This window comes from Amblyraja radiata, chromosome 9, assembly GCF_010909765.2.
Source record: "Amblyraja radiata isolate CabotCenter1 chromosome 9, sAmbRad1.1.pri, whole genome shotgun sequence".
NCBI classification, from domain to species: Eukaryota; Metazoa; Chordata; class Chondrichthyes; order Rajiformes; family Rajidae; genus Amblyraja; species Amblyraja radiata.
Window position 1 is genome coordinate 33,675,261 of NC_045964.1, and position 208,915 is coordinate 33,884,175.

The following is a 208,915-nucleotide window of genomic DNA, read 5'->3' on the forward strand; positions in this document are numbered from 1 at the left end:
TAGAGTCAGCCTCGGAAGTTCTAAAGGAACAAATCTGCCGGTTCCGGCCAAGCTGGAGCTCCAGGGCCACTACCACAGGAGGTAAATTTGACCTACCGATCAGTCACAAAAGTCCGATGAGGTCTAGATCGGCCATCTCACCCGGCCCAGGTGCCACATTTTCGGGAGCACTTCTGGGTTGGGGGGGGAGATTTCAAGTGCACTCTTATAATTTTATCCAGATTAAAGGAGGTGATGGAATATCAGTTGCTGGAAAATTGGCGGTGGGCCTGTATAACCTTGTACCATATTCATTCTAAACATTGATCACATGTAATTTACAGTATTATTCAATGGATAAGTTAACAAATCCTGAAGGAAATCTATGCTCTTAACATTGACATGCAATAATATGGATCAAGAAGTCAAGTTAAGTGTTTTATTATATGTCCCAAATGGAACAATTAAATTCTCACTAGCAGCAAATGCAGAGACATAAAAAGTGTTGCTTTAAAAAGCATTTTATTTAACATTTTGTCAAGCAAACAATAAAAATCAAATGAGCAAAATAAGATACAAATAGAAGAATAATGTTCAACCTTGTAGATAAACATTAGAATGGCTCAGTGTAATTTCAAGACAAAAAGCACATTTATACCCTTAGCCAAGGGACATTTCAAACCTTTAACATAATAATAAATGCCAAGCACAAGTGTAAACCAATAACAGAGAATAGCAAGCTGAATGAAGAGCTAGATAAACTATCAATTCTTGACATCCCAGGGCAATAATGTGGTAATTAGTTATCAAATAAAATTCGTTCAACAGGAGAATCCATTACAGAGTGGTAAACTAGTAAAGAGTAGCCTGATAAATCTCATAGGATTATCCAAAATGAAGTAATAACATTAGAAATCCAAGCTCGACGCCGGTAAATTAATTGAAACGATCAAGGGAAAAGGGGTTCACTTATTCACGGAATTTTGAAAAGTAAATTACGTGGAGTAATAACTTCTAATGGAGTAAATAAAATTGAAACAGTGCACATGATGGAAACTTCAGCTGAAAGACTGGTGGAGGAACTCAGTAGGTCACGCAACATCTGTGGAGGGAAATGGTCAGACCACTTTTTGGGCCAGTTCTCTTCTTCAGACTGGAGTAGAGAGGAGATAATTGAGCGGCGATGAGGTCCATTATCCCCACAGATGCTGCCTGACCCACTGAGTTTCTCCAGCAATTTGTGGTTTTTTTTGTTTAAGGAAAGAAAGATGTCACACATGGTCCAAACAGGGGCAGGGTGGTGAAGATGATGAAATTGAGGAGTTTGCATGGGAACCCTAATTGGTGATGTAGTGGAGGACAGAATTGAGGGTTTGTTTTGAAAGATGTGTCCAACACAGCCAGTAAAAAGACAGGCATAGCTAGGGCCCATTTAATGCCCCTGTCCCACTTAGGAAACCTGAACGGAAACCTCTGGAGACTTTGCGCCCCACCCAAGGTTTCCGTGCGGTTGACGGAGGTTTTTTCAGTCTCCCTAATGATCGAAAGTGGTTTCCGCTTCTTCTATGTTCCGGCGATTATTTCAAAACATTCAAAACCGGCCGCAACTAAAAATAGGTTGCCGTTTTAAAAATAGGTAATTTTAGTCAAAGCCGGTTGCGATGCTAGTTGAAGGTGGTTGCAGGTAGTGGAAGGTCTTAGTGGAAGGGGCGCAAAGTCTACAGAGGTTTCCGTTCAAGTTTCCTAAGTGGGACAGGGGCATAAGTGACCATGGCTACCCCTTTGATTAGAAGTGAAAGGAATAAAAATAAAAGTAAGAGTGGAAGGACAAGTTCTGCTAGAAGAACAATGTTAGTTGGGGGGAATGTTTGTCAAACTAGCAATAATCCTACAATATAAATATTGAAATGTAATGACATCTGATAGAATTCTACCATGCAATAATTCTACACCATTTGTAATAATTTTCAGACCAATATTATTGAGAACAAATACGAAACAATAGATTAGGTAAACTGCATTGGTAATGTGAAGCTGCATTCCTCGACACTCTTGGTTAGACTTTAGGTTTCAATTATGCTTTTATTGTCACCTGTACAAAGTGCAAACACACAGTGAAACTCTTTTCCTACAATGTCCAGTCGAGTATTGCCACACCCAATGTGCCCCAACTATTTTTTTAATATCCACTGCCAAGGATAACTTGGAAGGGGAAAAGTTTAATGGAGATGTGCAAAGCATGTTCCCCTCCCCCACCACACCCAACTTGAAACGTCACTTATCCATGTTCTCCAGAGACGCTTCCGGACCCGCTGACTTGCTCCAGCATCTCGTGTCCTATTTTACTTTCGGAAATGGTCTTCATTATGCACAAATGAATGAAATTTGGACGTACAAACGTAGATTAGGTGGACGGAATAGATTGCGAAAGTGCATTCCTCAGTGGCATCAAGTGATGAGTAATGAAAGTGGGAGCAAGGCAGCATTCTCAGGTGAGCTAACCGACATAATTGGCATGGACGAAATCAATTTTAGCCCACCATGAGATTGCCATTTCTATTGCATCAACAGTCAGCTAAACACAAATCTAGTAAAATATCCGAGTGACGCAACATGTTCAACGAGTGTAGATCAATTCTCCAAGCACATAGTTTAAGCAATGGCAAAGAAAATGTCCATAATCCCCCCCCCTCCCCCACTGTTCCATGGGTGAATGATACATGAAAATAAATACTTCCATCAATGGATCTTACAATGCCACAATACCTCTGCCACAGAAGGTAGTTGAGGCCAGTCTCTGCCACAGAAGGTAGTTGACGCCAGTTCATTGGCTATAATTAAGAGGGAGTTAGATGTGGCCCTTGTGGCTAAGGGGATCAGGGGGTATGGAGAGAAGGCAGGTACAGGATACCGAGTTGGATGATCAGCCATGATCATATTGAATGGCGGTGCAGGCTTGAAGGGCCGAATGGCCTACTCTTGCACCTATTTTCTATGTTTCTATGTCTAATGTTCACAAGAGTGGCAGAGACCAGGCCCTACAAACTCCAGTGGTGCAGAAACAAGGTGCTGATGGTGGTTTATACCAAAGATAGACAAAAAGTGGGTTAGTTAGCATCTTTGGAGAAAAAGGATGGGTGACGTGTGGGGTCGGGATCCTTCCTCAGACTGAAGGGTCCCGATCCAAAATGTCACCATGCCCTTTTCTCCAGAGATGCTGCCTGAGCCGCTGAGTTACTCCAGCACTGTTTGTCTATCTTTGATGTAAACTCCAGTGTTGCCCTGTCCGCCCACTGGTTCAAATTACTTGCTTTTTTAATACTTGAAATATGATCTATGTTGCATTAAAAGTTTTCCGCGACATCCATTTTATATAAAAGGAGCTTTAGCAATCTAAAAGCCACTAAACATTTTCAATCGCATCGTACAGGTTCACGTTTACTTCTGTTACACGCCAGAGCACACATCCATCTCATCATCAGACGACGGCAGACTCTACTGAAGTCATTCCCTCAGCTGGAAAAAGAAAACAAAATTCGGCAAATTGTCACCTTGAGATTATAAAAGTGCAATAAAACTAATGCAAAATGATAAGCATCTGTGAATCCTCAGTTACAATGATGAATGTATAAATTCTGCTTCTAACAAACTAAAATTAGTTGGGTAAAGGGGATTTATGCGTCAAAATCACACCAGGATGTACATCATCCTCCTCTTCTTGTGGAAAGATAAAGTGTAACTGGACAGTAATATAGAATCATTAAGCTAGTAACTGTAGTTGTTTGGCATGAATGGCTATATGATATTTGCAGGCATGCCCAATGATCATTTTGGTCAAGGGGTCATTGCTGCAGACTTCAACACCTCTTGAATGGTGGCTGCACTTTTTCCTTCTCATTCCCCAGAAGTCTAGAAGGAAATTGGACCACCTGGGGCAAAGACATATTTATTTTCTTTGGGTAAAGACAAGGGAGAAGGGAGGGGAAGAGAGTCATCAGGCTAAGCCACTAATCCAGAATGAGCCCAAGGGGTGGTTGTTGAATAGGATCAGCCACAGTGGGCTTGGAAAGTGTAGGGTGCACATTGGGCACTGGGGGGAAAATCAGGGAATCACGGTGACCAAATGTAGAAACAAAGAACTGCTGATGTAAATGTATGGACAATTACTTCCATAAAGTTTATTCAAAACATGAGAAAGAAATTACAAAAAAAGAAATACTGGAAGAAACAGGAGCTACTTTCATTTTGGTGTCCACCCAAGGACACAGTGTAACGCGCGTAACGCACGTTTCAGTAGATAACAGGAATATTGCTTGTTTGCTCATATTAAATCTGTGCTATCTACTTAGAGCGGCAGAGTGGCGCAGCGCTAGAGTTGTTGTCTTACAGCGCCAGAGACCCGGGTTCGATCCTGACTACGGGTGCTGTCTGTAAGGAATTTCTACTTTTTCCCTGTGACCTGCGTGGGTTTTCTCTGGGTGCTCCAGTTTCCTCCCACACTCCAAAGACGCAAATTTTTGCAGGTTAATTGGCTTCTGTAAATTGTCCATAGTGTGTGGGATAGTGCTAGTGTATGGGGATTGCAGGTTGGCACTGACTTGTTGGGCCGAAGGACCCGTTTCTGTGCCGTATCTCTAAGCTATCTCCTTTCCACTTTAATATTTGAAGTGATGATAGTTGTGTACAAATACGTTCAACATTTATTCATTGCTTTTCTTTTAAACTTCTAAACACAAACCCATTTGCTTCAATATGACTCCTTAATAACCCAATTTACATGCATTACAACCTTGAATGCCTTAAGTATTGTGGGCTCCAGGAGCAGTAGGCAGATAAAGCTACAAAATGATACAGACAAATATTCAAACCAGCTGCCAGAGTCCGTTATTGCTTTCCTCATTTGTTTCAAGAGTTTTCCTCTCGTTTCAACGTAAGTGTTTAAATAATTCCTAACTAGATAATGATTTCATTAAACAATTACTTTACTGCTTTCAATAGAAACAGGATGTTTGCAAAAACATTAAGACAACTTCAGAGTTCTTTGAAGCTTTCGAATACAAAAAACAAGTTATTTATCTAAAATAAGGAACGTTTCTGACTAACAGTGTGGCTGTTTACATGTCGAGATATTAAATGCTAATATGGTCTTTTGTAAACATTGTGGTTACTGAGGAAGAATTTAATTTTCCCCAAGTACCATTTGCAAAGTTATTCAACAGGATCATGACCAATGAACAAAGTTTGTGTTCCGACCTAAAAATAGTTTTGAAGTCTCCCTCAACTCCTTATATTTGCATCTGATATAAATGTATCATATGTGGCGCAACAGTACTCGGGTTCGATCCTAAGGGTGCACTCTGTACGGAGTTTGTGCGTTCTCCCATGACGGCGTGGGTTTTCTCCGGGTGCTCCAGTTTTCTCCCACACTCCAAAGATGTGCAGGGGATTTGTAGGTAGCGAGACAGCATCTCACTCAGGCAGCATCTCTGGAAAAAAGGATGGGTGACGTTTCGGGTCGGGTCCATTCTTCAGACTGTTATTTGGCTTCTGTAAATAGCTCCTAGTGTGTAGGGTATGCGGCGATGTATGGTCGGCGTGGACTCAGTGGATTGAAGGGCCTGCTTCAAGGCTGTATCTCTACGACACTAAACTAATTACATATGGCTCTTTTACCGCTAATTCTTTCAAGCATTTTCTCCCCAAAAGTAAAGGACATTTCAAGAGAAAAATTATGATCATTGCAGTCTGGCAAGTCCCTGATTTGCAAAGCAAGACTTCACCACCAACCTCCAAATCGCACATCATCCACCCTAGATTCAGGAAGAATGCAGTAGGTTATTAAGAATCTCTCAGCAATTCTACAATTGGGTTGGGCCATGATTAGATTTTGAAAGCATCATGCTGATCAGGTTTGTCCTGACTTGCTGCTCAAACCACAGATCCTGTAATCACATCAACACGGAAAAACATGCTCTTCTTGTCTTTGGATTGTCTTGTTTTTAGAAGCTGGTCTCTCCTAGCTTTATTTCTTCCTCCTACAATCAGTTTGAAGAAGGGCCCCGACCCTAAACATCACCTATCTATGCTCTCCAGACATGCTGCCTGACCCGCTGAGTTACTCCAGCATGTTGTGTCCTTTTAGAAACATAGAAACATAGAAATTAGGTGCAGGAGTAGGCCATTCGGCCCTTCGAGCCTGCACCGCCATTCAATATGATCATGGCTGATCATCCAACTCAGTATCCCGTACCTGCCTTCTCTCCATACCCTCTGATCCCCTTAGCCACAAGGGCCACATCTAACTCCCTCTTAAATATAGCCAATGAACTGGCCTCGACTACCCTCTGTGGCAGGGAGTTCCAGAGATTCACCACTCTCTGTGTGAAAAAAGTTCTTCTCATCTCGGTTTTAAAGGATTTCCCCCTTATCCTTAAGCTGTGACCCCTTGTCCTGGACTTCCCCAACATCGGGAGCAATCTTCCTGCATCTAGCCTGTCCAACCCCTTAAGAATTTTGTAAGTTTCTATAAGATCCCCTCTCAATCTCCTAAATTCTAGAGAGTATAAACCAAGTCTATCCAGTCTTTCTTCATAAGACAGTCCTGACATCCCAGGAATCAGTCTGGTGAACCTTCTCTGCACTCCCTCTATGGCAATAATGTCCTTCCTCAGATTTGGAGACCAAAACTGTACGCAATACTCCAGGTGTGGTCTCACCAAGACCCTGTACAACTGCAGTAGAACCTCCCTGCTCCTATATTCAAATCCTTTTGCTATGAAAGCTAACATACCATTCGCTTTCTTCACTGCCTGCTGCACCTGCATGCCCACTTTCAATGACTGGTGTACCATGACACCCAGGTCTCGCTGCATCTCCCCTTTTCCTAGTCGGCCACCATTTAGATAATAGTATCTTAGTAACAAATTGTTAGAAGCTGAAAGTAGACACAAAGTGATGGAATAACTCAGCGGGTCAGGCAGCATCTCTAAAGAAAAAGGATAGGTGATATTCCGGGTCGGGGCCCTTCTTCAGAAGTCAAAATCAGTTGCCCTACCATGGCTTGGAATTGATCCAGCTGCGTTCCCTAACGATCTGCTTTCCTAAAGATCTCCAAGGGGAGCAATATACTGTACACGGAGCTATAACTTGCAGGCACTTATTGTGCATTGCTCTCGTTTAGTGCACTTGTCTACAACAGTTATGGAGACACGTCACATAGCATTTTCCCCATATACAAGAAAGTCGATACCTTTATTAATTTGAAAGAATGAATTAAGATGAGAGATATGATTTGGAATTTCATTATAATTTGGCACAGTTTTGATTACGGCTGAGAAATTGCCGGCTTCATGAAACTCTTACCAGGTTGTTTGGCTCCAGTCTAACTTGAAGGAATGCAGCCACCTCTTCATTACCAGTAGTTAAAGCCTGGAGGCAAAGGCAGAAATGTTCATGCACCCAACTGAAAAATGTGATTGATATCAAAGTGCCAATGGCTGTTTTTGAGCGGCAGCTAATGAGCAACCTAGCTAAGAATGTGTAAGCACCATGTGCGTCTCATTTGGTTCGTCTCATTTGTCAGCTCCAAGAATATTTTATGTGGCTCTTCCCTAGTCCCTGTCAAAATACAGTTCAACATATTTGCTTACAACTTGCAGAGGATTTTGTCCATCGTAGCTGCATTGATCCAAGTCCACTCCAGCGATCTGCCAAGTCTCCAATCCTTCCACATCACCGAATGCTGCCAGGCTGTTTACAATAAACAACATTTTACATTTTGTCTTGCATAGGCAAAGAAACAGAAGCAATATATCTCTTACTGTGAGTGGTTGGATTAATTTTGTTCTTGTTTGAATATGAAAAAGATACAACTCCTTTGGAAAGATACTGTAAATGTTCAACCTGTGTCATTGGCAGTTATGGGGAAACCAGGCCACTTGTAGAAGCAAGGTTTAGTTTAGTTTAGAGATACAGCATGGAAAGGCCTTTCGGCCCACCAAGTCCATGCCAGCCATCAACCTCCTAGTTCTATGTTATCTCAGTTTCTCATCCACTTCCCACACACTAGGGGCAACTTACAGAGCACCAATGCACCTACAAAGGTGAAGATAATTGATAAAGGGAATAAACCAATAAAGAAATTGATTTGAAATGACGGGGAGAGGATTAAAGAATACTGGGTGCCACAGTGACAGTAGTAGAGCTGTTGCCTCAGCGCCAGAGCCCTGGGTTCGATCCTGACTACATGTGCAGTCTGTACGGAGTTTGTATGTTCTCCCTGTGGGTTCCCTCTGGGTGCTCTGGGTTCCTCCTACACTCAAGACGTACAGGTTTGAGGGTTAATTGGCTTCTGTAAATTGTAAATGGTCCCTAGCATGCAGGTTAGTGCTTGTGCACAGGTTGACCACTGGTGCAATGATCGGTGCGGACTCGGTGGGCCGAATAGCCTGTTTCTGCACTGTATCTCTAGACTGAAAGGTAAATTGTAAACTGTTTCTGGCGTCTTAAAAAAAGGTCAGGATCACCTATCACCAATTAAATTTCACAGCTCTGTCCCTTGTGAAAGCTATATGATTAAATAATTAAAAAGATAAAACTTTCCAATTGAGATGTGTTTTTTTTTAAAAGAAAAGATCCTGACTGAGATACTGAAATCTGATGCACAAATAGTGCCACATAGTGTTAGGAGATCAGTAAAATCCCACTGGGACAATGCCAAATTCTAAGAAGTGTTTTCTACAAAGGCAGCAGGCAAATTGAAAATGTCAAAACAGGCTCTTCCCTATATCATAGTGACTCGTGCTGTTAGGAGAAACCTGTGAAGAGGATTTGCCTCAGCATATACCTCCTTTCACAAGATGTGCTACTATCTTTTCACATACATAAAGGGTCAACTATTTCCCACCCAGGACATCATTATAAACAGTCATTTTCTGAGTCCTATTTACAATGTCAAGAAAATACACATACTATAACAGACCGATGCAGGAATTAAAATATCATACAAAATATAAGTACAACTCAAAATAATTTCTTAGCAGGCATGAGTAGAACTGCAAGTGGAGGTTAAACCAGTAAAAGTACTTACAAAAATGGCGGATGTGCAGGAGTGGGGCGCCATTGTGTATGGCTGCTCTGCCTGCAGTCCGTCTTTTCACCCTTTTTAGTGTCTAAAAACTTTTTATTTTGGAGGTCTAATCTTTTTATGTGGGGGGTGGGGGAATCTGTATTTTCTCAGTCCTACCTGGTCGGAGATGCGGTTTTCCTCCAACTCGCATCTTCGCCCTCTCCGTGCGGGCTACCATCAAGACTGGAGCGGCGTTTACTGCCGGGATCGGCCGGGACTACAGCTTCGGCGGCGGCACAGCGCTGAGACACCATCACGGAGTCGCCGTGCAATAAACTCCGGAGTGCTGTGACCGCCGACTCCAACATCCGAGGAGCTGGGGCTGCGGGCGTCCAGCCGCGGGAGTTGCTGGATTTAAAACACCGCGGAGCCTGGGATCCGAGATCGCCAGAGTCGGAGCTCCGACCAGCGTGGCCTGAGGACTACGGGTGCCGCGGTCTCCGGGGAGGAAGAGGCCGCTCCAGACATTCCAAGCCGCTGAGGAGTGTTCACCCGACGCCGGAGTTCCATCTTCCCAGCAAGAGGGCCTATAACATCAGGCCGCCATTGTGGCGACTGGCCGCGGAGGCCTCAAATAGGCCCCGACCTCGGGTGGACTAGGAGGAGGAGGAGGACTGGACTTTTTGGTGCCTTCCCTCACATGGAAAGTGTTGATTCTGCTATGGGTGGGGACGTTCATGTAGAATTCTACAGTGTATTGTGTCTTTTTTTTCTTTTTATATGGATGTATGGTAATCTAATTTATTTTCTGTCAAGCACCTTGGCTTCAACATGATGTGATTTAAAAGTGTTACATAAATAAATTACTTACAATATTGCAGATTCAAATGTAAATGTCAATAAACACAATCATAATGCTTTGTTTTGAATTAATGTTAAGCAGTAATGGCATAAATCATATAAAGTTAATTTTTTAAAAAATCTTTGAAGTTAATAAAAAAGCCACAGATGTATCTGATATAAATGACCCGAACTAGCCACCCTTAAATGTTGCATATTTAGTTTCTCTGTACAGTCCCAGACAACTGACTGTTAGCAAATCCACTGACTTCAAAACTAATCTAATTATCTTTTTTACTGAACGTTCACTTTATTTGAGGGCCACTGGAAAACAATCAGAAGTAGAGAGACAATATGCTGGAGTAATTTAGCAGGTCAGCTAGCTTTCTTTCCCCCATCTCTGCAACCAGTCTGTAGATGGGACTCAACCCATTATGTCACCCACACATGTTCAACAGGGATGATGCCTGACTTGCTGAGTCACTCCAGCACTGTTTTTTTTTTGTTGTAAACCAGCATTTGCAGTTCCTGGTTTCTATAATTGGAATTATACATGATCTTTCTACATGATCTTTCTCTCTCAAAGACCAACTCAGTCAAAACAGGTGAGGAGTCTACCATGAAACTTTTTTAGCAACAACCACAGTGGTTCATTTACCCCAAAAGCTACTGGGCGAGTTTAAAAAACGAATACTCAAAAGTAAGTAAGCAGAAAAAATAATCTGAATGAGATAAATGTACTTTCAAACACTACTAGTTTGTATAAAATAAGCTGTTATAAATAGGCACCTTATCCTTAAGTTAACTAAATAAATAAAAAGATACAAATGTAGGAAAACATAAAATGCATATTTGAGTTTTGAAAACCCAAATCGCACCAGTTGTACAGTTGAGAGTTATTGCATCTCCTTTTCCTGTGATTGTAATGTACTGAGATACATCAGAAATGAGTTGCAAAATTACAGCAGGTCCAGTTGTCGACATCTAACAAGCCGGAGGCATAGGACAAGAATGAACCCATTAATGCACAAGGCAGATTCTGACAAAGCCACAGATGATAAAACATCACAATAATTGACTTTGTTTGCTGTAAAGAACCAGCAACTTCATGTAAGACAGCAAACAAGGGGCAGGCAGCACGGAGGTGCAGTGGTAGATTTGCTGCCTTACAACACCATTGACCTGGGTCAATCCTGACGTTGGGTGATAGTACCGTTTGTACATTCGCCTTGTGACTGTGTGGGTTTTATACGGACAGAAAGAAAGGAATAGATACAAGAACATTGTAGGAAAGGTTGTGTTTGCTTTACATTATGGGTTTGCAATGAATAGCACTATGACACAATGAGCGGGGTCTCGAATTGGAACTTTTCTCTTCCTGAATTACAACCCTGATTCCGACGGTATGGGAATGGGGCAGGAGGGAGCATCTGATAATCCACTCAATACAAACATTGTATGAAATAGCTTTAAAATTCACAATTAAGAAGATTGAGGGTCCAGAAGAGGTTTACAATTGATTGGATTAACATATCATGAGTGTTTGATGACACTCGCTGTACTTGCTGGAGTTTAGAAGGATAAGGGAGAGGGGGGACGGACGACCGCATTCAATCTTACTAAATGACCTAGATAGAGTAGAAGTGGAGAGGATGTTTCCACTAGTGGGAGAGTCTAGAACCAGAGGCCATAGCCTCAGAATAAAAGGACGTCCCTTTAGAAAGGAGATGAGGAGGAATTTCATTAGTCAAAGGGTGGTGAGTCTGTGGAATCAATTGCCACAGACAGCTGTGGAGGCCGTCATATTTAAGGCGGAGATTGACAGATACTTGATTGGTAACGGTGTCAAAGGTTACGGGGAGAACGCAGGAGAATGGGGCTGATAGGGATCGATAGATCAGCCACGATTCACTGGCGGAGTAGAATCGATGGGCCGAATGGCCTATTTGTGCTCCTATGACTTATGAACCTCTTAACAGTATGTGACTCCACCAGATAGTTTTGGAAATAGGTATAACCCCTTTTAATCCAGAAACAAAAACAAATAGCAGGTCTAACAAGATATGGAAGAAATCTATAAAAGAATACCATTTCACAATGAATGATAGCGTGCAAAAAGGCTGGCACATAATAAAGACGTGGCATCGTATAGCACAGCTCGCATGTCCTTCAGGACATTGTGAAGTGCTTTACAGCAAATAAAGCAGATTTCTCCCCTTTCCTCCCCTCCCCAAAAAGTGGTTACTATAAGCGAGTTTGGTATTCTGAAAAACGCAAGGAATCATGGGATTTGTCAAAGGTCATTCGTGATAAAGAAAAAACGAACAAAGCGTTGGCTGTATAAACTGTGCATAAATTCTTATCTTTATTCAAAATTTATGTGTAAAAATATATTTAATCTGAAAAACGGGGATGCCAGGTAGCGGGAGAGTGGGGGGGTAACAGCGAAAGAAAGAGGGGGGGCAGATGCGAGTGGGAGATGGGGAGAGACTGGACTGGCCGAGAGACATTCTCGGCAGCTGAACTGCTGCGTGTGAACCTGCGTTTCATCCGTAGTCAGGATTGAACCTGTGTCTCCAACGCTGCAAGCGTTGTTGGATTGCTACTGGACCATCCCCGTCCCCTCCCGAGTGTCCCATCCCTCTCTGGGGGCGGCTGGAGATGTCCGGGGTAACTCTGGACTGACGGGACACCAGCGCGGAGCAGTGGCAGCCCCAGGCTTACAGTCAATGCGAAGAAGCGCAAACTCCAGCTCAACTCTGCTCTAACTCACGAGGAACCGGTTCCCCGACGGACCGGGGACTGTCGATTGGGACACCCGGGAGGGGAAGTGTGCAGCACCAAATCAGCACCGTCTGCAAAGTAAAGCGTTTTTACCGTACAATCAGCCCCAAACACGCTACTTGTGCATTTAAATTTGCAGATGACACTCTAGTGGGTGGTATTGTAGAGAACAAAGATGGTCATCTAAAATTACAGCAGGATCTCGATTAGTTGGACAAATGGATTGAGGAATGGTTGTTGGAGCTTAATGCAGGTAAGTGCGAGATATTGCATTTTGGGAAGGCAAACCAGGGAAGGAACTTGACAGTGAATGGTTGGGTTCTGGGGTGAATTGTAGAGCAGAAGGATCTAGGAATGCAGGTACATAGTTACCTGAAAGTGGCGTCACAGGTAAATAGGGTGGTCAAGCCAGCTTTTGGTACCTACGTTCATAGGTCATAGGAGTAGAATTAGTCCATTTGGCCCATTGAGTCTACTCTGCCATTCAATCATGGCTGGTCTATCTGTCCCTCTCAACCCCATTCTCCTACCTTCTCGCCGTAACCTTTGACACCCTTACTAATCAAGAACCTGTCAATCTCTGCTTTAAAAATACCCAATGGCTTGGCTTCCGCAGCTGGCAATGGATTCCAGATTCATCGGTCAGAAGATTGAGTATAAACATTGGGATGTTATGTTACAATTGTACAAGAAGTTGGTGAACCCACATTTGGAGAATTGTGTGCAGTTGTGGTCATCCTGCGAATGTGGTGAGTATTGGGACCTAGGAGTGAGTGGTGGAATATTGCGTTTGGGGACCAGCCCTCCCCGTGACGCTGCGCATGGCCCCCCCCCCCCCCGTTGTGGGACAGGACCCAACGGGTCCCACTTGGTGCAGTACTCTTTAAAAGTTTCTGTAATGAACAGACAAATGCAAATGAATCAGTACACCTGCAGCCACATTCTAGTTTGCTACACAATAGCGCCAGCCAGTACTAATATAGCACAAAAGCCGGTTCAACAAGATTTACAGAAGATTATGATCTTTAGGAGGGGTTCTACTGCAGTACACGCAACATATCAAGTCAATGAGACACTGCTTTGAGACTTGGAACAGGGAGGGACTGAAACATTCTAAAGGGTAAAAGTTAAGATGACAAAATCATAGATTTCATGAACATCCCCTTCCATGTGGTCATTATTCAAATGGCACCGTGGCGCAGCAGTAGAGTTGATGTCTGACAGCACCAAACCTGTGTTCGATCCTAACTATGGGTGCTATCTGTGAGGAGTTTGTACGTTCTCCCTGTGACGTGTGGGTGTCCTCCAGGTGTTCCGGTTTCCTCCAACATCCCAAAGGTGTAGATTAATTAGCTTCTGTCAATTGCCCGCAGCGTGTAGGACATAGAACTAGTGTGAACGGGTGATCAATGGTCAGCAAGGAATCAGTGGGCCAAAGGGCCCATTTCCATACTATTTCTCTGAACTAGATTAGAATACACGAGGCTCCACACGCCTCCACGCCCTTCAATGGCAAAGCTCAGTAGAAAAATGAACAGGCCTATTTTGCACATATGCAAACCAGGTAAACAAATATTTTCCCGATGCTGCCATGGCAACTCTAACATCATTTCTGCTCAGCATTGCAACACCACCCAATTTTGAAATAAAAATACCTGCGCAGTTAATTATAGACCAATTCATTGCAAAGTATGTAAAGAAAATAATCTCAGAGTTTAGAGGTGGACCAAGGGCGCCACGGTGGCGCAGAGGTAGAGCTTGTATGTTTTCCCCGTGACTGCGTGGGTTTTCCCTGGGTGCTCCGGTTTCCTCCCACACTCCAAAACGGTACACATTTGTAGGTTAATTGGCTTCAGTAAAATTGTAAATTGTTCCTAGGGTGCAGGATAGTGTAGTATACGGGTATTGCTTGTTGACACAGACTTGGTGTTTCCGTGTTGTATCTCTAAACTAAACTTTAAGATCAACAGATCTTGGGGATCAGTTGCAGCAACACTCTTGCAAGAATATTTCTGGATATGCCACTAAAATGACGTATACGATATAGAAAATGGAAAAATTGAGTCATGTATATAGAGTAGAGCAGGGGACTGAGCCCGGTGCTATGGTCAGCCAGGAGGAAGTGTTGCCAGTCCATACTGATTTGAGATCTACCAATGAAGTAGTCAAGGATCCAGTTACATAGGGAGGAGCAGAGACACACAGTTCCCCTTTGGCAACAAGTTTCAAGGGGACATTGGCACTGAACATTGGCTGTAGTCAATGAACAATTGCCCGACGTATGTGTTTCTGCTGTCCGAATTGTTTTCCACAACATGGTGAGGCAGTGAGACCGCTTCTGCCGTTGATTTTCTTTTAGTTTAGTCGGCGTGGATTTGGTGGACCAAATGTCTTGTTTCCATGCTGTGCCTCTAAACTAAACGAACTGATGCAAAGAAGTGCCATTCACCCACTACCCACATGCAACTATCAGATCCCTTCCTACATCTGGTTCTGTCTGCCCTCCTGTATCCTTTATAAGGTTCCCATTATCACTTTCCTTTTTAGTTTAGTTTAGAGATACAGCATGAAAACAGGCCTTCCGGCCCACGCCGTCCAACGATCCCCATACACAAGCACTATCCTACACACCAGGGACAATTTACACTCTTTACAGAAGCCAACAAACTTGTACGTCTTTGGAGTGTGGGATGAAACCAGAGCACCCAAAGAAAACCAACACGCACAGGGAGAACATACAGATTCCGTATAGACAGCACCCACAGTCAGGATCGAACCCGGGTCTCTGGCACTGTACGGCAGCAACTCTACATCTGCGCTGCCCTGAATCATTGAGCGCACCTGACTTTGCTCTTCTTGAGCAGTGTTATAATGGCTTTTAAAACAGGCAGGGGTGGTTGGAGTCCTTGGACTGCAGGGGTGCATTTGAGGAATTCTGCAAGATATTTTGAGCCATCAACATTGATTTCAAAAGCAGGAAACAAGCGCTCATAGCACCTGCCACAAATTGGTAACTTTCTCTATTCGCCTTCCATTTGCACTTAAAATTACCAAGCTTGGATTTATACATTAAGATAGACACAAAGAGCTGGAGAATCTCAACGTCTGTCTGAAGAAGGGTCCTGACCCGAAATGTCACATCCATTTTCTCCAGAGATGTTCTCCACACCTGCTGAATTACTCCAGCACTTTGCATCTGTCTTTGGCATAGACCAGCATCTGCAGTTCTTTGTTTCTGCATTTGGATTTGCACATTTCAGATTGCATATATCTTTGCTGTTTCCCTTTCACAGACCCTCCAAGTTGCATCTTGCAGAGTCTGGACAGCTACTCGCTGGTTAAGATGTCGCTTCCTCCGCCTCAATCTGAACAGAAAATGCTGGAAACACTCAGCAAGTCGGGCAACATTGCATATCACAAGCTTACCTGCACAACTTTGTTCCCACGTCTACAATCTCATCATTCGAGAAATGGGCTCCGGTCTGCCGCAGTAACTTGATGGTCTCATGGTGCCTGCAGAAGACAGAGAAACAAAATGTTTAACAAAGAAGCTGGCCAGCTCACCACAAGTCAGCAAGGTCACCAGCACAATCAAAGGCCAGTCTCACCCCAGTCACTCCCTCTTCACCCCTCTCCCATCAGCCAAGAGGTATAGAAGTGTGTAAACGTATACCTCCATATTCAGGGACACTTTCATCCCAGCTGTTATCGGGCAACAGAACCATCCTCTCAACAGCTAAAGAGTGGCCCTGACCTACCATCGACCTCATTGAAGACCCTTGGACTAGTTTAATTGGACTTTCTGGTCTTTATCTTGCACAAAACGTTATCCCCTTTATTCTGTATCTGTACAGGATACCCTTACCAGGTCTCATATCATCAAACCATAAAATGGATACATCAGTTAAATTATAAGGAATTCTCTAGCTGAGGTTCTCTTATAGAAAGGAAGTTATGAACTTGATGGATTTAAGCTTGATTGTAATCGTGTATGGTCTTTCCACTGAACTGGATGGCACAGAATAAAAAAGCTTTTCACTGAACACGTAATAAATAAGCCCAATCTTCTTTTAGTTTAGAGATAGTGTGGAAACAGGTCCTTCGGCCCAATGAGTCCATGCCAACCAGCGATCCCCACATACTAACACTATCCTACACAGACTAGAGATAACTTACAATATTACCAAGCCAATTAACCTACAAACCGGTAAATCTTTGGAGTGCGAGAGGAAACCGGAACACCTGGAGAAAACCCACACGGTCACAGGGAGAACATACAAACTCCATAGAGACAGCACCCATAGTCAGGGTCGAACCTGGGTCTCTGCCACTGTAAGGCAACAACTCTACTGCGGTGCCACCGTGCCTAAACTAAACTGCAGAACCAATTCTCCACAGGATCATTCTCATTCGGGGAGATCTACTGTCGTATGCAAATCCATCGAGTTCATACCTTTCTTTCTATGAGCATTTCAGCTAGAGAATCCCATATAGTTTGATTGTTGCTTCCATTTCATGGGCTGAAGATACGAGGATCGGTAATGTTAGCAACTGAGAGGACTTGGCCCAATCTGCATATGAGCTTGGACCGTGACCAAATTAGTCATGGCCTTTATGCGTTTTGGCCCATTTGAGTTGTGCTGAAATTAAACCAAAGCTTTTTTTTTTTTTTAATATTGGAGTCATACAGTACGGAAATAGGCCCTTCAGCCTATCTGGGCCAAGATACCCCCCCATCAACGCTAATCCCAAATGCCCAAGTTTGGCCCATGTCCTTATAACCTTTCCTATCCATATACCTTTTAATTGTTGTGATAGTGCCCACCTCAACAACCTCCTCTGGCAGCTCTTTCCATATACCCACCTACTGTGTGAAAAAATTGTCCATCAGGTTCCTATTAAATCTTTCCCCTCTCACCTTAAACCCATGACCTCCGGTTCTTGATTCCCCTACTCTGTGTAAAAGCATCTGCATTTAACCTATCCATTGCCCTTTTGATGTTATACACCTCTCTACAAGATCACCCCTCATCCTTCTACACTCCAAAGGAATTAAGTCCGAGCTTGCCCAAGCTCAGGCCCCCAAATCCTGACAACATCCTTAAATAGTTGTTTTTTTAAAATCAATTCCAAACTCCAATATTTGTTCGTGCTCATTTGTGCCTGTGATTTGCTGGCTCTGACTGCAGCATGAGCTCCGTAACTAGCAGTCCCCAAGGACACCACTAGTGGGTGCTAAAAAGCTAAAATCTCGTGATGTTGTGGTTGTGATGTAGCTTTGACAGTTTAGCTTCTTCGAACACCCTGTGTACCTGAATTTCACTGCGTTCTTTAACGGAGTATTGCCAAAGCGATCCTTGGCATAAACAGTGGCCCCGTGTTTGAGCAGGTACTGCACAACCTGGAGATGACCCTCACATGCTGCCACATGCAGTGGAGTGCGCCCATCATAGTCTTCACGGCACAGGTTCCCACCCTGTAAAGCATCAAAAATATATAAATGTTGCAGATTGCCCAGCTTGGCTCAACTTTGGCTCAAGAGGCTTCGGCGAGGAGATTGAGCAGAGGGGACAGGAGATAAAGATAAATTCTTGTGTGTTTTGGCTAGGAGTGAAGCCACACACAAATTGGAGGAACAGCACCTCATATTTTGCTTGGGTATCTTCCAACCCAGTGGTATGTACACTGATTTGTCCTGGTCTTTTCTTGCTTCCAGTGCCCCTCCCCGCCCCCCCCTCCCCCCCAAATCGATCTGAAGAAGGGTTCCTGACCCTACCCATGTTTTCCAGAGATGCTGCCCGTTCAGTTGCACCAGCATTTTGTATCTCTCTTTGTATAAACCAGCATCTGCAGTTCTTTCTTATTACATGTAGTTAATCTAGATGTAAATTGTGTTTGGAAAAGGTTGACTTCTTCGACCGGTTTCCTCAACTTTTGGTTCAGTCACCATTGATTGAAAACCAACACGATCACCTTTGGCCTCAAACACAGTCACTGTAAATTATCTGCCATTTCTATTATCCTCCCCACCCAGTGTGCAACATCAGACCATTTTCACTCTCCGAGGTAGATTACACCCTTGTGCACGCCCATTGCAAAACCCGATATTTCCTTTAACGTGGCAACGTATTAGAATACAGTTCTAGCAATGTTCACTCATACCACCAGGGTGGAACAGTGACACAGCAGTATAGTTGCAGCCATACAGCGCCAGAGACCAGTGTTCGATCCTGGCCATGGGTGCTGTCTCTACGGAGTTTGCACCGTCTCCCTGTGACCACATGGGTTTTGTCTGGGTGTTCCGGTTTCCTCTCAAATAAACTAAACTAAACATTGCAAAGATGTGCAAGTTTGTAGGTGAATTGGCTTCTGTAAATTGTCCCTAGTTTCTAGGATGGAACTAGTGCACAGGTTATCATGGTGGGTGCAGTTTCAATGGGCCGAAGAGCCTGAATTTATAAGTGAAAATAGGATGTTCATGTAAAAGTGAGGATGAAAAATTAGTTAATACACATTTAAGTTTATTTATAAATTGCCAGTTTTAACTTACAACTGCCAATATTTGGTTTGAAGTATATTTGTTTACTACCCAAATTATTCCTAAATACATAGTTCTCCAAAATCAGATTTGAATTTTAATCACGATGAGCAATTTAAAAAATAATGTACATAGCATACATTTTCTCAACATATCTTTCAGCTGATCCTATTAGTTAAGAACCTGAATATCAACATACCATCACAAAACAACATTTGAAAAAATGTGGCTGTCTTGGGAAGCTGTGGTGCACCAGTTTAAACCGGTTGAGCTGTGCTACTGGTACGATTTATTTTTCATGTTAGATAAAATGTTGATATTTTAGTACCTTTGATTCCAAAAGGAGTAATAGGCAAATCTCGCTGTGATAACAATGTTCTTTAGTTTAGTTTAAAGATACAGCATGAAAACAGGCCCTTGGGCCCACCAATCCCATGCTGACCATCGATCACCTGTTCACACTAGTTCCATATTATCCCACTCCTTACACACTAGGGGCAATTAACCGACAAGCCCGCACGTATTTGGGATGTGGGAGGAAACGGGAGCATGCGGAGGAAACCCAGACGGTCAAAGGGGGAAGAAGGTGCAATCTCCACACATACAGCAGAGGTCAGAATTGAACCCGGGTCTCTGGCGTGGTGAGGCAGCAACTCTGTTCCATTATATTTTTCCACATAAAATAAATCTGTGCCCGACAATTATTCAGTGTGCTAACATTTATGAAACCCAGCACACACAATGAGGTTGGTAATCGGATAAAACTGGCCTTTAAAATTACTTGCCCAATCATAAAAAATATGATAAATGGTATTTGCCCATGAAAAACAGGTACTTCATGAATGAATTCAGGAACATCCTTGAGCAAATTAATTGAATCACAGGTTGCTATTGCTATTTTTCATATGACGAGCTTCAGTGTCAGCCATTTGTTCCTATATTTTTATGAAACCTTATAAATCTCTCCAAAAAGTTCCTAGTCATACAGCATGAAAACAGGCTCTTAGCCCCAACTTGCCCATGTCAACCAAGATGCCCCACGTATACCAGTCCCACCTGCCCGCATTTGGCCCATGCCCCTCTAAACCTAACTAAACTAAACTAAACTTACAGCATTTATGTTTTGCTTTCAATTCTTAGCAAGTGTACGTTTTGTCGTTTCCTAATCTTACCATATTAGTTATTGCTTCCAATGCATTTATGTCACCAGTCTTGGCAGCTGCACAAGCTAAGGAGGGGGTTAGCGCATCTCGGATAGCCTCCAATTCCTATGGTTAAAAAATAAAACAAAAGCCTTTATTAGATACAATTATTCAATTTTCCCTCATTAGCATTAAGCACTAAATAATCTTTCAGTATCGGTTCTCAAATGCTCTCTCCCTAGTTCTTACACATCTGCACTTAGTAAAGCATGGTATCGTCCTTGTGAACATCATGCCCATTTCAACCAAGCAGCCCTATCTACACTAGTCCCACCTGCCCATGCTTGGCACATATCCCTGTAAACCTTTCCTAAACCAGTCTAAATGTCTTTCAAATATTGTTCCGATCATCTCAATTTTGTAGAATTAAATAAACAATGTGCGCCTTTAAAGAGGTTGAAAATCATTTAAAATAATGCAAAATGGTTAGTTTTATATTATGGGCACATAACAGCACCTAAACCTAGACAATGGAGCAGTCTTTCTTCAAACCACAAAACCTAAAATTCAATTTAACCTCGAATTCAGCGTAGGAGATAATTTACTGGGGTAATCATGCTAATCGTTAAATGCATAATGGCTCATGCCTAACAACATCATTATTCTTGTAACGCCTGCTTCCACTTCCGATGATGTAAATCGCAGGCTAAAGTGCAACCCTAATCACTGGAGAGCACTCAGTACAAACATGAGCACATTGCATTAGTGTGCTGCTTTGATCATTGTTTATGGTGATATTCTCCTGACATTGGCTATTCCCCAGGCAGTGACTAGGCAACTCACAGCAGGCTGCTCAGAAACCTTCCAAGATTCTCACAGTCTGCAACAACCAACAGGAAATGCTTTCGCTAGCATGTAAACCTGTTGAATACTCAAAGGGGTGATGATGCCATTGGCATTAACTCCATTGGCAACTTCTCTAGCAGCGGTGTAGTGGTGCATGGTAGAGCTGCTGCCTCACACCCTGACTATCCCTAATCAGCGACTGCCTATTCAAACACGTATATACCTTACCCATCAGAATCTTGCCGACCACCTTCTTACAATCTACACAATCTTCTGCCAATCATTTACTGCAACATGGCAGCGGATGTGCTAATTTGATCATGGTCTTGTATGGAAACATTTAGATCTGTTTTAACAAATTTCCATAGAAACATTTTATCGGGATATATCATAGCTTGATTTTGGAACAGGTCCATCCAAAACTACAAGAACTTCCAGAGAATCGTGGACGCAGCCCAGACCATCATTCAAACCAACCTCCCTCCCATTGACGCCATTTAAACTTCACGCTGCCTTGGCAAGACCACCAGCATAATCAAGGATGAGTCTCATCCCAGATACTCCCTCTTCTCCCCTCTCCCATCAGCCAAGGGGTACAGAAGTGCGAAAACACATAGCTCCAGATTCAGGAAGTTTCTTCCCAGCTGTTATCAGGCAACTGAATGGTCATCTCACCAACTAAAGAGAGGTCCTGAGCTGCCATCTACATCATTGGAGATCATTGAACTAATCAGAATTTACTGGACTTTATTTTGCACTAAATGTTATTCCCATTATCCTTTATCCGTTCACTGTGGACGGCTTGATTGTAATCATGTATAGTCTTTCTGCTGACTAGATATCATGCAACAAAAAAACGTTTCACTGGACCTTGATACACCCGACAATAAATTAAACTTAGTTTTAAATGCATTTTTGACCAATTTCACATTTTTTGTTGGAAAACAGCTTTACCGTTAAAAGAAAATCCAACAATAGTTTAGCGTTCAAAATACAAATGGAGAAAACTAATGGTTAGGGCTATTCTCTTCGAAACTCACCTCTTTGCAGCTTATACTGAGTGCCCTAGCCAGGGCTCGAATAAATTCGTTGTCACAGAGAGAGATCTTTGACTCCCCAAACTTTGTATTCATTTCCCCTCTGAGGTTTTCAGACAGCATCTGGGTTAAAGCAAAGCAAACTCCATTATTTCAGATGGGAAATTCAGGAATAAATATGAGAGTCATTTTAAGAGCAATCAAATATCTGCATAACTAATACAATTGAGATCAACCACAAGTAAAAATGTACCCTTCACAACAAAATATGAATAAATAGATTTCCAGCTGGTAATATTTGAAACTAAACAAAAATACCAGACAGAATATGCTGAATAAAATATAGAGCCATACAACACAGGAACGGGCCCTTCGGCACATAATGTTTGTGTCGGACATAATGCACAGTGGCACAGCGGCAGAGTTGTTGCCTCACAGCACCAGAGATCTGGGTTTGATTCTGACTACGGCTGTTGTTTGTACGTTCGCCCTGTGACTGTGTGGGTTTTCTCCGGGTGCTCCGGTTTCCACCCACACTCCAAAGATGCGCAAGTGTGTAGGTTAATCGGCATCTTTAATTCGTCCCGAATGTGTAGGATGAAACTCGTGTATGGGGATCGGCAGTCGGAGCAGACTCAGTGGGCTGAGGAGTCTGTTTCCGTGCCATATCTCTATTATGGTATATGGACACACTTATCTGTTTTGTAGTAAATGTCTACTATGTTCTGTGTACTGAAGCAAAGCAAGAATTTCATTGTCCTATACAGGGACACATGACAATAAACTCACTTGAACTAAGCTAAACTAAAGGTTCAATTGATCTCATCTGCCTATACATGATTCATATCCCTCTATTCCCTGCATTTCCATGTGCCTATCTAAAAGCCTCTTAAATGCCACCATCATATCTGCCTCCACCACCACCCCTGGCAGTGCATTCCAGGCCTCCACCATCCTCTGCGTAAATAACTTGCCCCGCATATCTCCATTATACTTTCCGCCTCTTAGTGTTGAGGTCACCTCCCTCTGGTGCTGTTCATTTCCACCAGGGGAAAAAGCTTCTGACCGTCCACCCCATCTATGCCACTCATACTTTTATACACTTCTATCAAGTCTTCCAGCAACCTTTGATGATCCAAACAATCCATATTCTTTTCCCATAACTTCTGTGGGCAATTTTCCAACCCCACCAAAACCCATTCACTGATCAAACTTTGGACTTTAAACTTAGAGGTACAGCGTGGAAACAGGTCCTTCGGCCCACCTAGTCTGCACCGAAGTGGCGTTTAAGAGGCTTTTAGATAGGCACATGGAATAGAGGGATATGGATCATGTACATGCAGATGAAATCAGTTTGACAGCATCATGTTCGACACAAATAATGTGGGCCAAAGGGCCCATTCCTGTGCTGTACTGGTCTAGGAAATAACTCTTGGCCAATGAGACCAATCTTTCAGTGAAAAGCTCAGGAATGTTGTGCCAATTCGTCAATGAAGATGCAATCATTGAGCAGGTTGAGAAGGCTCAACTTTATTCCTTGCTCCACAGGAGGATGAGGGGTGATCTTATAGAGGTGTACAAAATCATGAGAGGAATAGATCGGGTAAATTCACAGTCTTTTTGCCCAGAGTAAAGGAACCGAGAACCAGATGACATAGGTTTAAGGTGAGGGGGGAAAAGATTTAATAGGAACCTAAAGGGTAATTTTGTATTTTACAGAGGGCTAGATGGAATGAGCTGCTGGAAGAGGTAGTTGAGGCAGGTTCTATCATAACATATAAGAGATATTTGGACAGGTACATGGATAGGATAGGTTTAGAGGATAATGGGCCTAGTGCGGGCAGGTGGGACTAGTGCAGATGGGGCATGTTGGTCGACATGGGCAAGTTGGGCTGAAAGGCTTGTTTCAACACTGTGACTCCATCTTTTTCATTGCTCAATGAAGCTTCAAATGGGGAATTGTGCACCATAACATTATTCAGCAACTATGTAAGGTGTAAATCCTATGTAACTCCATGTAGTACGTTACCTTGCTCTTCTCTTTAATACCCAGATCTGTCTTGCCCAGTACATACGACAACTTTGCCAAACCAGCCTCAGGAGTCATATCACACCCAGCAATAAGTCCAATATCAGAAAGTGCCTGGAAACAAAAGGTGACAGGATTAGACATGAGAAAAGTATTTAATTACAATAGAAATTTATAATACATGATTGAATTAACCATCGAGTGGTTAATTTGTTTGGAATTACTGCTGAATTTAATGGTCAATGTTTTTGCTTCAAATGTACAAGAGTACACCTCAAAGGCTGCCTACTTCCCACACTGGATCCCTATCAGTTCGCCTACCGCAAGAACAGGAGTACGGAGGATGCCATCTCAACGCCACTTCACTCCGCTCTCTCCCACCTCGACAACAGAGACACCTACGTGAGAATGCTGTTCATCGATTACAGCTCAGCATTTAACCCCATTATACTCTCTAAACTGATCACCAAACTCGGCGACCCTCTGCAACTGGATATTGGACTTTCTAACCAACAGACCCCAGTCTGTTAGGTCAGACAACCACACCTCTTCAACCCTCACCCTGAACACGGGCGTACCACAGGGCTGTGTGCTGAGCCCCCTCCACTACTCCCTCTTCACCTACGACTGCATACCTGTATATGGTACTAACACCATCATCAAGTATGCAGATGATACTACGGTGATTGGCCTCATCAGCGACAACGATGAGTCGGCCTATAGGGAGGAGGTCCAGCTCCTAGCAGCATGGTGCGCTGACAACAACCTGGCCCTTAACTCCAAGAAGACCAAGGAGCTCATTGTGGACTTCAGAAGGTCTAGGGGCGGCACGCACACCCCCATCTACATCAACGGGACGGAGGTGGAACGTGTTTCCAGCTTCAGGTTCCTGGGGGTCAACATCCCTGATGACCTCTCTTGGACCCACAATACCTCAACACTGGTCAAGAAGGCTCATCAGCGTCTCTTCTTCCTGAGGAGACTAAAGAAGGTCCATCTGTCTCCTCAGATTCTGGTGAACTTCTACCGCTGCACCATCGAGAGCATCCTTACCAACTGTATCACAGTATGGTATGGCAACTGCTCTGTCTCCGACCGGAAAGCACTGCAGAGGGTGGTGAAAATTTCCCAACGCATCTGCGGTTCCTCGCTCCCCTCCATTGAGTCTGTTCAAAGCAAGCGTTGTCTGCGAAGGGCACGCAGCATCGTCAAGGACTGCTCTCACCCCAGCCACAGACTGTTTACCCTCCTCCCATCCGGGAGGCGCTACAGGTCTCTCCGTTGCCGGACCAGCAGGTTCAGGAACAGCTTCTTCCCTGCGGCTGTTACACTACTTAACTCTGCACCTTGGTGATGCCAGTCACCCACCCTCCTTCCCCCAGAAAAATTGCACTACTACTACTACTACTGTATGTACATATATATATATATATTTTACTGCTCATTATTCTATGTTCGCTCTTCTGGGTGAGATGCTAACTGCATTTCGTTGTCTCTGTACTGTACACTGCACAATTACAATAAAGATTGAATCTGAATCTGAATCTGAAATACCACACAGGTTCCACAGAGCAACTAATTTGGGGATAATATTTAAACTAGTGGTCAATTACATACCATTTTCAAATCAGCTGGAATGATTAATTCAATGATATGTTATGAAACCAATAGTAAAGCAGATCCAAGAAGCACAAGCTATTCACCAAAGTCATTTACAAATGACCATGGTGATATATTGTAACTTTACTTGTTCACCTGATTGGCAGTTTGCTGAATGCACCAATCATTGTATTGACAATTTGATGATTAGCAACTTTTGATCAAAAGACACGGGGACTAATTTGTACATCCCATTAAGCATACCCCTTGCAAAAAAATATAGCTAATCACTTGTAAAATGCAAAAAGGGAATGTGGACTGCACTTGCACAAGTGAAGCATATTGTGAATATGAAATGCTGCTGTCTGTCACCAGCACCCGCCTGCCTCTGCCGGCGCGGCCATAGCTGCTGGTGCTCCGGGGCCGCGCCAAGGATCCGAGGCCTGGGCGCTGAGCCTGGCTCCGAGGGTGCCGATGGCTGATGCTCCTCCGGGGCACGCAAGAAGGGAGAAGAGCGGCAACCTCAAGATCCTGGGGAGATGAGGAGGGAGAGTGGGGGGATTGAGGGAGGGAGACTATGGGGATTGAGGGAGAAGGTAGGGAGTGAGAGGGAGGGGAACGTGGGGGTGAGGATGGAAAGTGGAGGAGGAGGGGATAGAGGGAGAGGAGGGGGGAGGAAAGGAGTTATGGAGGGAGGGATTGGGGGAGGGTAGGAAGAAAGGGGAAAGAAGAGGGTGTGGAGGGAGAGTGGAGGAGGAGGGGGGAAAGAGGGAAAGAGGGAGAGAAGGAGAGGAGGAGAGGAGTGGGGGAGGTGAGGAGTAGAGGGGCTAGGGAGCAGAGAAGAGTGAGGGAGGGAGGGAGTGAGGGAGTGAGGGAGTGAGTGAGTGAGTGAGTGAGTGAGTGAGTGAGTGAGTGAGTGAGTGAGGGAGTGAGGGAGGGAGGGAGGGAGGGAGAAGAGTTATGGAGGGAGGGTGTGACTGAGAGTAGGAGAAAGGAGAGGGACAGGTGAGGGAGGGATTGGGGAGGAGAGGAGAGGGCAAAGAGGAAGGGGAGAGAGTGCTGGGGATGAGGGGAAATGAGTCGCACCTACTCAGTGGGGGCTATGGGCGAGTGGTGAAATATTGCGTTGGGGGAACGGGTTGCGTTGGGGACCAGGCCTCCCGTGTGACAGGGGTCTAGTCTTGTACTAAACTTTATTAGCTTTAGCCTGTATTTGTACACTGTGAACGGGTCGATTGTAATGACACATAGCGTTTTTGCTGACTGGAAGAGAACAAGTTCTTGTTATTTACTATTAAATTTACTGGCTAGCCTGTATTTACCACAGTTACCGGCTGCCACCCAAATCTACCACTTGCTGGAGGATCTGCAGCTTCCTATTCTTATGCAGGAGTGACACCTTGAAGTAGTAAGGGAGAGAGAATGCAGATAGATACAAAATGCTGGAGTAACTCAGCGGGACAGGCAGCATCTCTAGAGAAAAGGAATAGGTGACTTTTCGGGCAGAGACTCTTCTTCAGACTGAGAGTCAGGGGAGAGGGGAAACTAGAGGTATGAAAAAGCACAGAACAAATCAGAGATGACACCATAGAACAAGGAAAGCTGGAGCCCACAATGGTCCAATGCAGTGTAGGAAAACTAGCAGTCAGAGAGATCTCCCCAGAAGGTTAAATCAAGGGCGGCACAGTGGTAGAGCTATTGCCTCATAGCGCCAGAGTCTCGGTTTCAATCCCAACTACGGGTGTTGTTTGTATGGAATTTGTACATTCTCTCTGCAACCACGTGGGTTTTCTCCGGGTATTCCTGTTTTCCCCCCACATCCCAAACACATGCATTTGTAGGTTAATTGGCATCTGTAAATTGTCCCTAGTGTGTAGAATACAACTAGTGTACGGGGATCGCTAGTCTGGGCGCACTCGATGGCAGGAGGGCCTGCTTTCACACTATCTCTAAACAAAACTAAACCATCTATTCATTTCACTCCTCTTGACACCTTAGTAAACCAAGAAAAAAACAAGTTACATAATTATCCATCCTTTATCTTAAACTGAAAAGTATTGTCGAATTAGAATCATTAACCGGAAGTAATAATGCTTGTTTATCAATGGGGAAGAGTATTCACACCAATGTTTCTCAGACAACCCATTAAACAAACAAACAAAATAATCCTGAGCTAAAGAATGTCGTAATGGTAAATTCCAGCATAAATCTTGAGGTAGGCAACCAACCTTTCCCGTGGCATATGACTCGGTAACAGAGCCTCGCAAACACTGGGTGCAGTTTATTATCAACACGCCACGATCTATAGCGTTCTTGAACTCCTCCAGTAGATCGGCCCGATTATCTGGAGCATTGCCTGTTCCATAAGTCTCCAGCACAATGCCTTCCATTGGTGGTTGCAGAAAGGATTTTACCTGTTAAAAAATGCAGCAAAGTTCTCACTAACTCAGTACAATAACAGCCTTTATTATTTCATTTAAAAAGTATTAACTTGGAATGATTATAATATGCTTGAATAGAATGTCTACTTTTACACACTCATTGCAATCCACATTAAACGTTTTTAAATTGATGCAATTGAGTGGATTCCACAGTTAATCCTATATTTATATGAACTATGAAGTACCCCAGAAAATATGGTATAATTTGGAGAAAATATAATCATCGCACTATCTCCAAATTGGTGTAAATGAAAATTGGATGACAGTCAATAGTCTAGAAACTGCTTCCAAGAAGATATCCACACGGTCACGCTCAATGTAATCCTTAATCATGATGAGTAGGATTGGAAAGAATACTTTCAAGCAGCACTGACCAGACACTAGATGAATGGAAAGCTGGCTGACCTGGATGGATCCATTGCTCAACACAACACAGTGCCCAACCCAAGATAGGGCAAAACCTGACAAGAGCAGAGTTTTTAAGGCATCAAATGTTACGGGGAGAAGGCAGGAGAATGGGGTTGAGAGGGGAAAATAGACCAGTCATGAACAAATGGCGGAGTAGACTCAATGGATTGAATGGCCTAATTCTGCTCCTATGGCTTAACTTACACATGCAAGGTAACATTGAGGAAAATTCATAATCTGCATAACAATCATTCAAATGTTCTTTCCTATAACCAGGGTATAATTTGGAGAAAATATATCTCCAAATTGGTGTAAATGAAAATTGGATGACAAACTAATACTTGGAGAAGCCCATATTTTTTAATATAAAGAGTCCCTGCTTTACTATCTGACACATAGTGGATTGGGACCCACGCCTCTCATTGGAAGGTGCTCCAGGCAACCTGCTCTGACCTCAATTGAGCTCCCTATTATGGGATCATTTAAATGATTGGAAAACCAGCTATAGAGCGGCACAGTGGCGGAGACGTAGAATTGCGGCCTTACAGTGCCAGAGACCCGAATGTAATCTTATTGCGGGTGCTGTCTGTGCGGAGTTTTCACGTTCTCCCTGTGGGTTTTCTCCGGGTGCTCTAGTTTCCTCCCAAGAAGATGTGCTGGTTAGTATGTTAATTGGCTTCTGTAAATTGTCTCTACTGTGTAGGATAGTGCTAGTGTATGGGGTGATAGCGAGCTGGCATGGACGGTGGGCTGAAGAGCCTGTTTTTGCGCTGTATCTCTAAAGTGTAAAGACCTTGCTGCTAATGAGGAACAACCAAACCAATCACATTTGCCCATTAGGGAGTTGAAAACTTTAAGATTAAACTATAAACAAATAATTTTTCCAGGAAGTTGGACTGGGGCAGGAGAGAAATAACATTGACTGCTATTAAGTAGCTGGTATTTCTCACTTCTTGTTATGTTTTCTCCAAGCAATATTTAACATTTCCTAGAACTCCATCATCACCCCTTTGACCATCAGGAAATCTTTAACAACATTAATCCAGAAAATGACTGTTACCGTGGCAGCAGTGATTCCTGGAAACAGTCTTAACAATCCTACATTTCGATTCATATTGGTGTGTACTCTAAACTTCTCCATTGATGTTGGTCTCCAGACAGCATCCCAATTGACTATGGAAAAAATAAATGCAACTTCATTGCAGTTTAACAAAACGGAATCAAGTCTATTTGGCAAACAGAGCATAGCAAGTAAAACATTTTAGGCAGCACGGTTGTGCAGCGGTAGAGTTGCTGCCTTACAGCGCCAGAGACCCCAGTTCAATCGTGACTATGGGAGCTGTCAATAAAGAGTTTGTACATTCTCCCTGTGACTGTCGGCTTTGCCCCCTGTTTCCTCCCACATCCCAAAGACGTACAGGTTTGTAGGTTAATTGGCCTCTGTAAATTGTCTCTAGTGTGTAGGATAGAACTAGTGTACGGGGTGAAGGCTGGTGGTTATGGACTTACTGGGCCAAAGGGCATGTTGCCATGCTGTATCTCTAAACTAAATGAAAAAAGAAAACTTGAAAATATCAAAATGGAATAGTTCAATAGGTCGATCTTTCCTTCTTTGGCTCTTCACTTTCACATCAGCCCAAACCAAAGGGATTAAAGTTGGCTGAAAATGTCAAAAATATCTTGTGTTTGAGTAGTTAAAATCAAATTCCTAGTGAATGGAAACCATGACAAATATTTCAAAAAGGAAATTGATGGCGCTCAAAATGAATAACACAAATCCTGAGAGTTCTTCTGAGCTTGAGGTAAAGGAACGTCATTACTGAACAACAGAGAAAGGGCTTTTCCACACAGCCAAGAAATACTTGGCAGAGAAACAAATGCAATAGAAGGATGTTACACATTGCATTAATAACTGCCCCCCAAGTATGATGTTCCATTGTCAAGATGGATATAGGATTGATCAAGTTGAATTGTGAGGGTCAGTTCAAGAACCTGAGGTTGTAGGAAAGTAGCTGTTACTGAACCTGGTAGTGTGGGACATCAGACTTCTGTACCCCTGTCCAATAGCAGATTGGAAAAGAGGGTATAACCTGGATGTTGGGGACCCTTGTTGATGTAGGCCCCCTTCTTGAGGCCGTGCTTCATGTAGATGTTTTCAATGGTGGAGATGGTTATGGCCATGATGGACTGGGCAGTGCCCACCACTCTCTATTATTTTGTGTTCCAGTGCATTGGAATTGTTTAGCCACAAATGAATGGTTCAAAGCATTGATCACACACCGATTTGCCCATAGACTTTGTGTTGGCTTTTGCAATGAAACTTACTGAAGCTGGTAATCAGCTTTGGCGCAGCACCTTATACCCAAGATGAGAAGTGAATATGGCACATTAAGCTGTCGTGTTTGTTTGCTGAATCATTTCAGAAATCCTTATAAGACATCAGAGACTCAAATAGAAAGTGGAACTGAAAATAGCTAACCCAATACTGAATCATTTGCCGAAAGTGAAACGAGAGAGAAGAGAGACAGAAAGTAAGATTAAGTGTTTCATTTTCCCCAAAGTTGACAATAATAATTAAAATGTGAAGGAGTAATACTTTACTTTAAGGTTAATTTTCATGACCAGGAATAATATTTGACAGTAAGTATATACCTAGTCATTGATAAGTTATGTCCAAACTTTTCATTTGACACAATTAATAGGTTTCAATCCAATACGTGCCACAGCATCACACTCTTCCATGTATTTCAATGTCAAGGCTTTTGCTAAATCTAACCAGACTACAATTTTGTGGAATGGACAACTTGGATTGCAACTTACCAATTTCTGAATTTTTTATTTTATTTTTATTTGTATTTTTATTAGAAGCAATGTACAGTAGTATAAACCGTGGCATAAGACATAATACATTTTGTGTACAACTACTTGTTTTAAATTTAACAATAGAAAAGTCACAAAAGAAATAAAAAGAGAGTAAAGAAAAGAGTAAGGGAAATAGTGATGTGTAGTTTGTAGAAGAATAGAGACAAGAAACCCCATAGAGTTGTAAAGGAAAAAAAAAGGAAAAAAGAAAGAACGGAAAAACAGAAAAGGGATATATGGATGAAAGGAGACCATATCTTTAAGAATTGCTCTGATTTTCCTGCTAGGACGAATCTCATATCTTCAAGATGTAGCGTCTCAGACATGCTTGTGATCCACATTTTTAGCGTTGGGGTGGATGCATTTTTCCAAAATTTGAGTTTACGTGTTTTTGCCATTATCAAGTCGTAGTTAAGGAAACGTCTTTGAAATGAAGTTAGTTCGGAGCAGGCTTCCGTTGTTCTGAAAATAATCAATTCTATGTTGGGGTCCAATTTTATTTTAAATGATTTTGTGAAGATTTCAAAGATTTCTTTCCAAAATTTATGGAGTTTTATGCAGGAGACAAAGGAGTGTGCTATAGTTGGTTCTTGAGATAAACATTTATCACAGATGAGGGAAACATTTGGAAATTTTTTATTTAGTTTGGTTTTCGAGTAATATAGTCCAGGTAATATTTTAAATCGGATTAGGATATGTCTTACATGAATCGAGCAGTTATGTACATATAGAAGATATTTATCCCATCTGTCTTTAGGGATTTTTATAGTTAGTTCCTGGTCCCACTCTCTTCTAATTGCATCTGACGATGGTATCTCTATATTTAGAATGATATTATACGTATGATATTATTTGATTCAGCCTTTCTGTTCATGCCTTCATCTAATATATCTGACGTCAGAGTTTGGTATTCTTGTGTGTTTTTTCAAATAATCTCGAATTTGAAGGTATCTAAAATATTGATTACCTTTCAAATTGTATTTGAGTTGTAATTTTTGAAATGATAAAAGGTTTCCCATTTCATACATATCTCCAAACGTTTTAATTCCTAGTCTTTCCCAGTGAGTAAACATTTTATCGATAATAGATGGTTTAAACGACGGATTATTAGGAGAGAGAAGAGATAGGTTTCTTAATTTAAGAGTAAATTTTACATGTCTCCAAATTCGTAATGTACTATGGATAATTGGATTTTTCTTGTATATTGTATTCTTCAATTTTATTGGGGAGAGAAGGATCGCTCCTATGTTAAAAGGCAAACAATCCTCTCTCTCCATTACTATCCAGTCTACCTGTTGGGCTGAGTTGTCCAACCAGTAAATTACATTTTTAATATTTACTGCCCAGTAATAATACAAGAAATTGGGGAGTGTCAGTCCACCAAATTCTTTGGGTTTACATAAGTGTCGTCTGTGGATTCTATGGGATTTATAGTCCCAAATAAAATTTGTGATGTGCGAGTCAAGTTTTTTGAAAAAGTTTTTAGGTAGGTATATTGGTATTGATTGAAATAAGTAAAGAATTTGTAGGAGAGAAATCATTTTTATGGCATTTATTCTGCCTATTAAAGACATTGGAAGTGTTTTCCAAAATTGAGTCAAGGCATGTAGTTTAGTAAGTAGAGGCATGTAGTTTGCATTAAATAAAGAGTTGTATTTTCTGGTAATTTGGATACCCAGATATTTAAATTTTTCTGTAGCAATTCTAAAGGGGAATTTTAAAAGATGTGTCAGCTCTTGAGGTTTTATCGCCATGATTTCACTTTTGTTTCAGTTTATTCTATATCCTGAGAAGGAATCGAATTCCTCTATTAAATTTAATATGTTTGGTATGCTAACTTGCGATTTCGTAATGTATAATTGTCATCTGCATATAGTGATATTTTATTTTTAGAGTGTTTAGTGTTATAACCATGAATATTCAGATGTATTCTTATACTTCTGCTAAGGGCTCTATCGCAAGAGTAAATAGCAGGGGTGATAATGCACAACCCTGTCTATTGCCCCTGGATAGTTGAAATTTCGGAGATAATACGTTATTGGTTAATATTCTAGCAGTCAGCTTGTCATATATTAATTTTACCCATGAAATAAAATTCTCTCCTATTTGAATTTTTTGCAATACTTTGAAGAGGTATTCCCATTCTACTTGGTCGAATGCTTTTTCTGCATCCAATGAAATAATTGATAAATCTTCTTCAATTTTATGTGAATGCATTATGTTGAAAAGACGTCTCAGATTATTGAATGAGTGTCTCTTGGGTATAAACCTAGTTTGATCCGCATTTATTAATTTACTAACGTATTTGCTTAATCTTCTTGCTAGAGTTTTCGCTAGCATTTTCTGATCTGTATTTAACAATGCGATAGCTCTGTATGAACCAGGGTCTTCTAGGTCTTTATCTTTTTTAAGTATAAGTGTGATAGTTGATTCCGCTAATGTTTCTGGTAGTGTCTGTTCTTTAAAAGCATATGTATAAAGCTTTCAGAAATCCTTACGAGACATCAGAGACTCAAATAGAAAGTGGAACTGAAAATAGCTAACCCAATACGGAATCATTTGCCGAAAGTGAAACGAGAGAGAAGAGAAACAGAAAGTAAGATTAAGTTTCATTTTCCCCCAAAGTTGCCAATAATAATTAAAATGTGAAGGAGTAATACTTTACGGTTAATTTTCATGGCCAGGAATAATATTTGACAGTAAGTATATACCTAGTCATTGATAATTTATGTCCAAACTTTTCATTTGACACAATTAATAGGTTTCAATCCAATACATGCCACAGCATCACACTCTTGCATGTATTTCAATGTCAAGGCTTTTGCTAAATCTAGCCAGACTACAAGTTTGAGGAATGGACAACTTGGATTGCAACTTACCAATTTCTGAATTTAACAGTGCATGCTACCACTAGCAATTAGTGTCCAGTTTTTGTTTTTACTGCCAAGGGTAGTGGTGGCGGAGGCAGATACGATAGTGGAATTTAAGAGGTGTTTGGATAGGGACGTGGATATGCAGGGAATGGATGGGCATGGATCATGTGCAAGCAGATAAGTGTTGGTCTTGGCATCATGTTTGGTTCAGACATTATGGGCCAATGGGCCAGATATTTAAATTTTTCTGTAGCAATTCTAAAGGGGAATTTTAAAAGATGTGTCAGCTCTTGAGGTTTTATCGCCATGATTTCACTTTTGTTTCAGTTTATTCTATATCCTGAGAAGGAATCGAATTCCTCTATTAAATTTAATATGTTTGGTATGCTAATTGTTGTGTTCTATGTGCAGCACAAACATTATGGACCGAAGGGCCCGTTTTGTGCAATACTGCTGTGAATGCTAATTAACTGCTGCATGATAATTATCTCCAATAGCAAAAAACTGCAAACTCCAGGCAAACCCAATGCAGAGCATACTCACAATTACAATGCAAAATGCTGAAGTGACTCAGCAGGGCAGGCAGCATCTCTGGAGAAAAGAAAGGGGTAATGTTTCGGGTAGAGACCCTCTTCAGACTGATCAGACGTGTGTGTGCTATCTAAGTCATGTTTTGGGAAATCAATTGAACAGCTGAAATTCTGTTTCACTAACCACTTCAGGATATCAGTTTAAGATCTCTGTGCCATAAATGGTTTCTTTTTGTTTAGTTTGTGAACTTTTGCAGATCTTTAAAGACTCCAAACCACTAAAAGGCAAAGTGTTTAAGAAGGAACTGCAGATGCTGGAAAATCGAAGGTACACAAAAATGCTGGAGAAACTCAGCGGGTGCAGCAGCATCAATGGAGCGAAGGAAATAGGCTACGTTTCGGGCCGAAAATAGCAAAGCCAGTTTAGCAGCAAGGGCATGACAGAATGCATCGCAGCCTAGTTCGGCAACTCACATGCCCAGTTAAGGAGGAGACTACTGAGAGTAGTGGACACTGCCCGGTCCATCACAGGTACTGACCTCCCCACCACTGAAGGGATCTATCCACAGGTGAACCTGCCTCCAATAGGCAGCCAATTTCAAAGTACCATACTGCCCTGTCCATGCTCTCATTTCGCTCCTACCATCAGGACGGTGGTATGGGAGCCTGAAAACTGTGACCATTAAGTTCAAGAACATCCTCTGCCCAAAAACCATCAGGTTCTTGAATACTATGCACAAATCCTCAGCAACTAAAATCTTCTACAGATTGTATGTTTGGACTACAGACTTTCTTTTTTGTACTATTATAGTTACCTTAATATCAATTTATTGCATTGTTGATTATTATATTATCTGTGTATTATTGTGTTTATGGGCCCTTTAAGCTGCAGCAAGTTAGAATTTCATTGACTCGATGGGCTGAATGGCCCAATTCTGTTGTTAGCTATATCTAACTCTCTCTAATTACATCCAGTGAATTGGCCTCCACTGCCTTCTGTGGCAGAGAACTCCACAGATTCACAACTCTCTGGGTGAAAAAGTTCTCCCTCATCTCAGTCCTAAATGGCCTACCCCATATTCTTAAACTGTGACTCCTGGTTCTGGACTCCCCAACATCGGGAACATCTTTCCTGCATCTTGCCTGTCCAATCCCTTTTGAATTTTATATGTTTCTATAGATAACCTCTCATCCTTCTAAAATGTTGCCTGTCCCACTGAGTTACCTCAGCATTTTGTCTCTATCCTTTAAACCAGCATCTGTAGTTCCTTCCTACACTCTTTATATTTAATTTTGTTTTGAGATGCAGCATGGAAACATACCCATACCCAAGTTACCACAAACCATCTAGAAACCTTCCCATTAGTTCTATGTTATCACTTTCACATCCACTCCCAACACACATGGGGCAATTTACAGATATCAATTTACCTACAAACCTTGTTTAAGAAGGAACTGCAGATGCTGGAAAATCGAATGTACACAAAAATGCTGGAGAAACTCAGCGGGTGCAGCAGCATCTATGGAGCGAAGGAAATAGGCAACGTTTCGGGCCGAAACCCTTCTTCAGACCTACAAACCTGCACCTCTTTGTAGTGTAGGAGGAACCAGAGCATCCCGGAGGAAACCCGCGCGGTCACTGGGAAAATGTGCAAACTCAGCACAGACATCACCCGAGGTCGGGATTAACCTGGGTCCATGGTGCCGTGAGACAACGGCTCTACCAGCTATGCTGCCATAAGTTAAATTCAAAGAACACTTTATATCTTACCAATAAATCAGCTTTTATACTCCAAACCATACAGAAAACGAAATCCTACAATATGTACATGATTTACCTCTAGCTGACTGCCAGGTGCATTCCACAGCTAAATAACTTCTCCCAAATGTCGTTGTGTAAAAAAAAAAGCAAATATAAACAGCACAAAACTCCAGATGAGTAATGAAAGAGATCAGGAGAAATCTGATCGGGAAGAGAGGTTTGGCCCTGAAGAGGGAAAATGGATGGCGGAAATTTTGAACAAAACTCTTAAATTAACATCATCAGCTTTGTATCATGTAATCACTTTACGATATAACCTAAATGGCTCAATGCATTAATTACTCGTCATGCAAGTCCAATTGGTGATTTTTTAAATTTTCAAATTAAAAAGTAATATCATTACTGAGCACTTCAATTAAAATAAATGTATCTGTACAATGAATGCATGTGTCATTTGGCTCCTCTATCAATGCAGGATTATTTCTGAGAGTTGCTGAATTATGGCAGATGTTTAAGTTAATTTACTCCAGCATATTATGTTTATCTGCATCAGCTAGTCTATAAAATAGAAGGGATTCTATTCAAAAATACGCACAAAGATTTGCTATTTTTATTCCAGATTTTAAAGAAAATTCTGACGAGATCATGTCCAAGATATGTGAATTAACCTTTATAAGATAATTGTATGGAAAATACTCAAATATGTAAGATAATCAAGCTATATAATCATGCTTACCTTTAATTTCCACTTCTGCATTGACAAGTGGCAGCAGGTTTGGTGAAGAGAACGCAATAAAGCTTGCGGCATCTATTTTGGTTGATCGATTTCCTCTGTATAACTTGTGTTGAAAATAGAGACAAACCTAAATAATTTGATACAAAATAATATCAGTAAAGGAACTGAAGGGTAACATACTGGAATCCAAGTTATTAAATTGATCAGACTGCTGGGTGTTTACCTCTGGGATTACAAAATGACCAGCAATCAGCAATGCCCCAAGTAAGTTATCATGGCCATCATTTCTCATCTGATAGATCGGCACCTAAGAAGAGGTAATGGCAAAGAGAAATTTGAAAAGCAGAAACCACATAAAAAAAAAAAAAAAGTAACAAGTTTTCAATTAGAATTTAGTTTAGTTTATTGTCACGTGTGCTGAGGTGCAGAGAAAAGCTTTTGTTCCGTATTAACCAGTCAGCAGAAAGACTATGCATGATTACAATCGAGCCATCCAGTGTACAGGTTGCTGTTGGAGCAGATATTTAAGAGTGGAGCGATTGTAATGCGAGATTGCAGAACCACTTCTGTGACGAGCATACAAAGAATCAACTGGGTTGGGTGCCATATTGGATACATATTTTCCATTAGAGTTTAGAGATACAGCATGGATACAGACCTTTCGGCCAACCGAGTCCACGCCTACCGTCGATCACCTGTTCACACTAGTTATATGTTGTTCCACTTTCTCACTCTCAAAACATTAGGGAGGATTTATAGAGGCCAATTAATCAACAAACCCAGATGTCTTTGGGAGGCAGGAGGACCTGGAGGAAACCCACACTGCAAAGGGAGAACATACAAACTCCACACAGACAGCGCCTGCAGTGAGGATCGAACCAGTGTCTCTGTGCTGGGCAACAGTTCCAACAGCTGCGTCTTGGTGCTGCCCCCAAGATTAAGAAAATATCAGATTTAATGGTGTGAAATTATTGGAAATTATTATTAATTTTTTTTTTTAAACAAATCTTGTAAACTTCCATTTCCTCCTGTAACAAAGTAAGTTATTTTCTCCTCTTTTCTAGTTGCACCAGACCTACCGATCGATACCGTTTGAGTATCTAGTGGCTAGAGTTTTGTTTCATCTATTAACTAAAATATTGGACATCCACAAGGCAATTGATAAAATCCTTCTCAGTGACTAATGTCTCGTGTTTGACAAGCCATGAAATCCAAATCTATAAATATTGCAGACAAGCTGACAGGAATAGTTGGCCAAAACAGGCACTTCACAAGGCAAGGAAGAAGGCAGCCATTAGATGTGGTCATTCAGCCAAATCACACAACCCATGCACATTTCCCATGAACAACGGGCTCAATTGCTAACTGCTTTGCTACCTCGAGAATTGGGAAAAGCAGGACGCCATAATTTATACAGGTCTGGTGATGTGACGGGAAAGAACTGAGACCTCCTTTCCTGGACCACAGGCAGGGTGCTGTGACCAAGATAGAGGGCTACTGGAGTGGATTAAAGTGGTCACCTTTCAGCTTAGCTTATGATCGCCGTGTACTGAGGTACAGTGAAAAGCTTTTATTGTATGCAATTCAGTCAGCGGAAAGGTTATACATGATTACAATCGAGCCGTCCACAGTGTAAAGATACAGGATAAAGGGAAAAACGTTTAGTGCAAGATAAGTTCAGTAAAGTCCGATTTAAGATAATCCAAGCTTCTCCAATGAGGTAGATGGATCAGGACCCCTCTCCCAGGAATGCAGTCCTAGCAACACTAACGTATGATTACATCATTATATTGTAATATTATATTGTACATTTTTATCTCAAACATTTATCATATTTTATTAAATTTTATGAATATTGATTTCTCTAATTTCAAATAACCCTTGCATTCCTTCTCTTCCTGTTCCTCCCCCACCCTTGCTGGCCTGCTAGTTTCACTGTTCTTATCCCTTCGTTATCACCTCTTCCACAGCCAACAATGAACCATTGTGGGCTCCACCTTTCAATAGACAATAGACGCAGGAGTAGGCCATTCGGCCCTTCGAGCCAGCACCGCCATTCAATGTGATCATGGCTGATCATCCCCAACCAGTACCCCGCTCCTGCCTTCTCCCCATATCCCCTGACTCCGCTATTTTTAAGAGCCCTATCTAGCTCTCTCTTGAAAGCATCCAGAGAACCTGCCTCCACCGCCCTCTGAGGCAGAGAATTCCACAGACTCACCACTCTCTGTGAGGAAAAAGTGTTTCCTCGTCTCCGTTCTAAAAGGCTTACTCCTTATTCTTAAACTGTGGCCCCTGGTTCTGGACTCCAACATCGGGAACATGTTTCCTGCCTCTAGCGTGTCCAAACCCTTAACAATCTTGTGTTTCAATGAGATCCCCTCTCATCCTTCTAAACTCCAGAGTGTACAAGCCCAGCTGCTCCATTCTCTCAGCATTTGACAGTCCCGCCATCCCGGGAATTAACCTTGTAAACCTACGCTGCACTCCCTCAATAGCAAGAATGTCCTTCCTCAAATTAGGGGACCAAAACTGCACACAATACTCCAGGTGTGGTCTCACTCGGGCTCTGTACAACTGCAGAAGGACCTCTTTGCTCCTATATTCGATTCCTCGTGTTATAAAGGCCAACATGCCATTCACTTTCTTAACTGCCTGCTGTACCTGCATGCTTACTTTCATAGACTGATGTACAAGGACCCCCAGATCCCGTTGTACTTCCCCATTTCCCAACTTGACGCCATTTAGATAGTAATCTGGGTCACAGTGCCGGCTCGACTTTGTTTGGTACCGTTTCATACTTCAAGTTTCCCTCTCCCCTGACTCAGTCTGAAGAAGGGTCTAGATTTGAAACGTCACCCATTCATTTTCTCCAAACATGCTGCCTGAGAGTTACTCCAGCATTTTGTAATTATCTTCATTAACCACGTGGTTTTCTGTGATTTCAGAGACTGAGATACTCGTTTGCACGCTTGTATCGATCAACCAAAAACTTTATACATTTGCAACTCTCGTGTCTGATAATTAATACTTCACAACAGTTATAACACAATGGTTAAACCAATAGGCTACACCAGATCCATGGAAATATCTAGGAAAATCCTACGCTCTCTCGTCAGTAGATTTAGACAAATATCTGGATAGGAAGGGTTTTGGAGGATATGGACGTCAAGTGGATAAATGGGACTGGTCTAGAATGCCAACTTGGTCTGCTTAGGTAAGTTGGGCCCGAGGGCCTACTTCCGTGCTGTTTAGCTTTATGACTCTTGACAATGTGCTGACTAAAGCAGGGTAGTAGTAACAGTTTAACAAATGGCTTACAAATCACCTTGATGAAGAAAATAAAATTGCTGGCTGTTAATCATTAAGAGCTATCGCTGTTGGTTAGTGACAGCAAAGGAAAGAAAAAGTGAAGGCAACACGACTCGGGTCATTGACACGATGCATCTTTCTTTCCACTCCCCTGCCCCCGGTACACATCCTGTTGGACTTCCCCTTTTCCCAACTTGATACCATTTAGATAATAATCTGCCTTTCTGTTTTTGCTACCAAAGTGGATAACTTCACATTTATCCACATTAAACTGCATCTGCCATGCATCTGCCCGCTCACCCAACCTGTCCAAGTCACCCTGCATTCTCATAGCATCCTCTTCACAGTTCACACTGCCACCCACATTTGTGTAATCTGCAAATTTGCTAATATTACTTTGAATCCCTTCATCTAAATCATTAATATATATTTAAATAGCTGTGGTCCCAGCACCGAGCCTTGCGGTACCCCACTAGTCACTGCCTGCCATTCTGAAAGGGACCCGTTGATCCCTACTCTTAGTTTCCTGTCTACCAACCAAGTTTATATCCATGTCAGCACTCTACCCCCAATACCATGTGCCCTAATTTTGCCCACTAATCTCCTATGTGGGACCTTATCAAATGCTTTCTGAAAGTCCAGGTACACTACATCCACTGGCTCTCCCTTGTCCATTTTCCTAGTTACCTCCTCAAAAAATTACAGAAGGTTAGTCAAGCATGATTTCCCCTTCGTTAATCCATGCTGACTCAGACCGATCCTGTTACTGCTATCCAAAGTGCTGCTATTTCATCTTTTATGATTGACTCCAGCATCTTCCCCACCACCAATGTCAGGCTAACTGGTCTATAATTCCCTGTTTTCTCTCACCCGCCTTTCTTAAAAAGTGGGATAACATTAGCTGCCCTCCAATCCACAGGAACTAATCTTGAATCTATAGAACACTGGAAAATGATCACCAATGCGTCCACGATTTCTAGAGCCACTTCCTTAAGTACCCTGGGATGCAGACCATCAGGCCCTGGGGATTTATCAACCTTCAGTCTCATCAGTCTACCCAACACCATTTCCTGCCTAATGTGGATTTCTTTCAGTTCCTCCATCACCCCAGATCCTCTGGCCACTAGTACATCAGGAAGATTGTTTGTGTCCTCCTTAGTGAAGACGGATCCAAAGTACCTGTTCAATTCATCTGCCATTTCCTTGTTCCCCATAATAAATTCACCTTTTTCAGTCTTCAAGGGTCCAATTTTGGTCTTAACTAATATTTTCCTCTTCACATACCTAAAGAAGCTTTTACTATCCTCCTTTATATTCTTGGCTAGCTTACCTTCATACCTCATCTTTTCTCCACGTATTGCCTTTTTAGTTATCTTCTGTTGCTCTTTAAACATTACCCAATCCTCTTGCTTCCCGCTCATCTTTGCTATGTTGTACTACTTCTCTTTTATTTTTATACTGTCCCTGACTTCCCTTGTCAGCCACAGTTGTCCCTTATTCCCCTTGGAATCTTTATTCCTCTTTGGAATGAACAAATCCTGCACCTTCTGTATTATTACCAGAAATACCTGCCATTGTTGTTCCACTGTCATCCCTGCTAGGGTATCTTTCCTGTCAACTTTGGCCAGCTCCTCCCACATGGCTCCATAATCCCCTTTGTTCAACTGTACACTGACACCTCTGATTTACCCTTCTCCCTCTCAAATTGTAGTTTAAAACGTCCCATATTATGGTCACTACCTCCTAATGGCTCCTTAACCTCACGTTCCCTTAACAAATCCGGTTCAATACACACCACTAAATCCAGAATTGCCTTCTCCCTGGTAGGCTCCAGTACAAGCTACTCTAAGAATCCATCACGGAGGCACTCCACAAACTCCCTTTCTTGGGGTCCAGTGCCAACCTGTTTTTCCCAGTCTACCTGCATGTTGAAATCTCCCATAACAACTGTAGCATTACCTTTACGACATGCCAATTTTAACTCTTGATTCAACTTGCACCCTACATCCAGGCTACTGTTAGGGGGTCCATCCATTAGGGACTTGGACATGCGCATGTGCTGCTGAATGTGGAAGAATGACAAATGGCACTGCACAGGAGTCCAGGCGTGGGCCAGACTGCTGTGATTCACCAGGTTTAATCTGAACCCGAGGGGTAATTTTTCTTTTTTCTTTTTACACATAGGGCGGTTGGTATATTTAATGAGCTGCCAGAGGAGATAGTTGAAGCAGGTACAATCAGAACATTAAAAAAAAACATTTGGACAGGTACACATTGGGTTAGGTTTAGAGGGATAAGGGCCAAATGCAAACATGTGGGAAGATGAAGCATGTTGCTTGATGTGGCTTGGGCAAGTTGGGCCAAAGGGCCCGTTTCTACGCTGCATAACACTGTGACTCCGAGTCACTATAAGATGTACTGTAGAGACAGCTGGACCACTGAGTCCCATGGTGCAGGGTGCAGAACTGCAACACCTTTGGCCCTGGCAATCCAATCCAGGAAAGCAAGCTCTCCACACTGAAGTACATACTGAAGGTATAAGGATCAGTATTACTGGGGAAGGTGCAGATTTCTGGCACAACAAAGGAGGGGCAGGAATTTGCATTACATCTCCAGCAAAGCAGTCCCATCCATAAACCCATCTTTGTGGTCAACTTACAACCCAGTAGTATAAATATTGATTTCTCGAACTTCAAGTAACCCTTGCAGCCCCTCCTTCTCCGACCATCCTCCATCCTAGTCATCGTACTAGTGTCACTGTCGTCCTGCTTAGTTCCACTTTTTGTTACGATACAATAGAACTTATTTATCCAAGGAGGGAAATTGGTCTGCCAACAGTCATAACACACAAGATGCTTCAAACAAAATTAAAGTGAAGAGAGGAAAGTCCAGGATTTGGGATGTGCAAAGATTGGGGCGGGAGGTGGGGAGCGGAGTCAGTCTACCCCACGACAGAAGGGGGAGGAGTTGTACAGTTTGATAGCCACATGGAAAAAGGATCTCCTGTGGCGTTCTGTGCTGCACTCGTTATCATCTTCTCCACAGCCAACATTGGACCATTGGCTTTCCTTGATCATCATTGCTGGCTTTGATTTATCCTTTTGCATACCTTTCATTTATTTGTTCTTTGTCCCTTCTCATATATCTAGTTTCCCTCTCCCCTGACTCTCAGTCTGAAGAAGGGTCCCGACCCGAAACATCATCCATTCCTTTTCCCCAGAGACGCTGCCTGACCTGCTGAATTCATCCAATTTTGTCTGTTTTCTAGAAAATACCCCTCATTATAATGGACCATTGGGGGGGAATGGTGTCCGTTATTGCCGATTGTCCACTATAACAGAGAAAGGGATTTGCTCCGACCACTAGATGTTTTCAAATACAAGGTTCTTTTTAACAGCTAAAAATGGATTTTTGGTTCTGCAAGTTAAAAATATTAAAGGCTGCTTATTACTGTTTAATAATCATTGCACGTGTCGACCAAAGCAACTGCTTGTCAATGTTTGTGACCTCCTGCAGGTTGACGAGCAGCCTGTGTTCTTAAAGAGACCATGGTGTCTGATTAATCCACAGTAACAATTGCTTTTTAAAATACAAGTTGATTGTTTTCAGAAATGTTGATATAATATCCTTAATGTTGAACTGTCAACTGTTGAAAATATCAACTTTAACTGCTGAAACACAGATCTTATGGCACATGGTTTTCATTCCAAAAGTTTGCTATTAGAATTTAAACCCAGATTGGTCACTGGAAAATAAACTGAGAAAACTTGTGTATTCATTTGGAATTTATGCAAACATAAGGAAGCTTGGCTGACGAGGGAAATTGAGACGTTAGTCAAACACAAGAAGGATACATGGGACAGGAATAGGCAGCTGGGATCATGTGCATCCCTGGTGGAGTTTCGGGAGCTAACGAGTAAACTAAAAAAGGAAATCAGAAGGGCAAAAAGGGGCCAGCTCTGGTGATTAGCATTAAGGATAATTCCAAAAGATTTTATGAATACATAAGGGAGAAAAGGGTAACTAGAGAGAGAGTGGGACCTCTCAGGAATCAAAGCAGTCACCTCTGTGTGGAGCCTCAGGAGATGGGCAAGGTCTTAAATGAGTATTTCTCTGTATTTACCGAGGAGAAAGACTGTAGGACGGAGGAAATTGGAGCAGTCACTGGAAGTGTCAATGAGAGCAGTCAGGAAGTACTGAAGGTACTGTCGTGTTTGAAGGTAGACAAATCTCCAGGACCTGATCTGGTATATCCGAGGACATTGTGGGAAACTAGAGAGGAAATTGCAGGAGCCCTGGTTAAAATTTACGAGTTGTCCTTAAATACAGGAGAGGTGCCGGAAGACTCAAGGGTGGCAAATGTTGTGCCTCTTTTCAAGAAGGGCTGCAGGGAAAATGTTGGGAACTATAGGCCGGTGAGCTTAACATCTGTAGTTGGTAAGTTACTGGAGAGTATTCGGATAAGATATGTAGGCATTTGGATGGGCAAGGGCTGATTAGGGATAGTCAGCATGGTTTTGTACGTGGTGTTATGTTTCACAAATCTGATAGGTTTTTTTGAAGACGTGACCAAAAAGATTGATGAGGGCAGAACTGTAGATGTTGTGTACATGGACTTCAGAAAGGCATTCGACAAGGTTCCGCATGGTAGGTTGCTCTGGAAGGTTAGATCGCATGGGATCCAAGGAGAGAAAGCTGAATGGATAGCAAATTGGCTCCATGGAAGGAAGCCGAGGGTGATGGTGGAAGGTTGCTTCTCAGACTGGATGTCTGTGACAAGTGGTGTGCCTCAGGGTTCGGTGCTGGGCCCGTTGCTGTTTGTCATCTACATTAATGATTTAGATGAGAACATACAGGGTTTGCTGATGATAGAAAAGTTAATGGGTTTGCAGATAGTGAAGATGGTTATGAACGATTGCAGCAGGATCTGGATCGATTGGCCAGGTGGCGGAGGAATGGTCGATGGAATTTAATACAGAGAAGTGTGAGGTGTTTCATTTTGGGATGTCGAACAAGGGCAGGGCCTACACAGTGAATGGTAGGCCTCTGGGTAGTGTTGTAGAGCAGAGGGATCTAGGAGTACAGGTGCCTGGTTCCTTGTAGGTCGAGTCGCAGGTAGATAAGGTGATCAAAAAGGTTTTTGGCACTTTGGCCTTCATCAGAGTATTGAGTATGGAAGTTGGGAGGTAATGTTGCAGTTATATAAGACGTTGGTGAGACCGCATTTATAATATTGTGTTCAGTTCTGGGCATCATGTTATAGGAAAGATATTGTCAAGCTAGAAAGGGTTCAGAAAAGATTTACGAGGATGTTGCCAGGACTAGAGGGTGTGAGCTATAATGAGAGGTCGAGTAGGCTGGATCTCTATTCCATGGAGCGCAGGAGGATAAGGGGTGATCTGATAGAGGTGTATAAGATTATGAGAGGAATAGATTGGTTAGATCCACAGAGTCTTTTGCCCAGAGTTGGTGAATCAAGGACCAGAGGCCATAGGTTCAAGGTAAAATATTTAATAGGAATCCGAGGGGTAACTTTTTCTACACAAAGGGTGGTGGGTGTATGGAACAAGCTGCCAGGAGAGGTAGTTGAGGCTGGGATTATCTCATTGTTTAAGAAACAGTTAGACAGGTACATGGATAGAACAAGTTTGGAGGGATATGGACCAAACGCAAGCAAGTGAGACTAGTGTAGCTGGGACATTGTTGGCCGGTGGGGGCGACTTGGACCGAAGGGCCCGTTTCCACACTGTATCACTCTAAATCTTTTTTTTTTTAAATTCACAAAATTCAATGCATTTTCACATATCAACGTCAGACTTCATAATTTTTCTCAGGCTAAAATTGTAACCTCAGTTAAAAGAGGTGCCAACTTCTGATACAGTTGCCCTCCCACACCTTACAGTGCACTCAATACACATTAACTGGAATTTCTGCTCAGCTGATAACCTATTGTAATTTCAATCAGTCATGGGGAAATGTTTATTCACTATCAGTTTTTGTTTCCAATGTTTCATAGATTTAATCAAATTATCTACCTGCACGTTAGATTTGAACTCGCAACAATAGATGTTGATGACCAATTCAGTAAATTAAACAATATGTTGCCATGTTATATTCCATACTAATAGCATTTACTTATTTGTGCCTCAGAGTTTTCTTGAGCTGAAGAGCTACCTATTTCTTTCCTCCACTTTTGATTAAAGATGCTAATTAAATAGTTGCAAATTATTGTGTGAGACCACACTTAAGGTGTGCTGTATTTGTGCTGCTCAGGTTGCCCAGCTCCAGGATGTCAACAAGTTGGAAATGATGCAGTGGAGACTCACCAGGATGTTGCCGTGAGTTCTGGGGTTGAGTCATAGGGAAAGGCTTGATAGGCTGGGACTTTCGCTTTTGGAGCATTGGAAGCAAAGGGATGACATAGAGATATACAAATGTATCAAGTGCAAGGATTAAGGGAACACTCAGTCTTTTTACCAAGGTAGCGGATTCTAAAATTAGAGGGCATTGGGATAATGTGCGAGGGAAGAAATTTAAGAGGGAGCTCTGGCAATTTTAGGCCAGTCTGTATCTGGAACAAGCTTCAGAGGAAGTTACAGAAACGGATTCAATTAGGACTTTCAAGAGGCTTTTGGTCAGATATATATGATTAGGCAAATGGGCCAAATGCAGATAACTAGCAGAGAATGTCAACTTGGACAAGTTGGGCTGCAGGGTATATGTTGCTCTAAGTTAACAATAAATCTTGGAGGTGTGCCATTTTAATGACCATGAAATGATTTATCAGTCTTCCAAGTTCTATCACCTTCTGGCAGGTGGGAGATTCTGCATTAGTGTTAAAGTTAATTATTAAATAATTAAGTAACACCCACTGCCCCATAATGAATTGGTGGCAGCAAGATGTGTATTTCTACGTCTCCAGTCACATGTTAGAATTGTTTTCAGTCATAAGAGATAATGATCTCGAGCATAAAGTTTTGCTACTTGCACTTGCAAAATCAAGTCAATACAAAGTACTTCATGCATTATATTGCTTCCAAATATAACACCATTGAACCCTTGTTACAAGCAATAGAGATATTATTTTTAAATTAGGCCTTGAGTCAGAAGCCCCAAGGAAACAAACAAGCAACTATCTTAATGATTATCTAAATGGCTTACAAACCTGCACAAATTCTAGAGTTTGTGTAATGTTACTCATGTACTATGAGAAATCCAAGTCGTCTTTTTTTTCTTTGTAAATATTGTGCAGCAAATAAAACCTGAATGAAACATTACAACTTACTTGAGAGCCAGTCAGGATGATGGGTTTTCCTTGATTCTCACACATGAATGAGAGGGCAGAAGCAGTGTAAGCCATTGTGTCGGTACCATGAAGGATCACAAAGCCACTGTAATTTTGATAGTGAATCTGGGGAGAAGTACAACAAATTTTAGAAAACTGGAGAGTGGTATCCAATCTTTGTTTTGTATGTTAGTTGGAAAGGAATAAAGATGTCACATTTCACTTCAACTGGGGGGTGGCACTGCAGTAGAGCTGCTGCCTCACAGCTTCAGAGACTCGGTTTCGATACTGACTAAGGGTGTATTCTGTACGGTGTTTGTACGTTCTCCCTGTGATCGTGTGGGTTTTCTCCGGGTGCTCCGGTTTCCTCCCACATTCCAAAGACGTAGGGGTTTCCGTTTAATTGGCTTCTATAAATTGTCTCTAGTGTCTAGGATAGTGCAAGTGTACCAGTGATTGTTGGTTGGTGTGGAAGGACCCGTTTCCCTGCAATACTGTCTCTCAACTAAACCATCCTCTGATTGATCAGATCCCGCCAGAATAAAGGGGCTGCAACCAAGCAGATAAAGCCAAATTCCTATCAGACAGCAGACATCTACCACAGAACTATCATTCCCTCAATGTAGAAATTTCAGGTTTTTAGTATTTAATGTCAATCTATTTAGCTCCCGTACAAGAGTATCTGCTTATGTCTGATTCAGGTCTCAACTTACCTGTATATCAACAGCAATTTGAGCCCAGTTATCTGTGGTCATGTTACTGGAGTCCAGCAGAGGTGAATATTCAATGACTGAATATACGATCCTTTTGTTTGACTTTGAACAACTACAATGCAGAATAAAGAGAATGCCATTTTTATTTATGATGTGAGTTTTTGCACCTTATAAAATGCAAATAAATAGATCAGTGCAAATAAATAGACCTGACCTACATCCTGCATATGCAAAATATCCTATCTGTAAAATGTACTTCAGGTACATTGACCGAGTACACCGAGTATAGAAGTTGGGATGTACACAAAATTGCTGGGGAAACTCAGCGGGTGCAGCAGCATTTATGGAGCGAAGGAAATAGGCGACGTTTCGGGCCGAAACCCTTCTTCAGACTGGGTTTCTACCCCACATAGAAGTTGGGATGTTGTATTACAGTTGTAGCAAACATTCGTGAGGCCACACAATGTTACACAATGTGTACTATGTTCAGTTTTCATCACCCTGCTACAGGAAGCATTTGTTGGGCTGGAAAGAATGCAGAGAAGGTTTGCAAGGATGTTGCCAGGACTTGAGCGTCTGAGCTATAGTGAGACATTTGGGCAAACTAGGACTTTATTCCTTGGATGAAGAGTGATCTTATAAAGGTGTATTAGATTATGAGGGGTAGAAATAGGGTAGATGCACTTTTAGACAAGTCTTTTATTTGGAGTAGGGGAATCAAGAGGACATAGATTTAAAATGAGTGGGGAAGATTTAATAGGAACTCGAGGGATAATTTTTAGGGTGGTAGGTGTATGGAATGAGAATGGAAAGTATATCTCTGAAGAAGGGTGGCGACCCGAAACGTCACTCATTCCTTCTATCCAAAGTTGCTGCCTGTCCCGCTGAGTTACTCCAGCATTTTGTGCCTATATTTCAAATGAGTTGCCAGAGGGGGTTGTTCGGGCAGGTACTATAACAACATTAAAAATACATTTGGACAAGTACATGGATTAGACATGTTTAGAGGAATATGGCCAAATGCAGGCAGGTGGGGCATGTTGGTCGGCATAAGCGAGTTAAGCTGAAGGGCCTGTTTCCACACTGTATAATTCTATGTTAAATTGATGATGCCTCTGTCAGCCTGGGGCTCCCTGAGGAGCACTCTTGACTCCAAGTCAGCAAGTATGGGGTTATGACCCCTTTAAGAAGACTTCAGCTCATATTTTTGGTCCACTCTGAGGCATTACCGAGCAGATGCTTTGTGAACAAATATTTGCTTTGTGGCTTACATCAGCAAGGTGAGAAGTGATTACATTGCAGAACAAATAACATGCTTGAATTTTGCAGATGTTAGCTGAACAAAAAACAACAAAAAGCAGTACGAAAAAACTTCAGTGCAAATCTTTAAGTGACCCAAAAACCCACACACAGTACTGAAGTATGTCAGCGGGTTAGGCTGCATCTCTGGAGAACATGGATAGGTGACGTTTTGGACCGGGACCCTTCTTCAGACTGACACTCTGGCATAGTACTGAACTCATGCTGCACTATAGACTATAGAGGTCCAACAGTCCAACAGCATGGAAACAGGCCATTTGGCCCACCGAGTCCGTGCCGACTAACACCTGTACATGAGCACTATCCTATGCACTAGGGACAATTTACAAAAGCTACTTAATCCAAAAAAACCCTCATGTCTTTGGAGTGTGGGAGGAAACCACAGCACCTGGAGAAAACCCATGCGGACAAAGGGAGAATGTGCAAACTACGTACAGGCAGTGCCCTTAGTCAGGATCAAACCTGGGTCTCTGGCACTGTAAGGCAGCAACTCTACCGCTGTGCAACCCTACCCACTGCTGGAGATAAGATACAAACCAATGCTCCATTTGGCCTCTCTTGGAATACATGTGCCTCACAAAATCCTAAAAAATGATTGAACATTGTCACTTTGCTATTTACAAGAACTGGCTTCAACATTTCCTACTTTGCATCAGTAATGATATTTTACAAATACTTCAGCAGGGTCCGGAGATTTCTGTTTCTTGAAGGATGTCAACTTCAACAATAGTCCTCTCTTGATGTTACATAATAGTATCAGCCTCTATTACACATTAAACTCATGGAAAGAGATTTGAATGAACTAGTGTTTAGGACCAGAGACCATAGCCTCAGTATAAAAGGACGTACCTTTGGAAAGGAGATGAGAAAGAATTTTAGTCAGATGATGGTGAATCTTATGAATTCATTGTCACAGAATGTGGAGGCCAAGTCAATGGATACTTTTAAGATTGACAGATTCTTGATTAGTACAGTTGTCAGGGGTTATGGGGTGAAGGTAGGAGAATGGGGTTGAGAGGGAAAGATAGATCAGCCGTGATTGAATGGCGGAGGAGACCTGATGGTCTGAAATGCCTAACTCTGCTCCTAGAAATTATTAATTAAATTACTTTGAAGTAAGCCATAATCAAATAGGTTATTTGCATACAGTGACCCAAGGTCATAGAGTCATATAGCGCAGAAACAGGCCCTTCAACTCAACTTGCTCATGCCAACCAACATGCCTCATCTGCATTAGTCCCAGTGGCATCCATTTGGCCCAAATCCTTCTAAACCTGTCCTACCCCATGTACCTGACCAAATGTTATTGAGCATTACCAGTTATTAATAGAGAGCGGTCCAACAATGCCTTGCCTGGTGTTTGAAGATTCATTATCCACGTTTGTAACAATCAATTTTTCCCTTGCTTTAAAGAAGAAATAATTACTTACGGAAGCACCAGAGTGTTCTTTGATGAATCACAACAATCATAAAGCCTGGTTCGTTGAGCATAATCTTCATCGTGCAAACCCGGATGCTTCCGAAGGGCATCGACGAAAGCATTCGCCTTTGGTGCTAGTACTGCAGATAAATTAAACAAAAGTAAGTAAAGGAAGGCAGACACAAAAGGCTGGAGTAACTCAGTGGGTCAGGCAGCATCTCTGGAGAAAAGGAATAGGCAGCATTTCGAGTAGAGTCTGAAGAGAGGGCTAGGAGGCTAGGTGGGGTGGTAGGAGGGGGGATCAGGAGGGGGGCGGTCAGGGGGGGGGGGGGGGGGGGGGGGGGGGGGGGGTGAGGAGGGGAGCGCTTAGGAGGAGGACAGGAAGCTGGAAGAGGCCAGCGATGAAAAGCAGCATGTGTGCGAAAAAAGTATTGAAGAGTTGCACGTTGTGCTGCTGGAGGGAGGAATGTCGGTGGAAAAGGAGGAGAAATACAGGTGAGAGTCCAGGTTGGGCACAGAGGAAAGGGGCCGCTGGGATACTCCAGCACTGTCTATTTTTGCTTAGATTGTTTACAAGAACTGTCCACAATCCAATTTTTCTGTAAATCAGAAACAATTACCCTTTAGTTTAGCTATACAGCGTAAAAACAGGCCCTTCGGCCCAACGAGTCCACGTCGAACAGCAATCACTCAGAGGTGTGTGTGTGTGTGTGTGTGTGTGTGTGTGTGTGTGTGTGTTTTTTGACGGTCGATCGAGCTTGAAGGTCGAAGACAGTCACTGAAAAGTCGCGTTAGTGGGACGGGCCCTTTAGAGTCCTGTGCTCTACAACACTCTCCAGCACCCTACCAATCACTGTGGTACGAATACATTTGGAGTACTGCATGCAGTTCTGGTCGTTCCAATAGAAGAAAGATATGGAGGTTTTGGAGAGGGTGCAGGGGAGGTACACCAAAATGTTGCCTGGATTAGATGGTTTCAGCTACAGGGAGAGGTTGGATAGTATTGGATTGTTTTCTTTGGAATGAACGTTGTGGGGAGACTTGATAGAAGTATATAAAATTATGAGGCATCGATAGGGTCAACAGTCAGAACCTCTTTCCCAGTGTGGATATGTCTGGGAAGAGGGCATGGCTATAAGGTGAGATGAGGAAAGTTTAATGGAGACTGCAGTACTAGCACCAACGGGAAAGTTTTTTTTTTTTTTTAAACACAGAGTGTGGTGGGAATCCGGAACACATTGTCAGGGGTGGTGATGGAGACAGATACTATAGAGGCATTAAAGAGGCTTTTAGATTGGCTCATGGACATGCAGGGAATAATGCATCATATACAGGCAGATATCAGTAGTTCATGTTCAACATGGATATTGTGAGCAGAAGGGCCTGTTCCCACTCCAAGTCTGAAAGGGTCTCGACCCAAAACGTCACCCATTCCTTTTCTCCAGAGATGCTGCCTGTCTCACTGAGTTACTCCAGCATTTTGTGTCTAACTTTGGTGTAAGCCAGCATCTGCAGTTCCTTCAGACACATTTAATCTAATTTAGTTTAGTTTAGAGATACAGCGAGGAAACAAGCCCTTCACACCATCGAGTCTGCGCCGACCAACAATCACCCATACTCTAGTTCTCTCCCACACCCTAGGGACAATTTAAAGAAGCCAATTAACCTACAAGTCTTTGGGATGTGGGAGGAAACCAGAGCACCCGAGAGACCCCACGCGGTCACAGGGAGAACGTACAAACTTCGGACAGACAGCACCCGTAGTCAGGATCGAACCCAGGTCTCTGCTGCTGTGAGGCAGTACTCCACTGCTGCGTCACCATGCAACTCATTTTTCTTGACTTTACCTTGTACTAAAAGTTATTCCTTTTATACGGTGTCTCTACACTGTGGATATGATTGTCATCATGTATGCTCTTTCGGCTGACTGGATAACACAAAAACAAAAGTACCTCAGTACGTGACAATAATAAACTAAACTAAATGAGGAGGAAACAAAGGATGCGATGCACTGAATTCTCAGCAGGCTTTCGATAAGGTCCCACATACGACACTGGTGAGCAAGGTTAGAGCAAATGAAATGGGGGCAGGAAGGTGTTATTACACCCAGTGGCGTAGGGTGGGTTTTGAGCGCCCAGTGCAGTTTAAAATATTGCACCTCCTCATTAGCGGCTAGCCATGGCCCATGAGCTGTTATAAATCCAAGTTTTGTATTTATTTTCTCAACCTAACAAAAAGATGGCGGCGCTGCCTTAGCAGCTGCGGCTCGCCTGCAGTCTGTCTGTTTTTGTTCTCTTTTTTTGTGTTGTTCTTTTGTCCAGTTTAGTTGATTTTTGGTTTATTATGTTGTGTATGTGGGGAAGGGGGGGGGGGGGGGGGGGGGGGGAAACACGTTTTTGGTATCTTCCTTCGGGGGATGCAACTTCTTTTGTCATATACCCCGTATCCGTCTGCGCCGAGGCCTAATGGCGGAGCTGGCGGCCTCGGAGCTGGGGTAGCTGCGGCTGGGACAGGGGCAGCGGCGACCAGAACTCGGAGCTGGGCAGCGGCAGCGGCGGCTTTGACAGCGGCGGCCTGGCCTCGGAGCTGGGACAGCGGCAGCGGCCGCCCGGCATCGGAGCTGGGACGGGCGGCAGCGGCTGGGACGGCGGCAGCGACAGCGGCAGCCTGGCCTCGGAGCGGGGACAGCGACAGCGGCGGCCTGGCCTCGGAGCGGGGACAGCGGCAGCGGCCACACGGCATTGGAGCTGGAGCAGCGGCAGCGGCGACCTGGCCTCGGAGGTGGGACAGCGGCGACCAGAACTCGGAGCTGGGGCACGTTCCGGCGGCAACGGCCACTCGACCCGACCGCGGGCCCAGTGGACGACAGCGGCAGCGGCCTCGGCGCAGAGGGAGAATAAAAAGGGATGAGACAAAGACTTAAGACTTTTGCCTTCCACCACAGTGAGGAGGTGCCTGGTGAACTCACTGTGGTGGATGTTAATTTGTGTTTATTGTGTGTTTTGTCATTTTTACTATATGTAGGACTGCAAGGCAACAAAATTTCGTTCAGACCGCAAGGTCTGAATGACAATAAAGGCTACTTGTTACTATAATTACACTTGCATAAAATTCATTTATTTATAAAATAAAATTACTTCTTTGCAGCCATTAATATTTATTTCAAAATTGTAACAACGTCAGTATATTGTATTTATTTAAAATCTTCTGGATTTTATTCTTGCAAATTTTTCAATTACACTATCAAAATTTACATGAAAATTTCTCTCTAGACAAAATTGCAAGGTTACTTAATCTTTCCTGGCTCATTGTTGATCGCTGATATGTCTTTATTAACTATAATTTGGAGAAACCCCTATCACAACTAGCATTGGACACAGTAATTGTTAAAAAAATTCTCAGTGCCACAACAATGTTAGTTAAACTTTCTTGCAGCTTCCACTTAATTATCCAGCAAAGCAAATCTAAAGCTGTCCATGTAGAAATGCTCTCTTCTGGATGAACTTCTTTAAATAAAGCAATATGGTGTCTAATACGATGTACTTCAGCAGTCATAGCTGTAGCATTCAAGTCAGAATATTTCACACATAAATGCTGAATGTGTCGAACAATTAAGTCATCTTTTTCTGCATCTAACAATGTTTGAATTTGCAGAAAAGCAAATAGCTCATGAAGTGTATTCATCTGTACTGTACGTTTTGTAATTTCAGCTGTTAGCTTATCTACTGCCTCAAGTTGTTCCCGACGTGTTTCCTGAATTAAACTTAAGCCAGAATCACTACTTTTTTCACCTGATATCTTCTTTCGTCTTCCAATTCTTCTTTCTTTAGAAATATCATATGTATTGCATATCTGCATAGCTCCCTCAGCTGCCTCTGTGACTAGAGAATCACGCTTTTCCTCACAAAATAGAGTCAATGTTTTTAGCTTTTGAACACATTGATCAAGTCCAAGTCCTCTTTGTTGTAGGTATATCTGAGCGTCATTCACTTCAGTAAGCACTGGGCTCCAAAAATAAAGGAATGCAAAGAAAGGATAGGTCACAATGCAAACTAACAAACTGCCTGCATCTCCTTTGGTTTCTGAGGTTTCTTCTAATCCATCCCTCAAGACTTCCAAAGCTTCTATTATTTTTTCAGTGTACTCAGCAAGAACGTGTACAGCTTCATGCTTTGAACTCCATCTTGTGTCACAGGATCGCTTCACATTAACTGGCACATGTTCTTTAAGAACATCCCACCTGTGTGTAGAGCTTGAGAAAAATGTGTACACTTTTTGCACAGTGCCAAAAAAAGTCACAGATTCTGTTCCAACACTAGCTGCATGTACACCAGTAAGATTAAGTGAGTGATTGTTACTTGGCACAAACACTGCTTTGGGGTTTACATCTAGAATACGTTTCTGAACACCACGTATGTGGCCAGCCATAGTTGCAGCATTATCATATCCTTGTCCATAGCAGTACTCAAGTTTTAGACCACCTGCTTGCAACTTGTCACAAATTTGTTCTGTAATTTCATTAGCTGATTTCCCATGTAACTGAATGAAGTCGATAAAGGACTCCTCAACTGTGACTTCTGTATCTTCAATATGCACATACCGAATTACTTGGGGCATTTGGTCGGTATGCGAAATATCTGGTGTACTATCAAACATGATCGAGTAATACTTGGCTTTAAAATTCTTTGAAAGATATCTGTTCGGATGTGATCACCAAGTAGTTGGTGAACTCATTTTGGCTCTGTGGAGAAAGATAAGACACGACATAGCCATCTGCTTGTTGAACTTTGTGAAGATGTTGATTAGCAACTGGGTCATATTTGGCAAGTAACTTGAAAACTTCAAGGAAATTTCCACAGTTATCACTTGCACTTAGATCTTCTGAATGACCACGCAAGGGTAAGGATTGTCTGGCTAAATACAGCACACAATCAAGAATTCTTGATAATACAGCTTTCCATTTCTCAAATGACTTCTGTTGTTCTATCTGAACAGCAGCATCGATTGTTTCACATTTCTGTAGTCGCATTTCAAGTTCTTTCCACTTTTCAAATGCTTCGACATGATGGCAACTTTTTTCATGATCTAATACTCTGGGGTTTAGCTTTTTCCATGTATTAAATCCATCTAACTGTGCAAAAGAACTTCTTCCTTTATTTTTTTGAAAAAGCATGCAAGGAAAGCAAAATACAGCACATTTCACCGGAGAATACAGCAACCATGTCCTTAAAACTGTCTCACCATTATCTAAATTCATATAAAACCAATCCTTAGAGAATGATCTGCCATTATTATCTCTTGGAAAAAATGCATCTTCATTCTGTAGTTCAGACGTCCCTCTCTTAACAAGTTCATTTTTCAAAGCTTTATCTACATTTTCTGGCCAATGACCAATATAAGTGAAAACGTTCATATCAATATGCTCTGAAAGAGCACTTGACTGCCCAGATGTTGAAGCATGTTCAGGCAAAGCTGTCTCCGCTTCTAAAGCAGAAAGTGAACAGTTTACGGGAGGGGATTATCTGGACATACAGATTCTGGTGTACTTTCATCACTGGTGCTATCAGCAGTGTGCATAATAAATCTGTCAAGACTTCCAGTTAGTTTAGCAAGCTGTTCTTGTTTTGTTTTTAGTCTTTTCCTGCCCTGGGCACCAGATTCCTTTATTTTAGACATTATGGCTGAGATATATTCTGACTACGGGTGTTGTCTGTATGGAGTTTGTACGATCTCCCCCTGACCACGTGGGTTTTCTCCGAGATCTTCGGTTGCCTGCCACACTCCAAAGATGTACTGGTTTGTAGGCAGTAGGCTAATTGGCTTGGTATAAGTGTAATTTGTCCCAAGTTTGTGTGCGGAGATCGCTGGTTAGTTAAAATTGTTGGATTTTAAAAAATTTATAAAATGGCAAAAAAAATTACATTTTATTACAATAATTCAGGGGAAGGCTGCCAAAGATGTGCAGCGTGCCTTTAGAACAATTTTTTTTGCCATTTTATAAAAAAAAATGTATCCAACAATTTTTTTGCGCCCCTAAAAATTTAGCGCCCGGGGCAACCGCCCCTCTGGTCCCCCCCACGCTACGCCACTGACTGCACCAGCATGGTTTGGGGGGAAAAAAAGTGCTGGAGTAACTCAGGGAGTCAGGCAGCACATCTGGAGAATCCCTACCGGACTCTGATAATGACTCCAGCACTTGGTGTCTTTTTTTGTTGTAAATGGCAACTGCAGGTCCTTCTTTCAGCATGGACTGAAAGCTGCCTTTATATTGGCAGAGTATAACTAATGCAATGCAGCAGGCATTGGTGCTTGGACTGATCAATAATAGCCAGGGCGACCAAACACAATCTATCTGTTTGCTAATGCAATGAAACCAAGAGCAATGCAAGTGAGGATGAGGATCCAAAGAGGCTTGAAGGGAAGGCAGACAAAGCTAAATGAAGGGGCACCAACATGGAAAGTGTTCAAAGTGGGAATTTGTAATCTACTTTGACAGAATAAAACAAGTGCAAGAGTTAATAGGTTTAACTATAGATAAGGGGCTTGAGAAGAGCACACCTGCTCAATGGCTCTTTATTATCACATGTACAGACGTGCAGAGAAAGCACAAGCACATACCCAAGCACAATCCATAATTAGTACAAAGTGTATAGAAATAGTCCACTGAGACCGCATGCAAGGCGGCACAGTGGTAGAGTTGCTGCCTCACAGTGCCAGAGATCGACCCTGACTACGGGTGCTGTCTGTACAGAGTTTGTACGTTCTCCCTGTGATTCCAAAGACAGACAAAAGTGCTGGAGAAACTCAGCGGGTGTGGCAGCATCTATGGAGCGAAGGAAATAGGCAATGTTTTGGGACAAAACCCTTCTTCAGACTGAAGAGGCCCAGGACAGAAAGGTCAGATTTGGAATGGGAGGGGGAGTTGAAGTGCTGAGCCACAGGGAGATCAGGTTGGTTAATGCGGACCGAGCGGAGGTGTTCGGTGAAACGATCGCCAAGCCTACGCTTGGTCTCACCGATGTAGATCAGCTGACATCTTGAGCAGCGGATACAATAGATGAAGTTGGAGGTGATGCAGGTGAACCTCTGTAGCACCTGGAATGACTGCTTGGGTCGAATGGAGTCGAGGGGGGAGGTAAAGTGACAAGTGTAGCATCTCTTGCGGTTGCAAGGGAAAGTGCCCGGGGAGGGGGTGGTGCGGGAAGAATTGACAAGGGAGTTACAGAGGGTGCGGTCTTTGCGGAAAGGGGGGGGGGGGGGGGGGGGGGGGGGGGGATGGGAAGATGTGGCGAGTGGTGGGGTCACGTTGGAGGTGGCGAAAATGACGGAGGAATATTTGTTGCATGTGACAGCTAGTGGGCTGAAAGGTGAGGACTAGGGGAACTCTGCCCTTGTTACGAGTGGGGGGGGGGGGGGGGGGGGGGGGGGTGGGGAGAGAGAGCAGTGTTACAGGGTATTGAAGAGACCCTGGTGAAGAGCCTCATCTATGGTAGGGGAGGAAAACCCCTGTTCCCTGAAGAATAGATGCTGCCGCACCCGCCGAGTTCCTCCAGCACTTTTGTCTACCTTCGATCTTCAAGCATCTGCAGTTCCTTCGTAAACACATTCCAAAGACATACAGGTTTGTAGGTTAATTGGCTTGGTAAAATTGTCCATAGTGTGTAGGACAGTGCTAGTGTACGGGATGATCGCTGGCTGGCACGGACTTGGTGGGCCGAAGGGCCTGTTTCGGCGCAGTATCTACAAAGTCTAAAGCAAGAGTTGCCAGTTTCGCCGCCATTTCCAAAGTCCAGACCATGCGCTCGGTCTTTTGGAGAATTGTGCACAATTTTGTAGGCGATCTCACTCGCTAGAGAGGTTGTGCAAAGGACATTCACCAAAGTGGTTCCTGGGATAGCAAGACTCTCATATGAGGAGAGGTTAGGTCCCCTATTTTTTTTAATTCCATTTATGAGAATGAGAGGTGACCTCATTAAACGCACAAAATTTTTGAAGGACCAGATACAACAGGTTTAGTTTAGAAACACAGCTAGGATACAGGTCCTTCGGCCCTCTGAGTCCACACTGACAAACGATCACATACACTAGCACTATCCTAGACACTAGGGACAACTTATAAAAAGTCAATTAACTGACAAACCTGCATGTTTAGGCTTAGTTTGTTTATTGACACGTGCACCAAGGTATAGTGAAAAGCTTTCGTTGCATGCTAACCAGTCAGCGGAAAGACAATACGTGATTATAATCGAGCTATCCACCCGATACAGATACATCACAAAGGGAATCTTGTTTAATGCAAGAACTCGCTCTTTGGAGTGTGGGAGGAAACTGGAGCACCCGGAGAAATCCCACGCGGGCACAGGGCGAACATGTAAACTCTGTACAGGCAGGCAGCACCCGTAGTCAAGATTGCACCAGGGTGTCTGACGCTGCGCCATCGTGTCTGACTGAGAAGTCTGAAACTGAAATGACAATAATCTCAAAACATATGGGAGGCATTTGGGATTGAAATGTGGAAAAAGACGGAACTGCAGATGCTGGTTTAAACCGAAAATAGACACAAAAAGCTGGAGTAATTCAGCGGGACAGGCAGCATCCCTGGAGAGAAGGAATGGGTGACGTTTCAGGACGAGACCCTTCCATTGAAATGTGTTCACTCTGAGTGAAGGTGGTGAACTTGAAATTCTCGGTCCTAGATTGCTTTGGCAAGTTACGCCTTCATTTCATTCAGAACAAAGATAATTGGATTTTTGGATATTAGAGGAAACGACGGATATGTGAATAAGGTAGTAAAATTGTGCTCAGGGACAAGGTCAGTCGTCATGTGTAGGAAGGAAGGCACTGCGGATGCTGGTTTATACCGAAGATAGACACAAAGTGCTGGAGTAACTCAGCGAGTCAGGCAGCATCTCTGGAGAAAAGGAATGTGGACGTTTCGTTTGGGAACCTTCTTCAGTCAGTTATGATCTTGCTGCCCAGGCTTAAGGGGCTGAATGGCCTACTGTTTGTAATACTGCGCCCAGTTATAACAGTAATGTATTATGGAAGGTTTCTGTAGCGATCTGTAGTCAGTTACAGTGTGCAGAGACGCGCGCGCGCGCGCGTGTGTGTGTGTGTGTCTGTGTGTGTCTGTGTGTGTCTGTGTGTGTGTGTGTGCATTGGTTTGCTACTCACCGTTGTCTCTATAGGCCATGCCAATAGTGCCGCCAGTATTTATCACCAGCACTCGGACCTCGGTCGGACTGTCCACCTCGTTGTAGCTGCTGGACCGGCGCTGGCGACTCGGTGCCTGGGTGCTGGCAGCTGCTTTGGCCGCTCGCGTCCCATTGCGGTTGATCGCGGCGGACTCCGACTCGAGGAGGTCGAGGCGGGTGTTGGACAGCGCGCTGGAGAGCGACGAGACGCTGGACGAGGAACTCTGCACGCTACTATTCTCCGCCATCACTGCAATAGCAATGGCAGGAACCGGGAGGATATATAGGAGGTGTCGTGGGCAGAAGCCAACCAGAGCTCGGCAACTCGGTCAGCCCAAACACACCCCCTGCCTATTCATACGCGCAGGCGTACACGTATCCTCAAGCGCAAACAACCTTTTTTTTAAAACCAAAACTTGTTTCTTACCATCCAATTATCGTCAGGCAGAATAATACTACCTTCCCATCTAACATTCGTCTCGCTTTCAAATAATACATTACCAGTCATTTCCCTTTCATTAAATCCACCTCTGATCAGCATCGATGGAGAAGCTGGAAAGGTCTGAAGAAAGACACAAAGTGCCGGAGTAACTCAGCGGGACAGACAAACAGAATCCCTGGAGAACACGGGCCTGAAGAATGAACGACACAAAGTGCTGGTGGAACTCAGCATTTCTGGAGAACATGGATAGTGACGTTTCGGCCCGAAACGTTACCTATTTCCTTCGCTCCATAGATGATGCAACCGCTGAGTTTCTCCAGCATTTTTGTGTACCTTCGATTTTCCAGCATCTGCAGTTCCTTCTTAAAAACATGGATAGTGACGTTTCGGGACGAGACCTTTCTTCAGACTGATAGATAGGTCTGAGTCTGAAAAAGGATCCCGACTCGCGCGTCCTCTATCCGTGTTCTCCAGAGATACTGCCTGACCTGCTGACTACCACCAGTAATGTTCTTCACGGAGCATTCAATTACAAATTGCATTCACTGTCCATTATAGATAAACTTGCTAAAATAAACTTTACATTCAATTCTACAGTTAACCAGTCCATCGCGTCGACCAGACTCTACACCATTGCGTTCATCACCAGACAGGGCTCCCGCCACCTTTGACTTCATCTGCATTTCACGCTGACTCGGAAACGCAATCAACATAATTAAAGACTTCTCCCACCTCGGTTATCCCTTCTCCTTGCTCCCGTTGGGCAGAAGTTACCGAAGCTTGAAAGTGCACATCACCAGACTCGGGGACAGTTTCTGACCCTCTATTATCAGGATTATGGACAGTCCTTCCATAATTAGGGTACTTTCCGAGTTACCTCTACCCCACTACAGACATTAGACTATCTATTGAGCCGGTGCGCTACGATACTGAGAACTATATTCTGCACGTTGTTTTTCCCTTTTCTCCACCTGTTGTCCTCGAGTTTGACTTGGACGTTTTTTATGTAGTCGTTTCTGATCTGAATGAATAAAAGCATGCAAATCAAAACTTCCCACTGTACCTTGGTACATGGGACAATAATAGTCCTAAACCTAAAGCCTTATAAACCCTGTTTTCAATTCTCCACTATACACAGTATACCCACTATACACACACTTCGATTTACAGCTCATATTTTGGTCTTCATTATGTAGACATGATCACATTGAATGACGGTGCTGGCTCGAATGGCCGAATGGCCTACTCCTGCACCTATTGTCTGTTGTATATTGTCAGACCCATTGCGGGTTTCCACAACACGGCAAAGCAAAGCTCGGCTGTTTAGTCTTAAATCTGTTTGGCATTTGCTTGAATTTTAAAGCTGCTCCACTCTCTGCCCCTCTCTTCTCTCCCCCTCCCCTCCACCCCTCCTCACTACCTACCTCCCCATCCTCTCTCCCCTTCACACCCTCCCCGTCCTCTCTCCCCGTCCTCTCTCCCCCTCCTCCCCCCCCTCCTCTCTCCCCCTCCTTCTCTCCCCTCCACGCCCCTCTTTCCACCTCCCGTCCTCTCTCACCCCTCCTCTCTCCCACCTGCTCGCTCCCCACCCCTTCCCCACTCCTCTCCCCTCTCCCTCCCCCTCTACCCTCACTCTCCCCCCTCCTCTCTCCCCCTCCAATCTCTCTCCACCTCCAATCACTCTCCACCTTCCACCTCCCCTCCTCCTCCACCCCCCCTCCTCCTCTTCCCCCCCTGCTCATCTCCCCCCATCTGTTCTTCCCCCCCTCCTCTTTCCCCCCTCCTCCTCCCTCCCTCCCCCCCTCCCCCCTCCTCTTCCCTCCTCCTCCTCTCCCCCCCGTCCTCCTCCTCTTCTCCCCTCCTCTCCCCCCTCCTCCTCTCCCCCCTCCTCCTCTTCCCCCTCCCCCTCCTCCTCTTCCCCCCTCCCTCCTCTTCCTCTCCCCCCTCCTCCTCTCCCCCCCTCCTCCTCTCCCCCCCTCCTTCTCTCCCCCCTTCCCCCCTCCTCCTCTCCCCCCTTCCCCCTCCTCCTCTCCCCTCTCCCCCTCCTCCTCTTCCCCAATCCTCTCCCCCCCCCTCTACTCCCCCTCCTCCCCCCACCTCCACTTCCCCCTCTCCCCACAATATCCCCCCTCCTCTTCCTCCCCCCCTCTCCCTCTCCCCCTCTCCCCTCCCTCCCTCCTCTCCCCCCCCCCCCCCCGTGTGTGTGGAAAGGTGTGTGACACCGCAGCACCCCCCACCCCCCTCCCCGCAACTGTGCGCTGAGGGGACAGGACCCAACGGGTCCCTCTTGGTCCAGTATTGCAAATTAATATAAACATGCAAATATTTTGAACTAAATACAGATACAAAAGGCTGGAGTAACTCAGCGGGTCAGGGTGATTTACTCCAGCCTTTTCTGTCTGCCTTCCGTTTAAACCAGCATCTGCGGTTCCTCCCTAAACATTTTGTCCTATATCTACAAATATAGCCATTTAATATTCGCGAAAGCAATAGTGGAAATTTTAAAAAAAACCTTCATTTTAAATTACAACTTCATTTTGTACATCACTTGTCTAGTATCTATCTGTCACATTTAATGCCCCATGCACTATGCCTTGAAAGATGGGTCTTGTTAGTGTAGACCATGCTGGATCTGCACAAGTTTTTGCTGATAGAGACGATGCTGGATGCTCAAAATAGAATACTGAAGGATATGCTCCTTGACTAATTTAATTAGTTATAGCACAAACGAAGGCCAGAACTCTAACAAAGCAAAGAAAGGTCATGTGAGGTCTCAAGAAATTGCTTATTCCCAATGAACAACCAGTAAAACATTGCTCAACGACACAGTCCCTGGAAGCAGACCATGCCTATTGCCAGCTGCTCTGTGGACATGTAACCCAGAGGACAGTTTTGTTGCACAAACAGTATTTCCCAGCAAAAATATCTCAGCTAAGGCAAAGCTATGCAAATTTAATCAAAAGGGAAATTTAAGTGAGTGTTTCTCTCCATACAATGATGGATATACAAAATGTCAGTCACAACCTGACATTGGTTATTCCCAATGAAGAACTAGTAAAACATTGCTCAACCACCAGCATACAGGACGCAGTCAATGCTCAACGCCATCTGCTCTGTGGTTTTAGAATTTACAGAGAAAAATGTGTAATTTAAGGCATTGGCATATATTTAGTCATACAGTTGTACGTTGCTCAATAACATTTTTATTAGGAAAAAGTGTCATGACCTGTCTCTCCAACAATGAAGGTCTTGACCCAAATGGTCACCTATTCCCTTTCTCCAGAGATGCTGCCTGACCTGCTGAGTTACTCTAGCATTTTGTGAGTGTGTCTCTCAAACAATGATGGATATACAAAAGGACACAAATGCTGGAGTAACTCAGCAGGCCACGCAGTCACTCTAGAGAACATGGATATGTGACGTTTAAAGTCGGGACCCTTCTTCAGACTGAAGATAAGTCTCAACCCAAAACGTCACCTATCCATGAGCGATCGGAACTGTAGGATAAGAGGGGACACTGGTGAGGTGGGTGGTGGGTATCCATATTTACTGATGAAAGACAGCGAGGAAGTCCTAGAGCGGAGAGTGTAGGCAGCTGCAGCAAAGTTAAAGAAATTGAGTGTGAGGAAGAGAGTCCTTGCAAGAGGCAGGGTAGGAAGAGGTCTTTGGGGTCAGTAGGTTTGTAGTAGATATCAGTTCATAATCTGTCCCCCATGATGGAGACAGAGTGATCGATAAAGGGGTGAGGGGTGTCAGAGATAGTACGTGAATTTGAGGACAGGGTGGATGTTAGTGGTAAAGTTGATTAAATCACAAGAAGGCGGCTTTTTTATATGAAGGACAATCATTTTCCACATGACTATCAGATTACCCTCTCGTTTCTCCTTTCATTAATAATGGGGTTACATCGTTGCAGATTTACATGGAAATATTGCCAGTATTGTCAATAGAAGGGAGGGATGGGCAGTTTAAAAGACAGTAAATTCTACAATTTTCCTTATATTTCCACCAGGGTCTGTGCCAATACTACCAGCCTCCCCACCACGCTCCATCTGGCTATCATCCCCAACTTGACATAGTTCTACCCATCACCTACCAACCATTTCTCAGCCCTCCCTCTCACCTTTTTGTACTGGCTATTTTCCCTCTACACAGTCGGTCTCGTGCAGAGGTTCACAAGCCATAAGAGCAAAATTAGGTTATTCAGCCCATCAAATCTACTCCACCATTCAATCATGGCTAATCTATTTTTCCCTCACCCCCATTCTCCTGCCTTCTTCCCATAATCTTTGCCCCCTTACTAATCAAGTTTCCACCCACATTGGCCATCACCCCTTTGCCTCCGCAGATGCTGCACTTAGATCCTCCAGTTTGTTTTTGCTCCAAATTCCAGCAGTTGCAGTTCCCTGCATCAACAACAAAAAAGGTTATTTTTGCTGAAAAGATGATAATCTGATGGTGAAAAGCAAGTGAGGAAGATTGCCAAAACACCCAAATACTCAAACTGAACTGGTAATTGATCCGCTGGCATTAAGAATATAATAATGTATATTGTAACATATGTATTGTGTAAGGTATTGTATTATGCAATGTATTTTGTGTAGAGTGGTACAGTGGTAGAATTGTTGCCTCACGGTGCCAGAGTTCCAGGTTCAATCCTGACCTCGGGTGCTGTCTGTGCGCAGCTTGTACGTTCTCCCTGTGTTCGCGTGGGTTTCCTCCCACATACAAAAGAGTTGCAGGTTTGCACGATAATTGGCTTCAGTAAATTTCCCTGCGTAGGATGTGAAAATGGGATAACATAGAACTACAGACAGTAGGTGCAGGAGTGGGCCATTCAGCCCTTCGAGCCAGCACCGCCATTCAATATGATCATGGCCGATCCAAAATCAGTATCCAAAATCAGTACCTCGTTCCTGCTATCTCCCCATATCCCTCGATTCCGTTTGCCCAAAGAGATAACTCTCTTGAAAGCATCTAGTGATTTGGCCTCCACTGCCTTCAGTGGCAGAGAATTCCACAGATTCATAACTCTCTGGTTGAAAAAGTTTTTCCTCATCTCAGTCCTGAATGGCCTTCCCCTTATTCTTAAATTGTGACCCCTGGTTCTGGACTCCCCCAACACCGTGAAAATGTTTTCCTGCATATAACACATTTTAAATTTCTTTCAGATCCCCTCTCATCCTAAATTCCAGTTAATATAAGCCTAGTCGATCCATTCTTTCATCATATCAGATGATGAACGGTAGCAGTGGATTGTTTCCATGCTGTATCTTTTAACTATTTTGTTGGATTTACCAATGGCTCATGTGCCTGTAGTTCTGTGAAGGGACACCTATTATCCGATTTGAACCCAAATGTTTGGAGAAAGATCACCAAGTGATAGAGTGGAGAATGGGTCAGATGTGTTGAGAAAGGGATTCACTTAAGGTTTGAACAACACACCCTGTTAATACGGAGGCTTTTGTCACTGAAACAAGAGACTCCAATTGTTAGAAACCCAACATGGTGTTTACGGAGTTGCTTTTTCAGAAGACACAGATTGAGCGTGCAGCTCCGCAGAGAAATGCTCTGGGAGAAGAGGCAGGCAATCCTGGTCACCTGTTCCACAAAAGGACAGTCACAACCTGACATTGGTTGTTCCCAATGAAGAACTAGTAAAACATTGCTCAACCACCAGCATACAGGACGCAGTCAATGCTCAACGCCATCTGCTCTGTGGTTTTAGAATTTACAGAGAAAAATGTGTCATTTAAGGCATTGGCATATATTTAATCGTACATTGCTCAATAACATTTTTATTAGGAAAAAATGTCATGACCTGTCTCACCAACAATGAAGGTCTTGACCCAAATGGTCACCTATTCCCTTTCTCCAGAGATGCTGCCTGACCTGCTGAGTTACTCTAGCATTTTGTGAGTGTCTCTCTCAAACAATGATGGATATACAAAAGGACACAAATGCTGGAGTAACTCAGCAGGACACGCAGTCACTCTAGAGAACATGGATATGTGACGTTCAAAGTCGGGACCCTTCTTCAGACTGAAGAAAAGTCTCAACCCAAAACGTCACCTATCCATGAGCGAGCGGAACTGTAGGATAAGAGGGGACACTGGTGAAGTGGGTGGTGGGTATCCATATTTACTGATGAAAGACAGCGTGGATGTCCTAGAGCGGAGAGTGTAGGCAGCTGCAGCAAAGTTAAAGAAATTGAGTGTGAGGAATAGAGTCCTTGCAAGAGGTAGGAAGGGGTAGGAAGAGGTCTTCGTGGTCAGTAGGTTTGTAGTAGATATCAGTTCATAATCTGTCCCCCATGATGGAGACAGAGTGATCGATAAAGGGGTGAGGGGTGTCAGAGATAGTACGTGAATTTGAGGACAGGGTGGATGTTAGTGGTAAAGTTGATTAAATCACAAGAAGGCGGCTTTTTTATATGAAGGACAATCATTTTCCACATGACTAATATCAGATTACCCTCTCGTTTCTCCTTTCATTAATAATGGGGTTACCACATCGTTGCAGATTTACATGGAAATATTGCCAGTATTGTCAATAGAAGGGAGGGATGGGCAGTTTAAAAGACAGTAAATTCTACAATTTTCCTTATATTTCCACCAGGGTCTGTGCCAATACTACTAGCCTCCCCACCACGCTCCATCTGGCTATCATCCCCAACTTGACATAGTTCTACCCATCACCTACCAACCATTTCTCAGCCCTCCCTCTCACCTTTTTGTACTGGCTATTTTCCCTCTACACAGTCGGTCTTGTGCAGGGGTTCACAAGCCATAAGAGCAAAATTAGGTTATTCAGCCCATCAAAACGACTCCACCATTCAATCATGGCTAATCTATTTTTCCCTCACCCCATTCTCCTGCCTTCTTCCCATAATCTTTGCCCCCTTACTAATCAAGTTTCCACCCACATTGGCCATCACCCCTTTGCCTCCGCAGATGCTGCACTTAGATCCTCCAGTTTGTTTTTTGCTCCAAATTCCAGCAGTTGCAGTTCCCTGCATCAACAACAAAAAAGGTTACTTTTGCTGAAAAGATGATAATCTGATGGTGAAAAGCAAGTGAGGAAGATTGCCAAAACACCCAAATACTCACACTGAACTGGTAATTGATCCGCTGGCATTAAGAATATAATAATGTATATTGTAACATATGTATTGTGTAAGGTATTGTATTATGCAATGTATTTTGTGTAGAGTGGTACAGTGGTAGAATTGTTGCCTCACGGTGCCAGAGTTCCAGGTTCAATCCTGACCTCGGGTGCTGTCTGTGCGCAGCTTGTACGTTCTCCCTGTGTTCGCGTGGGTTTCCTCCCACATACAAAAGAGTTGCAGGTTTGCACGATAATTGGCTTCAGTAAATTTCCCTGCGTAGGATGTGAAAATGGGATAACATAGAACTACAGACAGTAGGTGCAGGAGTGGGCCATTCAGCCCTTCGAGCCAGCACCGCCATTCAATATGATCATGGCCGATCCAAAATCAGTATCCAAAATCAGTACCTCGTTCCTGCTATCTCCCCATATCCCTCGATTCCGTTTGCCCAAAGAGATAACTCTCTTGAAAGCATCTAGTGATTTGGCCTCCACTGCCTTCAGTGGCAGAGAATTCCACAGATTCATAACTCTCTGGGTGAAAAAGTTTTTCCTCATCTCAGTCCTGAATGGCCTTCCCCTTATTCTTAAATTGTGACCCCTGGTTCTGGACTCCCCCAACACCGTGAAAATGTTTTCCTGCATATAACAAATTTTAAATTTCTTTCAGATCCCCTCTCATCCTAAATTCCAGTTAATATAAGCCTAGTCGATCCATTCTTTCATCATATCAGATGATGAACGGTAGCAGTGGATTGTTTCCATGCTGTATCTTTTAACTATTTTGTTGGATTTACCAATGGCTCATGTGCCTGTAGTTCTGTGAAGGGACACCTATTATCCGATTTGAACCCAAATGTTTGGAGAAAGATCACCAAGTGATAGAGTGGAGAATGGGTCAGATGTGTTGAGAAAGGGATTCACTTAAGGTTTGAACAACACACCCTGTTAATACGGAGGCTTTTGTCACTGAAACAAGAGACTCCAATTGTTAGAAACCCAACATGGTGTTAACGGAGTTGCTTTTTGAGAAGATACAGATTGAGCGTGCAGCTCCGCAGAGAAATGCTCTGGGAGAAGAGGCAGGCAATCCTGGTCACCTGTTCCACAAAAGGACAGTCACAACCTGACATTGGTTGTTCCCAATGAAGAACTAGTAAAACATTGCTCAACCACCAGCATACAGGACGCAGTCAATGCTCAACGCCATCTGCTCTGTGGTTTTAGAATTTACAGAGAAAAATGTGTCATTTAAGGCATTGGCATATATTTAGTCGTACATTGCTCAATAACATTTTTATTCGGAAAAAATGTCATGACCTGTCTCACCAACAATGAAGGTCTTGACCCAAATGGTCACCTATTCCCTTTCTCCAGAGATGCTGCCTGACCTGCTGAGTTACTCTAGCATTTTGTGAGTGTCTCTCTCAAACAATGATGGATATACAAAAGGACACAAATGCTGGAGTAACTCAGCAGGACACGCAGTCACTCTAGAGAACATGGATATGTGACGTTCAAAGTCGGGACCCTTCTTCAGACTGAAGAAAAGTCTCAACCCAAAACGTCACCTATCCATGAGCGAGCGGAACTGTAGGATAAGAGGGGACACTGGTGAAGTGGGTGGTGGGTATCCATATTTACTGATGAAAGACAGCGTGGATGTCCTAGAGCGGAGAGTGTAGGCAGCTGCAGCAAAGTTAAAGAAATTGAGTGTGAGGAATAGAGTCCTTGCAAGAGGTAGGAAGGGGTAGGAAGAGGTCTTCGTGGTCAGTAGGTTTGTAGTAGATATCAGTTCATAATCTGTCCCCCATGATGGAGACAGAGTGATCGATAAAGGGGTGAGGGGTGTCAGAGATAGTACGTGAATTTGAGGACAGGGTGGATGTTAGTGGTAAAGTTGATTAAATCACAAGAAGGCGGCTTTTTTATATGAAGGACAATCATTTTCCACATGACTAATATCAGATTACCCTCTCATTTTTCCTTTCATTAATAATGGGGTTACCACATCGTTGCAGATTTACATGGAAATATTGCCAGTATTGTCAATAGAAGGGAGGGATGGGCAGTTTAAAAGACAGTAAATTCTACAATTTTCCTTATATTTCCACCAGGGTCTGTGCCAATACTACCAGCCTCCCCACCACGCTCCATCTGGCTATCATCCCCAACTTGACATAGTTCTACCCATCACCTACCAACCATTTCTCAGCCCTCCCTCTCACCTTTTTGTACTGGCTATTTTCCCTCTACACAGTCGGTCTTGTGCAGGGGTTCACAAGCCATAAGAGCAAAATTAGGTTATTCAGCCCATCAAATCTACTCCACCATTCAATCATGGCTAATCTATTTTTCCCTCACCCCATTCTCCTGCCTTCTTCCCATAATCTTTGCCCCCTTACTAATCAAGTTTCCACCTACATTGGCCATCACCCCTTTGCCTCCGCTGATGCTGCACTTAGATCCTCCAGTTTGTTTTTTGCTCCAAATTCCAGCAGTTGCAGTTCCCTGCATCAACAACAAAAAAGGTTACTTTTGCTGAAAAGATGATAATCTGATGGTGAAAAGCAAGTGAGGAAGATTGCCAAAACACCCAAATACTCACACTGAACTGGTAATTGATCCGCTGGCATTAAGAATATAATAATGTATATTGTAACATATGTATTGTGTAAGGTATTGTATTATGCAATGTATTTTGTGTAGAGTGGTACAGTGGTAGAATTGTTGCCTCACGGTGCCAGAGTTCCAGGTTCAATCCTGACCTCGGGTGCTGTCTGTGCGCAGCTTGTACGTTCTCCCTGTGTTTGCGTGGGTTTCCTCCCACATACAAAAGAGTTGCAGGTTTGCACGATAATTGGCCAGTAAATTTCCCTGCGTAGGATGTGAAAATGGGATAACACAGAACTACAGACAGTAGGTGCAGGAGTGGGCCATTCAGCCCTTCGAGCCAGCACCACCATTCAATATGATCATGGCCGATCCAAAATCAGTATCTAAAATCAGTACCTCGTTCCTGCTATCTCCCCATATCCCTCGATTCCGTTTGCCCAAAGAGATAACTCTCTTGAAAGCATCTAGTGATTTGGCCTCCACTGCCTTCAGTGGCAGAGAATTCCACAGATTCATAACTCTCTGGGTGAAAAAGTTTTTCCTCATCTCAGTCCTGAATGGCCTTCCCCTTATTCTTAAATTGTGACCCCTGGTTCTGGACTCCCCCAACACCGTGAAAATGTTTTCCTGCATATAACAAATTTTAAATTTCTTTCAGATCCCCTCTCATCCTAAATTCCAGTTAATATAAGCCTAGTCGATCCATTCTTTCATCATATCAGATGATGAACAGTAGCAGTGGATTGTTTCCATGCTGTATCTTTTAACTATTTTGTTGGATTTACCAATGGCTCATGTGCCTGTAGTTCTGTGAAGGGACACCTATTATCCGATTTAACCATATAACAATTACAGCACGGAAACAGGCCATCTCGGCCCTACAAGTCCGTGCCGAACAACTTTTTTCCCTTAGTCCCACCTGCCTGCACTCATACCATAACCCTCCATTCCCTTCTCATCCATATGCCTATCCAATTTATTTTTAAATGATACCAACGAACCTGCCGCCACCACTTCCACTGGAAGCTCATTCCACACCGCTACCACTCTCTGAGTAAAGAAGTTCCCCCTCATGTTACCCCTAAACTTCTGTCCCTTAATTCTGAAGTCATGTCCTCTTGTTTGAATCTTCCCTATTCTCAAAGGGAAAAGCTTGATCACGTCAACTCTGTCTATCCCTCTCATCATTTTAAAGACCTCTATCAAGCCCCCTTAACCTTCTGCGCTCCAGAGAATAAAGACCTAACTTATTCAACCTATCTCTGTAACTTAGTTGTTGAAACCCAGGCAACATTCTAGTAAATCTCCTCTGTACTCTCTCTATTTTGTTGACATCCTTCCTATAATTGGGCGACCAAAATTGTACACCATACTCCAGATTTGGTCTCACCAATGCCTTGTACAATTTTAACATTACATCCCAGCTTCTATACTCAATGCTCTGATTTATAAAGGCTAGCATACCAAAAGCTTTCTTTACCACCCTATCTATATGAGATTCCACCTTCAAGGAACTATGCACGGTTATTCCCAGATCCCTCTGTTCAACTGTATTCTTCAATTCCCTACCATTTATCATGTACGTCCTATTTTGATTTGTCCTGCCAAGGTGTAACACCTCACATTTATCAGCATTAAACTCCATCTGCCATCTTTCAGCCCATTTTTCCAAATGGCCTAAATCACTCTGTAGACTTTGGAAATCCTCTTCATTATCCACAACACCCCCTATCTTGGTATCATCTGCATACTTACTAATCCAATTTACCACCCCTTCATCCAGATCATTGATGTACATGACAAACAACAAAGGACCCAACACAGATCCCTGAGGCACCCCACTAGTCACCTGCCTCCAACCCGACAAACAGCCATCCACCATTACCCTCTGGCGTCTCCCATTCAACCACTGTTGAATCCATCTTGCTACTCCTGCATTTATACCCAACAGTTGAACCTTCTTAACCAACCTTCCATGAGGAACCTTGTCAAAGGCCTTAGTAAAGTCCATATAGACAACATCCACTGCTTTACCCTCGTCAATTTCCCTAGTAACCTCTTCAAAAAATTCAAGAAGATTAATCAAACATGACCTTCCAGGCACAAATCCATGTTGACTGTTCCTAATCAGACCCTGTTTATCCAGATGCTTATATATATTATGTCTAAGTATCTTTTCCATTAATTTGCCCACCACTGGTCAAACTAACAGGTCTATAATTGCTAGGTTTACTCTTAGAACCCTTTTTAAACAATGGAACAACATGCGCAGTACGCCAATCCTCGGGGATTATTCCCATTTCTAATGACATTTGAAATATTTCTGTCATAGCCCCGGCTATTTCTACACTAACTTCCCTCAATGTCCTAGGGAATATCCTGTCAGGACCTGGAGACTTATCCACTTTTATATTTTTCAAAAGTGTCAGTACTTCTTTTACTTTGAAACTCATAGTATCCATAACTACTCTACTCGTTTCCCTTACCTCACATAATTCAATATCCTTCTCCTTGGTGAATACCGAAGAAAAGAAATTGTTCAATATCTCCCCCATCTCTTTTGGCTCTGCAGATAGCTGCCCACTCTGTTTCTCCAATGGACCAATTTTATCCCTCGTTATCCTTTTGCTATTAATATAGCTGTAGAAACCCTTTGGATTTACTTTCACCTTACTTGCCAAAGCAACCTCATATCTTCTTTTAGCTTTTCTAATTTCTTTCTTAAGATTCTTTTTACATTCCTTATACTCCACAAGCACCTCATTTACTTCATGCTGCCTATAATTATTGTAGATCTCCCTCTTTTTCCGAACAAGATGTCCAATTTCCCTTGAAAACCAGGGCTCTTTCCAATTTTTACTGTTTCCTTTCAACCGAACAGGAACATAAAGATTCTGTACTCTTAAAATTTCCCCTTTAAATCTTCTACATCTTTCCCATAAAACAAAATGTCCCAAATCACTCCTTTTAAATCATCTCGCATCTCATCAAAGTTAGCCTTTCTCCAATCAAAAATCTCAACCCTAGGTCCAGTTCTGACCTTCTCCATAATTATATTGAAACTAATGGTATTGTGATCACTGGACCCGAAGTGCTCCCCAACGCATACCTCCGCCACCTGTCCCGTCTCATTTCCTAACAGGAGGTCCAGCACTGCCCCTCCTCTAGTAGGTACCTCTATGTATTGCTGCAAAAAACTATCCTGCACACATTTTACAAACTCCAAACCATCCAGCTCATTTACAGAATGTGTTTCCCAGTCTATGTGTGGAAAGTTGAAATCTCCCACAATCACTACCTTGTGCTTACTACTAATATCTGCTATCTCCTTACATATTTGCTCTTCCAATTCTCGTTCCCCATTTGGCGGTCTATAATACACCCCTATAAGTGTTGCTACACCTTTCCCACTTCTCAGTTCCACCCAAATAGCCTCCCTAGTTGAGCCCTCCAATCTATCCTGCCAAAGCACTGCTGTAATATCTTCCCTGACTAGCAATGCAACACCTCCACCTCTTGCCCCTCCAATTCTATCACACCTGAAGCAACGAAATCCTGGAATATTTAGTTTCCAATCAAAGCCCTCCTGCAACCATGTTTCACTGATCGCCACAACATCATACTTCCAGGTGTCTATCCAGACTCTAAGCTCATCCACCTTTCTTACAATGCTCCTAGCATTAAAATGTGCACATTTAAGAAACCCCCCGTCTCTTCTTCTCTGTTTATTTCCTTTTTTTTCTTTCTCCTCTTGTGTCCGAGTGCTTCCCTTTTCTGCTTCCTGCATCCCATTCTGTCTACTAGCTTTCTCTATTTGAGTCCCTCGCCCCAACCATTCTAGTTTAAAGTCTCCCCAGTGACCTTTGCAAATTTCCCCGCCAGGATATTGGTCTCCCTCGGGTTCAAGTGCAACCCATCCTTTCTGTACAGGTCCCACCTTCCCCAAAAGAAGTCCCAATGATCTAGAAACTTGAATCCCTGCCCTCTGCACCAGTCTTTCAGCCACGCATTTATCCTCCACCTCGCTCCATTCCTACTCTCACTGTCGCGTGGTACAGGCAGTAATCCTGAGATTGTTACCTTTTTGGTCCTTTTCCTTAACTCTCCTCCCAACTCCCTAAATCCTCCCTTCAGGACCTCTTCACTTTTTTTACCTATGTCATTTGTACCAATATGTACCACGACCTGAGGCTCCTCTCCCTCTGATTTCAGGATATCTTGGATGCGTTGAGACACGTCCGAGACCTTGGCACCAGGGAGGCAGACCACCATCCTGGTCTCCCGACTGCGTCCACAGAAACGCCTATCCAACCGCCTAACAATAGAGTCCCCAATTACTATTGCCCTCTTCTTTTTTTCCCTACCTTTCGGAGCAACAGGGCCGGTCTCTGTGCTGGAGGCCCGTCCGCTGTTGCTACCCCCGGGTAGGCTGTCATCCTCATCCGTACTCAAACAGGAGTACTTATTTGCAAGGTGTACCGACATTGGAGTACTCCCTCGTTCCTGCCTCTGCCCCTTGCCCTTCCTTAGCGTGACCCACATGTCTCTCTCCCGTGGTTTTGGAGTGACCACCTCCCTATAACTCCCCTCTATGACCTCGTCACTCTCCCTGACCAGACAGAGGTCATCGAGCTGCTGCTCCAGGAACCTAATACGGTCCCTTAGGAGCCCCATCTCTCTGCACCTGTTGCAGATGTGGACGTCTGGAGGGCCATCCGACACCATGACCTCCCACATCTGACATCCAGAACAGTACACTGCTCTGACTGTCATTCTCTCGCCTTACCCTGGATCCGATACCAGTATAATACAATAGAAACATTTGAACCCAAATGTTTGGAGAAAGATCACCAAGTGATAGAGTGGAGAATGGGTCAGATGTGTTGAGAAAGGGATTCACTTAAGGTTTGAACAACACACCCTGTTAATACGGAGGCTTTTGTCACTGAAACAAGAGACTCCAATTGTTAGAAACCCAACATGGTGTTAACGGAGTTGCTTTTTGAGAAGACACAGATTGAGCGTGCAGCTCCGCAGAGAAATGCTCTGGGAGAAGAGGCAGGCAATCCTGGTCACCTGTTCCACAAAAGGACAGTCACAACCTGACATTGGTTATTCCCAATGAAGAACTAGTAAAACATTGCTCAACCACCAGCATACCGCAATGACATCTGCTCTGTGGTTTTATAATTTACAGAGAAAAATGTGTAATTTAAGGCATTGGCATATATTTAGTCATACAGTTGTACATTGCTCAATAACATTTTTATTAGGAAAAAGTGTCATGACCTGTCTCTCCAACAATGAAGGTCTTGACGCAAATGGTCACCTATTCCCTTTCTCCAGAGATGCTGCCTTACCCGCTGAGTTACTCTAGCATTTTGTGAGTGTCTCTCTCAAACAATGATGGATAGTCTCTTCCTCAACTTAAACATTTATTGTTGAGGGGAAAATGAATTAGATATTTATGCCAATGTCATGGACTCAACCAATATGAGCTCCATTGTATTTTGCATTATGAGGAGAAACATGACCTCAGTTCACCAACTTAGGAGGATACAGGAAGAAAGGTTCTGCAGGCCCATGTGCAGCATAACTATATCTTTCAGTACTTGGGACAAGCTGCAGACAGAAAATAAAAATCAAACACTTATGCCGAGAGAAGTGAAGGAATTGACATATGCAGGCTTACATAGTTATACTACATTACTGTAATAGTTCCTCGATGCACAATAATATCACTTACCATATTGCTAAATGCAAGGAGGCACGCTGTCAACTACAATTTACAGTTAAAATACTTGGAGCAAAGTACTTTAAAAAAACAAAACAAATTCAGCACAAATTTGTTATCACAAAGGCACTTTTATTAACCACTGAACAAAATAATAAGTTGCAAGCTAATTGCATCTACTTATTGCAGCAACACCATAGCTGCAGGAATACAGCCCATTCTTGCACACATCAACAGAAGTGAAATTAAATTTACAAGTGCTTACTAATAAACACAAATTGTCTGTGCTATTATGCTTAAATAGCATGCAGTTATTTTCAGTACTTGTCATGCTATCAATCCTTCATACAGTGGTTAAATAAATGAAGTAGCTACAACATGAAAAAATACCTGCAAATTTTGAAGATATAATTTGTTCTTTTAAGTATCTTACCTAACAGAATTTACCTAGTTGCTTTATCATTTATTTTGTTCCAAGTCTCGCAAAACAGTTACTCAAATTGCAGTCGACAACATTATTCCTTTTTCCATATTTATCCAGCATTCATTCTTAAGTCAGAATTGCTGTGCATTACCACATCTTCAGAATTATGGTCTAAGGATTCAAGAGTACCAATGAATGCAAGCGATACAGAACATTCTTACTTTCTACTCTGGAATGGCTCAAAAGTGTGGGATCCACCTAAAGAAAGAAAAATAGTTTAGCGACCATAAAACAGAAAATGTCAAATATAATCAATAAATCAGAAAACATCTATGGAGCGAGAGTGGATTAATATTTTAGGTCAATGAACTTTCATCAGTACTTCAATTCGATTATTTAAACTTTATGTTTATTAAGATTTCATTTTTACTAAATTTGAGCCAGTGATGATTGAAGATTTACTATGATTAAATGATTGGAACCATTTTGTCTCATATTCTGGCACTACTTTTACTCTTTCAATTCCAAATAGTACAATCTTACTTTACTTCACATGACTGATAGAAAGATCAAAGAATGTTTTCGCTGCCTTGAAGAAAATTTGGAAAGTGAGAATACCAATGATTCCAAACATCTTGTGGCTTCAATGATATCTCTTCCTCACACCCTTCAGAGCAAATTAAATAATGTTTAAACACAATCTGACACACCTGCCCATCTCTTTAATTTCCTAGTCCATTATCTGGATGAAAAGATAGACCTTCCAAACAGACACATTCTAGCAAGTTGCTGGTGGCCCTTTCAGATATTCACTAACCTACAAAGGCAACGCTAACATGGCAACACCCGTTAAAATTGTTATGTAACACTGAGGCTTTATTTGCATTCTTATTATTTCAATGAATAAATCCATTGCAGTAAAAAATAACTAAAACTACAAGAACAGCAAAATTGAAATGAAACCCTCTCCATAGTTCAACGTCTTGTCCAAATATGGATCTACTCCATTCTGACAAGGAGACCCGAGATATCTTAAAGCAGTGGCTGTAAATTTAGCGATGTGGACTGGCTAGTTTCCCCCCTTTATTTTTGATAGAGTAATCGTGTTATTCACATTTTCTCTATGTTTTTCTCTCTCATTCTATCCCCTGAGGTAAAACTAAAGGATCTGTCATGACTTCAGCTGACAATACAACTGGAGTTCTCCATGAACAGCAGATACAACATACAGTTGTGCAAACAAAGGAAAACACTAATTTGAAGAGGATCTTGTATTTATTTAGCAAAGTGTTGACATGTTCGAGCCTGTATGAGAACTATAAGAAAATAAAATGACTTCCAAGTATTCTTTAAAATTAAAATTTGAAAAGATTCACCAGCATTATGATGTATTTACCTCTTACAGTACTGGACGAGTACTGCAAAACCTGGCGCCTAAAACCAAGCCCAGCAAAAACAGTCTCCAGTGTGTTTCTCCTCCATAATGCAGAAGCCACAAGAGAACCAAACATCTATCTGAGCAGGACCAAACTGAAGTATGCCCCCACTCCAACCTACCTCGGAGTGACCCTTGACAGGACCCTATCCTTCAAGGAACATCTCAAAAGAACAGCAGCTAAGGTGAAGTCCAGAAACAATCTCCTCAGTAAGCTTGCTGGCTCAAAGTGGGGGGCAGCAGCCCCCACACTGCGCATTTTAGCACTAGCCCTTACATTTTCTTCAGCCGAATATTGTGCCCCTGTTTGGTCCAGGTCATCCCACACACACCATGTGGACACCCAATTGAACTCAACAATGAGGATCATCACAGGAACAATCCGCTCAACACCACTCCCCTGGCTCCCTGTCCTATCCAATATAGCCCCTCCACACATCCGGCGAGTAGTCCTCACTCAAAGGATGCTCCAAAAGACCAAAAACTCCCCTCACCTGCAAATTCACATGGACATCTTCAACCCACCCACTGCTCGACTTCCATCTAGACGACCAATTTGGAAGAACCCACCATCAGCTGATTTCACCATCCAATCAGCTTGGAAAAAGGAATGGGAGTCCAAGGACGTCCCAAATAAACATCTGGTGTCAGACCCCACCCTTCCGGTCCCCGGCACCAATCTCCCAAGGAAGCAGTGGACGACGCTGAATAGATTCAGGACTGGACATGGCCCCTGCTTGGCCAGCCTTCACAAATGGGGCAGCAGCCCAACCCCACTTAGGTGTGCTTGTGGAGAGCAGCAAACAATGCAACACATCATTGAAGCATGCCCTCAACAAAGACTCAAAGGAGGACTTGTCACCCTTCATACAGCAGATCAAGAGGCAACTGCTTGGCTAAAGGACTTTGCATTCGCTAAATAAATAAATAAACCTCATACAGTTAAATTACAAGAATAAAAACATAACTACCTGATTCCACTGGTATGGTCTTTCAAAGTACTGAGAAGTAATCGTTTCTCTTGGTTTCTTTCTAATAAATATGCTGCAAATAAATTAAGAATTCATCAGAATTTTTTTCTGCACCTAAAGATGATAGCACAAATATAATCAGCAGTGAGATGGCATCTGTATTACAAGACAATTCTACACCAAGTCCCCAGGAGTACACAACTATTCACTAAAACGTTTGTGGTACAGAGTCCATGAGACAAGCCCTCATTAAGAATGTAATGTTTCTCTCGTATATTAGCACCTTAACCTAACTACCAGGAATAAATTTCAGCAGTGGCACAGCTGCTGCATTAAGCTCCAGAGACCCGGATACGATCCTGGCCTAGGGTGCTGTTTGTGTGGAGTTTGCATGTTGTCCCTGTGGTTGCATGGGTTTCGTCCTACATCCCAAAGACATACAGGTTTGTCGGTTAATTGGCCACTGTAAAAAAAATACCCCTAATGTGTCTAGGTAATGGATGAGAAAACATATAACTAGTGTGAACAAGTGATGGTGCGATTGATGAACTGGCAAACACCATTATATAGGTATGTTGCAAAGCGTACCTGAAGCGTCGTGGAAAATCTGTCGCTGCGGGTGTGCGCGATTTTGGCGCCGTTTAGAGGGGGGCGGGTTTAAAACGCGATTTTCTCTAGGCTGTTCAAATCGAAGATGTTCAGCCTAGTTAATTATTAACGAAAAATCGCTGGAAGACCCCGTCGCAAAAGCTATTATTAGTTTTAAAGGCCTCGTAAAATAGTTATAGTAGTTTAAAAATCAATCTCTAAACCCGCGACCGCCAGCAACCGCAGGGTCTCATAGAGCAAACCACAGAAGGTATGCTGTATATTTTTACATTAAAAAGGGCTTCTAAAGATCCCTTTATACAAAGTTTAATATTGCGAGGAGCTCATTTTGGGCCCATTATATCCCGCAGTATTTTTCTGGGCATTTGGGGGCACAAATCTACCGCAATGTGAACGTTCTAAACCAGCGCGTTCACAGGATCTCACTAGAAAGCTGATTTAAATGGGCATTTATTTACAGCAATTGAACACTAAATTCCTTCCATTTGGTCTATAAATTAATGTAAATGAGATTTAAAAATCATGTTTTATTGTGAATTATTTGTGAATATTATTTGGACATTTAGGCTATTTAAAAATGTTAATCATTTATTAAGAAATGGATAGATGTTTAGATCTAGTAATTGAAGTCTGAAATTAGCTACAATTAGGTAACTAACTAATTATATGCTTTAATTTCAGGTCATCCAAGTAAGATTATTTTATATTTGTTTCAGAATGCTTCAATCTATGATAACTGAAAATTTCATTCAGTTCTCTTAATTTTTAAGAAAGTTATGGGCTTTTGACTGTTCACGATCACAGCTTTTTTGTTATGTCCATAGAAAATCAATAGGGAACAAGATGCTCATTTCCCAGTATGAAAATGGCCATAACTTTTTAAATACTTGAGATATGAAAGTGAATTAGGTGTCAAATTAAACTTATTTTTATGCTTTATCTGATGGGTTAAATTGCAGACTTGATTTTTAAAATCTCAAAATTTTGTAACATTGCTACATTATAGGCTCTCCATCCGCTCTGGACCACTTGGACAACAAAAACTCATATGTCAGACTGTTATTCATTGACTACAGCTCAGCATTTAATACCATCATCCCCTCCAAGCTGGTTACCAAGCTCTCAGATCTGGGTCTGCGCATCCCTCTGCAATTGGATCGTCGACTTCCTTATTCAGACCACAGTCTGTCCGTATTGGTGGAAATGTGTCATCCTCGATAACAATCAGCACGGGAGCACCTCAAGGCTGCGTGCTCAGCCCCCTGCCGTACTCACTCTATACTCATGACTGTGTAGCTGGACATAGTGCGAACTCCATCATCATGTTCGCCGACTACACCACTGGGACATGTCACTGATGGGGACGAGTCAAGAGTATAGAAGTGAGATCGACCGATTGACCAAATGATGCCAGCACAATAACCTGGCTCTCAACACCAGCAAAACCAAGGAACTGATTGTGGACTTTGGAAGGGGTAAGATGGGGAGCCACAGACCCGTTTATATCAACAGGTCGATGGTGGAAAGGGTCAAGAACTTAAAATTCCTGGGCGTGCATATTTCCGAAGATCTCTCCTGGTATCACAACACTGATGCAATTATAAAGAAAACAAATTAGCGCCTCTACTTCCTGAGAAGATTACGGAGAGTCAGTATGTCAAGGAGGACTCTCTTGAACTGCTACAGGTGCACAGTAGAGAGCATGCTGACCGCTTGCATCGTGGCTTGGTTCGGCAACTTGAGCGTCCAGCAGAAAAGGCTGCAAAAAGTTGTAAACACTGCCCAGTCCATCATCGGCTCTCCGGAAGTGGCGGCGCTGCCTGGCAGCTGCAGCTCGCCTGTAGTCCGTCTGTTTTTTTGTTGTTGTTGTTGTTGTTTTCTTTTGTCTGTTTTAGTTAAAGTTAGTTAAATTTAGTTTATTAAGTTGTGTATGTGTGGGGGGTGGGAGAAACATAGTTTTAGTCTCTTCCTTCGGGGGAGATGCGACTTTTTCTTGTCGTGTCCCCCGTCTCCGTCTGCGCTGAGGCCTAATGGCGGAGCTGGCGGCCTCGGGGCTGTGGCGGCGGCCCGAAAATCGAAGGTACACAAAAATGCTGGAGAAACTCAGCGGGTGCAGCAGCATCTATGGAGCGAAGGAAATAGGCAACGTTTTGGGCCGAAACCCTTCTTCAGACTGATAGGGGGAGGCGGGGAGAAAGAAGGAAAAAGGAGGAGGAGGAGCCCGAGGGTTGAGGGATGGGAGGAGACAGCCCGAGGGCTGAGGAAGGGGAGGAGACAGCAAGGGCTAACAAAATTGGGAGAATTCAATGTTCATGCCCGCAGGACGCAGACTCCCCAAGCGGAATATAAGGTGCTGTTCCTCCAATTTCCGGTGTTGCTCACTCTGGCCATGGAGGAGACCCAGGACAGAGAGGTCGGATTCGGAGTGGGAGGGGGAGTTGAATTGCTGAGCCACCGGGAGGTCAGGTAGGTTCTTGCGGACCGAGCGGAGGTGTTCGGCGAAACGATCGCCCAACCTACGCTTGGTCTCACCGATATGGAGGTCGGTGAAGGCGGCGTCCTGGTGAGTAATGGAGGCGCTCCTTGTGGCCAAGATGGCGTCGCGGGACTCGGGCAGGCGATGCAGGCCAGAGTTGGGGCCCGGAGGCTGCGGGCGGTCGAGTCGCGGGGTGTCGGTAGCGGCCTGGACGCGGGATAATTTATGGTCCTTGGTGGAGTTAAGGTGGGCCAGGAATTTTTGAAAACTAGATGTGAAGTGTTGGTTGGGGAGGGGGTACCAGGGTTATGTTTCTGTTTATCGCACCTGCAGTAGAACTCATTCAGGTCGTTGGTCAGCTGACAATTGTCCAAGGAGCAGAGGGTTTTCCTCTTGTAGCTTGTGATTTCTTGTAAGTCCTTCCATACCGAAGAAGAGTCATTTCCTGAGAACTTGCTCCTCAACTTCTCAGAGTACCTTTCCTTGGCAGCTCTGATTCCTCTTCTTAGCTTGTGCTTGGCCTGCCTGTAGTGGTGTGCATCCCCGCTCCTGTAGGATCTACCCCCGCAAGCGTCAAAATGCCTAAAGTCAAGTCAACATAGAAAATAGGTGCAGGAGATGGCCATTCGGCCCTTCGAGCCAGCACCGCCATTCATTGCGATCATGGCTGATCGTCCCCAATCAATAACCCGTGCCTGCCTTTTCCCCATATCCCTTGATTCCACTAGCCCCTAGAGCTCTATCTAACTCTCTCTTAAATCCATCCATTTGGCCTCCACTGCCCTCTGTGGCAGGGAATTCCATAAATTCACAACTCTCTGGGTGAAACGTTTTTTCTCACCTCAGTCTTAAATGGCCTCCCCTTTGTTCTGAAACTGTGGCCCCTGGTTCTGGACTCGCCCAACATTGGGAACATTTTTCCTGCATCTAGCTTGTCCAGTCCTTTTATAATTTTATGATTCTCTAAGATGCCCCCTCATCCTTCTAAACTCCAGTGAATACAAGCCTAGTCTAGTCTTTTCAATCTTTCCTCATATGACAGTCCCGCCATCCCAGGGATCAATCTCGTGAACCTACACAGCACTGCCTCAATCACAAGGATGTCCTTCCTCAAATTAGGATACCACAACTGTACGCAATACTCCAGATGTTGTCTTACCAGAGCCGTATACAACTGCAGAAGAACCTCTCTACTCCTATACTGAAATCCTCTTGTTATGAAGGCCAACATTCCATTAGCTTTCTTCACTGCCTGCTGTACCTGCATGCCAACTTTCAGTGACCGGTGTACAAGAACGCCCAGGTCTCACTGTACCTCCCCCTTACCTAACCCCATTGAGATAATAATCTGCCCCCTTGTTTTTGCCACCAAAGTGGATAATCTCACATGTATCTATATTATACTGCATCTGCCCACTCACTCAACCTGTCCAGGTCACCCTGCAACCTCCTAACATCCTCTTCACAGTTCACACTGCCACACAGCTTTGTGTCATCCGCAAACTTGCTAGTGTTGCAACTAATTCCCTCTTCCAAATCATTAATATATATGGTAAACAGTTGCGGCCCCAACACAGAGCCTTGCGGCACTCCACTCGCCACTGCCTGCCATTCTGAAAAGGACCCGTTCACTCCTACTCTTTGCTTCCTGTCTGCCAACCAATTTTCTATCCACGTCAACACCCTACCCCAATACCATGTGCTCTAAATTTAGTCACCAGTCCTCCGTGCGGGACCTTATCAAAGGCTTTCTGAAAGTCTAGATACACTACATCCACTGCAGGCACGTGCCGTGAGTAATTAGCCAGGGTAGGCATTGGCTTTTAAAAATCTTGAAAACCACGCATGCGCAGATTATTATCTCCCCGGTGAGCTGCCAGATGTCTTTTTTTTTTAAATCGTGGAAACCGCGCATGCGCAGATTGTTATCTGGGTGAAGGGACAGGTGTTGCCTTTTTACTTCAACCCAAACCCAAACAACCATTTGCAGGCAGTGCTTTTTTACCTCTAACCATATTTTCATTTTCAAACCAAATTAAGAGTACTCACAGTGCTGTAGACATTTGTCAGTGTCATTCAGAGCTCTGATTGAGGCACGCCACTTGCAGAGATTGATTAAGGCACACCACTTGCAGAGACTGATTGCGGCACACCACTTCCTGGTTTTATAATCCCTCCCCCTCCCTCCAGCTGGGACAGCAGAGAAAATGGGGAATTTTGTAAAAACATTAATATCTCTGTCAATTTTCATGGACGGGAAAAATCCTCGGCACACATGCGGCAGAGGGGGGCTCTGAGCGAGGTGGCCAAAAATGACGGCCGTAGATGGTGGCGTACTCTCGAAAATCGCAGCACAGAAAGCCAAAACCGGTCAAGAACAGACTTTTAGTAATATAGATTACAATTTTATAATTTTAGTCACTGCCTACCTTGCCTACCCTGACGGCACGTGCCTGATCCACTGGCTCCCCTTCATTCATTTTACTTGTCACATCCTCAAAAAATTACAGAAGATCAGTCAAGCATGATTTTCCTTTCGTAAATCCATGCTGACTGGACTAATCCTTTTACTGCTATCCAAATGCCCCATTATTACCTCTTTAATAATTGACTCCAGCATCTTTCCCACCACTGACGTCAGGCTAACTGGATAGTAATTCCCCGTTTTCTCTCTCGCTCCTTTCTTGAAAAGTGGGATAACATTAACTATCCTCCAATCTACAGGAACTGATCCTGAATCTATTGAACATTGAACAAAAAAAAGTTTTTCAAAAAATTGGACTCAGACATTACAAATTTCATATGGGATTATAAATCCCATAGAATACAAAGAACACACCTTAATAAACGATAAGAGTGAGGGGGTCTAGCACTCCCTAACTTTATGTATTATAATTGGGCAGTAAATATTAAAAATATGATTCACCTGCTGGACAATTCTGCCCAGCAGGCGGACTGGATTGTAATGGAAAAAGGGGACTGCTCCCCGAGTAATATAGGAGCGATCCTCTCACCAATAAATTTGAATAATAAAAATTATAATAAAAACCCAATTATACATAGCACAATTAGAACATGGAAACAAATAACACAGAATCTAAAATTAAGAAACCTATCTCTCTCAATACCAATAGTCAATAACCCATCGTTTAAACCATCAATCATAGACAAATCATTTATACAATGGGAAAGAATGGGAATCAAAACGCTCGAAGATCTGTATGAAGTGGGAAAATTATTATCATTTCAACAACTACAACTGAAATATAATTTGAAAAATAACCAATATTTTAAATATCTTCAAATTCGTGATTATTTGAAAAAATACACAAAAGACTATCATAATATGCCTTCCGACTTACTGGATGAAGCAATGAAGACAAAGGCGGAATCAGCTAATCTAATATCGTACTTATATAATATCATTTTAAACATAGAAATACCCACAACAGATGGAATTAGAAGAGACTGGGAACAAGAATTAGCTATAAAAATTTCAGAAGAGAGCTGGGATAATCATTGGTACACAAAATTGCTGGGGAAACTCAGCGGGTGCAGCAGCATCTATGGAGCGAAGGAAATAGGCGACGTTTCGGGCCGAAACCCTTCTTCAGACTGATGGGGGGTGGGGGGGGGGGAAAGAAAGAAGGAAAAGGGGAGGAGGAGGAGGAGCCCGAGGGCGGGCGGATGGGAGGGTGGGAGGAGACAGCTAGAGGGTTAAGGAAGGGGAGGAGACAGCAAGGGCTAGCCAAATTGGGAGAATTCAATGTTATTGCCATAAGGACGCAAGGTCCCCAGACGGAATACGAGGTGCTGTTCCTCCAATTTCCGCTGTTGCTCACTCTGGCAATGGAGGAGACCCAGGACATAGAGGTCGGATTGGGAATGGGAGGGGGAGTTGAAGTGCTGAGCCACCGGGAGGTCAGGTAGGTTATTGCGGACTGAGCGGAGGTGTTCGGCGAAACGATCGCCCAACCTACGCTTGGTCTCACCGATGTAAATCAGCTGACATCTAGAGCAGCGGATGCAGTAGATGAGGTTGGAGGAGATACAGGTGAACCTTTGTCGCACCTGGAACGACTGCTTGGGACCTTGAATGGAGTCGAGGGGGGAGGTGAAGGGACAGGTGTTGCATTTCTTGCGGTTGCAACGGAAAGTGCCCGGGGAGGGGGTGGTGCGGGAGGGAAGGGAAGAATTGACAAGGGAGTTGCGGAGGGAGCGGTCTTTGCGGAAGGCAGACATGGGGGGAGATGGGAAGATGTGGCGAGTGGTGGGGTCACGTTGGAGGTGGCGGAAATGGCGGAGGATTATGTGTTGTATTTGCCGGCTGGGTGGGGGGTGGGGGGGGGGGGGGAAAGAAACATAGAAATACCATCATTTACTACAGGTGCATAAATGCTCGATCAATGTACGACATACGCTTATCCAATTCAAAACATTACATAGACTATATTATTCAAAAACTAAATTAAATAAAATCTTTCCTAATGTTTCACCAATCTGTGATAAATGTCTGTGTCAATAGCGCATTCTTTTGTTTTTTGTACAAAAATCCAAAAATTCTGGCATGGAATATTTGATATTTTTTCAAAATTAATTAAAATAAAACTGGTACCAAAACCAGAATGGATCATTTTTGGGATATCGGAAGGTATCCCTGAATTAAACGTGTATCAGAAGAATTTACTCAATTACGGGCTAATAATGGGAAAAAAGCTCATACTTAAATTCTGGAAAAATGCGCCCACACCAACAATAAAAATGTGGACATCAAATATGTTTGAAACATTACATCTGGAAGAGATGAGATTCCTCTTAGCAGGTAAAGCAAACCAATTCCAAAAGACGTGGTCTACGTTTATGGACCTATTACAAGCATGAGGTGCAACAGTAATTTTTTTAAATAAATAAATGGTATCAGGACCTGGCAATGGGAGATAAAACAACAAAAACACTTGGTTGGTAGTCTTTCTGCGGAGTTCAATGTTATAATAGAGCGATTGTCCTTACTTTCTTTTTCTTTCTTTTCTAGGGTCTACTTTCTTACTTCACTTCTTTCTCTAACTTCTTTTCTAAGGGGCTTTCTTTTCCCAACACTCTCTTGCACTTCACGACTCTTGCGCACTTTCTTTACTTTCCTTACTTCTATCTTTTTCTTAAAGCTCAAAAAAAAATGAAGCGGTACAAAAAATGTATTAAGATATATGTGTTGTGTATTATTGTAATTTACCGTACTTCTAATAAAAATAATAAAAAAATAAATAAATAAAAAGAACATTGGAAAATGATCACCAGTGCATCCACTATTTCTAGAGCCACCTCCCAGAGGACCTTGGGATGCAGTCCATCAGGCCCCGGGGATTTATCATCCTTCAGTACATTAGCCTACCCAATACTATTTCTCGCCTAATGAAAATTTATTTCAGTTCCTCGACCCCCTTAGATCCTCTGTCCTCCAGTACTTCTGGGAGATTGTTTGTGTCTTCCTTAGTGAAGACAGATCCGAAGCACTCTTCTGCCATTTCCTTGTTCCCCAAAATAATTTCACCCGTGTCTGCCTTCAAGGGACCCACATTTGACATTGCTACTCTTTTTCCCTTAACATATTTAAAGAAGCTTTTACTGTCCTTCTTTAATATTCCTGGCCAGCTTCCCTTCGTACTTCATCTTTTCAGCCCGCAATACCCGTTGTTTCCTTCTGTGGTCCTATGAAAGTTTCCCAATCCTCTGGCTTCCGGCTACTCTTTGCTGTGTTATACATCTTTTCTTTTAGTTTTATTCTATCCCTAACTTCTCTTTCAGCCATGGTTGCCTCCTACTCCCCTTAGAATCTTTCTTCCTTTTTGGAATGAAATGATCCGGTGTCTTCGGATTATGCCCAGAAATTCCTGCCATTGCTGTTCCACCGTCATTCCTGCTAGGATCCCTTTCCAGTCTACATTGGCCAGATCCTCTCTCATGCCTTCATAATCCCCTTTGTTCAGCTGCATCACAGCCACTTCCGATTTAACCTTCTCCTTCTCAAATTGCAGATTAAAAAGAATCATATTATGATCACTACCTCCAAGCGGCTCCTTTATCTCGAGTTCTCTTTCAAATTTGGTTCATTGGACAACACTAAATCCAGAATTTCCTTTTCTCTGGTCGGCTCCATTACAAGCTGCTCTAAGAATCCATCTTGGACGCACTCTATAAAACTCTCTTTCTTGGGGTCCTGAACCAACCTGATTTTTCCAGTTTACCTGCATATTGAAATCCCCCATCACCACAGTGGCATTACCTTTGTTACATGCCAGTTTTAACTCCTGCTGCAACTTACACCCTACATCCGGGCTACTATTTGGGGGTCTGTAGATAACACCAATTAGTGTCTTCTTGCCTTTACTATTCCTCAACTCAATCCACAGTGACTCTACCTCATCAGTCCCTATGTCTTCCCTCCAAGGGACTGAATTCCATTCCTCACCAGAAGAGCTACCGCCCCTCCTCTGCCCACCTACCTATCCTTTCTATAGGATGTATAACCCTGAATATTAAGTTTGCAGACCCGATCCTCCTGCAGCCACGTCTCGGTAATCCCCACAACGTCATATCTCCGTCATGTCATGTAACGCCTTGTAAAAAACTGAACGATTTGGTGAGAGTGTACAGAAGGGATATATTCTCTACAGCCAACTGTGTGCTGCTTTGCAAAGCATGTGAGAAAGCAGTGAATCATGAGAAGAAATATTTCGTCTCCCAGCAAGTACAGACAGCTAAACACAAGTCGGCGGCAGAGAAACTGAAGGTAGAAAATATGCAAGCTTGTCTCCCCAAAACATTTACTGCTGGCTGTAGTTGCAAATCTGAGTTTTCGAGTGATCTGTGCAACGCATTCATTGATGCTGGAATTCCACTAAAAATTGGAAAACAAATCTCTGAGGTTTTTTAGGGAAATACACAGAGGAACATATACCGAGCGAGTCATCATTACGGAAAAATTATGTTGACAGCAACTTCAACATTGTTGTGCAGAAAATTAGAGATGAAGTTGCATGCAACAAAATATGGATTTAAATAGACGAGACAACCGATGCTGTGGGGAGATATGTTGCCAATGTGGTCATCGGTACACTGGAGGCAGGTCAACCATCAAAGGAGTATTTCTTGACATCGGAAGTATTGGAGAAGTCAAAGTGCTCAACTATTGCTCAGTTGTTTACATCTTCACTTGCTGTACTTTGTACTGAAAGTTCCTGGCTATGTAGGTAGACATACAAGGAAAATGTGAGAGAGTGATTTTAGCTAACAAAGATCTTGAAGAAATACAAAACATAGCTAAAGTTCTCAAAGGTAGTTGTAATGCACAAGATATCAACATGACTATAGAGTCTGTAGCTTGTTTCAGGTATGCACCAGTGACCTTAGCTGGGGTAGAAAGACGTTTTTCACAACTGAAGCATATTCTGTCTGACAGACGGCATAGTTTAACACCAGATAATTAAAAAAAAAATGCTAGTAGTTATGTGCAACCTGGCAATAATGTAGTACACCTTTATAATTATCAGTTTTAAACATATCTTGGTTGTGGAAATACATGCCTTTTTTGTCAATAAATGCTTTTCATGCCTTTTTTGTAATTTTAATTTGCCTTTTTGGAAAGTTTGGAAATTAGCAAGCAAGTTTCCATGCAATTTCCCCACAGTAATCAGATTAGTGTACTAGTTTTGATTGTGAAATTATGTCTGTTAAACAATGTAACATACAGCATTTAGTATTTAACTAGACTAAGTGGGACCCGTTGGGTCCCAGTCACACGAGAGGCCTGTGGGGGAGATGGGGGGGGGGGGGGTTGTGGGGGGATTGTAGGGGAGGGGGAGGTTATGTGGGAGGAGGGTGTTGTGGGGGAAGGGGGTTGAGGGTGGGTGGGAATGTGTGTGGGCGGGGGGGGGGGTGTGCGGGCGTGTGGGGTGTGGACAGCGTGGTGTGTGGGCGGGGTGTGTAGGTGTGTGGTGGAAGGAGGGGTTTGTGGGGGCAAGGGTATGTGGGCGGCAGAATGTGTGGGAGGGGTGTGTGGGGGGGGGGGGGGTTTGTGTGGTGGGGGGGTGGATGTGTGTGGTCAGGGGGGTGTGGGTATGGGGGTGTGTGCAGGGGGGGGTGTGTGGGTGGGGGGAGAGGGGTGTGTGGGCGGGGGGGAAGTGAGCTCTGAGGAAAGAGGGGGGAAGAGCCATGGGGGAGCATCACGGGGGAGGGGAGGAGCCAGCGAGGGGGACCAGAGGGGTAGTGGCTGGAATTGACGGTGCGATGGGGACTCACAGCGGGCGCTGGCCGTTCTACTCCGCCGGGATCAGTCTCCGCTTTCCGTTTGACGACATCTCCGAATCTGGGCTGGGCTGGGTCTCCGACTCTGGACTGGGCTGTGTCTCCCACGCTGGGCTGGGTTGGGTCTCCGACGCTGGGCTGCTGCTTGGGGCAGGGTGGTGCTGGGCTACTTGGGGCAGGGCGGCGCTGGGCTGCTTGGGGCTGGGCTGGGCTGCTTCGGGTCCCTCCGAAAGTCCGGTTGGAAATCTCCGCCGGCCACCCTCAGCTCCAGTAAAGACGCGATGATGCAGGAAGGGGCGGACCGTCCCGGGGAGGGACAGGGGATGAAACTAATCCGCGCGGTGCCGACTGGCAGAAGAGATCGATCTGCGCACACGCGGTTTTTAAGATATTTAAACCTCGATGTTTTACGACATTCAACTGATCGGTACGAACCTTGGCGCACTCGCAGTACAGGAGAACGGTGAGTGAACTGGCGAAAAATCGTAGCGCTATCGCAAACCGTTTTTGCGCAAAATGAAAGACCGCCAAGATCAGAGTTTTAGTTACGTATAGATAGATATTTCAAGCTTGTAGCAAAGGTGGCATCACAGTAAAGTTGGTGCTTTACAGCTCCAGAGACCGGGTTCGATCCTGACCTCAGGTAGTGTCTGTTACGGAATTTGTACCTTCTCCCCCTGACCTGCGTGGGTTTTCTCCGGGTGCTCTGGTTTCCTCCCACACTCCAAAGATGTATAAGTTTGTACGTTAATTGGCTTTGGTAAAATTGTACCTACTGTGTGTGTAGGATAGTGTTAGGGGATTGCTGGTCAGCGTGGACTCAGTGTGCCAAATGGCCTGTTTCCTCGCTGTATCTCTAAACTAAACAAACTTATAATTATTTTTAAAAAACATCAATTTTGAAAATGTTACGAGAAAAATAAACTTGTTATGGTGAGCCTGAAATTCTCTGGGCCCTAATCCCCCTTTTTCCATTAAAACAATGATTTTCATAGAGCAAGTTTATTGGGAACTTAACTGCCGTTTAACTAATTTTAACTACTCAAATTTAGTCACTTTTGCCTTTGCATTGTACAAGCAACAGGTCATTCCGAGTATTAGCAGCACATTAAATAATATAAATTCCATAAGTCTTACTCTAACAGTCTGAGGCGGGCTTCATACTGCAATTTACGTATATTTTCTTGGTTCCTTGAACGCAGTAGTTGTTCACAAATTAATTTGTTGATGGTGCTCCGTAACAGATTGATCTAAAAACAAAATACACAAGAACAATGGCGGAATCTTTCTGTATTTTCATAATGATTTTAATCAACTTCAACAAAAGCACAGTTAAATTGATCAGAATGTTAATCAACTCTTACAGTTCATTTACTTAAAATAAATGGAATGTCTACCTTTCTTCTACTTGATATTCAAAGGGACTTGGGTGTTCATAAACATAAATCACTTTAAAGTTAACATGTAGGTAAACAAATCAAACAGAATGTTTAAGGTACACAAAAATGCTGGAGAAACTCAGCGGGTGCAGCAGCATCTATGGAGCGAAGGAAATAGGTAACATTTCGGGCCGAAACCCTTCTTCAGAATGTTTAACTTTTTTGCAAGTTAATGTGACAATGAAAGCAGAAATCTCTTGCTCCAATTATATCAGAGAGGGTGCATGCCATCCGGACGCAAGCAACCCAGTGCATGCCATCCGGACGCAACCAACCTCATATTCCGCCTGGGTTGCTTGCGTCCGGATGGCATGAACGTTGAATTCTCCCAGTTTTGCTAGCCCTTGCTGCCTCCTCCCCTTCCTTAACCCTCGAGCTGTCTCCTCCCATCCCTCCGCCCTCGGGCTCCTCCTCCTCCCTTTTTCCTTCCTGCTCCCCCCCACCCCCCATCAGTCTGAAGAAGGGTTTCGGCCCGAAACGTCGCCTATTTTCTTCGCTCCATAGATGCTGCTGCACCCGCTGAGTTTCTCCAGCATTTTTGTGTACCTCCAATTATATCAGATACTGGTGAAACTGTGTTTGGAATATTGTATACAAGTTCAGTCTTCTAAATTATGGAAGGATATACTTACAACAAGAGAATAGAAAAGGTTCACAGGTTCACTAAGAATTAAGAAGAATGACGGGTGAAAAACAAGAAAAATAAAAACTAGAAAAACAATCCACAAGCTTTTACCCACTGCAGAGCTACATCTTTTTCGTACGAGTCTGGAACCAAGAGTTGGAAAACAAATGAATTTACTTTCTTTTAAAACACAAATTTTGCAAGAAAATTTGGTACCTCAAAAACGAGGGTGATTTTTAAGGGTGATTTGTTTTAACAGAGCGATTGTAAGGTGTGGGTGACTTGTACTCTCCAAAACTTCAAAACAAATGTAAACTTCAAATCATTAGTTTGTGTACGTTTATATTCAAATAGAAGTTATCCACAGTTTAATTACTTCATGGCAATGAAGTAGTTAGTTTTGCACAGTCAATAGACAATAGACAATAGGTGCAGGAGTAGGCCATTTGGCCCTTCGAGCCAGCACCGCCATTGAATGTGATCATGGCCGATCATCCACATTCAGTACCCCGTTCCTGCCTTCTCCCCATATCCCCTGACTCTACTATCTTTAAGAGCTCTTTCTAGCTCTCTCTTGAAAATATCCAGAGAACCGGCCTCTACCGCCTTCTGAGACAGAGAATTCCACACTCACAACTCTCTGTGAGAAAAAGTGTTTCCTCGTCTCCATTCTAAATGTCTTACCCCTTATTCTTAAACTGTGGCCCCTCGTTCTGGACTCCCCCAACATCGGGAACATGTTTCCTGCCTCTAGCGTGTCCAAGCCCTTAACAATCTTATATGTTTCAATAAGAATCCCTCTCATCCTTCTAAACTGCAGAGTGTACAAGCCCAGCCACTCCATTCTCTCATATGACAGTCCCGCCATCCCGGGAATTAATCTTGTAAACCTACGCTGCACTCCCTCAATAGCAAGAATGTCCTTCCTCAAATTAGGGGACCAAAACTGCACACAATACTCCAGGTGTGGTCTCACTAGGGCCCTGAACAACTGCAGAAGGACCTCTTTGATCCTATACTCGACTCCTCTTGTTATAAAGGCCAACATGCCATTCGCTTTCTTCACTGCCTGCTGTACCTGCATGCTTACTTTCATAGACTGATGAACAAGGACCCCCAGATCCCGTTGTACTTCCCCTTTTCCCAACTTGACGCCATTTAGATAATAATCTGCCTTCCTGGTTTTTATACCCCCAAAGTGGATAACCTCACATTTATCCACATTAAACTTCATCTGCAATGCATCTGCCCATTCCCCCAACCTGTCCAAGTCACCCTGCATTCTCATAGCATCCTCCTCACAGTTCACACTGCCACCCAGCTTTGTGTCCTCTGCAAATTTGCTAATGTTACCTTGAATCCCTTCATCCAAATCATTGATGTATATTGTAAATAGCTGTGGTCCCAGCACCGAGCCTTGCGGTACCCCACTAGTCACTGCCTGCTATTCTGAAAGGGACTCGTTAATCCTTACTCTTTGTTTCCTGTCTGCCAACCAATTTTCTATCCATGTCAACACTCTACCCCCAATACCATGTGCCCTAATTTTGCCCAGTAATCTCCTATGTAGAACCTTATCAAATGCTTTCTGAAAGTCCAGGTACACTACATCCACTGGCTCTCCCGTGTCCATTTTCCTAGTTACATCCTCAAAAAATTCAGGAAGATTAGTCAAGCATGATTTCTCCTTCGTAAATCCATGCAGACACGGACCAATCCTGTTACTGCTATCCAAATGTGCGGCTATTTCATCTTTTATAATTGACTCCAGCATCTTCACCACCACCGATGTCAGGTTAACTGGTCTATAATTCCCTGTTTTCTCTCTCCAGCCTTTCTTAAAAAGTGGGATAACATTAGCTACCCTCCAATCCACAGGAACTGATCCTGAGTCTATAGAACATTGGAAAATTATCACCAATGCACCCACGATTTCTAGAGCCACTTCCTTAAGTACCCTGGGATGCAGACCATTAGGCCCTGGGGATTTATCAGCCTTCAGTCCCATCAGTCTACCCAACACCATTTCCAGCCTAATGTGGATTTCCTTCAGTTCCTCCGTCACCCCTGAGTCTGTCATTAGCTTTCTCATTTTAGCAACAGGATGTCAGTTAGTGATGAAGACAAAGATCTAAGTTCTATTTCAAACATTTTATCACAATTTAGCTGCGGATTAAATCTATACATTTCTTACAGATAAAGTAATGTAACACTACCTCTATAATGTCATTAACATCAAAGTGCACATCAAACACAACTTCCAGATCATGTCCTTCCAATGAGGGGGCACTACTGATTGGATTCCAACCTAAACCACACAAAGCACCGGTGTAAATGTTTCTCAACCTGTTAGTTCTGAAGAGAGGACACAGAATGGGGAAATGTTAATGCATGGTAAAATTTCCAAAACTTGACAGCAATATTACCACCATCTCAAATATACATTCAATACGGTGCAATCACCTACTTAAGCATAGCTAGTGAAATATCTGTTCTTACCCAACGTGTTCAAATGAAATAAGCAACTTAGATCCTTGAATTCCTGGCCCATAGATAGCAATCAGCAAGGATGGGCAACAAAACATCTTCCACGATAATTCTCAACACCAGTGCCCCGCAAAGCTCTGTTGTCAGCCCCCCACTATTCTCCCTAAGCACTCACAACTGTGGGGATAATGCTACTCTAACTTCACTGTAGTGGGCCTGTTGCATATGCTACATATTCATTGTAGCAGTCCCAACCTCCTGCACTACTTTGTATCAGGCACACTCACCACACACACACACACACTGTGATTAGGTATGTAAGCACTTTCAGTATTACTACGCCACACAGACAAAGGAGCTGAATAAAGGAGTACAATAAGGCAACTGAAACAACCTGAATTGTGTCGTTTATTATCAGGATATCAAACGCGAAGACACAACATGGTGGCAGCGGTGACTTTCGAGTAAAAAAAAAACCGCGCTATTGTGAATCGCTATTGGGAATTAGGAACAGCGGCTGCAGAGAAATTGATTTTTTTTTGTGCACCCGCCTAACAACACAAGATGGCGGCCTCCACAGCAGCAATGAGCCTCCACCCTACGATGAACTGGGACGCCGATGATGTGGTGGAGGCGTTCAAGAAATTCAAACAAAAGAGCCAGCTGGCATTCAAAAGCTTCCTGAAAGGAACTGCAGATGAAGAGAAGGTCAGTTATATTTTACTATGGCTCGGGGAGAAGGGTCTAGACATTTTTAACAGTTGGAGCTTAACAGAGCCCGACTGCAATAATCCGGGAATAGTCCTTGAAAGGTTTGCGAACCATATGGAGCCCAAATCAAACCACAGAATCCATCGGTATGAGTTCCAAGGGCTAAGACAAGACCCACAAGAAACAACCGACACTTTCCTGTCGAGACTAAGGAACGTGGCCAAGAAATGCAGATTTGGTGATGAAGATGACAGAATTGTCGACCAGCTAATATGGGGGTGCGCCCACCAAGAGGTCCAAAAGTCCCTAATAGGGAAAGACACCCTCAACCTAAAAGACGCCGTAGATGCTGCCAGAGCTTTCGAAGCCACAAGGAAACAAATGTCCTCCCTCTGCCTTCAAGTTGGCTCATCTCAGAGCAGCACCAGAGTGAATATAGACGCTCTCTCAAAACGTGACCCTGGCTCCACCTTAAAGGCTCCAAAGCAGACATTTTCTAGGCATGCAAACAAACAAGCAAGCCAAAGAAGCTGCTGGAACTGCGGTACAGAGCATGCATTTGATGATCGCAGGGAGTGCCCAGCATACGGGACTACCTGCAACTCCTGTGGGAGGCCTAACCACTGGAAGAAAATGTGTAGGTCAACAAAATCATACAGCACCAAGCCAAAGCAGCAATGGTCAAAGAACGATAGAAATACGAGAAGGAAACAAATACACGCACACGTCCAACAGGAAGAGGAGATAACCTCAGATACCTCTGAGGAAGAATTCCTTTCCGTTGGGACCATTGACGTCCACGAAATGGGAAACAACAAACCACATAGCAACAGAGATGAAGCATATACTATAATACAACTACAGAAAAAAGTGGGAAAGAAAAGAACAACGATTAATCTAAGGCTCAAAATTGATACTGGAGCCCAGAGCAATATCTTACCAGTCAATCTTTACGGAAAGATATTCCCTGAACACATGACAAAAGATGGCAGCGTCAGGAAAGGAATCCTTGGAAGTAGCGATGTAGTCCTAGCTGCATACGGAGGTTCCATAATCCCACAGCTAGGCAAAACAATCATAGCAGGAACATACAAAGGGAAAGAAGTGAAATGCCCCTTCTACATCACTAAATCGAAAGGACCTGCTATTCTCGGCCTGAACACGTGCCAAAGACTGAAGATTGTGTCAATCAACCATGAAATCAAGACAAACTCCTGCAGAATTGACAGAAACATACCCATCAAAAACCGGCCGCCCATCAGGAACAAAGAAGAATTGATGGACATGTACCCAGAGTGTTTTGACGATACCGTTGGTTGTTTTGAGGAATACGAATACCATATCACAGTAGACCCCAGTGTGAAACCAGTGATCCACCCACCCCGCCGTGTTCCCCTTGAACTGAAAGAGAGGCTAAGGGAACAACTAAACGAAATGGAAAAAAAGGGCATCATCACAGCAATAACTAAACCAACTGATTGGGTAAATTCAATTGTTATCAAAGAAAAGCCAAACGGAAAACTAAGGATATGCCTTGATCCCAGGGATCTGAACAATGCATTGAAGCGCGACCATTATCCAACTCCAACCCTTGAAGAGATCACACCAGCACTGGCCGGTTCCAAGGTGTTCAGCAAGCTGGATGCTAGCAATGGATATTGGAACATCAAAATAGACCGAAAGTCATCAATGCTCACCACTTTCAACACGCCATTTGGCAGATTCAGATTCAACAGGCTCCCATTCGGGCTGAAGGTGAGTCAAGATGTCTTCCAGCGGAAAATAGATGAAACATACAAAGGCTGTAAAGGGGCAATCGGGATAGCAGATGATATCCAAGTATACGGCAGAGATGAAGAACTCCAGCTCCTCACCCAAATGGTAATACAGGGGTGGCCAGAAAAGAGACAACAAGTTCAGCCTCTCCTCCGCGAATACTGGACCATCCGTGATGATATTTCGGTAGAGAATGGAGTCCTGATGGCCGGATCACGAATCATCATACCCAAGTCCATGAAAAAAGAAATCCTCGAAAAGATCCACCAGGGACACTTAGGAATGGAAAAGTGCAGACTCCGTGCTAAATCCGCTGTGTACTGGATAGGCATGTACAAGGACATAGAAAAGCTGGTATCTACATGCCACATATGCCAAAAATACAGGAATTCACAACAGAAGGAGGAAATGACACCCAGTGATATCCCAAGCCGGCCATGGCAAACCATCGGAGCAGACCTGTTCACAGAGAACCAGCAATGGTATTTGATTATGGCCTGCTACTACTCCAAATTCCCATTTGTGAGAAACGTAAAGGACTTGAAAGCTAAAACAATTGTGTCAATTGTTAGAGGGTTGTTTGCAGAGCAAGGAATACCTGAGCAGATCGTATGTGACAATGGAACCCAATTCACATCTCGGGAATTCAGAGAGCTAGCCACCGAATACGGGTTCAAAATCACAACATCTTCACCACATTACCCAAAGGGCCATGGGTTTATTGAAAGGCAAGTACAGACAGCCAAGAAAACACTAATAAAATGCCGAGAGGCAAAGGAGGATCCAAACCTGGCACTTTTATCCTTACGGGCAACTCCACTAAAGGCTGACATGAAGTCTCCTGCAGAAATGCTAAATGGCAGGAAATACAAAACCACCCTGCCAAGCAAAATCCAACCCCCTATCGACCAAGAAGAAACAAGGGCAAAATTGGCAGCTGCCCAGGAGGAGGGGCTGAAACAATACAACAAAAATGCACAGTATTTACCTGAACTATTTCAAGGCCAAAACGTACATGCTCAGGATCCAACAACAAAGAAATGGACCCCAGCACAAATCACCAGCAGGGCTGGAACCCCAAAATCATATATCATAGAGACAGAACCGGGCAGGCAGTTGAGACGAAACAGAATTCACATCCGCCCGACACCTGAAATGTCAACACCTGCAACTTCAAAGACAACACCAGCAACTCCTAGGACACCACCCACAGCAGCAGCAACACCTGCCATTGATGACAACACATTCTCACAAACTGCTACCAGTGAGTCATATAGTCAACCAGCACCAACCAATGGCCAGGAAACAACTCAACAAGTTACCAATACATCGAGTGCAACACTGCAGGCAACAACCAGATCTACTAGATCCAGGAGCAACATCTTACCCCCAGCGCGTTATCGCTAGCACTGGAAGGGACAAGTCACGCCAAGACATGACTCTTGACTGGCTACGCACTACCTGAAAGAAAACAAGCTGCCATTATATATTTTGTTGTGTAGTATAGTAGCAAGCAGAATGCCATGAATGTGGGCAGAATAATCCCACGGTATCTGCTACAGGATTGCCACCCTCGCTCTGGCAATCCTCTAGTGTCACTAATTTTTGTTCCTTTCTTTTGAGAAGGGGGGATGTTGCATATGCTACATATTCATTGTAGCAGTCCCAACCTCCTGCACTACTTTGTATCAGGCACACTCACCACACACACACACACTGTGATTAGGTATGTAAGCACTTTCAGTATTACTACGCCACACAGACAAAGGAGCTGAATAAAGGAGTACAATAAGGCAACTGAAACAACCTGAATTGTGTCGTTTATTATCAGGATATCAAACGCGAAGACACAACAGGGCCATACAGCGAACAATGGCAAGACGCTGCGAGGGAAGGAGACATAAACCCAAGTAGCATAGTGTCAAGACTACAACCTGTAGTCTTCAGCAAAATAAAGGAGCTGTTCACTAACTTTGTTGCAAAAAGTACCATTGAAGCGGCCTGTATCAATGGTGCTGAAATAGAAATGGTCAACAGCTTTAAGTTCCTCAGTGTAAATAGCAGTAAAGATTTGCCCTGGTCCATCCGTATTGAAGCCACAGCCAAGAAATCACACCAACGCCTCTACTTTCTCAGGAGGAGGAATTTGGCCTGGCTCCAATGTCTTTTAAGGATTTTTTCAAATGCACCCCAGAAAGCTTTCTATCTGGATGCATCAGACCATGGAATGGCAACTGCCCTGCCCAAGACTGCAAGAAAGTGCAGAGTTGTGAACAAAGCCCAGTATTCTAAACTATTTGACTCATCTATACTTCACACTACCTAACAACATCAAAGACCCGCTGAGTTATTCGAGCATTTTGTGTCTACCTACACTATATTCTACACTTTTTCCTTTCCTTTAGCCAAGGTTTGATTATAATCATACGTATATATATTTTTTATCTGGATAGAATGTAAAAACAAAATGTTTCCACTGTATCTTAGTACACGTGACAATAATAAATCCACTACAGGTTATGTATGTATCTGTAGTTAAAATTCCTTATTTATCATTTTATGAAGTCAAATGGCACTACCAGTGACATGCATGTGCCTTATTTAATCAGAAATAGACTAATCAAGCAACAAAGAAGAACTCAAAGAAGAAAAATAATGACATTTAATATAATCCTCTTGCAGATTTTCATATGTACCTCAGTTCTATGACTGGAGCAAATATCATACATATTAGAGCTGGTAACCCATGGATATCTGGCATCAATGTTGTTTCTCTCACAATGATAGTTGAGCCTGCAAGATCAGAAATAGAAAATAAAATTGTTTAAAGCCTGGCTGCTAAATAAATGGACTCAATTCATATTTAATTGCCATTACAATGCATATACAGATTATGATTTTCTTCAAAATATTGCATAAAGAAAATTACATTTGTAAATAACAAACACAATGGCTGCTCATGAAGGCGTTTGATGGTGCAATTTACTATTCTTTAAAGCACTGGGATTCTACTTCCAATCTAGTAGGACAGAACCAGTCCATGCATTAGGATGATTTTGGAAGTGAATGTATTACTTTTGTATGATTTTAAAGTGGGTACATCTGCACACGAACAATGCAATGACCAGGATAAAAATGGAACTAATAATTGCACAACATAAAGCGATTTATACAGAAATACTAGACTAAGTGGGACCCGTTGGGTCCCAGCATCACACGGGAGGGCTAGTCCCCCAACGCAATATTCCACCTCTCCACCAATTCCAATATTGGTGGCCGGTAGGGGGGGGGGGCTTTCTGGAATGCTAGTATGGGTGTTGTGGGCTGAAGGGACTGGTTTCCAGAGGGCTAGTATGGATATTGTGGGCCAAATGGATTCTTGAACTGGCGGCTCAGTCACTCAAGCCTGTTGTGCTGGCAGCTCACTCACTCACGGCTGGTGGGTTGGCAGTTGACTCACGGCTATTCCTTGAAATTCCATTTCAAGCAGGGTGCAAGGCCACCAAATTCAAGTGCAGTTTCATACTACTTCAAGCAGGGTGCAAGGCCACCAAATTCAAGTGCAGTTTCATACCATTTCAAGCAGGGTGCAAGGCCACTAAAGACAGCGAGTCGTGACCTCTCCCTCCTCCATCTTGCAGACTGAGCCACGCCCACTTCTGGGTTTTGTAGTCCTTCCCCTCCCACCAGAAGGGGCGTGGCCTTCATGGTGTGATTGACAGGAGAGAGAATCTCAACATTTTTTAAACACTAATAACTCTTTTATTTTTCATCGATGGGAAAAATCATCGGCACCTGATGAGCGGAGGAGGACTGAGCAAGATGGCCAAAAATCATAGCCGTACGTAGCAGCGTTTTTTCTAAAATCAATATAAAGCGCAAACAGGAAGTGGTCAAGATTAAACTTTTAATTATATAGAAGGCAAGGCAACTTTAGTTGGGCAAGGCAACTTTAATTAGGCAAGGCAACTTTAATTTGGTAAGGCAACTTTAGTTAGGCAAGGCAACTTTAATTAGGCAACACAGCTTTAGCATTTCCAAACCAAAGGCAACATAGCTTTAGCATTTCCAAACCAAAGGCAACACAGCTTTAGCATTTCCAAACCAAAGGCAACACAGCTTTAGCATTTCCAAACTATATTTTCAAACCACATTAAGGGCAGACAGGTCAGTAAAACCACTCACAGTTTAGTAGACATGTGTTCAGTGTTATTCACAGCTCAGACTGAGAGACGTGACCCTCTCGCTCCCCCATCTTGCACAGACTGAGGCACTCAACACTTCCGGGTTTTATAGTCCCTCCGGAAGGGGCGTGGCCTTCAGGAGAGAATCTCAACATTTTTTAAACACTAATAACTCTTTTATTTTTAATCGATGGGAAAAATCCTCTTGTCCTGCGTAGCGGAGGGGAACTGCGTAAGATGGCCAAAAATCACAGCCGTAAGTGGCAGCGTTTTTTCTAAAATCAATATACAGAACAGGAAGTGGTCAGGATCACTTTTAGTAATATAGATAGATGTTTAAGAAGGAAATGCAGATGCTGGAAAATCGAAGGTAGACAAAAATGCTGGAGAAACTCAGCGGGTGAGGCAGCATTTATGGAGCGAAGGAATTAGGCAACGTTTCGGATCAAAACCCTTCTTCAGACTGATGTGAGGCTGGGGGCGGGAAGAAGAAAGGAAGAGGTGCAGCCAGAGGGCTGAGGGAGAGCTGAGAAGGGGAGGAGAAAGTAGGGACTACCTGAAATTAGAGAAGTCAATGTTCATACCGCTGCGGTGCAAACTGCCCAAACGAAATATGAGGTGCTGCTCCTCCAATTTACGGAGGTCCTCACTCTGGCCATGGAGGAGGCCCAGGACAGAAAGGTCGGATTCGGAACGGGAGGGGGGGTTGAGCCAATGGGACATCAGGTTGGTTATTGCGAACCAAGCGGAGGTGTTCGGCGAAGTGATCGCCAAGGCTACACTTGGTCTCATCGATGTAGAGCAACTGACATCTAGATCAGCGGAAGCAATAGATGAGGTTGGAGGAGGTGCAGGTGAACCTCTGCCGCACCTGAAAAGACTGCTTGGGTCCTTAAATGGAGTCAAGGGGGGAGGTAAAGCGACAAGTGTTGCATTTCCTGCGGTTGTAAGGGAAGTTGCCCGGAGAGGGGGTGGTTCGGTGGGAAGGGGTGAATTGACCAGGGAGTTACGGAGGGAGCGGTCTCTGCGGAAAGCAGTCAGGTTAGGAGATGGGAAGATGTGGCAAGCGGTGGGATCTCGTTGGAGGTGGCGAAAATGTCGGAGGATTATTCGTTGTATGTGATGGCTGATAGGGTGGAAGGTGAGGACAAGGGGGACTCTGCCCTTGTTACGAGTGGGGGGACGGGGAGTGAGAGCAGTCACGGGGTATAGAAGAGACCCTGGTGAGAGCCTCATGTATAGTAGAAGAGGGGAACCCTCGTTCCCTGAAGAATGAGGACATCTCCGATGCCCTGGTGTGGAACACCTCATCCTGGGTGCAGATGTGGCGTAGACGGAGGAATTGGGAGTAGGGGATGGAGTCCTTACAGGAAGCAGGGTGGGAAGAAGTGTAGTCCAGAAATATCATTAGTTTGGTGTTAATGATATGGGAATAAGCTCTGCGTTAGTAATCATGTGTGTTTGTCTCTAAGCCATGCCTTTTTTTAGATAGGAATGCATTACGGCAAGAGTGTATGGGAGACTTCCAAGATCAGTCCATTTTTCCACTGGTAAGCGCACATTTGGATGGAAAAGAGCTATGGATAGCAACTGGTGGTATTTTTACTTGGCCTCGGAAGAATTCCGGCTGATATTGCAGACTAGCAGACAGTAAGCAAATTCAGGATTCCTGGGTTTAATCAGGGAGCCAGCCAAGAATGCAGACTCCGTAACTCCCTGGTCAATTCATCCCTTCCCACCGAACCACCCCCTCTCTGGGCACCTTCCCTTGCAACCGCAGGAAATGCAACACTTGTCGCTTTACCTCCCCCCTTGACTCCATTTAAGGACCCAAGCAGTCTTTTCAGGTGCGGCAGAGGTTCACCTGCACCTCCTCCAACCTCATCTATTGCTTCCGCTGATCTAGATGTAACTCCAAAATACATCAGAAGAATGAAGATTATAAGTACAGTCGGGAGTCTACGTGGCAACATTCAGTATTTAGGCAAGAATTTAGGTCAAGCGATATCATTAAAATCTCAGCTAGTAAAATGAACAATCCTACATCCAATTAATTATTTCTAATGAAGAAATAATGCTGCCCTTCTTACTTAGCTTTCATTTATAGTGCACTTTTTAATCTTTAAAATGCCTGTGGAGTAGTCTTGGGTACTAATTAGCAGAGATGAAATCATAAATTGTTTCTGTGATGCTAACAATAGTGCAGCTGATAGAGCTGCTGCCCCCCTGCACCAGGTTCAACCCTGACCTCGGGTGCCACCGGCGTGGATTTCCTTCGGGTGCTCTGATTTACTCCCGCGTCCCAAGGACATGCGGGTTTGTCAGTTAATTGACCTCTACATTGCCCCTAGCGTGTAAGAAGTGGAAAATGAAAGTGGCATAACAGAACTAGTGTGAACAGATGATCGATGGTCTGTGTGGGCCAAAGGTCCTGTTTACATGCTGTATCTTTCAACTTAAATTAAAGTTCATAAAACAAGGAATACTTGAAATATGATATTTGAGATAAAGCTCTCAATAAAAATATTTTGCTTGGTCTCTTGACCGTGTCTGGATATTGAAAACAAAATTTTAGGATCATTTTTGCTCGGCTGTTGTACAAGAATTAGTTACTGATGAATTTTCCAATTTACTGAAGTGATTTCAAGAGTAGGGCAGATACAATGAAAATTGCACCCAACCTGAACTTTAAATCTTTAACAACTTTTCTCGAGAAATATTTATAGTTCAAATAGATATATTACATCTTGTGCCTTGTCTGAAGTAATCTTTCGTACCTGAGGTATTTACCGACACTGATGCACCAATCAATATCCTCTGTTGACTATCTTCTGGGGCATTATTCAGAGCTACTGAATTTATACTCTCTCTCTCAATCCACACGTTCCTATGCAAATTAAAAAAATAAACAGTTTAAAAGAATTAAAATCAACTGCAGATAAACAAAAATCTCCCTCTAAACTGCATTCAGATTTTTAATCAGCCAAACTACAGGTTATGCAGGAATGCACAAATGTCAGTTCGCTTTCAACAGTCTCGACCCGAAACGTTACCTATTCCTTTTCTCCAGAGATGCTGCCTGACCTACTGAGTTACTCCAGCACTGTCCATCTTCGCTTTCATTTAAAGCAGGTGTTGCACTAAGCCTATCAACTATTTGTGGCCATATTATCTATCACATGAATTTGTTAGAAACGAAATAATTTTTTGGCAACTGAAACACCTACTGTTGCCAAAAGTTGTTTTTTATCTGTTCTACATAGGAACTTTAGACCACTACTAAAGTAAGATTGCCTACTTTAATTTCCAATTCATCACCCAACTCCATCCTTGCCTCTGCTCATGTTGCTAAAATTGTTAGTCAGACATCTGTAACCTCAAGATGTCTCTATTTAATTCACTCCTTGCCAATCTCCATCATTCTCTCCATTAATCACTGAGAGCTGTATTGTTTCAGCATAATAAGTTAACAAGCACTGGATAATCAGACTGTCATATAATAACCCTGTATTCAAATTTTCATCCAGTTTCCTAATCGCATATTTAGGTTTATATGAATTTGGATAGGCGGCATTTAGAGTATTGTGCGGAGTTCTGGTCATGCTGTTAAAGGAAAGATGTGAAGGCTTTGTAAAGGGTACAGATAAAGTTTACCAGAATTATGTGTGGATTATAGGGCATTAGCTACAGGGAGAGGTTGGACAGACTTGGATTGTTTTCTCTGCAATGCCAGAGCTTGTGGGAAGACCTGACAGTACAGGTGCACAACCTTTTATCCGGAGTTCCGGAAACCGAAAAGCTCCGAAAACCGGACATTTTTCCCAGGATGTCGTCTGCACACCAAAGCTCGCATTGGCGTCCAACTTGACCCGAAACGACCCACGGTCAACCCAGGTCTGTACTACTGTAGCGGCTGCCTCCTCCCCGGAGACCGGGGAGACACTTAAACATCTGTAAATCATTGCTTAAATGTTAGTCAGTTAGTTTGGAGGGCTTTTATGTGAAGGGGGGGGGTGAAGGGGGAAACTTTAATTCTTAGTCCCCTACCTGGTCGGAGAGGCGGGGAGCGGGCAATGCCTTACCGGGTCGCCGTGCAGTAAGCTCTGGAGCGCTGTGGCCGCCGACTCCCAACACCGCGGAGCTGGGGCTGCGGGCGTCCGGCCGCGGGCGGCGCCTGTTGTAGCTCCGACCCCGGCAACTCTACCCCTGGCTGCGTGGCGCTCCAAATCCAGCACCGCCCGCGGCCCGCGACCGGACGCCCGCAGCCCCAGCTCCGCGATGTTGTGTGTCGGCGGCCACAGCGCAACGGAGCTTACCGCATGGCGACCCGATAAGGCATTGCCCGCTCCCCGCTGGTATCCCAGCGCTGCGACGCCGCCGACTCCCAACATCGCGGAGCTGGGGCTGCGGGCGTCCGGCCGCGGGCGGCGCTGGATTTGGAGCAACCGGCGCCGCCCGCAGCCCCCAGCTCCGCGATGTTGGGAGTCAGCGGCCACAGCACTCCGGAGCTTACTGCACGGCGACCCGTAAGGCATTGCCCGCTCCCCGCCTCTCCGACCAGGTAGGGGACTAAGAATTAAAGTTTCCCCCTTCACCCCCCCCACCACATAAAATCCCTCCAAACTAACTGACTAACATTTAAGCAATGATTTACAATGATTCCCCGGTCTCCGGGGAGGAGGCAGCCGCTCCAGACTTTTCAAGCCGCCCGCGCTACCCACCTAATCTACGCTAAAAATCTTCCATTCGGAAATCCGAAAAATTCCGAAATCCGAGCAGTGTCTGGTCCCAAGGCTTTCGGATAAAAGGTTGTGCACCTGTAGTATATAAAATTATGAGATAATCACTCAGAACCTTTTTTTCCAGCATGGGGAAAAAAAATCAAAGACCAGAGGGCATAGATTTAATGTATGATGCACAAAGTTTAGAGGAGATGTGCAGGACAGATTTTCTTTAGACAGAGGGTGGTGAGTGCAAGGAACACATTTCCAGGGGTGATGGTTGAGGCATAGGATAGTGGCATTTAAGAGACTTTTGGATAGACATATGGATATGCAAGGAATTGAGGGATATGGATTATGTGCAGGTAGATAAGAGTTGGACCTGGTATCACGATAGGCAGAAATTGTGGCCCATTGGGCCTGTTCTTGCAATGTCTTCTGAAAAATCTATCCTACTGTGGCGGCTCCTAAGGGTCGTGCCATCATACTGCCGAACCCCTCGGCACAGGAGTGGTGCAGTCCGGAGGCGGCCCTTAGCCGGAGGGTTTAAAAGGCAGGGGTTTGGGTGCCATCTTCCTCTAGTTTCGTCCTCCCTACAACTGGGAGGAATATAATAAAGGTGCTTCTCGAAACTCTGGACTTCGTGCCTCCTTTCGAGACCCACGCACCACATTGGTGACCCCGACGCTCCATTAGCGTCATGATGGAGGGACAAGAAAGCCCTGCCCCCTCACGCCAGCCCGGCCCGGGCTCTAGACGCAGTCGCCGTTAAGCTGCCCAACTTCTGGACCACCCGGCCGCTCATCTGGTTCCAGCAGGCGGAGGCCCAGTTCAACCTGCGGGGCATCACGGTCGATGCCACCCGTTTCTATTACCTGGTGGGAGCCCAGGATGCGGTTGAAGAGGTCATGGACTTCCTCGCAGACCCCCCGAACAGTAATAAATACCTCGGCCTGAAAGAGCTCCTGCTCCAGATTTACGGACTGAGTAGGATGGAGCGGGCAGGTAGGATCCTGCAAATGGGGGGGCCTGGGCGACCGGCGGCCATCTACCCTCCTAAAGGAGATGGTGGCGCTACTAGACGGGCACACGCCGTGCCTGTTGTTTGAATACGCCTACCTGCATCTGCTGCCGGCCTACATTCGGTTGCAGCTCACCGACGTCTCGTTTGCCGACCTTCGGGCCTTCGGGAGGCGCGCCGACGCCCTGTGGATGGCGTGCCCTGATGACGTCAGCGCGCTGGGCGTCAGCAGAGACGGGGTCGCGCTGAGGTCGACGCGCCCTGATGACGTCAACGCGCTGGCCGTCAGCAGGCACGCCGATGACGTCACCCCAGCAGCTCCCGATTTCCTCCGGTGGGGCGGGGGAGCTGTGGAAGGAGTGACAGCTCCAGCCCGACGGCCCGCACGATCACCCCCAGCGGCAGTGAGGGGTACTGCACCTGCAGTCCAGCGCCAGCAAGCTTCAGACACCACCAGCAGGAGCAGGCAAGCTCCAAGTGACTCCAACAAGAGACGCTGGTGCTACTACCATCAACGCTGGGGTGCTGCAGCACGACAATGCCGCCAGCCATGCACATTCCCGGGAAACGCCTGGGCCGGCTGCCAATAGTCCCCGCGGCGGCCGGCCAAATTCACCGCCTTTTCGCCTGGGATCGGCGCTCCGGGACCCGCTTCCTCGTGGATACAGGAGCGGAGCTCAGCGTCCTGCCCCCTTCGCTGGCCGACTTTCGTTCCGGTAAGCGGGGGCCCGTCCTCACCGCAGCGAACGGCAGCCCCATCCGCACATATGGACTGCGCATGGTTCCCATCGTGCTCGGCTCCTGCCATTTCTCATGGAACTTCACCATTGCCGACGTCTCCCAACCATTGCTCGGGGCCGATTTCCTCCGGGCGCATTCCCTCATGGTGGACGTCGGGCGTCAGCGTTTGGTCAACGCCACTACGATGGAGCCGATCACGTTGCGTTTGGATCAACCGGTGGGACGGCCACTGGCGTCCGTGGACTCCCGATTCGCACGGTTCTCGGCTGCGTTCCCGGACATTCTCACTCCGCAGTTTCAATCATCAACCCCCAGCCACGGGGTGGTGCATTATATCCCGACTACCGGCCCACCACTCCATGCACGAGCACGGCGACTGCCACCAGATAAACTGCGTCTGGCACGGGGGGAATTCCGCTCGATGGAGGCCCTGGGGATCGTCCGCCCTTCGAGCAGCCCTTGGGCGTCTTCACTCCACATGGTCCCCAAGTCAAGCGGGGGCTGGCGACCTTGTGGGGATTACCGACGGCTGAACGCTGCAACAACATCGGATCGATACCCCGTACCCCACATCCAGGACTTCACGGCCCATTTGGCTGGGGCCACAATTTTTTCAAAAGTGGATCTGGTACGGGGTTATAATCAGATCCCGGTTCACCCGGATGACGTGCCCAAGACGGCGATCATCACGCCATTCGGGCTTTATGAGTTTACTCGGATGCCGTTCGGCCTCAAAAACGCTGCACAGGCCTTTCAGCGCCTCATGGACGGGGTTTGTCGCGGCCTCGATTTCGTGTTCGTGTACCTGGACGACATCCTGGTGGCCAGCCGCTCGCAACAGGAACACTGCGCTCACCTTCGGCAGCTCTGTCAGCGAGCATGGTTTGGCCATCAACCTGGACAAGTGCCGTTTTGGGATAAACGAAATTGACTTCCTCGGCCACCGCGTGACTGCGCAAGGCGCGGTTCCCCTGCCTGACAGGGTCGACGCCATCCGTCGGTTTCCCCGCCCACGCACGGTGCGTGACCTGCAGGAAGTTGTCGGCATGGTGGCATTCTACCATCGTTTCGTGCCATCCGCGGCCCACATCATGCGGCCCCTGTATCAACTTCTGGCGGGTGGGCAGCACAAGAGCGTTGAGTGGACCCACGAGGCGGAGGCAGCTTTTGACGGCGCGAAGGAGACCCTTGCTCGGGCCGTACTGCTGGTACACCCGCAGGGAGGTGCCCCGACTGCTCTCACGGTGGACGCCTCGGAGTCGGCGGTTGGTGCTGTGCTGGAGCAGCTGACGGGCGGAGGTTGGCGGCCCCTGGCCTTCTTCAGTCAGCACCTCAACCGTGCGCAGACCAAATACAGCGCGTTCGATCGTGAGCTCCTGGCTCTGTACCTGGCTGTGCGCCATTTTCGCTACTTCCTGGAGGGCCGCCCGTTCACCGCCTACACCGATCATAAGCCGCTCACTTTCGCCCTGCAGAAGGTTTCCGATCCCTGGTCCGCACGTCAGCAGCGGCAATGGGCTTACATCTCGGAATACACCACATCTATCCGCTATGTCGAGGGGAAAGCGAACCGGGTGGCCGATGCATTGTCCCGCCCCGCTATAAACGCCGTGTTCGAGGTGGCGCCCGGAATGGACTATTCTGCTCTGGCAGAGGCACAGCTCACGGACGATGAGGTGCCCGCCTACCGGACTGCCATCTCCGGCCTCCGCCTTGAGGATGTCCCTCTCGGTCCTGGGGGAGTGACAATCCTGTGCGATGTGCCGTCCCTGCCATCTGGCGCCGGAGGGTGTTCGAGGTGATCCACGGACTGGCTCACCCATCAATCCGGGCGACAACGGCACTGGTGGCAGCTCGTTTCATGTGGCACGGTCTGCGCAAGCAGGTTGGCCATTGGGCTCGCACCTGCATTCCGTGCCAGACGGCAAAAATCCAGCGCCATGTCCGTGCGCCTCTCCAGGAGTTTGGTCTACCTCACCGGCGGTTCGACCATCTCCACATAGACATTGTAGGGCCTCTCCCGCCGTCCCGGGGCATCACCCACCTTCTGACAATGGTGGACCGCTTCACGCGGTGGCCGGAGGCCATTCCGTTGGCTGACACTTCAACGGCTACGTGTGCTCGTGCGTTGTCCGCGCACTGGATTGCTCGCTTCGGGGTGCCGGCGCACATCTCCTCAGACCGGGGGCCACAGTTCACCTCCGAGCTGTGGTCAGCCATGGCTCGCTTGCTGGGTGTGCGGCTGCACCACACCACGGCTTACCACCCGCAAGCTAATGGTCTGGTGGAGAGGTTCCACCGGCAGCTAAAGGCGGCATTGAAGGCACGACTCTCCGGCCCGGACTGGATGGACGAGTTGCCGTGGGTCATGCTGGGCATCCGGACCGCTCCCAAAGAGGACTTGGCCTCATCATCGGCGGAGCTCGTGTACGGGTCGCCACTCACAGTGCCCGGGGAGTTCGTGCCGTTGGCGCCGGAGCAGCAGGGAACGCCCTCCTCCACCCTTCAACGCCTTCGCGAGCGAGTTGGCAAGCTCGCACCCGTCCCGACGTCCCGCCATGGGACATTTCGCCCACACGTGCCATTGGCCCTCACGGACTGCCCGTATGTTTTCCTGCGCCGTGATGCCCACCGGACGCCACTCCAGAGGCCATACGAGGGCCCGTTCCGGGTGCTGGAACACGGGCAGTCGACTTTTGTCCTGGACATGGGGGGCCGGCCGGAGGCCGTGTCGATTGACCATTTGAAGCCGGCGCACCTGGATATTGACCAGCTGGTTGCCCAACCTCGGCCCCGAGGGCGCCCCCCCTCACGACTCCCTCCACCTGTCACTCCATCTGTCATTCCGCCGGTCCCTCGACCTGTCCCTCCACCTACGCCCCCGCAAGCCCCGGGATCTGCTGACTTCCGCACGCGGGCCGGCCGGGTCGTGCGCCCGCCGGTGCGTTTCGTGCCTCTGGTTCTGGGGGGGGGGGGGTCCTGTGGCGGCTCCTAAGGGTCGTGCCATCATACTGCCGAACCCCTCGGCACAGGAGTGGTGCAGTCCGGAGGCGGCCCTTAGCCGGAGGGTTTAAAAGGCAGGGGTTTGGGTGCCATCTTCCTCTAGTTTCGTCCTCTCTACAACCGGGAGGAATATAATAAAGGTGCTTCTCGAAACTCTGGACTTCGTGCCTCCTTTCGAGACCCACGCACCACCCTACGTTTATTCTAACTTTTTGATTATCCTCATACACAATAACTGGTGGCTTTAATTCCAGCTTCAAACTTTGGAAATACTTCCTTAAATAACTCCATTCTTACTTTCGTTTATTCTCTTCTAATATGTTGCTTGTCATTGGATAACACTTCTATGATGTACCTTGGAATCTTTTACGTCATAGAACTATGTTAATAAGGAGGTTATTTTCAAGTATTCAAGGAGCAATACCTGTCAAGTCAATTCCAATTTCTCATGAATTGCAATAAGACAACAAAATACAATTCTTCACTATGCTAATAGGTATTCACAATGTTCTATTCTCTAAATGCAAAATATAATACTGAAGTTCTATGGCAAAGGATTTTCATATAGAATTATTTAATTTTCCTTACCGGAACCTGGACATTGTAGTCATACTATAAAATTTGGTCTCATATGGATTAAAGGGACCATGTAAATAGACCTGAATATATTAAAAGACAATCAAATCAGTAAACAAAATGTTGGATGAATACATTAATATTGAAAAGTAATTTATTCCTAAAATTACTTGATTAACATTTTTATTGGAAATAATTACTAACCTTAGTACTAGGAAAACCGAGTTTAGCAGATGAGAATGCTTTAACTAATGTTTGAATCAGCTTCCAGTTTTCCTCTTTCTGAGTCCACGTAGTCGGTTGATTTAAACCTATCCTTTTATGGATAGGAGACTGTAATATGGTTTTCAGTTGCTCGTGACTTAACTAGGCATAAAAAGGCATGGATGTTAAAACAGATGTAGACAAAAACAAAATGTTGTGCAATAAGAGTCAGCCATCCTAACACAGTAAGCAAAATATAAAAGGTAGACACAAAATGCTTGAGTAACTCAGCGGGACAGGCAGCATCTTTGGAGAGAAGGAATGGGTGACATTTCGGGTCGAGACCCTTCTTCAGACCTAAGCAAAATATGAAGACAGGTTTTAATTTATAAGATTTAATAATACATGTGGTGATCCACACAAACCAGGAATATGCCATACTTGATTTAGTGCTGAATTAGCTCTGAGCCAAAGATATGGCCTTCTGGTAAGCAGGAAGAAGTGTCTCCCGGCTGCTATTCAAGCACAATATCTAGATGAGCCATGGCAGATTGGATGGTGCCCTATGTGTTTGTTTCTCAGACCCTTCTCCATTGCACACCAATATGAGAGGATTGAAAGGATATTAGTTACATGCAGGCAGGGGAGAATTGTTTAATTTGGCATCATGTTTGATGCAGACATCTTGAGCCTTAGACCTGTTCCTGAACTGTACTGTTCAATGTATCACTCAAACATGTTCTTGGCAAGATAGAAGGGGATGTAAACAATTTAATGAATCAGAGATCACCAAGTAAACCGTACCTGCACATAACAAAGGCAAAACTAATCAGATGATTATTGCTAAACGTGATGAAAATTATTGCAGTTTTGAGATTTCAAAGATATACATAGAAATTATAAAACAGCACATCATGTTATTTACAGGGCTGTGTACTCAGTCCCCTGCTCTATTCTCCCAACACCTCTTTAAATTTGTCAACAAAATTACCATCATTGGACAAATAATTGGTAATGACAAGTCAAGAGGATTGAGTTGAGGAATTGCAAAGGCAAGACACTAATTGGTGTTATCTACAGACCCCCAAATAGTAGCCTGGATGTAGGGTGTAAACTGCAGCAGAAGTTAAAACTGGCATGTAACAAAGGTAATGCCATTGTGGTGATGGGCGATTTCAATATGCAGGTAGACTGAGAAAATTGCCTCTACCACCACAATCCCCAGCAATGCAATTAAAACAAAAACTTGCCCTACACTTCTACTTTAAACATTGCCACTCTCACCTTAAAGCTGTCTCCTTTAGTCTTTGTCATAAGGATAGTTAAGGTGGTGGCACCTGCCGGCAGCGGCCACTGCAGTCCGTCTGTTAGTTTTTTTTGTCCTATTGAGTGTATGTTTTGGTTGTGGTTTGTATGTTGTTTTTGGCTGTGTGCGTGTGTGGGGGGGGCGGGTGGGGGAAACTTTTAAATCTCTTCCCTGTACTGGGACACGACCTTTTCCCATTGTCGTTGGGGCCTAGCACCGTGGAGCGGCCTCCAACCGGAATCGACCTGGGGCTCCAGTCGCAGAGCCTGCGGACAACATCGCGGAGTTAGCCGGCTTCGGAGCGTGGAGAGCTGTGGTGGCGGGCGGCTGCGACCCGGCTTCGGAGCTTCGGAGGCTCCGGCCGCAGGCCCGGTGGATGGTAACATCGGGAGCTCGCGCGTCCCTGGGTGGGAGACCGCTTTTCGGAGCTCCCGCAACGGCAACTTCTCCCGCCCGAATCGCAGGGTTAAAAACGACCCGGAGCGGGGCCTTACATTGCCCGGCGCGGCTTTAACGGCAGCGGGACTTACCATCGCCACCGGGGGCTCCAAGATCCAGAGCAGGGCCTTACATCGCCCCGCACAGCCTTAACTACCGCGGGACTTACCATCGCCCTCCGGGGGCTTTAACATCGGGAGAAGAATAAAGAACAGGGGAGAGACAAGACTTTGCCTTCCATCATAGTGGGGAGGTGTTTGGAGATTTGCTGTGATGGATGTTTGTGTAGATTGTGTTGATTGTGTCTTGTTTTTTTTCCTTGTTCGTATAACTGTGGAAATGGAATTTTGTTTGAACCTGGGTTCGAACGACAATAAACGGTATCTTATCTTATCTTATCTAATTTGTGCTCGAGTCAAGTTTGAGTTGCGATGATTTAGTATGATTTAGGTCAGATTTAAATCTATGTTCCGGTGAACCCCATGTTAACCAAATGCATTAGGTTAGTTGTTGAAATGAAAGGGGACTGAAATGCACAAGTAAAAGTTCACAATTTCAAAGCCTTTTAGAATCAAAAGAATGGAAAGTTCTGTTCGAGTTTGTTGGATGTAAAATCAAATCCAGTTGTTAAATCAAACATTCAGTTTATACTCTGCAAGGAAATATCATTTCAAGGCAATCACCAAACCTTAGATTCGTAGTTCTCCTCAGCTAGTTCAGCAAAGCCTTCACTAATGAGGATCTCTCGCACATTACAGCCAGGGTTGGAAGTCTGCAAGCTTAGGTCCACCCGTAACACATTGTGCACAATGGAGTAAACCTTCACAAGCAGCACACAGTTTTTCACCAAGGTGCAGAATCTTCTCTTGGCCTTGGCGCTCCACCGATCTCCAGATATCATGGAATACGCAGATGGCCGCATGTTGCAGATTTGACATTGAAGAGCCTGAATGGAAAATCTGTTTAATATTATTGAAATACAAAGCCTCCACTAACATAATTTTTTACAAAATAAGCTATCATTTTACAGGCAAGATCACAGGTCAAATGAATGACTTCATTAGTCACTATAAATGAAATAGATGTGTGTAGGAAGGAACTGCAGATACTGGTTTACACTGAAAATAGACACAAAGTGCGAGAGTAACTCAGCGGGTTAGGCAGCATCTCTGGAGAAAAGGAATGGGTGACACTTCGGGTCGACACCCTTCTGCAGACTGAAAGGCAGTCTATCTCTCAGTCTGAAGGGTCTCGACCCAAAACATCACCTATTCCTTTTTTCCAGAGATACTGCCTGACCTACTGAGTGACTCCCGCATTTTGTTGTGTATCTTTAATGAAATACATGACTGGTTTCTAGTTTCTTTTGAAAATGTGTTGGGCTGTAAACATAATATTGTCACGAAATTACCCTTTAAAAAGTTGTGAAAACAGCAAGCAGCAAACATTTTGGAGAGACATGAAACTTGAGGAAGCTACTCTGATCTGAGGCCAGTCGAGGGAAATTTAACTAAGGGTTTTGATTTATTTTTTTTAAGTCTACCGTAGGGACTTAAACTGAATCTTGTAGTGGCTCTGTTGATATTTTAAATGGCATTTTGTCTCCATCTAATTTAGTATTAAGTTTCCTTAACCAAATATGTACAGAAGAAAACAAAGCAGAAAACCTGATATCAAAATCGCTAAGCACTCCACAATTCACTTCAAAATATTCAAGTTCAATCTTTGCTAGAAATTAAAGAATCTTCACTTACTCTCCAAACCCAGGAATGCTGATGCCAACTTTAATACCCTTTACACCGAACAAATGGCAACAATATAGCAGACTATGGACTGAATTTGGTTGGCATTGATCAGCAACTCTCTGATAAATAGAAAGAGCCACAGGAGATCGTTTATCCTAAAACATCACAATGTATTCTTTTTGCAGATGTGTGTTCACTGCACTGGCCCCACATATTTGCTTTGGATATATCATAATGCCAGATCTATAATCTCTTAAATCTATAGTACGCTGTTCTGTATTTTGAACTTAAAAATCTTGTTTGAAATTACAGTACAATCTCAATTAAATAAACTCACTTAAAGTGAAATATGAATTACTATTAAAAGAATAGCCTATATCTCAGGTGTAATTCTCATTTTCAATAATGTGCAAAATAATGAGTTGAATATACCTGAAAAGGCAACTCCAAAAGGTTATGTGGAATATTCCGCAATAGATTTGTTGCAACTCTCGCTGTATTTCCATAATCCACAAAGAAAAGCTGCAAGATATTTTAATAAGTAAATCATGCCGAATTTAGAAAGTAATATAAATGATTAAAACAAAGACAACAGTGCTGGAGTAACTCAAACGGGTCAGGAAGCATCCCTGGACAACATGGATAGGTGGCGTTTTGGGTTAGGACATTACTTCAGAAGAATGGTCCCGATAAGAAACGTCATCTATCCCATTCTCCAGACATGGTGTCTGATCTGCTGAATTACTCCAGCATTTAGTGTTTTATTTTTAATAAAACAGTATCAGCAGTTCCTTGTTTCTCTAATATAAATAATAACTCTCAGCACAGTGGTGGAGCTGGTAGACATGCTGCCTTAGTGCACAACCTGGGTTCAATCGTGACGCTGGTGGTCTGGTTTCCCTCCACATCTAAAAGATGTGTAGGTTGGCAAGTTAATTGACCACTGTAAATTGTCCCTGTGCAAAAGTTTCTTGAAGGCCACTATCGAATCCGCCTCAACCACCATCCTCAGCAGCACGTTCCAGGCACTTACTGGCCTCTATACAAAAAACGCCTTACACATCTTCTTTAACATCTGCCCCTCTCACCTTAAAGCTAAACCCTCTCATATTTCGTGTTCATAAGTGAAAGGAGCAGAATTAGGCCTATCGTCTCCTCTGCCATTCAATTATGGCTGATATATCTCTCCCTCCTAACCCCATTCTCTTGCCTTCACCCCATAATCTCTGACATCTGTACTAATCAAGAACCTATCTATATCTGCCGTAAATATACCACTGACGGCCTTCACAGTCTTCTGTGGCAAAGAATTCAACAGATCCACCACCCTCTGACTAAAGAATTGCCTCCTCATCTCCTACCTAAAAGAATGTCCTTTAATTGAGAGGCCATGACCTCTAGACCTAGACTCTCCCACTAATGGAAACATCCTCTCCACATCCACTCTATCCAAGTCTTTCACTATTCTATACATTTCAATGATGTCCCCCCGTCATTCTTTTAAACTGCAGTGAGTACAGGCCCAGTGCCGTCAAATGTTCATCATATGTTATCCTACTCATTCCTGGGAACATTCTTTAAACCTCCTCTGGTCCCACTCCAGAGCCAGCATATCCTTCCTCAGATATGGTGCCCAAAATTGCTCACAATATTCCAAATGCGACCTGACCAGCACCTTATAGAGCCTCAGTATTTGATTTTTCCATCCTGACAAAAAGGTTCCGACTGTCTACATATTCAGGTCTTCCCGCAATTTCCAGCATTCCAGAGAAAACTTGTAAAATTATTGTAATACTTATAACTATTAAAGTGTGCGTGTGTGTCTGTGTGTTTATTTGTGTTTGTGTGCGATCACATCTACTTGAAGAAACTACGTGCTAACGGTAACATTTTTACATATTCCGGTAGAGATTTATCCCGTGAAATCAAAATTCGCCTTATCTGTAAAATTCATGCATTATTTCTCGAGTTATTTATGAAAATGTTCACAAATCTCAAATAGCTTAGAAAATAAACGAGATGGTCTCGCTGATGACACAATGGATCTGACTGCCTGCCTCTGCTTGTGCTGCAAGTGACGTCACCCGTTATGTCTTCTGTACTTCTTGGCTTCTTAACTTTTACTTCTTTAAATTTGTCACTTAGCGTTATTAAACTGCTGCTTAGGTCGTGCTGCACGCTCCTTGAAGTTCTAGAACATGACGGCGGAGTGCTGCCTCTACCCCCTCCCCCTCCCTCTCCGCACCCTCCCCCACCCTCTCTGCACCCTCCCCCTCCCTCTCTGCACCGTCCCCCTCCCTCTCTACCCCCGCCCCCTCCCTCTCTACTTGCTCCCTCGCTATCCCCCTTTCTCTCTGCCCTCCTTCTCTCTCTCTGGCCCCCTCACCCTCTCTCCCCCCCCCCCTTTCTCTCTGCCCCCCCTCCCACTCTAGGGAGTGGTGAATATTGGGACCTATGGGTGAGTGGTGGAGTATTGCGTTCGTGAACCAGCCCTCCCCGTGACGCTCTCCCCCAACCTTCAATCCCCACCCCCCTCCCTCTCCCTCTCTACACCCTCCCCCTCCCTCTCTACCCCCTCACCCTCTCTACCCCCCTGCGTGAGTGGATAAGGCGGGGGATGGGGTAAAAGGAGCGAATTAATATTTCTTTATATATCGGGGGGGGGGGGGGGTTAGTGTGTGTGTGTGTGTGTGTGTGTGGGGGGGGTGATTAGTGTGTGTGTGTGTGTGAAGCCAAAGGCCCCCCCCCCCTCCCGCAAACGCGCGTTGAGGGGACGGGACCCAACGGGTCCCACTTGGTCTAGTTGTCTTTAACTTGAGACATGGAACTTTATTTTACTTGGAAACAGGCCCTTCGGCCTACCGAGTCCTTGCTAACCAGCGATCACCCTGTACACTAGCACAATCCTACACACCAAGGAAAAATTTACAGCTATGTACATTGGACAGCATTGTTAGTTAAGCATTATGACATATCTTCCACCACATCAAGCTGGAATGTGTTATCCACAAATTTTCAAGAAAGAACAGGTGTGCATTCATGTACCATCTTTTGCAGCCCAAAATAAATGCCAGAAAAATTTCTATCTGGTTCTTTAATTAAAAATAGTATGGCAAATCTTTGAATTAGAAAATATTCATGTGTTGTTATTACTCAATGCTAGTGTTCGACAAACACTGAATTGGCCTTTGCATGGTGCTTGTTTAGCCAGTTTTCTAGACTGACGTAGTTAGGTTTAACGTATTTTGCTGTGCAACTAGTAGCGTGTCATGATTTTGACTCGGTAATAATAACAAAATATACTTCTGTGACAGAAATGTATGTCCTAATTCAACAGCTCCCAACCACCACAATCATCTTCCTTTGCATTTGGTAATGACACCAAATATTATAGTGTCATGAAGGAGCATTGATTTATTAGCCAAAGGGAGATGGTTAACAGTAATGAACAGATTTACTTGGTGGGACATAATATAACCAAGGTATATACATAGGAGATTCTGAATGTTCGAACTTGGTGCATCAAAATCAGAAATATTTCTGTTGATGTTGGTCAAGATAATAATGTTGGGAGAGATATCTGGTTTTTGTATCGGTTCTTGGGTTACAGTTACAGTTAATAGACAATTGGTGCAGGAGTAGGCCATTCGAGCCAGCACTGCCATTCACTGTGATCATGGCTGATCATCCACATTCAGTACCCTATCCCTGCCTTCTCACCATATCCCCTGACTCTTTAAGAGCTCTATCTGACTCTCTCTTGAAAGCATCCAGAGAATTGGCCTCCACTGCCTTCTGAGGCAGCAAATTTCACAGATTCACAGATTCCTCATCTCTGTTCTAAATGGCCTACCCCTTATTCTTAAACTGTGGCCCCTGGTTCTGGACTCCCCCAACATCAGGAACATCTCGCGTGTCCAATCCCTTAATAATCTTATTTCAATAAGATCCCTTCTCATCCTTCTAAATTCCAGAGTATTCAAGCCCAGCCACTCCATTCTATATACATACGACAGTCCCGCCATCCTGGGAATTATCCTCGTGAACCTACGCTGCACTCCCTCAATAGCAAGAATGTCCTTCCTCAAATTTGTAGACCAAAACTGCACACAATACTCCAGGTGTGGTCTCACTAGGACCCTGTACAACTGCAGAAGGACCGCTTTGCTCCAAGTAAGTAAGAAGTCTGAAGAAGGGTCCTGACCCAAAACGTCACCCATCCTCTTTCTCCAGAGATGTTGCCTGACCCGCTGAGTTACTCCAGCACTATGTGTCTATCTTCAGTATAAATCTTCATCTGCTGTTCTTTTCTGCACGTGACGAGCAGTTACAGTTCAGTGTTTTGGTATGTGGAAAGGATGTTTCCAGTAGTGGGGAGTCTAGGACAATAGGGCACGGCCTCAGAATAAAAGGACAAACGTTTAGGATGCAGATGAGGAATTTCTTTAGTCAGAGAGCAGCGAATCTGTAGAATTTGTTGCTACAGGCTGCTGTGGAGACAAATTCAATGGGTATTTTTAAAGCAAAGACTGATTGGTTCTTGATAAGTAAAGGTGTCAAAGACAATGCTGAATAGGCAGGAGAATGAGATTGTGCGGGAAAAATAGATCAGCCATGATTGACAGGTTGAGTAGACCCAATTGTTAATCCTTAAATTGGAGCAGCTAGGACTTCAAAATCGGGTTAAGTTTCAGAGTTGCTGGGAGATTTGGTCAAATTGGAATTGCTCTCTGCAGAGCTGGTACAAGCTGCGGAGAGGTGCCAGAGTGTCTGGAGCTTAATATAATTTAACAAACAATGGGAAGATCTGCAAACCCTGTCAATTTGGTGCAAAATGCAAAGAATGGATTGGATGGCTGCAAACCAGACATACAACTTGTAAATAGTTGTAAATAAAGTTGCAGAGTTTGACTTTGTCAAGTGTTGATTGAATGAGGTGTTGAGCCTTGTCTGAATTTTCTGTAAATCAGGGTAAATGTTTCTAAGTTGGCTTCCTCTCGAAGTCTGTTTTGAATACAATGTATTGAACTGTTGTATCATTGGGTCAGTGGAAAGCCTGTTATGTATGGGGGTTAATCGATATCTGAGAGACCACCACCATGTGGTTTGGCCCCTCGAGGTCCCCGGGACATATAAAAGTCCGCGATCACGAGGCTCAGTGTTGATCTTCTGGAAGAAGGCTTGGGACTGTGTGAACTTCTGGAGTGTCTCTGTCTGAGCAAGGCCCAGAAGGCATGAACAGGCAGACACGAGGATCGAACCCGCGATGGGATAGTAATTGATCTGTAACGCGCTTTCGGTAAAATAAAATTTAGTTGTTTCAAGTGCTTGATTCAGTGTTTTTTACTGAAACTACACTGGGGGGACGCTTAGAAACAAGCAATTATCATTGAGGGCTCGTCCGGGATATCAAAAGACCCCCAAACACAAGTTTGCGATCAAGGGTGTTGAGCTGTTTCGATCGCGAGTGCAGAAATCGGGCCCACTAAGCTGTGGGCCGAGGAGCTTTATTCCAGTGTTTCGTGACCCTAGTCACAGAACTACATTAAATTTTCACATATTGTGTAAAAATATTATATAAATCACCCCTGAAACTCGTCATGAACAAGACTTGCACATTTTTATTAAATTAGAGAAAAAACGGAAAAATTTCGGGTATTTTTAGTCCAATCAAAGCAAGTTTAACATTGAGTTGTATGCCAGTTGGCCAACCACGCGCTTTGCTTCAGGCTAGCACACAACATGGCTGAGAGGACTTCACTGATGCCTGTTTTACTGGCGATTCCGATGAAGGTTCTTTCTAGTCATTTCTAGTTCTGTGGAATGCATGTTGTGGAAACTTGCAGCAGGGTAATTGAATTTAGTGAGAAAAGCATTAAGAAGGCTGAAGAATGTGCTGCTAATAGGATAGAAGAGGAACTGGGGCAGCGGAAGCGGCCACCCGGCCTCGGAGCTGGGGCAGCGGAAGCAGCCACCCGGCCTCAGAGCTGGGGCAGCGGCGACCCGGCCTCGGAGATGGGGCAGTGTTCCGGCGGCAGCGGCCACCCGACTCAACCGCGAGCTCAGTGGACGACATCGTCGGGAGCTCAGTCACAGGTTGGTGACCTGTTCTCCGGAGCTCCCTCAACAACAGCTGCGCGTGCTGGACTGGAGGGCCGCAGCTTCGACCACCCCGGGCCGCAGCTTCGGCAGCTTCGACCACCCCGGGCCGCAGCTTCGGCAGCTTCGACCACCCCGGGCCGCAGCTTCGGCAGCTTCGACCACCCCGGTCCGCGGGACTGACATTACTTACAATCGCCCGGCGGGGTCACAACATCTGAAGCCTGGATCGCCTCGGCGCAGAGGAATAATAAGAAGGGATGAGACAAAGACTTAAGACTTTTGCCTTCCATCACAGTGAGGAGGTGCCTGGTGAACTCACTGTGGTGGATGTTAATTTTGTATAATAATACAGTTTAAATGGACTGCAACACGGAAATAGGCTGCCCATGGTGTAATATGGGCATTGGCCACTAGATGGCGCTTACTTTCCCGATTTCATTTTCTAATTAGTTTAATTAATTAATGTGCAACTTTTGGCAATGACGAGTTATGACATCCTTCTCAATTATATTTCATCTAAATCTGTGGAAAATTTAATGTAGTTTGGTGACTTGGGTCACGTAAACCGATTTCTGGACACATTTTTGATGCTCGGCCCACAGCCTACACGGTGCGGTTTTCACATTGATTTTCGGCACTTTGTGAGTCGGAGCGGATCGATCATTTGCGGGCTTGGGAAAGGGTCTAATCGAGATCATTAGAACAGAGTCTAGCAAGAATGGGGGTGGTTAGCACGCCATTGGGTTGGAGGCCCATAAAACCAGGCTGGGGTTAGAGGCCCTGGTGGGGTTAGAGGCCCAAAACTGGTCATAGTTGGTCAGACTGCAGCTGCCTTTAACGAGAGCCAAACATGCTTCATCGGGCGAGGAGTGGCCCAGGGTTAGACTTGGTATCCTAATTGGTGGGGTATTAAAAGACAGGTCTCGCCTTTGATCGGATCGTTGCCGGGAGCGTGAATTGAAAAGGTGCGCTTCGAAAAACGGCATCGATAATTCACAGCGTGAAGCAGCTGGGTGCTGGATCCTCAGTACTTAGCAGAAGGGTGTATCTGTGTGTAGGTATCTCCCTGAAGTGACAGACGAAGAGCCTCGAGAAGGTACCGGGCTTGGATGAACAGAGTATAGATTGGCCGAAATACTCCAGTTCGTTCAAGAATTTAACTTAGCAATTTTAGCTGACTCAAGAGCCCGCGTAGTTAGAGAGATACGCCCTGAAAATTAGGAGATCCAGTTCGAGTCTGAGTCTATATTTGCAGCCAAATTTTCAAATACTGGATTTCATATTGAAGTTCTGCTAGTAAGGTGGGATTCGAATTCCTGTATATAGAACATCGAAGTTGGTGCATGTCTGTGATCGATTCCGAATAGCGGCTGATCAACAGTGAATAGTAACCCTCTGGTCGATTGTTGACTAGTACCTGATAGCAAAGAGTACCTGAGAGACGGGATCCTCCTTACTTGACGAAAAGTAATCAGAATAGCGAAGGGTACCCCTATTTCTGTCGAACTTAGAGAGGAGGGATAGAGGTCCCCCTATAGAAGTCCAGTCTTAGCAGAGGGACAGTAACATTCGGGAGGAAAAGTAATCATTTAAGGAATAGTACCCCTCAGCAAAGTAAACTAGAAAAGGGAAAATCTTCGGTATCAGAGGGAGAGGTTCACTGCGTGATAACAGCAGGACGCGGCATCGAGATCGAGTGGTTGTGAATTGTGTGCTAGTGCTTTAAATCATTTTATAAATTGTAAAAATCTAGCTTTCAGTGTTGTCATAGGATCCAGATTTTGTAAATATTCTCTGTATGTAAATAAACAGAGTAATTAAAAGTTAAGATCTAGATTGTGTTAAGTCCGCGGACCGTCATTTATGTTGTTGCTTGTGCGAGTGTTTACAGATTTAAAACTTGAAGAGAGAGTGTGTTTAAGTTATATATTCGTAGTGTTTAAGTGAGATATTCGTATTTGTTCAATATCGTTTTGTAAGAATCTGAATCGGGGTGATTCGATATGGGTTGTACTCCTTCAATCGCTGCGTCGGGGGAGGATCATCCCACTGATTGATTGCGCCACGAGGAAGATTAATTAGAGTGGGGTTTACTGGATGCTTATAGTTTATATTGGGGTGTGTTTTAGGTTATTGATAATCGGGGTAATATTTTCATTCTTAATTATAGTTTTGTTAGCGTGGTCTGGGTTTGTCTGTTTGTGTAAACTTAAAGTTAATTAAGCGAGAGACTGCTGCTTGAGAGACTGTGAGTGGGAGTTAGACCCTTTGTTTGAAAGTTGGAATTTAATGCAGTGATTGTGATTTAACTGATAAGAGAGTTGGGAGAGACTGAATAGGGGCGAGTGGTTTGAATAATTAAACAGGAGTGATTCAATAGGAGTTAAGTCTTAGGAGTGATTGGGAGATAGTTGAAAGGAAGCGATTGCTAGAGTAAGTGTGAATCGGAAAGATCGGTGACCGTTGTGTGGGAGAGATTCCATTGACCCTGGAGTCTAAGAGTAGTGAGAGAAAATTTGTGTTTTGTCAATTGTTCCGAGAATGGGGAATGTCTCTGAGAAGGATTGATCAAACAGATTTGAAAGCCCGATAAGGATAATTTGCGGGGATTTCCAAATCAAGCGGATAGACTGAGAGGATTATCGGGGAAATTAAATGCAATATTGAAAGACCGACTTTGGCCGTTGGGGGGAATAAAGTATTTAATCGGGATAAACTATATAGAGATGATCATTAAAAAATATGGGAATAGTGAAGAAGCAATCAAGTTAATTGAGATGTGGAAGATATTCTTCACTAAAAGAAAAATAAAGAAAGAAATTGTTTTACTGTTCACCCTAAGAATGGCGCTTGTAAATTGGGAATAGGAGAAAACGATAGAACTGATCCTTCTCAGGACATTTCAAAGCAGGGACAGGGAGAATTAGTAAGTCAACAGCAGGAGCAGGAGCATGAGCAGGAGAGTATCATCTTTAAGAAGAGAGACTGCTGAAACGGCTCTTAAAGGGAAGGTGTCGACGGAAATTAAATCGGGTAATTGGGTAAGAATGAGAAAGGGTCTGTACACCTTGAAAGGAGAGATATTTATTATATGCCAGGTTGGGCAGAAATCTTCGGAGTAGAGATAGAGCCACAGTATTCCTCACAGAACTCTCATGTTCCCAATTCGGAGAAACCGTGCGCAGCCTGCTAGCGGAGCACACGGGAGGAGTCAGCGTTATCTTCGGCTCCTCACCCTAAATTTAAATCTGACATAGAGACATCGGGGAGAGATCTTCTATCTTCCAGTAGCGAAAGAATAAAATAATCCTTTTTGAAGTGGACAGGTTGAGTGAGTGGGCAGTTGCGTGGCAGATGCAGTATAATATAGATAAATGTGAGGTTATCCACTTTGGTGGCAAAAAACAAGGGGGAAGATTATTATCTCAATGGGGTTAGGTTAGGTAAGGGGGAGGTACAGTGAGACCTGGGTGTCCTTGTACACCGGTCACTGAAAGTTGGCATGCAGGTACAGCAGGCAGTGAAGAAAGCTAATGGGATGTTGGCCTTCATAACAAGAGGATTCAGTATAGGAGTAAAGAGGTTCTTCTGCAGTTGAATGGGGCTCTGGTAAAACCACATCTGGAGTATTGCGTACAGTTTTGGTCTCTTAATTTGAGGAAGGACATCCTTGTGTTTGAGGCAGTGCAGCGTAGGTTCACGAGATTGATCCCTGGGATGGCGGGACTGTCTTATGAGGAAAGATTGAAAAGACTAGGCTTGTATTCACTGGATAAGGGGGGATCTTATAGAAACATATAAAATTATAAAAGGACTGGACAAGCTAGATTCAGGAAATATGTTTGCAATATTGGGCGAGTTCAGAGCCAGGGGCCACAGTCTTAGAATAAAGGGGGAGGCCATTTAAGACTGAGGTGAGAAAAAACTTTTTCTCCCAGAGAGTTGTGAATTTGTGGAATTCCCTGCCACAGAGGGCAGTGGGGGCCAAATCACTGGATGGATTTAAGTGAGAGTTAGATAGAGCTCTAGAGGCTAGTGGAATCAAGGGATATAGGGAGAAGGCAGGCACGGGGTTATTGATTGGGGACGATCAGCCATGATCGCATTGAAAGGCGGTGCTGGCTCGAAGGGCTGAATGGCCTCCTCCTGCACCTATTTTCTATGTCTATGTCTGTGCCTACCGGGATAAAACAAATAGCCTTTCAGGGGGTGAGATAAGGGGAGAATATGGATGGATTGGCCTGGACATAAATAATATCATGGTGGCAGAAAAATTCGGAAGAGGATCTAGTAAGAACTCCCTGTAGAATGTGTGTTTGTAGGGAGATGCCTGTTAGTTTGACGTCAGTGGTGGGCAAATTAATGGAAAGGATACTTAGAGATAATATATTTAAGCATCTGGATAAACAGGGTCTGATTAGGAACAGTGAACATGGATTTGTGCCTGTAAGATCATGTTTGACTAATCTTCTTGAATTTTTTGAAGAGGTTACTAGGGAAATTGATGAGGGTAAAGCGGTGGATGTTGTCTATATGGACTTCAGTAAAGGGCCTGTCCCACGGGCATGCGACTCCATGCGGCAAGCGCGACCTAAATGGCCGGTCCCACCAGCATGCGCCTGCATGCGGCAAGCGCTACCTAACGTGGTTGCTTGAGCCTTGGGGCCTCGCGGGGCCGGTCCCACTTCGATCACCGTAGCCGTATGGAGTTGTGCGGAGCTGGTCCCGACATCGCGCGGTGCTCCGAAAAACTGACCGTGTTCAAAATTTCTGCGCGGCAACGGCCCGCCGGCCCGCAGCCGCCTCGAAGCCGTACGTCATGCGCGAACTTCCCGCGGACTTCGCTCAAACTTCATGTCACTCACTCGACCTCCGCGCGGCCCCCGCTTCTGGTTATGTCGCGCTTGCCGCATGCAGGCGCATGCTGTTGGGACCGGCCCTTTAGGTCGCGCTTGCCGCATGGAGTCGCATGCCCCTGGGACAGGCCCTTAAGGCCTTTGACAAGGTTCCACATGGAAGGTTGGTTAAGAAGGTTCAATTGTTGGGTATTAATGGTGGAGGAGCAAGATGGATTCAACAGTGGCTGAATGGGAGATGCCAGAGAGTAATGGTGGATGGCTGTTTGTCAGGTTAGAGGCCGGTGACTAGTGGGATGCCTCAGGGATCTGTGTTGGGTCCACTGTTGTTTGTCATATACATCAATGATGTGGATGATGGTGTGGTAAATTGGATTAGTAAGTATGCAGATGATACTAAGATAAGTGGTGTTGTGGATAATGAAGTAGATTTTCAAAGTCTACAGAGAGATTTAGGCCATTTGGAAGAGTGGGCTGAGATGGCAGATGGAGTTTAATGCTGATAAGTGTGAGGTGCTACATCTTGGCAGGACAATCAAAAATAGTAACATGGTAAATGGTAGCGAATTGAGGAATGCAGTTGAACAGAGGGATCTAGGAATAACTGTGCATAGTTCCCTGAAGGTGGAATCTCATGTAGATAGAGTGGTAAATAAAGCTTTTGGTGTGCTGGCCTTTATAAATCAGAGCATTGAGTATAGAAGTTAGGATGTAATGTTAAAATTGTACAAGGCATTGGTGAGGCCAATTCTGGAGTAGGGTGTACAATATTGGTCGCCAAATTATAGGAAAGATGTCAACAAAATAGAGAGAGTACAGAGGAGATTTACTAGAATGTTGCCTGGGTTTCAGCAACTAAGTTACAGAGAAAGGTTGAACAAGTTAGGTCTTTATTCTTTGGAGCACAGAAGGTTAAGGGGGGGACTTGATAGAGGTCTTTAAAATGATGAGAGGGATAGACAGAGTTGATGTGGATAAGCTTTTTCCATTGAGAGTTGGGAAGATTCAAACAAGAGGACGTGATTTGAGAATTAAGGGACAGAAGTTTAGGGGTAACATGAGGGGGAACTTCTTTACTCAGAGAGTGGTAGCTGTGTGGAATGAGCTTCCAGTGGAAGTGGTGGAGGCAGGTTCGATTTAATAATTTCAAAATAAATTGGATAGGTATATGGACGGGAAAGGAATGGAGGGTTATGGTCTGAGTGCAGGTAGATGGGACTAGGGGAGAATAAGTGCTTGGCATGGACTAGAAGGGCCGAGATGGCCTGTTTCCATGCTGTAATTGTTATATGGTTATTATATGGTTATACTTGGAAATGGTCAAAAGAGGAACTGTGAGCAGCAGGACTTCCCTTTGAGAGACCGGATTAGGACATTATTCAGTAGTTGAGAACTGTAAAAGCGTAGTGGAGATACATGTAAAAACATAGTGGAGAGTCAGCATAGTAACGAGTTACCATAGTGAGGAGTGCATACATAAATAAGAGGAGATACTGGAGGAAAGACTTGGTTAACTGTAGGAGGAAACTTGAATTGTATTGGGAAAAGCAGAGCCGATGTATATTCGCCTGATGGATTTGAATTGTTTAGCCCTGATGGTAAAGCAGCTTATATTATCAAGGTGGAAAGAAATTGTCCCTGGTTTTGGCATTTCAATAGTCAGATTTATTCGTCACATACACTATGAAGTGCAGTGAAATTAACTTGCCAGCAGCGGTACAATAAAAAAAGAACACACAATGCATAATAAAAAAATTTAGCACAAATCATCCACCACAGCATTATTCACTGTGGTGGAAGGCACGGGACCAGAAACCTCCACAGTCGTCGCTGCGGGCGGCCAGATGTACAGGCAAGGTAAGTCCTGAATCGGTGCTTCCCTACCGGAGACCGCGGTTTGAAGATGACGTAGGCCGCAGGCCGGCGGTCGAAGCTGTTCTCCAGGGATTCCCGGCGAGGGATCCCGCTCTGGATGGTACGTCCCCGCCGCTCCCAAAAGCACCGCAGACTGCGGCTTCAAGCTGTTGTAGGCCGCAGGCCGTAGCTCTTCTCCAGGGATCCCTGGCGAGGGATCCCACTCTGGATGGTAAGTCCCTTCCGCACCCGTGGTTAGACGCATCGCAGACCGCGGCTTCTAGCTGATGTAGGCTGTGGGCAAGCTGTCAGAGCTCTTTTCCTCCAGGGATCCCCAACGAGGGATCACAGGCTCCGGACACCGTGCCCGCTGCTGAAACTCTGGGCCCGTTTCCGTGAAAGGCCGCACCGATCCTTGGTGTTAGGCCGCGAGGGAAGCGACGTGGAAAAAGTTGCCTCTCCGTGGAGGAGGCAACCGAAAGCGGTTTACCCCTTACCCCCCCTCACCACCCCCCACACAAGACACACCAAGGAACGTTAAAAACACACATTGGACATACTAAAAAAACAAATAAATTAAAAAATGGCTAACACGCTGCTGGCAGGGTAGCCGTCTGTCAGCGCCCCCACTGACTTTTTGATTGGACTTAGGATAAAATTAATAGCAAAGGAAATTGATTGTTTAAATTTGAACAGCTAGGAATTCCGCAGGAATTGTATTATTGGCTACAATGCTGTGGAATGAGAAAGAGGAAATGCGCATTGAAATTTGAAATAGTAAATTGAAGGCTGAGACTGAATTTGGTTAAATTAGAACATTTATCATGGTTTGTTTTAAATTAAATTCACGCCTGCAGGGGAATCTGGACTGAACCCAGCTGAAAATTATATGATTACCTGTCATCAGATATACATATTATAACTTTGTGTGGGTATGGGAAGGCTAATTAGTGTAGATCCTAGAATAATAAAGAATATATTAGGGAACAGAATAGGAATAGGGAACGGTAATAGAGCACAATATAATAGGTTCAATAGATAAAAGGATAGGAATAGATTCGAGTGAAATGGAATTATAGCAAATGTGTGGGAAAGCATGAGTGCATGATGGTAACTTGCTTTGTCCCAAGCTTCTTAGGGTTTTCTAGGGTTTAGGTTTGACTGTGGAAGGTGATGGAAGACTGGGCAGGAACACAGATGGAAGGAATTCACGCCCACAAAAACCTGGGAGGTGAAGACTCCTCAGACAGAAATTGTGAAGTTATGCCCATGAAAACTCAGGACGCTTGACAAGATTCTGAGAAGAAATATCATCTTGTGTTATTGATAGATGGGAAATGTAAAGCACACTTATGTATATCTGGTTAGCTGATTATTGAGCCACTTTGGTTATCATTAATGATGGGTTATCATTATGATAAAAGGAAGGCTCAATTGGAGCAGCTAGGACTTCAAAATGGGGTTAAGTTTCAGGGTTGCTGGGAGATTTGGTCAAATTAGAATTGCTCTCTGCAGAGCTGGGACAAGCTGCGGAGAGGTGCCAGAGTGTCTGGAGCTTAGATACAATTTGCAAGCAAAGAATGGGAAGATCTGCAAACCCTGTCAATTTGGTGCAAAATGCATAGAATGGATTGGATGGCTGAAAACCAGACATACACCTTGTAAATAGTTTGCCAAGTGTTAATTGGATGAGGTGTTGAGCCTTGTCTGGGTTTTCTGTAAAACAGAGTAAATGTTTCTAAGTTGGCTTCCTCTCGAAGTCCGTTTGGAATACAATGTATTGAGCTGTTGTATCATTGGGTTAGGAGAATGCCTGTTATGTATGGGGTTAATCGATATCTGTAATTAGGTTATTGAGAGACCACCACCATGTGGTTCGGACCCTCAAGGTCCCGGGACATATAAAAGTCCGCGATCACGAGGCTCAGTGTCAATCTTCTGGAAGAGTGCTTGGGACTGCGTGAACTTGTGGAGTGTCTCTGTCTGAGCGAGGCCTAGAGGGCTTGAATAGGCAGACACAAGGATCGAACCTGCGGTGGGATAGGTACAGTAGTTGATCTGTAATGCGCTTTTGGTAAAATAAAATTTAGTTGTTTCAAGTGCTTCACTGAAACTAGACTGGGGGAAAGCTTAGAAACGAACAATTATCATAGGGCACGGCCTCAGAATAAAAGAACAAACGTTTAGGATGGAGATGAGGAATTTATTTAGTCAGAGGGCAGCAAATCTGTAGAATTCATTGCCAGAGACTGCTGTGGAGACAAACTCATTGGGTATTTTTAAAGCAAAGATTGATTGGTTCTTGATTAGTAAAGGCGTCAAAGACTATGCTGATAGGCAGGAGAATGAGATTGAGAGGGAAAAATAGATCAGCCATGATTGAAAGGTTGAGTAGACCCAATGGGCTGAACGGCTTAATTCTACTCCTGTGTCCTATGGTCCTATTTCCACCAAAAGATAGCCCTAGCTGTGTGATGCTAAGTTGGTTAAGTAAGGCTGAAACCAAAGATGTCTCAACTGCAAGTGAAATTTCTACAAAGCAAACCAATATCTAAAAAATCCACTGATGTTAATATTTCACAATTTGCCATTGGGAAGAAGGTACAGGAGCCTGAAATCTGTAATATCCAGGTTCAGGAACAGCTTCTTCCCCACAGCCATCAGGCTATTAAACACAACATCAAATAAGCTCTGAACAATAACAGTCTATTATTATTGCACTATATCTATTTATTTATTGTGTATATATGGTCTATGATCTATACACTCTGAACCGTTATCTTCCCTTTTGTATTATGTTTACATATTCTGTCGTGCTGCTGCAAGTAAGAATTTAATTGTCCTATCTGGCGCACATAACAATAAAACACTCTTGACTCTTGTTGAGAAAACACCTCTTCCCAAATTAAACTCTTACCTCAGCTGAATCACCCGAGACTTGCAAGACTTTAGCTCTATAATAATGGATTTCACCATAGTCTGTGAATGGTGCAAGACAAAAATCAGGGCATGGTTCCACAATCAGTGATGTTAAGGTCAGCTGCTTAATTTCAGCCATCAGTTTGCTCAGTGTAAGCAAGCTCTCGCCATCTGTTCTGTAACCCCAGAAATGTCCAACTTCGACAACCTGAAAATAGTAAAAAATAATTTATTTTTGTTTACTCTTGTCATGTGTATCAAGGTACAGTGAAAAGCCTTTATTTTGTACTATCCAAATAAAAGACTATACATCATTAAACCAAGCAGGTGTAGTGTATTAGGAATTCCAAACGGCACTGAATGGGTGTCACATTCGGGACAAGCTGGGAGCATATGACATTGGGGTGAACATATCAGCATGGAATGTAACAGGCTGACTCGCATAAAAGTTGAGATAAATGGCCATTTTCGGTTAGGAAAGCTGTGATGAGTGTGTGTCGCAAGGCCTCAGCTGTTCCAAATCTATATTAGTCATAGATGAAGGAACCAAGTGCAGCCAAATTTACTGATGATGCAAAGACAGGGGGGAAAGGAAGTTGTGAGGAAGACACAGAGAGACGGAAAAAGGTTATCAATAGGTGGACAAAATTGGCAGAGTGGCACTGTGGGGAAATGGGGGGTGTGGTCCTTTTCAGTAGGAAGTGTTTGAAACCAGGATATTGTTCAATGGAGGGAGATTGCAGAACACGTAGGAACAGTATGATCTGGCTCAAATATAAGACCCTGAACCTTACGTAGCTTGTTTGTATAGCAAGTAATCAGGAAGGCAAATGAGATGTCGGTCTCAACATCAAAGGATAATTTTTCATCAACAACTTCTAAATATCTGAGCTTTTGTAAATGCAAAATAAATATACATCAACCTATTCTAATAATGTCATGCGACTACAAGCTGGAACCATGAATGTTGACAAAAGGACCAGGAAATGCTGGTTTATCAGAAAATTCAGCGGGTCAGGCAGCATCTCGGGAGATCATGGATAGGTGACGTTTCAGGTCTGAAAGAAGGGTCCTGATACTAAATGTTGTCTATCTATGTCCTCCAGAGATGTTGCCTATCCCGCTGAATTACTCCAGCACTTGTATCTTTAACCATACATATTTACAGCATAGTCAAGAGTTTTGTGCTAACACTTTGGCAGTCCAAAACGGATCTTTATGCCTCTCCCACTACTCTTATAACTTTGCATCTTTATCTGCTTCAATTATTTATCCTTCAGTTTTCCCTTACAGTAACCAATTGTCAACAATTCCTTTCATGTCCAAATGTTTCCATTACCTCAGTGATATTCATGGTGAAAAATTGTGGAACAGGATCACATGACAATTCCAAAGAACTTCTTGACTTCTCCTCAGGCATTAGTTGAACTCTCCAATTTTGATAGTCTGCACACAATCTGCATTAGAGAGATAATCAGCTGCATTGTGACCGACTCAATGTCTTAATAATAACTCAGATGGACAATACTCAGATACTAATGCTGCTCACATTTTTAAGTCCAAAGCGTAAGAGTTAAGTCAAAATGGTCCATTACCTTAAGAGTTAAGATAGTTGCCTAGAACTTGCTTTACTCTGGAATTGTACCAATAACCTAGCACTGTGTGGTTTACCTACAATCTATATTACTAAAAGTCTGATCTTGACCGCTTTTGGCTTGCTGTGCTGCGATTTCCGAGAGAACGCCGCAAGCTACGGCCGTCATTTTTGGCCACCTCGCTCAGTCCCCCTCCTCCTTCCGGGACCGGAGGATTTTTCCCATCGATGACAAATCAGAGATATTAATGTTTAAAAAAAATTCACCTTTCTCTCTGCTGCCCCTGCTGGAGGGAGGGGGAGGGACTATAAAACCAGGAAGTAGTGTGCCTCACTCAGTCTCTGCAAGATGGATGAAGCCAAAGGGTCACGTCTCTATGAGCTCTGAATAACACTGAACAAATGTCTACTCAACTGTGAGTCCCCTTAATGTGGTTTGAAAATGAAAATATGGTTTGTTTGAAGTAAAAAGGCACTGTCTGCAAATGGTTGTTTGGGTGCTTTGGCTTGAAGTTAAAAGGCACTACTTACTGCAAATGGCGGCTTGGGTGCTTTGGCTTGAAGTTGAAAGGCACTACTTACTGCAAATGGCTGCTTGGGTGCTTTGGCTTGAAGTTGAAAGGCACTACTTACTGCAAATGGCGGCTTGGGTGCTTTGGCTTGAGGTTGAAAGGCACTACTTACTGCAAGTGGCGGCTTGGGTGCTTTGGCTTGAAGTTGAAAGGCACTACTTACTGCAAATTGCGGCTTGGGTGCTTTGGCTTGAAGTTGAAAGGCACTACTTACTGCAAATGGCGGCTTGGGTGCTTTGGCTTGAAGTTGAAAGGCACTACTTACTGCAAATGGTGGCTTGGGTGCTTTGGCTTGAAGTTGAAAGGCACTACTTACTGCAAATAGCGGCTTGGGTGCTTTGGCTTGAAGTTGAAAGGCACTACTTACTGCAAATGGCGGCTTGGGTGCTTTGGCTTGAAGTTGAAAGGCACTACTTACTGCAAATGGCTGCTTGGGTGCTTTGGCTTGAAGTTGAAAGGCACTACTTACTGCAAATGGTGGCTTGGGTGCTTTGGCTTGAAGTTAAAAGGCACTACTGCAAATGCACTTACTTCCTGTTTGCACTGTATATTGATTTTAGATAAAACGCTGCCACTTGCGGCTGTGATTTTTGGCCATCTTACTCAGCCCCCCTCCGCTGAGCAGGTGCAGAGAATTCTTCCCATCAATGAAAAATAAAAGTGTTATTAGTGTTTAAAAAATGTTGAGAATCTCTCTCCTGTCAATCACGCCATGAAGGCCACACCTTTTCTGGTGGGAGGGGGTGGGGTTATAAAACACGGAAGTGTGGGTGTGGCTCAGTCTCTGCATGATGGGGGAGGGAGAGGTCACGACTATCTGAGCTATGAATCAACTGAACACACTGAATGTCTACTGAACTGTGAGTTTGCTGTTTTGTGTGGTTTTATGGTGGTTTCACCCTGCATGAAATGGTATGAAGCTGCATTTGAATTTGGTGGCCTTGCACCCTGCTTGAAATGGAATGAAACTGCACTTGAATTTGGTGGCCTTGCACCCTGCTTGAAGTGGAATGAAACTGCACTTGAATTTGGCAGTCTTGCATCCTGCTTGAAGTGGTATGAAACTGCACTGAATTTGGTGGCCTTGCACCCTGCTGAAAGTGGTATGAAACTGCACTTGAATTTGGTGGCCTTGGATCCAGCTTGAAGTGGTATGAAACTACACTTGAATTCGGTGGCCTTGCACCCTGCTTGAAGTGGTTGGAAACTGCACTTGAATTCGGTGGCCTTGCACCCTGCTTGAAGTGGTAGGAAACTGCACTTGTCTTCGGTGGCCTTGCACCCTGCTTGAAATGGCCGTGAGTGAGCTGCCAGCAGATCAGGCTTGAGGGATGAGCTGCCACCCCAACCTATACCAGCGCTCCAGAAAGCCCCCCCACTGGCCACCAATATTGGAATTGGTGGAGAGGTGGGATATGGCGTCGGGGGGCCAGCCCTCCCGTGTGAACATGGGACCCAACGGGTCCCACTTATAGTAAACTTCTATTGACGAACCTGACATGTGGTATTCATGAGGTATTGGTTGATGTGCTTTCTCACCCACTTCTACATCCTGTACCTCCCGACTCGAAGCTTCCCTGCTTCCACCAAATTAAATTCCATTCATCCTATGTCCGCACTCCACTGAAATCCCTTCATTTCAGTTTCCCCCTCGCTTTAATCCTTCTTCTACAACCTCCCAACTGCCCAACCTTGTTCTCATTGTTAAATATCTTAAAGACATTTCTGCTAAGAGTGAAATTTAGTTAAAAGCATCATACAAAAAAAAACATTACCTTGGATTGCGTAAGTTTGTACTATGTTGTCCTTGAGTCAATTGTTCAATTTCTTCCACAGGATGAATATTTAACTGTAGGGGAATACGGTGCTGGGCCATCTTTAATGCCATATATACTGCAGGATGAATCTCAGTTCTCTTTATTGGATTTTGCACAAATTCAACAAAGCCCCTATTTTTGATGACAAGTATTTTGTTAAACACCAAGATTTTAGGCAACAAAACATTCAGTGTATTGGGATAATTGAAATGAAACTTCAAAATTATTGAGGGAAAGTTTGTATGGATGTGTTGATGATTCAGCAGATCAAAAACAACTTACTTCAATCCATCAAATGAAATAGATTTGACTTGTCCACACTGCCTGAACAGAGACTGTATCTGTTTATAGTACAGGAATCCATAAGGTGGCACATTCCTCACCTGTAACAAATGGAAATTAAAACTCAGTTCCACAAGCATGGTAGCTCAGGTACACAATTCAGAACGTATTTCAGTTAATTATGAAAAACAGACTTGGAATGCTTTAGTACACGTTACTTATTTGTAACAGTTTGTAAGATAAGGAATGGAAAATCCAGGCAGCTAACATTTCCCTAACTCTGGAAGAGCGAGATAAAATACAACTCATCACAGCCTTCGTTAAAAGTCAAACCAGGGTTAGCAAAGTGCAACTTATAAGCAAGGAATGTTCTATCTGCAGAAAGACAACATTAGTCAAATAGTTTAGGTCAGGGGTGGGGAACCTGTGGCCTTCAAGGCCATTAAGTGCGGCCTTTTGAATGAATCCAAATTTTGTAGAACAAATCTTTTGATTATTATTAATATGTTTTTGTTCTTCATTTATTATTTTTATTTTAATCTTAAAATGAACGTATTGAAAATAACAAAGAGTAAAAGAAGATTCAACGAAATAATCCTCCCCGACAGACGGCCACAATTAAAACATTAGTAAGTCATGAGGTCTATTTTAACAAAATAATGTACATTTTGAAGTATATCTAATTTAAGTTTTTTGGATGCGGCCTTATTAGATTACAGCTAACTTAATGCGGCCTTCCACCATGAAAAGGTTCCTCACCCCTGGTTTAGGTGCTGTCGAACATCCAAGATAACCAGAATGAGGTCAAACTACATTTTCTGAGTCAAGTTTGCTGGAGAGGTTGTTGCTTGAAGAATTCTTTAAGAATAATAAGAGTAATTACTATTTGAATTGCCAGTAAGCTTCCATTAAAGATCCTGCATCGCATTTTAACAAAAAAGGTAACTACAATGGCAATACGGGGAAAAAAGATGAAATATGAAGGTAAGCTGGCCAAGTTTGCTGATGATACGAAAATAGGTGGAAGGGCAGGTAGTGTAGAGAACGCAGGGACTCTGCAGAAGGACCTGGGACAGGTTGGGAGAGTGGGCAGAGATGTGGCAGATGGAATATAGATTAGCAAAGAATGGAGTCATGCATTTCGGTAGTAGGAATAAAGGCGTAGACTGTTTATAAAATGGGGAGAGAATCCAGAAATTGTAGGTGCAAAAGGACTTGGGAGTGCTGGTATAGGATTACCAAATAGCTGCAAGTCGAATCGGTAGTAAAGAAAGCAAAGTCAATGCTCGCATTTATTTCAAGAGGGCTTGTATACAAAAACAGGGATGTAATGCTGAGGCTCTAAAAGGCGCTGGTAAGGCCGCATTTGGAATATTGTGAGCAATTGTGGGCAACATATCTGAGAAAGGATGTGCTGGCTCTGGAGAGGGTCCAGAGGAGGTTTACAATAATGATCCCAGGAATGACTAGGTTAACCTATGATGAGCATTTGGCTGCAATGGGCCTGTACTCATGGAGTTTAGAAGAATGAGGGGGGGACGATGAAACATGCAAAATAGTGAAAGGCTTGGATAGAGTAGGTGGAGAGGATGTTTCCACTAGTGAGAGAGTCCAGGACTAGAGATTATAGCCTCAGAATTAAAATACATTCTTTTAGAATGGAGATGAGGAGAAATTTATTTAGTCAGAGGGTGGTGAATCTGTGGAATTCTTTGCCACAGAAGGCTGTGGAGGCCAAGTCAGTGGATATTTTTAAGGCAGAGATAGATAGATTCTTGATTAGACATAGACATAGAAAATAGGTGCAGGGGTAGGCATTCGGCCCTTCGAGCCTGCACCGCCATTCAATATGACCATGGCTGATTGTCTAACTCAGTATCCTGTACCTGCCTTCTCTCCATACCCCCTGATACCTTTAGCCACAAGGGCCACATTTAACTCCCTCTTAAATATAGCCAATGAACTGGCCTCAACTACCTTCTGTGGCAGAGAATTCCACAGATTCACCGCTCTCTGTGTGAAGGTGTAGTGCAGGTGTCAGAGGTTATGGGCCGAAAGCAGGAGAATTGGGTTAGGAAGGAGAGAGATTAGCCATGATTGAATGTCGTAGACTTGATGGGCCAAATGGCCAAATTCTACTACTATCACTTATGACCTTATGAATATTGCTCAATACAATGCTCTCTAACATTTACCAGGCAATAGGAAATAAGCACTTCATTGCAGAGAGCAACAGGATTATGAGATGGACTCCTTCCTCTAGTGCAGATTCATGATATCATGCTATTCTGGACCCCCAAAAGACCTCCCACTCATGCCTCTAATCCAATGTGCTTCTACAGATCAGTCCTCAAAATTAATTCCTGATGGAGCAGATGAACGTAGTACAGAACACGAACAGGCCCTTCGGCCCACAATGTCCATGCGGAACACAATGCTAATTCCAGCTCTTATCTGCCTGCACAGAATTCACAACCCTCCATTCCCTGCATATCCATATGCCTATCTAAGAGTCTCTTAAATGCCTCCGCCACCACCTCTGGCAGTTCGCTCAATGCACTTACCACCCTATGTTTAAAAATTTGTCCCACACATCTCCTTTAAACTTTGCCCCCCCTCCCACTTAAAAGATATGCCTTCCAGTATTTGATGTTTCCATCCTGGGACAAGGGGTCTGATTGTCTACCCTATTTTTAGGTCATAATTTCAACCTTTCACCAAAATAATTGTTTAACTCGTTAACAATACATTAAATGTCAATTACTGTAACAGGTGTGTGTATAATACTGGATGTGGTTATGTCCAAAATAAAAACTGAAAATGCTATAAATACTCAGGTCAGTCAGCATTTGTAGGAGAAAAAGAGTAACATTTCAAGTCAATATCGCTACAGGTGCACAACCTTTTATCCGAAGATCCAAATAACGAAAACCTCCGAATAGCGGCCATTTTTTCGGTCCTTGAAGAAAGGTCCTTGAAAACGTTCACCAAGGGCGGCCCGCAGAGGTGACAGCGGAACCTCCGGTCGGTCCTCGAAGAAAGGGGAACTAAATCCCCATTCATAAAAGAGAAGGTGAGGCTATATTGCGCGGGAGGGTTAATAATTGACAATATGCTGCTGCCTGCCCGCTGAGTTAAAAAGTTCCCACGGTAGACTCACGATACACAGTGTATCGTGAGTCTTGCGTGGGAACTTTTTAACTCAGCGGGGCAGGCAGCAGCAGATTTCCGCTCCCTTCAGTTTCACCCCACCTACACCCCTCTGCTTCCCGGCCATGTGTGTGACCCCTTCCCTCCCCTCTCCAGCTCCCCGCCCATTGCACCGGCGTGGGGGCTTTGCACTGTCTTCACGTCGGCGATTGCAGCAGGACCAACGGGACACCGACCCCCAGGCCCACCGCAAGCACGGAGATCCCAGAGACCCACAGCCAGCAGCAGCCCAGACCCGTTCCAACTCCAGAGGAAAACTGCAAACTGGCCGGAGACTTCAGGACCACCAGAAGCCGTTCCCCGAGCTGCGCCCCCTCATCGGGACACCGACCCCCAGGCCCACTGCAAGCACGGAGATCCCAGAGACCCACAGCCAACAGCAGCCCAGCCCAGCCCCGCTCCAACTACAGAGGAACCTGGGTTGCGGATGACGGGGCGCAGCTCGGGGCGTCGTAGAGGCCCATCGGGGAGCGGGTTCCTGTTGGTCCTGACGTCTCCGGCCACCTGCCATTCTCCGGGAACTGTACCGCCCGCCCTTGCAGGAGAGTGGGGTTGTTTGCAGTTGCAGAGGGAGGGGGCAAGGGCAGTACAGTTCCCAGTCTCAGCTCCTGTCCATGGGGGTGGCCGGAGACGTCAGGACCAACGGGACACCGACCCCCAGGCCCACTGCAAGCACGGAGATCCCAGAGACCCACAGCCAGCAGCAACTCCAGCCCAGCCCCGCTCCAACTCCAGAGGAACACGTAGGGGCAGAAGCTGATGGTGTGCAAGGTACGTCTTGTTCTTGGGGTGGCGGATGAGGGGGCGCAGCTCGGGTTGTGGGCAAACTGCCACTTGTCGCCGTAGCGGCCCATCGGGGAGCGGATTCCTCTGGAGTTGGAGGGGGAGAGGGGTATTGTGCTATTTGATCGCCCCCTGCTACCCCAGGGACAGGGAGACACAGCGGCTTTTTAGACTGGTGGGCAATCACTTCCAAAGTTCTGCCCACACAGTCAGTACACCTCTCCTACACTGCATTTCATACAAACATTTATTCTGCAAGAAAAAACTACATTGAAGACTCAAACTCGCGACCGAGTTTACTGCCGGGATCAAGGCACAAACTCGCGACCTTGCGGATATGAGCCGAGCACTCTACCACTGAGCCAGCCTTTAAAATCTACGCTAAAAAATTTCCATTCCGAAGACCGACAAATTCTGAATTACGACTGGTCCCAAGGCTTTCGGATAAAAGGTTGTGCACCTGTATTGGTTTTGATGAATGCTCATCAAATTGTTAACTCAGTTTTCCTCTCCCCTGATGATTATTTCCAGCAATTTGTGTTTCTTTTTCAGATTTTTAGCATGTAGTTTTTGCTTTTCCTTTAATGGTTTTTACTATAATAAAAGGGACTGCAGATACTTGTTTATACCAAAGGTAGACATAAAATTCTGGAGTAACTCAGCGGGTCACGTAACATATCTGTAGAAAATGGATAGGTGACGTTTCGGGTCAGGACCCTCCTTCAGACTGATTGTGTGGAAGGAGAGCGGGGGAGACCTGGAAGAAAGATAAGACTCAGACAAATCAGGACCCACAACAGATGAGCTCATGCAGCGAGACTCATTGGCCATTTATGGTTATTACTGCCCCTTTATCCCAGTTTTATGCTCTCCATTCTGTGCAGTTGCCAAAAATAGCAATTCTAATATCCTGATCTAGGTCATCTTTGTACTGAAGGGTCTCGACCCGAAACATCACCTATTCCTGTTTTATCATTAATGTTTATTATTATTATTAATGTTTAGTGTTTTCTGAGTCATTCGTAACTGTCACTGTATGTCATGTTGTTACTTGTGGGCAGAGCACCAAGGCAAATTCCTTGTATGTGAAAACTTGGCCAATAAACTTTTTCTCCAGAGATGCTGCCTGACCCACTGAGTTACTCCAGCTTTTTGTGTACAAAATCTGTTTGTGTTAGAATACAGGGACATTCTTCTAAATTAATGACTGCATACCACTACTGTAGATTTTGAATCTTTTCCAGCTAAGTCTTTCACTGCAACTTCTTCAGTGATTGGACCAAATGTGAAATAATTGGGGTAAAAAGCACCAGCCAGCACCATCTGCAAAGAGAATAACATTGCCAAAATAAATACAGCTCGCGGTTGATTTCATGAAAGATGATCAGCATTGTTGTACAGACAGAAATAAAAATGTGAAGCGCGTAAAAAGAGTTGCATAAAACTCTGTATAATGATGTATGAAATAGAGGACTGAGGTTAAAAGTTCCTTCACTACTTGCATTGTGCCAGGTCTTGGAGAGCACCAAAACATCTGCAATACCTTGAAGAAACAGAATGTATCATGTTCTCATGCCCAATAATGCAAACACACATATTAGTGATATAAACTGTGATCTAGATTTACTTATTTGCTAAACTGAAAAATATTTTATTCATAGGCACATTCTCAGCATAAATCATACCTGCAAAATAAACCTCTGCTTGTGTACATCCTCTTCATTAGTACACAAATGGGTTTGATCAACATACATATTAAAACGTTGCACCCGTTCTTTCAACTCCTCATACAACTGCGCCACCTAAAATGCATGAACAATTTAAGAGAAAACAGTTACAAGAATCCATGCTATAGAACAAAGTTGATTGGAGTTGCCCCAAAACATTGGGAGATACTCTACTCTGGTCATAAGCACTAAACCCCCAAGAGTTTCAAGAACGGGTTAAGGCACTTTTACATATTTGTTTCCAAAACAGATGAAGAGAGGGTGGTCCACCTGTCAGGCAATATTTTCATATTTAGTGTTAGCTAAAATGTAAAATGTCTACCCTATCAATATTGGATTATGTATTCTGAATATCAAGGGAAATGGTAATCACATAGATTTGGACTGAGCATGTGATTCACCTTGGTTGTTATTCCATCCCACAATGTTTGAAGGTGAACTACTTGGCAAAACAATGGAGAAATGTGCATCAACATGTACTTGAACACAGCAAGTCACTCCTTTCAATATTTTTTACAATTGCATTTCTTAACTCCGTTACCTTTTACTCCAGATAATTTAAAATTAATGGCAAAGTACATATTTTCCTGACGCTAAAAACTTTTTACAAATAATTTGTGAATAGATAAGAAGGGTGGAATAGAAGCTAGTTATCCATTGAACTATTTTACCCCTAGGGATATAAATGCCTGAAAGACCTTCGGAAGATCAGAAGTATTCTACCACCTTGACATTTCATCTTGGACAAATATATGGTTCACCACAATGGAACCGACCACTTGCATAATCAAGTTGGAAGATTAGAAAAGATTTCCTATAGACTTGAGACACAGCACGGAAAGAGGCCCTTCAGCCCACCGAGTCCATGCCGACCAGCGATCACCCCGTACACTAATATTATCCTACATACTAGGGACAATTTACAATTTCACTAAAGCCAATTAACCTACAAACCTATATGGCTTTGAAATGTGGGAGGAACCAAGAGCACCCGGAGAAAACCCATGCAGTCACAGGGAGCACGTACCAACTCCGTAAAGACAGCACCCGTAGTCAGGATCAAACCTGGGACTCTGGCACTGTAAAGCTACAGCTCTACCACTATGCCACTGGGTATTGGTGACGAACCTGAGTATTTATAGCATTGTGTTTTTATTTTGGACATAATCACATACAGTATAATACACATGGTTCCTGTTGGATTCCATCTTAATATCAGAAGTGCATAATATTGTCACACAGAAGTAGAAAACAATATTCAAGTGTTCATTCTGCTACTTCTTCCCCAAAAGGAATATGTTGTTACTGAGAAATCCTATAAAACATTTTGCTAAGTTAAGGAAACTTACAATAGATGACAGGGAGTATGAATGAGAATGCAGCCATGTTTCTTAGTGGAAGAACAGAGCTATATGATAAACTATTTCACATTAAACAACATGTTATACAATTTGTGTAGGAAAAAACTGCTGATGCTGGTTTAAACAAAAGATATACACAAAAAGATGGAATCTAATGGTACATAATAATCTCACCTCTTTTATTCTTTTTATTTGGATGTAATTGGATTTTCCCCACTCCAACTCAGCCTGTGTTACATTAAGATAAAATATGCTGGCATGATACACAAGTTTATAAAGATTTCATATGTGATATCAGATATTGAATTATGGATAAGAATTAAAATTGCAAAGCTGAAATGAAACTAATAGGGCAAAAAAAATTATGAACTATAGATATCACCCACAAAATAATATCTTAATAGTTAACTGTACAGAATTTTTTTAACAAGCTCTGTCAAGATTAATGAAGTAAGAATTCAAAAATTAGACTGTTAAGATTTTTGAAACAAAAATATCAGAAAGGTACATTACAATGGAACAAAAAATCTGTGTAAATCAAAGTTGTTTTTGCATTTAGTGTGTTTTCAACTACATGTTTTAAAAATTCTATTTCTATCTTCTTCAGTCTGAATTGATGACAAAGACTGCAAATAGATCACCTCCATTTTGGGATGCATTTTTAAGTTTTGCAGAAATGGAAATGCTGCAGGTGGGCTTTATCCTTCAAATGCAGGAGGTCATGCTGGAGTGCAAATCCTAGCATTTTAGTTGACTAGCAATTAAAGAAACCCAATGGCTTAACTCAAAGAAATGTGGATTTGTGTGCAGTCCAACGATTGCACAGCTCATCAGCTCCAATGGCAGAGACTATGGTACTCTTGATACATGATATTATGCAGAGGCACATCTTGTATATAGTATGCACTATATACAGAGTATATTTTGGCATCACAGGTAGATAGGGCGGTAAAGAGTGTTTTAGTACACTGGCCTTCATCAGTCAGCGTCATGAATATGGAAGTTGGGACTCTGCATTACAGTTGTACAACACATTGGTTGGACCGCATTTGGAGTACTGTAGGAAAGAACTGCAGATGCTGGTTTAAACCGAAGATAGACACAAAATGCTCGAAACTCAGCGGGACAGGCAGCATCACTGGAGAGAAGGAATGGGTGTCTGAAGAAAGGTCTCGACCCAATACGTCACCCTTTCCTTTGGAGTACAGTTTTGGTCACCCTGCTCTAGGAAGGATGTCATTAAACTGGAAAGAGTGCATAGAATATTTACGAGGATGTTCCCTGTAACTCGAGACCCTGAGCTATTGGGAGTAAATTGGAGGCTAGAACATTATGTCTGGGAGCTGAGGAGGATGAGGGTTATCTTATAGAACTGCATAAAATCATGAGGGGATATACAGGGTAAATGCAGTCTTTTACTCAGGGTAGGGGAAATCAATAACCAGAGGACACAGGTTTAAGGTCAGAGGGAAAAGATTTAATAGGAACCTAAGGGGGTAATATTCAATATTCAAGTATATTGAATATTCAAGTATTCAATATTCAGGAGGGATAGACAGAAAAGAAAAGGTGGGGTAGCGTTGCTGGTTAGAGAGGAGATTAACGCAATATAAAGGAAGGACATTAGCTTGGAGGATGTGGAATTAATATGGGTAGAGCTGCGAAACACTAAGGGGCAGAAAACGCAAGTGGGAGTTGTGTATAGGCCACCCAACAGTAGTAGTGGAGTTGGGGATGGCATCAAACAGGAAATTAGAAATGCGTGCAACAAAGGTAAAACAGATATAATGGGTGACTTCAATCTACATATAGATTGGGTGAATCAAATTGGCAAGGGTGCTGAGCAAGAGGATTTCTTGGAATGTATGCGGGATAGTTTTCTAAACCAACATGTAGAGGAACCAACGAGAGAGCAGGCTATTCTAGACTGGGTATTGAGTAATGGGGGAGGGTTAGTTAGCAGTCTTGTTGTGCGTGGCCCCTTGGGCAAGAGTGACCATAATATGGTTGAGTTCATTAGGATGGAGAGTGACATTGTTAATTCAGAAACAAGGGTCCTGAACTTAAAGAAAGGTGACTTTGAGGGTATGAGGCGTGAATTGGCCAAGGTAGACTGGCAATTGATTCTTAAAGGGTTGACGGTGCATATGCAATGGAAGGCATTTAAAGACTGCATGGATGAACTACAACAATTGTTCATCCCAGTTTGGCAAAAGAATAAATCAGGGAAGGTAGTGCATCCGTTGATAACAAGGGAAATCAGGGATAGTATCAAAACAAAAGATGAAGCATACAAATTAGCCAGAAAAAGCAGCCTACCAGAGGACTGGGAGAAATTCAGAGCCCAGCAGAGGAGGACAAAGGGCTTAATTAGGAAAGGGAAAAGAGATTATGAACGAAAACTGGCAGGGAACATAAAAACTGACTGCATAAGTTTTTATAGATATGTGAAGCGAAAAAGATCAGTTAAAACAAATGTAGGCCCCTTGCAGTCAGAAACAGGTGAATTGATCATGGGGAACAAGGACAGGGCAGACCAATTGAATAACTACTTTGGTTCCGTCTTCACTAAGGAAGACATAAAGAATCTGCTGGAAATAGCAGGGGGCCGGGGGTCAAATGAGATGGAGGAACTGAGTGAAATCCAGGTTAGCCGGGAAGTGGTGTTAGGTAAATTGAATGGATTAAAGGCCGATAAATCCCCAGGGCCAGATAGGCTGCATCCCAGAGTACTTAAGGAAGTAGCCCCAGAAATAGTGGATGCATTAGTGATAATTTTTCAAAACTCTTTAGATTCTGGAGTAGTTCCTGAGGATTGGAGGGTAGCTAATGTAACCCCACTTTTTAAAAAGGGAGGGAGAGAGAAAACGGGGAATTACAGACCAGTTAGTCTAACATCGGTAGTGGGGAAACTGCTAGAATCAGTTATTAAAGATGGGATAGCAGCACATTTGGAAAGTGGTGAAATCATTGGATAAAGTCAGCTTGGATTTAGGAAAGGTAAATCATGTCTGACAAATCTTATAGAATTTTTCGAGGATGTAACTAGTAGAGTGGATAACCAGTGGATGTGTTATATCTGGACTTTCAGAAGGCTTTCGACAAGGTCCACATAAGAGATTAGTATACAAACTTAAAGCACACGGTATTGGGGGTTCAGTATTGATGTGGATAGAGAACTGGCTGGCAGACAGGAAGCAAAGAGTAGGAGTAAACGGGTCCTTTTCACAATGGCAGGCAGTGACTAGTGGGGTACCGCAAGGCTCAGTGCTGGGACCCCAGCTATTTACAATATATATTAATGATTTGGACGAGGGAATTGAATGCAACATCTCCAAGTTTGCGGATGACACGAAGCTGGGGGGGCAGTGTTAGCTGTGAGGAGGATGCTAGGAGGCTGCAAGGTGACTTGGATAGGCTGGGTGCATGGCAGATGCAGTATAATGTGGATAAATGTGAGGTTATCCACTTTGGTGCCAAAAACAGGAAAGTAGACTATTATCTGAATAGTGGCCGATTAGGAAAAGGGGAGATGCAACGAGACCTGGGTGTCATGGTACACCAGTCATTAAAAGTAGGCATGCAGGTGCAGCAGGCAGTGAAGAAAGCGAATGGTATGTTAGCATTCATAACAAAAGGATTTGAGTACAGGAGCAGGGAGGTTCTACTGCAGTTGTACAGGGTCTTGGTGAGACCACACCTGGAGTATTGCGTACAGTTTTGGTCTCCTAATCTGAGGAAAGACATTCTTGCCATAGAGGGAGTACAGAGAAGGTTCACCAGACTGATTCCTGGGATGTCAGGACGTTCATATGAAGAAAGACTGGATAGACTCGACTTGTACTCGCTAGAATTTAGAAGATTGAGGGGGGATCTTATAGAAACTTACAAAATTCTTAAGGGGTTGGACAGGCTAGATTGTTCCCGATGTTGGGGAAGTCCAGAACAAGGGGTCACAGTTTAAGGATAAGGGGAAAATCTTTTAGGACCGAGATGAGGAAAACATTTTTCACACAGAGAGTGGTGAATCTCTGGAATTCTCTGCCACAGAAGGTAGTTGCGGCCAGTTCATTAGCTATATTTAAGAGGGAGTTAGATGTGGCCCTTGTGGCTAAAGGGATCAGTGGGTATGGAGAGAAGGCAGGTACAGGATACTGAGTTGGATGATCAGCCATGATCATATTGAATGGCGGTGCAGGCTCGAAGGGCCGAATGGCCTACTCCTGCACCTATTTTCTATGTTTCTATGTAACCTTTTCACTCGGAGGAAGGTGGAACAAACTGCCAGAGGTGGGAGTTGAGGCAGGTACTATAGCAACATTCAAAAGACGTTTGGACAGGTACATGGTTAGGAAAGGTTTAGAAGGATATTGGTTAAACACTGGCAGGTAGGACAAGCATAAATGGGACTTCACCTTTAATATCAGGAGAATGATTTTGTGGGATATTTGTGACAAATCCTTAGCTCATTGTCTGAAAAAAGGTCCTGACATAAAACGTCGCTTATCCATTCCCTCCACGGATGTTGCTTGACCTGTTGAAAGTCACAGCTCCAGCGCTTTATGCTTCGATCAAGATTCTAGCATCTGTTGTTGCTTGTGTCACCTTTGCTGAGAGTCCCTGGTACTTATATTCTTAATTTAATTCTATTGAAAGGGAGCTGTGGAAGGTGAAGAGCAAGTTACCCTAATTATTGGACACAGTCCTGCTTGCATTTCTGGGAATTGAATGTCACATTGTTACATCCGTTCGTGCTCAATTAGATAACACGAATGAAGATAGTGGAAGAAACTAGTTCCAACTTAGTTCTAACTTATTTTGTCATCTTGATTAAATATAATTTGGGGTTTTAAATACTCTAATTATTGGTAAGTAAATGCTTTGAAGCATCAATGTAGTCAGTTTTATAATTCATGCGAGATTGAATGTAATCTATTAATATAGCTTGGTTTGAAAAGAAACACCAATTGAAGAAAAATAATTACACAAACCCTAGGGAATCTCAGCTGCCCTTGTTCTCTGCAAGTACGCCATGCCTATGACAAAAATGTATGATAAAGGTTAACAAATTATTTACTAATCCTAATATGGATACATTCAGAAATAATGATTGAAGTTGACCTCTCACTGACCAAGACAGTGGAAATAAATACACCATGGGGAAAAATGGATAAGTGACTGCTTCATAGAAGTAGCAATGATGAGTAAGCTTGACACCAAGTCTAAAGTAAATTACTATTTGCATCCCCAGACTCAGCGGTCCAGCCTGAAGGTTTCTCCATCCACCGTTCGGACCGTACGCAGGCATCTGGGAAAGGGAGAGGAGGGGGGCGTCTGCCTCATGGTCAACTCTTCGTGGTGATCAGACGTGGCAGTCCTATCAAACTCCTGCTCTCCACACCTGGAACACCCGGGCGAAGTGCCGCCCTTACAAATTACCGAGGGAATACACCTCCATCATCCTGACCGCGGTCTACATCCCACCCCAGGCAGACGTCCATCTGGCACTGGAAGAGCTGCACGCCGTGGTCAACAAGCACCAGACAGCTTACCCCGGGGCATTTACCACCATAGCCGGGGACTTCAACAAAGCTAACCTGAAGAAATAGCTCCCTAACTTCCACCGTGTCTCCTGCAGCACCAGAGGATCAAACATCCTTGACCACTGATACACGACCATCAAAGATGCCTATCGCTCTATCCCTCGCCCTCACTTCGGAAAATCCGACCATTCAACGGTGCTGCTTCTTACTGCCTACAGGCAGCAACTGAAGAATGCACCCCCAGAGGACTGTACAGAGCTGGTCGGAGGAGGCAGAGGAACAACTCCAGGATTGCTTGGAGTCTGTAGACTTGGCAATGGACCTGAATGAATACGCCACAGTAGTCACAGACTTCATAAGAAAATGTGTGGAGGACCAACAAAACCCTGGAGCGTATCGTTGCGTCACAACTTCATTCCCACCTCCTTGCGTTCCACAAGGCTCCGTACTCCGTACTCGGCCCCCTCCTCTTCATCATCTACATCCTCCCCCTTGGTCAGATACTCCGCCACTTCAACTTGGACTTCCACTGTTACGCCGATGACACCCAGACCTACCTCGGCACCAAATCCCCCCACAACCCCCCCCCCCCTCTCCCATATCAACTCCTGTTTGTCAGCTATAAAAACCTGGATGCAGCATAACTTCCTCAAACTCAACAGCGATAAAACAGAATTCCTCCTCATAGGCTCCAAATCCACACTCAGCAAAATCAATAACCCCACTCTCACCATCGACGGCACTATGTCTCCCCATCTCCCCAGGCCCGCAACCTTGGCGTGATCTTTGATTCCACCCTCTCCCTTGAGCCTCACATCCGCCATGTCATTAAAACCTCCTTCTTTCACCTCCGCAACATCGCCAAAATCAGACCCTCTCTCACACCTCCCGCTGCTGACTCATCCATGCCTTCATCTCCTCCCGACTGGACTACTGCAACTCACTTCTCCTTGGCATCAGCTCCACCTACATCAACCGACTCCAACTGGTCCAGAACGCAGCCGCCCGACTCATCACCCACACCAAATCCTGGCATCACATCACACCAGTCCTCAAACAACTTCACTGGCTTCCCATCTCCCACCGGATCACCTACAAAATCCTGGTCCTCACCTACAAAGCCCTCCACCATCTGGCCCCCCCATATCTCACTGACCTCCTCTCCCCCTACCAACCCTCACGGTCCCTCAGATCCACATCAGCCGGTCTCCTCTCCATCCACAAGTCCAACCTCCGCAGTTTTGGGGACAGAGCCTTCTCCAGGGTAGCTCCCAGGCTCTGGAACTCCCTCCCCCAACTGATCCGCAATTCCGTGTCCCTCACCATCTTCCAGTCCCGCCTCAAGACCCATCTCTTCACCTCTGCCTATCCTTAGCCCCACGTCCCCCTCCCTTTTCATCTGTGCTTGAATTGCCTCATATTGTGTTTTGAATTGAATTCTGTCTTTAATTTGTGTACTAGTCATGTCTCTACTATTTATTTCATTCCGCTTACATGTTTTTCCTCTACTTGCTAAATTTTTGTAAGGTGTCCTTGAGACTCTTGAAAGGCGCCCATAAATAAAATTTATTATTATTATTATTCCGAGTGTTTCCTAACCAGGAGCCTTGGATGAACCATGAGATCCACATTCTTCTGAAGACCAGATCCCGGGCGATGCAGAGGACTATAAGAAGTTCAGATACGACTTTGGTAAGGCCATCAAAAAGGCCAAAAGGGACATCTGCTCCAAGCTGGAAGATGAGACGGATGTTCGGCAACTGTGGCAGGGCTTGAATGCCATCACCTCCCACAAGGGGAAATCAGGAGGCGGCTCAAACGACAGCGAAGCCTCACTCCCTGACAAGCCTATTGCGTTCTACGCATGGTTTGATAGGGAGAACACTGATGTGTCTTCCCGAGCCCCTATTCGCCCTGACGGTGTTGCAATCACAGTCACAGAGGCCGACGTCAGAAGATCCTTCAGGGGGGTTAACCTTCGGAAAGCGCCTTGACCTGATGGTATACCCGGTCGAGTTCTCAAGACCTGTGCAGTCCAACTGGCGGGAGTTTTTGCAGACATTTTCAACCTCTCACTTCTGAGGTCTGAGGTTCCCACCTGCTTCAATAAATACCGGTGCCCAAGAAGGCATCGATAAATACCGGTGCCCAAGAAGAGTAAGGTGACGTGCCTCAATGACTATCGCCCAGTGGCACTAACGTCTGTGGTGATGAAGTGCTTTGAGAGGTTGGTTATGGTGCACATCAACTCCTACCTCGACAAGAACCTCGACCAACTATAGTTTGTATACCGCCACAACAGGTCAACGGAGGATGTAATTTCACTGGCTCTCCACTCCGCATTGGACCACTTGGACAACAAAAACACCTACGTCAGGCTGTTGTTTATAGTCTACAGCTCGGCGTTTAATACCATCATCCCTTCCAAGCTGGTTACCAAGCTCACAGAACTGGGCCTCTGCGCATCCCTCTGCAATTGGATCCTCGACTTCCTCATCCACAGACCAGTCTGTTCGAATTGGAGGAACCATTTCATCCTCAGTAACAATTAGTACAGGAACACCTCAAGGCTGCGTGCTCAGCCCCCTGCTTTACTCACTCTATACCCATGATGCGAACTCCATCATCATGTTCGCCGACACCACTGTGCTTGGATGAGGGACGAGTCAGAGTATAGGGGGACGAGTCAGAGTATAGAAGTCAGATGAGGACAAGTCAGAGTATAGAAGTGAGATCGACTGACTGACCAAATGGTGCCAGCACAACAACCTGGCTCTCAACGTCAGTAAGACCAAGGAACTGATTGTGGACTTTGACATTGGATGATGGTAGAAAGGGTCAATAACTTCAAATTCTTAGGCGTGCATATATCAGAAGATCTTTCCTGGACCCAGCACACCGATGCAACTGTAAAGAAGGCACATCAGTGACTCTACTTCCTGAGAAGATTACGGAGATTCGGCATGTCGAAGAGGATTCTCCTAAACTTCTACAGGTGCACGGTAGAGAGCATTCTGACTGGTTGCATCGTGACCTGGTTTGGCAACTTGAACGTCCAGGAGCGAAAAAGTTGTGACCACTGCCCAGTCCATCACCGGCTTTGACCTCCCCACCATCGAAGGATTCTATCGTAGTCGCTGCCTCAAAAAGGCAGCCAAAATCATCAAGGACCCACACCATCCTGGCCACACACTTATCTCACCATTGCCATCAGGAAGAAGGTACAGGAGCCTGAAAACGGTAACATCCAGGTTCAGGAAGAGCTCCTTCCCCACAGCCATCAGGCTATTAAACACAACATCGAATAAGCTCTGAGCTGCAAAAGACTATTATTATTTGTTATTTGCACTATATTTGTTATTTATTGAACTTTTTATTTGTTTCCCCGTTATGTACAAGGTTTACATATTCACATATTCTGTTGTGCTGCAGCAAGTCAGAATTTCATTGTCCCGTCCAGGACATATGACAATAAAACACTCTTGACAATGAGATGTATAGTAGAGATTGAGATAAATTGACGCACTGAGAAAAAATTCTAGTTTGTTCCATATCCTCTTTGCTGTTCACTTCACCTCAAATTTTGCATTATCCCACAAAATATTTTAAATTTCCAGTATGCGTAAATCCAGGAGCCACTAAGGCAACAGGCCTTTAAGACCCAGATAAGACTGCACTAATAAGAACGTCAAAATTTGAAGGGCACTAGTTGGTCCCAGAAAGGTGGTGACACTTTGTGTACTGCCTCAGTGAAGTCTACTCTTCTCCCGCTCCAATCATTGCACTTTCGTGCTTATCTATGATTGTGCTTATCTATAATATGATTTTGCTTATCTATAATAGGATTGTATGCAAAACAAAGATTTTCATTGCACCGAGGTAAATGTGACAATAAAGTATCATTGAATCAAAGTATCATTTAATCATTTTTCTTTGTCCTATTTATACCACTCCCAGACATTTTGTACCCGATACCATCCTTTCCCTCAGCACAACCATCCCTTCTTCATTCACCACCTCCTGATATTCAGACAATCATAAACATTACCCTTTTGTTCTCTCACCATCATCTCTCCCTCAACCTACATGCTCAACGTTGTTTCTCTGCAAATTGAAAACTCTCTCTTTCCACCAATTACTGCTTGACCTACTGTGTAATTCTTGTTTTTATTTCACATATCCTCCATCTACAGTATTTCACTTTTGGATTGGCTGATCTCCTAATGAAACTATATTGTAGAAAATAATATTGATTTATGCACATCGTTTATAAAGAACTATCCTCCATCTACTGCACTTTAAGAAAAATTACTCTGGTGTTTTCGTGGAGATTTGTGGGAAGATTCTATCATTTTAATTTCCTCTGCTCTTTAAAAAAAGTTCACCAGCTTCTTTTGTTAATCTGTAGAAGTTTGATGCAAGTCAATTCATTGCCTGATGCCATATTAGCAATAAACCCTCTATTAATTATTACATGATTTAATGTAATGTAGAGCAACATTTGAGTGGTTACTTTATTACCTTGAATGCATTCACAAGTGCAATGGAATCACTTAATGTTCCATCTGAATATTCCATTTTATTCCTACAGAAACACAAATTATAATTTAGTTTAGTTGAGAGATACAGAATGTAAACAGGCCCTTTGGCCCATCGAGTCTGCGCCGACCAGCGATCATCCCGTACATTAACACTATCCCACACACAAGGAACAATTTATAATCCTTATCAATGCCAATTAACCTACAAATCTGTACGTCTTAAGAGTGTGGAAGGAAACCGAAGCACCCGGAGAAAACCCATAGTAACAGGGAGAACGTACAAAATCTAAATAGACTGCACTCAGAGTCAGGATCAAACCGGGGACTCTGTTGCTATAAGGTAGCAACTCTATCGCTGCGCCACCGTGCTGCCCCTAAATTAAACCACTAAAATTCATGAGTGGATGGCATTTATAATTCATACTTAAGCACATTAAAAACCTTGCATCTTAGAACAATCAGTGGACAATGCTGTTATTTTTTGTACTTTTTGTCATGTTTAGTTTAGTTTTAGTATAGATACAGCGCAGAATCAGGCCCTTTGGCCCACCATGTCTGCACCGACCAGTGATCGCCACACATTAACACTACCCTACACATACTATGGACAATTTTACATTTACACCAAGCCAATTAACCTATAAACCTGTACATCTTTATAGTGTGGGAGGTAACCGAAGATCTCGGAGAAAACCCACGCATGTCATGGGGAGAACAAGCAACCAAGCATTCGTAGTCAGGATTGAACCCGGGTCTCTAGCACTGTAAGGCAGTCGCTCTACAGCGATGCCACCGTGCCGCCCCGAAATTAAACCACTATGTACTGAATTCACTTTATTTACTGATGCAAATTTCCTAGTTGTACATCTATAAATTTCTCTGGAATGTCAGAGACGATAGAATTATATAAAACTAGATCAAAGGGGACCCGTTGGGTCCCGTCCCCTCAACGCGCAGTTGCGGCGTCACTCACATTAACCATCCCCCAACACACACACTAACCACCCCCCTTGATGTTATATTAATATTATTCATTGGCTCCTTTTACCCCATCCCTGCCCTATCTCGAGGGGCAGAGAGAGTGGGGAAGAGAGAGAGGGAGGGGTGGGGGGAGGGTGGATGGAGAGGGGGGGGGGAGAGATAGGGAGGAGCTGGAGGGGGGTGGAGAGGGGGAGGGGGAGGGGGAGGGGGAGAGGGAGAGGGGGGAGGAGGGGGAGAGGGGGGAGGAGGGGGAGAGGGGGGGGGAGGGGGAGAGGGGGGAGGAGGGGGGGGGGGGGGGATGAGGGGGGAGGCGGGGGGGGGGAAGGAGAAAGGGGAGGCAGGTGGAGAGGGGGGATAGGGGAGAGGGTGGAGGGAGGAGGGAGAGAGCGGATGGGGGGAGAAAGGGGGCGAGAGGGAGAGTGAGGGGGGAAGGGGGGGAGTGGGGGAGAGAGGAGGAAGGAGGGGAGAGAGAAGGAGAGGGCGGACTTGAACTCGGCAAGCGGGCGGCGCGGACGGGGAGACTGCGAGCGGGCGGCGGGCCTCGGCATCTCTCGGGACCTCGTGGGACTTCTGAAGCCCAACCAAATTACTGCGTGTTTAGCGGCTTCAATCTTGAGCCCTGGGGGGAGGAGGTGAGCAGCTGGGCTGCGGGCGGGGCGGGGTGCGAGTCGACAGCGAACGGGAGGCGACAAAATGATTGCGAGTGTGGTGGGGGGGGGGGTTAACGTAACTTGTATCTCGTGCAAAAACAGTGCCCAGCAGGGTGCGCATTGAAAACTCTGCACAGCTGGTCGCGAGGAGCAGAGCCATTGTGACGTCATCAGCTTCAAAAAAGATCTCAGATTTGTGAACAATTTTAATTAAAAAAACTCAAGAAATAATTAATCAAATTTTATGTTGCGCTTTTCGAGATCATGAGGTAAATCTGTAAGAATATGTAAAAATGTCACCGTTAGCGCGTCGTGTTTTCGAGATGTGAATCACAGAAAAATACGCAAAGACACACACACACAAATACATCCAAATCCAAGATCAGAGTTTTATAAGTATATTGATTATGAGAGGCATAGATAGGTTAGACAGTCAGAACCTTTCTCCCCAGGGTGTAAATGTCAAAGATTGGAGGGCATAGCGGACAGGGGATAGGGCAAAGTTTAAAGATGAGTGGGACCTCCCCAAACTCAGCATCTTCCATACTCTTATACTTGGTGAAGATGACGTGAATTGGCCAAGATTGACTGGCAATGAATTCTAAAAGGGTTGACGGTGGATATGCAATGGAAGACATTTAAAGACTGCATGGATGAACTACAAAAATTGTTCATCCCAGTTTGGCAAAAGAATAAATCAGGGAAGGTAGTGCATCCGTGGATAACAAGGGAAATCAAAGCGAAGGATGATGCGTACAAATTAGCCAGAAAAAGCAGCATACCAGAGGACTGGGAGAAATTCAGAGACCAGCAGAGGAGGACAAAGGGCTTAATTAGGAAAGGAAAAATAGATTATGAAAGAAAACTGGCAGGGAACATAAAAACTGACTGCAAAAGTTTTTATAGATATGTGAAAAGAAAGAGATTAGTTAAAACAAATGTAGGTCCCTTGCAGTCAGAAACAGGTGAGTTGATCATGGGGAACAAGGATATGGCGGACCAATTGAATAACTACTTTGGTTCCGTCTTCACTAAGGAAGACATAAATAATCTGCCGGAAATAGCAGGGGACCGCGGGTCAAAGGAGTTGGAGGAATTAAGTGAAATCCAGGTTAGCCGGGAAGTGGTGTTGGGTAAATTAAATGGATTAAAGGCCGATAAATCCCCAGGGCCAGATAGGCTGCATCCCAGAGTACTTAAGGAAGTAGCTCCAGAAATAGTGGATGCATTAGTAATAATCTTTCAAAACTCTTTAGATTCTGGAGTAGTTCCTGAGGATTGGCGGGCAGCAAACGTAACCCCACTTTTTAAGAAGGGAGGGAGAGAGAAAACGGGGAATTACAGACCAGTTAGTCTAACATCGGTAGTGGGGAAACTGCTAGAGTCAGTTATTAAAGATGGGATAGCAGCACATTTGGAAAGTGGTGAAATCATTGGACAAAGTCAGCATGGATTTACAAAAGGTAAATCATGTCTGACGAATCTTATAGAATTTTTCGAGGATGTAACTAGTAGCGTGGATAGGGGAGAACCAGTGGATGTGGTGTATCTGGACTTCCAGAAGGCTTTCGACAAGGTCCCACATAAGAGATTAGTTTACAAACTTAAAGCACACGGCATTGGGGGTTCAGTATTGATGTGGATAGAGAACTGGCTGGCAAACAGGAAGCAAAGAGTAGGAGTAAACGGGTCCTTTTCACAATGGCAGGCAGTGACTAGTGGGGTACCGCAAGGCTCAGTGCTGGGACCCCAGCTATTTACAATATATATTAATGATCTGGATGAGGGAATTGAAGGCAATATCTCCAAGTTTGCGGATGACACTAAGCTGGGGGGCAGTGTTAGCTGTGAGGAGAATGCTAGGAGACTGCAAGGTGACTTGGATAGGCTGGGTGAGTGGGCAAATGTTTGGCAGATGCAGTATAATGTGGATAAATGTGAGGTTCTCCATTTTGGTGGCAAAAACAGGAAAGCAGACTATTATCTAAATGGTGGCCGACTAGGAAAAGGGGAGATGCAGCGAGACCTGGGTGTCATGGTACACCAGTCATTGAAAGTGGGCATGCAGGTGCAGCAGGCAGTGAAGAAAGCGAATGGTATGTTAGCTTTCATAGCAAAAGGATTTGAGTACAGGAGCAGGGAGGTTCTACTGCAGTTGTACAGGGTCTTGGTGAGACCACACCTGGAGTATTGCGTACAGTTTTGGTCTCCAAATCTGAGGAAGGACATTATTGCCATAGAGGGAGTGCAGAGAAGGTTCACCAGACTGATTCCTGGGATGTCAGGACTGTCTTATGAAGAAAGACTGGATAGACTTGGTTTATACTCTCTAGAATTTAGGAGATTGAGAGGGGATCTTATAGAAACTTACAAAATTCTTAAGGGGTTGGACAGGCTAGATGCAGGAAGATTGCTCCCGATGTTGGGGAAGTCCAGGACAAGGGGTCACAGCTTAAGGATAAGGGGGAAATCCTTTAAAACCGAGATGAGAAGAACTTTTTTCACACAGAGAGTGGTGAATCTCTGGATCTCCCTGCCACAGAGGGTAGTCGAGGCCAGTTCATTGGCTATATTTAAGAGGGAGTTAGATGTGGCCCTTGTGGCTAAGGGGATCAGAGGGTATGAAGAGAAGGCAGGTACGGGATACTGAGTTGGATGATCAGCCATGATCATATTGAATGGCGGTGCAGGCTCGAAGGGCCGAATGGCCTACTCCTGCACCTAATTTCTATGTTTCTATGAGAAGTATTCGGAGAGGTACTTACGCACATCCCCAGACTCCACACATGGATTCCAGAGGGGATCGATTCTTTCCATTGTAACTCTTACTCCTGATATACTTGTAAAATGTCTCAATCTTACCTTCAATGGACATTTCATGGCCCCTTTATGCCCTCCTAATTTATTTCTTAAGTTTACCTTTGTCAGAACATGCTGGACCTGAACTGTTACTAACTCCGTTTAAAAGACTCTCATTTGTCAGCGGTCGTTTTACTTGCAAGAATCTATTCTCGATCTACTTGCGTCAGGTTCGCTCTTGTGCTATTGAAATCAGCCTTTCCCAAATTCAAAATCACATCCCTTTCTATAACTACCTTGAAACTTATAAATTTATGGTCACGGAGTGACCCCCATTGATACTTCCACCACTTGACAACTTTAATTTCCTAAGGAAAAGCACCGCCTTACCTCAAGTACAAATAGTTAGTCACAAAAAAACTCACATTGGACACACTTTGGACTCCATCCCATTTCCTCTCCTGTTGTAAGCCAAACATAACCCCAGTGAACTGACCGCCCTTCTCATGCCCAAATTCTACTTGTATGCCTCAAATTATTCTTCCACTAGGATATCGGCAACACTGACATTAGTGAAGTATGAAGGATGCTAGACTGATGATAGACGACACATAAAAGAAAATGATCAGTGTCTGTCTATCTGTCAACTGTTCGCAGTCAACGCTCGCCCGTGGCCTCGCTCGGGTCCTGCGCCTGGTGGGGAGGCTGCTGCTCTACAACCTGGTACGTGCTGCCTTTACCCCCTCCCCCTCCCTCTCTACCTCATCCCACTCCCTCTCTACCCATCCCCGTCCCTCTACCCATCCCCATCCCTCTCCACCACATCCCCCTCCCTCTCTACCCCCTCCCCTACCTCTCTACCCCACCCCCTCCCTTTCTACCCCATCACCCTCCCTCTCTACCCCCTCCCCCTCCACCCCATCCCCCTCCCTCGCTACCTCCTGCTCCCTCTCTACCCCCTCCCTCTGTCCTTCTCTCCCCACTACCCTCCTCCGCACCTCCTCTCTCCCCTCTACTCTATCTCCTCCCCTACCCCCCTCTCCTCTCTCCCCCTCTCTACCCCCTCCCTCTCTCTCCCCCTTCCCCTCCTCTCCCCCTCCACTCTCTTCTCCTCTCCCACCTGCTTTTTTTTAAAGCCCACTGCTGTGGGAGGCCGGGGAGTGTTGGAATCTTACGTTCAGGAATGGCATGAGTTGGTGGACCACGCCTCCCGTGGGGGCTACGGGTAGGGAACGGGTGCGTTGGGGGAGCGTTGGAGTCTGCACTTGGTCTAATCTATCTATCTATTATTATATAAAACTCTCGCCCCAGATTCCGAAACGGAACTCCGTCCGGCTGCCTGCCTGCCTTTCGATTCGTTCCCGCCGTGCGATGTCACAATGCCCGATGCTCGCAGACGTCCAATCGCGATGCCCGAGGCTCGCAGACGTCCAATCGGAACGGATCCATTTACATGCCGGCTTCCGGCCACATTTCTTCCATTGATTCCTTGCAACTCCGAAACCAGACGCAGAATCGCCGACGTCTTTTCCATTTTGGTAGAGATTTCACTTTTCTTTCTAAGTATCCGTTCCTCATTACATTTCGACGTGTTTAATTGTACGTTTTTAATCAAATCCTTCCCCCCCCCCCCCAAATATTTCAAAACTAAACTGGCTTCTCACTCATAGATTCAGCTTCAGCACCAGCCCCTGCTGAACGTTCCATCGTGTGATGTCACAATGCCCAATGCTCACAGATGTCCAATCGGAATGGACTCATTTACATATGCCTATGCAGGAGCCCCAGCCCATGGTGAACGTTCCATCGTGTGATGTCACAATGCCCAATGCTCAAAGACATTGTTGCCATAGAGAGGGAGTACAGAGAAGGTTCACCAGACTGATTCCTGGAATGTCAGAACTTTCATATGAAGAAAGACTGGATAGACTCGCCTTGTACTCACTAGATTTTAGAAGATTGAGGGGGTATCTTATAGAAACGTTTAAAATTCTTAAGGGGTTGGACAGGCTAGATGCAGGAAGATTGTTCCGGATGTTGGGGAAGACCAGAACAAGGGGTCAAAGTTTAAGGATAAGGGGGAACGCTGAATCGCCGACATCTTTTCCATTTTGGTAGAGATTTCACTTTTCTTTCTAAGTATCCGTTCCTCATTACATTTCGACGTGTTTAAGTGTACGTTTTTAATCAAATCCTAACCCCCCCCCCCCCCAATATTTCAAACCTAAACTGGCTTCACACCCACAGAACCTTCACCAGCCCCAGCCCCTGCTGAACGTTCCATCGTGTGATGTCACAATGCCCAATCTTCACATATGTCCAATCGGAATGGAACCATTTACATATGCCTATGCAGGAGCCCCAGCCAATGGTGAAGGTTCCATCGTGTGATGTCACAATGCCCAATGCTCAAAGACATCGTTGCCATAGAGAGGGATTACAGAGAAGGTTCACCAGGCTGAGTCCTGTTATGTCAGAACTTTCACCACTTAAAAGTGTAATGCCCCAACGCAAAAGTGTAATGCCTCCCCCCCCCCCCCCAGTTTTTCAAATAAAAACTGGCTACTCACCCATACAAGCAGCCATTTCGGTAGACATTTCACTTTCCCTTCCAGCTATCCACTCCTCATTACATTTCGTTATGTTTATGTCCATTTTTTTCTTTAAAACATTCTCCTCCCCCCCCCCCCCTCACTCATTTTGTCGCCTCCTGCTGGCCTGCGACCATAACGGCTGCTGGTGCCCGCAGCACAACCTCACGCGACGCCATTTAAAAACGGCCTTTCGGGAACGGCTCTACTTCGAGGACCACGTCTCCCGTGGGGGCTACGGGTAGGCAACGGCTGCGTTGGGGCATTACACTTTTAAGACTCTGTGTGTGGGGATGCTTCGTGTGTGTGATGCCGCCCCGCCACCCCCTCCCCCCCCCCGTTGCCGAGACGGACCCGACTTCAACGACTTCAATATACGCTATTTTAAGACGGCCAGAACCCGACTTCGACGACCACGTCTCCGCTGGGGGCTACAGGTAGGGGACGGTCTTTATACACTTTTCCAACTCTGTGTGTGGGGGTGGTTAGTGGGGGTGATGCCGCCCCCCCCCCCCAGTGGGGGCTACGGGTAGGGTACGGCTGCGTTGGGGGATCAGACCCAACGGGTTTGCCATTGGTCGTCGTGTTTAAGTGCACGTTTTTAATCAAATCCTTCACCCCCCCCCCCAATATTTCAAAAATAAACTGGCTTCTCACCCATAGAAGCATCACCAGCCCCAGCCCCTGGTGAACGTTCCATCGTGTGATGTCACAATGCCCTATGCTCACAGATGTCCAATCGGAATGGATTCCATTTACATATGCCTTTGCAGGAGCACAAGCACTTGGTGAACGTTCCATTGTGTGATGTCACAATGCCCAATGTTCAAATACATTGTTGCCATAGAGGGAGTACAGAGAAGGTTCACCAGACTAATTCCTGGGTTGTCAGGACTTTCATATGACGAAAGACTGGATAGACTCGGCTTGTACATGCTAGAATTTAGAAGATTGAGGGGGTATCTTATAGAAACTTACAAAATTCTTAAGGGGTTGGACAGGCTTGATGCAGGAAGATTGTTCCAGATGTTGGGGAAGTCCAGAACAAGGGGTCACAGTTTAAGGATAAGAGGTAAATCTTTTAGGACCTGAGATGAGAAAAACATTTTTCACACAGAGAGTGGTGAATCTCTGGAATTCACTGGCACAGAAGGTAGTTGAGGCCTGTTCATTGGCTGTATTTAAGAGGGAGTTAGATGTGGTCCTTGTGGCTAAAGGGATCAGGGGGTATGGAGAGAAGGCAGGTACAGGATACTGAGTTGGATGATCAGCCACGATCATATTGAATGGTGGTGCAGGCTCGAAGGGCCGAATGGCCTACTCCTGCACTTAATTTCAATGGTTCTATGTTTCCCTCTCCGCACCCCCTCCCACCCATCCCTCTATCCCCTTCCCTCTCTACGCCACCCCCTTCCTCCTACCCCTCTGTCCCTCTTCCATCACTCCCCCTACCCCACTCCCCCTCCCTCCCCACTCTTCCACCTCTCCCCCTTCCCCCTCCACTCTCCCTCCCCACTCTTTCCCCTCTCTCCCCCACCCCTCTCCCCCTCCCTCCCTCCTCCCCTACCTCCCCATCCTCCCCCTCCCCCACATCTCTCTCCCCATCCCCCTCTCTCACCCCCTACCCCGCTCTCCTTTCCCTCCCAAATCTGTCCCATTTCCTCCACCTCCTCTCCCCTCCCTCCCCTCTTCACATCCCCCCCCCCCTCCCCCCACCTGTGTGTTTGGGGGTTGGTTAATATGAGTTTGATGCCGCAGCCCCCCCTCCCCCCCCCCCTGCAAAACGCCGTTGGGGAAACAGACCCAACGGGTCTGCACTTGGTCTAGTTATTATATAAAACTCTCGCCCCAGATTCCGAAACGGAACTCTGTCCGGCTGCCTGCCTGCCTTTCGATTCGTTCCCGCCGTGCGATGTCACAATGCCCGATGCTCGCAGACGTCCAATCGCGATGCCCGAGGCTCGCAGACGTCCAATCGGAACGGATCCATTTACATGTACGGCTTCCGGCCTGGCTTCCAGCCACATTTCTTCCATTGATTCCCTGCAACTCCGAAACCGGACGCAGAATCGCCGACATCTTTTCCATTTCGGTAGAGATTTCACTTTTCTTTCTAAGTATCCGCTCCTCATTACATTCCGTCGTGTTTAAGTACACGTTTTTAATCAAATCCTTCCCCCCCCCCCAAATATTTCAAAACTAAACTGGCTTCTCACTCATAGATTCAGCTTCAGCACCAGCCCCTGCTGAACGTTCCATCGTGTGATGTCACAATGCCCAATGCTCACAGATGTCCAATCGGAATGGATTCATTTACATATGCCTATGCAGGAGCCCAAGCCCATGGTGAACGTTCCATCGTGTGATGTCACAATGCCCAATGCTCAAATACATTATTGCCATAGAGAGGGAGTACAGAGAAGGTTCACCAGACTGATTCCTGGGATGTCAGAACTTTCATATGAAGAAAGACTGGATAGACTCGCCTTGTACTCACTAGATTTTAGAAGATTGAGGGGGTATCTTATAGAAACGTTTAAAATTCTTAAGGGGTTGGACAGGCTAGATGCAGGAAGATTGTTCCGGATGTTGGGGAAGACCAGAACAAGGGGTCAAAGTTTAAGGATAAGGGGGAACGCTGAATCGCCGACATCTTTTCCATTTTGGTAGAGATTTCACTTTTCTTTCTAAGTATCCGTTCCTCATTACATTTCGACGTGTTTAAGTGTACGTTTTAAATCAAATCCTAACCCCCCCCCCCCTCCCCCAATATTTCAAAACTAAACTGGCTTCACACCCACAGAAGCTTCACCAGCCCCAGCCCCTGCTGAACGTTCCATCGTGTGATGTCACAATGCCCAATCTTCACATACGTCCAATCGGAATGGATCCATTTACATATGCCTATGCAGGAGCCCCAGCCAATGGTGAACGTTCCATCGTGTGATGTCACAATGCCCGAAGCTCAAAGACATCGTTGCCATAGAGAGGGATTACAGAGAAGGTTCACCAGACTGATTCCTGTTATGTCAGAACTTTCACCACTTAAAAGTGTAATGCCCCAACGCAAAAGTGTAATGCCTCCTCCCCCCCCCCCCCCCCCCCCCCCCAGTTTTTCAAATAAAAACTGGCTTCTCACCCATACAAGCAGCCATTTCGGTAGACATTTCACTTTCCCTTCCAGCTATCCACTCCTCATTACATTTCGTTATGTTTATGTACCTTCTCCTCCCCCCCCCCCCCTCCCCCCACTCATTTTGTCGCCTCCTGCTGGCCAGCGACCATAACGGTTGCTGGCGCCCACAGCACAACCACACGCAACGCTATTTAAAAACGGCCTTTCGGGAACTGCTCTACTTCGAGGACCACGTCTCCCGTGGGGGCTGCGGGTAGGCAACGGCTGCGTTGGGGCATTACACTTTTAAGGCTCTGTGTGTGGGGATGCTTCGTGTGTGTGATGCCGCCCCGCCACCCCCCCCCCCCCCCCCCCCCGAGTTGCCGAGACGGACCCGACTTCGACGACTTCAAGATACGCTATTTTAAGACGGCCGGGACCCGACTTCGACGACCACGTCTCCCCTGAGGGCTACAGGTTGGGAACGGTGTTTATACACTTTTCCAACTCTGTGTGTGGGGGTGGTTAGTGTGTGTGATGCCGCCCCCCCACAGTGGGGGCTACGGGTAGGGAACGGCTGCGTTGGGGGATCAGACCCAACGGGTTTGCCATTGGTCGTCGTGTTTAAGTGCACGTTTTTAATCAAATCCTTCACCCCCCCCCCAATATTTCAAAAATAAACTGGCTTCTCACCCATAGAATCAGCACCAGCCCCAGCCCCTGGTGAACGTTCCATCGTGTGATGTCACAATGCCCTATGCTCACAGATGTCCAATCGGAATGGATTCATTTACATATGCCTTTGCAGGAGCACAAGCACTTGGTGAACGTTCCATTGTGTGATGTCACAATGCCCAATGTTCAAATACATCGTTGCCATAGAGGGAGTACAGAGAAGGTTCACCAGACTGATTCCTGGATGTCAGGACTTTCATATGAAGAAAGACTGGATAGACTCGGCTTGTACTCGCTAGATTTTAGAAGATTGAGGGGGTATCTTATAGAAACTTACAAAATTCTTAACGGGTTGGACAGGCTAGATGCAGGAAGATTGTTCCAGATGTTGGGGAAGTCCAGAACAAGGGGTCACAGTTTAAGGATAAGGGGTAAATCTTTTAGGACCGAGATGAGAAATACATTTTTCACACAGAGAGTGGTGAATCTCTGGAATTCACTGGCACAGAAGGTAGTTGAGGCCTGTTCATTGGCTGTATTTAAGAGGGAGTTAGATGTGGTCTTTGTGGCTAAAGGGATCAGGGGGTATGGAGAGAAGGCAGGTACAGGATACTGAGTTGGATGATCAGCCACGATCATATTGAATGGTGGTGCAGGCTCGAAGGTCCGAATGGCCTACTCCAGCACTTAATTTCAATGGTTCTATGTTTCCCTCTCCGCACCCCTCTCCCACCCATCCCTCTCTTCCCCACCCCCCTTCCCTCTCTACGCCACCCCCTTCCTCCTACCCCTCTGTCCCTCTTCCATCACTCCCCCTACCCCTCTCCACCTCCCTCCCCACTCTTCCACCTCTCCCCCTTCCCCCTCCACTCTCCCTCCCCACTCTTTCCCCTCTCTCCCCCACCCCTCTCCCCCTCCCTCCCTCCTCCCCTACCTCCCCATCCTCCCCCTCCCCCACATCTCTCTCCCCAATCCCCCTCTCTCACCCCCTACCCCGCTCTCCTTTCCCACCCAAATCTGTCCCATTTCCTCCACCTCCTCTCCCCTCCCTCCCCTCATCCCATCCCCCCACCTGTGTGTTTGGGGGTTGGTTAATATGAGTTTAATGCCGCAGCCCCCCCTCCCCCCTGCAAAACGCCGTTGGGGAAACAGACCCAACGGGTCTGCACTTGGTCTAGTATAACTTTAAAACTCTCGTCTTGTATGTGTTTATGTGTGTGTCTTTATATTTTCGCAAAACCACTTCGCGGTAACAATGAGATTTTTACATATTCTGACTCACATTTTCCCCCTCTAAGCAGTGATAAGTTTCGCTTAAGATTTTATGCTTTATTTCACAACTTATTGTTGATTAAAGTTTAAAATAATAAAAAAACTCAATTTTAAAACGACCAGCTTCCTTTGATGATGTCACAATGAGGTGGGCGGGCACGATAGGTCAACTCGGAGCCCGTTTCACACACAGAATATTCTACGAGCTTCGGGTGACGTTAGGGGGAGGGCCGCATTTCCAGAACATTCCTCAAATGCTTCACCACCTACCGAACGGTCGACCTGCTTCATTCTCACTGCTTGATGCACTCCTTCATGCTTCATTCTAATGTCACGAGTTGGGCGGGCACCATGGCTCAGGTGGGCGCCCGTTTCACACACGCCCGCTCGTGGCCTTGCTCGGGTCCACGAGTCAACACCTGCCCGCAGTCTCGCTTGGGGTCCTCGGGTCGATGCCCGCCCACGGCCTCGCTCGGGTCCTCGGCTCGACGCTCACCCGCCACCTCGCTCGGGGTTCTCGGGTCCACGTCCGCCCGCGGCATCGCTCGGATCCTTGGGTCGATGCTCGCTTGGGGTCCTTGGGTCCACGTCCGCCCGCAGCCTCACTCGGGGTCCTCGGTTCAACGCCGGCCTGGTGCCTGGAGGGAAGGCTGCGGCCGCAGGCCAAGCCCAGTGACTGGGCCTGGAGCTGGAGAGGCCGAGCCTGGGACTTGGGATGGGGCCGTGACCGGCGCCGAAAAAGAAGCCGCCGGTAGAACATAGGACAAACCGGTTTCAGGAATGAACCTGTAGATGAAGTCGGGGACTGGACTGGAGACTGCGGCGGCCGAGCTGACGGCAGTCTACAGCCAGGGCCGGGCTGAGTATGAGAACCAGGCCGGGTTCCTGGCGCTGCTCTACGACCAGGGTAGGTGCTGTGGCAGGGAATGGGAGTGAGGGGAGGAGTATGAGGGAGATGGGGTGGGGTCTCTACCTCCCTCCCTCTCTGCTCCTCTCCCTTCCCTCCCCCTCCCTCTCTACCCCTACCCCCTCTTTACCCCCTCCCCCTCTACTCTCTCTATCCCCATTCCCCCCTCCCTCTCTGCCCCCCTCCCTCTGTACCCTCCCTCCCCCCCCCCTCTCTACCCCATCTCTCTCTCTAGGGAGTGGTGAGTATTGGGACCTATGGGTGAGTGGTGGAGTATTGCTTTCGGGAACCAGCCCTCCCCTGTGACGCCGCGTCCCCCCCCACCCCACTCTCTACCCCCTCCCTTTCCCTCTCTACCCCCTCCCCCACTACCCGCCTCCCTCTCTCGCCGCGCCTGCGCAGTTGGGGGCTATGCGTGAGTGGATAGGACGGGGGATGGGGAAAAGAAGCGGATTAATAATATTAATATAATATCGAGGGAGGGGGATTAGTGTGTGTGTGTGTGTGTGTGTGTGTGTGTGTGTGACACCGCAGGCCGCCCCCGCAACCGTGTGTTGAGCGAACGGGGGTCCCACTTGGTCTAGTACATAACTAAAACTCAGATCTTGTTATCCTCCGGTTTGGCGGTCTTTCTATTTGCGCAAAAACGGTCCGGGATAGCGCAGTTTACTTACTGTTCTCCTGTGCTGCGAGTGCGCCAAGTTTCGTTCCAATTTCATAAAAGTTAGCGAGGTTTAAAAATCTTAAAAAACGCGCGTGCCCGCAGATTGATTTCTTCTCCTGCCCGTCGGCACCGCTTGGATTAGTCTCTTCCCCTGTCACTCCCCGGGACGGTCCGCCCTTCCTGCGCCATCGAGTCTTTACTGGAGATGAGGGTGGCCGGCAGAGGTTTCCAACCGGACTTTCGGAGGGACCTGAAGCAGCCCAGCCCCAAGCAGCAGCCCAGCGTTGGAGACCCAGCCCAGCCCAGCTCGGAGTCGGAGATGTCGCCAAACGAAAAGCGGAGACTCTGATCCCAGCGGAGAACGACAAGCGACCATTGTGAGTCCCCATCACACCGCCAATTCCAGCCACTACCACTCTGGTCCCCCTCGCTCCCCCATGATGTTCCCCTTCTTCCCCATGGCTCTTCCCCCGTCTTTTCTTTGAGCTCACTCTACCCCCGCCCACACCTCTCCCCCCAAAACTCCCCCCCACCCCTCCCCACACAACTCCCCCCCCCCCGCACACACACCTCCCGCCCCCACATCCCACCGTCCCCAACACCCCCCCGCCCCCACAACACCCCCCCGCCTGCACACCCCCCCCTCCGCCCACACACCCCCCCCTCCCCGCCCACATACCCCTCGCCCACACACCCTCCTCGCCCACACACCCTCCTCACCCACACACACCTCCCCCCGCCACACACACCCCTCCCCCATACCATCCTCTCCCCCCTCCTACACCTTTCCGTCCACACACACCCCTCCTCCCCTCCCATCCCACACCCCCCCTGCCAGACACCCCACTTCCTTCCCACGACTCCCCCACATGAAGAGGAGGGGGAGGGAGTGCTCGGGGATGAGGGGAAATGAGCCGCGCCTGCGCAGTTAGGGGCTATGGGTGAGTGGTGGAATATTGCGTTGGGGGAACGGGTTGCATTGGAGGAACTGGTTGCTTTGGGGGATCGGGTTGCTTTGGGGGATCGGGTTGCTTTGGGGGAACGGATGAGTGGTGGAATATTGCGTTGGGGAATGGGTTGCGTTGGGCGACCAGGCCTTCCGTGTGACTGGGACCCAACGGTTCCCACTTAGTCTAGTTGGAATATTAAAATTGTTGAAGGTTGCATAGGCAGCTGAATAAATATTCTCAGTTGAAAAACATTCAGTTTCTTGTACTGAAAATGTAGCAAATATTTAGTTTTTATAATGAAAATGGAGGATGAGCATTATAGTAGCTTGGCATTTTTTCTATCACTCATTTCGCTTCTCATTAGAGCATCTGGAAAAAAAATCAACTGTACCTGTATCCTTCAAGATGCTGCTTATAAGGAATTGCAAAGAAGTTTTTTAACGAAAGGGCAGCAGCTGAAAAGGAAATTTTTTTTTTTTTGAATGAGTTCCTGTAAAAGGATTTGCAATTTGTTTTTAATTTCTTCAGCATCTGCACTCCATCTAGGTTTCTGTATACTTACCAATAATAAGGCATTCTTCCAAACAACCAAAAACATGTCCTAAAACTACAAGTTTTCCTAATAGGAGATCCACAGGCAAATATGCCAACACTCTTCCTAAGAAAGTTAGATCTCCATCGTAGGGGTTTTCTATTCCTTTTATTTCAACAGTGAGTGCTCCCACCTTGGTGAAGAAAAAGTTAAAACATGTCAATTAATTTTTTGCCATTTGAAGAAACATCACAAGCAAATGGCAATTATTTTCTATATTGGATGATCGCACGTTATTAAAGTTAATCCTTCACATTTCATTTAAATGAAGCACTGACATTTAGTGAAGAGAACAATTGTTCTGATCAACTACTTACCTCTTTTAGTAGCAGGATAGTGCGTTCAATATCCTTCAGATTAGGTGGAGATAGAGCAGAAGCCAACAATGCTCTTGGTTCCCCCATATCCAGTAATTTTACTTTCAGTACAGTACTGCCTAATGGGCAACGCTGTGAAATTTATATAGAAACACAAACATTTATAGTTTTGTATTTATCAATATCAGCAGCATCAATAAATTTCTTTATATTTAGAAATAAATGTGTAATGGAAACATACATAAATAAACCTGAGAGCCATGAAATGTCTTTCACACAACAATATTACCAATCTAAAATTTTAATTTACAATTATAACAAGAGAGTGTGCTTGATCTGTCAACATAATCCAGTATTCAATTAGATAATAAAGCAAAAAATAGTCTTATTTCTAAGCGAGAGCAGATTACTTAGTATCCATGTTTTCCAGGGATGCTGCCTGACTCGCTGTGTCATTTTTATAAACTAGCATTTGCAGTTCCTTGTTTCTACTTATTTAGTACTAATTTTTTCCTCCCCTTGGTAAAAGGGATTTGTACCTGCATCTCTGGTATTGCATGATCAGGAATACAGTCTGTCCAGAAATCGCTTGTCACTAACCGATAGCAGTACCCTTTTGAAACACGTCCGGCGCGGCCTATTTGATGTATAAATAAAATTGGCTGAGAAAGTAAAAGGATTATGCAGCAAATTCAACAGCTTGTTCGTTGAAAAAATATGACAAATATGATTGGAAATATTTGAAAAGTCTAAACCCACCCAACCATGTATGCCTTTTACATTTGTGTATAATATGAGGATATCATTGAAGCTTGCATTTAATGCACATGATTAGTTGCCATTTATTTGATGTCTTTTGAACAGTTCATTTGGTACTAGTACTGCCACAGTGTTGCTGTAAAAGGAATTCTGACACAACAATAAAAATATATTTCCAAGTGAAGATGTGAAATTTCAAGAATTTGCAGATGGCACTGTTTCATGGACACTGCCATTGCATGTCTCGGTGGAGGATTTGGGAAGGTGCTGTTTAAAGAGCCTCAGACATACCGCAATACATTTTAGTAGAGGGTATACAGTGCATTCAGAAAGTATTCAGACCCTTTCACTTTTTCCACATTTTGTTACGTTACAGCCTTATTCTAAAATGGATTATATAATTTTTTAATATCATCAATCTACACACAATACCCCATAATAAAAAAGTAAAAACAGGCATTTAGAAATTTTTGCAAAGTAATTAAAAATAAATAACTGAAATATCACATTTACATAAGGATTCAGGCCCTTTAGACAGTACTTTGTTGAGGCACCTTTGACAGCAATTACAACCTCAAGTCTTCTTGGATATGACGCTACAAGCTTGGCACACCTGTATTTGGGTAATTTCTCCCATTCTTCTCTGCAGATCCTCTCAAGCTCTGTCAGGTTGGATGGGGAGCGTCGATGCAGAGCTATTTTCAGGTCCCTCCAGAGATGTTCGATCGGGTTCAAGTCCGGGCTATGGCTGGGTCACTCTAGGACATTCACAGACTTGTCACGAAGCCATTCCTGCATTGTCTTGGCTGTCTGCTTAGGGTCATTGTCCTGTTGAAAGGTGAACCTCCACCCCAGTCTGAGATCCAAAACGCTCTGGAGCAGGTTTTCATCAAGGATCCCTCTCTGTACATTGCGTTGTTCATCTTTCCCTCGATCCCGACTAGTCTCCCAGTTCCTGCCGCTGAAAAACATCCCCACAGCACGATGCTGCCTCCACCATGCTTCACCGTAGGTATGGTATCGGCCAGGTGATGAGCGGTGCCTGGTTTCCTCCAGACGTGGCGCTTGGCATTCAGGCCAGAGTTTAATTTTAGTTTCATCAGACCAGAGAATCTTGTTTCTCATGCCTTTTGGCATACTCCAAGCGGGCTGTCATGTGCCTTTTACTGAGGAGTGGCTTCCGTCTGGCCACTCTACCATAAAGGCCTGATTAGTGGAGTGCTACAGATATAATTGTCCTTCTGGAAGGTTCTCCCATCTACTCAGAGGAATTCTGGAGCCCAGTCAGAGTGACCTCCCTGACCAAGGCCCTTCAGTTTGGCTGGGCAGCCAGCTCTATGAAGAGTCCAGGTGGTTGCAAAGTTCTTCCATTTAAGAATGACCGCAGACTCTGTGCTTTTCGGGACCTGCAATGCTGCAGAAATTGTTTTATACCCTTTCCCAGATCTGTGTCTCGACACAATCCTGACTCGAAGGTCTACGGACCATTACTTCGTCTTCATGGCTTGGTGTTTGCTCTGACATGCGCTGTCAACTGTAGGACCTTATATGTAGGACTGTGTGCCTTTCCAAATCATATCCAATCAATTTAATTTACCACTAGTGGACTCCAATCAAGTTGTAGAAACATCTCAAGGATAATCAATGAAAACAGGATGAACCCAAGCTCAATTTTGAGTGTCAAAGCAAAGGGTCTGAATACTTATGTAAATGTGATATTTCAGTTATTTATTTTTAATTACTTTGCAACCATTTCGAAACACCTGTTTTCGCTTCTTCATTCTGGGGCAGTGTGTAGATTGATGATAAAAAAAAGAATTTAATCCATTTTAAAATAAGGCTGTAACGTAACAAAATGTCGAAAAAGCGAAGGGGTCTGAATACTTTCTGAATGCACTGTATATAGCACTACTGGCTTGTCGGTGAAAGGTGACATTTAGAGATGTGGATTTGGTATCAATCAAGTGGACTGCTTTGTATTGAATAGTATCACTTTCCAGTTTTGGTGGTTCTGCACTCATGCAACCTAAGAGACTATTTCTAAATAAGCCCTGCAGATGGCACAAAGGTTTTAAGAGTCAAGATGCAAATAATTTCCTGCAAGAAACTAGCCTCTGACTTGCACAAGCTACGGCAGTTTTTGTCAACATTCAAAATGTGCATAACTGCATTGCATTATTTCTTACCTTTCCTCTGATTACAACTCATCTTTGAGGCCCAGCTCAAACAAAGGCTCTGGTAGTTTGTGTCTTCATCACAAATCAGAATGCGGGTTAAACAGAAGTCTATCACTAGTAATGTTAGAACAAGAAAAATATGAATCACTTTTATCAAACTGATTGCTAGATAGAAGAAATGCAGGATTAATGCAAAATGCAAAAATAATACAAATATTTTAATAAAATCCTATTCAAAACTGTCCCAACGGACATATTGTAATGGTTTGTTTTCACTATAGGTATCTTGTTTTCCGGTGGCGGCGCCTTGTGGCTGTGGTTCGCCTGCAGTCCGTCTGTCTTTTTTCTTTTTTTTGTTGTCTTGTTAAGAGTATGTTTTTGGTTTATTTTTAGTTGTGTATATGTGGGGGGGGGGGGTTGTGGGGGAAACTTTTAAATTTCTTCCTTGAACGGGGACGCGACCTTTTCCTTGTCGTGTCTCCATTCCGCTGGGGCCTAACATCGTGGAGCTGGCGGCCTCCTAGTCTATTTCTGGCTAGCATGGGCACAATTGGTTTAATGCAGTCATTCAGCCTACAAAGACTAATCTAAGTACATGTCCCTCCCAAATTTTGAAAGTCATGCTTGCACAATTAGGAGTAGGAATAAACCATTCAGCCCCAGACTGCTCTGCCAGTTAATGAGATCTCTGCTGATCCCTTTCAAAAATCAACTCTGCATTCTTTTTTATTCATAGTAATCTTTCATTCCCTTGCCTATCAAGAATTTATCAACTTCTACCGTAATAAAAATTTGAAGAATTGCTTCCATCACTCTGAGAAGTTCCAATGACTCAAGGTGCTAAGATGCTAAAAATGTTGCCTTACCTTTAGCAATGTTACAAAATTTTGAGATTTTAAAAATCAAGTCTGCAATTTATCCCATCAGATAAAGCATAAAAAGAAGTTTAATTTGACACCTAATTCACTTTCATATCTCAAGTATTAAAAAGGTTATGGCAGTTTTCATACTCGGAAATTAGCATCTTGTTCCCTATTGATTTTCTATGGACATAACACAAAAGCTGTGATCGTGGACAGTCAAAAGCCCATAACTTTCTTAAAAATTAAGAGAACTGAATGAAATTTTCAGTTATCATAGATTGAAGCATTCTGAAACAAATATAAAATAAGCTCAAGCGACGGAATCTTCCAGCGATTTTTCGTTAATAATTAACTAGGCTGAACATCCTCGATTTGAACAGCCTAGGGAAAATCGCGTTTTAAATCCGCCCCCCTCTAAACGGCGCCAAAATCGCGCACAGTCTAGGACAGATTTTCAGTGACGCTTCAGGTACGTTTTACAACATACCTATTACCTTCATCTTAAATAGGCATCCCCTCATTTACAAATAATTCAAAATTTAGTCATAACTAACAACATTTCTCAAAAAGACATACTGATGAGGCCTTACCATATTTAACATCGGCAACTGTGACCGAGCTTTCAGCAATACTTGTTGACAAAATAATCTATTTTGCAAATGAAAAATAGAACAATGGTCCAGTGTGAAAAATATGCACTTTAAAATTTCATATCTACAACAAGCTTATAGCATAATAAATCTAAATAGTGATAGGGCACAAGATCTAATCTAAAATGGTGCAAAAGCCAGGCGACTCTCTGCATGCTGGTCCCAGAAATGGATCTGCAATAACGCATTAGAATCGCTCTAATCTTTTAAACCACTACTCCAACAGCAGGTCTGCACACTGTGGATGGCTTGATTGTAATCATGTATAGTCTTTCCACTGACTGGTTAGTATGCGACAAAAGCTTTTCACTGTACCTCTGTACACATGACAATATATTAAACTAAATTAAACAAAGGCACTACTTCAAAAGGCAAGTGACAGCTATAGAAGCCTTAAAGCCTACTGTGCCATTCTCCTGCCCAATCCCCTCAATATTTAAACATCCATCAATAATACCCTAGAATAAAATCAATGACCGAGCAACTGCAACTAGCAAGGAAATTCCAGGAAATTCCAATGCTTTCCAAACCCAAAACGCCAACCATTCTTTTGCACCAATAGCTTTTACTCTCACCTTTCTATAGCCTGGTACAGGGGCTAGGAATACATGACTTTGTTCTTCCAAGGTCACACTTGAGTGCAGTGGATATATATGCAGCCTATAATCAGAAGAATGAACTTTGAGTTGTATAGTAAGAATGCACCTTAAGAAAATTGTACAGCCTTTATTGTTTCAATGACACGACTAATTTGAAGGAAAAGTAGTATTCTTACAAGCATATAGAAACAAGGAATTGCAGATGCTAGTTTACATTTTTTTTAAAGACAGTGCTGGAGTAACTCAGTAAGTGAGGCAGTATCCCAGTAGGACACGGATAGGTGACGTTTTGGGTCCCAACCAGAAATGTCACCAATACATGTTCTCCGTGGATGTTGCCTGGCTTGCTGAATTACTCAATTTTTAGTCATTCTTTAATTAATTAATTTTCCGTTTCACGTAGCTAATGCAAAATTTTGCTGTAAGAGTTTAAATATTTTCAGATTGAAGCAGATACCAGGACTGTAATTTACTATGAAGTGCAAGCTTGCCTAGATTTTTAATGCTTGAATCATTGTCAATTTTATTTTATTTTTTGCAAAGTGCCACAATATTTAAACTGCAGTCTGTAACATAGTAAAGACCTAATGTCAAAGAGTAACTGATGTATTGAAGTACTTGACTCTTGTGAAGCAGCAAGGCTAAGATGGGCCAAGGAAATTCTTACCAAGTTGAAAGTTGGATTGATAAAAGTTTATTTTCCATACATGGGAGTAAATTGGGCTTCTTACAAATTCTAGCTATTCTATTACAGTCCGTGTACACTGTGTGTTTAAAAAAAGATGCACCATGGCTACTGATATAAAGTGACATTGCAGTTATTCAAAATTTCTATCAGAGTGCCACCTGCAGACATACTATATAATTGCAGATAATGCTAAATTATAATACAGGTACAATGATAATTCCTGAGGAGACAATAAAAACAAATAATGTAATCACTTTTTTAATTCAAAACACTCCTTCAGTAGTTAAAAAAAAGAAAGACATTTCTTAAGTAAATCTACATCTCTGAAGAAATAGCTGGCAATTGAGAATAATTTGATACTTGCTTAAAGACACGGCAAAGACACATGTCAAGCCCAAAAGAATATAAAGTGCAGGAGTAACTCAGCAGGACGGGCAACATCTCTGGAGAGCATGGAAAGGTGACGTTTCAGGTCAAGATGAGATTCAGAAGGGTTTCAACCAAAAAAATCACCTGTCCATGTTCTCGAGAGATGCTGCCTGGCCCACCAAATTACTCCTACACTTTGTGCCATTTTAAGGATTAACCAGCATCTGTAGTTATTTGTTTTCATGTATAAAGCTCCTTCTTTGTTATAAAGTTTTCATCACTCTCTTTCCCAATTTGATTGGTGTAAAAACATTCCAGAAAATCAATATAGCAGGAAAACATTGAAGTGAGCCCAAAAGCAATGCATATAAATAAATGTAAAATATTAAATATGTTGCAGTTTCACAATACTGGATCATTTTTATTGCCTACAATGAAGAGATGGATACTGAAATACATTGAGAGAGTTGTACTAGTTTCAAATATCAATACATTGTGTCAGCAGCACTTGCGGTTTACAAAGGCTTGCATTCTATAGGGTGGGGTCAAGGAAAGAGCGTTCACGTCGCAGCCCTGATTCCACCAATCTTTCCACCACCACGCACAAGAAGCGACAAGTCAGACACCATTGTATGCTGATGCCGAGAGTGTGTTCAGTTCTAGCTGAACAACTTCTAATCTTGTGTGTGGACTCGATAAGAAGATTCTATAGGGCCATTCTTTGGAAAGTGAACCAAAATGTCACACACATGACCAGATGTCATCACATAAAGTAATCCATTAAAAGATTCTTGTAAGAGATTAATCTTATTCATTGCTATTTTCCTACCTACAGAACTATATCTTTAATTTTTTCTTTAAACTTAGTTATGAAAGAAATGCTTCCATGTGAGGCCACACGTGACCATTCATATTTGACCTCTGACCCTAAACAAACATTGTCAGCATAACATAAAAATTCCATTTGATAAATTTCAACAAAAAAAAAGTCATATACACAGCACAAAACAATATACCTGTAATGCTTTCAGAATTAGAAGAGATGTATTCCACAATTTTTCATGTTTGCTCACACATGTGACTAAGAATGGCCCTATACAGCCTTTAAGGCAGATACATCTCTCAAGATACCTTTAAATTTATAGAAAACAGTTGTTGAGTAACTAAGCAAGTAGATTAAAAACTTTAAATCTTTAAGCAAGTAGACTAAAAACTTTGGGGGGGTTTTCGATACATGTTATGGTAAAAATTACCAAAAAAAACCTTACCTCTTCTGAACCATTGATGTGAGGACCTCATACATGTAATTTATTTCTGCCAAACCTTAAGAAATGTTATGATAGAAAAGAAAAGGAAGATGTCAAGTGGCAGTGTAAGAGAGAATGAACATTGAGACAAAAATTACCCACCAGAATACTTTTTTTTAAATTTTATTTTACTGTGTAAGATAACAAAAACAATGGTAATATGCAAAGTAATCTGACTTTAAAATTTTCGAATGATTAGAGGTGTTCAATAATATCAAGTAACAAGACCAAATTTGTGATTAACGACATTAAAACGAAAAGGTCGTCAAGCAAGTCATAGACATCTGCAATTTGAATACTACAGCTGTCCTAGTATAGAAGCAAGGACAACGATTCATTTAAAATAATTTTACCTGACAACAACCACGTCGGAAAAATTAAAATAAAAATCGCAACACATAAAGTTAATAAAATATGTTAAAGTGAAGTTACATTGGCAGTGACAAGCAAATTACTAACTTGATATGTTCAGATAATAAGAATAGCAGCCAAATCACATTTCCAATATGTTAGAAAGCAGATTCTAGCATAAATTATCCTTTCCAAATACAAGGCGTAGCTATGGGCACGCAAATGGGCCCTAGCTATGCCTGCCTCTTTGTAGGGTACGTCGAACAATTCTTGTTCAAGGCGTACCGTGACCCTATCCCCAAACTCTACCTCCGCTACATCGACGACTGCATTGGTGCTACTTCCTGCACCCACACAACTCACTAACTTCATCCATTTCACCACTAATTTCCATCCGGCACTCAAATACACCTGGACCATTTCCGACATTTACCTACCATTTCCTGACCTCACTATCTCCATCGCAGGTGATAGACTCCTAACCGACATCCACTATAAACCCACTGACTCTCATGGCTATCTGGACCACACTTCTTCCCACCCTGCTTCCTGTAAGGACTCCATCCCCTACTCCCAATTCCTCCGTCTACGCCGCATCTGCACCCAGGATGAGGTGTTCCACACCAGGGCATCGGAGATGTCCTCATTCTTCAGGGAACGGGGGTTCCCCTCTTCTACCATAGATGAGGCTCTCACCAGGGTCTCTTCTATACCCCTTGACTCTACTCTCACTCCCCATCCCCCCACTCGTAACAAGGGCAGAGTCCCCCTTGCCCTCACCTTCCACCCTGCCAGCCGTCACGTACAACAAATAATCCTCCATTATTTTCGCCACCTCCAACGTGACCCCACCACTTGCCACATCTTCCCATCTCCTCACGTCTGCTTTCCTCCGTAACTGCCTGGTCAATTCGTCCCTTCCCACCCGAACCACCCCATCTTCGGGCACTTTCCCTTGCAACCGTAAGAAATAGAAACATAGAAACATAGAAATTAGGTGCAGGAGTAGGCCATTCGGCCCTTCGAGCCTGCACCGCCATTCAATATGATCATGGCTGATCATCCAACTCAGTATCCCGTACCTGCCTTCTCTCCATACCCTCTGATCCCCTTAGCCACAAAGGCCACATCTAACTCCCTCTTAAATATAGCCAATGAACTGGCCTCGACTACCCTCTGTGGCAGGGAGTTCCAGAGATTCACCACTCTCTGTGTGAAAAAAGTTCTTCTCATCTCGGTTTTAAAGGATTTCCCCCTTATCCTTAAGCTGTGACCCCTTGTCCTGGACTTCCCCAACATCGGGAGCAATCTTCCTGCATCTAGCCTGTCCAACCCCTTAAGAATTTTGTAAGTTTCTATAAGATCCCCTCTCAATCTCCTAAATTCTAGAGAGTATAAACCAAGTCTATCCAGTCTTTCTTCATAAGACAGTCCTGACATCCCAGGAATCAGTCTGGTGAACCTTCTCTGCACTCCCTCTATGGCAATAATGTCCTTCCTCAGATTTGGAGACCAAAACTGTACGCAATACTCCAGGTGTGGTCTCACCAAGACCCTGTACAACTGCAGTAGAGCCTCCCTGCTCCTATAGCGACAATGCTACACTTGTCGCTTTATCTCTCCCCTCGACTCCATTCAAGGATCCAAGCAGTCTTTCCAGGTGCGGCAGAGGTTCACCTGCACCTCCTCCAACCTCATCTGTTGCATCCGCTGCTCTAGATGTCAGCTGCTCTACATCGGTGAGACCAAGCGTAGGCTTGGCGATCGCTTCGCCGAACACCTGCGCTCGGTTCGCAATAACCAAGCTGATCTCCAGGTGGCTCACCATTTCAACTCCCCCTCCCATTCTGAATCCGACCTTTCTGTCCTCGGCCCCCTCCATGGCCAGAGTGAGGACCAGTTGGAGGAGCAGCACCTCATATTTCACTTGGGCAGTTTGCACCCCAGCGGTATGAACATTGACTTCAGGTAGTCCTTACTTTCTCCTCCCCTTCTCAGCTCTCCCTCAGCCCACCTGCTCCTCCTCTTCCTTTCTACTTCCCGCCCCCCCCCCCCCCACCCTCACATCACTGAAGAAGGGTTTTGTTGCCTATTTCCTTCGCTCCATAGATGCTGCCTCACCCGCTGAGTTTCTCCAGCATTTTCGTCTACCATAAATCATCCTTGGTCTGTTTTGAGTTTCACTGGTTTCAGAACCGAGATATAGATTAATTCTACAGCTTCCCAAGGCCTTTTGAAACACGAACAGCTCCTACTCACATAAATAACTATCTGACTCTGTGGTTTAAAATCAATACTTTAGGAATTCAACATTTGCCCTCTAAATATGCTTGGAACTCTCATTAGTTGGGATTGGGCTGATCATTTCTTGAGACAATGTTTAAAAAGTACCTGGCAAAAATACTAATACACTGCCACGGGTCAAGTTCATTCCTGTCGATCTATTAAAATTAAATGATACGTTAATACACTCATTAATATTTGCTTCAGACATTAAGCTTCATCCCCAGAGCTATAGCTGCTCTGAACCGGTCCTGCTGAGGGCCCCCCCCCCCCCCCATGAACTGTCTCCCTCGGATGGTCATGTCGCACATCGACCCGGCACAAACCTATTTGCACTTTATACTGCTTTAACTGGTTTTTTTAATCTTGCTTCTCTGGATGTCTAAATTTTTCGCTAATTAACTTATTACATCAGATGGAAGTTGCATTCCAAATCTCGTTGTACCTCTGTGCAATCACAATAAAGATATATTATTATTATTATTATTAAGTACATAATAATGTACAACAACTCACTGATAAAGAGGCAGTAGACAAAACTACTGCAGCAACCAAATAAAATAAAATTCCTGAATTGTCGCTTACCCACTTTGTTCACTTTCTAATTCATCAAAATAGAGGATCAGAGTTTCAGCTATATTGTAGACTTCAGGGGCAATTTTTGGATCATTGGTAAATGAAGGTGCAACCTAGGATTTAAGTGACAAGGATCATACATACATCTTCCTGATGGGCCGCGCAGCCAGAAGGCTTCCCGACGGAATGCAGCCGGAGGTCTTTATCGAGGCGCCGCGATCTTGATGCCTCCCGGATCGCCGCATAGAAGCCCGGGTAGGGGGCCCGGCCAGGGCCTTGCAGGTAGGAGTCCGAGTCGACGTATTGGCCGACGGAGCCCGCAGCTGGGGCCTTGGTCAGAACCATGGAGGAGTGAAGTAGGGCGTCGACAGCGGTGAAGACTTGTGACGATGGGGCCTCGGTGGTGGTGAAGCCTCGTGGTGGCGATGCCTCACGGGTCTACCCGCAGTCGATGAGAGCGTGGAGCACCACCATGAGGGGGGAGTGGAAGGACAATGGAGGACCTGGCGTGGGTGGAACTGCTGTGAGGGAGAACAATGGACAATTGGGTACCCGGCGTGTGTGAACTGTTGGGGGGGATGGACAAAAGGGGGAGCCGGTGTGCTTTGCAACTTTGTCAGTGCCGTAGGTGGCTGCTATTTGTATACATTGTGTATGCAAGCAAATAATTTCACTGTGTCTAGTCACATGTGACAATAAAGTATTCATATTCCTATAATGTGAGGTAACTTAAAAACTAAGATAATTAAATTTAGAATTGCTATTCCATGTTTCAAGAATCAAGAATGTTTTATTGCCATATGTCCTGAAATTCTTACTTGCATCAGTACAACATTTATGCAAACATATTACTCCTTAAAACCCATAATAAACAAAATAAGTTCAGTATACACACACACACATAAAAACAGACAAATAGATAATAGTAGTGCAATGTCAAAAATAATGTACGCAAGTCTATATAGTGAACCAGGCCGTGATGCAACTTTTTCTTGGAAAGGTAGTAGGGAATAGTCATATTCAGCCAAAAGGTTTACTTGTTATTTAAATGAGTCAATAATACTGGTGTTTTATTGGAAAATACATCAATTAAGATTCAGTTTCAAAATCTTCTCTTCTGACACCTCTCTGACAGTCAGCACTCCTGATTCCTCTGACTGCCTCCCTCTTCCTTCTTGCTCAGGCTATTAAGGGGCCCTTGTGTTAAGTTGTTATCATCAATATTTGCAGCATTAGTAATTTTTCACAACATTTATTATACAACAAAATTTGCTTGGTCAGCAAACTACTAAAACCTATAGGGGAAAGCCCTTGCAAATTTGGGGCCCCATATCTGAAGAAGGATGTACTGGTTCTGGAGAGGGTCCAGCGGAGGTTTACAAGAATCATTCCAGGAATTAGTAGGTTAGTATATGATGAGCGTTTGACAACACTGGGCCTCTACTCACTGGAGTTTGGAAGGTTGAGTGGGGACCTCATTGAAACTTACAGAATAATGAAAGGCATAGATGGAGTGGATATGGAAAGGATGTTTCCACTGGTGGGAGAGTCTAGGACCAAAGGTCATAGCCTCAGAATTAAAGGGCGCTCTTTTAGAAAAGATGCGATGGGGAACTTCTTTAGTAAGAGGGTAGTTCATCTGTGGAACGCATTGCCACAGAGGGCTGTGGAGACCAAGTCAGTATTTTTAAGGCAGAAATAGACAAAAATTTGATCAGAACGTGTGTCAAGGGTTATGGGGAGAAGGCAGGAAAACGGGATTAGGAGGCAGAGATCAGCCATGATTGCATGTAGATTCGATGGGCCGAATGACCTATTCTACTCCTATAACCTGTGAACCGCTAAAAATTAGCTGATAAGCTATTTAAAGGCGGCCAGTTTACATACGTTTACACATATTCTCAACTCGAACCATTTTGTTAAATTGAGGCCTCAGCCAAAATGTCATAAGATGACTAGTTACACATTAGTTGTTAAATCAAATTTAAAACATTGAAGTTAAATTATGTAGTCCTGTGTGATCATTTTCAGAAAATCAAAGAAAGGAATGTTACTTTGTCGAAATAAACTACATTCAAGATTTTCTTTCAAAGTAGTCTCACCGGGTAGTGAATGAGATGTTGGAGATCATCGAGATAATATTCATCAATGGTATACGGGGCTCCCTCTACCTGGAATACATATGCTGGGGTCAGGCTATTATGGAACGGCACTGCAAAATAGTCTGCAAACTCCATGCAATTAATGGTCGCAGACATTAAGATCACCTGCAATGAAGAAACATTGATTTCGAGTCGGAGCCAAGTTTCCATGAAATACATAATAGATTAAATCCAGAATGTTTTACAAGACATGCCAACTTGTAATGTTGTGTAGAGAAAGAACATTGAAAACTTTGGTTTATATTTATTATTGTCACATGTGCTGTGATACAGTAAAAAGGTTTGTTTTTCCATGCTATCCAATCACATCAGATATACTATACATCAATACAATCGAGTCAAATTCAATAGATAAAGGAAAAGATACAAAGTATAGTAAAAAGATTCGACCCATTGAATCTATTCCACCATTCTCCTGCCTTCTCCCTGTAATCTTTGGTCTTCACTCATCAAAAACGTATTTATCTCGGTTTTAAAACGATCCAATGTCTTGCCTTTGACAGACAACCAAACTCCACAGAATCATCACCCTCTGACTAAAGAAATTCCTCCTTATCTTTGTATCTCTTTTGTAAGTTGCAGAATTATAAAGGGAGTATTTGTTTGGGTGCCAAAGCAATGCTTTCATACAAATGGCATAAAATTTCTGTGACCAAGGATAATTCTACCAATTAGGCTATAGGCGTGGAATTTAGAAATAAGGGGGTAATCACCTTGATTAGATTATATCACAGGGCCCCCCAAAAGTTAACAGGAATTAGAGGAACAAATATATCAGAAGAGCAATAAGGTGCTTTGGTTCCGTCTTCACTAAGGAAGACATAAATAATCTGCCGGAAATAGCAGGGGACCGCGGGTCAAAGGAGTTGGAGGAATTGAGTGAAATCCAGGTTAGCCGGGAAGTGGTGTTGGGTAAATTAAATGGATTAAAGGCCGATAAATCCCCAGGGCCAGATAGGCTGCATCCCAGAGTACTTAAGGAAGTAGCTCCAGAAATAGTGGATGCATTAGTAATAATCTTTCAAAACTCTTTAGATTCTGGAGTAGTTCCTGAGGATTGGCGGGTAGCAAACGTAACCCCACTTTTTAAGAAGGGAGGGAGAGAGAAAACGGGGAATTACAGACCAGTTAGTCTAACATCGGTAGTGGGGAAACTGCTAGAGTCAGTTATTAAAGATGGGATAGCAGCACATTTGGAAAGTGGTGAAATCATTGGACAAAGTCAGCATGGATTTACAAAAGGTAAATCATGTCTGACGAATCTTATAGAATTTTTCGAGGATGTAACTAGTAGCGTGGATAGGGGAGAACCAGTGGATGTGGTGTATCTGGACTTCCAGAAGGCTTTCGACAAGGTCCCACATAAGAGATTAGTATACAAACTTAAAGCACACGGCATTGGGGGTTCAGTATTGATGTGGATAGAGAACTGGCTGGCAAACAGGAAGCAAAGAGTAGGAGTAAACGGGTCCTTTTCACAATGGCAGGCAGTGACTAGTGGGGTACCGCAAGGCTCAGTGCTGGGACCCCAGCTATTTACAATATATATTAATGATCTGGATGAGGGAATTGAAGGCAATATCTCCAAGTTTGCGGATGACACGAAGCTGGGGGGCAGTGTTAGCTGTGAGGAGGATGCTAGGAGACTGCAAGGTGACTTGGATAGGCTGGGTGAGTGGGCAAATGTTTGGCAGATGCAGTATAATGTGGATAAATGTGAGGTTATCCATTTTGGTGGCAAAAACAGGAAAGCAGACTATTATCTAAATGGTGGCCGACTAGGAAAAGGGGAGATGCAGCGAGACCTGGGTGTCATGGTACACCAGTCATTGAAAGTGGGCATGCAGGTGCAGCAGGCAGTGAAGAAAGCGAATGGTATGTTAGCTTTCATAGCAAAAGGATTTGAGTATAGGAGCAGGGAGGTTCTACTGCAGTTGTACAGGGTCTTGGTGAGACCACACCTGGAGTATTGCGTACAGTTTTGGTCTCCAAATCTGAGGAAGGACATTATTGCCATAGAGGGAGTGCAGAGAAGGTTCACCAGACTGATTCCTGGGATGTCAGGACTGTCTTATGAAGAAAGACTGGATAGACTTGGTTTATACTCTCTAGAATTTAGGAGATTGAGAGGGGATCTTATAGAAATTTACAAAATTCTTAAGGGGTTGGACAGGCTAGATGCAGGAAGATTGCTCCCGATGTTGGGGAAGTCCAGGACAAGGGGTCACAGCTTAAGGATAAGGGGGAAATCCTTTAAAACCGAGATGAGAAGAACTTTTTTCACACAGAGAGTGGTGAATCTCTGGAACTCCCTGCCACAGAGGGTAGTCGAGGCCAGTTCATTGGCTATATTTAAGAGGGAGTTAGATGTGGCCCTTGTGGCTAAGGGGATCAGAGGGTATGGAGAGAAGGCAGGTACGGGATACTGAGTTGGATGATCAGCCATGATCATATTGAATGGCGGTGCAGGCTCGAAGGGCCGAATGGCCTACTCTGCACCTAATTTCTATGTTTCTATGTTTCTAAGGTGGTAATAGTAGGTGATTCCAACATCCCCCGTATGGACTAGGATTGCCTTTGATAGGCGGAATTTGTTAAGCACGTCCTGGAAATTATTCTCATTAGGATTTAGGGCGAGCTGGCCAACTGGATATAAAATTAGCTTGGGAGGAGTCAGAGGGTAGTAGTGATTGGCGGTTATTCAGATTGGAGGCCTGTGGCCAGTTGTGTGCCACTGGGATCAGAACTGGCTCAACTGTTGTTTGCCAAGTATATTAACAATCTGGATGACAATTTTGTTAACACGGTTAGGGAGTTTTCAGATTACACCAAAATTGATGTTATAGTGCTATGTAGAGTTATCTAAGTTGAGTATTTGTTATTTATTCTATGTTGACTGCAGGCTAAACCATATTGTTGTTTTGTTTTTGTTTTTGTCTTTTGTTTTTTTACCTTGTTTGGGATGTGTTTATTTTTGTATGGGACTAAAGATGGAAATTAGCCACTGGCTACAATCTTGCATATTACATGCAAATGTTTTATTAATATGCACTGTCCCTAATAAAATCAAAATCAAATCTTGATGATCTGCGGAAGTGGGTAAAGGAAGGGCAGGTGGAATTTAATTTTGGCAGGTGAGAGGTGTTGCATTTTGCCAAGTTAAACCAGGACAGGATTTACACAGCATACGGTAGTGCCGCAGACCAGTGAGGGGTACTGGCACAACTAGAGGACTCGGAATGAAGGTGATTAGTGACGGTCTGCATAAAGGGAGCTGGGCAAGCCTGTGGAGGAAATGAATCGGCAGGGTTATGAGAGGAAATGAGGCTGGAATGCTTTCCATAGACTATTTGGACTTTCCAAGCCTCTTTCGATATTGTAACTGTGTTATGCTTCTGTGAACATTTCTGTATGTTTAGGAGTTACCATATCAAACATATGATTCTATTATCTAGTAAAAATAATAAAGATTGGCAAACTTAAACTGGAGAACAGGGATGGTGGAAGACAGAGCCTTATGGATTATGTATGTTCCTTTGATTATGATCAGATATGCTCCTCCAGATAACCTATTTGCAATGACTTGTATGCAACAGATATATTTCTATCCTTGAGGGAGTTATATTGTATCAGCTCACCTTAATAGACCGCGAATTAGTACGTAGCAGTTTACGAACAATCAACAACAATAAATCCATGTCTTCACTGCGCTCATGCACCTAGATGTGATAACACTAATTAATCAGAGGTTCATTTTTGCATACTATCAAACTTTCCTTAAAATTTGATAAGACATTTTTTCATTGCAGTGATCTCTTTCAGCTATGTAAAACCACCTCTATTTACTCATTAACATTATTTGAACTTAAAAGATCAATTCCAGCCTTAATCCAGTAGTAGGCACACGTTTAATATTAGTACCAAAAACTCAAAGATAAATCATCAGGAATATGTATTTTCAGTCCTCTTGCAAGGAGAACGCTGCAAAGCCCGAATCATGAAATACTTTTAAGACCAAGATACATTTTACACCAGAGATGAATCAGAAGTACTGGGCAGAAGGCAGAAATTGTAGCTAAGGCTCAAATTAGATTTGGCCCAATCTTTTTCAATAGCAGATCCATCTAATTCCTCCATGTACTCCGCATCTGCACCCAAGATGAGATGTTCTAAATCAGGAAATCCGAGATGTCCTCATTCTTTAGGGAACGGGGATTCCCCTCTTCCATCATAGACGAGGCCCTCACACCGGTGTCTTCGGTATCCCGCAGCTCCGCTCTTGCTCCCTCTCCCCCCAGTCGCAACAGGGACAAGAGTCCCCATAGTCCTCACCTTTCACTACATCAGCCTTCGCATATAGCACATAATCCTCTGATATTTTCTCCGTCTCCAACGGGATCTCATCACTAGTCACATCTTTCCATCTCCACCCCTTTCCGCTGAGACAATTCCCTCCACAACTCCCTGGTTCTCATCCCTTCACACACAAACCACCTCCTCGCCAGGTACTTTCCCCTACAACCGCAGGAGATGCAACACCTGTCCCTATACCTCCTCCCTCAACTCCACCCAAGGAAGCGGGCAGTCACGGTAGAGTTTAATTTTATGTCATGTTGTTACTTGCGAGCACCAAGGCAAATTCCTTACATGTGTACATACTTGGCCAATAAACATATTCATTAATTCATGTAAGGGATTACATTATCCTTTCTTTCAGTAAATATAGTTATTAATTGATAAAAGGTACATGTTTAATAAGATACGCACAGTACAACTTAAAATCATGCTCTGACATAAAGGGATGAGAAAGTTGATTAAATATTCCCTACTTCATCAATGAAGATGTGTGTAAATTGAATCAAACTTTTTGCGTTTACAATTTTTTGAAGTAGAACGCCTGTTGTCACATATGTAAGTTGTGTGTCCAAACCCACTTCTTTTTCTAATCCAACCTTATTTTGAGAATAAAAAGAGAAATAATCAATTTATGAAAAAAGACTTCAGCAACAAAATAATTACTTTATAAGAACCAACATGGTATTATTTTATTGCATGGTAGCACAGTTAAGTCTAAGCCAGCAAGGTGTACATTTATACATAATTGCTGCAAATTTAACTCCAATTGTCCAATACCACCCCATTTCTATTCCCCACGGTCATTTTAAAATGGTCTTTGCTACAATTAGACACACACAAAATGCTGAAGTAATTAATTTAATCTTTGGAGTGGAGGAATCATTCTGGTAAAGCTAAAGGGACTTTCTCCAAGGTCAATAAACCCATTGCAAATTTGGTAGGAAAATTATTACAGGCACTGGTAACCATTGCATTACAGTCGTTCATGCCCTTAGAATTCACAAAATCATTACTCAAAATTGAAACATGGAATAAAATTCGCTCTTGTGAGGCTTTTGTTTAAAAAAGTAAATGAAAACATTATTTCTTCTTCAAATTGCACATGCACAGTTGACGTAGCTTTGTATTACAGGCTATTTATAGGAACACGACCACTGCCCAATGCAGAGATCATTGCACTTCTATTACTAATTTAACTGGGATGTTGTATAGTTCAAGCATCATTTCTATCTTATTTCCTTATCCTTGAGACACAAAAGATAAAATTTAATTAGCCTTATAATTTCATGATATATATAGGCGCCCAGTCCCTGGGAAAAAGACTTATGGGGGATAAAATCTCTTGCGTGGTCAGAATAGTCAAGAAAGATGTCTTATTTCAGTACTAATACTATTATAAATCTAACAGTAATGGTGCATAATTATTAAGCAATCTGTCTACTGAGAGACCTCCATGAGTCAATCAGTCCGAAGAAGAAGGGTCTCGACCCGAAACGTCACCCTTTCTTTCTCTCCAGAGATGCTGCCTGTCAGAGATGCTGCCTGTCCCGCTGAGTTACTCCAGCCTATTGTGTCTACCTCCATGAGATAATGCCTTTAAAGCTTCATTTCCTAAAAAATGTTTAGGCACTTCATCCCATGTATGTTTTCTGTTGATCTAACCCATACCCCTGAAGTTCAACATTTTTTTTCATCTGTTAATCTTAAGAGTCACACAGCTGGAAACGGGTTCTTCCGACCAACATGCCCATCTATACTAGTCCCACCTGCCCTCACGGCCCATATCCCTCTAAACTTATCCTATCCATGTACCTGTCAAACATCTCTTAAATGTTTTGATAATACTTGCCTCAACTACCTCCTCCGGCAGCTTGTGCTATATACCCATTACCCTCTGTGTTACACGTTGCCCCGTAGGTTCTATTAAATCTTTGCCCCCTCACCTTAAAGGAATATTGTACTATGTACATCCTGGCAATTAGTGAAAACAAGCTACATGTGTCAACAAAAACAACTCAAATGCAGAGTATTTAGTGACGAATTTACTTATTGATTTTCCAATTTTTTTTTCCACCATAAGGCACGTCTGTAATGTGATATATTCCCTCATTGCCTGGATGCCTGTACTTCTAACAATGCTCCAGTTGCACAAATAAAGTTATACTTCTAAGTATCACTCCACAAAAAGTTATTTTCTTAAGAAAAGTTTCTGAAATCAATTTTCTCATTTTCATTTTCTGCTACCAAGTTGCCCGAATTTTTTTTGAGGGAACTTAAATAGCTATGATACAGTTACATGACCAGTAGAAATGTTGTCCAATATCTTGTGATCCATGTTCATTCCTGACTTCTGGTGCTGTGTAAAGTTTGTACGTTCTACATGGATTCCTTTTAGCCTTAGGTTTCCTTCCACATCCAAAATACATTCAGTTTGGTAAATTAATTGGCCGCTGTAAATTAACACCAAGTAGCAAGCAAACTGTAGATTCTGAAGGGAGCTGACAGGAATGCAGAACGAGTAAATCTTATATCTCTCACTTATGTCCTCTGGTTCTCGATTCTCCTACTCTGGGTAATCAACTGAGTGCATTTACCCTATCTATTTCCCTCATGATTTCATACATCGCTGTAAGATTACCCCTCAGCCTGTTGCACTCCAAGCAATAACGTCATAGCTTGCCCATCCTATAGCTCAGTCCATCAAATCCTGGCACCATCACGCAAATCATCTCTGCATTCTTTCCTGTTTAATGTCATCTTACCGAGAGACGGATAAAAACTGTCCTTCTTCAGAAAGAGCCATTAAACATGCTAAGTATACATACTTAAAAAAAAAAAAAAAATTATAGACCAGTCAATTTAAAATATTCACATGTTTGAGAAATTTATCGCAAATATTATGAAAAGCTAATTCAGCATTTTATTCAATACTAGTTAGCTTTAATCAGTCATGATACAACATTCCAGAAAATAATTTCCTAAACAACTTAAATGAAACTACGAAGTTTAAAAATAAAAAACAAAAACACCAATATACCTGATAGCCAACCAGGCCTCCAATTGTCAGACAACGTTCTTTGCAGATCCACCGGGCAATACTGATTGCTCCAATTTTTCGTGGCTGAGTCACTACAATATTGCAGAATGCATGTTTTTTTAAGTAGTGTTCAAGAATATATTGTGGTAGTTGTGTACTCTTGCCACTGCCAGTAGCACCGCAGATGATGACAATCGAATTATTTTCAACGAGATTAACTAACTGCAATTGCAAAACAACATATTTTAAGCACAAGTGCAACAAAAAGGTTGGGAGTTTTATATTTTACCAGATGAGAAGCCTTGTTTACAATAATGACTACTCATCAGCATTCAGTATTTCATGATGATACAGTAATTAGAATAAATAGTACAACATGAAGGTTATTCCTACCTGTTCTCTATGTTTAGTAATCGGCAAATCAGGGTACATGTAGTCTGCCATTTTGAGGCTACTTACTGGCCTCACAGCCGAAAGAACATTTCTTGCGTTTACATAGGAAATCTTGAGAAGGTCCTCAGCATTAACCTTTTGTGTCTTATTGTTGTCTACATCTGAACGACAAGGGATGTTTAACGAAAGATCTCAATTTTAATAAAACATGTTTGCATGGAAATAAAACCCTAACATTTCAATAAATACAAGGTTTGGCATGCATTCTGAATAAGATATTGTGAAAATTATAATTAACATTTTTCAACACCAAAGTCCCAAATTTACTCAACTCTAAGCTCAGTCTAAAGGGAATAAAAGGTGTACAGAGGAAGATATACAAGTAGACACAAAATGCTGGAGTAACTGAGTGGGACAGGCAGCATCTCTGGAGAGAAGGAATGGTGACGGATTGAGTCGAGCGAAACGATTGCCGAGTCTGCGCTTGGTCTCGCCAATATACATGAGTCCACACGTGGAGCAGCAGATACAGTAGATGAGGTTGGAGGAGGTGCAAGTGAACCTCTGCCTCACCTGAAAAGACTGTTGGGGTCCTTGGACGGAGTCGAGGGGGCAGAAATAGGGACAGGCATTGCATCTCCTGCGGATGCAGGGGAAAGTGGCTGGGGAGGGGGTGGTTTGGATGGGAAGGGACGAGTTGACCAGGGAGTTGCAGAGGGAACGGTCTCTGTGGCAAGTTCTGATGAACTGATAGTCTGACATCTATTACAACCCCACTGACTCCAGTAGCTATGTAGACTACACTACTTCCCATCCTGCTTCCTGTAAATTCATGACTCCCAATTCCTCCGTCTACGCCGCATCTGCGCTCAGGATGAGGTGTTCCATACCAGGTCATCGGAGATGCCCTCATTTTTTAGGGAACTGTAGTTCCCCTCTTCCATTATATATGAGGCTCTCACTAGGGTCTCCTCAATATCCCGCAGCTCCGCTCTTGCTCCCCCTCCACCCCTATTCGTAACAAGAACAGAGTCCCCCTTGTCCTCACCTTCCACCCCATCAGCCGCCACCTGTAACGGGATCCCATTACGAGCCACATCTTCCCATCTCCACCCTTTCTGCTTTCCGCAGAGGCCGTTCCCTCCGTTACTCCCTGATCAACTCGTCTCTTCGCACCCAAACCACCTCCTCCCCAGGTACTTTCCCCAGCATCCGCAGGAGATGCAACACCTGTCCCTATACCTCCCCCCTCGACTCCGTCCAAGGACCCAGACAGTCTTTTCAGGTGAGGCAGAGGTTCAGTTGCACCTCCTCCAACTTCATCTACTAAATCCGCTGTTCCAAGTGTGGTCTCCTGTATGTCGGCGAGACGAAGCGCCGGCTCGGCGATCGTTTCACTGAACACCTCCACTCAGTCCGCCGAAACCTACCTGATCTCCCGGTTGCTCAACACTTTAACTCCCCCTCCCATTCCCACACTGACCTTTCTGTCCTGGGCCTCCTCCATTGTCAGAGTGAGGCCCTGCGCAAATTGGAGGAACAGCACCTCATATCACACCCCAGTGATATGAACAATGACTTCTCTAACTTCAAGTAGCCCTTGCTTTCCCTCTCTCTCCATCCCCTCCCCCTGTCCCGTTCTCCTACCAGTCTTACTGTCTCTGACTACATTTTGTCTCTGTACCGCACACTCCCCTGACATCAGTTTGAAGGGTCTCTACCCGAAACGTCACCCATTCCGTCTCTCCAGAGATGCTGCCTGTCCCGCTCAGTTACTCCAGCATTTGGAGTCTATCTTCGATTTAAACCAGCATCTGCAGTTCTTTCCTATACAAGATATATAAGAATGTGCCCAAGGCCTTCATGAAAAAAGACATGTCCACAGATGCATATTTAATAGCCAAGGATTTCAAGTTAATTTTGCACTATTAAAATTTTTACCACCTATAGTTTTGTAAATTGCAGTATTGTACAGGTAGTAGTCTCAAAAGTTGTGTTCCTAACATACCATTAGGTTGCAGAAAATTATGTTATAAAAACCATTGTGTCACTGGGGAAAAGCGGATTTGGGATAGAGTGTTTCATTATTGCAATAGCTGTTAGTTATTCTGCAGGATTTGTCAAAATAAAGGTCTTTTTAACAGTTAGAAGCTTATTTCTGTTATTGCTACTGTAAGTTAAAAGTACATTGTTTAGTACATTGTTTAGCAAGGCGACATTGCCAGGTGTCAATAGAAGTGTTTACCTGTCAGTTTCAATGGCTATGTGCATTGAAAAATGGGGGTCTGCAGTATCTGATTACTGTGGGACGGTTACATACAAGCTGTTTTTCCCACTCCCCATGATAGATTTTTTTCTGCTTATTAATTGCCAAGTTAATTATGAATTTTCATTTCCCGATTGAAATCACCTTATGACCAATTCAGTCCACGTAATACAAATCGTGTTCCCTAATTCAATCACATTAGATCCAAATTGTTTTATAGAAATATAATATAAATGAACTGCAGATGCCGATTTATCTCAAAGATAGACACAAAATGCTGGAGTAACTCAGCTGGTCTGGCAGCTTCCCTGAAGAAAATGGATTGATGACATTTCCGGTCAGAAACCCTTCTTCTGGCTGAAGTCTGAAGAAGGGTACTGACCTGAAACGTCACCTGTTGCTCTATGGAAGCATGCATTATAACAGAACCAGCTGTATTCAAAAGGGCAAGATATGCATTTGTGTTTGTATACAAAGGGAGATTATGGGATAAAAGAAACTTTCATTATGCTGCTTTCAATGTAATTAGTGATCACTAATTAAATTTATATATTACATTAAAAATAATTAGACTTCAATTTTGCCGATTTCTTTAGCTAAGTGTTCCAAATTAAAATATCTTAGCTGCAATAGTCACACAGCATAGAATGAGTCCTCTATATCATTTACTATTTTGATAAGATTTTGTAGATTTCCCTTGATAACATGACAGTGTGACACCATATCTAATTTGTCAGAACTTTGGTAATTTACACAAACCATCATACCTCCCTCAGGAACAACGGCACAATGGGCGACCAATTGTTCATTTTGATATTCTGAACCATCCCCAAATTCAGCTTTTATCATTGCTTCTTTTAATTCAATGCTGGAACAAAAAAAATGGAACCAATTGCTAAACATTTCTTCCAACAATTAACTTTGCAATTCTAAACTTTAATTTGAGGACAGAAACATTTCCTTCTGCTCATTCTTACACTGTGTATCAATTATACTTGTTTCATGTATGTAAATTGCATATCTCAAAACTGTGACCTTAACAGTTTCACACCTCAAAACGTTCAGCATCACAGCAAACCACAACCAAACAAGGGTTGAGAACTGATTTTTACCAAAACTTCACCAAGAAGAAATAGCAAAGGTTATTAAAGTAGCAATCAATAACATTAAATAGATTGCAAAGCCAGAGCCATAAAGCTGCTGAACAAATGCCTTTATATATCTATACAATGTATTTTATATATCTGATAAATATTCATCACATGAATCATTTAATCAATTATGTTAGACTACAGAGCTCATGCAGCACAGAAACAGACCCATCAGCCTAATAAGCAATTTCGGTATTCTGAAAAATGCAAGGAATCATGGGACTTGTCAAAAGTCATTCGCGATAATGAAAAAGCAAACGAAGCGCTGGCTGCATAAACGGTGTATAAATTCTTATATTTATTCATAATTTATGTGTAAAAATATATTTAATCTGAGGAACAGGGGTGCCAGGCAGCGGGAGAGCGGGGTGTAACAGCTAGAGGGTGCAGATGCGAGTGGGAGACAGGAGAGACTGGACCGATGGAGAGACATTCTTGGCAGCTGAACTGCTGTGTGTGTACAGACCTGCGTTTCATCCGTAGTCAGGATCGAACCCGGTCTCTGGCGCTGCAAGCGCTGTTGATTTGTTACTGGATTGTCCCCCTCCCATCCAGAGTGTCCCATCCCTGTCTGGGGGCGGCCGGAGATGTTCAGGGTGACCCTGGACTGACGAGACACCGGCCCGGAGCAGTGACTTCACCAGGCTTACAGCCATCACGGAGAAGAAGCGCTAACTCCAGCTCAACTCTGCCTGACCCCCGGGTTAACCGACAGCCCTGGACTGACGGTCTGCGCTGGCTGGAAGCCTGGGGCCGCCACTGCTCCAGGCCGGTGTCCCGTCTGTCCAAGGCTGTCGGTTAACCCGGCAGAACAGGCAGAGTTGAGCAGGAGTTAGCGCTTCTTCTCTGCGCTGGCTGTAAGCCTGGGGCCGCCACTGCTCTGGGCCGGTGTCCCGTCAGTTCAGGGTCACCCCGGACAGGGATGGGACACTCAGGAGGGGACGATCCAGTAGCAATTCAACAGCGCTTGCAGCACCATAGATCCGGGTTCAATACTGACTATGGATGAAACGCAGGTCTGTATACACACAGCAGCTGAGCTGCCGAGAATGTTTATCGCGAATGACCTATGACCTGGGCATGCGCAGACAGAATACCAAACTCACTTATTCGCCCATGCTGACCAAAATTCCTTCTACACTAGTTCCACCTGTCTGAGTTTAGCCCATAACCCTCTAAATCTTTCCTTTCTATGTACTTGTCTAAATGTCACTTACATTTTGTTATAGTACCTGCCTTAACTACCTCCTCTGGCAGATCATTCCATTTATCCACTGAACTGTGTGGAAAAAGTTGCTCCTCAGATTCCTAATAAATCTTTCCCCACCTCGCCTTAAACCCCCGGTTTTTGATTCCCCTACTCTGGATAAATGATCCTGCGCATTCCCCAAATGATCTTATACGCCTCTGTAAGATCATCCCCTCGACCTCCTACGCTCCAAGGATACGTGGTCACCTCTTGCGTTGTGATGTTTAGAGATGGGCAACAAATGCACAGCTAGAAAGTTCGGTTCCTCAATAATGTTAATTCTAAGTTTAATTTGGCAGCTGTGGAAATCCAACCACGTTAGGATGGGCTGGTGCTTGCAACTGAGATGGGGGCAGGCTTTGATGCCAATGTTGCCCCCTAGAGACGGAGCAAAGGGCGTGCCATGAGACGGGGACCGTTTATGTCTCTCGTGTAGGTGCTGGGAAGGCAGCCTTTGCAACAATGGTTACAGGCCCAGAGACGGAGCAAAGGGCGTGCAATGAGACGGGAATCTTTCGTGTCTCCCGTGGAGGTGATGGGCGTGTAACCTTGCAAAGGCCGCCTGCCCATGAGACATGAAAGGTCCCAGATGGACTTTAGGCTCTAGGCTCACCACTTCGGTCGACAAGCTTCGGGCTCGGCACCACGCTGATCCATCAAGTCGGCCGCCAATGAGGGGTCCTTTGCGTCTAAAAGCTCGGCGCCCGGGGTAGAGCTGTCTTTAGTCTGCTGCGCCATCGCGCACTCGGTCACCGCGCCCAAAATGCGCGGCAACGGTCGGCGCAGCTGAAAGCCCCGCGCATGCGCGTTAGCGCCACGAGATCGAGAAAATAACGCGCTACTGCGCGTGCGCTCCGCCGTTGGCAAGTCCCTTATGCGTTTCTAAAGGAAACGAGTAAGCGAGTTCGGTATTCCGACTGCGTATGGTCAGGTCATAGGACACTCGCTATAAACATTCTCGGCAGCTGTGTGTGCGTGTAGGTCTGCGATTCGTCCTTGATCGGGCCCGGATCTCAGGCACTGTTGAGTTGCTGCTGGGCAGCCCCTTCCCCTCCCGGGTGCCCCGTCCCCTCCCGGGTGCCTCGTCCCCTCCCGGGTGCCCCGTCCCCTCCCGGGTGCCCCGTCCCCTCCCGGGTGCCCCGTCCCCTCCCGGGTGCCCCGTCCCCTCCCGGGTGCCCAGTCCCCTCTTGGGTGCCCCGTGCCCTCTTGGGTGCCCCGTGCCCTACTAGGCTGGCTGAGGGACAGCACGGGGGGGTGGGAAGCGCTGGCTCCAGCTCGGCTCTGCCTGTTCCGCTGGATTGACTGGCGGCCCTGGACTGGAGGGGCGCCGGCCCAGAGTGGACGCGGCCCTGGGCTTGCAGCCGGCTCTGCTCTGGCTCTCGGTGGGCCTGTTCCCCGGCAGGCCGGAGATCGTCAGCTGCGCCTCTTGCCTTGTCCATTGGCTGTCGGTTGTCCCCCTCGGTGCCGGCAGGGGGCCGAGCACTGGTCATCAGCAGGGATGCACACGGGGTGCTGCGGTGGCTTGGCGGGTTAGGCAACATCGCTGGAGAAGAGCCTCGACCCAAAACGTCACCCATGCCTTTTCTCCGAGGATGCTGCCTGTCCTGCTGAGTTGCTGCAGCATTTTATGTGTGTCCCCGTTGATGGCTGGTGCTTGGCTTTTGCCGGTGCTGGGGGTTTGGCCAGGCGGGGGGTGCGGCTGGCGGTTCCCGGCCGGTCGGGGAGCGGGTTCCTCGGGAGTTGATGCTGGGTTGTGCTGGAATTGGCGCTTCTTCTCCATGCTGGCAGTGGGCCTGGGGCCGCCGCTGCTCCGGGCCGGTGTCCTGTCGGTCCAGGGCTGTCAATTGGTCCAGCGGGGCAGGCGGAGTTGAAATAAGGTTGGCGCTTCTTCTCCGAGCTGGCCGTGGCCCTGGAGCCGCTGTTGCTCCGGGCCGGAGTCCCGTCTCGAAATAGACTCTTATCTGGGTCTTTGGACGCAAACCGAAGAATCCCACTCCTGACACCACTTTCGTGTTCGTTTTCTCATTCTACATAAAACTTGAGAGTTTTCAAGGTACAACAGAAGTCTTTGTTACATTACTCAATGCTGGCAGCAAGACAACACAAAATGGCTGCACACACAGAATCTGACTGCACACACAGACTGTCTACAGACAGGATAAACTGTATCCACAACATCTCCCTTTGTCCTGTGCTTCGCCACCTGCTGCACGGGAGGAGCAACGGGTCCTCCCAACCCACACAGTCCACCAAACATCACAGCCACTGTTGGCATTTTGTAAATATTAAGATCTTTCCAGGACCCTGACTCCTAACGTGTTCTTAACTGACATCCGTGTCTTTAAGCTGAGGAAGAACTATTACTGTGCATGAACAGACTTGATCAGTCGGACATGAGGCAGAAAGTGGATACGGTGACAACTGAACGGTCCTCACATCAGCCACAGTGACCTCCTATCAAGGAGACCTGTATATCTTTAATTGGACTTTATCAGACTTCAATGTTATATCTTGCACTAAATGTTGTACACTTTCTCCTTTAAATATGTGGATGGCTTGAATGTATTCGTGTATAGGGGGGTTGCACGTAAGGTCATCGGATCAAAAGGGCGTGACGCACGGAGCAGCTCAATCCGTCTGGAGGACATGGCAGCCTCTCGCATACACTGTTAACACACGAAACGTGTACTTTTTTACCTGTTTAAAAACCGCCGAAATTATCCATTTTTGCGCTGTAAATAATTGTGGATGGTGACTGAGCTCTCTGTACCAAATGCTCTAATATCTTTGCTCTGAACACGAGCAAGGTGTAATCAGCCGAAAGAGCGTATCCTCCGGGGTCAGTGCTGTCTGGCCACGGCTGCCCTCCGCCCTGTCTCCCTCTGTGCGGCCGCGCTGTGGGTCGGCAGCGGACACACGGGGACGAAAACCTGGCAACGTCCCCCCGTCAGCTGCAGCAGAGTTGGGCAGTCTGGACCCTCCGCCTATCCAGAGTCACTGACCGCGCTGCACCACCAGCACCCCCCCTGACCCTCCCCCCACCCCCACTCCCCCCCCCCACTTTACCCTCCCCGAACCCACCCCCACCCCCCCGACCGTAGAGGGACAGACGACCCGGGGTCCGCGAGTGTGGAACCAGAGTGTGGTGTCCGGATGCTGGGACAGAAGAAGGGCCAGCTGTACTGGCAGCCATAGTATGTGTTTACCTGATGTTCACCTCGTGTACTCCAGACGGCGTTGTGTGGCAACAGTACGGGTCATGGGTCGTGACCTCGACTGCCGTGCAACCTCCCTACCAAAGATACTAGATAATCTTTGCATCCTCCAGTGTGTTCTTTGACTGGATAGCACACACTGTACCTCTGCATGTGAGGAGGACAATAAACTAAATCAGGATTGATCATCTATCCATGTTCTCCAGAGATGCTGCCTGACCGGCAGTTACTCGAGCGCTATGTGTCTTTTTATGTATTAGCGAGCATCTGCAGTTCCTTATTTCGAAAGATCTTATAGCAGAGCTATAGGATCTTTGCTTATTTCTGCGTTAAGAAATCACATTTCTCCCCAACCTCCCGCCGGCCAGAGGCGCTGTCGCAGGCGGTGGCGAGCTGGGATCTTCGGCCGGCCTTCACCAGTGACCTTCCTTGGAGTGAAAGCGAAGTGAAGTGAAGCCGCGACAAGGTAAAGCTCAGGAGCCTGATGTCGGTCGTGGTTTGATACGTGTAATCGACCGGGGAATGGACCGGCTTGCGACTAGCGCGCTGGCCTTTGGATGGCGAGTAGTTTGCCTGTCCTTTGCGAGCGAGTTGTGGAGCCGACTGCTCCCGGTCCGGGCACTTTGGCCTAGTGCTGTGACCCCAGCCCCGAGGGTAGCTAGCTACTGCAGGCTGGCGCTGTATTGGAGTTGTGATCCTCGTCCTGAGCTACATTGGGCGCCGTGTGCTCCAGACGTCAACTGTAGGCGGACGTTGCATTGGTGCTGTATTGGGTCTTTCTACTTGCAGTAAAGCCAAATTTTACGAGTGGCTTTCATTTAATGTTGGTATGCCACGGAGTAGTGGCTCAGCGGGCAGAGTCCTTTCCATATGAGACTTGTAAACTTCCATGAATTAGTTTTTATACCTTATGTTTGAATTGCAGTAAGGCAGGTATTTCAAAAGGTACACACAATTGCTGGGGAAACTCAGCGGGTGCAGCAGCATCTATGGAGCGAAGGAAATAGGCGACGTTTCGGGCCGAAACCCTTCTTCAAAAGCCTGATTGAGAAGATTTTGTCGATGTTTAACTAGTTCATGGAACAAATCACGACGGCACAGTGTTTTGTTAGTTAACTGGCTTCAGTAAATTTTACCTAATGTTTAAGGAGTAGTTTATCTATCTATTTTTTTCTGAGGAAGCTGCCTAACCAGCAGAGTTACTCCAGCATTTTTAATTGAATTGAATACATTTTATTCACCAAATATGTATGCATACAATGAATTTGCTTTGGTGCTTTGCTCGCAAGCAACAACACGATATACAGTAGACAATAAAAATAAAACATAATTTAAACATGTGAAGAATGAAATAAAATACCAGAGCAAAAGGAGACTGCACGCTTTTGGCTGTTGAGTTGAGCTACTGCTCGTGGAAAAAAGCAGTTTTTATGTCTGGCTGTGGCGGCTTTGATAGTCCGGAGTCGCCTTCCAGGGGGAAGTGCTTCAAAGAGTTTGTGGCCAGGGTGAGAGGGGTCAGAGATGATATTAGCCGCTCTCCTCATGGCCCTTGCAGTGTACAATTCGTCGATGGGGCACGGTTGCAGCCAACAACCTTCTCGGCTGATCGTTGCGTCTATCGTTCCTTTTTATTACATTGGGTTTATAGGTTAATTCGCCTCTGTAAATTTCCTTGAATGTGTAGGGAGTGGATGTGAAAGTGGGATAACATAGAAATAATGTGAACAGATGATTGTTGGTCAGCCGAAGGGCCTGTTTCCATGCTACATCTCTAAACTAAACTAATTGCTCTGCCCTAATCTCATGAGGACATTTGCCATCCTTGAACTGCTGAAGCAGGCAGTGCGGGGCTGGGGACTATATGTTTGGAAGCTGTTTTAGGGAGATCACCAGGGGCTATGAGATCAGAAACAATATGGGAACTGATAGCCTGGTGTTTGTGGGGTCATGGTCAAGGGTATTTACTGGTGCGAGATGGAGGCATAAAGGGAGTGGACATCCATGGTAAAGGTGAGGCATTGGGGATTCCTGACAAATGCCACCTATCCATGTTCTCCAGAGATACTGCCTGACTCGCTGTTACTCCAGCACTTTGTATCCTTTTGCTGTCCATCCTTGCCCCATCCATATTAATTCTCTGTTTCAACCCGCAGATAATGGCTGGTCGAGCTGTTGCAGAGTGGTGGTTTAAAATGAAACCTTATGCCATAGCTTACAGGGAATTATGGCCTAGTTTAGCTATCACCTCTATCTTATTTTACAAGCTATCATATGGAGGTAAGTGGCCTGAGAGATGTTTTAAAAATCCTTGAAGACATATTGGAGAACTTTAAAAAAAATTTTAGTTGATCCTGTAACCATAGAGATGGTAGAGAGCTTCTTCTTCTTCTTGCGTATGGCGTGCACAACCTAAAGTTGTGGATCATGGGTAGACATCCAGGCCAGGACAGCATCAGTTACTGGATGGATGGCTTTGATGCCACCAGGGAAAAGCCTCAGTGAGCAGTCATTCACGATGTGTGGTACGGTCTGGATGTCCACAGTCACAAGCAGGGCTGTCTGTCATCCCCCACTTATGTAGGTGATGGGCTGTTCTTGCATGGAGGGTGCGAATTCTGTTCAGGGTTCGCCATTGCTTGCGATGGAGGTCAAATCCCAATGTAATACTTATTGATTAAGGTGATAGCTGGATAAAATAATTGTAAAATAATGCCTTCTATTTAATTGGGCCATCATGTAGAATTGGAGTTCGTTTGCACACACAAGTGGTTTGAAATTGCACTATTTATTACATGAAATGTTTGAACAAGGTTAATTGCAACCAATATCCATTCTTTCTATCAAAACAAAACTTTATTAATCATAAGTGTATACAAAACAAAAATTGTGCAAAATCTCTTTAATACAGTGTTACTGTCTATACATTCAATATTGCTAGTGTCGTACTCAATAGTATTAGCACCTTTATACCACACCCTTGCCGCTCTTGTGCCCCCTCATATGATGTTCCTATCCGTTCTGCACAGTAAGAAAGTACTTACAGACATAAAATGTAAACCAAAAAATTCTAATGCAGGCTCTTCGACCTGAAACAAATCTACTTTCTATGTAATCTTATTCTCTATGCATCTACGTGGCCTGGCCTGCCTAGTATCTCCATCATTTTCTGTTTTGTTTCACTTTCTTGACTATATTGGTTTGGGAAACATTAAGGTACTGTTTTTAATTGAAGGTAGACTATAGACTGTTTTCCAGTTTAACATAGAATTAGCCATGATTTCCAGTTTAATTTTAGAAGTGCTTCACTTGCATAATGCTAAATGGTTATTTATGTTTTGCAGGTAAAAAGGCAGTAAAAGACAGTAAGTATTCATAATCTATTTTAAACCTTGCCTATCCTAAATCAAACATGTAGTTCTATACAATTGACTCCATTAATGTTTACAATTTAGAGATTGAGTATGTGTAATTATTTAGTGTTATTGTAAGTACTACTTCCGTGACCTTGTCACTGGTCTTGTAGTAGCACTAGTGCCCTACATTTGTGGAAGGGAAAAAACTAGTTGCCAAAAAGGTCAGCGTCAGTTTTTTTGGAAGCGGAAATTATGGAAAGAGAGGGACAAACAAACCTTTAAGCTTTGTGTTGATCAGTGTATAGCGGCAGATTTTTCTTATCTTTCGAGAAACTATTTCTCTAGCCGCTATTTGGATGAGAATGGATAAGGGGAATATCTTCAATACGCATGCAAGCTTCCTCAGAGACCTTCAGAGCTTCTTCACTCATAAAGCTTCAACACACAGTCTTTTGTTGAATAAATGCTTTATTGTTGATGGTAAACAGCAAGATACATCCAAGTTTCTTCCGACTCGTTACTGCAATCTTCCTTGAATTCAAACTTGCAACTTTAAACATTACAAAACTCCTCGTGTCTCCGTAACATTGACATGGTCGAAGGATTGACCTTCTCCATCGTCTCTCCAAACTAATCTGAAAACTAGACTTCTGCGCAAGCATCTAAGCTCCAAATACGCCCAAAAACACATCATAAATCCCACCCATAATATAACGGGCAGTCTAAACTTTAAAGGCACATGCCATCATCAGTGACATGCAAAACAACCAAATGGCCACTACACAGAGGTGTACCTCGGATTGGTGCTGGGCGCATTGTTTGTCCTCTGTCAATAATTTGAATCAGCATGTACAAGGCATGATGAGTAAGTTTATAGATGACATGACAATAAGTGGTATCGTTGACAGTGAAGAAAGTTATCAAGAATTACAACAGTGTGCTGATCAGCTGGGCAAGTGAGTTGAGGCATGGCAAATGCAGTTTAATCTGGATAAATTCACAAGTCATAGAAGCAGAATTAGGACATTCGGCCCATCGAGTTTACTTTGCCATCCAATCATGGCAGTTCTATCTTTCCCTCTCAACCCCAGTTGCCTGCTTTCTCTCCCTAATCTTTGACACCTTTGGTAAACAAGTGCCTATCAATCTGTGACATTGGCACACAGCCATCTGTAACAATGAATTCCACAGATTCACCTAAGTGCGTGGTGTTGCATTTTGAGAAGAAAAATAGGATGGACTTTCTGAGTGAACAGCAGGGAATTATTACAGAATGGAAGGACCAAGGAGTATAATTAAATAGTTCCTTGTAAGTGATGTCACAGGTAGACAAGGTGGTGAAGGAGAGTTTTGGCATACTGCCTTCATCAGTCAGGGAATAGCATTCAGAAGTTGGGACATAATGTTGCAGTTATACAAGATGTTTGTGAGACGACACTTGGAGTATTGTGTTCCTTTTGGTAATTCTATAAAAAAATATGGCATTGAACAGGAATGACTGCAGAGAAGATTTGAGGATGTTGCCAGGACTTGGGGGACTGAGTTATAGGGAGATGTTGGGCAGGCTAGCATTCTATTCCTTGAAACATAGGAGACTGGGGGTGATCTTGCAGATGTGTAAATGTCATGAGGGGCACAAATAGGGTAAATGCATAGTCTTTTTGACTATGAGAATGCAGGGTGACTTGGACAGGTTGGGGGAGTAGGCAGATGCACGGCAGATGAAGTTTAATGCGGATAAATGTGAGGTTATCCACTTTGGTAGCAAAAACAGGAAGGCAGATTACTATCTAAATGGCGTCAAGTTGGGAAGAGGGGAAGTACAACGGGATCTGGGGGTCCTTGTACATCAGTCTATGAAAGTAAGCTTGCAGGTACAGCAGGCAATGAAGAAAGCAAATGGCATGTTGGCCCTTATAACAAGAGGAATCGAATATAGGAGCAAATAGGTCCTTCTGCAGTTGTAGAGCCCTAGTGAGACCACACCTGGAGTATTGTGTGCAGTTTTGGTCCCCTAATTTGAGGAAGGACATTCTTGCTATTGATGGAGTGCAGCGTAGGTTTACAAGGTTAATTCCCGGATGGCGGGACTGTCATATGCTGAGAGAATGGAGCAGCTGGGCTTGTATATTCTGGAGTTTAGAAGGATGAGAGGGTATCTCATTGAAACATATAAGATTATTAAGGGCTTGGACACGCTAGAGGCAGGAAACATGTTCCCGATGTTGGGGGAGTCCAGAACCAGGGGCCACAGTTTAAGAATAAGGAGTAAGCCATTTAGAACGGAGATGAGGAAACACTTTTTCTCAGAGAGAGTGGTGAGTCTGTGGAATTCTCTGCCTCAGAGGGCGGTGGAGGCAGGTTCTCTGGATGCTTTCAAGAGAGGGCTAGATAGGCCTCTTAAAAATAGCGGAGTCAGGGGATATGGGGAGAAGGCAGGAACGGGGTACTGATTGGGGATGATCAGCCATGATCACATTGAATGGCGGTGCTGGCTCGGAGGCCCAAATGGCCTACTCCTGCATCTATTGTCTTTTTCCAAGTAAAGGAGATTCAAGAACCCGAGGCTTAAGGTGAGAAGGGAAAGGTTTAATAGGAACCTAAGGGTGGGGGTGGTTGTAAGGGGGGGTGGGGAAGAGATGAGAGGAATAATTACAGGGCACCAATTTAGCATGAATCAGGGCAGCCCTTTTGCTTTTTTTGGTCTTTGCAGATGTGGAACCATGTGGGCTGAAGCTCATTGTCCACTGGTAGCGCATGAGGATTTGTCATCAGAACTGCAATTAGTTTTTTGTCTTCATCTATGTTGTGTGGGGGCATGAACTTATGAACCTTGGTAGTGATTAGTGTGTAGTTGGATATTTTTACCCAAATATAAAAATGGGTGCACTACAATTCTGTTTCATTAATTAGTTTTTAATCATTATCTGTCTTTGCACCCTTCAGCATGTTTGCCTTGTGCATTAGTGCTTGTGGCAGGATAGTAAATCTGAAGAAATCCCTTGTGGAATTTGAGCATGCAAATTAGGCTAATATTTTAGACGCATCCTTTAAACGACAATTTAAGCTGAGACTCTGAAGATGTTATATAAGATCCTTAATTGCTGTTAGAAATATTTGGTAGCTCACTTGCTCCAGTGACAGCATTTCATTGTATGGTTAAAATATTCTTTGGACTTTAGAGATACTGCTCGTTCTCTTACTCCAGCATTTTCTGTATGCTTCAGATTACAAGCATGTGTAATATTTTTGTTTTGCATCAATCCTTCCCATCTGGAGTCACCATATGACTCCAGATTCACACTTATTTGATGGTTCTCAATGCCTCTACCAATACTAAGGTGAGGCCTTTCACAAATTAGACGAGATGATGTTCTGCCACTTGGACAGCTTACATTTTGATGGTAATAATAATAATAAATTTATTTTTGGGCGCCTTTCAAAAATCTCAAGGACACCTTACAGAGATTAACAAGAATAATAAAACATATAATCGGAATAAAATAAATAATAAAGACATCACCAAAACACAAATTAAAAACAGAATTCAATCCAAAGACAAAAAATCAAAAACACAATGTGAAGAGAGAGCAGCGGCAGCTAAAGCGCGTCAGCGTCCACTTTCCCTTCCGACAGCCATCTTGGACACAGACTAACATGTTTACTTACACACAAAAAAAAAATCATCCCCCCACAATGGTTACCACTGTGGGGGAAGGCACAATGTCCAGTCCCCATCCCCAGTTCATCCATAGTCAGGCCTATTGAGGCCACCGCTATTGCCTCTACGGAGGCCCGATGTTCCTGGCCGTTCTCACCGGGTGGTGTTGCCCCGGCGTCAGGAGAGTCCTCTCAGCGGCTGGGCTACCTGGAACGGCCGCTTCCTGACTGGGGACCGCGGCTTCCGAAGCCGACAAGGCCGCGCCGGTTTGGAGCTCCCAGGCTCCCGATGTTAGAGTCGGCGCCACCCGCTCCGCAACCCGGAGGTGTTGGTCTCGGCGGTCACAGCTCACCGGAGCTCCAGCGCGTCGATCCAGCGCGGCGACCCAGGCAAGGCATCGCCCGCTCCGCTCCGCGATAGCGCCCCAGCGCTGTGCCGCCACCGAAGCCGAGGTGCTGGGCGGTCCCCGCCAGGAAACGGCGCTCCACGCCTGCTGGTAGGCCACGTGGACGGGTCGACGGGGCAGCCCGGAGAAAAAGCTGCCTCACCGACCAGGTAGGGACCTAGAAGTATAATTACCTCCTTCCCCCCACATTAAAAAGTCCATTCTCCAACAGACAAAGGACAGGACTTACTAAAACTCCAAAATAAAAAGTGAGTTAAACGGACGGCTGCTGGTTAGCAGCCGTTCCCCAAGATGGTATGTACATATCCCACATGCACTCACCTTTTCCACCTAGATTTCTTCTCCCTTTATTCACCTTTTTCATTTCCCTCCACACCCCCTTCCCCAAAATAATCCGAATGAATCTATCACCTTCCCACCTCTGCCTCTTGCATTTGACAATATTTCCTCTTCCCTCCTAATGCAGAGACTCAACAGAGGTCAATACATACTTTTGCCTCTGAAGATGCTGTTTAATACACTGATAGCTTGCATTTTCCTGTCTTTTTTGCCCCCTATCATAATGGATTGTTAATGGATTAATAAACATTCCCCACATTGGAGGGTGAATAGAAACAACCAACAATAATTCCATACTCTGCTACTCTGACTGTCACATTTTTCCACATGTCATGTCATTTCTAGCATAATTAATTAGCTTTGAAACCCCTTGGGACATTGAGAATGTGAAGATTATGTGGAAATATCTTTAATCCTATGAAATGAATAATTCAACAATGACTTTATGGATCTTCCCGGATAAGTTATGAAATCAGAATTTTTTTACACAACGATTTATATTTCTGAATTCATTTAATTTGCAGAGGCACCAGCTTGCATTTATCTATCAAGAAACATTAGATTTGTTAGAGTGCAAAAATGGAATTAATGTTAAAAAATGGAAACGTAGAAATAATTCATAGCTTTGCAAAGTAGTTTCGCAGTTGGAGAAGCTGCCTGGATCATGCGTAGCAGCATCACAAACCAGTTAAATTTGCACCCTAGCGGCATAAACATTGAACTCCAATTTCCGGTAGCCCTTGCTGCCTCCTCCCCTTCTCAGCTCTCCCTCAGCCCTCGGGCTCCCCCCCCCCCCCCCTACATCAGTCTGATGAAGGGTTTCAGCCCGAAACGTTGCCTATTTCCTTCGCACCATAGATGCTGCTGCACCTGCTGAGTTCTCCAGCACTTTTGTCTACCAATGAAATAGTACTTGTTTTCAAGGGAGAGGGGGACTGTTTTATCAAAGCAAATTATTAATGGTGTTAGTAACCAGGAACCAAGAGGCAAATTAATAACAGTGGATGTCTAGTGTAGATTTGCATAGAGCATTACGAAGTATTCTAAAAAATATTTATTGTTCTCTTTGTCTGTACCAAATATGAGTCAACAATAGTGTGGGGGAGGAGTGAATTTTCTCATTTCTGCACCAAAGTGCTTTAATCGTTTTGGGGTTATTCCTCCCCTTTATTAATGTTGCTCGTTCCTAAATAATTCCTTTGTGACTTAATATTGAACTGTGCATATAAATTAGAAACCATAGAATTAAATGAAGAAATATTTTATTTCCTTGCTGGTGAGAGATTGGCACGTTAATTAAATGTCCACCAATGACAGAAGATTCAACATGTCATAAATATTTTTGTTTTCAATTCTTCCTGCCCCATTTTCAATATGGCAAAACGACTTCATTTTTGTTGAGATAAAATGGTAACATAAGTTGTATTGATATTTCTTTGCCACATTTAGAATCTTCCAGTCAAGGACATTGATACAACCAGAGGCTGGGAAATCCTGTAAGCCCATCACTGATTGAAATAGTTCCAGAAGAAGGAATATCATCTGGAAGAATACTGCATGTTTTGTACAAATGTGATGCCCCCATGCATGTTTATGCAATGAAAGTAATAAAATGTTGCTTCAGAGATACAATTTGTTTTTAAATGCACATCTACATCAGATTACATTGAATACATGGCACGAAACAAGCTGCACCAACACTTATGTTACACTCCTTTTCTTTTAAATCGAGGAGTATAACTTTTTTTTCTCTCATCTTTGTCTTGTCTTGCTTTTCTGATATTATCCTCTGTAAATCTTCTCTGCTACCTCTCCAATCCTACCATCCATTTTAAAATATGACAGAACGTGTAATTCATAATGATCACTATCGCCCCAACAGCTCTATCATTCATTATCATGGCTAATCTACTGTTGGGCTCAGCTCCATTTTCCTATCTTTTTCCTCTAATCACAAATCCCCAAGACCATAAATTTGTTTATCGTACCCTTGAATTTATTCTGGCAAAAATTCCTTACCTCAGATGGACAACTCTTTATTCTGAAACATGGCTGCCAAGATCTAATTATGAGATGAAACATCCTGTCTACCTTAACTTTCTTTTTTGCCATTGAGGCTAACTAGGTTTATAATTTATAGACAATAGGTGCAGGCGTAGGCCATTGGAGCCATCATCAATGTGATCATGGCTGATCATCCCCAATCAGTACCCCATTCCTGCCTTCTCCCCATATCCCCTAACTCCACTATTTTTAAGAGCCCTATCTAGCTCTCTCTTGAAAGCATCCAGAGAACCTGCCTCTCCTCTGAGGCAGAGAATTCCACAGACTCGCCACTCTCTGTGAGAAAAGGTGTTTCCTCGTCTCCGTTCTAAATGGCTAACTCCTTATTCTTAAACTGTGGCCCCTGGTTCTGGACTCCCCCAACATCGGGAACATGTTTCCTGCCTCTAGCGTGTCCAAGCCCTTAACAATCATATGATTCAATGAGATACCCTCTCATCCTTCTAAACTCCAGAGTGTACAAGCCCAGCTGCTCCATTCTCTCTGCATATGACAGTCCCGCCATCCAGGGAATTAACCTTGTAAACCTACACTGCACTCCCATAATAGCAAGAATGTCCTTCCTATAATTAGGGGACCAAAACTGCACACAATACTCCAGGTGTGGTCTCACTAGGGTTCTGTACAACTGCAGAAGGACCTCTTTGCTCCTATATTCGATTCCTCTTGTTATAAAGGCCAACATGCCATTTGCTTTCTTCACTGCCTGCTGTACCTGCATGCTTACTTTCATCTTCATCTGCCATGCATCTGCCCACTCCCCCAACCTGTCCAAGTCACTGCATTCTCATAGCATCCTCCTCACAGTTCACACTGCCACCCAGCTTTGTGTCATCAGCAAATTTGCTAATGTTACTTTGAATCCCTTCATCCAAATCATTGATGTATATTGTAAATAGCTGCGGTACCGCACTAGTCACTGCGTGCCATTCTGAAAGGGGCCCGTTAATCTCTACTCTTTGTTTCCTGTCTGCCAACCACTTCTCTATCCATGTCAGCACTCTACCCCCAATACCATGTGCCATAAATTTTGCCCACTAATCTATGTGGGATCTTATCAAATTTCTGGGACAAGTTATCTTTCTTCTCCCTTAAATAGAGCAATCTGCTAGTCCTCTAGCTTCTGTCAGGAATTTGTAATAATCTTAGACCTTTCCGAGATTGTTTTAAAATGCACACATGTAATTAAATATTTGAAATATACTCATGCCATTATTTATCCTGTGGTTATTGGTCCCATCTCGCTAGTGAAATACCAAATCAAAATTCCCATCCTTATTGCTGCATCTTAAATAATTTATGTTCCTCTTTAGTTTTGAGTACTTGTCTCCTGCTCCTTTCAGGTTTTAAATCATGAACTCTGCTGCCATCATAGATTTCCTTTCTTCACTTCTGCTTTCCTTAGACAATAATTTTTAATTTCCTCACATAATTGCAGGAGTAAGTAGAGGCAAGTCGTAGAAATTTGGTTTTGGTTTTCAAGATCTTGGGTGGGAGTACTTGAGTGTTCTCATTTCATGCAGCTATTCACATTGTTCAGCTATTTAAGAAATGTTTATCCTCCACCTAATCCTAATTTTAGCAAAAGATTAAGAAATGTCAGTACAGCCAAAGCTGCACGTGGCTATTGTGGTAAATAAAAATCTAACATTTTTTTACAGACACGTTATTTTGAAGGCACGACGGAGGAGTTTGGTTACGTATGCTTTACCTAGTCCTTACAAATAAACCAATTTGACCTAATCTGTGAAGGGCACAAAGTGCGGGAGTATCTCAGCGGGTCAGGCAGCATCTCTGGAGAACATGGCCCTTCTTTAGATAAGGATTTGCTCCTTTCTCCTTCAAATATTTATCTATTTCCCCTTTTTAAATTCAATCTACTTCAAAGGTTTCAACATTCTTTTATTTTTTATTGACACGTGTACCAATTAAGGTAGTGATATGCAAATTACCATTCAGCTATAGGGAAAAAAAGCAACAAGACACACAACTACATAAAAGTCAACATAAACATCCACCACAGTGAATTCCCCACATTCCTCACTTTGATGGATGGCAAAAAAGTCCAATCTTCTTACTCTTTATTCTCCCGCGATCGGGGCAAACAAACCATCCGCAGTCGGGGCGATCGAAGCTCCTGCAGCCGGCAGTCGAAGCC

At 44.3% G+C, this 208,915-nt stretch overlaps 2 protein-coding genes and 1 long non-coding RNA gene across 4 annotated transcripts; 1 reads left to right on the plus strand and 2 right to left on the minus strand.

Annotated features, from left to right (window-relative positions):
* Nucleotides 1-492: 492 nt before the first annotated feature.
* Nucleotides 493-61,017, minus strand: aspg (asparaginase). Of its 2 annotated transcripts, XM_033027048.1 has the most exons (16): nucleotides 60,698-61,017; nucleotides 51,534-51,663; nucleotides 48,784-48,895; nucleotides 48,071-48,196; nucleotides 37,697-37,780; nucleotides 37,474-37,600; nucleotides 29,771-29,883; nucleotides 28,090-28,275; nucleotides 24,263-24,376; nucleotides 22,237-22,356; nucleotides 20,381-20,476; nucleotides 17,983-18,146; nucleotides 16,097-16,183; nucleotides 7,629-7,728; nucleotides 7,342-7,407; nucleotides 493-3,495 (listed from the first exon to the last, which is right to left on the minus strand). In XM_033027048.1, exons 1-16 carry the CDS (start codon nucleotides 60,963-60,965, stop codon nucleotides 3,484-3,486), a joined length of 1,905 nt encoding a protein of 634 aa, XP_032882939.1. In that variant the 5' UTR covers nucleotides 60,966-61,017; the 3' UTR covers nucleotides 493-3,483. The 2 variants fall into 2 exon arrangements, with proteins under 2 accessions (XP_032882939.1, XP_032882940.1); XM_033027049.1 differs by lacking the exon at nucleotides 7,342-7,407 and having other exon boundaries at nucleotides 60,698-60,974.
* A 15,745-nt stretch (nucleotides 61,018-76,762) lies between these two features.
* tdrd9 (tudor domain containing 9) lies at nucleotides 76,763-194,790 on the minus strand. The gene is made up of 36 exons (XM_033027051.1): nucleotides 194,333-194,790; nucleotides 192,087-192,187; nucleotides 189,054-189,214; nucleotides 188,661-188,882; nucleotides 186,097-186,219; nucleotides 184,906-184,986; nucleotides 181,208-181,372; nucleotides 179,115-179,218; nucleotides 178,638-178,687; nucleotides 175,857-175,911; nucleotides 173,508-173,592; nucleotides 172,873-172,930; nucleotides 171,429-171,533; nucleotides 169,023-169,120; nucleotides 168,484-168,615; nucleotides 168,137-168,299; nucleotides 167,966-168,029; nucleotides 152,951-153,014; nucleotides 147,878-147,922; nucleotides 143,061-143,114; nucleotides 141,484-141,600; nucleotides 141,014-141,121; nucleotides 135,806-135,906; nucleotides 135,482-135,655; nucleotides 132,880-132,997; nucleotides 131,539-131,748; nucleotides 116,242-116,331; nucleotides 114,753-115,010; nucleotides 112,321-112,482; nucleotides 112,129-112,199; nucleotides 104,832-104,941; nucleotides 100,567-100,663; nucleotides 95,113-95,251; nucleotides 91,970-92,082; nucleotides 79,447-79,519; nucleotides 76,763-77,298 (listed from the first exon to the last, which is right to left on the minus strand). Exons 1-36 carry the CDS (start codon nucleotides 194,455-194,457, stop codon nucleotides 77,212-77,214), a joined length of 4,083 nt encoding a protein of 1,360 aa, XP_032882942.1. The 5' UTR covers nucleotides 194,458-194,790; the 3' UTR covers nucleotides 76,763-77,211.
* A 2,519-nt stretch (nucleotides 194,791-197,309) lies between these two features.
* On the plus strand, nucleotides 197,310-206,322 carry LOC116976946. The gene is made up of 4 exons (XR_004413076.1): nucleotides 197,310-197,400; nucleotides 199,088-199,211; nucleotides 200,276-200,296; nucleotides 206,143-206,322. It is a non-coding gene; the product is annotated as an uncharacterized LOC116976946 (long non-coding RNA).
* The last annotated feature ends 2,593 nt before the right edge of the window (nucleotides 206,323-208,915 follow it).

What these genes read in the sequence shown, in the direction of transcription:
- tdrd9 (XM_033027051.1), bottom strand. Translation starts at nt 194,457, where the DNA reads ATGGCGCAGCAGACTAAAGACAGCTCTACCCCGGGCGCCGAGCTTTTA. An exon ending in AGCAGAGGTTTATTTTGCAG is followed by an intron (nt 141,122 to 141,483) that starts GTATGATTTATG and finishes TTCTCTTTGCAG; the next exon opens with ATGGTGCTGGCTGGTGCTTT. An exon ending in ATGTTAATGACATTATAGAG is followed by an intron (nt 92,083 to 95,112) that starts GTAGTGTTACAT and finishes TTTTGTTTTTAG; the next exon opens with ATCAATCTGTTACGGAGCAC.
- aspg (XM_033027048.1), bottom strand. Translation starts at nt 60,965, where the DNA reads ATGGCGGAGAATAGTAGCGTGCAGAGTTCCTCGTCCAGCGTCTCGTCG. An exon ending in CAGGAATCACTGCTGCCACG is followed by an intron (nt 28,276 to 29,770) that starts GTAACAGTCATT and finishes ATTTTTTAACAG; the next exon opens with GTAAAATCCTTTCTGCAACC. An exon ending in TCAGTATAAGCTGCAAAGAG is followed by an intron (nt 20,477 to 22,236) that starts GTGAGTTTCGAA and finishes TTTTAACCATAG; the next exon opens with GAATTGGAGGCTATCCGAGA.